At 46.5% G+C, this 261,588-nt stretch overlaps 4 protein-coding genes across 5 annotated transcripts; 3 read left to right on the top strand and 1 right to left on the bottom strand.

The window, feature by feature from the left end:
- The first annotated feature begins 21,638 nt into the window (after positions 1-21,638).
- Positions 21,639-86,719, top strand: SPRED1 (sprouty related EVH1 domain containing 1). 2 transcript variants are annotated; one of them, XM_064147893.1, is made up of 6 exons: positions 21,639-22,303; positions 62,199-62,373; positions 69,762-69,930; positions 71,441-71,490; positions 81,845-82,003; positions 84,722-86,719. In XM_064147893.1, the coding sequence occupies exons 1-6, from the start codon at positions 22,272-22,274 to the stop codon at positions 85,379-85,381; spliced, it is 1,245 nt and encodes a 414-aa protein (XP_064003963.1). In that variant the 5' UTR covers positions 21,639-22,271; the 3' UTR covers positions 85,382-86,719. The 2 variants fall into 2 exon arrangements, with proteins under 2 accessions (XP_064003963.1, XP_064003964.1); XM_064147894.1 differs by lacking the exon at positions 21,639-22,303 and adding an exon at positions 22,312-22,574.
- A 21,822-nt stretch (positions 86,720-108,541) lies between these two features.
- On the top strand, positions 108,542-124,695 carry FAM98B (family with sequence similarity 98 member B). Its single transcript, XM_064147880.1, has 8 exons — positions 108,542-108,663; positions 109,344-109,492; positions 110,989-111,123; positions 112,143-112,321; positions 112,687-112,767; positions 113,500-113,616; positions 118,773-118,940; positions 121,215-124,695. Exons 1-8 carry the CDS (start codon positions 108,599-108,601, stop codon positions 121,596-121,598), a joined length of 1,278 nt encoding a protein of 425 aa, XP_064003950.1. The 5' UTR covers positions 108,542-108,598; the 3' UTR covers positions 121,599-124,695.
- A 1,254-nt stretch (positions 124,696-125,949) lies between these two features.
- Positions 125,950-167,538, bottom strand: RASGRP1 (RAS guanyl releasing protein 1). Its single transcript, XM_064147864.1, has 17 exons — positions 167,049-167,538; positions 164,471-164,640; positions 148,848-148,953; positions 146,757-146,819; positions 145,515-145,646; positions 143,046-143,199; positions 141,603-141,776; positions 140,863-140,979; positions 137,201-137,476; positions 136,214-136,294; positions 134,758-134,862; positions 134,030-134,139; positions 133,012-133,156; positions 132,079-132,115; positions 130,860-131,006; positions 129,062-129,435; positions 125,950-128,640 (listed from the first exon to the last, which is right to left on the bottom strand). Exons 1-17 carry the CDS (start codon positions 167,078-167,080, stop codon positions 128,506-128,508), a joined length of 2,358 nt encoding a protein of 785 aa, XP_064003934.1. The 5' UTR covers positions 167,081-167,538; the 3' UTR covers positions 125,950-128,505.
- A 26,561-nt stretch (positions 167,539-194,099) lies between these two features.
- ARHGAP11A (Rho GTPase activating protein 11A) lies at positions 194,100-246,599 on the top strand. Its single transcript, XM_064151505.1, has 20 exons — positions 194,100-194,239; positions 196,530-196,600; positions 196,924-197,020; positions 197,823-198,073; positions 198,538-198,698; positions 198,797-198,943; positions 200,372-200,446; positions 201,031-201,204; positions 203,474-203,609; positions 204,492-204,600; positions 205,724-205,871; positions 207,082-208,648; positions 209,663-209,685; positions 211,153-211,320; positions 212,066-212,354; positions 213,400-213,632; positions 227,989-228,138; positions 231,136-231,248; positions 238,046-238,099; positions 245,876-246,599. Exons 1-20 carry the CDS (start codon positions 194,111-194,113, stop codon positions 245,969-245,971), a joined length of 4,191 nt encoding a protein of 1,396 aa, XP_064007575.1. The 5' UTR covers positions 194,100-194,110; the 3' UTR covers positions 245,972-246,599.
- Positions 246,600-261,588: the final 14,989 nt, after the last annotated feature.

Here is a 261,588-nt window from a genome sequence, read left to right as displayed (position 1 = left end):
TAAATCACTTAGAGACTGATCTCAGCTGAGATCACAACTCAGAATTCCAAAACTCAGAGCAATCTTTGACTCTCTTCTATCCAAAATGATATAAATCCCTCATGCATGTGTCCAAAGTACTGCAACACAGAGAGCTCCACTTGTGTTCTGCCTCTGCTCAACTGTTTACATGGCTTCAGTCTTAGCACTTAATCCTTCTCACATTCAATTTCTCCAGCTATAGACTCAAAGAATGCTCTGAATTGGAAGGGACCTCCAAAGGTTATCCAGGCCAACACTCCTGTAGTAAGCAGAGACATCTTCCACTAGACCAGGTTGCCCAAAGCCTTGTCAAGACTCACCTTGAAGATCTCCAGGGGTGGGGCCTCAACCAATATCCTGGACAACCTGTTGCAGTGTTCCATCACCTTCAAGCTAAGTAACTTGTTCCTCCAGCCTAAATCTGCTCTCATTTCAAACCATTGCCTTCATCCTGTCCCTGCAGGCCTTTGCAGACAGTCCCTCTGCAACCTTCTTGTTGGCTGCATTCAGGTCCTGACAGGCTGCTATTAGGTCTGCCTGCAGCCTTCTTTTCTCCAGGCTGAACACCCCCAGCTCCCTCAGCCTGTCCTCATAGCAGAGGTGTTCCAGCCCCCTGAGCATTTTCATGGTCTCCTCTGGACCTGCTTCATCAGGTCCATGTCTTTCCTGCTTGAGGCTTGTGCTAGTCACAAGCCACCACAAGGCTCCAGAGATGGATGCAGCACTGCAGGTGAGATCTCCCCAGAGCAGAGGGACAGGATCCCCTCTCTCCATCTCTGGGCCCACTGCTTTGGATGCAGCCCGGGCTGCCATTGGCCTTGCAGGCTTCAGGCTCACACTGTTGGCTCATGTGCAGCTTCTTGCCCACCAGCACCATCAAGTCCTTTTCTGCAGGGCTGCTCTCAATCTCATCACCTCGAAGCATGAATTGATATCTAGGATAGCCTGAACCTAGGTGCAGGACCTTACATTTATTGAACCTCATGAGATTCTACTTCCACCTCTCCAGCCTGTCCAGGCTGGAGAGATGAGCCCAGGTCAACCTGATGAAACTCACCAAGGCCAAGTGTAAGGTCCTGCACCTGGGTCAGCACAATCCCAAACACAACCCCAGGCTGTGTGGAAAATGGCTGAGAGCAGCCATGAGGAACAGGACCTGGGGGTCTGGGTGGATGGAAAGCTCAACATGAGCCAGCAGTGAGCACCTGCAGCCCAGACAGCAACCATGTCCTGGGCTGCATCAAGAGAAGTGTGGCAAAGGATTCTCCCCTTTACTCTGCTCTCATCAGACCTCACCTGGAGTCCTGTGTTCAGTTCTGGAGCCCCCAACACAAGAAGGACATCAAACTGTTGGAGCGAGTCCAGAGGAGGGCCACCAAGATGCTCAGAGGTCTGGAACAGCTCTGCTGTGAGGACAGGCTACAAGAGTTGGGGCTCTTCAGCATGCAGAAGAGAAGGCTTTGAGAAGACCTGATAGTGGCCTTCCAGTATCTGAAGGGGGCTACAGGAGGGCTGAGGAGGGACTGTTTGCTAGGTTTGCTGACAGGATGAGAGGTAATGGGTTTAGACTGGAAGAGAGGAGATTCAAACTAGATAATTAGGAAAGGGTTCTTTCCAGTGAGGGTGATGAGACACTGGCACAGGTTGCCCAGGGAGGCTGTGGCTGCTCCCTCCCTGGAGGTGTTCAAGGCCAGGTTGGATGAGGCCTTGAGCAACCTGTTCTAGTGGGAGGTGTCCCTGCCTATGGCGAGGGGTTGGAACTGGATGATCTCTGAGGTCCCTTCCAACCTAAACCATTCTATGATTTTATCTGTCTGGACTGTAGGCAATATGGATTCCTCGTCCCCAGTGTAGGCCTGGGCAGGGTGGGAATTGCTTTCCTCACAGCTTTTCTTCAGGATGCCTTCTCAGGATGATGTAGAGGGTCATTAAGATGAAAAAATCTCCTCAGCCAGAGTCAGGGTGACTCACACAACCAACAGTTTGCTGACTCATCCATTTTTACAGTTGAAGGGCTTCACTCATTGTTCTTCTTGCATAGAAATTGCACAAATGCCTGCCCAAACTGGGTACGAACTGCTCCTGAATGTGGAGATGCTATTTTACACTCTCTGCACTTGGCCAGTTCAATCATCAATCATTGCTCAAGATGAAGAGCAAGGGAGAACAGAAACTTCAAGAAGAAAAGTTAGGGCAAACATTAGGAATGAGTTCTGCACCCTGAGGGTGGTGGAACACTGGAACAGGCTGTCCAGGGAGGTAGTTGAGGCCCCGTCCCTGGAGATAATCAAGGTGAGGCTCAACAGGGCTGTGAGCAACCTGCTCTGGTGGAGGATGTCCCTGCATGCTGCAGGAGGGTTGGACGGGCTGAGCTTTGGAGGTGCCTTCCAACCCAAAGCATTGCCTGATTATTTTATTCCTATTGCATGCTCTGTGAGACAAAGTATGTGCAAATCCACACACAACCAAAGGGAGGTTTATTACTGTTCTTTATTTTAAAACTGCACTATTTGTCACTCTGCTTTGAGACAAAGATTGTTGTAATTAGAGTCACTTTGCAAACAGTCCATCTGCAGCCTTTCTATAACCCCCTTCAGGTACTGACAGGCTGCTATTAGCTCTGTCTGGAGCCTTCTCTTCTCCAATGTGACAGCAGAGGTGTTCCAGCCCCCTGAGCATTTCCATGACCCTCCTCTGGACCTGCTCCATCAGCTCCATGTCCTTCCTGTGTTGAGGGCTCCAGAGTTGGATGTAGCACTCCAGGTGAGACCTCCCTGGAGCAGAATAGAGGAGCAGAATCTTCTCTCCTTCTCCAGCCATGCTGCTTTGGATGCAGCCCAGGCTGCTGTTTGCACTCTGAAACTCTAAAATGGCTTTTACTTTTCTAGAACATCAGCTTGAATTTGATTTTAATTCATTAAATAAATTCATTAGCCTAGCTTCCAGCCTTTAACAAACTAAGCACTTTTTGAAACCTTTGGTGACTGCACTACCTTCAGAGAATGATTCCCTGTGCCTGAGCAGGGAAACCTATTCCAGAGGCACATGACTGTAGAATCATAAGATGCATTGGGTTGGAAGGGACATTAAAGACTCTCTGCTTCCAGGGGCAGGGTCACTTAGTGGTAGATCAGATTGCTCAACACTTTACCAGGCTGGCTTTGACTACTTCCAGGGCTGAAGCCTCCACAGTTTCTCTCGACAGCCTATTCCAGTGCCTCACCTGTCTCATGGTGAAGAATTTCTTCCTTGTGTCCTATCCAAATCTAGTTTCCTCCAGTTTGAGCCATTGCCCCTTGTCCTGTCACTGTAAAACGTCCCTCTCCTGCTATCCTGTAGGCTCCCTTCAAGTACTGGAAGGCTGCTCTAAGGTCTCCCCAGGGCTGAACAACCCCAACTCTCCCAGTCTTTCCCCACAGGGGAAGTGCTCCAGCCTCCTGATCATCTTTCTGGCCCTCCTCTGGAATTGTTCTAGGAGTTCTATGACTTTCTTGTGTTGGGGGTTCCAGAGATGGACACAGCACACCAGGTGAGATCTCTCCAGAGCAGAGGGGCAGGATCTCTCTCCATCTCTGGCTACACAACTTTGGATTCAGCCCAGGCTGCCGTTGGCCTGCTGGGCTGCAAATGACCATTGCTGGCTCATCAACCAGCATCCCCAGCTCCCTGCCCTCAGAACTGCTCTCTATTCATTCTCTTCTCAGCCTGCATTTGTGCTTAGATAGATATTAGATAGACATTGCAGATGCAATTACAATGATTCTCCTCAGCACCAAACCCAGAGTGATTTGGGGTGGCTGTGAGAATAAAGTCTCTACAGCACATAAACTCCTTCAATGAGTTACTCTAAATGTACCATCAGGGGGGATATTTGAACATTCCTGTCCCCATGGAAACACATACACAGTCAACACAGCTTCCTCCAACAAGGCAAAGCCATAGAGAAAGGTTTTGCAGTGACCTTATGGCAATCTCCTATGCAGGAGTCTACCAAGTTACCTCATCACAAGTTATTTACAACACCCCTCTCCATTTTTGACTGTCTACATATGTGTGAGAGAGAGTGTGTACAGAAACACACACACCTGAGGCTGGTAAATAGGCACAGATTCCAACCCAGAAATGGCTCCCCACAGTAAAACCTCACTCTTAGAAGTGTATCCATTATGACTGATAGTGCTTAGGAAGTACAAGTTCCAGGATTGAAACACGATGCACAAGCAGAGTTGCTCCTTGCTTACTAGATGGAGTCACAGAATGCTAGAGCTTGGAAGGGATCTCCACAGACCATCCAGTCCAACCCCCTGTCAGACCAGGAGCACCCAGGGCAGGTCACTCAGGAACACATCCAGGTGGGAGACTCCATAACCTCTCTGGGCAGCCTGCTCCAGGGCTCCAACACCCTCACAGGGAAAAAGTTTTCCCTCCTGTTCCTGTGGCACCTCCTCTGCTCCAGCTTGCCCCCAGTGCCCCTTGTCCTGTCCTTGGCCATCCCTGAGCAGAGCCTGGCTGCATCCTGCTGACACTGCCCTGCACATCTTTAGCAGCAGCAATGATGGCAGCCCTCAGGCTCCTCTGCTCCAAGCTCCAAGCCTCAGCTCCCTCAGCCTGGCCTCACAGGAGATGTTCCACTGCCTGCAGCAGCTCTGTGGCTCTGCTGGAATCTTCAAGCAGCTTCCTGAAGCTCTTCTGGAACGGAGTGGTCCAGAATTGGATGCAATATCTCAGACTCACCAGGGCAGAGCAGAGGGGTAGGAGAATCTCTCTTGACTTACTAGCTGCACCTCTTCTTATGAATGAATTTTAAACTTGGGAATTCATTACTGTTCATTTTAATACACTTAAATGTAGTCTGAGTCCAATAGAGCAAAAGAAATGTGAAAGAACTGCTCAGGTTTCAGTTCACATAACAGATGTCAGATTTACATGACAAGTTCTTGTGTACTTGATGGATATTCCTGTACTCAGCCAGAGAAGAGGCCATGCAGACTTAACAAAAGGAATATTATTCTTTTCTATTAATGTTTATTCACTGGATTATCCTGACCACCGTAGGATTTAATTATTCTAATCAGTGTAGGCTTGGCTGTCGCTGCACTCACACAAGGCAAAGGAAAACTTTCAGACCTAGAATGCAGATCCTTTAACCAGTTTGCCTGAAACTATGACTTTATGCCTTTATGACTATGATTCTATGTTCTATGCCTCTGCAATCCTATGACTCTGATTCTATGAGTCTGTGACTCTATGAGTCTATGATATGAGTCTATGACTATGACTCTATTATTCTATGACTCTATTACTCTAGGATTCTAGGATTCTATGATTATGAGTCTATGATTCTATGACTGTGACTTTGATTCTATGATTCCATGGCTAAGACTATTATTCTATGAATCTGTGATTCTATGACTATGATTTTATGCCTCTATGAGTCTATGATTCTATGAGTCCATGATTCTGTGACTCTATGAGTCTACAATTCTATGACTCTATTATTTTGTGACTCTATGATTATATAACTCTGTGACTGTGATTCTATGGGTCTATGATTCTATGACTATGACTCTATTGTTCTATGACTTTATGATTCTACAACTCTACGATTATGATTCTTTGAGTCTATGATTCTGTGTCTATGAGTCTATGATTCTATGGCTCTATGACTATGGTCATGGTGGTTTGGGAATTACCTGCCCATCCACACAGTTAGGAATTCACTCAGACTAAACTCAGCCAGATGGAAGTCAAGGAATGAAGCTGTATTTATAGCTTTGCACGCTTTGTCAGCATATATTCACACAATATATACAGATATTTACAGTTACATACAAGTTAAAAGTAATACAGAAAATCAAAATCCCTTCCAAAACAGCCAGACTGCCCAGAAGGTTCTCAATCAATGCCTCCCCCACCACCACCCCTTTCCCCCTTTCACTCCCAACCTCAGAAATAACCAGATAAATCTCCTTACAGCTCACATGATAAATCTGCAGAGATCTGAGGTGAGATGTCAGAAGACCACAAGGAGGACAGTGGAAAAGTTTAGATTGGGTGACAGGTTTTCATGCAAAGGAGGAACGGCAAGATGCAACCAGACACACAGACCAACAGAGAAGTGAGAACTGAGAAGTGAATGCCTTATCTATGCTATTTTGACTCCTTGCATCTCTCAGCAGAAGAATGAGTGATATAGGCATCGCTGTTATTTTCTTCTCTCAGCCAACAATTTCATTTCTGTGGCCGTTTGAGCTGATCCTCTAGCTCAGACATAGGGGAGAGATGAACATTCCAGGGATAGGCCACATAAATGGCAACAATAGATAAATTAATATAATTTCATTGGAGCATCAAGAACTTAATGTCTAGAAGCACAGTTTGTTCTGCCCTTCTCCCGCTGGCTTCTGCTGCTGCAGCTTCGCCTATCTTCCCCGGCTGCTGTTTTGGCTACTGCTGCTTCTGCTGCTTCGCCGCCGCTTGACCCCTTCCCCATCTCCCTTAAGGTTATTGTATTGTTTTTTTTTCCCCTTCCTTCCTTCTCTAGTTATTATTTCTCTTTACATTGTTATACTTATACTATAAGAAAATACAATTTCATCTTTCCCTGACTTTCAAAAAGTAGGGGGGTCTGTGTTGTGAATTTTTCTTTCTTGGGGGAGGGATCAGCCCAAACCCGGGACAATTTCTCTCATTAAAATATTCCAATTAGCCTCAAACCAGCACAATGATTCCATGACTCTTATCAGCCTGTGATTCTATGACTCCATGATTCTGTGACTCTGTGAGTCTATGAATCTATGACTCTGTGGCTCTATTATTCTATGACTCTGTGACTATGATTCTATGACTCCATGACTCTATGCGTCTGATTCTATGACTATGATCTATGACTCTATAACTCTATGTTTCTACGACTCTGAGGCTCTGTGACTCTCTGATTCTATGATTCAGCTTTGTGTTAAAAATGTAGGATTAAATGAAGATAATTATTTGAGGTTATAATAAAACCACTCCAGCTCAGCTTTTCATTACACTGGCTGCTGAACATTGACTCTTCTGCCTTGTGTACATTGCCCAATACCAGCTACTGCTTTTCCCAGCTGGTGTCAGCAATAAGAAGGGAGACAGTGTAATTTCAGTTATTCAGGCAGCAGTTATGTGATAGTAACAATCTTGTTCAAAAAGATTCAGTGATTCATCCCAAACCAGGCAGTAAGGTCTCCTAATCAATCCCGAGACGGCACAGAAAGGGTTTCTGAGCCTCTGTGGAGCAGGAGCTGAAGTAGAATTTATTCGTGATCGTACAGCAAAAGAAATGTTCTCTGAGCTGGTGCTAAGAATAGCAGGATGAGTTCTTCAGCAAGCCAGTGAGTAATCTGACAGCAGCACACAGGCTGTGTTTCCAGACCACCAGAGCATTTTCATCACAAATGTACAGAATTTTGCAGCAGCAGTTTGTGCATCTGATTGTCTTTGACTTACAATAGCTGGACTTGCTGTCATCTGCACTGTTTGAAGAGTTTTGGTGGGATTTGGAGAGTGACAGCATCTACCAGCTCTGGGATCTCACATTTCTTCACCTATGAGCAAATAACAAAAGTCTGTGGAAAACTAAGAGGTGGATTTGAAAATTATAAGGGGGTTGGAACACCTCTGCTGTGAGGACAGGCTGAGGGAGCTGGGCTTGTGCAGCTTGCAGAAGAGAAGGCTTCAGGCAGACCTAACAGCAGCCTGCCAGTACCTGAAGGGGCTACAAAAAGGCTGCAGAGGGACTGTTTGCAAAGGCCTGCAGGGACAGGATGAGTGCAATGGTTTGAAATGAGAAGGGATTGAGATTGGACATTAGGAACAATTTCTTTAGGGTGGTGGAATGCTGCAACAAGTTCCCTAGGAAGGTGATAGAGGCCACATCCCTGGAGATATTCAAGGTGAGGCTGGACAAGGCTGTGAGCAACCTGATCTAGTGGAAGATGTCCCTGCTGACTGCAGGGAGGTTGACTTTTGGAGTTCCCTTCCAAACCATTCTATGATTTAGCACCAGACCAACAAAAATGCCCCTCTTGAATCTTTCTACTAGGTCTTTGTTGCAGATTGTCTGTTCCTGGACTTTTAAAGTCTTCTTAACAAGTATTTTTTATTCTATCTGACCATCAACGCCATGGGACACACCACAGGGAAATCTTTCTGATGGTTTTAGGAGTTTGGGGACATAGAAGAAATGTGACCATTTTGCTTGACTGCTCCTCATTCCTGAAGACAAAAGGACTTTCTTTTTTCCATTTTGAAACCTGAACCATGATAATAGAAGCACTCTGAGGTGGCAACTGCTATTTTAATAGAGGTTATCACTACCTTCATTTAGCAGAGCATATCAGCAAGGAGGTATTTTGAGACTTCATCGACAGAAATCTAGAAGGACGAGAGTCCAAAGAACATCCTTGAGACGTGTTTTGAACTGCACAGCTCTTTGCATCTCTCTCCAGGTAGTTTGTACGCCGTCAAGAGCAGTTTTCATTACAGCCAAGTGATTGAAAAAGCAAAGAATTAGGGGGGTTGTTCTCTATAAAATTTATGTCCATTAGCTGCTCTCTCCATTGACTTCCAAGAATGTTTTGCGCTTTGATTCTCCCTTGGGGCTTTCAAAATTTCTTAATTTCTCAACATGTTTTGCTAATGCACTTTCAGTATGCCCACTCTTACTGTTCTAAGCTGATTCATGGCCAACCCAGACAACTAACAGTTCCACAGCATTCCCAGGTAGCTATTTTCTAGGAGGAGGAGGAGAATGTGTGCTTAACATATCAGACTGCAAACAAGAGATCTGGAATCAGTTTATGCTCTTACATTCAGTAAGAGATTCAGTACAAGCTTAGGAACAACTTCTTTACCATGAGGGTAGTGGAACACTGGAACAGGTTGCCCAGGGAGGTGGTTTGGGCCCCATCCCTGGAGATATTTAAAGTGAGGCTGGACAAGGGTCTGAGCAACCTGACCTAGTGGAAGATGTCCCTGCTGACTGCAGGCAGGTTTACCTTTGGAGGTCCCTTCCAATCCAAACCATAGTATGACTCCATAATTTAGCATCAGACATGTAGAAGAAGATCAATGCAGTGGTGGCAGAATTCCATCCAAAGTCTCAAGCACATTTCCAGCCATGTGTTCTGCATTGTACTTGTCTGCATTTCCCATCTAGAATGAATAACTGGAAACACTCTGTCAGGATCCCAGATCACAAGAGGAGCAGGATGCTTCTTGACTACCACACATTTCATGAAGGAGAAAAAGGCTGCTTGCTGTAGTGTAAGTCAGATCAGGCTGAAGAGAAGCAATTCTGTCTTTTCCTCCCACACACAGACAATTGACACCTGCACAATTCAGCTGTGCTGAAGCATTTTAATTAATCTCAGAAAATAAAGAATAGGGCTTCAAATCCCCTTCTCTCACACAGCTCAGAGATGTAGGAATGCCAGAGCCTATGCAGTACAGCAGGGAAGAATAAAAAGTGGATGCTAAAGCCCCACCACAATTTTGGTGTGATTGTGAACTGCATTTAGTGATTATGTTCACTGAGCACTGCTCTCTGTGCAGCAAATACATGCACAGGTTATCTACAGTGGAGATTTGGAGGGTTTTGTACATTTTTACAGAATGTGGAGGCAAAGAGGAGACATTCAGGGTATTGATGGTACCCACCAGTCATGGACAACATGACAGTTTTTCTACACACTTCTTCAGCAATGGTGTTTCCTACAACAGTGCCAACTAAGAGCAAGAGCCCATTTTTTCCAAGAACTGTGGAAACAGAAGCAGATCAAAACTAGCCCTGTCTCAAACAGCTTACAGTCACAGAGTCATAGAATATTAGGGGTTGGAAGGGACCTCATCCAGTCCAGCCCCCCTGCCAAAACAGGATCACCTAGGGTAGGGTCACACAGGATATGTCGAAGGGATGGGATGCCATCCATAGGCACCTGGACAGGCTGAAGAGGTGTGCCTGGGGGAACCTCATGAGGTTCAACAAGAGCAAGTGCAGGGTTCTCTATCTGGGCTAGAACAACTCTTACTATCAATACAGGCTGGGGGAGAAGGTGACAGAGAGCAGACAGAAAGCAGCCCTACAGAAGGGGACTCACACATGCTCATTGACAAGAAGTTGGAGATGAGCCAACAGTGTGAGCTTGCAGCCCACAAGGCCAATGGCAGCCTGGGCTGCAGCCAAAGCAGTGTGCCCAGAGATGGAGAGAGGGGATCTTGCCCCTCTGCTCTGCTCTGGGGAGATCTCACCTGCAGTGCTGTGTCCAGCTCTGGAGCTCTCAATATATGAAGGACATGCACCTGATGGAGAGGGTCCAGAGAAGGCCATGAAAATGCTCAGGGAGCTGGAACACCTCTTCTATGAGGACAGGCTGAGAGAGCTGGGCTTGTTCAGCCTCCAGAAGAGAAGGCTCTAGGCAGACCTAATAGCAGCATACCAGGACCTGAATGCAACCTACAAGAAGGCTGCAGAGGGACTATTTGCAAAGGCCTGCAGGGATGGAGGAGAGCAATGGGTTGAAGTGAGAGCACAGCAGATTGAGATTGTGTGTGAGGAAGTTGTGCATCATGAGGGTGCTGGAACACGGCAACAGGTTGCCCAGGGAGGCTCTGGAGATATTCAAGGTCAAGCTTGACAGGGCTGTCAGCAACCTGATCTAGTGGAGGATGTCCCTGTTGATTGCAGTAGGGTTGGACTGGATGACCTTTGGTGGTCCAACCCAGACATTCAATGGTTCTGTGATTCTGTGAAAACAATTAACTCCAGCCTTGCTAACTAAATTCTTCCTTGAGGAAGCAGTGAGAGCAATGCAATAATATTTTTTGTAGTCCACTCTTTTCCAGCTGGCTTTAGCCTGCCATTTTCCTTTATGTTTCAGCCTTCTCTGGAATCTAAGACTACCTTTTTATGGTTCACAAGTTGTTGTTGTAATCAGCTTGGCTGCAGGCCCAAGGCAAGCTGTGTGACTCAGTGACAGTTGCAATCAGTGCAACCAGGAGAAAAGACAAAGGGCCAATACATTTGGAAGCCACAGCAATGGCTGGAGATGTTTGGAGAGCTTTTCATGAAGTCTACTGGTTGGAGAGCTTCAGATTAAACTGATGTTTAAAATATCAAATGCCAAGGAAGATGCAGACAGCAGCTAAGGTTGGCAAGGTTTTATTTCAGTGAGGTGTGTCACTGTGAATGTCCCACAATGAAATGTTTCACTCTGTTGCTGTGCACCACAAGACTTTTGTTTAGGAGATGCTTAGTTGTGCTTTAATCCAGGCACCAGGTGATACTACCTCAAAGCTGCAAAGCCATCACTTAGCTTTATGATCATCCCCCTGTGCTCAGCATTGCTTGGCCACACCTTGGGTGTTGTGTTCAGTTCTGGTTCCCTCATCACAGGAAGGACATTGATGGGCTTGAGTGTGTCTGGAGAAGGGTAGGGAGACTGGAGAAGGGTTAGGAGCTGAGGTGTTCAGGCTGGAGAAGAGGAGGCTGAGGGGAGGTTCTGCCCAAGGCAGTGCTGCAGTCACTGACTCTGAAGGTGTTCAAGCAGCCTGTGGAGCCGGTGCTTAGGAACATGGTTTAGTGTTGACCTTTCAGTTCTGGGTCAAGGATTGGTCTGGATAAGCTTGGAGGTCTCTTCCAAGCAGACATGCTGTGAGTCTGTAATTCTATGTGCTTAACCCTCAGAAATATCAGTGAGATTTAAATATAGGATAGAGAGAAAATACTTTGATTTAAATATGACCCTTTACCATCCCAGAGCCTCATGAAAAACAATGAGTTTCCCATCTGTGATTTGAAGATCGCCTTGAAATCAAAGAGAGAGGGACTGTTACAAGCTTGAGGGGGGGAGATTTAGTCTGGAAATTAGGAAGAAACTCTTTACAGTAAGAGTGGTGATACACTGGAGTGGATTGTCCAGGAGGTCATGGATACTCTCTCTTTAGAGGTGTTCAAGGCCCATGGCAGAGGGCTGGAACTGGAAAATCTTTAAGGTCTCTTCCAACCCAAACCATTCTATCAGTCTATGAATCCCTGAATCTATTCTGTTATTTCAATAGCCAGAAGTCTTGCCATAAATGATAAAATCCCCTGATGCAGATCTTGGGTGTAAATTCTCACACAAGGACGTTGGTAGCATTTGTGTGATCCAATCGTGAATCAGAAACCCACACCAGCTCCACACTGTCGGGAGGAGATGAATCTAGGGTGAGATGGGGCCGATGTGAAACAGCTACACCTGCTCTGTCCTTTCTGCAAAGGAAAATGTACAAAACACATGAGAATGAGTTAAAGATATCCTGGATAGCTCCAGCTTATGTAATTGCACTCCCACTTTCTCTACAAGCAATTCATTGCATCTTCATGAACAGAAATGTGCTCAACAGTCACCCACAGCCACACACATGAAAGCAGTCCCACTCCTCTGCACATTTGTACAGAGATTCCTACAATATTACCTCCTATCAAGCAGCTGAAAAACGCACTTTTAATTCAGAACATGCAGCAGAGATTTTTAGCTAGCCCTTGGAAGCACCTCAGCAAGGACTGTGTCATGTCCTCCTGACACAGAGAGCCTTTGGTTATGTAAAGATTTGCCAGATTGCCTCAGATCAGTTGTCCATCGAGTCTAGAATCCTGGTTTTGAAGGTGACAAGTACCAGATGCTTCAGAGGCAGGTGCAAGAAACCCCCATACTGAACACTTATGTAATGGAGAGGGCTCTTCCTAAAATCAGGCAGTTGGTGGGTGGCTTCTGCTTCACAGCAGGAGACTTTATAACGCCGTGAAATGTTTATTGATGTTATGTAAGGGGGGGCTGTGCTCACCCAGCTCCAGTCAGCTTGGGCACAGAGTGCCACAGGGCTCCTTATAAACACTGCTAATAGGGACCTCAGCTGAGAGACATCAGAGTCAGGACCCGAAACACCCTGCAGTATTAGAGCAGTTTGCTAGACTGGTCAGTTTTGAGAGTGCTCCTAAATAAGGGTTGTTTAGCCATTTGAAAGTTGAGGGACTGGTCTAGATAGTCACTAAACCAGAGATAGAGAATCAGAGAATCACAGAAAACATCTTGTTGGAAGACACCTCCAAGCTCATCTAGTCCAACCCTCAACCCAGCACTGAAGGGTCAACACTAAACCATGTTCCTAAGCACCAGCTCCACAGGCTACTTGAACACCTCCAGAGCCAATGACTCCAGCACTGCCCTGGGCAGACCATTCCAGTGTTTGAGAACCCTCTCTGGGAAGAAATCTTTCCTGGCATCCAGCCTGAACCTCCCCTGGTAGAGCTTGAAATTATTTGCTCTGGTCCTGTCCCTTGCCACCAGGGAGCAGAGGCTGCACCCTCCTCACTCCTACCTCCCTTCAGAGAGCTGTAGAGAGCAATGAGGTCTCCTCTCAGCCTTCTCTTCTCCAGCCTGAACATCTCCAGCTCCCTCAGCCCCTCCTCATAGCCCAGGTGCTCCAGGCCCTTTTCCAGCCTCATTGCCCTTCTCTGGACATGCTCCAGCCCCTCAATGTCCTACGCAGCACTTGAGATGTGGCCTCAGCAGTGCTGAGCACAGGGGGGTGATCACCTCCTGTCCTTGCCAACCACCCTGTTTCTGACACAAGCCAGGATGCCATTGGCCTGCTTGACCACCTGGGCACTGCTGGCTCACATTCAGTTGACTATCTGGCTTCAATGTAAAAAAAACAAGAAATAGAAACATACAGAACAAATACCCCCCCCCCAAAAAAAAGCAAACCTTCTATACTGAATGCTTGATTTTTAAATTACTTTACAGTGCTGCTTTAAATTTTGTTCTCCTTCCCCGAGTCAAAGCTTTTCTCCAGGAGGCAGCAAGCCCACATAACAAATTAATTTCATTTGCTTGATAGTGTAATCATGCCATCAGTTCATTTAGCACAGCTCTGTGTGGCTCCTAGAAATAACGGCACAGGTAGTTTAGTTGTCACACTGGTTTATGGTGCTTGCTCATTTGTGGGGAAAGAAAGCAGCACACTGCAGGAAGTGTCAGGGTTTAACATCCTTTCAAATGAAATTATGTCATTGAGATAGCAACCCTGAGCACGGCGGATGAAGACTGGAGTAAGTGGGTGCCTGGAGTGGTGCAAGGCAAGCACTCTCTTCACAAGCCTGGTACTACACAGTTTAGTTCCTATGGGCTTGAGCTAACACTCTGGTCATAGAATCATACAGTCACTGAGGCTGGAAAAGACCTTTAAGACCATTGAGCCCAACCATAACCCAACTGCCATGACCACTAAACCACGTCCTGAAGCACCACACCTACAGCTTCTTCAGCATCTTCAGGGATGTTGACTCCACCACCTCCCTGGGCAGCCTGTTCCAACCCCTCATCACTCTCTCAGTGAGGAAGTTTTGTCTCATGTTCAATCTAAAACTCCCCTGGCAAAACTCCAACCCATTTCTTCTCATCCTAACACTGGTTACTTGGAAGAAGAAACCAACAGCAACTTCACTCCAACCTCCTTTCAGGTAGCTGTAGCAAGCAATAAGATCTCCCCTCAGCCTTCTTTTCTCCAGACAAAATGCCCCCAGCTCCCTCAGATACTCTTTGTATGATGCCCTCCAAACCCCTCAGCAGCCTCATTGCTCTTCTCTGGACATCCTCCTGCACCTTCCTGTCTTGTGGTGCCCAGAACTGAACCCAACACTCAAGCTGTGGCCTCATCAGAGTCCAGTACAGGGGCACCATCACTGCCCTACTGCTGCTGAACACACTGGATGATCCAGGCCAGGATGTAGGTGGCCTTCTTGGCCACCTGGGCACACTGCTGGCTCATGTTCAGCTACTGCCCACCAGCACTCTCAGATCTTTTCACACCACGTTCCTTTCCAGCCACTCTGTCCCAAGCCTGCAGCATTGCTTGGGGTTGCTGTGACAAGTGTAGGACCCAGCACTTGATCTTGTTAAACCTCATTCCACTGACTTCAGCCCATGGATTTAACCTGTCCGGATCCCTCTGCAGAGCCTTCCTACCCTCCAACAAATCAACACTGCTGTCCAATTTAGTGTTATCTCCAAACTTGTTGAGAGTGCACTCAATCCTCTCATCCAATTCAGACCTTGAACATCCTTTCCTGATTCTTTTCTGCTTCTGTTGGAATGGAAAACCTTGAGAGGGTCATGTATCTACTGGAAACTCTAAGGCACCTTTAGAAAACATAATAGATGTTTCCTTTCTTATTTCTAGAACTGAGCGAAATCAAAGTGGAGCAAGAACCAGCATGCCATAGAAGCCCAACAATGCAGCAACCATCTCTCTCATGATTGAACATTTAATAATGGTTGTCTAGAGGCTCCTTGTTCACTTCATTGCAAAAGGACCAGGTTTGCTTTGCCTCCCTGCAGTGCTAGGTTGAAACCAATCTCACAGTCATGGCCTTGAAATGTATTAAAATGCATGGAAGTGACCACAGCCTCTCAGCTGAAATCTCTTCAAGCACACTGCAAGCTCTCCTTGGGTCCTGCCACACCCTGCAGATCTTTACAAGGATTGCCAAAGATCACAGCCCACAGGGGTGGCAGGCCTGGGAGGAGAAGCAGAACTGCTGACAGGTCATTGTGTGCTTGGCACAGCTTCCCCTAGACAACACATTTCTGCACATGGAACAGAAAAGTGTCTCCAGTTCCTGTTTTGTATAGACTGAAAGGACTGCAATGACTCTGTTCCCACTTGCTGCTCAGCAGGCACCACTGTCATTTCTCAACATATTTGGGGCATTCCCTTTGCAGAATCCTGGGGCCTGGATTTTCTAGGTGACTGTTCACAATCGTAGGCCAAAAAGTCCAAAAAAGAAAGAAAATCACATTACAGTCAGAATGAGATTCTAAGGGGAAAAATTCCACGCTCTTCACAGAGTAGTTGGTTCTTAACCATTAGCAAAGAAGTCATAGAATGGTCTGGGTTGGAAGGGGCCTCCAAAGGTCATCTACTCCAACTCTTAACCACCTCCCTGGGCAACCTGTTGCAGTGTTACAGCACCCTCATGGTGAAAAACCTGTTCCTAAAGGAGCCTGTAGTCATTTTCTGTGTACTCCCATTGCCTGTTTGCCTCCTTTTGTTCAGCCAAATGTTGTACTACTTTACCAAGCCACACTTCAGGTTGGCCCAAATTACCACTGCCTCCATAAGATTTTTTTTTTACACTGCCACCATTTTCTTGCTTTCCCCTTCATGTCATCCATCCTGGGAGGGCACAAGTTGTTGTCTACTTGCATCATTAACTGGAACTACTGAAAGATGAATCAGTCTTTACATCCCACAACTAGTTTTCAACCTGGGTGAATTTCCCAGTGCAGTTCATTGCTCAACATACAAGTATTTGGACCACCTAAGGTGCAAGATAAGGAAGGGAACTGAGTAGGAGGAAGGTGAGGCTGCTTCTTTCAGTAGCAGTGCTGCTCCATCTGGCCATAAGGGGTGTAAGGTATCCCAAAAACCCAAACATGCTTATCCCAAAACATGCCCAAAAAGGACAGAACAAAGCTACTGAACAACTGATCCCACAGATCCCCACTGCAATTGCTGTGCACATCAGCCACATCAAAGGTACATATGAGGTCTCCCCTCCATCCTCCCACCTAAGTCTCAATTTTTCAGCATGTAGCAGCAGGAGCTGCCCTTTTTCTATCCAGCATAAATAGTTCTGGGTTATTACAAATCAGGAATTGGAATCATTTATGGAACACTGTCCTTTTGAGAAGTGAGATCTGTCTCAATTAGAATCCTCAAATGGCTTATGTTGGAAGGGACCTCCAACTTCCCCACCATGGCCAGGGACACCTCTCAGCTAGACTCAGCTGCTCAAGGACTCATCCAGCCTGGCTTTCAACACCCCCAGGCATAAGGCAGCCACAGCCTCGCTGGGCAGCCTGTACCAGAGTCTCAGCACCCTTCTACTGGAGAACTTCTTCCTCAGCTCCATTCCAACCATGCTCTGCCTCAGCTTCAAACCATTCCCCCTTGTCCTGTCTCTAGACACCCTCAGGAAAAGTCCCTCTGCAGCCTTCCTGCAGGATCCCTTCAGCTACTGAAGGGCAGCTTTAAGGTCCTCCTGGAGGCTTCTCTTCTCCAGGCTGCACACCCCCAGCTCCCTCAGCCTGTCCTCACAGCAGAGCTGCTCCAGCCCTTGGATCACCTTTGTGGCCTCCTCTGGACTCACTCCAGAAGCTCTATGCCCTTCTGCTGGGGACAGCAGTACTGGAGGCGGGATTGAAAGTGAGGTCTCAGCAGAGCAAAGGGGCAGAATCCCCTCTCCTGCCCTGTTCTGGCTACAGCCCAGCACACAGCTGCCTGCTGGGCTGCATGAGAGCACTGCTGGCTCCTGGGGAGTTTCTCAGCAACCAACACCCCCAAGTCTCTTTCTCCAGAACTGCTCTCAACCCACTTTGCACCCAGCCTGCAGTTGTGTCTATGACTGGCCTGACCCAGCTGCAGGACCTTGCACCTGGACTTGTTTACTCTCATGCAGGTGGCACTGGGCCCCTTCTGAAGTGGCTTCCAGAATGCATTGGAATGGGTACAGCTTTGACTCTAACATGGTTCTGTATCTTGCAGGAAAACATTTTTCTAGACAGTTGCAACAAGTAGTAGAAACAACTTTTGCTACCCTGCATCAACAACAGCATCTCTGGTTAAAACTTATCAAATCTGACTTTGCTGAAATGCTAATATATATTTAATCAGCTCAGTTCAGCTAAATCCTTATTAAGATCTGCCTAATGACCACGTAGTGTTTAACTCACACTAGGACTCTGAATGAAAGCTTTTACAGAAGAAAATCCCAAGTGACCTCTAATAATTTTCTTCAAAACAGCAAAACATGCATCCTGCCTCCAGTTTTGGGTAGATTCACCACAAGCTTCTGGATATAACTGTAAGTGCCACTGTGGTCTGTGGAGGCAGAGTTCAAAACTTTCATATTTAGTAATTAAAACCTCAACAAAGAATAGGTTGCTTAAGTTCTGCCGTGCCTGACTAATCTGGATGGCATTACTTAACTTACACTGATCCAATTATGGATTTTAAGATGTGAATGCCAGGCTGATCTGAATTATGCAACCTAACCCTACCTAACACATCTATAATACTTCTACTGCAGAGAGTCCTGCTCCACTCCGCAGCCACCCTGAGCACCTCTTTCACAGTATCACAGAATCTATGCTAGGGGTTGGAAGAGGTCATCCAGTCCAATCCTTCCTGCCAGAGCAGGATCATGCAGGGCAGGTCACACAGGAACACTTCTGGGTGGGTTTGGAATGTCTCCAGAGAAGGAGACTCCACAACCTCTCTGGGCAGCCTGCTCTAGGGCTCCAACACCCTCACAGGGAAAAAGTTTTCCCTTCTGTTCCCGTGGCACCTCCTCTTGTCCAGCTTGCCCCCAGTGCCCCTTGTCCTGTCCTTGGCCATCCCCGAGCAGAGCCTGGCTGCATCCTCCCAACACTGCCCTGCACAGCAGCAATGAGGGCAGCCCTCAGGCTCCTGTGCTCCAAGCTTGGCCTCACAGCTTGGCCTGCAGCAGCTCTGCGGCTCTGGGCTGGACTCTCTCCAGCAGTTCCCTGAGGACCTTCTTGAACTGAGGAGCCCAGAACTGGACACAATATTCCAGATGTGGCCTCATCAGTGCAGAGCAGAGAGGGAGGAGAATCTCTTGACCTACTGACCGCTCCCCTTCTAATGCACTTCTTCAGGTAGATCTGACTAGACTTGTACCACCATGACAAATTGAGCTGCTTCTTGAGCATTCCTGTACAGGACCTTAGTGATCAAATCACCTTAAATAAACATTAGCTTAAGGAATGCTAAGCATTCCAATTCTGAAGCCAGCAGAAAATGAGTATTAATTTTGCTGCAAGCCACAAGACAAGGTCTCTGAAAAGAGAAGTTAGATAATACCACATCCCCACACCTGAGTTTCAAAACACCTGATACAAGTCCCATCAAATACTGAACTTGATTAATGTGAGTTATAAAATTATACAATAATGGCTTTGTACTGTATTTTTGAGTCTTTGTGTGAGCCTGTTTCATGAAGAAGTGATCCATTTTGCAGTGTACTCTTTTAGAAAGGTTATTTTTTTTTTTAATATACTAAGCAATTGGAAATTTCCCACAAAAGCCTCCCAGACAAGGAAGCCAACACTTTTATAGCAGGTTTGAGATGTGTGCTGCTTCAACAGTGGTTTAGAACCTTCATCAGAGACCTTGATAGCACTGACTGGAATTGCTCCCTTATGCTTCTGGCAGAACCCTCTTCTAGAAACGTTGAATTTTCACCCATAGGAATACTGAGACAAGCAAAACCATCTAGAAATGAAAGAGGCTTTTTGTTTCCTAAGGTAAAAATTTACTTGTAAAATGCTTTAACCACCCACCCTTCACAATAAAAAAAACTAGCTGAAACTGTGCTTGTTCCTCACTATGCCATTTCCTTATAGTTTTCAATCACAAGGGGAAAGTCTTCCAAGAAAAATCCTTGGACATCGTTAAGACACACAGAAAAAGATATATTTTGACCCTTAAGGGGAAAGAAAGAATTCCCTTAGCAAATGCCCACTGCTAAATGTAATTCTACTTCTCTGCATTGGAACAGACGCTGCAAGCTCGTAGTCTGGCCTCTGATGAAGCAGGCACTGCAGCTTCCCTGGAATGGTGAAGGCTCCTTCTCTCGATTTCCCACGTTCCAGTTTCTCTCTTCCTTGGGAAATGCAGCCAGCCACCAGCAGTGTGGGAATCAGACATGATTATCGCCAAGGGAGCTTGCCCCATCCTTTTCAAACAGGAAGAGGACAGCTCATTGCTGCTCCTGACACCACCAGAGTTCAGGAGAAACTCCACACTTACAGGAAAAACTGAACTGGGAGTAAGAGTTTAGAGAAAAGGCTCCTGGAAAGCAGCTGTGAATAAGTGGAGTATACAAGAAGGGGATAACAAACATCCACGGGGGAAACGATGTCTCTTAGTAGCACCATGACGGTTTACTCCATAAACGTGGGACAATGAGATGTATCAGTTGACCAGCACACATAGGAAAGAGGAATCAAAATCCAACCGACAAAACCACAAAAGAATCTTTTATTATCATCTAATTTACTCGATGGTCTGACTCATGACTGAATCCTCAGGGTTTGCTCCACTTTTCCATCAGATCGAGCAGCAAGGTAACTATGTAAGTTCCTGAGAAGGAATGGGGGTCGGTTGCTGCTGTTTCTTGATTTCACTGCTTACCTGAATCAACTACAGATGGTTCCATTTCAGCGTGCATCTAGAGAAAGATGCCAAGGCAGGATGACACACGCCCCCCCGTGCCATCACCCACTTCAAACCATTCCTAAAGTTAAGAAACTAATTACAGATGAGCTCCCATTTCAAAAGGTGAGCTCTGCGCATCTTCAGAGGTGGCACACTGGCGGCAGCCTCACACGGCATCGCTGAAAGTAGAGCAGATCCAAGCTAACATGACCGCATTTCTCAGCTCGCCAGTCCATCTCTTCACCGGTGCATTTCTGCTGAACATGGACGCTCACAGCAAGCTACGAGGAAGAGGACGCCGGTACCAGCTGCAAGGAACGGGTCACCGGGAGTCCCACTTACCCAGCCGCTGCACTCCACGGCGGCTACCGCACACTTACAGCGTTTACATTCGCTTCGGCTTTTAAAAAGTATGGAAAAAGTAAAAAGCTGGCCCGCAGGCTCAGAGCCACTGGCGCTCAGCCGCGCCCGCCAGACCTCCCGGCCGCTTGCAGGCCGCCGCCCCCGCCGGGCCGAGCCCCCCTCAGCCAGAGGCCCGCGGCCGCCACGCCCCGGGCCACCCGCCCGTCCCGTCCCACGGCGGCGGCCCCGGGGGTCTGCGCAGCCCCGCGCCGAGCAGAATCCGCCAGTCGGCGCCAACTCCCCCTCCCCGGCATGACGCTATCTGGGCCCGGGACGGACGCGACTCCAGACCGCCCCGAGCACTCCCGCTCCACTCCCTCGGCGCAGGAAGGAGGACGCTGCGGGAGCCGAAGTATCCCTCCGCGGCGCCGTGCGTGCGCGTGCCAGCGGCTCCTCGGCCGGCGCGTGAGGCAGCGCCGGAGGGAGGGAACTACTTTCAGGAAACTCGATCGCGGGGCAGCCGGCGGGCGCGGCGGGGAGGGCGGCGGCGCGGGGCCCAGGGAGTTGCGTTCTGCCCCTCGCCCGTCCCTCGCTTCCCTCCTCCCTTTCCCCCGTGGTTATTTTGGATCAAGCTGTGGCGGCGGAAGGAGCTTGAAGTCAACGCTTCCGCCCAGTTTTCCTGTGAGGAGGCGGCTGCGGCCGCTGCGAGGAGCCGAGGCGGCGGCCGCTAATGGAGTTGCTGTCGGGGAAGGAGCGCGGCCGCTGAACTTCTCCGCGAGCTTTATCCCTCCTCTTCCCCTCGTCTTTCGGCCGCAGGCTCCTCGCTCGCCCCGGCAGCTCCTCTTCTCCCTCCCCGCTCCTTTCCTCACACAAACAGCCGTGACGCATCCTCCCTCTCCTCCGTCCCCCCCCCTTTCCCACCCCCAGGCTGGTTTAAAACGCCTCCCTCCCCCCGTCACCAGCCTTCTCCTTGGGGCCGGCTCGTCCTCCCTGCGCAGAGCTCGGCGTCGCTTTGGAGGGGGAGGGAGAGCCCAGTCGAGCCGCTCAGCCCCCCCTCTCTTCCCCCCCACCCGCCCCCTTTCCCGCCCCGGCCTGTGGCGGCTCCGGTGTCTGGAGGAATTTGTGCCGCCGCCTGCCCCGGCTGGGCGCGGGAGGCGGCCGAGCAGCGGCAGGAGGGTCATAGCGAAGGCGACTGCATCGGGAGATGAGCTGCGTCGGGAGGACGGTGCGGTGCAGCTTTTTGCGGCGGTGAGCCCTCCCTGGTCTCCAGTACTCCGTTTCCCTTTGAGTGGGAGCAGCTCAAGAGGGAGAAGATCCGTGGTCGGTGCTGCTGTTTCCACCACTGCCTTCACCATCATCATCATCTCTAAGGACAGGGGAAAGATTCCGCCGCCGGACAAGGATTTCATGTTCCCAGGATAAAGATCGCTGCCTCCCCTCCCAATCCTTCGCTTCACCACACTGCCCGTGCCCTGGCCGGGGGCGGCAGACCGGGGGGGTAACAATGGTGAAGTTTCTGGTGAGTTCTGGCTGCGCCCTGGCTGCGTCTGTGCTGCTCCGTCTCCCTGTCGGATCGCGGTGAGGAGAAAATGAGCGAAGAGACGGCGACTTCTAACAACGAGTAAGCGCCCCTTTCCCCTCGCCATCGCCGCCGCGGTTCTCCCTTCCGCCTGGGGCTGGGACTCGGCGCGTCCCCCCGGCTCCGCGCCCCGCGGGGCCTCTGCCCGCGCACGTACGTGTTCTGGCCTTCCCCTGCGCATACTGCGCAGTTCTGCTCGCGTACATGGAAGCCCAGAAGACTCCTTCTTTGTGAAGGAGCTTGGTTGAAAAAGGCTGCGAGGCAGAGGCCAGAAAAGCGTGCTTTAATTAAAGCCCGGTAGAAAACGGTGCAGGTAACGATGGTGTCGTGGAGGGGGAGGACGGGTTTGGAATGCCCAGAGAGGTATCGGCACGTACCACCTCCGATAATATCCTATTACTTGTGGATATTTCACATGGAAACTAGTGTGTGGGAGCTTTATCCTGCAGGAAACTGCTCCTGAATTTTAATTGGATGAGTCAGTCAGTGTAAATACAGCTTAAACCTACCCTAAAGCCTTTTTCCCCCCTTTCTTTCTTTTAATGAGCACTTGCCCTTATTTCGCTGTTTTTGGTTTGGTTTCGTTTTGTTTGGCTTTAATTGTTTGTTTGTTTGTTTTTTAATTAAAAAATAGAAAGGGGACAGTTCGAAGATCACAATGTTTTTAATGTGACTGGTTTGGAGGAAATCTAGAGGAGAATGTGTGTGTGCGGCTGTATCCCTCGGCGTGCAATCTGCCTTTGAAATACGTTTGGGGTCGGAGGAGATAAATACTTGTCAGAAAACGCCCGAGTTCTTTATGGCGTTGAAAAGCAAATATACGGTATTTTGAAACTTTTTTTTTGTGTTATGACGGAGTGTGAGGTTGGAGACTGCAGTCTCCGAGCTTTAGCGTTACGATTTGCCATGTCGGCATCTGCTCAGGCGGATTTTATGAATGATGCGGGCGCCGGTCGCGGCCATGGTGATGGGGAGGAGGGAGCCCTGAGCCCATTGTACGGCTAGGTAGCGGTGGGTGGGTGAAGAGCAGCCGGCTGACAGGCTGCGGACGGGGCTCCTCCGGCAGGAAAGGCTGATTTCCCATTTCACCGCCTTCCCCCGAGCATGGGCCGCGCACCTTCCTCTTGCGTTCCGCAAGCTCGGCCTTTGGATCCCCGAGGAGCAGCCCGGGCACAGCCCGGCGGGGAAGCGGAGTGGGGCCCGCGGGGAGCCCACCGGGGGAGCGGGGGGAGCCGCGCGGTGCCGGTCGCGGAGCGGGCCGAGCTGGGGCGGGCGAGAGCCGCTGCGGGGCCGGGAGCTGCGGCCGCCGCCATGTTTCCTTTTTTTGTGAATCGCTCTCATTTGCATACCACAATCTCCATTCATAAAAAAAAATAACGGGAAAAAAAAAAGGCTGCCATCGCCGCAGCCCTGCGGCCAGGACTGCCCTGCCGAGTACCTAGAGCCGCTGCTGCCCTGGCGAGGGCCGGGCTGTGAGCAGCGGCCGGCGGGGAAGGTGTCCGGCCCCGCGGCAGGACTCGGTGCTGTGGCTGCTTGTTGACACAGTTCTGTGGGAAATATCAGCTCGGGGAGGTGCTGGGAGCACGTGATCCGCTCCATTCATAAAATACCTGGCTGCCCATTCACTCTGCCGCGCTGGCGAGCGGACCTGCCGCCCAGCCGAGGCAGCGGCGGCCGCCGCGCCGGCAGCCCTCTCCGACAGGGCTTATGGCTGCGAGCATGGGAAGTTGCTGCGAAAACGGGGAGGGGAGAATGGATTTTATGGCCAGTGTTTGTCCTTTTCCTGTAAAGGAGCTTTCGTTCGGAAGCACCTCCTCGCTGTGTCCCTTAACATGTAAGCAGGGAAGAGTTTTATTCACAAAACGCTAGAATATTTTTCTCCCCTGCAGAAATACAGACTCAAAAAAATAAAAGGCTGAAAATTTAATTATTAAGAACGTGTTTCCAAGGCAGTAAGTTAATCCATTTTGGGTGATTTTCATTTTATTGAACAACAGTGGTTTACATAGACAAGATACCAATGTAGTGTAGAAGGAGGAAGTCGGTCCTGCTGAATGAGACATCCTGAAATGTTGCCTGTTATAAAATGCAGGTAACAGTGAAGGCAACTGAATGGATAGAAAGCAGCAATGCAGTACATTTTTGCTTGCTTTCAGAATTTTATGGTAGATCAGCTATCTCCGTTTCTCCTTAACCTATGTCATGGCTGGAGAGACCTCTGAAATAGCAGAGTAACAGAGATATTTTTAATACAGAATAAACTGTTTAGAGGTCAATGTGTTAACTCTGATTTTAAATATTTTTGAAACCTTCCAAAAAATAAAATTGAATGAAACTTAGTGATGAATGATCCCTGAAGCAGACAACATATTTGTTTGAGGTAACTGTTTTGTGGTTGCTAGTATTAAGATGGTGGTGTTCAGTGCTCATGAATACCCTATTTCATTACCTTAACAAATTACACTAAAGTAATAATTATGCATTTGTGGAATGGAGGAGGCTTTGTTGTTAGTGCAACCCAAGAGAATTAGTAATCTTTACTTAGAAAAGCTCACCAACAGCACTGGGTTTGAGTTAATTCTGTGCTGGTTTAGAGCTAAACGTGTTTAACCATATCAAGCACTATAAACAATGATTTTTCTCAAAGAATACGGATTTTTTTTTTTAACTTGGATTGTTAGAATGTCGTGGAAAAAAAATTTCTCTTCCCAGTTTACTTGCTTTTTTAGCAGCATTTTTTCTGAGGCCAGGTTTGTCATTTCTCTGTGGTTGATTTTGCACATAGCACAAGTACGTCACTTCAAATGACTGGGAAATGGGATTGAAATCCCAAATAAATCCTGTGTCAAAATAGGACAGATCTACAAATTATAAAAGTTGACTGTTTTTTGGTGTAATTGATATCATCAGTAGCCTTGAGTTCATTAACAGATCTCTCGGCATATAAGGGTGAATACGGGTTCTTTGCAGTGCGTTTTGTGTTGTTGTAGCTACCAGGAATATTCTGGTGATTGAGGGTTATTTTTCATCTATAAAACTTCATTTTATGGAGTAAGAAATAAATATTTGTGGTGTCTATGGAGTTTGACCTCAATTAGCAGTGTTCAATTCCCAGTGGTGGAGGGGGGGAAGATTGATTAAAAAGCTGCATTAAGGACTACCAGGTTTCTTCTCAGTCATGAACATATGGAAAGCAGTCTTTAAAAAACCCTGATTGCCACAGATGAATCTTGGTTGGTGATTTTGGCATTATAATGATGTTCCTGCATTTGTCATTTAGGTATTAGTTAGATGAGAGTATTTCTGTGCCTCCAGATAATTTCATCATTCTGTCTCTCTGACTGGTGTGTTGCAGTCAGTGTGGTCAGCATGAACAGGGTGCGGCGTTCACAGATGCTGTCAGTTTTTAAATGAGGGAATCAGTTGCATTTGTGGACTTGGGGGTCAGTTCTTTGTACGTGCAGCTTAACATAAAGTCAAAGCAGGCAGGTCAGCAAGAACTGAGCCAAATTCCTGCTTTGGTGGCAGATTTTGTGACTATGTAGAAGTGCTAGTGAATTTCAGTGTTGAGTAAAGCAGAATCATTGTGACATTCTGTAGTCCCCATTCAGTAGGGATGAATGATGACAGGCTTAAGATGGAGTCTGAGTTGCTGCTATTGAAAAGTAGAAGCACTGCTTCACTGACTTGTTTACTTCCCTCTGTATTGCAGGTGGCCTCTTTCTTTTTCAGGGAATGCTGGTGCTCTTGAATTCCATACAGAGTTGTTTTTACGTACTCTGTTTTTTACAGATTCAGACTATTGTATGCTAATTATCTTGCAACATAAATACAGGTAGTCTTGGACTCGTTTTCCTAAAGAGTTATAAATGGAAGAAACGTGAGGTATATGCTAATGCTGTGTGCTTAACAGCCTCTAGATTGGGATGTTATTAGCATCCTCAAATGTTGATTTGAAAAAAGTAAATCTGGACGAAAGATTTAAAGTAAAATGCTTACTTGATATTTTCATGTCTTATTCATGAAAATGCTATTTATGCTTGAGCTCTCCTTGTATTACAAGACAAAATACTGAAAGGGGGAGCACAGAAAGTAAAGCCAACTAGTTTGGTTTTATTAGTTGTGGGAGGGCTTTAAGATTGATCATGAAACTGATTTGATTTTTTTTTCCCCTCTGCTATGCAGAGCATAGATAGACTTTGGAATTCTTCATTCCTCAATATAAAGAATTTGTGGAAAGAAGTCAGAGTTGGGGGTTTTTTTAAATTTTTAATTTTTAAGAAAAGCATCTTCTGGACCAATTGATAATTACTGAAATCATTGTAATTCTGATACATTTGGGAGAAGGGTTCTCTAGAGAGTCCTGGGGAGGCTTATCAACTGCTTCCGTGGCTTTGGCTTTAACTTACGTGACAATATTTTGAAGGTGAAATTTGCATGTTGCATAATCTGGTAGTCAGGAGATTTTTGTTAATTTATTTTCTTTTATTTGTTTTTTTTTGGTAGTATTCACCTTAGCAACATCACTTGATGACTGAGGTGCTGCAGAAAAATGCTTTTTTGATGCTTCAGCGTAACTAGAGGCAGTGCTAGAATTAAACATTGACTACTGTTTTTCTTGTCTGTTCATTTAAAATTTAAGGTTCCTGAAGTGTGGCATCAAGGATGTTAAGATATGTTTCAAAAGTAGAGACATTTATTGAAAGGAATATATCCTAATCTGATCAGAAATCATAGGATTAAAGCTGAGGGCATTCCTGGTGGCTTTTAGCTAAACACTGACTTTTTTGTTGCTTGCCCATTTTGGTGTATCTGCGTTGTTGATGACTTTATGGGATATCAGAAACAAAAATATACTTTTCATAATATTGACACATGTTTAAAAAGGAGGCAAAGGAAATATACTTCTTTTTTGGGGGGGTTACTGTCCTGATTCAGAAAAAGTAGCTGTGCTGCAGCACAGAATATTTGTTGTCTTAAACGGTGATGTTCTAATGTTTGCTTTCTCCCTCTTTTTTTCTCAATTGGAACGTGTGACAATTTCCTTAATGGAATCTGAAAGGCAGCTGGGAGCTGCCATGTTGTTAAGGATCCCAGTTTCTGTATGGAATACATAAATATATGGTATATTGGAATGGAATTGTCATTTGTCTTTTTCATCTCTTGTGTGCAACAACATTTAAGCAAGCGAATTTTAACTCGAGCAGTTATTAAGTGGCTGGAACTGATCATAAACCAAAAAATAAATGGCCCCAGAAAATCTAAAATTTATTCCTACATCTACCCCTTGAAAATATTTACTCCTTTTACTGAAAGCACTCATAGTTGTGAAGTACTTATTTAATTGCTGGCTACTAATATGCTAAAAATATGCCAAGTGAAATTCAAGAAGCTGTAAACATAATGGCAAGAGGTTTTTTATGCTTGCAGATGCTTTGTTAGGTGCGTCTAACCAGTCATGGTATTCAGCTGAAATAATCTTAATCAGTGCTTGTTTGAGGGAAGCAAGGGACTGGATGCTCTTTTGATATGCTGTATTAACATCTATTTCTAGACTTAAGACAATAGCAATCCTTACTTTTGTTGTGGTTACTTTTCCTGTGCTCTGTAAGAGAAGATTTTATTTATTTTATTTTTGCTAGTGCTTGGACTAGGATCTAGTAAAATCCATTGGTTGGCACTACTGCCTGTGGTTTTTCTCGTGCATGAGGTGGTATCATGTTGTGTATGGTAACATGGTTTATGGTATATGGCACAAAGGTAAATGTGGCATCTCTCCTGCTTGAAAATTGTCTGTGCAGGGAAGCAGTCTCTAAGACTGGTGGTCTTGAACAACACTTCCTCACAGGAAGTAAGCAGACATTTTGAGTGCATATGTTTTCACATCTTTTCAAGCTTATCTTTTACTTAATGTTCATGCTGTTATCTGGGATACCAGTTTGTGTTGAGTGTTTTTCTCCTACATATGACAAGAAAATACATTTAAGAGGAAAAAAACCCCAACAAACAAAAACAAACGACCAAGAAATCTTTGTGTATACTCAGGGACCCAAAAAACCTCGTGTTTAAGTGCTTTGAGTACTAAAATTGTTTATAAATGTGTCTCTGATTAAATAACAGACTTCCTACACAGTTGCAGGCCCTAACTCCCAGTCCTCCAAATAAAGTGGGGAATAAATGGTAATAATAACAAGAAGAGGAAAATCTAAATATGATAAATGTATTTGTGTAGGCAAAGGGGATCACAAGCATTTTTTTTCTTCTGAGAACTCACTGTCATGTGAGTTCTTATTTTCCCTTCAAACAGGGAAAATAGACCATAGAAAGCACTTAACTGTGCTCCACTCTGCATTGCTGCCCAATACCAAACTTCCATTCAGAGGAAAATACTTCACATGTGTATGCTACACAAGAATTCCCCAAATGTGTACTGTTGAAACATCTAAACCATCTAATGAGGTCGTAAAGATCTCTTTCTCTCCCTTCCTCCCTCACTACTCTCCTGTCTCTCTTCCCATTTTCTTTTAATTTTTCTTCTTTTATGTATCTATTTTTGCATTTGAAAATGTAGGCTGTTACTCGTTGTGGTATTGTAGTTAGGTGAGGAATGAGGAAGTCTTGTAATCCAAACTTCTGCAACAGCAAGGCAAACACTCACCTTGTTAGAAGTCCTAAAGAAATTCTCTGAGGTGATGAGTAGCTTTAGAGCAGGTTGTATCAAAGTCTAGGAGTTATCTTTTTTAGGAGTTATCTTCTGTTGTTGTTGTCATTAAAGTACAGCTCCAGAAGACCAGTGCCAGAGAAAAAGGTCTTCACCAGGATGATCTGGCAACTGTTGACAATTGCCCTTTTTCTATGACTTACTGCAACACTAACTGTAATTTGTCCAAGCAAAAATGAAACTGATTTGTTACAGTAAAGTCAAATGCTGTAAATAAAGAAGGGTAGCAACAAGGAGCACCAAGAATTTCATTAAAAAAATAAGTAATTGTTGAAAACTTGTGACAGGTTTATTAAAAATGATAGCTGAGGCTGCCTGCCTTCCCTAAATAAACCCAAGCTTGGTAAGACAAAACTCTAGTGAGGATTCCTGCTGGCAAATTCTCTTCTTTCAGAAGTTGTGCAGAACTGGTTTTGGTGAAGTGATATAAACCTGGAGGGCAGAAGTGATGTCTCACTCTTTAACCTTTTGAAGGGATTAAGGAAGGGTAGTGAAAGGTGGGAGTGCATAATTTGCTCTGATCTAGGAGTCTTTCTGTAGCTTCCTAAAAACTTTTTAGCCTCTCAGGCATGGGTGAAGCCCTCTGTGCCATAGGTACTGCTTGCTCTGGATCCCAGTCCAGCATGCCTTAGTGTGAACACCTTGGTTGAGGCCAGTACATGTTGAGCCTTGAACAGGAGCTCATTTCTGAAAGATGTAAAGGAGCTAATTCAGGATTTAGAGCTGAGGTCTGTACATCTAAAATAGGAAATCCTGGCGTGGGATTATGGGTTTTTTTACCTACGTAAGTGGTTGCCCATATGTACCAAACCTGGGGATTTAAGCACTAGTTACTGTTGCTAATCACTCCTCTTTCCTTCCTTTCGCACCAAGAGTAGATTGGAAGTTTCCTAGACTTAGGACAGATATTTCTGTGCCCTCTTCAGAGGACAATTATCTATCTCATTTGTAGTTTCACTTGTATTTCTTGTACTTCTGATACTATGCAAAAAAACCATTGAGCTTGCTGTCTCTTTAATTTTGCAGGATGTAAAGAAAAGCCAAAAAAACACACACACACAAAAATCACCCAAAAAAACTCCAAAACAACCCAAAGAAAACCCCCAAAAGTCTGTAAGAGAAATACTGATCACTGGTAACAGTGGCACATAAAGAGTTTGCCAAGGGAATGCAAAGTTGTAAACTGAAATTCTTAAGAACCAAGATTGTTTGTTAAAATGTAATAATAAAATCAATGCAAGCAGGGGATGTGAATGAGAGTAAGGAATATAGGCAGGCTGCCTGGGCTCTCCTCTCAAACAATGAGTACTGGGCAATGACCATTTTCTTTTTTTCAGCCCCTGGCCTCGTTTGTTGCTCATCTCTTGCCAGCAAGGAGGACTGCACCTCCTGACCACTCGCAGGTGGTGCTGTACGATTGAAAGCCGCATCGTAGCGAGCGTTATAATTCTCTACAAGCTAAGACTGCCAAGTAAAGCAAAGTGCTGACAGGTTTGTTATGGGGTCCTGCATGCGTTTGTTCTTGCAGTGCAGTCTGGTTTTAGTCTTTCCTCTTCAGATTTCGGCTCTGGGTGGATTTCAGCTGTTGGGAATGTTGCTGTAACTCTGGCCAGGCGAGGAGCATGTGCCGTTTGTTGTATTCTTTCTACTGGCATGATTTTCTTTGTACTTCTCTGAAACTTGGGGTTTTCTCCCCAGTTAGGAAGCTCTCTTTCAGGTAATGTGAGCAGCTGAGAGAATAATGCATTCATTTATGTGCAGATTTAAGTTTGGTTCTTTTAAGGCAATAGTGAAATTAGTAATGAGAAGTTCTCCTAGTTCCAGAGTGTCAGTTAGGCTGTTGAAATGTATGGGCATATTTGCTGTGGAGGTGCCTGTTAAACCCAGGTTTCTGCGGTGTCACTTGAGTATCCAGCATACTTCAGACAGGTAGGTACAAAGTACTTGCAGCTCTCATTGAAATACAAATGCCAGTTTTGCCTTTTCTTAATCAGTAAATACATTTTATCTGTTTGGATCTTTTTTTTTTCTACCTCTCACTGGTAATTGTTGGGTCCTTAACGTTTTTTTACTCTGTTCTGCTTTGTGGTTCCTGAGGAATTTGGAGTACCTTTAAAACCAGGCTGTTAATACACAGCTCTTTCTGTGCATTAAGGCCCACAAGGGTCTTGAATGAACTTCACTTCATCGTCTACTTTTTACAGCTTCCAAAAGACTTTTTACTGGATGCGTAGCCACTGCTTCAGCAGTCTCGTGCTCATCTCGAGCACAGCATTTTCCTGCTTTCTGTATTTGTACTGAACGGGTCTAGCTTAAAATACTCTTGTATTGTCTTAGCTGTATCCAACTTGACACATCCTCTAGAAGAGCCCCCATATGCACCTTAAAATGTACGTGCTTGTTACTATGGTGATGGGAAGGAATCGTGCATGTTAACAGCCCCGCCTGAGGTAGTGCAGGCTCTGGAGAAATCGCTTCAGCATTTTTACCTTGGGTCACTGAAAATCGAGTCTGTGACCATACCTCCATCCCAGCTTCTCAGCTACAGGCAGGCTGAGGGAATCTTGTTATGGGGATTAGAGGCTTTTATGTTTTCAGGTGGTTTGGGAGAGCAAAGAGGACTTCTTGGAGATTATCAGAAGCATCTGAAGTAGTGTTGCCTTATCCTGTGCTTTGAAGTATCTCATGTCATGTACTTAGAGTGCTTTCCAGGCTGTAAAGGAGGTGCTTGTGCAAGCATGTTGTGTGTTTGTCATTGACACAAAACCGGGATTGTTTTTTTTTGGGCCTCCCTGGGTTGATGGCTTGGGAATTCACTACCTCTCATTTCTGCTTTGGCTGCCTTTAAGGCTTGCAAAGCCAAGTATTCATTGCCCTGAAGCAGAAAACATGAGCTCTTCCTCATTTATTAGTTGAATTCTGGAACCACAACAGGTCTATTCAAGGAAGCTGTCTCAGAACAAGACATGAATTTAGAGTGTTGTAGTTTAGTATGGTGTAATTTCCTGTGGGGCCTTTAATTCTCCTTCTTCTGGAGTAAGTTGTGGTTAACTAGGGGAAAACTGATAAGCTCAGCTGGATAATTACAGAAGCTTTTCAGGTTCTCATCTCTTTCCTTCTCTGCTATACCTTTTTAAAACCCTTGTTTCCTTGAGTTAGTTTTGTTACTTGAGTTTGATTTGATTTTCCTGATGAAAGTGTCATATCTTCCTGTGTTTCCAGGTGTGCTGACTTGCAGAGAGATCCATCCTTGTAGGTTTTGGGTTGTTTCTAGAATTTTAGGAAGTTTTCTTTCTGACCGTTTTTCTGTGTTGGTGTTCTCATACAGCTTGTCCTGAAAACCTTTTCTGGAAAATCCAATACTGTTTAGTGTCTCTTGGAGACATTTTGGCTGGCTCACTGAACGCTGTTACAGGTCTTAATATCAGGGATTTAGCCTTGAGCCATGCTAGCAAGGAGCCTGTTTGCCACTCTGGGACAGCAAAAACATAACCTAAATAAAAACGTGTGTTTCCTTTGCTGTAGAAAGTCAGAATGCTTCCCACAGGCTATGAGTTTATCCTCCTTTCAGCAGTGACAGAAGACAGCATTACAGAGATGTTGAAAATCAGTGTTGAGCGACTTCCCCACTAGAGAAAATTCAGCTGCTTTGGATGCCTGTGAACAAATTTTCCTGAAGTAGAACTGCAGTTACATGTATTGTTTTCTTTCCTAAGCAAAATCAAACTGTATGGATTAGACACGTGGAATAACTGGAAATAAGTTTGCCAAATCAGTTATTTCAGCTGTGTTTTGTAGGCCTGAGCAGCTACAGGGAGGTGTGGGATTCCTTTTTCTGTCTTCTGGCATATCTGTGCTGTGTGACCTTGATCCTCACAGTTGAAACTCAGTGGCTGAAGTAAGAGCTTATAGTTAAGCTTTAAGGACCTAACATTCCTTGAGCTGGAGGGTGCAAACAGTGAGCTTTGGTCCTTTTAGCATCCCGGATAAAGCTTGATGCTCCAAGTCCCTGACGTAGGCTTCAGGACAGCATCATTTCAGCAGGGAAACTGCAAGGTATGCTAATTAATTTTCACATAGCAAAGGAAGCAACAATTGTCACTGCTCAAGGACAGGAGTCATTCTGGGCAGCATTTCTGAAGGTTGCTTCACACTTCGTTTCCAAGGCAATCACAAGCAGCTAGTGTAGCTTTTGTTGTCTGTCTTAGTGTTAGATATTTTTACAATGGAGAAAACAAATCTCAACGTAACTGGGAAATTAAAGTTGTGCTCTGGGATGCATTTGGTGAGAGGGGAATTTTTGCACTTCTGGTATTTCTTTGCTGAGACGTAGCCCCTTCTTTCGTCTCTGTAATGAAATGATTCCTGAGAAATGCAGTCTTAACAGTTAAACTGAAAGGATGTGGTGTTCTCCAAATACCTGTTTTTGCTTTCCTCCACAGTGAGTTCTTTTTATAGCTCAGCAAATAATTTTGTCAGGATTTGCTTCTGGTTGAATTTGGGATATGTCCGTTGGCATAACCAACGCTGGTGAAAAGGTGGGAAGTTCTCTTGGTCTCATCCTTGCTTTGTGCATTATTCTGATAAATCACAAGAAGCTCAGACTGATACTTGTCGAGGTTTAAATAGCCAGGTAGCCTTTAAATTCCATAGAGAGCTCTGGTATCTGGCAGCAGGAGCAGGGATGATTATGTATCACTTCTGTCGACTTCTTTTTTTTTTAAGGTTTGTTTCTTCCTAATGATAAAATTTCTGCTCATTCATCTTCAGTCTCTGGAGTTCCATTAGATACCATTTCCTTGGCAAGGGAAACACTGTGTGTGTGGTTTATTCACTTCAATACTGAGCCTTGCAGCAGCAGTAGTCTAATGTGGTTGCTGAGGCTGCTACCAAGTGAGGATCTAAGCTCCGCACAAATGAAGTTGAATTCAGTATTAATGATGATGTTTGGGGTTGCATGAAATTATCTGTCTGTTCTCTCTGAAGGTCTCAGAGTTGATGTGCCTTTGTAAAACTGCAGAAAAGACTACTGCCAGGCAAATCTTTCTAATTGTGTGGGTGTTTTAAGAGACGGAAATCTGAGCAGCTTCCTAAATGCCCTCTCCCATCAGTGGTCTGGAGTTTCATAGTGCTACCTGCTATGGTTTAATGGGTTTTTGTACACTGTTGGCAGAATTTGAAGTAGTTTACTCTTCAGCATGGGTTTGGGGTTGGTTTGTTGTTTTGCTGGTTTGTTTGTTTTGTTTTTGTTTTTTTTTTCAGATCATTTTAGTCAGCCTGTGAAGTATTTCAGAACAAGCTCAAGTTGCATGAGTACACAAGCCATGTAAAATAGAAATAAAAATAAGAGTTCCATTAATGCCCAACACTGACAAATCCCATTTGACCTAATAAACAGCGCTGCTGCTGTCATTTTGACATGCAAAATAACTTCGTGTAGTTAATAGCCACCTCTTAAAGCATCTAAAGCAAATTTACACTTGAGATCAGTTAATGAGGGAGAGTAGGAGTAGATTTATTTAAAAATCCACTGAACTGCTCTCTTGTTTGATTTTTAATGGTAAAACAGATCTGTGGTTTGAAGTGGTTTAGGGAAGTTTTTGTGACAGATGGTTCAGAACTACTTGAAAAGTACAAAGGGGTCAGCTCCAGTTTCTCCTTTCTGGGAGTCTGCAACTCTCTCTTTGAAGATGTTTGAACAACTTGATAACTGAGCTGCTGAAGATCTTTAGAAATGCAATTCAGACCTGCACAAAGTGTGCTGATGACATCACAGATTAATAATAATTTAGTACTGTGTTTGATTTTCTAATGCTGCTGTTGCCTTAAGATAATAATGCTTTACATAAGAATTACCGCAAAGTGTCTCACAAAATTTCTTATTGACATCCTGTCTCTGACTTCTCCACTTGCTCTACTTGGTTAAATTCCACATGCATCTGTTTCTTCATCAGGAAGTGTGAACTGAACTGAAATGTGTTATTTCTTTTTTGATTCTTTGGTGGAAAGTTTTACCATGTGACTATTTGATTGGACTTCATTTTGCCTTAGCAGTGATTTAGTTTTGGATGCCTTCTCTGTTCTTAATACAAGAACTGAGTTTTCAGGCATTCAAAAGTTGAAGCTAAGTGAGGATTTCTATGCCAGGTGATAAATTTTTAGCTGGTATAGTTTGCTGTTCATGTTTGCATGTTGTAACTTGAAATCACTCTGTCCTAGGCTGCATCTAGAAGAGTGTGAGCAGCAGAGCAAGAGAGGAGATTGTGCCCCTTGGGTCTGCTCTGCTCAAACCTCACCTCCAATCCTGCCTCCAGTGCTGGTGTCTCTAGCACAAGGACACAGCTGCTCGAGGGAGTCCAGAGGAGGCCATAAAGATGATCTAAGGGCTGGAGCAGCTCTGCTGTGAGGACAGGCTGAGGGAGCTGGAGTTCTTCAGGTTGGAGAAGAGAAGACTCCAGGGGGACCTCAGACCTGCCTTCCAGTACCTGAAGGGGACCCTCCAGAAAGGCTGCAGAGGGACTTTTTCTGAGGGTGTCTAGAGACAGGACAAGGGGGAATAGTTTGAAGCTGAGGGAGACTAAGTTCAGACTGGAGCTGAAGAAGAAGTTCTTCGGTAGAAGGGTGGTGAGACTCTGGAACAGGCCACCCAGGGAGGCTGTGACTGCCTTCTACTTGGCGTTGTTGAAGGCTAGGCTGGATGAAGCCTTGAGTCTGAGAGGTGTACCTGCCCATGGTGGGGAGGTTGGAGGAGGTGAGCTCTGAGGTTCCTTCCAGCCTGAGCCATCCTGTGATTAATACCTAAGCAGAGCGTTGCAGAGCACTGTGGACTGCAGGAGTATTTATTTTATTGAAACAGTTTGTCTCTCAAGAACTGCATGAAGGAAATGAGCTAGAGTGATAAGTGTGGCATTCCAGGGAGAAAGGTAACAATTTAGTTTTGTTAGGATATGCATTGAGCTTATGGTCATGCCAGTGTCAATTGCTTGGTTTCTGATGCTGAAGTAATGCGTTAGCAGAAGGTGAAAGGGAGTCAAGAGGTGGTGCTGCTCTTGGGCTTTGGCCAGGGACCTCATGGAGTGAGGAGGGGATTGCCTTCAATCTCCCTTTGGTCATGGCAGGTTTATTTATTACTTGGAAAGTGCCTTCTTTAAGAGATGCTGATTTACTCTAGATATGTCTGAGGTGCAAACAAAAGAATTTCTTGATTATAAGTTAGGTAAATACTTCAAAATTCCTCTGTGTGTTCTATTTTCCTGTAGGTCTATTTGTCATTTTTGTGCACAAAACAGAATGTGCTTGGTAGCATAGTTGAAGCAGGAATTACAAACACTTAAGTGTGAAATCATGTGGCTTTGAGAGGGCTACTGAGTATTTCAAATTACATTTTTTCCCCTCACTGCCATTAACTTTATTCTCCTCTAATCTGCTATTGTGAGACCTCATCTGGGGCACTGTGTCCAGTTGTGGTGCCCCCTACATAAGAGGGACATTGAACTGCTGAAGAAGGTCCAGAGGAGGGCAATGAACATGGCTGCAGTACTTCCCCTGTGGGGACAGGCTCAGCTGGATAAGAGCAGATTTTGGGGAGTCCTAATAGCAGTCTTGCAGTGCCTGGAAGTGGGCTACAGGAGAGCTGAGCAGGGACTTTTTACAAGAACTTGGAGTGAAAGGACAAGAGAGAATGGATTGAAGCTTGAGGAGGGGAAATTTAGACTGGAGATTAGGAAGAAATTCTCCCCACAGAAAGGCTGGAGAGACACTAGAAGAGGTTGCTCAGGGAGGCTGAGGATCTTCCCTCCCTGGAGGTGTTCAGGGTCAGGTTGGATGATGCCTTGGGCCATCTTGTGTAGTTGAAGATGTCCCTCACCCTTGGCAGGGAGGGTTGGAGTGGATGATCTTTAAGGTCCCTTCCAACCCAAATCATTCAATGAATCTATGAATTTCTTAGAAGTGAACTACAGCAGGGCTGTTATTGTTGCATGCATCACTTTTTTCAGCTGTGAAATCCTGATGATGTGTCATCAGTGAACTGTCTTGTTTCGTCAGACTTGGATTAGAGAGATGAAGGTATTGGATGAAAATGAGACAGAGTTGAATGGAAAAGCAAAAGTAAACCTGCTGTAAGTGTTACCTCTATCTACACAATATATTAAGGTTTTCCCTTATTAGAGAAGAGCCTTATGCTAAGCCAGGTCTGTTGTTTTAGCTGGGGCTGGCAGAAGTAGCAGTGATATACTCCATTCTTTTAACTCTAAATAGCACTGACAGCTACCAAAGTTCCCTTGCTTTGTTTTGCCTTATCCTTGCTAGAAGTTAAAATGAAAGGCAGTAGAGGCAGTATGACAATGCTGAAAAGATCAAGACTGACAAGGAGAGAAATCCAAGGCCTAGTTTTAGGTATGCATTTAAAAGTCAATTTGGCAAACTGCTGGCATTAAGCCAGCAATAATTCCAGATGCTTGTCTTGCTGTTTGAAAGCTCTTTTTAGTAGCAGATTTTTAAGATTTTTTTTTTCCATTGAGGTACACTGAACATTAGAGGTCCTTATCAAGGCTGCTTCTCATACTGAGTTGTTGTCCTGTCACACAGTGCATTGGCTTCTGGAAAAATACCTAGTAAACTCCCCAGTCTAACTGGTGGACTGCTTGGAAGTGTTGGAAGCTATAGATAGTTTGTGTAAGAATTGCTTCCAGTCCTACCAGTGGTATCCATGGCAGTAGTAAGAAAGCATTTCTAGGCAATTTTTATCAGCTTCACTTGTTAGCTTTCTTGCTGTTTTTAAAGAGTGCCCAAACATCATTCTGAAAGTCTAAAGAAAATGCAAAGAGAAGTTGAAATGTCTCTGTGGGCTATGCATCTGCCACTCTTCCTGTGAAGAATGACAGGCTTCACCAGAATGCCTGCCTCTTAAGGCTCAGGACCATGGTGCTGGAACACATTAGAGCAACCTTATTTATGTTCTGCCAAAAGCAATTATCCTGCAAGACTTATAAATATGTGTTAGCTTTTCTGTGTCTGATAAACTCTGCACAGACTTCCACAGAGATCTGTAGGTCTGCTTGGAGTGATAGATTTAAATTTTTGCAGGAATGAAGCCCAAATGCTTGCATAAGAAGATGTTTCTAGTTACAGGCATATGCTGATTATTCAGCAGTGTGGCAGAAGTTTCTTTGCAATTAGTCTGTTACAATTAGGGTTGTTATTATGCCAAGGTAAAGAGTTTTGACATGTAATGATATTTGATAAGACTTGTTTTGAGAAACTTGCTTTGATCCACCACTATTTTTTTCCAAACTCCCAAGGGCTTTTTTATTATTCAGCTGAAGAGGAGGTTCTGGCAAGAGCCTTCCAGTACCTGAAAAAGGTCTACAAGAGAGCTGGGCAGGGACTTCTACAAGGACAGGGAGTGATAGGACAAGAGGGAATGGATTGAAACTTGAGGATCTTGAGGAGGGCAGATTTAGACTGGAGATTGGAATGAAATTCTCCCCACAGAAAGGCTGGTGAGACACTAGAAGAAGTTGATCAGGGAGGTTGAGGATGCTCTCTCCCTGGAGATGTTCAAGGCCAGGTTAGGTGAGACCTTGAGTAATCTGGGCTAGTGGAGGGTGTCTCTGGCCCATGGTAGGGGGGTTGGAAATGGATGATCCTCGAGGTCCCTTCCAGCCCTGACAATTCTGTGATTTTTAGTGGGTATTTTGTTATGTCTTTTTAATTTTGTTTTTATTTATCTTTTATATTTTATGATAATATTCTCTGTATCTATGAGCCCTATTTTTAATTCCTGTGAATCCTTTGCTTTCTTCCCCAGTGATGGTTTCTTGCTCTGTAAAAGTATCTCCAGTTAGCTACTTTTAAGCCCTAAAAGTGGCCTCATTCTGTGCTGTGCCTTTTAATTCCCCTGTGCCAGAAAATGAGCTGCAGTGTTTGAGGGGAGGGCTGTGCTTTGGCTCTTGGCTACCAAATGGAGCAGCTCTTCTCTTGGCCCCGCAGCTGCTGTTCGTGTTTCGTTCTGCAATGCAAGACGATGGGCAAGTCACCGTTCTCAGGCGAGACAAAAATATAACTCCATTAGTCAGCTGGCGTGGGCTGCCGAAGCAGAAATGCAGGCAGCATTTTCTCCTGGTGGAGAAAAAATCCATCACATCCTATTAAAGCTGCCATTAGCTGACTAGGGGGGATGTACATTTCCTGAATCCACCATTGCCTGTTCCCCTTCCTTTGATGGCTGTCTGCTTTAAAACTTGTAATTTAGTCATGACTGTTATAAGCTCATGTTACATCTCTGGGGTTAAATCTTGTCTGACAGATACTCTGTCTGAGAAAAGGCCTTTTAAGAAATAATGGTGCTTGACACTAACTGAACCTTAAATTACGGTGGTGTGAATTAGAGAACCTTCTTCTAAACAGGTTCTGTCTGTATCACCCTGTGTGGCACTTTCATAATTTACTATTTTCATATCTAGAATATTTAGTATTTTATTGAACTCGTTGCTGTTAAACACAGATCCCAAAGCTTATTTCAAAGATAGATTGGGGCTTTTTTTGGAGGTGGTGTTGGTGATTTCTATTAGGGCTTTTTGTTGGTTTTGGTTAGGAGTGTTTCGTTTATTTTGTTGTTTTCTTTTGGGTGTCTGAGGTGGTTTTGGGGTTTGATCTTGGTTTGTTTGGTTTTTTTACAGTTGTCTTTTGACAGCTGAAAACGGGATGTCCTAGTGGCATCTTTGACATCCTCTTCCTGGTATTCATTCTAAGGTTTAAGTGATGGAGAGTTGAAACCCTTCAACCTTTTCACACTTATCCCAAAACCTTAAGGGTTCAAATAGTGTTTCATCTTAATGACACGCAGTCCTGGCATAAAGCAGTACCAAGGAAATGCAAAGGTGCCTTCTTTCAGAGCTGTTTATCAGCAAAAAGATAATAGTTTGTTATTCTAAAAGTAGTGAATTTTGGTCATGCCTAGAGCAGGGTTTCTGTAAAGAATAACTTTCTGAGGCAAACAGAGATGTGGTCGGATTTCCTCTTAGTTTGGTGCATAGAGGTCTTGTCAAAAACCTCTTGACTACCTCATTCCTTATATCTTTAAATGATTCTGTTTTGGGTTTGTTTTTTTTACTGAAGCATGAACAAAGAGTAATATTCAGATCTTTTCAATGGATAGGGCTAAGTATCTAACCTTACTGTGAGGGCCTAATGGTTCTTCACGAGAACACTTTTGGTATTAGTGTGTCAAATGACATGGAACTGTGATTACAGATGACAGGTTCATTAACACCTGTAAATTAAAGGCAGAGTATTATTCAGTCTTGCCCTGTAAAGCCTGTCTTCATGGTGTGTACAATATTGAAGTTTAATTAAGAAATTATGCAGTGGCAAACTGTAGTCTAGCTGTGGGTTGTTTACTTTGAAGTAGAGAAGGCTCTGAGGAGACCTTGGTGTGGTCTTCCAGTATCTGAAGGGGGCTACAAGAAAGCTGGGGAGGGACTTCTTATAGCATTAGGTAGTGAAAGGACTGGGGGGGGGGAATGGATCAAAGTTAGAGGAGGGCAGATTTAGATTAGACCTTAGGAAGAAATTCTTCACCATGAGGATGGTGAGACTGGCACAGGTTGCCCAGGGAGGTGGTGGAAGCCTCATCCCTGGAAGCTGTGAAGGCCAGGCTGGATATGGCTCTGGGCAACTTGATCTAGTATGAAGTGTCCCTTCCCATGGCAGGGGGGTTGGAACTGGATAATCCTTCCGGTCTCTTCCAACCCTGACAATTCTGTGATTTTTATTATGTTACTGTATTGTATTTCTGTTTTAATGTAAGCAGATGCTGGAGATATTTCCAACTAGTTGGCAGTTGTTTGGTGGTATTTTTCATGTTTCTTTTGGTCTGCTTTCAGTTTGCTCCCTTCTCCCTCTGATACAGTTGCATTGTCTCAACAAGATGTCTAAAGAAATTCAGAAGGTAGCTGTGAATGGTAAAGTTAGAAGAAGGAAATTGGCTTACTGTGTTATTGTTCAAATATCCTTTAGTTGATGCTGCTGCTAGCTGAATTAAACCAAAAAGTAAAGCTGACCCAGCTTTAGCTGAAGGAGCTGGTGGATGCAGATGCAATGCCTCACAGGCAGCTACTGCAACAGGACATTTGGGCTCTTCAATACAGTCTCTGTGTAAACACAGACATGAAGCTGATGATCAGACATAAAAGACCAATAAAGCTTTCCTAGAAGGATGGAGAAGTGGAAGGGATGTGCCCAGCTGACCAAGAATGCCAATGCCATTGTGGTCTGTATAAACAGACTCAGCAGGACCTGGGTGGTGATGGTGCCCCTCTACTGGAAGCTGGTGCCCCTCTACTGGAAGCTGGTGCCACCACACCTCAAATACTCAGCTCAGTTTTGGGCCTCTCGCTCCAAGAAGGACACTGAAGTACTGAAGCATGTCCAGAGAAGGACAAGGAAGCTGGTGAAGGGTCTGGAGAACAGGGCTGGGGAGATACAGCTGAGGGAGCTGGAGCTGTTCAGCCTGGAGAAAAGGAGACTCAAGGGAGACCTTCTGGCTCTCTACAGCTCCCTGGAAGGAGATTGGAGCCAAGTGGGGGTTGGTCTCTTCTCCCAAGGATCAAGCAATAGGACAAGAGGAAATGGCCTCAAGTTGTGCCAGGGGAGGTTTAAGCTGGGCTTGAGAAACAATTTCTTCCCAGAAAGGGTTGTGGAGCCTTTCCTTAGACTTCTAGGGAGGTCCCCATCTCTGGACAGATTTAAAAGTTGTGTAGATGTTGTGCTGAGGGAAATGGGTTAGTGGTGACCCAGCAGTGCTGGGTTAATAGTTGGACTTGATGATCTTAAGGGTCTTTTCCAAACCAAAAAAAAAAAAAAGGCAGAGAAAAACGTTGTCCTTGCATGTTCCTGTGACTTGTACTCCTTAAAACTTGGTATGGAAATGTAGACAAAATTTCTAACTATTGTCACTGTTTTACTCAAAAACTTGTTTACTGGGCTAAAGGCTGTTGTAAAGTGCAGTAATTATTTTTCAGGATTGAACGTGAAGTCTCTGTAAAAATCTTTTCAGAGAGGGGAGTGAACAGATGCAGTATATTTGGTCAGACAGTCCTGCTTTAGAGCTAAACACAGCTTCACATACCCGAAGGCTGGGCCTGTGTGAGAAACTTATGTAGTGTCTGAGAGTGCATAGTGGAATTTCTTCTGAGGTGCTATGTCTTGGGATGTTTTCCTATGGGTTTTTGCACTTGGTGTCCAACAGAACCTCCATGTTTTCCATTCACAAAAGGAAACTCCATCTCCACTACATTCCTGGTTGGCTTTCCTCTGTCTGGCAGCTTCCAAGCAACTACGGTGGTTTCTTTGCAGTTTTGGACCTTTCTCGTCTTTGGTTTCATCCTCCCAGGTGGAGGTCATCCTCTGCATGGTTAAACAGGCACTGTTTTGCCTTCAATGCAGTCTTTTCCTTCACATCAGCACTGTCCTGTGTGCTGAATAATGCACTGCATTTCCTCTGAACTACTCCAAGTTGCATGTAGACATCTGGCTTGTTTTGTGTATGGTGGAGAGAGAAGCTGATGCATGCATTAAGTGCTGCTGTGAGTACAGGCAAAGTTGCTCTTACCCTTGAGGCAACATTTTCAATAGTTCTGCCTGTTACTTTAATCTATTGACAGGATTCAGTCTGGTTTGGTCTGACCTGGTTCACGGGTCTCGGGGAACAAGGAGAAGTGAATGCTGCTATCTGCAGGCTTTCTGTCTTTGGATTGAGTTGGTAGGGAGCTTGTTTTGCCTCTTGGAAGTTGAAAGAGATTGCCATATGGTCTGGTGCAGTTCATGAACACAACTGTGATCCAGGAGAGGAAAGGCAAAATCCCAACCCCCCCTACTGCTGTTTCAGAAAGGAACAGACAGGAGGAAGTGGGAGTGAGAACAGATTTCTGGATAGGTTGGTAGGCAGTGGGGTGAATTCTTAGCACTTCCCACCAGAAGTTTATTCTAATAGGCAACAAGTTTTAACTGTATAACTGCTGCTCAGGAAGCAGGGAATGCATAAATAGACTTGTAAGGCTAATTTCAACTGAAAATGAGAAAAGTAATTTCCCATCTCAAACAAGGTACTCTCAGCCTCTAGTGTGAAATTGGTCATGGGTTTGTTTGTTTGTTTTGTTTTCTTATTTCTATTTCTTTGTTTTCCCAACTGTAAGCACTGGAGGCTACATCTGGAAGACACTGCTTTAGCAGTATCCTCACTGAATGAGACTTTCCCTGGTGTAAAGGTGTCTGTATAATCTGTCTGCAGTGATTAGAGTATGTCAAATGCAGCAGAAAAGTTTTCTTGGTTTCTTAAAGCAAAGGGATAATTTTGTCTATTTGTTCCAGTGCTGCACAGGAGGAGCAAATGGATTTTTGTGTTGGACAAATGGCTATCAGGTTCAGCCTGATTTAAAGCAGAATTAAAGCAGTGAAAACAAACACAAAAAGCAAACTATTTTGAATTAAAATGTGTACACACTAGAGAAAAACCTTCTATGGCTTTCCTCTGGATTAAAGATTAATTTATCTATAATTGCCCCTTCTTCCTCAAATGAATAGTTTAGATAAGTCTTTTAAATACATGTGAAAATTGCATTTTTAGTGAGTAAGTGTAGTTTTGGGCTGCCACTGGAAGGGATCATTTGCATTCACTTATCACTTACACAGCCTTGGCCTTAGAGATGAGAGGAACATGACTGAAGGTGATTTGGGCTTCTGCCCTGCTCTGTTAGGAGGATGTTTTTTGGAGTAATGGATTCGCCGCTCCTTTTGTACAGCCACTTGCATACTGTTCTGGGTTAACAAAAAGGAAATAGCAGTATTGTGCCTCATGTCTGAAGGAGAAGAAAAGGGGTAGGGATCAAGGCTGGATTTTGGTGAGAAGGTTTAGTTGCCTTCCTGTTACCCACAAAATCAAATAACTGTTTTTGCTGCAAGCCTACATATTCTGATTCACTGCTAGAACTCTCCATGTATGACTGTTTAGACATCTCATATGAATAAAACCTTTTAATTAGTGAGGAGCACACAAAGTGAGAGATCTGTGCAGCATTTCTGTCCTGTGCATAGCGTGCTGCACTCCTGTCGTTCGGTGGAGTTAATGTGTCCTGTAGATGCATCCTCTCTCTCTCAGTGCTTGCGTGAGTGCGGTCTGGAAGCTTCCTATCCTGAGTGCCACTCTGCTAGAACTCGCTGCTTAAAGCTTTAAATTCATGGACTTTGTGTATGCTTGCATCTTCAACAAATACTGAATAACCTTCTAGATAATGATAATGATACTTACTAAAGGATGAGGAGCTGCAAAACTTGCAAGATTTTTATGTCCTTTTTTTTTTTGTCTCTTCTTCCCCTTTTGAAGAAAGGACTTTGGTATTTCCTTTTCCTTACGTGCTTGGCATAACAATGCAGGAGCACAAACTCAAACCAAAACAAAATCGGGAGGGGGGGGGGGGGGGGGGGGGGGGGGGGGGGGGGGGGGTGGGTAATAAAAAGAAAGAACAAGGGGAAAATAAAAGAAAAAGGAAAGACAGTTTTAAAAGGTGGTAACAAGCAATAGTGGTACCTGACACCATGGCAAATGTGTTGTAGCATTGCATTGCCTGCTGCACTGCAAGTAGTTAACAGTGCAGTCACTTCATCAATTCTTGTTATTCCTTAATTTAAATCAGTGTTTTCTAGCAGAAAAGGTTCTGTTGGTAAGTGAAGCTTTCTAGGTTGTTCTTTTTGGGGGTGATGTTTCTTTTACTGTTGTTGACTGTGTATCAGTGAAGATGAATCACTTCAGAGGAGTCACCAGAGGTTCCTATACCTCCTTTCCAGTTGAAAGATCTTGGCTTGAGTTCTCTTTTTAACTCTTGCTGACTAGTGTTACAGTTTGCGTGCAGGCTTCTAAATTATCAGAGTCATAATGATTTGGGTTGGGAGGACCCCCGAGGGTAATCTGGTCGAACAGGGACATCCTTCACTAGATAAGTTTGCTCAGAGCCTTGTCAAGCCTATCCTTGAATATCTGCAGTGATGGGGCCTCAGCTACCTCCCTGTTGCAGTGTTCCAGCAGCACCCTCATGGTGCAGAACTTGTTCCTCGCTTCCAATCTAAGTCTACCCCACTTTAATTAAGTGGCATCCTACGTTCTTCAGTGTTACTTCATTGTAAAACTGTTGGCTTAGGAGTACAAAGATCATACTAGGTATGCTGTATCAATGTTGTAATCTGCATCAGAGTAGTTATTTCTTTAACCTCTGTGATAACAATACTAGGATTAACAATAGCAAAATTAAAAGCCACGGACAGGTTACGTGCATATGTAATCAACTCTCCCATTGTGCGAGAACTGCATCTCAGTTTTCACCACTTCTTGCAGTGTTCAGAACATCTGTTTTCTCTGCTACCAGAGTTTATTCCCTTGCATCTTCTGGAATCAAGAGAGCTTTTTCTTTATATATTCACTTACTACACGAATGAAATTCTGTTTTGTTAGCATGTAAGCTGGACTTTACCCACTAAAAGGAGGAGGCAAAATGTCTTGTTGTAAGAATTTAGAGGAAGAAAATATGTGTTTCTTGGGAGAAAAAAAATATTCAAAACTCAGATTTATACTCTTAAGTTACATTGCTGCAAAAAGAGATTAAATGTAGCAGACTTCCTGACTTAAGGCCTGGGTTGGTAAGTGTGGCTTAATTTCAAAATACATGGATAGTGTATTCCAAGCTCTAGTGGGCTGCAGTAAGACTACCCTTTTGTTTTCCTGACCCATACAGACTTAGTGAGTTGGAGATTGACAGCAGCTGCTGATGATAGAGCAAACACTCTACCTGTGTCCAGACACTGCTCTGGAACTCATGCTGAAATATTGTATCTGCATGTATCTACAAAACTACTTGGAGCAGTTCTGAGATAGCCTTGTGACCAAAGTCAGTTGTTTACTGATAAAGGTTGGAGAAGTGTTCTATGTGGGAACCTTTTCTTTTGCATTGCTCTACCTTTACCTTAGCTTCCTAGTGTTAGTCACTGCAGAGTTGCAGAGATGATGGAGAAAGTGCACAGCAAGAATAAATTATCAGGGCAAGAGGATGGAGAATGCTGCTGCACTGACAGATCATATTGTTTTTAAGTGCTTGTGACAATAAATGTAGTGCAGTGTGAAAAGTTCCATGCACTTGTTAGTAGGGTATGGTGTAGAGCTCTCAAGAATTTTGTATTCTCTCACCAGCCTCTGTTGAAGGACCTCCTGAAATCAGGCTGCAGAAAGTGATTACAGGAAAGATGGGAAGAAATCTGATTGCTGTAGGATTTGATCTGTCTCTGCTTAGTCAGTCTGGAAGTGCTTCTTAGGGTCTCAGTTTTGAGTCCTTCCTGATACCTGGCTGTGTTACTTAAAAATGCTAACTGTGGTATAGATGGAATACAGTGGTTTGTGTTTGCTTACAGCAACTTCATCCCTGATACAGTTAAAAATGAAAAAATGTTGGTATTTTGTTGTATGAACTTTTCATTGCAACCAATCTAATGACTTTTTTGCTAATTTGGATTTAGCCACAAGATCTTTATACTTAAACTTTCAATGTGGAGGAAAATTGCTGAGTCTGCTTGTTGTTTGGGAGGAGGAGATGCTGTTTCTTTTCGTGTTCCTATTCAGCTCCCCTCACCCAACTACCCTTTTTTTTTTTAAATTTAAAATGTTAACCTTGCAAGGAAGAATTTAAGCTATCCATATTCTTCCCCTGGTCTGATCTTTTCATGTCACTGATTTTTTTGAAACATCTATTACTGATTCAAGGGCTGGAGCGCCTCTGCTATGAGGATAGACTGAGGGAGCTTGGATTGTTCAGCCTAGAAAAAAGAAGACTTAAGGAGGACCTTAGTTGCCTGCCAGTAGCTGAAGAGTTCCTGCAGGAAGGCTGCAGAGGGACTTTTCATCAGGGTGTCTAGAGACAGGACAAGAGAGAATGGTTTGAAGATGAGGAAAAGCGGGATTAAGCTGGAGCTGAGGAAGAAGTTCTTCAGTAGGAGGGTGGTGAGAGTCTGGAATAGGCTGCCCAGGGAGGCTGTGGCTGCCTGCTCCCTGGGGGTATTCAAGACTATGTTGGATGAGTCCTTGAGTAGCTGAGTCTAATTGAGGGATGTCCCTGCTTATGGTAGGGAGGTTGGAGGAGACAAGCTCTGAGGTCCCTTTCAACCTGAGCCATTCTGTGATTATGTTTATTACTTGTATTCTGGCTTTTTTAGGTTCCCTTTCCCTCCCTTTAATACCTCTTGGGCAATTTTTTTTTTTTTTTTTTTTTTTTTTTTTTTTTTTTTTTTTTTTTTTTTTTTTTGCTTCCTAAAGAAACAGTTGCCAGCTGCTTTTCTTCAACCATCAGCTTCTGATATGGAACAGTCAGTATCTACTTTTCACACACCTCTCAGGTAGAGACTTCTGTTGAGTGCCAGTCATACATCATTTTCCAGTCAACATGTGGGTGAAGAAAACAAGAGTGAGCAACTTCAGTCATCAGGAAGTTCAGACTGCAGAGTGACACTTCTCTAACTCTTCCACTCAAGCAATCACTTTTCTCGCCAGTTTTCTTTCAGTCAGGAAGCTCTTAAAAATAACTCACAGATTCATAGAATGGTTTAGGCTGGAAGGGACATTAAAGATCATCTAGTTCCAACTCCCCTGCCACAGGCAGGGACACCTAATAATAAGTCTTCAGTAACTCTGGGAGGAGTGGATAAAAATTACAGGCTTCTGTCTAGGAATTACTATAGGGGGATGTTACTTCTTGCCTCCAAACATAATAACTTTTTCATGTTTGAGCAACCAAAGTCAAGAAACAGAGCCTTCAAAACCCAATATTGCACATCCCATGTAGGAATATCACAACTGATAAATGCATTCTTGGTGTTGGGTTGTGAGCAGAGTTCTGTGAGATGAACTTGCACAATATTGCTGGTACAACCAGACTTAAATTCCTAATTAGTGACAATTTGGGGTGAAAAATTAGAGATTGATTGTTAACATTGCTGAAGAATACTTCTAATATCTTGCTGGGCTTTATACCTCACTTCTTAGGATGCATAAGGAGATTGTGATTGCTTTTCTGTACCTAGTAAAGCAATTAATGACTTATGGTTAAGAGGGGTCAGTTGGGCAGACTCATCACAGATGGAAGTATTCAAGATTCATTGTTAGCTGTAATGTAATAAAAGATAATTAGTTGTAATTCCAGTTGGTTTAATAGTAGACCTGCGCTTGGGGTATGTACAGAGAAAGGTCCTTCTGTTGCTGGAGCAAGAGCAGAAGTCTCTAACAGAACACAGAGGTACAAATGTAACAGCCACATTAGGCTTCCTGTTTCTTGAGTCTGATCTTCACCATCTACACCTCTTTGTGCATTTCACTAGTTTAATGTGTTGAATATATTATCATGGAAGCACAGAATGGCTTAGCTTGGAAGGGATCTTAGATATCACCTACTCACCTATACATTGCAGGAAAAGCTAATGTTCGAGGCAGTGTAGGCCCTCTGCTGAATGAGGTGGGTGCCTTGGTGACAGAGGACACAAAGAAGGCAGGCAGAGTTACTAAATGCCTTCTTTGTCTCTGTCTATACTGCTGGAGACTGTCCTCAGGAGTCCCTGACACCTGAGGCACCAGAGGAAAGCTTGACAAAGGAGTAATCCCTGTTTGATGAGGACTGGGTTAAGGAACAGTTGAGTAATCTGGACATCCCTAAGGCCATGAGTCCTGATGACATGTACCCATGGGTGCTGAGGGAGCTGGCAGAGGTCATGGCCAGACCTCTCACTACCATCTTCAATAAGTCATGGTGGACAAGAGAGGTGCCTGGTGACTGGAGGAGGGCAAACATCACTCCAGTCTTCAAAAAGGAGGACCCAGGTAACTCTAGACCAGTCAGCATCACCTCCATACCTGGAAAGGCAATAGAGAAATTTATCCTCAATTCTGTCCTTAAGCATACCAAAGACAGTGGGGTCATTAGGAGCAGTCAACATGGTTTTACCAAGGGGAGGTCATGTTTGACCAACCTGATAGCCTTTTATGAGGACATAACCAGGTGGATAGATGATGGTAGAGCAGTGGATGTGGTTTATCTTGATTTCAGTAAAGCATTTGACACTGTCTCACACAGCATCCTCTGGCTAAACTGAGTCAGTGTGGTCTGGATGATCAGGTAGTGAGGTAGATTTGGAACTGGCTGAAGAAAAGAAGCCAGAGAGTTCTGGTCAATGGGATGGAGTCTAGTTGAAGGCCTGTGACTGGTAGGGTCCCACAGGGGTCAGTACTGGGACCAGTTCTGTTCTCCTGACCCTCTACTATGCCCTGGTGAGATCCCATCGGGAGTACTGAGTTATGTTATGGGCTCCCCAGTTAAAGAGGGACATGGAACTGCTTGAGCGTGTCCAGCTGAGAGCCCCAAAGATGATTAAGGGAATGGAACATCTCTCTCACAAGGAGAGCCTGAGTGAGCCGGGGCTCTGCTGCTTGGAGGAGACTGAGAGGTGACCTCATCAATCTTTAGAAATATGTAAAGGGCAAGTGCCAGGAGGCTGGAGCCAGGCTTTTCTCAGTGATGCCCTGATGACAGGACAAGGTTCAATGGGTGGAAGTTGAGGCATAGGAAGTTTCATTTAAATGTGAGGAGGAATTTTTTCACTGTGAGGTTGACAGAACATTGGACAGGCTGCCCAGGGAGGTTGTGGAGTCTCCCTTTCTGAGATACTCATAACCCACCTGCACATGTTCCAGTGTGATCTGGTATAGGTGATCCTGTTCTGGCAGGGGGGTTGGACTAGATGAGCTTTCAAGCTCCCTTCCAGCCTTTGACTTTCTGTGATTCTATGATACTTCAACCTTCCCACCATGGGCAGGGACACCTTTCAACTAGACTTAGCTACTCAAGGCCTCATCCAACCTGCCCTTCAACACTGTCAGACAGGACGCAGCCACAACCTCACTGGGCAGCCTATTCCAAAGTCTCACCACCCTCCTACTGAAGAACTTCTTCCTCAGCTCCACTCTAAGCCTGCTCTGCCTCAGCTTCAAACCATTCCCCCTTGTCCCATTATGTCATCTTCAGTCTGCCTAAGCAGTGATATTTCCTTTCCTGCCTGTGTTTCAGTTACACAGTGAGGATTTGCTCTCATTGTTGTTAAATACAAGAACACAGAATCTGTCAAACTGTTTAATGTGTATCTCATTGGCTCAAGATTTTTTCAATCTTGTGCTTATATTTTTATAAACTATTTTTATTATACCATATTTTGTGCAGATAGCCACTGAAAGCAGGGTGGAAAGCAGTGTACTTTGTTTAGCGGACCTGTGCAACATAGATGTGAGAGGTGCATCCAGAAAAACCTGCCTAGTTGTTGCTGCATGACATCTTTATCTCATAGATTGACTGGAGCAGGAAGACATTTCTGTTACTCCTTGCTTGGGTTCTGCCATCTAAAAACTGGTTAGAGCTTGCATTGTGTCACAGTGCACTCACACTCTTGATACTCTAATCTCCTATTGTGTGCAATTTAACTTGGCTATCTCCAGCACCCTTTTCAGAACTTCCTCCTTTTGGTGAGAGGGATGAACAGTGGAGCAGGCTGCCCAGAGAGGTTGTGGAGTCTCCTTCTCTGGAGACTTTCAAAACCTGCCTGGATACCTTCCTCTACAGCCTGCCCCAAGTAATCCTGCTCTGGCAGGGAGATTGGACTCAACCTAAGCCATTCCAGCCAAACTAAGCCATCCTGGGATCCTATGATCCTCTTGGATGGTCACTGTTTGGTTGCTAAGATAGAGCAATTTAACACTAGGGATTTCCCTGGACTATGTTTTACTTTGCAGGATCCCTCTCACATGGGCAGGTTAAAGTCCTTGAAAAGCCACCACAATGTAAATGTTGAGACAAACTTTAGGTTTAACATAGTCAACAAATGGTCCTGCAGTTTTAATTCACATGGTTTTGAAACACTTTATGCAGCACTCCTTAGCAGTCTCACAGCTCAGCAAGACACTTAAAAGAAAGATTATTTTTATAAGTGTGGATATTCTTTATTTGGTTTCAGGTTCTTTTCCTTTCTGTGCAAGCTGAATGGGAAATGTGTGCCAGGAGTGATCTGGACCTCTTATTAATTTATTTTAATGTGACAAGATTAAAGTATAACATAGGTGGTTATCTACATACTATCAAGCTTTACTTGAGGTGACTGAGGTCAATGAGAGTGTTGCTTTGTTATTCCATAAATGTATTGCCAAAGGATTGCATAGCAGCTCAGCAGCTAAGCTTTGTATACATTAGAGAAACAGGGACTCAGGTCTGTATTGAACTGTGCTCATTACAGGTGGTCCCCATGCCAAAGAGTCCAGGAGAAGCTGAAAGTCCAGCAGGTCTAGAGAGGTTTTCCTCCCCCTCTGCCCTAGGGAGACCACACCTGGAATACTGTGTCCAGTTTTGGGCTTCCCGATTCAAAAGAGACTGGGATCTGCTGGAGAGACTCCAAGAGAAATCCATGAGGATGACTGGGGAACTTGAGCATCTTCCCCACAAAGAGACACTGAGAGCCCTGGGTCTGTTTAGTCTGGAGAAGAGAAGATTGAGAGGGGATCTGATGAATGTGTACAAATATCTGAGAGGTGGGTGTCAAATGGAGGGGGACAATCTTTTCTTAGTGGTGCATAGTAATAAGACAAGGAGCAATGGAAACAAACCTGAACATAGAAGATTTCACCTCAACATGGGGAGGAACTTCTTCACAATGAGGGTGACAGAGCCCTGGAGTAAGCTGCCCAGAGGGATTGCGGAGTCTTCTCTGGAGACTTTCCAAACTGGCCTGGATGCATTCCTGTGCAGACTACCCTGGGTGATCCTGCCTTGGCAGAGTGGCTTGGACTGGATGATCCCTGGAGGTCCTTTCCAACCTGTAACATTCTGTGATTCTGTGAAAGAAATTCAGGCATAGTAAACATAAAATCTGAGCCAATGTGTTTGGGTTTGGTTAGAGAAGGTAGAGCAAGGACTACTTGGTTTGTCCTTCTGGTTTTGCCAGATGAATTCCTAGGTGTGTGAGAAGAAGAACAGCAGCTTTTTGGATGTTTGGGGAGCACTGCTCTTAAAAGTTAGGAGCAGTGGAATAAGAGGTATACAAGATGCCTGTTTGAAAATAGCATCTTCAGTACAGCCTCTTTGATCTGCTTAGGATAGCTCCAGCTATTCAGAAGGAATTTTGTGTTTTCCTTCAACAGAATAGTTACCTTCCTTGTATTTTATTGCTCAAGAATTTCATCACCAAATGACTTGTTGATAAATGCATTCACACATCTCCTGTGTACAGGGTCTCCAAAGTCCTGCCATCCTTAATCTCAATGGCTAAATAACTAACAGCTTGGACTATGGGGGTGATCTAACTGTGCCTGTATATGACTGAAGCTCTGGGACTTTGAGTAGGGCTGGAGGAAAATGGCCCTAAGAGAAAAGAGAATCCTGCCTTGTTCAGGTGTAACTAATACCTTGAAACCACATTAAATCGTTTATCATAAACTGTAATAATTGTTTATGATCCAAGGAATGCAAACGGCACAACTGAACATCTAAGCCTCACTGGGGGCAGGAGAAGAATAAATAAAATAATTAAGATCCTTCTTAGTTTCAGTGAGAGGCTGCCTTAGGCTACGAACTTGTGCATGCCTAAGAGTTGCTGAAGTGATGGAGAAAATAAAAACTGTTTTCTGTTGCTGCTTTTGCTATTCTCCTGGTCTTGCAAAGTTGCAATGAAATGGTAGCTTCTCTTATCTAAAAAAAACCCAAACTCATTCTCTTATTTGTGGGCAGTTACCTGCATGTTTCCATGGTAAGACACAATTAATACACAGCATCAGTAGCCAATAGCTTGATTGCTACTTGCTAAGAACCAAGTAGTGATTTCACAAAATTAGAAGAGGTACAGGCAGTACTGTGCTATAAATGGAGCAAAGAGATTCCTCTGGATCCTCAGAAATTCTGTGGTAAAGAAGTAAGGGAAAACTACATGGGGAAAGAGAGAGGTGAAACTCAGCTGGGATGAGGAGTTGGATATTTCTGGAGTTCTTGTAAGAATGAGGCAAATTGAGGGTTTTCTGGAGGAAGCCCATTGAACTTTAGGGAGCATATGAGCAGCTATTTTAAAAATTTTTTTTCTTTTCTTTCTCTTTTCTCCCTTCCTCCTTCCCTTGTCATTTCTCTCTCCCCCCCTCCCTTCTCTTTTCTCCCTTTCCCCTCCCCCGTTTCTCTTTTCTCCCTCCCCCCTCTTTCTCTTTTTTCCCTTTTTCCCTCCCCTTACTCTTTCCTCCCTTTCCCCATCCCCCCTTATCCTCTCCTTGTGTGATACAATTTCCCACATATCTTTCTCCTTCTGCTATTTTGAGTTGAACTCATTCTGCTTGATAGTTCATGTTCCTTCCTGTGGATTGCCTTTACTTTGGGTTTGGTTTTCTTTGAGCAGGGATGCCCCATTCAGTTTTGTTTTGTTTTTTGGGGTTTTGTTTGGTCAAAGTAAATGAATATGGGTATCAGTATCCTAAAGTAATGGCACTTATTTCTAGTTCCTCCTGGAATTCCAGGATTTACTTTGCTAAGCTCCTCACAAAAATAAATGTTCTAAGCATGGTAGCCACCTGTGGTTGCTGTACCTCCTGCCTTTACTGTGAAGAATAACTTCTGCCTCTCTCTTAAAGGAGAATAGCTGCCAAAATTTTCCCTCTATCACCATAACAACTTAGTGTATGTTCTGGTTTTCTGTCTGGTTTTGAGAGGAGAAAGGTAATGGTCATGTCAGCCCCAGATTTGTATAGTAATTGTTATTATGGAAAAAGAGATCTATATGCTGCAGCTCTCCTTTCAGAAGAATTAATAGGATATGCTGTCAAATGTTTCCTTGATGTAAATTGTGTCTTCTTCAGTACCGATGCTATAATTGCCTTAATTGCTCCTCCTTTTGTTGTGGATAAGTCATTAAAGTTTTATGGCAGTCATTCCCTAAACCTTTAGGAACAGAGGGCTTCATACCAGCAGCAGTGTCCTGATGTGTTCATCCTGTAAGACTGCTGAAATGAAATGAATTCTGGTTCTTTTTCTGAATGGACTCAATACTCCAAGTAGAATAGTCCTTAGCTCAGTGATCCTGTGCTACCTCTGGGTACTGTGGGCATGCACAAACTCGTGAGCACTTCTCTAGGTGGCCCTTGTAAAGTCTGCTAAGCTGTTTGGACATTAAGAGCCATAAAAAGCCAATCGTGGCTCACATCTGCTCTTTGGGTGAGGCTACAAACACAGAAGTGTATTTCAACAGAAGCTGGAGGGGTTAAAGTACAGATATAAAGTGCCAGTCAAAGGTACATAGCCTTGATCCATGCCCAGCTCACATCCAGAGATCAGCCTGGAGCTGTTACTTGCATGCCAGCAAAGACAGTATAATTTCAGAGCTGAATGTGTCACCATTCTTCAGAATGCCTGTTTTTTTATCCTAGCCTTGTCATAGGTGTTTAAATAGCAGTTATGCACAGAGACAACTCTGCAAAGTGTCAGGAATTCTCATCAGGGAACCCAGATTAGCTGTATTTATAGTTACATCTTGCTGCAGTTGCTGTGCTTTGAAATGTGGTGTTAAATAAAGAAAATAATTGAGGTTGGAAAGGACCTCTGGAGGTCCTCTTGCCCACCCACCCCTGCACAAGGAGGGCCATCTAAAGCAGGTTACCCAGCACTGTGTCCAGGCAACTTTTGAATGTCTCCAAGGATGGAGATTCCACAACTTCTCTGGACCTCCTATGGCAGTGCTTGGTCACCATCAGAATGAAAAAGTGGCTTATGACATTCCAGTGGAACCTCCAATGTTTCAATGTCAGCTACCTGCATCTTGCCCTGTCGTCAGGGCATGACTGCAGGGAGCTTGGCTTCATCCTCTTTCACTCTCTCTTGAGATATTTTTGTGTGCTGATGATAAAATACTGCTAAGCCTTCTCCTCTTGAGCTTAAACAGTTGCAGCTTTCTCAGCCTTCCCTCGTGTGCAGATGGTCTAGTCCTATAATCACCTTGCTGGCTTTCACTGGATTCCATCCAGTATACTGCTCCATACCATTCTTGTACTGGGGAGTGCAGCGATGGACACAACACTCCAGGTGTGGCCTCAGCAGTGCTGAGTCAAGGGAAAGAATCACCTCCCTGAACCTTCTGGCAACACTTCTAATGCAGCTCAGGACACAGGTGGCCACCCCTCATTCAAGGGCATGTTGCTGGCTTATGTTCAGCTTGGTGTCCACCTGAAACCTGAGGTCCTCTTCTGCAAATGTGCTTTAGAGTTCTGAGGGAAACCATCGTCTTAAATGCTGAGAGGGTCAGTGTCTCATATGGTCCAGTTTATAATTCCATCTGAAGTTGAAAGCTTCTCAGTGATGGTGGTTACAGTGTTAGAAAGCAATTTACCATGGTATTTCAGTTGTTCTAGCAAACATCTCTGAGACCAATGATGATTTGTCATTCCTCTGTTAAACTAGAAACATGTAAGGGGCAGCACAAATAAGAGTGGTGATTTAGCTTAACATGAGTTGAGGAGAGGGAAAAATTGCTTACTGCTGGGACTGGGTTCAAGTAAATGTAATGCAACAAACTAGCTGGTTGGGGTTGTTTTCCAGCTTCACAGAATGTTAAGGTCTGGAAGGGACCTCAAAAGCTCAAGTCCAACCCTCTCTGCCAGAGCAGCATCACCTAAGGCAGGTCACACAGGGGCGTGTGACCTGGCATGCTTTGGATGTCTCTAGAGAAGGAGACTCCACAACCTCTCTGGGCAGCCTGCTCCAGAGATCCAGCACTTCTTCACAGGGAAAAAGTTTCCTTCCTGTTCCCGTGGTACTCCCTCTGCTCCAGCTTGCCCCCAGTGCCCCTTGTCCTGTCCTTGGCCATCCCTGAGTAGAGCCTGCACATCTTTAGCAGCAGCAATGAGAGCAGCCTTCAGGCTGCTCCAAGCCCCAGCTCCTTCAGCCTGTCTTCACAGGAGATGTTCCACTGCCTGCAGCAGCTTTGTGGCTCTGGGCTAGACTCAAGCAGTTCCTTGAGATCCTTCTTGAACTGAAGGGACTCAGAACTGGAGATGATATTCCAGATGTGCCTCACCTCTTCTCTTTTGTTCTCTAGGAAAAATAGCAGAAAATTTCTACCCTTTGTTGTCTTTTGGGTTGCTGATGGAAGGACAGACAATAGTAATAACATCTGGTGTCTTCAGTTGGCTTGATTCTACACAGAAATCATCAAAACAGTTTATTTTTTAGAAGGAAAGCTGTAGTATTGGAATTACAGATGTCACAGCTTGAGGCCAGTCCCTCTTGTTCTACCACTAATTACCTGTGAGAAGAGGCCAGCACCAACCTCTCCACAACCTCCTTCCAGGTAGCTGTAGACAGTAATGAGGTCTCCCCTCAGCTGCCTTATTTTCACACTAACTATCCCCAGCTTCCTCAGTCACTCCTCACCAGATTTATTCTCCAGGCCCTTCCCCAGCTTCCTTGCCCTCTTCTGCACTGGGTCCAGCACCTCCACATCCCTCTTGTAATGAGGTGCCCAAAACTGGACACAACACTCAATGTGTGGCCTCAACAGAGACAAATACAAGCGGACAGTCACCTCCCTCCTCCTGTTGGACAGAGCATTTCTAATCCAAGCCAGGATGCCACTGGCTTTCTTTGCCATCTGGGCACACTGCTTGCACATACTGAGTTGCTTGTCAGTTACAATCCCCAGGTCCCATTTAGCTTGGGCCCAGGAGCATTCCAATGATACAAAGACACAGATTTTGGAGAGAGGAGGGAGCCTTTAAAACCCGTGGTCAGACTTTAATGACAGGCAAGGTCTGCAAGTCTTGTGGCTCTCCCTCCTGCTAATGGCCCTTTTTTTATGCCCCCCAAATGCTTTCTCAGGCTCCGTAGTTCATCTCACTCCAGCATGTAATTTTGGTGCAAGAATCCCCATCATTTGCTAATATTTTTAGAATGGAACTTTACACAATATGCTATGCTGTTTTAAAATGACTTCATTTCCAGTTGAATAGGTACCCTGCTCAGTCATGTCCTGTGCTCTTCAGCAGCTCTTACCTACTAGTGAAAAGTGACACTGTAAATAACATTTTTATTTTTCTCTTCTTTTGATTTATTCCCCTGCTTCATCACAAGTTCTAACTCACAGCAACCATTTAAGAATAAAATCATAGAATGGTCTGGTTGGAAGTGACCTCTAAAGGTCATCCAGTCCAACCCCCATCTGCAATCAGCTGGGACATCCAGCACTAGATCAGGTTGCATAGAGCCATGTCGAGCCTCAGCTTGAATATCTGTAGGGATGGGACCCAAACTACCTCCCTGGGCAGCTAGAGTCTTCCTTTGTATTTTTATGCCTCCACTAGGACTTCTTGGAGCTTCCATCCTAATTCTTTGTAAAGAAATGTCATCAGAATTCAAGCTGTTAGTGTTCTAAAAACTTTACAGTCAGTGAGCTAGCTGGAGAGGGGCAGTGTGCTCCCATCTCCTTAGCTGAGGTTGGAGAGATCTGTTTCCAGAGTTGTTAGAAGTTGATCTGAATTCAAGTGTTGTGGTCTCCAGTCTTTACTGGAGGACAAAATCCCGTTTGGCTTTCCCTGCTAAACCCCACTCTGCATCAACAGCTTCCAGTGGCCACAACCAAATCAGGGAGTCTCAGAAAAAATTGGGAGTGATACAGCAGATTTGGGCAACGCTGCTCTTCACGCTGCATTTCACGTGCTTGTGGTGCCTCCAGTAAAAGGTTTCCCGAAAGCAAAGGTCAACTGATTGCCGTCTTTGCTTTGGGTTTCTTTTGTTTAATTATTCCAGCTAAACAAGAAAGGAGAGGTAAAAATATTAGGCTGCAGGGGTGGGAGAAAACACTGGAGCCTTGTCTGCCCTTTTTCCCTACAGCTAAGCTACAGCAGCAGTTTAGCAATTTGTCCAAAATTCCCAAAAGTAGCTGGAGCTGCAAGGCTTGGAGCTGGGAAACATCTGGGTGGCTTTGGTGGCACCAGTGGTGTGGCAGGCAGATGCTGTTTTGTTTGCAGAGGATTCTGGAAATGGGAATCGCTCCTAGTTTGGCTGCAGCTTTGTGACTAATTGCAAGCCAGCTTATACTGGTCCTAAAAATAGCTCTTGTTACCAACTGTGAGTTCCTTCAGGATATGAAAAAGAATTTTAAAAACCTAATAATTTTTTTAATAAGAAAAAAAAATAAACCAAATCAACATCAGCAACAAACATACAAACTTAAAGCAATCTCTTCATAATCATTGGCAAGCCTTTTAAGTGCAGTAAGGAATTTGTCTAGTTCATTTCCAGGACAGTTGACTGGAAATGGAGGTTTTGTTCCAGTTGAAGAGGTTATTCTGTAACCTGTTGGGGGGTTTTATTTTGATTCTTGCACTAATGCAGGGAATTTTACAGTAACAGCTACAGGATTTGAAAAGCCAAATGCTGTTTCATAGAATCAACCAGGTTGGAAGAGACCTCCAAGATCATCCAGTCCAACCTATCACCCAGCCCTATTCAGTCAACTAGGCCATGGCACTAAGTGCCTCATCCAGGCTTTTCTTGAACACCTCCAGGGACGGTGACTCCACCACCTCCCTGGGCAGCCCATTCCAATGGCAAATCGCTCTCTCTGGGAAGAACTTCCTCCTAAACCAGTTTAGAAGCAAACTGCAAGATGAAGTAGATGAAACTGAGAATTACAGTATAGGAAAGGAGGGAAAAACCCAACACTAGCAAAAAGTTCCCAGCAAGTGGAAGTAGCTAAGCCCTTGAGGTATGATAAATGTCCTCCACCTTTACTCCTCCTTAGCAATTCCCAGAAAGAAAATTGTTGTAAAGTATAAACTTTAATTTAAAAACGAAACAATCTGTTGCAGTTCAGGTTTTATCAGGCAGCCTAAGTGAGTATCTGCATATAATGCTTAACTGAACTCTTCCTGCAATCTGCTAATATCCAGATATACAACCATGTGTATCGAGTGAGTGACTTCACAGCTAAGTTTTTGGTTTAAATGGAGAACAAGAAAGAAACTGAGTAGGTTAAACCAGTTGGTGCTTCCTATTTCTGAGTGCTTCAGAGGAAAGCTCCAGTATCACAGACTTCTAGAACAGCTCAGCCTATTCCAGAGTCTCACCACCCTCACACTGAAAAACTTCTTCCTCAACTCCAGTCTAATCTTGCTCTCCCTCAGCTTCAAGCCCCTTCCCTCTTGGCCTGTCTCTAGACACCCTCAGGAAAAGAATCTCTGCAGCCTTCCTGTAGGATTCCTTCAGTTATTGCAAGGCAGCTCTAAATTCCCCCTCGAGTCTTCTCTAGGCTGAACACCTCCAGCTCCCTCAGCCTGTCCTCACAGCAGAGCTGCTCCAGCCCTTGGCTCATCTTTGTGGCCTCCTCTGGACTCACTCCAGCAGCTCTGTGCCCTTCTTCTACTGGGGACACTAGAACTGGGCACTCATTTTCTGTCAGAATCTTCATCTGAGCAATGAGACAAAAGCTACAAAAGCCTGCCTGTGTCTAGGGTGTACAAATGCAATGAGAGCTGACCTCTGAATGGAATCCAGCAACAGAGGCCAAGGAATGATTCCGCTTCCAATACTGGCATTAAGCTAGAGACATTTTTATGCACAGATATTAGAACTGATAGATGCATAGAGTGAAGAGCGGAATTTTGCTTGCTTATATTTGTTGGCTGTGTGGGAGGAGTCACTAAAAGAAATGGTGAGAAACATTGGATTGTCATTTTAAGGATGAGAGGGTGGGGTTTTGCTTGCAGGGGGCAAACAGAGTCCCTGTAAACAAATTGATTTGCCTGTAAGCTAAAATTGGATGGGCTTGAGTTATTTCCCATTTTGCAAACTGTTCTGTCTTTAAGCTTTAGATGCTTGCAGCAAAATTCTTAAATGTGATTTATATTTATATACATGATTCATCCATATGATTCACTTTTATATATGTGAGAAAGGAATAGCTTAATTACACCAAAAAATCCTATCTGCAGTTATTCTGGGACGTTTTGGTGGGGGGGGGGAGGGGGAGATTAAACAGTGATCAATTCACAATATCCTGGTGTGGAGAATAACAGGATTGTAAATAATGTGGTACAGAAGGGACAGCTTTGCCCTTCTGATATTTCCTGTTTGGTCTGACATGACAGATTGGATCAATGGGCAGAGGTCAATGGGATGAGCTCCAATAAGGCCAAGTGCTTGGTCCTGCCCTTGGGCCACAACAACCCCAAGCAGTGCTCCAGGCTTGGGAAACTGTGGCTGGAAAGTTGTCCTGCAGAAAGGGACCTGGGGATTCTAATGGACAAGCATCTGAAGATGAGCCAGCAGTGTGCCCAGGGGGCTAAGAAAGCCAAAGGCATCCTGCCCTTGATAAGCAATGGTGTGGCCAGCAGAAGCAGTGCGGGGATTGTCCCCCTGTACTCGGCACTGGTGAGGCCACCCCTCGAGTGCTGGGGTCAGTTTTGGGCACCTCAGTACAAGAAGGACATGGAGGGACTGGAGAGGAAGAGCAGCTGAGCTGGTGAGGGCCTAGAGAATGAGGCTGGTGGAGAGTGGCTGAGGGAACAGGGACTGTTCAGTGTGAGGAAGAGGAGGCTGAGGGGAGACCTCATCACACTCTGAAGCTACCTGAAAGGACAACAGAGAGAGGTTGGTGCTAGTCTCTTCTTATGGATTAGTAGTGATAGAAGAGGAGGGAACAGCCTCAAGCTGCACGAGGAGTGGTTTAGGTTGGACATTGGGATGAATTTTTCACAGCAAGAGTGGTTAGGCATTGGAACAGGCTGCCCAGGGAGGTGATGGAGTTCCCATCCCTGGAGATGTCTAAAGGCTGTTTAGATATGGTGCTTCGTGATGTGGTTTAGTGGTGACCTTGGTAGAGGACTTGATGACCTGAAGGCTCTTTTCCAACGTGAATGATTCTGTGATTCTAGCTGGCATAAGTATTTAAACCCTTCAACAGAAATTTGTTGCAAAGCTATCATGAGGCTTATTTCTTTTGAAGTGTTGGACTGTCCCAGTCACACCGTAAACCATTCTTCACGTGTAGCACCTTAAAACATCCTTGCTAACCTGTGGAGTTCTCCAGCTGATGGAGCAGCAACTACATAACCAAAACCAAGCTGTGTCATTTAACTTGAAAGCTGAGAGAGAAGATCACCAGAACCTTATTTTTCTTTCTTTTTTTTTTTCCTGAGGCTCTAAAGAAGGAATTTGCCTTTCAAGTCCTGAAGTGATAACCATTTGTTTATTTGTGGAAAAAGCTGTGAAATTGTGAGAAATACAAGGCATTTTCCACACCCTGCCAATCCAAGGGAGAACTAGCTGGTAGACTCTGCAAGCAGGAGGTTGAAAGTAGCTGGGACTGGTTCTGGTGTTGAACCCCCACAGCCTGTGTGTCCTGACCTAGCCTTGCAAAGGAGGGATTGTGTGCATGGGAAGGAGGGAAGGGAACTGGGCTTCTGGCTGGGAGCCGATTTTTGTTTGGAGTGCAGTGGCAGAAGGCCTGCTGACCTCTTTCTGTTTTCTTGTTCTCCCTTCTCTGCAGCTTCATGGTAGCTGAGTGGCTTCATGATGAGTCTCAAAGAAATCCTGAGCTGATTCTTATTCTCTCTCAAGCTAGCTCAGTGATGCAAAGCTTTTAGGAGAATATCAGTTTTGAGTTCTGATGATGTGACAAGGAATAGGATGGAAGCTCCAAGAAATCTTAATGGAGGCATAAAAAGTAAAGAGGAACTCTTTAGATGCCCAGGGAGGTGGTTGAGGTCCCATCCCTGGAGATGGAGCATCCTCATCCAGATGGGGCATTCTCAACTAGATCAGGCTGAGATCAGCTAGATCCTCAACCTGATTTAATTGAGGATGCCCCTGCTTAAAGCAAGGGGGGGGGCTGAATTAGATGACCTTTGGAGGTCCCTCCCAACCTAGACCATTCTGTGATTCTATATTAAATTTCTTCTAAGGGACCGAACTCCACAAAGTTAATTGCTGTGTTCTTGGATGTGGGTTTGCTGTTTTCCTTTGTGAATGTCATTTTGTTGTGTTCTGTTTGTTTGTTTTAACCAGACTTAGCTGGTTTGTGGCGATGGAAAAAACTTTTTAACTTCTTCTTTTGCCTCTTTTCCAGTAATAGTTATGCACGAGTGCGAGCTGTGGTGATGACCCGGGATGACTCAAGCGGTGGATGGTTACCACTTGGAGGGGGTGGACTAAGCTGTGTCACAGTCTTCAAAGTCATTCCGCAGGAAGAGAATAGCTGTGCTGATTTTCTTATCCACGGAGAACGACTCAGGGATAAAACGGTAACAATTTCCATCCCTTTCATGTCCAAACTACAAAGCAGAGGGTTTAGCTTCTTGGTGGTTGTAAACTAGGAACTGAATTTGCTATCTCAGTTGCATGCTGTTGCTGAGCTTTTATATCCATGTCTGTGATTATCTACCTGAAGAGCTAAGTTAGTTGGTTTTGGTGTAATACTTTGCATTGCTAGAATCAAACATATTGAGGCTTTAAAAACTTTTAAATGGTTGGGGTTTTTTTCCTATCCATTTGGGGAAACCTTTTGCTATTCTTTTTTTAATCTTCCTCAAAAGTTACATCTTGTTCATTTGTTTAGATGCCAGTGACAGTGTGTTTCATGGGAGCATTAGAAGCAAAATCTGAAGGAATTGGAGCTTAGGAAGAAGTTCTTCAGTCCCAGGATGGTGAGACTCTGGAATAGGCTGCCCAGGGAGGCTGTGACTGCCTCTTCCCTGAGGGTGTTCAAGGCCAGTTTGGATGGGGCCTTGATTACCTGAGTCTAGTTCAGAGGTGATCCTGCCCATGATGGGAAGGGTGGAGCAGATGAGCTCTGAGGTCCCTTCCAACCTCATCCATCTTGTGATTAATACAGAGTGAATAATACAGCAGAGTGTTGCAGAGCACTTGAAGCAGACAAGTCTAGTTGAGAGGCATCCTAGCAGGGATATTGAAGTAGATGATATCTGAGCTCCCTTCCAACCTAAGGGACCATTCTTTGAATTTCACAGTAATTATTCAGCTAGGTGTAGGATTTGGCTGTGACAAAAACTAGCCATTTTGAAAAAAAAATCGATTTTTGTGCTGGAAGAAACTAATGTGATTGGTCCAAGGATGCTGTGGTTTGAGGAGTAATGAACTTGTCTTAAATAGTGTCACAGAAGTCAGCCTCACCAAACACATGCTCCTGTAGGATCTCAGCCACCTCTGCCTGCAGACCTATGGCCGACAAAATTGGCTCACTAAGGCTTGTTTGGCTCCCTGTGTGCCAGGTAGGTTTCTAAAGGAGTGAGGTGTCTCACTGTGGAAACAGGAGTGAGGAAAGCACAAACCCTCCATCTCAATGACTTTCATCAACAGCTTACCCTTTTCTAACAATAATTTGACTCCTTTATAAGAGAAGAAGGTAGAATTGCCTCTGATCCTCAACAGCTGATTGTTTCTCAAGCATTCCAAGCTGCTTCCTTGAGGCAGGGCTGCTGAGTTCTCTGCCATGACTGAGAGTGTTGTAGGAAGAGAGCCCATAAATAGCAGTAGTGCTGACTCAGTGGTTTCAGCGAGGCGTAGTGCTGTTAGCAGAGTACCCTGTGTTCCTGCACAGCTCTCTGCACCTGCAGTTCCTTCCTCACTTTGCAGTAGTTCCCTTTAGAACTTTTTTTAGCCTTACTGAGGCTGGGTTTGAGGAGCTTAATTGCATTAGAGATACTTGACAATTTTCTCTTAATGCTCTGGGTGTTCACAGCTCACCTTCAAACTCTGAGGGTAATAAAATGCTCAGAACTGAGGGCTGGCTTCATCTTTCTCCCACAAGCATATGAAAATGTCCCAGCCATCAGTGTCCTGATCTGATTGCACTTCCTCTCCTGCTTCCTCTGGGCAAGCCTTGTTTCATTTCCACTGCTGGTAGAAGGCTTTAAATGTCTCTGCTCCTTTTCCTGTCCCAAATCTAGTGCATGTTAGCACAAGGATGTTTTGCAAACCTTTATAGCCTTGAAGAGTGTTTTTTTGGGTGAGAGTTTTTTCCTGGAATTTTTTGTGTGCCTGTCTTGTCCTGTCCTGTGTTCATCTGTCCCCCACCTCTCTTGCCCTTGAATGTGAGCTGCTGCTCTGCTAGGAGTGCTAGAAGCAAAATCCGAAGGAATTGGATCTTAGCAAGAAGTTCTTCAGTAGGAGGATGATGAGACTCTGAAACAGGCTGCCCAGGGAAGTTGTCACTGCCTCCTCCCTGGGTGGGGTTTAAAGCCTTGAGCAGCCAAGTCTAGCTGACATGTGTCCTTGCCCGTGGCGGGGAGAGTTAGAACTAGATGATCTTTGAGGTCCAACCCCTCTGCAGGCAGCAGGGGCATCCTTCACTACAGCAGGTTGCTCACAGCCTTGTCCAGCCTCACCTTTAATATCTCTAGGGATGGGGCCTCAATTACCTCCCTGGGCAACCTGTTGCAGTGTTCCAGCACCCTCACAGTACAGAATTTGTTCCTCACGTCCAACATTTCAAACCATGCAATTTAGGAAGTTGTTGTTGGAAGTCAGGTCCTAAAAACCACAGGATGAAAGATGGAAAAAATGCAGCTAGCAAGAACATCTGTCCAGTGCATACTGAATAAAGGTCAGGGGACTAACAAATACAGATTTAAACTGTGGGGAAGAATACTGCAGGGCCAGTGATGCTTTGGTAGTTGAGTAAAAGGAGGCTGTGTATGCATGGATTTCCTTAGGCTTCAAATAATACACTTCTAAACACCAACTATTGTGTGATGAATTAACACAGTATGCAGCAAAGCATAAAAGAAAAAAGATCCTCTGTTGGACAGGGATCCAGGCACTGACTGTGGGACTGTTCTGATCCTTATGCTGTCAGTATCGTCAGAAGATTTACATTTATTCTTGGGATTTTCCTCTGCATTCACTCTTCAAGCACATGTTTCTTACCTTTTCTTTAATGCAGTCAAACATTGGGACTTTTAGTCCAACTAGAATTGACAGGTGGTTAGTCTGGCCTGGATCAAAACCAGTGTGGCCAGTAGAAGCAGGGCAGTGATGTTGCCCCTGTACTGGGTCCTGGTGGGGCCACAGCTTGAGTGCTGAATTCAGTTCTGGGTGCCACAGGATAGGAAATACATTGAGGGGCTGGAGGGTGTCAAAGAAGAGCAAGGAGGCTGGGGAGGGGTCTGGAGGGCATCGTACAGGGAGCAGCTGGGAGAACTGGGGGTGTTTAGTCTGGAAAAGAGAAGGCTGAGTGACATCTTGTTGCTCTCTACAACTCCCTCAGAGGAGGTTGGAGTGAGGCTGCTGATGGTCTCTCCTGCAAAGTAACCCATGACAGGACAAGAGGAAATGGGTTGGAATTGTGTCAGAGGAGATTTAGGTTGGACATGAGGAAAAACTTCTTTACTAGGAGAGAGATGATGGGTTGGAACAGGTTGCCCAGGTTGATGGTGGAGTCACCATCCCTGGAGGTGTTGAAGAAGCTGTAGCTGTGGTGCTTCAGGACATGGTTTAGTGGTCATGGTTGGACTCAATGATCTTAAAGGTCTTCTCCAGCCTCAATGATTCTAGGATTTTACAGTTGTATGACACAAAGAAAAGGCCAAGAGGAGCAACACCAGTAAGGTTCAATGTAGTTGCTGTTCCAACTGGAAGGTTAAAGAAGGCTGTGCTCTCAAAGAGGCAACCCTGGAAGCTCAATCCAGTGGCATAAAATGCCTTTGTGTTTCCTCTTCAAAAAGAAAGTGTACGTGGAAGTTGCTGTGGTGTCACGTTATTGTGTTTGCTATTGAGTAGGAACCACATCTTGATAATCTTATCCTGAATAGGAGTCCTGCTTAATCTGCTCTTCTGTGCTCCAGCATCTCTGTAATCTCATCTTGGAGTGGCCTTACTGTGTAACTCTGTATATCTGAGCAGTGTTTGAAGTTAGTCATGGCCTGTGCTCTGCCACTGTGGTTGCAAAAAGACAAAAAATAGCAATATTGTCTTAAAAAAGCATCATGAACTCTTCTCAACATCTCAGCTATTCAGACTTTGAGCACATATGCCTCAGCGAATGCTTAAGCTGTAGTGGCCTCCAGAAGTCATTCAGCTGGAGCAGTGCTTCACAGTTCCTTCCCTGTGTTGCAAGGTGCACACTGCCACATCTGCAGACACTTGTATGGAGCAGAGAACAGAGAGAGCTATGCTTAGAATGCCTGGGTAAGCAGATTAGAGTTTGATTTCCTCTGGCCAGTCAAGCCTTTCTTTTGTGAACTGGCTCAGCTTCCAGAACAAGGTACTGAAATTCCCTTTTCCTGGAGAACCTTGAGACATGGGGAAGCACAGATTGTAAAAGACCTCAGTTCAGAAAGCAAATGGAATCCAGATCTATGGCTTTTACCTAAGATATCTGTGGTGGAGGATGTCCCTGCTCATTGCAGCGGGGCTTGGACTAGATGACCTTTGGAGGTGTCTTCTAAGCCAAGCCATTCTATGATGATGGGAATCATACAGTGCTGCTGTTGATCCTGAGAAAGGTGGAATTTATTCCACAGCAACTTGATGTCCTTAGGTGAGGGGTTTGTTGAAGTGTCTTCAGAGTGCTTCTTAAATAGTTGAAAAGAATGAGGTCTTTTCTCTCTGTTTCTGGTAAATCTTTAGCTGCTGCTTCTCTGTGTTCTGCTTCTGACACTACAGCTCCATTACAGTGGTCAAGATCTCTGTCAATAGCTGGACCTCAATCTGTACATTAGATACTTTGGGACTAAGCACCAAAGTATTGAAGTTCCTTGTTGGGGGAGTTTCTCATCTTTTCTTCTAGACCTGAGAGGTTGCTGTCAGCCCTTTTATGAGACAGCTTTAGGCTTCATAGAATCATTGATCTTGAAAAGAGCCTTGAGATTGTCAGGTCCAGCCATGAACCCTACTCTACCGAGGTCGCCACTAAACCACATCATGAAGCACCACATCTAAACAGCCTTTAGACACCTCTGGAGATGGGAACTCCATCACCTCCCTGGGCAGCCTGTTCCAATGCCTAACCACTCTTGCTGGGAAAAACTTATCCCAATGTCCAGCCTAAATGTCTCCTGGTACAGCTTGAGGCCATTCTTTCTTGTTCTATCGCTGTGAGAAGAGACCAGCACAAACCTCTCTCTATTTTCCTTTCAGGTAGCTGCAGAGTGTGATGAGGTCTCCCCTCAGCCTCCTTTTCTTCATACTGAACAGTCCCAGTTCCCTCAGCTGCTCTCCATTAGATCCATTCTCTAGGGCCTCACCAGCTCCCTTGCTCTTCTCTGCACCTGCTCCAGCTCATCAATGTCCTTCTTGTACCAAGGTGCCCAAAACTGACCCCAGCACTCGGGAGGTGGCCTCACCAGTGCCAAATATGGGGGGGACAATTCCTGCCTTTCTACATACAGGACATGCAAGATTTTTGTGCAGTAGTAAGTTGTCTAAACCATCTCATGGTGCTCACAGAGCCCATCCCAGAGAAATCAGAGTGTTGGCTCCATTGAATTAATTTAGGAGGTGGAATGCTCTCTGCTGGTTTGCTGGGGTTGTTTAGATCTGCTTTGGAATGTCAGGGCATTTCTTGAAGACTTTGACATAATTGCACATTTTCTCCTTCATTATACTCACCTTGCTAGCTCTGGCTCCAGCCAGTCTGCTCGGGATAAAGAATTGCACTCCCTCTTAACCTAGTCAGGCTTGGTGCTCTCTCTGGTTGTGCTTGTAGCAGCTCTCTCCTAGCTCGATGGACATTAGGTTCAAGCTTATGGGCTCTCCTAGCTCGATGGACATTAGGTTCAAGCTTATGGGTTTCAGACTTTGGTGAATTTTGCATTGTTGGATGAAAAATCTGATTGACTCCTGCTCTGTTTTCTTCTTCAGTCCTTTGTCATTCAAAATTTTACTGAAGGAAGGAAAAAAAAAGTGTCTGGTAGCTTTTGGATGGTGAGTCAGAAGTGACAAATCAAAAGTTGCAGCTCATTGTTTTGAAGAACAGCTAACTGGAGAAAGGGAGAGATACCAAAACGAATGGAAATGTTCTTCTCTTCTAAAAAATCTGTTCAAAGCATTACTTTATCACTTCTTAAATGGGCCTTCAAGTCTGAGTATAGCCGTTACAGCACCTTGCTTTTTGAATTGAAGGAAAAAAAACCCAACCAACCAAAAAAAACCCCTACACAATATTATTAAAAGAGAAAGTTCTATCGAATTTAGTAAGTTGGGGAGGGGATGTTATTTCCATACCAAGTCCTAGATAAATCTGGGTTTTGTTTAAAATCTTAAGTGTTGAAATTTCCAACTTCAGAGACTCCACTTTTCTACACAGATTGTTTCTATTACCTTTAAAGAATGTAGGTTGTAGAGATGAGAAAAGAAAGATATAGGAAGCAAAGCATTTTTATGAGTAGCTGTGAACTGAACACAGAGGTGTTGCACTTCATGGTATCTGGGCAACCTGTTTTAGTATTTCACCACTCTCATTATAAAGAACTTCCTCCTAATGTCAAAACTAAATCTACCCTGCTCCAGGGGCTCCATTTTCCCCCTGTCTTACCACTGCAAGCACTTCTAAACAGTCCTTCCCCAGCCTTTCTGTAGGTCCCCTTCAGGCTGAACAGACCCAGTTCTTTCAGTCTCTCTTCATAGCAGAGGTGCTCCATCCCCTGGATCATCTTTGTGGCATCTGGACCCTCTCCAGCAGGTCTATATCTCTCTTGTGTTGAGGGCTCCAGAGTTGGATGCAGTACTGCAGGTGAGGTCTCCCCAGAGCAGAGGGGCAGGATCCCCTCCCCCCATCTCTGGCCATGCTGCTTTGGATGCATCCCAGGCTGCCATTGAGCTGCAAGCTCACACAGTTGGCTCATGTCCAGCTTCTCACCCACCAGCACCCCCAAGCCATTTTCTGGCCTGCCCCACCGTCTTGCTGAGAATTCTATTACACCTAGAGCCAGTGCCTATATAGGAAGGGAGCAGTGCTTGTCCCTCTGGCTTTTCTTCTTCATCTTGGATTGTTTTTTTTCATCCAGAAACATTAAGTCTAACACTGCTGGGTAAAAACCCATCCCATTTCAGGTGGGGAGATGATGTGAAGGCTGTGACTGCTTTGTAACCAACGTGCACACATACTTGTAATGGTTAAATATTTCTGTTAAATACTGCTAATTACTGTTCTCACTAGAGTTTAATAGGAAGCCATAAATATACTTGTGTCTAGGTACAAGCAGTAACCTATTACAAAATATTTTCTTTTTGACTAATAAAAGCAATTTTCCTGTATTCTTGCCTCCCAGTCTTTTGAGGAGAAAACTGATGCAGTCTCTAAGCAGCCTAAAGTTGGTCCAGCGCTTTAAAATTGTGTAGACTAGATGCACAAAGTAAATTGCCAGTGCTACAGCAATACCTGATTAAAGCACAGTAATGCTTGGGAGGGAAGTTGTTTCATTTGCAAGTCTCTACTGACAGAAGTGCTTCCTGCAGATAGGCTTTTGAGGCTCAGTATACAAAGGGTCCTTAACTTATACCACCTAATGAATAATTTGTCCCTGATGGACATTAAGTTCTAATTACATGCCCATAACAGGAGACCTTTTATCTGCTTTTCTGATGGATGTTTGCAGGTGATTCTCATTTTGTTAGCGAATTTCATGGATTGCTCAGTGATGTCTTTTCCTCCCTTTCTTCTTTCTGGAAGGTGGTCTTGGAATGCACATTAAAGAAGGACCTCGTTTACAACAAAGTTACTCCTACATTTTACCACTGGAAGATTGATGACAAAAAGTTTGGCCTCACGTTTCAGAGTCCTGCTGATGCAAGAGCTTTTGACAGAGGTATTCGGAGAGCAGTAGAGGATATTTCTCAAGGTACATCTATCAGCTGGAGCTGGGTGAGGGCAGGGGGTGTGGATTGTTTAGTGAATGAGAGAGGTCAGAGCACTTTGCCTGAGGTTAAATGCTGTCAGCCTTTAAGGATGTGGATTGACTTGGAGCACATTGAGATTTGAACAGATTTGCAGTAGTACTCCTGGCATTTCTAAGGTGCCATTTATGCAAGCGTCTTCAACTATTCCACAAAGCTGATAAGGTAATTCCCAGAAACATTAGGACAAGGGTCAGTGGGTATAAACTACTGCACAGGAAGCTCCACCTCGACTTGAGGAAGAACTTCTTTACTGTAAGAGTCCCAGAGCACTGGCACAGGCTTCCTAGAGAGGTTGTGGAGTCTCCTTCTCTGTAGCCTTTCCAGCCCTGTCTGGATGTGTTCCTGTGCGACCTGTGCTAGATTCCATGGTCCAGCTCTGGCAGGGGTTGGGCTCGATGATGTCCAGATGTTCCTTCCAACACCTGACATCCTGTGATCCCAGCATGATAAAGCCTCTCGTGTTCTAGACATAGAGAGATAGAGGAAGCTAGAGGGCTGCAGTGTCTTGCTTGGATCTTATTCTCAGAAGCTTGTTACAGCTTCTGTATTCTTGGAGAATAAGCTCTGAAGCTGAGTGATTGGAGACCTGTTGAGTTCTCTTTGTATCTGCACATTCTTCTGGTTAATAGCTCTATTTGCTTACTAACAAAGTAGTTCTGAGGACAGGCTTGTGTCGGACAGTAGAAAACTTTACTGGCATAGTAATATGGCCAGCTGATCTTATGGAAACCGGGGAGCAATCTGAAGATGATCACCAAGCCTGAATTCTCAGCTGAAAAGGATAAATGTGCTGCTGGAGAGGAAGGGAGGGAAAAGAACAGGTGTCTGCTGAATGGAAAGAGCAACTCTCTCTGCCTTGGGGAAAGTCATTCAGAGGGAGAAATGGAACCAAAATATCCTGTGCTGTGCTGTAAATGTTGGGATTTGATGTGCGTGATCAAAGGGAGAAAGGTTTCTGAAGGGAAATGCTTCTTGCCATGCTGGAATGACTTCTTTAGGATTGTGCTGATACCATCCATATCCCTGCAATGGAGTTAATTAGAGAACACGTGAGCCTCTTCCCTCTCAGGGCCTCACAGTCCCAATTCTGCTGATTGGTAGTAAAATGCAGCACTCTCTGCATTCATGCCAACCACATCTATCTGCCTTTATTTTTCAAAATGGCCTCTGATGACACAGTAAAGGTGGGAACAAGAGAGGAGTGTGGCCAGGAATGCTCAGTGTATAAAGAATGTAGAAATGAGTGGTACTTAGTAAAATCACCATGATACACAGCCAGCTGCTGGTTAAAGAAGTAAACAAGCATCTTTATGTCATCACAGCCGGATATTAAAGAGCAGTGTGGGCTACTGGAAGCAGTACACTGTAAATAAAAAGACAGCAACCTTGTCTGCTTTCTTGTGGTTTTGGATTTTTGGGGTTGATTACTTTTTTTCTTTACTTTTCCTGTAGATTTTGCACCCTCCCAAAATGACGCTGAAGTGGCAGAAGACTGCTTTCAAGTAAGTCTTTTCAATTTTATTTTCCATTGATTGTGCAGTTGTCATGAAATTCATTGAGCATGTTTTGTTTTCATTAACGAGAATAAGCAAAATAAGAGCAGTAGCAAAATTTCCTTCTAATGAAAAGAGTTCCAGAACAGTTACTCAAGATTTAGAATATTGTCTGGCCTGAACCAGGTAGTCAATATTTAATCAACACCCTGAATTTAAGTTCACAATGTCTGTTCTAAGTTTTCTGTCCAATTTGTGCTCATGGCAACATGAAACAGTCTTCTGGGTATTGCAAAAAAAACATAAAGGGATCAGAAATCTTCTTTTTTTAACTCGTAGATCCTATTTGTTTTCCAAGTTTTAGCTTTGCAGTGACCAGTGTATGGTTAGAGTTGAAAGGATGCTGAGATAACAAAGTGTAGAGGTTCAGAGAAGTTTTTGAAAACACAGTAAAGATAAATCAGGCACTTGTTGAGGTTCATATTTTTATTGATCCATGTTTGCACCATTCAATGTCTGTAGGTCATAGTGAGAGAGGTGGCAAACACCTCCTTCTCCGCTTCACAACTGTAATGCTTTAGGCAAACACCGTAGCAAACGCTGCACCACTGCCTGGTCGTGCCCAAGAATGCATAGAATTCAAAAGCCAGGATAAACAAGTATCATGGATACATCTGGACAGGAGCCAGCAGTGTGAGCTTGCAGCCCAGCAAGCCAATGGCAGCCTGGGCTGCATACAAAGTAGCATGGCCAAAAGGGATTCTGTGTCTCTCCTATGTTCTCCTGAGACCTCACCTGCTTGCATCCAGCTCTGGAGTCCTCAACACAGGAAGGACATGGGCCTGATGGAGCTGGTCCAGAGGAGGGCCACGAAAATGATCAGGGGGCTGGAACACCTCTGCTATGAGGACAGGCTGAGGTAGATGGAGTTGTGCAGCTTGGAGAAGAGAAGGCTCCAGGCAGACCTAATAGCAGCCTGCCAGGTCCTGAATGCAGCCTACAAGAAGGAACTGTTTGCAAAGGCCTGCAGAGACAGGACAAGGGCAGTGGTTTGAAATGAGAGCAGAGCAGATTGAGACTGGATATGAGGAACAAGTTCTGCACTGTGAGGGTGCTGAAATGCTGCAACAGGTTACCCAGGGAGGTAGTTGAGCCTCCATCCCTGGTCGTATTCAAGGTACGGATGGACAAGGCTCAGAGACATCCTAGTGGAGGATGTCCCTGCTGCCTGCAGGGTGAGTGGTCTGGTTGAGCTTTGTAGGTCCCTCCCAACCTAAGCCATTCTGATAGATACAATAAATGGCTGCAATGTAACAGAGTAAACTTCTGTTCGTGTCTGTGCTGGCAATCTCTTCTTTCCTATACATCTTTCAGGGGCAATCCTGGCCTCGTTCAGACACATGTCAGTTTGCAGAGTTCAGATAATTAAAGTTAAATGAAGCTGATAAAGGAACAAGGTGACTCAGGGTGGGTCTGAATAACTACTTAGAAAACTGACAGCATTCCTAAGTGGTTTGTTGAGGGGGAAGAGTTCTGTCATTTGTGCAATATGAAATTCTTTATCAGCGTGGATGGGTGCAGTGTAGAACCTCTGCAACACAAAATCAGGAGAATCATCAGCTCTGCTTTGAAAATAGAGGTAAGGAATCAAGTTGTGATGGGAGACAGAGTCTGGTGTTGAGAAAGGATGCTGCAGTGCAGTGGCAATGCAGAAGAGTCTCCCATTTCTTCCCATTTTTCAGTAGAAAAGGTGTAAGTGTTGGCTGGGCAGTCACCTGTTGTTCTTTATTTACAGTGCTCTATTTTAAGACCTTTTGAAAGTAAAATTGCTATAAACAGTAGATATTTAGGATTGAAAATAGGAATGGGGACTTTTGACAGAGCGAAGGAAATGTGTGCCAAAGTTAATGCAATCTTTAATCAGCTTTTAAAAGCCTTGTTTAAACAGGGCTTTGTTGCAAGAATTAATAATTGAGTAATTTCTACAGGCCTAATGAGATTAGAGGAAACTAATTACCTCTTGATTATGCTGTCTAGTTATTGCATTTCTACATAAAGATGACAGAATTGAAGGAAATACCTGTGAGTCTTTGTATTTACAAAGTGGGTTAGTGGGGAAAGAGAGGAAAGTGTAGATTCAGGCTGGATGTTAGGAAGAAAGGACTGTTTGCAAAGGCCTGCAGGGACAGGACAAGGGCAGAGGTTTGGAACGAGAGCAGAGCAGATTGAGATGGGATGTGAGGAACAAGTTTTGCACCATTAGGGTACTGGAACACTGCAACAGTTTGCCCAGGGAGGTAGCTGAGAAGCTATTCCAAGTGAGGCAGGACAAGGCTCTGAGAAACCTGATCTAGTGGAGGAGACTTTCAAGGCCTGTCTGGATGCCTTCCTCTGTGATCTGTGCTAGATCGTGTGGTCCTGCTCTAGCAGGGGGTTTGGACTTGATGATCTCCTTGCATCCCTTCCAACCCCTAATAATCCTGTCATCCTGTGATGTCCCTACTGCTTGCAGGGGAGTTGGACTGGATGAGCTTTGGAGGTCACTCCCAACCCAGACCATCTGTGATTCTATGATAAACACTGAAGAGTATTTTGACATTCGCTGTGAAGGCCATGGGGATATTTGTTTGTTCTATCAGAACAATCTTCCAGAACTGTCATTTGTAACTTCCAAGGAATGAAGTATGAAAGATCAAGGCGTAGAATTGCTTGGTTTAATTAAGAAGTTATAAACTGTTTCAAGAATAGCAGACTATCAAACCTGGTCTAGTGGAAAGTGTCCCTGCCCATGGCAGGGAGTTTGGAACTGGGTGATCTTCAAGGTCCTTTCCAACCCCTAAGGTTTTGTGATTCTGTGTTGCAGCTTCCTTACAGTTTCTTCCTATTCTCTGTTGTCCACAAATTATGTTGAAATCTGAGTATAACAAAAACCACCTTCACTGAAGGATGTTCCCACTTGCTTGTGAAGGATGCTCACATGATTACAATTCCTGTTATTTGTTTAATGGATGCATTATATACAAATTGGTTGTATCAGCAGATAAGCCTTAGTCCCACTAAATTAATTTCAAACAGAAGTACACCAATGACTTAATGCAGAGCTGCCTGACATCCTGGAATGTTTGTATCCCGGGAAGATGCAGGTAAAGGTGTAGGTGTAAGTATGGATATATACTTAGATGGAAATACGCATTGGGAATTGGTTTTGGTAGGAAGTTTGGCTATTTTGGTAGCAAAGCAGACTCTGAATGCAGTAGACAAGCAGCTTGTTGAAGTCGGTTTGCTTACTTGTTCAGAGATTGGCTCAGACTCTTCTCCTCTACCAAATATAAACTTCTTCCTCTAAAACTAATCTAGCTCAGCTGTAAAAATCTACAAATTAGGGTTTTTTTTCTTCTTGGAAGTAAATCTGACTAAATGAAATCTAGAGCTTCTTCATTTAGAAGAGGTTTTATATAGGTTTTAGATACTAAGATGTGTAAAGTCTTGCCTTTGAGAACTGAAAAGTAGAGCTCTTGAGTCTTAATTTCTTTCAGGCTTTGTCCATTCAGCCATACTGGGGCTATTTATAGGCTAGCAACACATTTTTTAACAGTTTTGAAGTAATAAGGAATGGGAGCAGTTATGCTTTTAAGTTTCCTATTACAGGCAGAGGCAAAAAAAAAAATCATCTTGTTCTTTCAGGGATTGTTACATTGGACTTCCTCTCAACGGAAAAGGGGAAAAGCCTGCAACTTGCAGGCATCTCAAGTGGGTTTTGGTGCATGCAAGAGGATGTCAGTGCTTCCTGTGCTTCATTTAGTGACCATCTTATAAATGTACTGTATTATTAACATTTATTGAATTTGCCTGTCACTAAAAACAAGGTCACAGATGGTTTATTTTACAAAGATAACTCAACTTCATCCCTGATAAGGGAGTGTCAAATAATTTACACTGTATTGTTGTTGTGGAGAAGGAGGAGATGCTAAAGGATAAAAGACTAAAGATTGGCACTGAATAAAGATTAGTGCGCTGAATAAATTTGCTATATGTAGTTCCTAGAAGGAAAAGAAACACTGGATTCTGTTAGCTGTGTAAAATAAATCTAATAATCTCCTCTGCTCAAATCATTTGGGTAATTAAGACTTTTTGTGGCATGTCCGTCAAAAAAAGGGGAAGAAATTTGCTACATTTTCTTTCTCACCAGCAGTCCTAACAGCTTCTTGACATCTCCAGCTCATACACAGCTTTATGTTTTGTGGTTTGATTTCTAAGTCCCTTCCTTGCTATCCCTGAAAAAAATGCTCATGTTTCATATCTTCAGGTAGTAAAGCTTTAGAATAAAGAATCATGGAATGGTTTGGGCTGGGAGGGACCTCCAAAGGTCACCCAGTCCAACCCCTCTGCAGGCAGCAGGGATATTCTTCACTGGATCAGGTTGTTCAGAGCCTTGTTCAACTTCACCTTGAAGAGCTCCAGAGATGGGGCCTCAACTACCTCCCTGGGCAACCTGTTGCAGTATTCCAGCACCCTCCTGGTGCACAACTTGTTCCTCACATCCAATCTCAATCTGCTCTGCTCTCATTCCAAACCACCGTCCTCATCCTTGTCCCTGCAGGCCTTTGCAAACAGTCCCTTTGCAGCCTTCTTGTAGCTCCTTTACATCCTGGCAGGCTGCTATTAGGTCCGTCTGGAGCCTTCTCTTCTACAGGCTAACACCCCCAGCTCCCTCAGCCTGTCCTCATAGCAGAGGTGTTACAGCCCTCTGATCATCTTTGTGACCTTCCTCTGGACCCTCTCCATCAGGTCCATGCCCTTCCTGTGTTGAGGGCTCCAGAGCTGGATGCAGCACTGCAGGTGAAGTCTCAGCAGAGCAGAGTAGTGGCAAAATCCCCTTTCTCCATCTCTGCCCTTGCTGCTTTTGATGCAGTCTGGGCTGCCATTGACTTAAATGCTTAACTTACTTAACACTTACTCAGATGCTCACTACTGGCACGTCATTGCCTTTATTTTTTTACTTTAAACTATACAAGCCATTCAGAGTAATCTACAGCACTCTTTCAGCCTGTTTCAGAAATAGGTACCTGATTTTAACAGTTTCTCTGCTAAATAAGAAAACAGTTGATCCATCATCCCCCTGTGCTCATCACTGCTGAGGCCACACCTCAAGTGCTGTGTTCAGCTTTGGGTCCCTTACCACATGAAGGACGTTGAGGGGCTGGAGACTGTCCAGAGGTCCAGAGAAGGGCGACGATGCTGGAGAAGGGCCTGAAGCAGCTGGACTGTGAGGAGGGGCTGAGGGAACTGGGGGTGTTCAGGCTGGAGAAGAGGAGGTTCAGAGGAAATCTCACTGCTCTCTGCAGCTCCCTGAAGGAAGGTTGGAGTGAGGAGGGGGCAGCGTCTGCTCCTTGGTGGCAAGAGACAGGAGCAGAGGAAATAGTTCCAAGCTGCACCAGGGGAGGTTCAGGCTGGATGCTAGGAAATAATTCTTCACGGAGTGGGTTCTCAAACATTGAAATAGTGTGCCCAGGGCAGTGCTGGAGTCACCATGCCTGGAGGTGTTTAAGCAGCCTGTGGAGCTGGTGCTTGGGGACATGGTTTAGTGTTGATCCATCAGTGCTGGGTCAAGGGTTGGACTGGATGAGCTTGGAGGTCTCTGCCAGCCAGATGCATTCTCTGATCAGCCTTAGATACAGCTGAAGCAGAGGGAAGTTTCTCAGGTGTTTTTGCAACCTGTATGATTTATTAACCCTTTAAAAACAAAAAAGCAAAAAACATTTTTGAATGTCTGGCATTTGTTAGCATCAGACAGCAGATTTTCAGTCCTCCCAGTCCTTTCCTGGGAAGGAAAAGCAGAGTGGGATGGAAGAGAAATGTGGTCTCCCCTCCATCCTTGTGTGCAGTCACTGAACTGACTCAGAGAGAGTATTTTTAACAGTGCTTGCAGAACAATGTTGAATTCTCTCCCAGACAAATTCTCTCTCTGGCAAAGTGGGAGAAGCAAGGGGAGAAAATTTGAAGAAGAGGAGAGAAGCTGGGTCTGGTTCTCATTTTCTCTCCAGCTGTCATCTGGCTTTGAATTCTGCTGGAGAGCTACAGCTGGAGTCATTTTATTGCTTTACCCAGCATCCTTTCGCCCGCGCGCACAGAAATGTTTTAGTAGTCTTGGGGAAAAAAAAGCAATGGAGAGTATCTCTTAGCAACCATAGGACAGTAATTATTATAGCAGCAGCTGGGAGCAAACCAGATTTCCGTTGTGCATTAAAAACTGGCCTAGGTTACTCCACAGATGAGGCTGAAGAACCTCTGCCAGGGCTGTGCTTTGCAGGCTGTGTGGTTAAAGGATATTGAATGTGGGCGGTGTAATTGCTTAGGACAGTAGGAAAGGGGAATGTGTGCATCTGTGTCTGTGTGTAATGTCCTGGGTGTTTAATATTCCAGACTTAGTTCTTGGGGGAAACTTCACATGTTTGCTTTTGAGTTGGATTCATTTTTAATACAACAGCATTCTTGTTTCTGGGGCCTCTCCCTTCAGCTTGGCAGGGTTTCTGCTATAAATTTGGGGGTTCAGGCTTTTGAACTTGTCAAGAAACAGCACTTTGGTGCAGGAGGTGTTGGCCAAAGAAAGCCCTTTTGATGCTACCAAGCATGGTTTGGCTGTATCTAAACCCTCAGTTTAATGAAGAATGCAGAGTTCAGGATACTCACCTGGCACTTCTGTGGTTCTAAACTTGCATTTAATGAAGAATACAGAGTTCAGGGTATGCAGTTGGCATTGTAGTTCTCCACAGTGAATATTTATGTGCTAAATAAGATTACAGCTGACCTCAGCACTGTGATTTTTCCTAATTACCAGAAGTTGGGTAGTGTCCACTTCCCTGTGGTGTCAAGGCTGGTAGGCTGAGCATTGTGCTTTCCCAAGAGCTGCCTTTTGCCTTACAAAGGTCAGATGCCTGTCTCTGTCTCCTGCCACCCCTGAATTTGTCCTCGGAAGTCTTGAACTGTGGTGTCTGTTTTGGAATTTTGTAGCAGCATTCCTTTATAATTGCTGTGCAGAGAGGCTCAAAGCCTTGCTTTAAGGTCGAGCTTTGTGTTCCATATAGCAGTGTCTGCCCCACAGGAAGAGATGCTCAGCACCTGTGTCCTGTGTTAGCTGGAGCCCTTCTGGGTTGGCAAGGGCAGCTGTGGGGCTGCTCATGTGAGCATCTGCTTGCTCTGAAATGGAGGGAGTTTGTTTCTGAGGAACAAAACCAAACAAACAAAACATAGGAATCACCTGTAGGGCTAGGAAGTCATGCAGGGATGAAGACTGTGGCTTGTGGCTGCTGTCTGCATTCTCTCTGGGAAGGGAGGAGTAGTTTCTGCAGCTCCCATCCTTCTCCCTTGACCACTCCAGCTGCTGACAGTTGGGGTAGTGTGGGGGTTGGTTAGGTAGTGCTTAATGGTTTCAGTAAAATGTCCTTGACCTCTTAGGAGTGTCCCTAGCTTAAAGAGTTTCTCCTTTTTAAAGATTTAGAACATTCCTCCAACCAAAAGTAGTTGCAGGCATCACTTCCTCATTCTGAATGCAACTCTCCCTGTGCTCTCAGCCCAGTGTGGTGGAAAGGGTTTGTGTCACTGGGCAATGGATGTGCAGCAGTACCTCCTGCTGGGAAGATGGGTTATGTTGCACTTTCGGCTGCTGAAATAAGTTTCATATTGCACTTGTTGCTGCTAAAATGTCTCATATTGTACTTGCTCCTAAACTGTTTCATAGTGTACTTTTTGCTGCTGAAATGTCTTTTTGCTCTTAAGTCATATGTTGAAGTTTTTGCCCCTAAACTAAGTCCCATGTTGCACTTTTTGCTGCTAAAGTAAGCCTACATCCAAGAACTCTTAACTCATACCAGTCATTGCAACGTTTCTTTTGCACTCCTTTCTCAGCAGTGCTTGCTGAGAAAATGTCATTTTGATAACAGGGTCACTTGCTTTGTGTTGTTGGCATGCTGAAGGGTCTGCAAAAACTCCTTTGTGGAGTTTTGCCTGTCTGAAGTATAGCCCAGGAAAATTGTAACCTGATGGAGCCATTGCCTTTCATGGGACTTGTGCTCTCCAGTATGAATTAAAAGTACTCATTACTTCATTACTAGTTCTAATGTTTTTCCTGACCAACACATAACTTCTTGCTGATGTGATGAGTTTTTTTTCTGCTGCTGCAGAACAGCTACTTCCACTTTTTCTGGATGTCTTAGAAATTGATGCATTGGATATCTTTTTTTTTGGGGGGGGGGGGGGGATAGTGAATCCCAGAATAAATTCCTTGATTGTTTTGATAAATGAAAATTAATGACCTGGGATCAGTACTTCACCTACCAAAACTTCAGCTTCACCTCTGCTTCAGTAGCTTTCTGCAGTATTTTTACCGTTTCCCCCCAATGTTTTCTTGCTGTTTACAAACAGAACAAAGCTGAAACATTCTCACTGCTGGCAGTTGGATGGTGCCAGGATTTCCTCAGTGCTATTGGATGGTGACAGATAGTTCACTTTACAGCATTCCTCAATGCAAACCAGCCCTGGAGCCCTCAGCACAGCAAGGACATGTACCTGATGAGGTCCAGAGGAGGGCCACCGAAATGATCAGCACTTCTGCTATGAGGACAGGCTGAGGGAGATGGGGTTGTGCAGCCTGGAAAAGAGAAGGTTCCAGGCAGACCTGATAATGGCCTTCTAGTGCTGAAGAAGGCTACAAGAAGGCTGCAGAGGGACTGTTTGCAAAGGCCTGCAGGGACAGAATCAGGGCAATGGTTTAAAATGAGAGCAGAGCAGATTGAGATTGGATGTGAGGAACAAGTTCTGCAGCAGGAGGGTGCTGGAACACTGCAACAGGTTGCCCAGGGAGATGGTTCAGGTCCCATCCCTGGAGCTCTTCAAGGTGAGGCTGGACAAGGCTCTGAGCAGCCTGATCTAGTTCAAGATGTTCCTGTTGCCTGCAAGAGCATTGAACTGGATGAACTTTGGAGATCCCTTCCAACCCAGACCATTCTCTGATGCAATAAACGCTTTGGCAGCCCAGTGAGGTTTGTGTCAGATGTACTCTGGTGTATCCTAGGTAGGCCCCAGTCAGCGAAGCTTAAAGAGCAAGAACTGGTTGGGTTTCTTTTCTTTCTAGAAACTGCTTCAGCTTCCAAGCCAATATTCCACCCAAAGAGACTTCCTTTTCCTTATTTTGAGTGGCACACATCCTGTAGATACCTGATTACATGGCCACGTGGTCTCAATCTTGCATCAGCTACATGATAGAACCTTGATGTCAAAGCCAGTCATTAGTTGTTTAATAGACACCTCTTGTAATTAGACATTTTGTCTGGCTCTCTTCCTTTCCAGCTGATCTTCCTCTTCCTTTATTCAAAGGTCTGACCACCTTTATACTGCTTAGCCTCATAAATGTTTTCCTCCCAGTGCATGGTTGTGGGTGGTGGCAGTTTCCTGGGTGGTTAGAGAAGGACTATTCTCAGAGGCTGGGCTGATCTTTCCTAGCTGAAAAATGCCTCAGACTGCATTGGCAGCTGAGTTAAAGGCAGGGACCTGTGATGCCCAGGATGTGCGAGCAGGAGCTCTTTTATATCCTGAGGTTGATTTGCAGCAAAGAAAATAGCTGCCTGCTTAAATGCATGTGAAAGCTGCACTGAAAGGTGCTGGTACCCATCCCATGGCCTGTAGGGCATCAGTCACAGAATCACAGAACCTTAGAGGTTGGAAGGGACCTCCAGAGATCATCCAGTCCAACATCCTTGCCAAGCAGGATCACTCAGGGTAGTTCACACAGGCAGGTTTGGAAAGTCTCCAGAGAAAGAGACTCCACAACCTCTCTGGGCAGCCTGCTTCAGTGCTCTGTCGCCTTCACTGTAAAGAAGTTTCTCCTCATGTTGAGAAGAAACCTTCTCTGTGCCAGTTTGTAGCTGTTACTCTTTGTCTTATTGCTGCTGACCACCAAAAAAAGAGATTGGCCCCAGGCACTTGACACCCACCCCTCAGATATTTGTACATATTGGTCAGATCTCCTCTCAGCCTTCTCTTCTCCAGACTAAACAGCCCCAGGGATCTCAGTCTCTCTTCATAGACAGCAGATGCTCAAGTCCTCCAGACATCCTTGTGGTTCTCCACTGAACTCTCTCCAGCAAGTCCCTGTCTCTCCTGAACTAGTGAGCCCAAAACTGGACACAGTATTGCACGTGTGGTCTCAGCAGGACAGAGCAGAGAGGGAGAAGAACCTCCCTAGCCCTACTGGGAACACTTTTTCTGATGCACCCCACATTGAGGGTCCATTTCTAGGTGAATTTGGGAGGGGTTTTGTTCCCTTTTTCCAAAGGCAGAATAATTTCAAGGGAGTTCTCTCTTGCAGGCTACTCAAGAGCACACATCGGGCTCCTTACTGAAAGATCAGCTGTTCCAGCAGGACACTGTAGTAACCAGTGAACCTTACAACGCTGCCAACGTGAGGCCTGCAGCCTTTGAGGACTTCAGCAGCAGGAGAGGCTGTTTGCCCAGCCAGCCCAACCAGGTGAGGCAACAACAAAAGCAGCAGTTTCTGCTCCTGCTGCAACAGCACAGCCTGTAGTAGCTGACAAGAAGTGGGGCCCTCTAGGTGGTGGTGTACTCTCAGCTGCTTGAATCTGAGCTTCGCAGCTGAAATGTTACAGCTTTGCTGTGGCAGAGGTGCGGCTTTGGGAAGGTGTTTACCTGTGCTTCTGGTGCAGCAGACTGCATCAGTAAACCTTCCCTTTCAAGGCAGATACTAGTATCCAACTCCTGACCTTTGGAGGTCTCTTCCAACCCAGACCATTATGTGATTCTATGAAAAGCTGCTTAAATTGATTTATAAAATGTTAATTTCTCATGGGCTCAACCTTGATTCCATGACTTCTAATGCTGCTTTGGTCGGAAATATGGAGCACTTTGGATGCATGACACAGTGGGACACACGAGCAGGCAGTGTGCACTTGCAGCCCAGAAGGCCAATGGCAGCCTGGGCTGCATCAAAAGCAGTGTGGCCAGCAGATCCAGAAGGACATTCCACTTTACTCTGATTTGCTGAGACCTCACTTGGAATACTGCCTCTGGCTTTGGAGCTCTCAGCACAGGAAGGACATGGATCTGATGGAGCTGGTCCAGAGGAGGGCCACAAAAATGATCAGGAGGCCAGAGCACCTCTGCTACAAGGATAGGCTGAGGGAGCTGGGGTTGTTCAGCCTGAGGAAGAGAAAACTCCAGGGAGAACTAATAGCAGCCTGCCAGGACCTGAAGGGGCTACAAGCAGGCTGCAGAGGGACTGTTTGCAACGGCCTGCAGGGACAGGAGGAGGGCAATGGTTTGAAAAGAGAGCAGAGCAGATTGAGATTGGATCTGAGGAAAAAATTCTGCACCATGCGGGTGCTGGAACACTGCAACAGATTACCCAGGGAGGTGGTTAGGCCCCATCCCTGGAGATACTCAAGGTGAGGCTCGACAGAGCTGTGAGCAACCTGATCCAGTTGAGGATGTCTTTACTGACTGCAGGGAGGTTAGACTGGATGAGCTTTGGAGGTCTCTTCCAGCCCAGCCCATTCTGTGATTCTGCTTAATACTTTTAGTGAAAGATTGTTTGGGCTTTCAAATTGCTCATTTAAACCAAAATAGTAAATTTTGGTACAGAAAGAATATCAGTGGAATGCAAGAAAAGTATTCAGCTGTTGGTAAACAGATTCTTTTAAAACATTAAGCCCCCTCTGATGTGAAGGCTGAAGTGCAGACAGTTTTGTCCGTGAGATCATATTGACAGAACCTGTGATTAGCAAAGCCTTGAGCCAGCCTCTCCTTTAGCAATCCACGTTTTGCTTTGTTCTGAACCTCAAAGGGCTGACAGGTTTTGAAGACAGTAGAAGCAGACTGAATTGTGAGTTGGGTAATACTGACTTTGAGGGTCTTACGCCTAGAAGCACGTGGGAAGCTTTTTAGAATGAATTTGGTAACAGAAGTCAAAGCAGAATACAAACTCAGAGTTGGGAACGCTTCACCAAGAGAAGGAGCACTTCTGCTAAGAGTATAGGCTGAGGCTCTGGGCAACCCACTCCAGTGGAGGATGTCCCTGCTGACTGCAGGGGGCCACGACTGAGGACCTTTGGAGGTCCTTTTCAACACAAACCACTCTGTGATTCTGTAAGTGGAAAGAGTTTGAAAACCTAAAGCAGGAATGAAGGAGAGCTTCCCCTAGCTAGCATGAATGACTCCAAGTGGATTTGTCAGGGAGTTAATCCTCTATCGGGATCATCACTGGGGTGAAACCAATCCACAGTGTCACTGATCCATGGAATTAGTTGCCACTCTGAGATGGGAAAACCTCAGTTTTGAGAGCAATTCAAAGAGCAGTCTCAAGTTTGATGCGGACACCAAAACAACCAAAGCTCTTCTGGGAGACCAAAACAATGAGGAAGCAGTAGTAGAGCTGACGGTTCTAGGCTGATGCCAAGGGCTCAGTGCTTCAAGAAGTCTGTAAATTGTGCTGGCACTAAAAGGAGATGGAATTGTTATTTTCAAGAGGCAAGGAAACAAAACACACCTTGCTTTTTAGTGTTCTAATCTGCCTTACCTTGTAGATGAGCATAAATTGGGGCCTTTGCTCGAGGGAACTTCTCTTGCTTTGAGTGCATTAAGACAAGTATGGCCAGCAGCTCATGGGAGGTTTTCTCCCACTCTACTCTGCCCTAGTGAGGCCCCACCTGGAATATTGCATCCAGCTCTGGACTGCCCCCTTCAAGAGGGACAGGGATCCACTGGAGGGTGTCCATCAGAGAGCTATGAGGATGCTGAAGGAACTGGAGCACTGCCTGATGAGAATGGGCCAAGATCCCTGGGGCTGAGAGTCTGCAGAGGAGAAGGCCAAGAGGGGATCTGATCAATGTCTATAAATATCTGAGGGCCGGGGTCAGGAAGGATGGGACAGGGACAGCACAGCCTCTGCTCACTTGTGCCCTGGCACAGGACAAGGGCAGCTGCAGCACTGGAAGCTCCACCTCAACATGAGGAAGAACTTCTTTACTGTAAGGGTTCCAGAGCACTGGCGGTGGCTACCCAGAGAGGTAGTGGAATCTTCTCTGGAGCCTTTCCAGCCCTGTCTGGATGTGTTCCTGTGCGACCTGCACTGGATATATGGTGCTGCTCTGGCAGGAGGGGTTGACTAGAAGATCTTCAGAGGTCCCTTCCAACCCCTAGCATCCTGTGATCCTGTGCTTTGCCATTTCAGGTCCCACTGAAGTCTGTCAGGCACGTGAGTTTCCAGGATGAAGATGAAATTGTCAGGATAAACCCTCGGGACATCCTGATCCGTCGTTATGCCGACTACAGGCACCCCGACATGTGGAAGAATGAGCTGGAGAGGGACGAGGCAGACTCAAACACTCCCTTTTCTAAATCAGACAGTAAAAAAACTGACTATTTATACCCCTGTGGGGATGGAACTAAGTCGAATTCCCTGAAAGACTCCAAGAGTTCTGTGGTATTTAAAACTCAGCCTTCATCATCCAAATTTAAAAACTCTAAGAGAAGGAAAGAGGAGGGGGAGCGCTCCCGCTGCGTCTACTGCCAGGAGAGGTTTAATCACGAAGATAATGGCAGAGGCAAATGCCAGGATGCCCCAGACCCCATTAAAAGATGTATCTACCAAGTCAGTTGCATGCTGTGTGCAGAGAGCATGCTCTACCACTGCATGTCAGACTCGGAAGGAGATTTCTCTGACCCTTGCTCGTGCGACACCAGCGATGACAAGTTCTGCCTGCGCTGGTTGGCGCTGGTGGCGCTCTCCTTCATTGCCCCCTGTATGTGCTGCTACCTCCCGCTGAGAGCCTGCCACCACTGCGGGGAGCTGTGTGGGTGCTGTGGGGGAAAGCATAAAGCTGCAGGATGAATCAGCCCTGGGGCCGTACAGAGCTGAAAAACAACGACGACAACAACAGCAGAATGAAATCTTTGTTTCCAGGAAGCATCTCACTTGGATTTGCGGAAGCTTTTCTTGGCCAGCTGAAGGGAATCTTCTTTCATGTAAGAGAGATGCTTGGTGTGGAGGAGGCAAGCAGACTTGTCAGACCTTGGCGTTTTCCAAGTGCTAGCCATGCCCTGACTATTTCCTTGGCAGTTGGCGAGTGGTGAAGGAGATTTTTTTGTTGTTGTTGGGTTTTTTTTGCAAAGGATTCAAAGAAACAAAGCAAACAAACAAAGCCTTGTTGTTATTGTTGGCTCTAAACTGAGGTCTATAAACTCTGATCGTACTAAAAGGGATTAACTTGGGCCACTTTGGACATCTACTGCTTAGGTGAAGTGGGGGAAAGCCTCTTTGAAAAGGCTTAAAAAAAAAAACCCCACTGGAGGGGAAATATTTTAACTAAAACAAAAAAAAAGTGCACTAGTGACAGTTGGTATGAGATGAAGAAAAGTTAATACTTGGCAAAGGAGAAACAAAATGGATTTGAAGTGCAACTAAATCACTTATTAATAGTTTTGGGGTTTTGGTTTTTTGGGTTTGTTTTTTTTTTTTTGGAAGCAACTTTATGTATAAATAACAAATGTTTATATTTAACTAAATGTGTAAGGTACGAGTTCTGACATGTTAAACTTCCCCTTCCCTCTGATATGGGAGCTCTTGGCCCATATCTGCTGTCACATTCCATGGTAGTATTTGAAATATTTAATTAGTTCATTTAGTCTTTTTAATTATTCCAGATGGACAAATTTGATCTTTTTCCAGTCCCGATTTTACCCTTCAGCTCCAGTTTGTGTTGAGTTGTAGCCACTCTACTCATCTTTAAAAAAACAAAATAAACCCAACCCTTTAAAATGTTAATTATTCTAGTCTGGAGTGACCAATATTTTGGGTTTCTTGGGGTGTTTTTTGTTAAGCACAGATGTCATTGTCTAAAATGTTCTGCTTAGAACATAACATTTATTTTTATATATAAATTACTTTTGATTTCAGCATCATAGGAAAAACAAATAATAAAAGGAAGTTGTTTTCTGTTGCTCAGCCAGCACGTTGGTTTCTTTTGGGGTGTCCTTCCCCCTCTCCCTCCCAACACCCCCCTCCAAAAAAAAGACTTTATTGCATACGCCAATGTTCATTAAGCAAAAGGTACATTAAGGCAGTCGTAACAAATTGTCATCAGTGTTCTTGTTTATCCTTCTGTTAAACTAGGATCCTGTTGAGCTGTTTATCCAGTACTCTGATTAAAACAAAAGATTAATAACAACACTGAAATTGTCTTCCTTATTTTGAGCTCCCAACTCCTCCTGGTTCGACTGAGCAAGGACAAAAGCTGCTGTGTGTGTTGTGTTCCCTTGTGGCCAAGAGGACTACATCCAGGAATCCTGGGCTGCATCAGGAAAAGCTTGCCCAGCAGAGCTAGGGAGGTTCTTCTCCCTCTCTGCTTTGCCCTGCTGAGACCACACCTGCAATACTGCGTCCAGTTCTGGGCTCCCCAGTTCAAGAGAGACAGGGACCTGCTGGAGAGACTCCAGCAGAGAGCCACAAGGATGACTGGGGAACTTGAGCATCTTGCTGTCTATGAAGAGACAGGCCTGGGGCTATTTAGTCTGGAGAAGATACGGCTGAGAGGAGATCTATCAATGTCTCTAAATATCTGAGGGGTGAGTGTCAAGTAGCTGGGGCAAACTTCTTTTTGGTGGTCAGCAGCAATAAGACAAGGAGCAACAGCTTCTCTGGAACAGAGAAGGTTTCACCTCAACATGAGGAGAAACTTCTTTATGGTGAGGATGACAGAGCCCTGGAGCAGGATGCCCAGAAAGGTTGTGGAGTCTCCTTCTCTAGAGACTTTCCAAACCCACCTGCATGCATTCCTGTGCAGACTACCCTATGTGATTCTGCTTTTGGCAGGGGGGTAGGACTGGGTGATCTCTGGAGGTCCCTTCTAAGCTCTAAGGTTCTGTGATTCTGTGTTTCTGAGTCTCACCTTAGGACACAGGCAAGACTGGAGTGGGCCCCTTAATTAAGGAGATCTGGAAGGGAGAGGGTGAGTGTGTGTGTGACTGCAGTGCTGCCTTGTCTGTGATACTGTGGCTTTCTGCTTACTAAAGGTTGCACTTGCTGAGCAGAATTAAGCAGAGAGCCCACAGGTAAGTCTTTAAACCATGACAGGCTTTCCTTAAGCCTGGCAGGATAATGGGCTGGATGATCTTTGAGATCTCTTCCAGCCAGATGTTTCTGTGAAATCTGTGGAATGGTTTGAAGGTGAGGGAGAGCAGGGAGCTTAGGAAATTGTTCTTCAGTAAGAGGATAGTGACACTCTGGAGCAGGCTGCCTGGGGAGACTCTAGCTGCCTCCTCCCTTGATGTGTTCAAGGCCAGGTTGAATGAGGCCTTGGACAACCAAGTCTGGTGGGGGAGGTTGGAGGAGATGAGCTCAGGTCCCTTCCAACCTAAGCCATTGTATGACTCCCTGACTTTGTTCTGTTGTGAAGTAAGAAGCTTTTACTTCTCATTAAAGATGGGTAAGACACTAAAACCAATTATAGTGAAGGAGCTTACTTGATACCCATGCTGCAGTGGGACAAACTGCTCAGCAGACCTTTGTTACTGGACAGACAGCCCTAAGTGATTTCAAAAGCTTCACTGTGACTTTTGTCTCACCTCCTGAGCACAGGGAGAGAGCTGCAGCTCTTCCTCTCCTATGAGGACAGGCTGAGAGGATTGGGGTTGTTCAGTTTGGAGAGGACTCCAAGGATGTCTTATTGTGGCCTTTCAGTATCTGAAGGGGGCCGGGGAGGAAGTTTTTAGGGTGTCAGGTAGTGCTAGGACTGGGGGGAATGAATCCAAGGTAGAGGAGGGGAGATTGAGATTAGACCTTGGGAAGTTCTTCATCAGGGTGGTGAGACTGAAGCAGGTGGCCCACAGAGGTGATGTAAGCCTCATCCCTGAAACTTTTTAAGGCTGGGCTGGATATGGCTCTATTGTGAGGTGTCCCTCCCCATGGCAGGGGGGTCAGAACTGGATGATCCTTGGGGTCCCTTCCAGCTCTGACAGTTCTGTGATTTCTTCAATCTTTTTTCTTTCTGCACAGATCAGTGTCCTTCATTTTCCTCTAACCCAGAAGCATCATAAGGGTAGTGGAACACTGCAGCAGGTTGAGGCCTCATTCCTGGAGATATTTAAGGTGAGGCTGATCAAGGCTGTGAGCAACCTGATCTAGTGGACCATGTCCCTGCTGACTGCAGAGGAGGTTGGACTGGCTGGCCTTTGGAGGTCCCTTCCAATCCAAGCCATTCCACAAGTCTATGATAATAGCAGATGTATATATTTAGCATTAGAGGGCTGTAAGAGACTTCTTCAAAAAGAAAACATTTCTATTCCATCTCAGACTGACCACCTTCTCCTTCTCAGAGGAGTATTTCACATTGGAAAGAAGACAAATCTGTTGAGCTTCTAGTTTGGTGTTAAGAGCTGACTGCATGAATGAAGTCCAAGGACATGTCATGGTGGCAGCAGCCCTGGGTTTTCCTGTTCATGTATTTGCAGCCTGCTACTCTGGTTGTTTTTCTTTTTTTTCATGCTTCACACATTCTCATCTGGTCTGGGTTGCCTAGAATAGACTCTGAGCCTCCAAACCAACCTGCCTTTAGCAAAGGCCATGTTGAGGATCTGGAAGTGCTGGGTTCCTAATTCAAGGCAAAGAGAGGCAAGAACAACCTAAGAAAAGAACTTGCTCTGGCTGTAGAGGAACAAAGGTCCCCAGTCCTGTTGTGTAAATACTGCAGAAGCTTGGCAGCTTCCTCTTAGCACTCCTCAGTGTGGTGAAACTCCTGGCTCTGTGCTGTCCTTGATAGCAAACCTGTGCTTGAAGATGTATGTTGAATGTCTGCATTAATATTTTCACCTTGCATTTAACCACTTTGCTCCCGAAGTGTTTTCACCTTTTGCTTTCCTCTTTAAAGACCTGACCCATCTCTAAAGGGCTGCTGTGGTGACCTCTGCTCCCTTTCACTTCCATGCTGCACGTGACAGCTGCATGCCCAGTTTGAGAGCCACTCAAAGGGTTTGAGCGGAGAAGGAGACAGATGTAGTTTTTCTTGTGGTGTTTAGGATCTTACCCTCTGGAGCAGTTAGCAGAGGAGTAGTGGAAGGTAGGCAGAGCAAATCCATTCCGTAAGAGGCTGCTGCACATTTGTGTGTATGTACTCGGTTTGACAGAAGCTGATGTTCATTCTGCCTTCTCCAAAATACTGCCTTAAGCGTTTTGGAGAAGAGAAATTTCTTCCCCAATTCTTACTCCTCCACTTGCCCTTAACATCAGATCAAGAGAGGGGATTCTGCCCCAAGACTCTGCTCTGCTGAGACCTCACTTCCAATCCTGCCTCCAGTTCTGCTGTCCCCAGCAGAAGGACACAGAGCTGATGGAGTGAGTTTGGAGGAGGCCACAAAGATAATCCAAGGGCTGGAGCAGCTCTGCTATGAAGGCAGGCTGAGGGTGTTCAGCCTGGAGAAGAGAAGGCTAGAGGGGGACCTTAATGCTGCCTGCCAATAGCTGAAGGGATCCTGCAGAAGGTTACAGAGGGACTTCTCATCAGTGTCTAGAGACAGGACAAGAGGGAGTGATTTGAAGCTAAGGCAGAGCAGGGTTAGAGTGGAGCTGAGGAAGAAATTCTTCACTGTGAGGGTGGCGACACTGTAGAATAGGCTGCCCGGGGAGGCTGTGGCTGCCTCCTGCCTAGGGGTGTTGAAGGCCAGGCTGGATGAGGCCTTGAGCAGCTGAGTCTAGTTGAGAGGTGTCCCTGCTCATGGTGGGGAGATTGGAGGAGATGAGTGCTGAGCTCACTTCCAGCCTAAGCCATTCTATGATTTCATGCTCTGTAGTTTATCAGGCAGGTAGTAGCAGAGCTCCATGTTGCTCAAAAGGGAGAGATCCAAGCCTTAGGAAACCATCACTGAACAGTAAGTCCCTCGCTTGTTGAAAACCTGAGAGTCTGAGAATGATTCCCCCTTGGAAGCAGAGCAAGAAGGGAGATGTCAGCAGCAGCACTCATGCACCATCTGCTGGGGCAAGAAACCTGCAGCTCCCTTTAGGCTCTGGAACTGACCTGGCTGTCAGTGCACTGCTTCAGCTGAAAAGACCTGTTCAGCTTTAGTTAGGAAGTCACAAAACAGGGATCTGGCCTCTGGAATTTTTCATCCCATGAGGCTCCTAGAGTTCTATTGGTTGAGAGTAACTGTAAGCATGTATTTGGTTAGGTGTGAAGTAGTTAGAATGGCTTCTTGCAGGAGAGCATGCAACACAGACATGAAAATTCTTTTGATTCCGTCACTGGGGTCATAAGAAATACTTTCTTTCTTTTTCCCTTGAAATTATCTCCTGCAGCAAATTGCTGAGCTTCTGAAGTTCATCCAGAAGACCTCATGCCTTTTGCTTTCTGACAGGAATGAAGCTTTCAGGTGCACAGGTGGGTCTGCACTTGTGATTCAGTGCCTATGAAGGATCTGCCTACAGCTGTGGGCAAGATTCTGTTAGTAACCTGCAGTTCCTGTTGTAACTGTGTAGTAAACAGTAGCAATTGATGGCATTGTGCTAAGATGTCTTTCAGACAGTCTTAGCTGCGTTCCACTCTTAACCACTGTCTTTTCCTTCAGAGAAAGAAAGGTGTTTTGAATAATGGCTTCATTTTGCGTTCTGGAATATAACATTCCCAAGTCAGATGTGTCCTCTTCAGGATGAGCTCTTCATGTGTATCTGGAGGATAATGTTGAATGCCTATGTAAATAATGCACAGCTTCAGGGGCTCTGTTTGAGTAGGTCCAGAGACGTTCTCCTCTGCCCTCGTGAGGCCACATCTGGAATGTTGTGACCAGTTCTAAGCCACTCAGGTCAAGGACTGCTTGAGAGAGTCCAGCACAGAGCCACAAGGATGCTGAAGGCAGTGGGACATCATTCTTACAAGGAGAGCCTGAGGGAGCTGGGGGTCTGCTGCCTGAAACAGAGGAGCCTGAGGACTGCTCTCATTGACGTCTATGGAGATGTAAAGGTGAGTGCCCAAAGGATGGCACCAGGCTCTGCTGGGTGATGCTAAATGACAGGATGTTTGTTTCACTGTGAGGCTGCCAGAGCCCTGGAGCAGGCTGCCCAGAGAGGTTGTGGAGTCTCCTTCACTGAAGACTTTCAAAACCACCCTGGATGTGTTCCTGTGTGACCTGTCTTGGGTGACCCTACTCTGGCAGGGGGCTTGGACTGAATGATCCCTGGAGGTCACAGAATCACAGAACGCTCATCCAGTCCAATCCCCCTGCCAGAGCAGGATCACTTAGAGCAGATCACACAGGAATACATCCAGGCAGGTCTTGAATATCTCCAGAGAGGGAGACTCCACAACCCCCCATGGCAGCCTAGTCCAGTGCTCTGTCACCCTCACAGTGACAGATTTTTTCCTAACATTTCCATGGAACTTCCTACGTTGGGTTGTTTGCTTTGTTTCTTCCTGAAATCTTCTCTTTCTTAACTGCAAAAGTTGTGGTTTCAGAAATCAAAGCATTCAGTGAGGAAGAAGAAGGCTTCAGCTCCAAAGCTTCAGTGTAAGCTGTACAGTTGCCCTTCTTTTGCTTGGTGCCATTTGCTTGCTCCCTTCATGACCTCAAAGTGCCTCACATGGGCATTAGTTCCATCAAACCTCAGCTGCTCTTTCTTTCTGCTAACTGTGTAATTGGGTTCACTCATCCCACAGGGGGTTCCTGCCTGGATGCAGCTTGCTCCTCTAGGTCAGCAGGCCTTTCAGTTTGCAACTGGATTAGTACCTCCCAGCTTTGTAAGCTGACATAGCAGACACCACCTTAAAAATAGTTTAACTCTTGCATTTGGGATTTTTTTCCCCTGTAGTGACCTGATTAAAACTCCCTTGAACTGCAACAACTGCCATGGTTTTTCCATTTTGTGTTGGGGCTCCTCAGAGCAGTGCCTGTGAAATGCAGCTCAAGGGCAGATCAACAACCTGTCAATAGAGATCGTTGTTTGGCCACAGTATGCTGCTGCCTCCTGCCTAAACAAAACGTGCAGCAAATCATTGCATGGCTTTAAGACTGCTTGAGGTTGTGCTACCTTCAAGCTCCAGCAGCTTTTACCAGAAGGACCATTTGTAAGAGTTGCTCTAATGTTTGGAAAGACAACAGGCCTGTACTGGTTTGCTTTGTAGCTCCTGCAGTCCCTATCCTGGAATCACAAAATGCCTCAGGTTGGAAAGGAACTCAGAGATCATCTACTCCAACTTCCCCTTCCTCTCAACTAGACTCAGGAGACATTCAAAAGCCTCCTGGATGTGTTCCTGTGTGACTTGCCCTAGGTGATCCTGCTCTGGCAGGGAGGTTGAACTGGATGATCTTTCAGGTCCCTTCCAAACAGGCCTTCAACACCCCCAGGCAGGAGGCAGCCACAGCCTCCCTGGGCAGCCTATTCAAAATTCTCACCACTCTCCTGCTTGAAGAACTTCCTCAGCTCCAAACCATTGCCCCTTGTCCTGTCTCTAGACACCCTGATGTGAAGTCCCTTGGCAGCCTTCCTGCCGGATCCCTTCAGCTATTGGCAGGCAGTTCTAGAGTGCCCCTGGAGCCTTCTCTTCTCCAGACTGAACACCCCCAGCTTCCTCAGCCTGTCCTCAAGCCAGAGCTGCTCCAGACAGTTCCCATTCCTTAGTCCTGTTTCTGCCTTACCCAGTTTAGAACACTGAAATGGTCTCCACATCTTGGCTCCTTTTGTGTGCCTAGAAAATTCCAAAGTACTTGGAGGACACCACTTGCTTGTCAGGTGTCTTCTTGTCTATGGATGCCTGCTAGCTCCCCTCCAGCTGCTTCTGAACTGGCAACTCTTGCTCATCAGCTTACTCAGTAACATGCTGATCATGACTCAAGTCCTTCCTTCACTACCCTTGATGATGTTCTCCCCAGCTTTTCTCTTCATTGGTCTACCAAGCTTTCCATCAGATGCTGAATGCTGCCCTGTGGACTTGTCATCTCTTTGCTTTCCTCTGTGTCCTCATTTCTTCAGCCTGGTCCCTCTGAACTGACTCAAACATCAATGAGTGTGGTGACAGTTCTGGCTAATGCCAGGATTCTCTTCCTACCATTATGAATTGCAGGTCTTGGTTCCCAGTGAGCCCTGCCTCAAGGCCTTACAGCAAGGTAAGTGAAGCAGAAGGATTTTCATAGAATTGGTCTGGGTTGGAAGGGACCTCCAAAGGTCATCTAGTCCAACCTTCTCTGCAGTCAGCAAGGGCATCCTCCACTAGATCAGGTCAGTCTAAAGTCACACCCTCCACCAACCCTTCTCTTCTCCAGGGTAAACACCCCCAGCTTCCTCAGCCTGTCCTCACAGCAGAGCTGCTCCAGCCCCTGGATCACCTTTGTGGCTTCCTCTGAACTCACTCCTGCAGCTCTGTGTCCTTCTTCTCCTGGGGATACCAGAACTGGAGGCAGGATTGGAGGTGAGATCTCAGCAGAGAAGAGCCAAAGGGCAGAATCTTGCCCTGCTGCCCACACTCCCCCTTGATGCAGCCCAAGATTTGCCTTCTGGGCTACAGGACAGAGTGAAGCCTTTCCTCAGATTTGGAGAGAACACTGTGGGCCAGCTCCGATTCCCTAGCAGCATGTCCTGAAGACAGTGATGGTTTGTGTTACCATTGTGCATCCTAAATGAACCTCTAACAGATGTAGGCTTCCTCTCCAGGCTGTTGGGTAAGAAACTGCTTTCTGCAGGCTATCAAAGTGGAACAGATCTGTCAATGGTCACACTGGATCCTGCTGTAGGTGTGGATGCTCTTCTAGTCTTCTGTGCCTTCTGGACATTCTGCTTGAGTGAAAATCTCACTTTGTGTAAGCAATGAGTAGGCTGCAGGACAGATCCCTAGGCATGCCCAGTCTCAGACTCTGTGTGTGGCAACTGGACATGAGTATTTCATTGGCACTGCTCCCATGTGTTGTGAGAGTCATTTCAGAAAGATTGACCTCAGGAGTGATTCATGTCTGCAAAAACAGAGCCACTGGCAGCACTGCAGGTCAGAGCCTTTGGTGACCTTGCTGCCAGGACTTGGTGGGACACAGTCCCAGGAGAATTTTGGGTTGCATGTTTCTGTGCATGATCAGGTACACCTCATTTGGCAGGTTCTTAATCATTTGTTTTACTTCTTTTGTCTCCAAGGCTCAGTTAAGGCTTCACTGTGTCCATGGCTTAGAAGATCAACTCTCCTTGCAGTCATCTCACCAGCTGCTGACACATTTGGGTGGTTACCAGATTGAAGCAACTTCTGAGATGTGGCTTGGAAGAGTTGGGAAATGTTGATTCTGCCCTTTGACTCTGTTCTGCTGAGACCTCACCTCCAACACTGCCTCCAGTTCTGGTGTCCCCAGCACAAGAAGGACACACAGCTGCTGGAGTGTGTCAAGAGAGATGATCCAAAAGATGGAGCAACTCTGCTGTGAGGGCAGGCTGGAGAGGAGACTCCAGGGGGACCTTAGAGCTGCCTGCCAGTCCCTGTCATCGTTTACCATGTTCTTACTCTTTATTTACATTATTAAGCATAACCTGCACAGCTTCAAATGCTGCAAGACTAATCTGCCTTCTGCTGCTTCCCTTACAGGTGAGACCCCCCTCACTTGTTTCCACCCAAGCTCCCAACCACCCAGTGTCATCCTTTATAAACCGGAGCACTACAGAACATTGTGGCACTGCCAATGTGTGATCTTCCTCTGTGCTGTGTTCCAGTGGCCTTTTTGCGCTCTAATTTTAGCTCAGTGTCAGAATATGGCTGTCCCAGTTCCACTTTCCCTCCTAGTTTAGTCCAGTGCATCCATTTCCAGTTGCATGGCCTGGGAGTTTGTCATTACTCAGTGAATGAGCCACATTGATAATGTTTTGTAGGCTGCATGGAGAAACCCTGTTGTGCTTTTCCTCCTTTACTCCCTCTGCCGTATGAAGCTTGCATAAATTCAGTGTCACTTAGTCACACATGAGTAAGACTCTTTCAGTGCCAGGAGAGGAAAAAAATTCATTGAAAGGCCAGTTATATATATATAAAAAAAAACCTTTAACTGCCCTTAAATCCTGGAGTGCTGCCTCCAGCTCTGGAGCCCTCAGTACAAGGAGGACATGGACCTTATGGAGAAGGTCCAGAAGAGGCCACAAAAATGATCAGGAGTTGGAACACCTCTGCTGTGAGGGCAAGCTGAAGCAGCTGGGGGTGTTCAGCATAGAGAAGAGAAGGCTCCAGGCAGACCTAGTAGCAGCTTGTCAGGACCTGAGGGGCTACAGGAAGACTGCAGAGGGATTGCTTGCAAAGGCCTGCAGGGACAGGACAAGGGCAGTGATTTGAAATGAGAGCAAAGCAGATTGAGATTGGATGTGAGGATCAAGTTGTGCACCGTGAGGGTGCTGGAACACTGCAACAGGTTGCCCAGAGAGGTGGTTGAAGCTCCATTTCTGGAGATATTCAAGATGAGGCTGGGCAAGGCTGTGAGCAACCTGATCTAGTGGAGGATGTCCCTGTTGACTTCAGGAGGGTTGGACTGGATGATCTTTGGAGGTCACTTCTAACCCAACCCATTCTGTGCTTCTATGATACAGATGAATCTTCCACCTTTAGCCTAAATCTGAATTCTCATTCTTCAGCGTGTAGCACTGAGAGGTACTGCACCACACTGGCTGATGAGTCTATGCTTCCATGTTCCCATATCTATATATTCTTTTTTCCTCTCTACCATGACTTTGGGCAGCAGGAGTTCTTATTTAGATGCTGTTACTGTGCATTTGGAGTGAACCCTTTTTTTCATGCATGGAATTGAAGGTATGGGCTAAGGACTGCCTCCAGAGAAGCACAGTGAATGTTTCCAACATGCTTTTTAACCTAGAAGTGGTTAATGGAAACATTTTCCTAGTGCCAATAAAGTTAGATTCATGTGGCATGTAATTTAGGAAATGGAGTGGGCAGGGAGCTGGTGGATGCCTTCTTAGCTTAAAAAGCATAAAATACCAATGTTCACTTTCCGTGAAGCTCTCACACACATTTGTCATAGCAACCTTGAAGGTGGCCAGAAGGCTGAGCCAGACAGTGCCAGCAGCATGTTCTCTACAACAACACAGCTCAGGGCTCCCTTTCAGTGCCTTGTTTTCATGGCACAGTCACTGGGTTAGAGTTCTGCTCTGTGGTTTCATCATGATGATATAATTTTCCTTTCTTCATTTCAAGCTACTGCCCTTTTCCTGTCCTTCCATGCCACCTCTTCACTAGGTGCACGTAGCCCTCTTCATTTGCTTTACTTCTGTAGAGCAAGTCCTCTGCTCTGGTAGCTGGCAACAAAGACTAACAGTTGGATAAATTCTACGTAAATCTAATCAGGGATATTTCTGCCACTAGGAGGAAAAATACTCAAGCACAAGCATGGAGGATTAAACAAGAAAAGGGCAATACAAATAACAAACAGATCTAGAAAACAATCATCCCCATGAAGGACACAGAGCTGTGGGAGTGAGTCCAGAGGGGGCCACAAAGATGATCCAAGGGCTGGAGCAGCTCTGCTATGAGGACAGGCTGAGGGAGCTGGGGGTGTTCAGCCTGGAGAAGGCTCCAGGGGGACCTTACAGCTGCCTTCCAGTACCTGAAGGGATCCTGCAGGAAGGCTGCAGAAGGACTTTTCATCAGGGTGTCTAGAGACAGGACAAGAGGAAATGGTTTGAAGCTGAGGCAGAGCAGGGTTAGACTGGAGCTGAGGAAGAAGTTCTTCAGTAGGTGAGTGGTGAGACTCTGGAACAGGCTGCCTCCTGCCTGGGGGTGCTGAAGGCCAGGCTGATGAGGTTGTGAGCAGCTGAGTGTAGTTGAGAGGTGTCCCTGCCCATGGTGGAGAGGTTGGAGCAGATGAGCTCTGAGGTCCCTTCCAACCTGAGCCATTCCATGATTATACAATTCATGTCGCTGTGTTTGAGTGTATCTGCTCTCACCTTTCCAGAGAGAAAATTGCTAGCTTAGCCAAGAGCTGCTGGGTTAATGCTGTTTGTCTTTGTTTCATGATGTTAATTAGGTTTACTTGATTGTCTGCCATCTACCTCAGACCACAGGATCAACTGAGTGGCCTTTATGTTAACTCTCTCAGCAGATAATTATCACTGCTTTTTCCACCCAGTATCATTACCTACAACATTTGCTTTCATTTCCTCCAAATATTGAAGAAGAAGTGTATTCATTACAGAATCTGTTTACTCTCAGAGCCATGAAGTCATGAACTCATTTTAAGGGCTGAGGAAAAGAAGCAAATATGAAAAGATCATGGGCAAGACAGGCTGTCTGCCGCTGCAGGCACTCCAACATCTATCATGGAGAAATGTCTTGCCCAAGCACAGGTATTTTTAACTTGGCCTTGCTTACACTGGTTTAAATCTGGACTAACTCACTGGAATTGGAGAGTGGAAGCCTGGATGGAATCCACAAAGTGAGAAAAGGACTTGGCTGCTAGCAGTTAAAGCTAAAGGTGTTACTCTTCCCTTGATTATGGAGTTACAGAATCACAGAACTTCAGAGGTTGGAAGGGGCCTCCAGAGATCATCCAGTCCAATCCCCCTGACAGGGCAGGGGAAAGTTTGCACAGAAATGCATCCAGGTGGGTTTGGAAATCCACCAGAGAAGGAGGCTGCACAACTTGGTAATTTCTTTGTTTGCTACAGTGGTAGTGAATAGGAAGAAAGTTATCCTTTTTGGCTGAAAATGTGTTTTCTCGTCCTGGAATCTAGGCCTCAAGAAATGTTCTTGTTCTGTTAGGTGCCTTAAGCTCCCTCCCTCCCTGCGCAGACTTCCTGCCCCTGCACTGCTCAGTCTCACCAGTACCTTATCTTCACAACAACCTGGGCCATAAGGCTGTGACAGTGTTCCCATTTCATGAGCAGCCAGCTCAGGCTCACAGGCATTGGGTGAAATATTCAGAACAGGAAGTTTTAACATGAGTGCCTCTGTAGCCACTCACAGACACATTCAGTTGCCTCATCTACTAAACACAGAAAGGCAGTTAAAGTCACTCATTACCTAAATATTGAACCTGAATATTGTATATGTTCTCTGTTGGAGGGACAGACAGGGGCATCAGGATCATAAAATCATGAAATGGGCTGGGCTGGAAGAGATCTCCAAAGGTCATCCAGTCCAACTCCCCAGCACTCATCAGGGACATCCTCCACTAGATCAGGTTGCCCAGAGCCCTGTTGAGCCTCGCTTTGAATATCTCCAGAAATGGAGCTTCAACCACCTCCCTGGGCAACCAGTTGCAGTGTTCCAGCACCCTCATGGTGCACAGCTTGTTCCTCACATCCAATCTTAATCTGCTTTGCTATAGTTTGAAGACATTGCCCCTCATCCTATCATCACAGGCCCTTGCAAACAGTTTCTCTGCAGCCTTCTTGTAGCCCCTTCAAATACTGGCAGGCTGCTACTAGGTCTGCCTGGAGCCTTCTCTTCTCCAGGCTGCACCCCCCCAGCTCCCTCAGCCTGTCCTCACAGCAGAGCTGCTCCAGCCCTTGGATCACCTTTGTGGCCTCCTCTGGACTCTCTCCAGCAGCTCTGTGTCCTTATGCTGGGGACACTAGAACTAAAGGCAGGATTGAAGGTGAGGTCTGAGCAGAGTCAAGAGGCAGAATCCCCTCTCTTGCCCTGCTGCCCACACTCCTCTGGATGCAGTAGAGGGTGGCATTTGCCTCCTGGGTTGCATGAGGGTACACTGCCAGCACATCAAAATATACTGGGAATTAATCAGGCCAAGGTCTTGCTCTTCCTAGGTGTGTATCCGGATCTTCTCCTGAGTGTTGTGGTTTCTTCAAGTAACCCCCTCATGGCTGTAGTGGTAAAACTGTGATTTTCTGATTGAATAATGAGCATCACCTCCTGTTGGCAGGGAGTGAAGCATGTACTTGCAGAGGCCATCATGTCTTTTCTCAGGCTGCAGAATTCCCAGCAAATCCCATGCTGGATGAATTAATCTTCCACGAGAGCAGTCATGTCTTTGCTGGTGGGAAAAAGCAGCAGAAAGCAATCTCTTACAGAGATCACTGTGGCTGCTTCTCTCTCAGCTGAGTTTAAAGGGTTTAGCAGACTACTTGAGAGCTGTTGATTAAGCACCACTGTCCTTACTTCCCTCCAGCAAGAGGAAGAGATGTGTTCTGCAGTTCCTATTCCTCTGGAATTCACCCAACGCAACTCCAAGACTGCTCACAGCAGTTTTATTGCTCTTCCCCTGCAGATATGTCTCCCTTCAGTGGCTCAGGTGACAACATTTTGCTGATGTGAGATTGTGCAGCTGTGTGAGAGCTCTTTAGAGCTCTGTGGGCTACATGTTTCTTATGTATGTTCCACACACACATCATAAGAAGGACACAAAGATGTTGAAGCAAGTCCAAATTAGGGCCACAAAGATGATCTAAGGGCTGGAGCAGCTCTATTGTGAGGACAGCCTGAGGGAGCTGAGGGTGTTCAGTCTGGAGAAGAGAAGGCTCCAGGGGGACCTTAGAGCTGCCTACTAGTACTTGAAGGGATCCTGCAAGAAGGCTGCAGAGGGACTTCTTCTCAGGGTGTCTAGGGACAGGACAAGTGGGAATGGTTTGAAGCTGAGGGAAAGCAGGGTTAGGCTGGAGCTGAGGAAGAAGTTCTTCAGTAGGAAGCTGGAGAGACTGGAACAGGCTGCCCAGGGAGGCTGTGGCTGCCTCCGGTCTGAGGGTGTTGAAGGCCAGGCTGGATGAGAACTTGAGCAGCTGAGTCTAGTTGAGAGGTGTCCCTGCCCATGGTAGGGAGGTTGGAGCAGATGAGCTCTGTGGTCTTTTCCAACCTAAGCTGTTCTAGGATTTTTACAGAAATGAAATGCAGCTCCACAGCAAGAAGGGATGACTGAACTAACAATGTTAGTCTTCCCTACTTCTCTGTTCCATTGCACTTTTTTCCCCCCCCTTTTTTTTTTAATGTAATAAAGCATTAAAAGCAGCAAGAAACCCAGGCACCTTTCCCTGTTGTGCTGTTTAGCCACTAGCTCCTTGGTGCATGGATTAGCAAGGCAAAGGGTGAGAGGCAGAAGAGCAATCCCAGAGCAGCTGGAGGACTTGGTGGGAGCTGTTACACACACACGCTGGCTGTGTCTTGGCTTCCCCCATGTCACTCCCTCTTCTCAAGCACAGAGCCCCCAGCTCTTTAAGGAGCAGCTATATGGTATGGAGGGGAGAAATGATGCAGTACAGACGTGATCTGGGTTTTTAGTTTTGTGCTCTCAAACAGAGATCTCCTTGGGCACAAGCTGGGCCCAGGTGGTCGCATCATTTTCTGTATTCCCTAAGCATGTTTTTGTTGTTTTGCAAGGTTCTTTTCAAAGGCTTTGACTGTTCTACTTTTCTTAGTTTGTAAGATGTGCTGCAAAGTGTCCAGAGAAGGTCCACAAGGATGGTCAGAGGGCTGGAGCACCTCTCCTATGGGGACAGGCTGAGAGAGTTGGGATTGTTCAGTTTGGAGAAGAGAAGGCTCTGAGGAGATCTTATTGTGGCCTTCCAGTATCTGAAGGGGGCTACAAGAAAGCTGGGGAGGGACTTTTTAGGGTGTCATGTAGTGAAAGAACTGGAGAGGGGGATGGATCCAAGCTAGAGTAGGGTAAGTGTAGATGAGACATTAGGAAGAAGTTCTTTACCATGAGGGTGGTGAGACACTGGAGCAGGCTGCCTAGGGAGGTGGTGGAAGCCTCATCCCTGGAGGTCTTTAAGGCCACCTGGATGTGGCTCTGGGCAACTTGATCTAGTGTGAGGTGTCCCTGCACATGGCAGGTGGTTGGAACTGGATGATCCTTGAGGTCCCTTCCAACCCTGGCAATTCTATAGTTCTGTGATTTTTGGTTTCTGCCTTAGTACCTTGTGTGAATGTGTGCTACTGGCAACAATCTGTCCTTTAGCAAGGGTGGCAGAGGCAATATCTGAAAGGATTGTCTTAATGTTAAGAGGACACACAAAAATCCTGACAAATCCTTTCTGAACAAACTTGAAACTTTCTGAGCTTCCTGAGTATTCCCCACAGGCATGGATGACCCTTCTGATTTCATCTCTCCACAGCATGTTGAGGTCATCTGAGAGTTGTGAAATGCAGACATTTGAGAAAAGGCAGAGGAGACTATCCCTAAAGAGCTTCAGAGGTGCTAACAATTGTTGTCATTTTGTGTTACCAGCAAGCTCAGAAGCACCACAGAATCCTAGAACAGCTTGTTGTTTTTCCCAACCTTTCCTGCAGCATGGCAATGAAAAAATCAAATATTCCAATCTACGAAGTTAGTGAACTCATTTTAAAGTTAACCTCACCCAGCAATTATGATTCTGTCCCCCTGTGAATGCTACAAACTACATCAGGTTAGGGTGCACCTCTGCAGGGTTAGTAAGGAGAGTTTAGTAAGGAGATGAACCAACCCCTGGCCTGGTTTCTAACATTAATTCTGGAAGTGTTTGAGTAGCACTGAAAATACTCAGCAATGTAGTGTCACAGAATGGCTCAGGTTGAAAAGGAGAGCTCATCTCCTCCAACCTTCCCACCATGGGCAGGGACACCTCTCGACTAGACTCAGCTGCTCAAAGTCTCATCCAGCCTGGCCTTCAACAGCCACATGGAGGAGGCAGCCACAGCCTCCCTGGGCAGCCTGTTCCAGTCTCACTGCCCTCCTACTGAAGAACTTCTTCCTCAGCTCCAGCCTAACCCCACTCCATTTCAGCTTCAAACCATTCCCCTGTGTCCTGTCTCCAGACACGCTGATGAGAAGTCCCTCTCCAAATGCAGCAGAAGCCTTTTAAGAGCCTCAGCCATATGTTAGCCTTTGGAATCAGATCCTCAAAAGGGGAAGCATCAGCAAAGCATGTGCTGGAAGAATTTGGCACTGTCGGTGTGGACCAGGTCTAAGTATTTCTCCTGATGGGGATAAATAGCCATTAGGAAAACGATTGTTGCTATTTATGAGCGTCAGGTTGCTAAGTGACACGATGTGATGTTCACTGCTTCCTCGGCCACCCACAGTGCTCAAGGAATAGCAACAGAGAGGGTGAAAGGGGTGAAAGAAAACCAAAAGACTGAGTTACTAGTGAAAATAAATAAATTAAAACAGCCTACAGTTCAAGTCAAAAGCAAAATAAGCTTTCTAAAAATACATTCTTTTTTTTCCCCTGGGATAATCCACCAGAATTAGGTTAATGTACAAAGCAGCATGCAGGTAAATCATTCCCAAGAGGGAGCCAAAGAACCCAAACCTACCCCCAGCCTCAGCTGTGTCTCAGTGACCCCCTTGCTGTCGCTCACATGAGTACGTCTGCATGCATGCACACAGCTGTGTTTGTATCCTATTTCCCACCAGAAGAGGACTGTCTGCATTGAAGGCAGTGTCAGACATGGGTTTAATGCTTCCAGCTTCAATCACTTGGGCCGAAAAGCTTCACGCTCAGGTTGTTGTCACCTCAGCCATCTCTGCTCAACTCCTCTACGGAGATTAGATTAATGAAGCAGCTGTTTCACCAAACTGTTAGCACTTGCCATGCTTTGCAGTCTCTTGAAATTCATCAGGGTAACTGGGACAGGAGCAAGGCTGAGATGAAGAGGAGAAAAAGTCTGCAGAAAACACCCCAGGAAAGCATGCAGGAGAAGCTGGTGAGCTTGGGTGAAGACAAAGAAGGTGAAGTGGAAACAAACTGGACATTTTTTGGTATTTTTTTCCCTGTTGTATTGTAAGAGAATCTCTCTAGGCTAGAGGCCAGCATCCAGGCAATCATAGAATGGTTCGGCTGGGAAGGGGCCTCCAAAGGTCATCCAGTCCAACCACCACTGCAGAAAGCAGGAACATCTACTTGAGCAGGTTGCTCAGGGCCCTGTTCCACAGCTCTTTCCCTGCAAGAGTGCTCAGGCATTGGAACAGGCTGCCCAGAGAAGTGGTTGAGTCACCAACCCTAGATGTGTTAAAAAGTTGTTTGGATGCAGTGCCTGGGGATATGATTTAGGGTGCACCTTGTAGAGTAGGGATACAGGTTGGACTTGGCAATCCTGAGTGGCTTCTCCAACCTGAAAGCTTCTGTAATTCTGTGAGCCTGACCTTGAGTATCTCCAGGGCTGGGGCCTCAACTACCTCCCTGGGTAACCTGTTGCACTGTTCCAGCACCCTCGCAGTGCAGAACTTGTTCCTTACATCCAATCTCAATCTGCTCTGCTCTCATTTCAAACCATTGCCCTGATCCTGTCCCTGAAGGCCTTTGCAGACAGTCCCTCTGCAGCCTTCTTGTAGCCCCGCTCAGGTCCTGGCAGGCTGCTCTTAGGTCTGCCTGGAGCCTTCTCTTCTCCAGACTGAACAACCCCAGCTCCCTCTGCCTGTCCTTGTAGCAGAGATGTTCCAACCCTCTGATCATTTTTGTGGCCCTCCTCTGGACTTTTTCCATCAGGTCCAAGTCCTTACCACTTCCTACTTTGGATACTCCTCCCATTAAGGTCTTGAGAGGCATAGGTCACAAAGCACTCATGCTCAGCCCTTCTAGCCCATGAGTCTTTTTAGATGCTTTTCTATTTAGTTAACTTTTTAAAAGCAACCTCTCCCATTCTGATTTCTCTTTGATGGCTTTTTGAATGCTTCACAGTGGACCACAAGCGTTCATCTTGACTTTATTGACACTTTGCTTTAACCTCATATATATAAAATGATCCAAAAAATCAGAGATCACAAATGCCCCTTCTCCCACAGCCTCCTGCTGTCTCTCCTCTCTTTGGATTGTTTCAGTCATTACTAATGACCACAAACACAACAGGTTATTAATTTCCTGTCTGTTGCCCAGAGAAAACCATTGAGGTTATGGAATTAATTTTCCCTGCTCTCATATGCAGCGATTAGAAAGGAAAGGCAATTTGGCAGCAGTGAGTGCTGGGATAAATGTGTCAGCCAGATAACTTAGAGGGAGTGTTTGTTAGGATTTCACCCACAACATGATGTCACAAGCCAGTTTCCTGAGGGGGCAGCAAGGAGGTTGTGCTAGCTTCAAAAATTCACTTGGAGTAAATGGAAGTGAACTGACACCAAGTGACTAATGAGCTCTCTTTGATCCAAGGAGTGCTGTGTAAAATCTCTCAGTCACTTGCTCTTTAAAGACACTGGGTTAGACGAGAGGAGAAGGAAAGGGGAAGGAAAAGCAGAGAGAGATAAAATTGCAAGAGAGAAAGACAGACACAGCCACCCTCGGATCCAGCAACATCTTCACAGGATCAGTCCAAGTTCTTCAGTGGTGGATGTACATCCAGCAAGGGCTTCTTTCTGTGGTAGGTGCAACGGTGTGGACCCAAGAGGTCTTGGTCCTTTTATAACTTTCAGGCATGAGGTGGCCTCCCCAGTTCACAAAGGGGAGGCTGTGCTTGTTAGCACAAGGCCTCTCCAGTGTGATGCCCACTAGAGGCCTTTCTACATCACAGTTACAGTGATGTAGAGCAAGAAGAAGGTAGAATGCCACCACCACAGAACTTGGTTAAATGAGGAGAGACTGAGGGAGCTGGGGCTCTTGAGCTTGGAGCAGAGGAGCCTGAGGGCTACCCTCATTCGTGTTCATAATTATGTAAAGGGTGAGGAGCCCAGAGGGTGGAGATAGGCTCTGCTCAGTGGTGCCAATGACAGCACAAGGGGCAATGGTGGAAGTTGTTGAAGCATAGGAGGTTCCATGGAAACATGAGGAGGAATCTTTTCACTGTGAGGGTGACAGAGCACTGGAACAGGCTGCCCATGGTGGGTTGTGGAGTCTCCCTCTCTGGAGATATTCAAGACCTGCCTGAATGCTATCCTCTGTGATCTGCTCTAGGTGATCCTACTCTGGCAGGGGGGTTGGACTGGATGAGCTTATGAGGTCCTTTCCAACCCCTAACATTGTGTGATTTTTTGATTCTGTGATCTCCCTTGCTCTAACCCTAAAAGTAGCTATAATCCTAACCATAACCCTAACCCTAATGGCCTAATGACCAAAAGCATATTCCTAACCCTAGTATCCAAATCTTAAATCTGATGGGCTAACCCTAATGGCCTGACCCTAATGCCCTAATCTTAACCCTAACCTCAATTCTAACTCTAACCCTCACGCATTAGTCAAGGAAGTAACTATCCTGAGGCCACTTCTCAGCCCTTTCTCAATGGCAGTACTCTGCCTTTCTCCCAAGGCACAAGCTGGTGAGGTTGGATCACCATTGTGGCAAAGGCTACTCCAAACATACAAGTAATGTAAACAGCTCAGGACTGGCCACAACTAGTGCAACCTCCTGATCTCCTGCAACCTCCTTGGCAGGCTGTGGTTTGAGAAGCAACGCTGGCTCTTTATTAAAGCAGCAAGTATGAGCAGACCAAGCCCACTTGCTCAGCTAACAGATGGAAGCTTGTTATAAATCTTTACCCAATATGTTAAGACTCCAGTTTTGCTACAAATGGTGAAGTATGACTTGTGAGTCAAGCCCCAGTGGAAAGGATGTCTCATACTTTGAAAGTCTCAGCTTTACATTCAAGACCCAACATGTGCCACTTTATGATGCTTTGATTTATTTGGGTTTTTTAGAAGTAAACTATTCATAGAGTCATAGAATTGTCAGGGTTGGAAGGGACTTCAAGGATGATCCAGTTCCAGCCCTCCTGCCATGGGCAGGGACATCTCATACTAGATCAAGTTGCTCAGAGCCACATCCAGCCTGGTGTTAAAGACCTCCAGGAACGGGGCTGCCACCACCTCCCTGGCAATCTGTTCCAGTGTCTCATCACTCCCGCGGTGAAGAACATCTTCCTAACATCCAATCTGAATCTACCCACTTCTAGTTTTGATCCATTTCCCCCAGTCCTGTCACTACCTGATATTCTAAAACATCCCTCCCAGCTTTCTTGTAGCCTCCTTCAGATACTGGAAGGCCACAATAAGGCCTCCTCAAAGCCTTTTGTTTTCCAGACTGAACAGCCTCAACTCTCTCAGTCTGTCTTCATAGAAGAGGTTTTCCAGCCCTCTGATCATCCTTGTGACCCTTCTCCGGACATGTTCCAGCACATTCAGGTCTTTCTTGTAACAGTGGCTCCAGAACTGGGCACGGTGCTCCAGGTGAGGTTTCACCACAGTGAAGTAGAGGGGTAGAGGGGCTGCATTCCCTCGATGCAGCCCAGGATCTGGTTGGCTTTCTGGGCTGCAAGTGCACACTGGTGGCTCGTGTTGAGCTTCTTGTCCACCAGCACCCCTAAGTCCCTCTCTTTAGGACTGCTCTCAAGCCAGTCACTGCCCAGCCTATATCAGTGCCTCGGGACTGCCCCAACCCAGGCGCAGGACCTTGCACTTGGTCTTTTAATGGTATCCCTTCTTTTCTGTCTTTTAACTAGGGCATATATTCTGATACTTGTATTTTATTAGTTATTATTTCTTAACTATTTTTTTAACCCCTGAAGCACCAAGGTAAGTGACTTCCCAAGGATGAATAAAGTTCCCTTTCAGTGAAACAACACCAGAGTGCAGCTGTAATACATGAAGCTTCTCACAGTGAAGCCCCACCACTTAATTCCTAAGAAACAATGTCATGTAAATCATGGTGTGATGAAGGCTCTACTGAGATGATTAATGCCACATGGGCTGAAGAGCAAAATGGGCATGGCTTATTTTTAAAGGAATGAGAAATATGAACTTGTATGAAAATTAATTGCTTTGTCCTGCTAGGCTGAAGGTTTGCTGTGGCAGGGGCTAGACTTAACTGCAGGTCTGCCTTTTTTTGCTCATTTAATATGTTGTGCTAGTTTGAGGCTTCTCCTTTGTAATGGTCCTTCCCCACCTGGGGCACTCTGTGCTTCTATGAATTCTACCAGCAGCAGAGGCAGCTTGTGTTAAAGCATTTATCAGAGTACATCCAGTTCCTTCTCCACTCCTGTGATCCCCTCTAGTGGTCAGCAATAGTCTGCTCAATGTTACTTAGTACTTGAGCTTATTTCTGCCTCTCCTAATTTACCAAGAGTTCTGGGTTTGCATTCCTGTGCTGTATATAAGAAATAGGAAGAATTCTGTGACCAGCCACTCACTGCAGTTGTCCTCACCACAGCTGTTTCCAGTCTTGGGGGTCACAAATTAAGAGAAACTCTTGTAATAATTGCTATTAAATTTGAACCCTTGTGTATTAGTCCAGTTCTTACAGTCATACAGGCTGAGGGAGCTGGGGTTGTTCAGCCTGGAGAAAAGAAGGCTCCAGGCAGAACTAACAGCAGCCTGCCACGACCTGAAGGGGCTACAAGCAGGCTGCAGAGGGACTGTTTGCAGGGACAGGAGGAGGGCAATGGTTTGAAATGAGAGCAGAGCAGATCGAGATTGGATGCAAGGAACAAATTGAGCACCATGAGGGTGCTGGAACACTGCCTGGGGAGGTAGTCGAGGCCACATCCCTGGAGCTCTTCAAGGTGGGGCTGGAGTTGAACCCCCTCTGAGTAACCTATCGTAGTGGAGGATGTCCCTGCTGGCTCAGGGGCTTTGACTGGGTGACCTTCGGAGATTCTGTCCAACCCAGACCATTCTGGACTCTGGCAGAGTTTCCCAGCTCAAAACTCACGTATCCCAGGAACACTGCACAAGTCCAGGCCTAGAAGCCTGCTTTTTGTAACCGCGTTCCAGAGGAGCTGTGGGGCAGGCTGCAGGGGTCTGTAGACAACTGAGCTGGCTTCTCAGGCACCCGCCGTGTCTGGGGCCACACAGGTGCCTGTGGTCTCGTTGGGTCCCGCATTTCTCCAGCTGGCTGGACCCTGACGGACAAGGGGGAGGCTAACGGGTGAGTCTCCTGCCTTGGGCTTGCTGACGGGGCCGGAGCAGGGCACCGGCGACCGTGTCAGGGCCGGAACACGACCCCCACCGGGGAGGGTGAGAGCGCTTGGTCGGCCCGCAGCAGGGGAGAAGAGCAAGAGCCGCAGGCAGGGACGGTCACCTCTCGCTACGTGCGAGTTGGCAGCAGGGGGTGGCCCTGCATCCCCTCCGAGCCGGGCCGGGGGCCTGCGGAGGCGGCGGCGGAACGCGGCGGCGGGCGCGGGTTGCGGAGGGCCGCTTTAAGCAGGGCACAGCGCGGCGCGGCGGGCGCCCGGCGGCGGGGCCGGCATGAGGGAGCTGGCGGCCGGGCCGAAGATGGAATGCGACATCTTGGACGCGCTGGAGGCCTTGGGGTAAAGCGGGGAGCAGCAGCGGGTGCCCCTTGGCGGGGCGAGGGGCCGAGGAGAGCCGGGAGAGAGCTACTCAGCCCTGCGTGGGGCGAGACCCCTTGGCCGCGGGCGGGAGGCCGGGCCGGAGGCTGCGAGGGGCAGCGACGAGGAGCGCGGCGGCGGCGGGGGGCCGGGGAGCGGTGGCAGAAGGACGGGTGGCAGAAGGACGGGTGGCGGGGCGGCGGCCGGCGCTGGGCCCTTTTCCTCACGGGCTGCGGGAGCATGGCGCCTGCCTGGGGCTGCACTGCTTGCAGTGAGGGGAAGACGAAGGAAGGGTGGCCGCTCGGGCGGCTCCTGGGTATGGAGGGTTTAACGGTGATAATGCTCAGCCATACCCGAGCCACCGCCGCAAGGCCGAGGCTGGCCGGGCGGCTGCTTGGGCAGCATCTCTGCGCGGTGCCAGCCCGGTTTGTGCTTGCCTACCGGCGTCCCGCCGATGTGCTGCAGCTGAAACAGAGCAGGAACAGTGTAAAATGTAGCTTGATTTTCGGTTATCAAGCGTGAATGATGCCTTGACAGACATCCTTTGCAAAGATAAACTCTTTCGGTGTAGTTGCTAAGCACCTTACAGAAACATGGTTTTAAAATCTGCATGGCTTCTCTTAAACTTGCTTCTTATCACTAACGTTTCTGTCCCTGAGCAGGTACACAGGGCCCCTGCTGGAGGAGGAGGCCTTGAACAAAGCGGCAGAAAAGGGATTGTCATCCTCAGAATTCCTTGAGCTGTGCGTTTGGTTAGGTTCCCAAATTAAGTCGCTTTGTAATATGGAAGAAAGCATCACTTCAACGGATGGTATGTGAATGTTGAGTTATTAAAGCTATTTAGTATCTGCTCAGTGGGTTTGGACCTGCATTGCCCAGCTAACAGTGAAATGACAGTGTCGAAGTTCAGAAAATAGCCGAACTCAGGCTGATGCTTGCATGGATGTGACTATTGGATTAAGGCCTTGTCTTCTGAGGGTTCTTTCAAAAGTATGAACAAAAAGGTGTTTGGGTTTGGGTTTTTCTTTAGATCTACATGAATATAAGAAGTACATTTGTATCTTCTATGAGCAGTTGTTGCATGTAATTGTGTTTCAGTGGCTTAGTTCCTAGTGCCTGGTATTTTCAGCTGTGGTGCAGAGTTCCAGTCAGCGCTGTACCTAGAGATGCAAGCTGCACTACCAAGTTGATGAAACTTGGATGAGATTTATATTGTAAATGGAATCAGTGAAAATAACTGGCTCATGAATCTTGGAACTTGTGCAGGAGAAAGTTTGTTACGTTGATACAGTTTCCTGACATCTGGGTCAGCCCAATCCCAAGCACAAATCCAGGTTGGGTGCAGAGTAGGTTGACAGCAGCTCTGAAGAAAGAGACTTGGGTGTGTTGGTTGCTGAGAAGCTGCCCAGGAGCCAGTAGTGCTCTCATGTAGCCCAGCAGGCAACTGTGTGCTTGGCTGCAGCCAGAGGAGTGTGGGCAGCAGAACAGGAGAGGGGATTCTACCCCTTGGCTCTGCGCTGCTCAGACCTCGTCTCCAATCCTGCCTCCAGTGCTGCTGTCCCCAGCAGAAGGAGGCCACACAGCTGCTGGAGAGAGTCCAGAGGAGGCCACAAAGATGATCCAAAGACTGGAGCTCTGCTGTGAGGACAGGCTGAGGAAGCTGGGGTTGTTCAGCTCAGAAAAGGGAAAATTCCAGGGGGACCTTAGAATAACTAAAGGGATCCTGCAGGAAGACTGCAGAGGGACTTTCCATCAGGGTGTCTTAGAGACAGGACAAGGGGCAATGGTTTGAAGCTGGGGCAGAGTAGGTTTAGACTGAATCTTGGGAAATTCTTCAGTAGGAGGGTGGTGAGGCTCTGGAATAGGCTGCCCAGGGAGGCTGTGGCTGCCTCCTGCCTGGGGGTGTTGAAGGCCAGGTTGGATGAGAACTTGAGCAGATGAGTCTAGTTGAGAGGTGTCTTTGCCCATGGTGGGGAGGTTGGAGGAGATGAGCTCTCAGGTCCCTTCTAGCCTGAGCTATTCTGTGATAAGCTGTTCTGTTTCTTGATACTCATTTGGATTCATGTCTTCAAAGACTGCTGTAGCTTGACCATCCCCTTAAAAGCATGAGCACAGTGTTTCTATTAAAAAATCTTGTCTGCCTGTATGTAGGACTGCTTTGAAAAGAAAAAAATGTCACATTGGTGGTGTCTGGTCAGTCTTTGTGCTATCAAAATTGGCAATTTAAATATATAAGCAAAGGAAATGAGATTACAGTGTGATGTTGCTGTCCAAAGCCATTAGCTTTGCATTTCTCTATTACCTTAGGTGGCAAGGATGTAGAGAGCTTCCAGCTTGAGGTTAGCAGCTTTCTGAGAGAAATGGCTTGCCCCTATTCGTCCCTTATATCTGGAGACATCAAGGACAGATTAAGAGAGAAAGAAGATTGTCTGAAACTCCTCTGTAAGTTAGACCCGTGTTTTTTGTACTCCAGTATTTAATGTGCATGTAGTGCCATCGTTGTACAGTGTGCTTTGAATAGTTCTCTACTGACACATCTGTGTGCAGTCATTGCAGCCTGCATCAACTTGCTTGTGCAGAAGTGGAAAACAGAAAACTATTTGAGCAGAAAGTAATATTTCTTTGAAGTACGGCTCAACCCACTGAAGCCTCCTGATCCCTCTTGTGATCCAGTTACAGCTCAGCTGAAACAGACCTGTCTCCCACCACCAGAGTCTCTGCAAACTGAGATGGGTGGGCATAGAGATGTCAGCCTGCTGGGGCCTGATGTCAGAAGAGATCACAAGAAAGCTAGGGAGGGACTTTATACAAGGGCTTGTAGCAGTGGGATGAGAGGGAATGGATTGAAGCTGAAGGAGGGTAGAGGGGAGAGTTAGACTGGAGGTGAGGAAGAAATTCTTGATAGTGAGAGTGCTGAGACACTGGAACAGGTTGCCCAGAGAGGCTGTGGATGCCCGCTCCCTGGAGGCATTCAAGGCCAGGTTGGATAAGGCCTTGAGCAATCCTGGGCTAGTGGGAGGTGTCTCTGTCCATGGCAGGCAGTTGATACTAGATGATCTTCAAGGTCCCTTCCAGCCCAAACCATTCTATGAATCTGTCATCCCTGTGTTTTTGAGAGGATGCTGGGCAGCCTTAAAGAAGAAGCCACATGGTTTGAACATGCTGAAGGCATGATCAGAAGTCTTAAGTTTAATCTAGACTTGGACAAAGGAGTAGCAGCAGGAACTGTGTAACATCATGAAACTAGCTAAGGAAGCAGGGGCTGGTGGCAGAGGTGGGATGAACAGTCAAATACAATGTGTGGACTAAAGGTAATGAAGTCAAATGAGCTAATTCAGGTGAAGTGCAGGAGGGAACTGGAAAGAGTCTGACTTCTGTAATGACCTAATTATAAATTGATGTCTTGCCTTTGTATATGAGATGTGTCTGTAAATATGTTAAGATGATGCTTTTCTCTCTAGTGTTTCTAAGTACAGAACTTCAGGCTTTAAAGATACTGAACAGCAAAAAAACGAAAGGCTCCCATTTGGAAAAGCACAATGAAGTTTATCAGGAAGTTCAAGCTATTTGTGATGCACTGGGCCTGTCAAACTCCTCAGCTTCTGATATTCCTCCCTTGTTAACCAGCGTGGAACAAAAGGTGTGTGCTGTGATGTGTTCTGTTGTTGTATGCAGGAGCTCAGTAAGCATTCATCTGGAGTTTGCACCCAGCATTCTGATCCGTAACAGCCCCATGCAACAAGTGCAAGAGAAGCTCCCCCAGGAGCCACATGGAAAGTACTCTGTTCCAAGTGAGAGGACAAGTTAGGATGCCATCAAATATTTTTTGTGAGGAGGTTGGTCATGCAGTGAAAGCTAGCAGGAAATATGATTTGTGTGATGGGTGATAAGGCAGAAGAAGAGTGTCTGATTTTATGAGTCTACTGTAATGTGTGGCATTTGATCACAGGGGTAGCAAATTGTGCTGAAATAGATCTCACTGTCACTTGTGGTGTTTCTTTTCAGATCAAGGACATCCTCTCCAAAGTTCAAAATAACCATGTGGGAAAATCACTTCTAACAAAGCCTCTGAACTCAGAGCAAGTGGTACAAAGTCTCTCCATTCCTTTATTTGGGTTTCACGGGATGGTGAAAATCAGTGCATACAGCATCCTATAAGCACTTTACAAATGCAGTGAGGGAAATGGGGTTGTTCAGCCTGGGGATGAGAAGGCTCCAGGGGGACCTCAGAGCTGCCTGCCGGTCCCTGAAGAGATCCTGCAGGAAGGCTGCAGAGGGACTTTACATTTGGGTGTCTAGAGACAGGATAAGGGGGAATGGTTTGAAGCTGAAGTGGGGTGGGGTTAGGCTGGAGCTGAGGAAGAAGTTCTTCAGTAGGAGGGTGGTGAGACAGGAACAGGCTGCCCAGGGAGGCTGTGGCTGCCTCCTGCCTGGGGGTGTTGAAGGCCAGGCTGGATAAGGCCTTGAGCAGCTGAGTCTAGCTGAGAGGTGTCCCTGACCATGTCGGGGAGTTTGGAGGAGATGAGCTCTGAGGTCCCTTCCAACCTAGGCTATTCTGTGACATTAAGTTAAATTGCTGAATATTTCTAATGCTACTCAAACACTTCCAGAGTTAGTGTTAGGAACCAGGCCTGGGCTTGGTTCATCTCCTTACTGACTTCTAAAATACTTTGTGCTACAGTAGCCCTACAGAGGTGCACCCTAACCTATAGCATTCACATGGGGACAGAACCATAATTGCTGGCTGGGGTTAATTTTACAGTGAGTTCACTGACTTCTGAAGTTGCAATGTTTGATTGTTTCATTGCCACACCACAGGAAAGGTTGGAGAAAATCAACGATGCTCTGCGCAGCGAATACGAGTGCCGGCGGCGGCTGCTGGTGAAGAGGCTGGATGTGACAGTGCAGTCCTTCGGCTGGTCTGACAGAGCAAAGGTCAGCTTGCTGTGCTCTCTGCTTCCTCTGGCTGCTGCACTGCCCCAGCTCTTCCTACCCCACACACACCCCCTCTAAATACAGTTCAAAGAGTCTCAGAATGCTCTGGGTTGGAAGGCACCTTCAGAGGTCATTCAGTCCAACCCCCTCTGCAGTCAGCAGGGACATCCTCCACTAGATCAGGTTGCCCAGAGCCCTCTTGAGTCTTCCTTGAGTATCTCCAGGGATGGGCCCTCACCACCTCCCTGGGCATCCTGCTGCAGTGTTCTGGCACTCTCCTGGTACAGAACCTGTTCCTCACATCCAGTCTCAATTTGCTCTGCTCTCATTTCAAACTACTGCCCTCGGCCTGTCCCTGCAGGCCTTTGCAGACAGTCCCTCTGCAGCCCTCTTGTAGGCTTCATTCAGGTCCTGGCAAGCTGCTATTAGGTCTGCCTGGAGCCTTCTCTTCTCCAGGCTGCACAACTCCAGCTCCCTCAGCCTGTCCTCACAGCAGAGGTGTTCCAGCCCCCTGATCATTTTCATGGCCCTCCTCTGGACTAGCTCCATTAGGTCCATGTCCTTCCTGTGTTGAGGGCTCCAGAGCTGGATGCAGCACTGCAGGTGAGGTGTCCCCAGAGCAGAGGGGCAGGATCTCCTCTCTCCATCTCTGGCCACACTGCTTTGGATGCAGTCCAGGCTGCCATTGGCCTTCTGTGCTGCAAGCCCACACCGTTGGCTCATGTCCAGCTTCCCATCCACTGGCACCCACAAATCCTTTTCCACAGGGCTGGTTTCCATTACTGTTGTCTACTCTCCAATCACTTTCTCATTCCAGCCTGTAACTTCTAAGTCCTAGTTACTGAGAAAGGGGAAGGATTTGTCCAGTTGGCACAGTCCATCCTTTATGGCTGTTTCTGTTATATATTCAAATGTCCTCTGGTGTGGCTTCTCACTTCAGTATCACAGTATCATCAGGGTTGGAAGAGACCTCACAGATCATCAAGTCCAACCCTTTACCACAGAGCTCAAGGCTACACCATGGCACCAAGTGCCACGTCCAACCTTGCCTTGAACTGCCCCAGGGATGGTGACTTAATTTTACGACTCCCCTTTTTCTTAACTACTGGCTAGTAAGTTGAGTGAGGTTCTCCTCCCCCTTCCACTACTCTCCCTGGGTGAGATGTTGTGATGCTTTGGGAGTTTCCCACCCCCTCACTCCTAGGAAATCACCCAGACTAGACTCAGACAGATGTAAGTTGAGTAATGAAGCTTTATATTTGCAGCTTAGCACAGTATACAAGCAGATATTTACAGCTATATACAGAAACACACAAGTCAAAAGTAATACAGAAACACAGCAGCCCTCCCAGAAATCAGAGTTGCCAAGAGGGGCTCCCAACCACTCTTCCACCTTCTTTCCAGCCCTCTACCTTATCCCAGAGTTGGCCTTATGTGCAAGGTTTGCTTAGAGGATCAGCAAGGGGGGTTAGAAGCAGAATTAGATGGGTGACACAGCAAAAGCCCAGGGAGAAAAGCACAGGCACTGACTCCAACAGAGACACACACTGTCTTATCTATGTGTTCTTGTTTTCATACATCTCAGCAAGCCTATGAGTGAAGTAGGCATTGCCAATGTTTCCTTTTCACAGCTTAGCATCTAATTTTTTTCATTGAAATATTTCAATTAGCCTCAAACTAGCACAGCTCTTGAGAGAGCAGCTTGGACTCTTAGATTTTAGCGTTTAGATAATGCTGGCAAACGTCAAAGAATCTGATGGCAGTGAGCAGGAGTTTCTTTTGCAGTGGTGCAAGTTCCTGTATCAGTTAAACCTAATCAGCTGTGTCCTGGGCTGTACCAAAAGCAGTGAATCCAGCAGGACAAGGGAGGTGATTCTCTCCCTCTTCTCTGCTCTGAAGAGATCTCACCTGGAGCACTGTATCCAGTTCTGGTGCTCCCAGCATAAGAGGGGCATGGAACTGTTGGAGCAGGTCCAGAGGAGGGCCACAAAGATAATCAGAGGGCTGGAGAAACCTCCCTTATGTTGATAGGCTGTGAGAGATGGGGCTCCGCAGCCTGGAGAAGAAAAGGCTCCAGGGAGACCTTATAGTGGCCTCCCAGTGCCTGAAGTGGGCTACAAGAAAGCTGGACAGGGACTTTTGACAAGGGCTTGTATTGACAGGATGAGAGGGAATGGATCAAAGCTGAAATAGAATCATCTAACAATTTGAGTTGGAAGGGACCTCCAAAGGTCATCTAGTCCAACTCCCCTGCAGTCAGCAAGGACATCCTGCACTAATTCAGTTTGCCCAGAGCCCTGATGAGCCTGACCTTGACTATCTCCAACGATGGGGCCTCAACTATCTCCTTGGGCAACCTGTTCCAGTGCTCCACTCCCTCCACGGTAAAGATCTTTCTCCTAACATCCAACCTAAATTTCTTCTCTAGTTTAAAACCACTGCCCTTCATCCTGCCACTTCAGGCCTTTGTAAACAGTCCCTCTTCAGCCTTCTTGTTGGCCACCTTTAGGTACTGGAAGGTTACTACTAGGTCTCTGTGGAGTCTTCTCTTCTCCCAGCTGAAATCAGAGCATGTTTCTGGCTTCCTGGTAGACGTCTCTGCATAACTTGCAAACTGTTGTTCATGATGAAATGTTACAAAATCTTACTGCTGACTTCTATTCAGTAATGATTTGTATATAATTTTGTTACATACTTCAGCTTGATCTCCAAAAACACCAAGCAAAAATATTTCTCTTTATCCAGTTTGTAAAAAAAATAAGCTGAGCTGACAAATGTGAGAAAGGCAAAGAAATACAAGGAAAACAGGACTGCCCAGACTCACAGCTCGCTTGCTGTGCAATTTAACATTCAAGATGACTGCAAATAGACCATTCCATCTTCCTGTTCTCATCTCCATCCTTTTCCTCTCCATTTCTCTCCCTCTCCACCATATCTACCTCTTTCTCCCCTGCACAATGCATTTTCCCTTTTTTTCCCCCCAAACTCATAACACCTGGGTTCTGTTGAGTCTCCTCCCACCCCAGGTGTCACCACTTTGCCCTCCCTGCCCACTCCCCTTTTCAATCTGGATTCTATTGGGAGTCTCCTCCCACCCCAGGTGTCACCACTTTACCCTCCCTACCACTCCCCTTTTCAATCAGGGTCTTGTTGGAGTCTCCTCCCACCCCAGGTGTCACCACTTTACCCTCCCTACCACTCCCCTTTTCAATCAGGGTCTTGTTGGAGTCTCCTCCCACCCCAGGTGTCACCACTTAGCCCCACCCTACCCACTCCCCTTTATAAGTGGCCCCAGGAAAGGCAAGCCCCAAGCTTGCCCATTGTGGGCAGAAGGATCCTCCTCGGATCGTCACCGGTGAGTGCTCTGTGGTGCATCACTGGGTGGATGGTGGAGGGGATTCAAAGGCCGGGGGGCCTGGTGGGCCCCCCGGCTAGGTAGGGCTAGGCCTCATGATTGCTCTGACATTGCTCACGGGTGCTGGGTAGGCTTCCTTAGGCTGAGTTTCTCCGTGTTGAGTTGCTTCTTTCAGCTCACTGAGGATGATCTGGAGCACTCGGCTGAACCTATACCAGATCACACAGGAACACATCCAAGCAAGTCTTGAATATCTCCAGAGGAGACTCACAGCCCCCCAGGGCAGCCTGCTCCAGTGTTCTGTCACCCTCATAGTCAAAAAATTCTTCTTTGTGTTTACTTGAAACTTCCTATGCCTCAGCTTCCAGCCATTGCCCCTTGTCCTGTCATCAGGCATGGCCAAGAAGAGCCTCATGTGTTGGTACTACTAAGTAACGTCTGGGCTTGAGCACTACTGGTGGCTTACAGTACTTGGGATTTCAGCAAAACCCAGAAGGTTTGCTTAAAGAGGAGTGTGGCCAGCAGAGCGAGAGAGGAGAGTCTGCCCCTTTACTCTGGTGAGACCCTGCCTTGAATACCACTATGGGCATTAAAGCATGTTTCAAAGTGCCCTGGGCTTCCTTGAACACCACCTCTGCTCAGAGGCAAATAAAGAGCAGTCTGTGGTGTTGTCATAGTGTGAAGGGTCCCAGGTTCTCCTAAGAAAACCACAGGGACCAAGACCCATCTCAGGGGACAGATGTGGGTGTCCCAGTGTGTTGTAGCATTGCTATTCCCTTCTGGTTTCACAGTGTATAAGGTGGTCCCTGGCTGGTATCACTCTGTTTCCCTTCTCCTCCCTTCACACCTGCCTGCAGGGAGAGTGGCATTCCTTCTTACCTGTGCTGTGTGGGGCAGGTGGCTCCCAGCTGGCAGGGAATTTTGAGCTGCGTCATGCGGCCTGCTGAGGCCTTGCAGGCCTGATGTGGGGTGGGAGGCACAGTCCTGGCCTGCTCTCAGGCCCACTGAGGGCAGAAGGGTGGAGGACTCTAGAAGGCTTCAGGCCGATAGCTTTGGCTTAGCTCGTGGCTGTACCTACTCTGCCCAACTGTCTTCTGCATATGTGCTCTCGTAAGTAGAACCTCTCTTTAAACTTCCAGTTGGTGTGCACTGTTGTCCTTCTTGCTCCCTAGAAGGAGTAAGAGTCGCTTCTGTTGTCTAGTCCTGGGTAGCTCATGGCCTCCAAGGACCATAGGTGTAAAGTGATACTGTTAGTTGGGTGCAACAATAGAGGTTTGTTCCAAATGTGATGAAAAAGTGCCTTAGGTGCCTGTGAAGGAGCAGGGCAAAGCCGTCCAGAGGTAATGGCTCGTAGTGAGAGGAGAGGAGGCAATGGCTGTGAGATTGAGGAGGACAGATAGGACAGATTCAGACTGGAGATTGGGAAGAAATTCTTTCCAGTGAAGAGTGGTGAGAGACTGGAATAAGCTGCCCAGGGAGGTTTTGGATGCCTTCTGCCTTCTTTCTGGAGGTGTTGAAGGCTGGATTGGATGAGGCCTTGAGCAACCTGGGCTGGTGGGAGGTGTCCCTGCCCGTGGCAGGGGGTTGGAACTGGTGATCTTTGAAATCCCTTCTATCCTAAACCATTCTGTGAATTTCTTGGCCAGTGGCTCCATCCACGCAAAGAGAGCTGGTGACACCTGGCACTGTTTTGTAAGCTAGCAGCCTTCAAACTGATACCTGGTGAGAGCAGCAGCTGGTTTGTGGTGCCATTGTGTGTTTAATGCCTAGCAGGTTAGCTCAGTTCATCCTTCTCCTGCAGGTGAAAACAGATGACATAGCACGGATCTACCAGCCCAAGCGCTATGCCCTGTCGCCAAAGTCAACTGTGACCCTAGCTCACCTGCTGGCTGCCCGAGAGGACTTATCCAAGATCATAAGGACCAGCAGTGGCTCAATACGGGAGAAAACAGCCTGTGCCATCAACAAGGTATGCTGCTGCTTGCTGGGGTGTTTACAGGCCTGACAAGAATAATTGTGGAATCACAGAACTGTAGGGGTTGGAAGGGACCTCCAGAGATCATCCAGTCCACCCCTCTGCCAGAGCAGGGTCACCTAGGACAGGCTACACAGGAACACCTCAAGGTGGGTTTGAAAAGTCTCCAGAAAAGGAGACTCCACAACCTCTCCGGGCAGCCTGCTCCAGGGCTCTGGCACCCTCACCATACAGAAGTGTCTCCTCATGCTGAGGTGGAACCTCCTGCGTTCCAGCTTGGCTCTGTTGTTACTTGTCCTGTCACTGGGCACCACCAGAGCCTGGCACCTTCATCTTGACACCCACGCCTCAGATATTGATAGACCTTGATTAGAACCCCTCTCAGCCTTCTCTTCTCCAGACTAAACAGCCCCAGGGCTCTCAGTCTCTCTTCACAGCAGAGATGTTCAGGTCCCCCAGTTGTTCTCATAGCTCTCTGTTGGACTCTCCCCAGCAGGTCCCTGTCTCCCTTGAACTGGGGACCCCAAAATTCGACACAGTGTACCAGGCATGGTCTCAGCAGGGTAAAGAGGGAGGAGAACCTCCCTAAAGCTGCTGGCAACACTTTTCTTGATGCCCCTCAGGATGCCACTGTGCTTTCAGTGTTTTCATTTCTTTTGAAAGTTATCTTTGGGCTTTGAAGGAGGAGAGTTTGCAGCATTCCACTAAACACTACAGCAGCTGCTTGTTTTTCAAACTTACTGCTGTGCAACAGAATGGAAAAGCCCAGGCAAGAAGTAACAGTGGTAGAGTCTGTGTGTGAGTTCAAAGGAACTGCACAGCCCAGGTTTCACCCTTCAGATGGTGACTGAGGCTGGTCTTGTTAATCCTTTATTTTCAGATTTCTCTACTGTTTTTTTACCTCCTTTAGAACCCTTGAATATGTGTTTTTTCAATTCCCCAAGATTCTGAAACATCTTCATCATTGTAGAATCTCACAGAAAGTTGTTTTGTTTTTCTTGAGAAGATTTAATTGGAGTGCATGGGACTGCCCAGAGTATGCTAACACTCAGCACACAGAGGTCAGGAAACAGGAAAGCAACAAGCAAAAGGCCCACTTGGATATCTTTGTGTTTCAAATCAGTGTTCTGTGCTCCTTTGTCCAATGCAGTCTCCCTTTTGGTACACAGAGTAAGAGCCACCAAAGTATTGGGCGGTATTGGAAGGGTTGTGGTGAGTAGGTCCAGAGAGGTTCTCCTTCCACTCAGCCCTGGTGAAGCCACATCTGGGAGGCTGTGTCCAGTTCTGGGGACCTCAGTTTTAGAAGGATCTCAGGGAACTCCTTGGAAGAGTCCAGCTCAGAGGCACAGAGCTGCTGCAGGCAGTGGACCATCTTCTGTGAGGACAAGCTGAAGGAGCTGGGGCTTGGAGCTTGGAGCAGAGGATTCCAAGGACTGCCCTCATTGCTGCTGATAAAGATGTGCAGGGCAGCGTCAGCAGGACACAGCCAGGCTGTGCTCAGGCATGGCCAAGGACAGGACAAGGGGCACTGGGGGCAAGCTGGAGCAGAAGAGGTGCCACAAGAACAGGAGGGAAAACTTTTTCCCTGTGAGAGTGTTGGATCCCTGGAGCAGGCTGCCCAAAGAGGTTGTGGAGTATCCTTCTCCAGAGACATTCCAAACCCAACTGGATGTGTTCCTGTTTTGACCTGCCCTGGGTGGTGCTGTGCTGGCAAGGGGGTTGGACTGGATGATCTCTGGAGGTCCCTTTCAAGCCCTCACATTCTGTGAATTCCTTGTGAAACTCAAGATGTCTTTTCTCTGTCCTCTCTTGCCAAGTGTTACTGCACACAGCTGAGTCTCAGGACTCTCTGATTGAGGGCAAACTGGCATCCTTTTGGAGCTGCACATAGTTGGGAGTCCGTGGAAGGATCTTTTGTCAGCTGATCAGACTTGACCTTGGCACTCTGTAGTGCCAGCTGCCTCCTTAGTAGCCTTTTGTGTGAAGATGCACTTACCTATTCCTGTAGCTGAGTCCTGGATGTTGCTCACTTTAATTCCAGTCCTTCACCTAGGTGTCCATAGGTTTTTTCCTACAGGTTGCACAGCAGTTATCTGAGCTTAGCTGGCTGCAGTCAGTTCAGTTTCACAGATGGAAAATGGGATCACTCTGAGGTCTGTTGTGTTGTGGCAGCTTACAGGGACAGGAAGTAAATTCTGTTCCTCGCCAAGGGAACCATGCCTGCTGTGAAGAGTGTGTAAACTAAACGTTGGCTTCTTTTTCCTGTAGGTGCTGATGGGGAGGGTGCCTGACCGTGGAGGCAGGCCCACAGAGATTGAACCACCTCCTCCTGAAATGCCTCCTTGGCAGAAAAGACAAGAAGGTGGTGGAAGAGGTGGCTGGGGAGGTGGGGGTGGAGGAAGGGGCAACTGGGGGGGTGGAGGGGGTAGAGGTGGAGGAGGAGGTTTTGGAGGTGGGGGTGGGTTTGGAGGTGGGGGTAGTTTTGGAGGCGGTGGTGGGTTTGGAGGTGGGGGCTTCAGAGGCGGTGGAAGAGGTGGAGGGAACTTCCAAGGTGGAAGGGGAGATTATGGTGGCAGGGGAGGTTATGGTGGCAGAGGAGGCTATAATGATCCATATGGTGGAAGAGGAGGAGGAGGCTACAGAAGATACTAAAGCGCTGTAAATATTAGCAGAGCAACTGGCAAAACCTAGTGGTGGTGTTTCCTGGAATCAGGAGATTAGAGCTGCTCACTTGGCTTTAGATTGAATCCTTGCATTAGACCAAATGATGTTGTCACTGAATAACTCAACTTTTCTACTCCAGTGTGCTGGTTTCAGTCCTTGTTTTTCGTACTGCTCATGTGGTGGGGTTTTAATATGCTATTTTATTTAAAATAACCCTCAGAAAATGGAATAAAAAACCTTTCTAAGCCAACAAAAATCCTATCATTTCATGGCCAGGCCTCTCAGTTACTGCATCTTGCATGCCCACTCCCCTGCTCCAAAATGCTATGTGGAAAAAAACAAAACCAAAATAGGGCTAAGAACTGGTCAGAAAATGTTTTGAAATACTCTAGAATGCTGCTTTCAGGCTTTTCCTCTTCTAGTTTTCAGATGGGGACATATGAACAAATTTTAAAGTTAAGATCTTTAAGGCTTTGGTCAAAATTATTCAATTAAGTTTCTTTGTCTTTTAGAACTTCACATAAAAGTAACATCCTGAGCTAGTCCTGTACAGAAACTCATCAAATCAGGTCAGGTCATGTACTGTGAACTCAGGACAGTGGTGAGGTTTGATGTTTTCATTTCACCTATTTCCCATTTTATTGGTAATTCACACAAAAAAAAAAAAACAGGGCAGGAAACTTCTGCAGCCATCTCCTCTGGTGACAGCTCATTTCTGTGTGCTGTCTGAATTAGCCTGCAGACAGAAAGGGCAAGTAAGCCGAACTGCCTGACAAACAGCAGACAGCTGCCTCTCCTCTCCTCTCTCCCTCTCTGCTCTACCTCCACTCCTCTCTCTTCTTTCTTTCTCCTTTGCCTTCCCACCTGCTCTGTGTTTGGGATTCTCCAAATGTCCGCCTCCTAAACCTCTCACACAGTATTTGCCCTTCCTCGGTGACTTCTCTCTTTCATACTCTGCCAACCAGCAGAGTGACCTGTAAGAAGCTCCTCTTACTGTGGTGTGAATGCCTTCTCCTCCACAGTGTCACTTAGGAGTTAGCTTTCATGCACTTGTGGCTGTAAATACAGGAGGAGAAGAATTGAATGGAGCTACAAGTTTAAAAGTTTCTGCTGTCCACTGTCTTTTAGATCTCTTCTGTTGCTGTAAGGCTGCCCCTGAGTACAGAGGTGGAGCAGGGAGATGATGGCCAAGCAGACACTCAGGATGGCATTGATCATGGTCAGGTTACAGACAGATTTGGGAAGGCACCTGATAAACCTGGGGGTGGCTGTTGATAGGAACCTAGAAACATTGTATTGAGTGTGTAGCTGTAGGTTTAACTGCAGGTTGAACTTGTAATCTATGATCTTGGTTTTATGTTCCACAGCGTCAAGTTCTTTCTGCACAGATTTCCTATTGGTGTCCGTATTTGGTATGCTTTAGTTATTCTACCTCCAGGAACACCACCTGCATCTTGTCCTGATTCACAGGTAGCTTTGGGCATGATGTAAAGCTCTGTTCAAAATCATTTCTCACTCTGTAACAAAGCCATCAGCAACTTTACATTTGGAATTTCAATCCTGATGAACTACAGATTTCTCTCCTCTAATTTTCTGATAAATGTGGTGTGATGGATCCAGCCTTACCCTGACTTTAAGGTCCCAGCAGGTGCCTAACAAAGGGCAGGAGCTTTCCTTGCTTGACCACAGCAACTCATGGCTTTGCTTCACTCAGCTGCTAGCAATGCAGTTCCTTGGCCAGGTTTTTTTTTCCAATGTCCTTTCTGGCCTAGGCTGTTGTCAGCCATTATGGAGACACCCTCCTGTGGAAGCAAAGTTCTGGGTTTCTTGATTTTTCAGCTTGTTTTTTCCCTAATGGTTTGGAATAGCTCACAAGTTCTGGTGTCTCCAGCAGGAGGACACAGAGCTGCTGGAGCAGCTCTGCTGTGAGGACAGGCTAAGGAAGCTGGGGGTGTTCAGCCTGGAGAAGACTCCAGAGGGACCTTACAGCTGCCTGCCAGTACCTGAAGGGATCCTGCAGGAAGGCTGCAGAGGGACTTTTCATCAGGGTGTCTAGAGGCAGGACAAGGGGAATGGCTTGAAGCTGAGGCAGAGCAGGGTTAGACTGGAGCTTAGGAAGTAGTTCTTCAGTAGGAGAGTGGTGAGATTCTGGAACAGGCTGCCCAGAGAGGCTGTGGCTGCCTTCTGCCTGGGGGTGTTGAAGGCCAGGCTTGAGAACTTGAGCAGCTGAGTCTAGTTGAGATGTGTCCCTGTCCATGGCAGGGAGGTTGGAGATGAGCTCTGAGGTCCCTTCCAACCTAAGCCATTCTGTGACATCAGATTGGACTGCTGGCTGTGGAGGTGAGGTGTTGGTGAGCAAAGGAACAGAGAAAGAAGATAACCAACTGAAGCCTTAATACAAAATTGTTTGCTCATCCCAAAGTGATGTTTTGCTACAAGTGATTTCTGAACAGCCCTCAAGCATTTGGCTTCCACAGGGAAGGATACTGGGAAAATCCAAAAGGCTCATCTCTGTGACAATGCCATCAGGCTTAGGGCAGGGAGCTGAACTCTTGTTTGTAACTGGGGATGTAGCCTGGGGCTTCTACTTGCCTGTTTGTAGCAGGCAGGACAGCCAGTAATGAAGTGAGCCCCTTATGCAATTCTTGCAGTTACATTAGTTCATTATCATTTCATTCTATTGGTGTAGACCACTGAAAGTTCAAATAGGTTGGAGAGTTTGGGGGTTTATTTGGCCATTTCAGGTTGTTTTTTTCTTCATTCATTCCAAACTGTGAAGCCAGTAGCTGAAAATTAAAGCAAGCACCACCATGTTATGGAACCTCCTTCCTTATCTTCTTTTAGTTTAATCCTCTCCATACCTTTTGTATGTTTGGCTTGGGGAAAAAAAGACTTTTCAAAAGTCCTTGCTGTAAGTAGATTTTTTTTCATACACCTTTGTGTTTCTTCTCCCTTAATATCTACCTGAATGTTGCTCTCTTTGCTCAAGGGTTGAAAACCAGGGTTGGAGATATTTTTATTTTCAGGATTTGAGAGAGATTTGTTAACAGATGTGAACACTGAGGAATAAAGCACTGGAGCTGAAGCTGTTTGCATCACTTGTGTAGTGTGATTTGGATCCTCTGTGGTGTCTTCCTCTCCTGTTGGTAAGGAACAATTCCTGCTGGTGTTTGACAATGGGGTTGGCACTTGCTGTTTATCATCATGACAGGACAGATTTGGGTCAGACTGAAGAAGGCTGTAGGTCACTACAGGAAAATTTCAACAGGGCTTGTCACAGATATGAAGTGCAGTTGGAATGTTGTTTTTTTCCTGTTATAAATATGAGCTCCAACTCTTACAATTTATGTAACATCTTTACAATCTGTACACTTCTCCCAGCTTCTCCAACAAACCATTTCCAAGTAGCCAGAGAGAGCACTTACAATGAAACAGCAAAAACCCACTTCCAGCCCCCCCTAAAAGCTACTTCACAGGCAGCTGTGTGAGCTGAAGAGCTGCCCTGCTGCCTTCACTGTGATCTTCCTTCACCTATTTATTTCAATTATTAAATGATCAGAATTCACAGTTACACAGTAGCTGGGTGGAAATGCAGCTGGGATTTGGTTTTCTTTCTTTCCTGTCTGGAAAAACTGAGTCTGGAGCAGGACTAAAGGGGAGTGGTTTTCATTTTAATTAGCTACTGCAACAAAAAACTTAGTGCTTGCAGAACCATGGCTCTTGGTGCCTTCATTTCACATTGTCTCCTAGCATGAAGCAGCTTGAAGATTTACAGAGACGTGAGTGGTTTCTGTTCATAGCTGTCAGCTTTAGCAGTATCCTTGCAGTCAGTTTCTGCTGTTCATCTTCCTTACAGCTAAAAGGAAGTCCCAAAATAAAGAAGGGACCACCACAGAGAGCTTTTGGGCAGAGAACCACTGCAGCAATTCTCCAGGTACCAACTCATCCTGAAGCAGAAAATTTCCAGCACAGGTGAAGCACCAAACACTGCTTCTGTAAGACACTCCTGCAACCAGGCCCCTTTATAAGTCATTCAGGTTAGTTGTAGGAACAAGATGACAATACAAACACCACAAAGCTATGGTCACAGTCAGTCTTGAGTATTAAGGACTCATGCTAGTAACACTGTGGCCTCAGGGTCAGCTGCCTAGAGAATTTTGTTCATTTCCACCCCCCAGCACAAAGTTTTGTGTGTGCATACCAAGTGTCTTAAGACTCCAGAGTTTAAAGCATGAAGGAGCTTTGCTGCTCAGCAGTGTGAGGCTTAGCTGCTCTTGCTGGCTATTTTCAAGTCTTCAAAATATTCACTACTCAACTTCATTTGAATTGTTGCAGAAACTGCTCTGTACAGATGCCTCTTAAAAATACCTCTTGCTCTGCTTCCTTGAATTAACGGGCCAAAAATGAAGCAGCTTAAAGGAAAAAAAGGGCAAAGCAAGTTTGCAAAAGGGACCTCAAAACTATCCTGGTGGCTTCAGTCAGAGTGCAAGCCTATGCTGAATTGTTAATCATGAGGGTTTAGTGTATGAGGAAGACCTTCACAGTTGCTGGGGGTTTGTCCTCTGCATTTCATTTATTTACAGAGAGGAAAGAGAAAATATATTTGCCTCCTATTTTTTTTTAAACTTATATTTTACTTTACGTAGCACAATCCAAGGTCAAACCAAGAATTTTAAATCACTAAGCTGGCAAAAAGTTTCAAAAGGCCTTTTTAAAATATTATTATTTAAATAAGTCTGTCTCAGTTGACAATTGCTGTCAACAGTGGCTGAAGCATACATCTACAGCACCTGGAACACAAAGCACACATGCTACTGGAAGAGGCTGACTACAATTCCATCTACCATGGACCAGTAACTGACAAGGTTTGAGGAGCATTAAGTGGAGTTTGTAGATTAAGATGCCTAAGTCCCAAGTTTCTGATGATGTTTAAAGGTGTGATGGCAAATCCCTGCAGGATAAAGGCAAGCAAACTTTATACAAGTGCAGAAATTCTCTTGGGATGCAAACTGACTCCTCTGACAAGGAGATTGAGCAGGAACTTGACTGTTCTGTTGCCTCTTGACAATGTTTACACTTTGTAGCTTTAAGCACACTAAGTTGCTTCCCTAGCACCTTTTCCTGTACAGAATTTACACAGGTAAGAGCATTCTCACCTTGACTCTTTACTTAAAGTGCAAGTGAATCGAGGAGAAAGACAATGGAGAAACCTTGGATAGAACCAGATGTTAAAGCGCTCTGGAATACAGTAACTGTTGCCCTGGGAATGCTGGACATTTTCCCTCAGAGGGTGGCCCTTGAGGTTCTGTTCAACAATGGTATACACTGGCCATGAGAGAAGTAACTTTGTCCCATATCCGCTGTGAGGAACAAGTTAGTCTTTAAGCTATGTTATCAGGACAGGCTGGAAAGGTGGCTGAGGAGAATCTCATCAGGTTCAATAAGGCAAAGTGTAAGGTCCTGCACCCTGGGGCAATCCTACATAGGCATCCAGGCTGAGGCATGGTGAGATTGAGAGCAGCCCTGCAGAAAAGGGCTTGGGGGTGCTGATGGATGAGAAGCTGCACAATAGCCAATAGTGTGAGCTTGCAGCACAGAAGGTCAAAGGCTGCCTGGGCTGCACCCAAAGCAATGTGGCCAGAGATGGAGAGAGGCGATCCTGACCCTCTGCTCTGGGGACACCTCACCTGCAGTGCTGTGTCCAGCTGTGAGGCCTTCAACACAGGAAGGACATGGACCTGATAGAGCTAGTCCAGAGGAAGGCCATAAGGATGGTCCAAGGGCTGGAACACCTCTGCTACAAGGACAGGCTGAGAGAGCTGGGGGTGTTCAGCTTGGAGAAGAGAAGGCTGCAAAGGGCTGTGGGGACAAGATGAGGGTAGTGGTTTGAAATGAGAGCAGAGCAGATTGGATTGAATGTGTTCTGCACCATGAGGGTGCCAAACACTGCCACCAGGTTACCTGAGGAGGTGGTTGAGGCTCCATCCCTGGAGATACTCAAGGTGATGCTCAGCAGGGCTCTGGGCAACCTGATCTAGTGGAGGATGTCCCTGCTGACTGCAGGGGGTTGGACTGGATGACTTTTGGAGGTCACTTCCAGCCCAAACCATTCTATGGTACCTACCCTGTATGCTCAAGTTACTCCTTAAGCCAGATGAGTAGGACAGGGTGTCCCAAGCTGCAGCACAGAGCTGGAAGCAGTATTCAAAGTAACCCTGGGCTCATCCAGTTTCCCTTAGACAAGGTCAGCCTTTGGGCAGCAGGACTTCCACAGCTCTGAAAGAGGGTTGAAAACCATTTCACTTTGTCTTAAGGTGTACTAATAAGCAATCAGGTTCCATGAGCTTAACTCCTTCCTGTAACATTCTCCTCCAGCTTTTGCAACTTAAGATAGCAGGACATGATCTGAGGTGGTTTCAGCCACCAGGAGAAGGACCTGTTTCCCTCAGGGGAACATTCTACAATTTTACTTAAATACTCAGCTTTATATTGAACATTTCTTTCTGTATCTGGGCCAAATCTGTGGGGGCCCAGGCTCATCAATAGCTCCTTTGTCACAACACTTGTAGAGGAATGTGTGCTGCTGGCAGCCAAGATGCTGGCCAGTCCACACAGCCTTCGCCATGAGCAGAAACTTCAGCACCAACCTCATTTCTTTTCCAAGCAGACCCAGATGTTTCTCTTCTCCTTACACAGGTGACACTAAGTTGCTTTTACAAGGCAGAGGAATAGGTCTGTGTACTGGGGGGTGTCTTCTGAATAGGGAAACGTGGAATAAAGAGAGTATTCCTGTTCAACGTCCCTCAGGCTCTCCAGTTCACTTGGTAAAGCAGCTTCAGCACAACCCCACCCTTCAGTCTTACATTCCTCCACGGGAGATTTCCTTTCTTGCCTGCTAGGAGCAGTCTCTGTGTTGTAGGTTGTGGACTACATGGTTTCTTCTCTGGATTGTGAGCGACTCAATTGTTTTGTGTGCCTGTTCCAGCTGGATCTTTAAGCCTTCATTGACTGCCCTTAGAGTATTTCTTTCCTAAAGAACAACAAAACAATTCCTTTTTAGGTTGAATTTGGATTAGGATTGTCTGGTTGTTATGCTTAGGTTGAGTGGCATGGAGATCATAGAATTGTTTCTATTGGAAGAGACCTCTCAAATCATCTAGTCCAACCTCCAACTCAGTACCACCATGACCACTAAACCACGTCCCCAAGTGCCATGGACACATGGTTCTTGAACACCTCCAAGGCTGGGGACTGTACCACCAGGTGCCCCTGCCCATAGTGGGGAGGTTGGCGCAGATGAATCTGAGCTCCCTTCCAGCCTGAGCCATACTGTGATTCTGTGGCTGCTCTGACAGCTAACTGCAGTGGATAAGGTGACTCCTTCCTACCCAGTCACTTCCCACCACGTTCCATCACTGCTGTGTAAAGCAGCCTGCATTCCCTGTCCATACCTGCTCCAGCTCCTGGTAGGAGGGCTTGCAGCTGGGATGCTCTTCCTTTGTCCTGTGGCTGCAGTCCTTGTTTTCCCATTTAACATAGGCTTTCCTGCGGCCCAGCAGTGGGCTTGGGCAGGGGGATGCTGGAGCAGCCTGCAGGTAGCAAGGGGTATCTGGGACCCTCTGTTCTTTCTTCGCCTGCCTGCGAGACACATCCCCAGCCAGCAGGATGAGATCAGTCTGTGTGCTTTTGTGAACCACAGCTGGTTTCAGTCTGACTGAGATCTTCTGAGCTGAGGAACCCATGAGCATAATGGTTCGGTCCTTGCTGTCTTCATTGTGCTCCACTACTTCTCCATTAGGGAATGTGAATGGTCCTTCTTCTTGTCCTGTAGGAGATGTGGGAAATGGAGTCAAGACCTCAGCCCAGGAAAAGAGAAACAGGCAGCACAGTGATCAGGCTTGATTGTAATAAGTAAGAGAACATCTTGATTGATCTCACATTCATTGCTCTGGAAGTTTCTCAGTGTTGTGTCTCCTGAACAACTCTTTGCTCTGTCTGAAGAACATAAACATGGATCAGTGAGAGGAAAAGAGGGGGAACTTCAAGGTCAGCAAGAGAAAAACCTCTTGATGGCCATGAGGTTTTATGGAGACCACTACTGGAAGATTAAAGCTGGGGATTAGTTCAGTTTTATCACAAATTGCAGCTCATCCACTGTAAAATTAATTTTAAGTTGTTTAAAATCTATTTTAAGTAATGACAGTTTTAATTTTCCACTGCTTTTCTATAGGTCATCCTAAAATACTTCTGCAGTTAAAAACTAAAATTGAGGGAAGGGGGGGGGGGGAATCTCACAATGTTAGAAGCAGAGGGCAAAAAAGTGCAATTAAGAGTTATTTTAAAAGACCCAGTTCAGGTAAAGTTGAGTTCTGTTGGTGGGAAGAAAACAAAATGGAAAAGGGGAAATTAGTTATGGAGTGTGGTCCAAGGAAGAGTCATCAAAATGCTCAGGGAACTGGAACATCTTTCTATGAGGACAGGCTGAGGGAGCTGGGGATGTTCAGCATGCAGAAGAGAAGGCTCCAGGCAGACCTAATAGCAGCCTGCCAAGATCTGAAGGGGCTACAAGGCAGCTGCAGAGGGACTGTTTGCAAAGGGCTGCAGGGGCAGGACGAGGGCAATGGTTTGAAATGAAAGCAGAGCAGATTGAGACTGGATGTGAGGAACAAGTTGTACACCACGAGGGTGCTGGAACACTGCAACGGGTTGCACAGGGATGTAGCTGAGACCCCATCCCTGGAAATACCCAAGATGAGGCTCAAGAAGGTTGTGAGCAACCTGATCTAGTGAAGGATGTCCCTGCTGACTGCAAGGGGGTGGACTGGATGATCTTTGGAGGTCCCTTCCAACCCAAACCTTTCTATAATTCCATGAGGTGGATGAACAGAAAGCAACTATGGAAAGGGTTGGAACATCAACCTCAAAACAACAATAGCAGCCTGACAGCTTTTCAAGATCCACACCTCCTCCTCTGGAGGCCTGCATGGTAATCCATAATGTGAGAAGTTCATACAGTTGGCTTGTTAGAAGGAGAAAGGTACAGAGAGGTGCAGGCATTTCCAGTCTGACTGGAACTGGAGTGGTGTTCCCTGGTACAGGCTCACCTGTGCCTGGCACTAGTTCATATGTTGGCTAAACCCTGCACCAAACTAACAAACCCTCAAATGATGCTGCACAACTCAGGTGGAAAAGGAGCACCGGAAAGCTGACCTCAGATCTTTGGATCTTTTTACTGAGATCTTTTCTCACCGTGGAATTGTTCTTTGACTCCTACTGGGCAGAGGCTTGAAGCAAGAGCAGAAGTTGGGCTGCTGTCTGCAAGTGGAGTTTTGGGTCTTCTCTTGCACTCTATCACAATCAGGTCTTTGCATTGCTTGTGACAGTTCATTCCACAGTCTGAAAGCAAAGCACAGTTAACACATTCAGCGAGCCTGCTGTGGAGTCTAAAGCCAGCTCTGACTCTGGGTGGCCTCTCCAGGACCCAAGGAAGTTTGATGTTCTCTACCTGCATTACACACATTCACTCAACAGACCAAGGACATCCCTTTACCAAAACTCCTTTCCGTCTTGCAAATACACAAAACCAACATTCAGTTGGAACTACATTCTGAGTTTCAGAGAAAGCAGGAAGAAACCTCTGCAAAACACCTGCTGAGCACTTGTTGCACAGCTTTTGGACTCTTGAGTGTTCACAGAATTATTCAGGCTGCAATAGACCTCTGGACCATCAAGCCCAGCCTATGGCCTCACACCACCACATCAACTAAACCACGGCACCAAGTGGTGGCGTTCCACCCCTTGGAACAGAAGGCTCTGCTGCCAAACCCTCTGAATTCAGAGCTAGCAGTTAGGAGTTCCTTCATCATTATGGATATGCTGGAATGTGTCCAGAGAAGGGCCGTAAGGATGGCCAGAGGGCTGAGAACCTCTCCTATGGGAACACGCTGACAGAGTTGGGGCTGTTCAGTTTGGGGAAGAGAAGGCTTTGAAGAGCACTTATTGTGGCCTTCCAGTATCTGAAGTGGGCTATAAGAAAGCTGGGGAGAACTTTTTCGTGTGTCAGGTAGTGACAGGACTGGGGGGAATGTATCCAAGCCAGAGGAGGGGAGATGTAGGTTAGACCTTAGGAAGTTTTTCACTATGAGGGCAGTGGGACACTGGCACAGGTTGCTCAGGGGGGTGGTGGAAGCCTCATCCCTGGAAGTTTTTAAGGCCAGGGTGGATGTGGCTCTGGGCAACCTGATCTAGTGTGAGGTGTCCCTGTCCATGGCAGGGGAGCTGGAACTGGACATTCTATGATCATTCCATTTCTGGACCAGCTCTATATCATCATGTGCTTGATTGTTTTTCTCCTCTCTGAGAGGTCAGGTTAAATATGTCCACAGACAGAGAAATGGATCTCAGGATCGTAGCGTTTTGTCAGTCACCAGCAACTTCGGATTAGAATTAAGCAAAGGTACTTTCTTACCTTTGCATCTGTATCCTTGTTTAATGACTCCCCACAGCTGAAATTCAAACAGAAGGACCATGGATTAATCTATTTCTCTGGGCATCAGATACCTCCAGGTAAAAAAAAAAATCCATTAGAAGTTCCACTCACTTTTAAGATCTGAGCACCTGCAGAATACTCCTTCAGGTAAGGTTAAAATCTTAACTATTTTCCTCTTTAGCATAAGGTAAACAGAGCACCTCACGTGCGACCCCTAATCACCTTGAGCCAGTCTCTAATGGATACATCAGCAGCTCTGACAGCTCCCACAGAATCTGTGGGGCTGGGGTAGCTGGAGAATGCTCTCTCAGCACCCTTATTTGATGCTAGTAACCTGAGGAATGGAAGGGCAGTCACTTCTACTGACTCTTCCTGGGACACAGGCAGGGGGCAGGACATGAGCTCTAACAACCCCATGGAATGGAAGACTCCAGATTTGGAAGTGCTGCTTCAGACTGTGTTTGGTCACACAACCACCAGCACCACGAGGTAGGAGATAACTTCAAATAGGTAATAGCATTGGCAAGAGGGGTGTGAAGGTTACCTCCAAGAGCTACCCTGGCAGATGCTCGGTGTTGTACATAGCTTCACTGGTGTCTTCTATAGATCTATTAGGAACACCATGAGGGTGCTGAAACACTGCAACAAGTTGCCCAGGCAGGTAGTTGAGGGCCTATCCCTGGAGACATTCAAGGTGAGGCTCAACAGGGCTCTGGGTAACCTGATCTAGTGGAGCACGTCCCTGCTGGTTGCAGAGGAGGTTGGACTAGGTGACCATAGAAGGTCCTTCCAACCCAGACCATTGTATGACTATGATTTCTGTGCCTGACACAGCTCAGTTTGAAGAGCCTTACAACAAAAGAGCATTATTCCAAGCAACAGCAGCAGAATTTACTAAAAGAGGAAGCTTACAAATCCAGCACAGTTGTCACAGAAAGTAGGCCTTAAGTAAGTGGTCTCTTGAAAGTTGTGGGCAAAGCCAAGTCCTAATTTGGAATAGATTGAGCTGGCTCTCATGAAGTAAGCTGTGATTTCATCCCTGCTGATCAGACCTTCCCTGCAAACAAACGAGAGAAGCGATTTGTCAGACACAGAAGAAGAATCAACACAGCCTTTCTTCACAGCTCACAGTGGGAAGAGTTCCGTGTGCCAGAAAACTGCAGGAAGCTCAAGGGGCTGGGCAGTTGCTCCAAACTTCTACAGGTGCTCAGAGGCAGCCTGTAATGACAAATGAAATACCTGCAGGTGTGGAGCAGTTTGGGAATCAGTATGTTCAGTACTGAAGAAACAATGGTATACCTTTAGGTAAAGGTGGCAGATAAACGTAAGAGGAACTGTGAAACTGTGAAGGGAAGGAATTTGAGTGTAATCACTATGCATGGGGAGTGGGATGCCTGATTGGAAGACTGTCTCTAGAGAATAGAACTGAAAATGTACATCAGCAAAACAGTAGTGCAAATAAAATGTCTTCACTTGGCAAAACCTGTGGAGTCCATGCAACCATTCACCACAATGCAGCCTCCAAACTGCCTCACAGAAAGCCTCTGCTGTGTTTTCACATGACTTCATACGTTCAGAATGTTCTTCATTTGACCAAAAATAAACCTTTGCCAGTTCTCTTTCTGAGGAACAGGTTCATCTTAGGAAAGTTCTTTAGTATACACTGAATATAATCTTTAAAAGAGATTAGAAAAATACTTGTTTCTTTCATCTGTTCTTCTTTCCTGGCTATCAGTGCTGTGAGCTCCTGAGGATGCCATTCACAACACAATTAGAAGATGCTTTTGGCAGTAATGTTTTCACTTCTCTTTATGGGTGAAGAGGATGATATTACCACCCTGAAGAAAGAATACTGGAGCACACACACACAAAAAAAGCTCCTCCCAAAAAGCAGATGCTACCAAGTTGGTAAGCAGGGGTAGGTACTCACCAGTCCTTAGCCATTACACAAAATGAAAAGGGAAAGCTGGCAGCTATCTTCTCAAATTCCTCCTGGGAGATGTATCCATCCTGGTCGTGGTCGTAGTTTTTGAAGACAGACTGTGCAAGGTAACAGTGGAATGGTTTATAGCAAGGAAGGGCTGAGTGAACACTTTACAAAGCTCCCACAGCATTCAGGCATTCCCTCCCCTCTCCCAGTACCTATGAGGCAGTACTGGATGGCTTTTCTCTGACTTGAAACTAAAGAACCATGACAGTTTCTTGACAATTCTTTTTGATTTTGCTTTCAAGATCTTTATTTGCTTTACCATCATTAAGTTCCGCACCTGAGGGTAGTGGAACACTGCAACAGGTTGCCCAGGGAGGAGGTTGAGGTCCATCCCTGGAGATATCCAAGGTGAAGCTCAACAGGGCTCTTGGCAACCTGATCTAGTGGAGGATGTCTCTGCTGACTGCAGCAGGGGTTGGATTGGATGACCTTTGGAGGTTCCTTCCAACCCAGTCCATTCTGTGATTCTAAGTACACCACTGAGCATTCACAGTCCCTGCTGGCTCCTTAGCTATGGACTTTCTTTCCATGCCTCATGCTGCTATTTTACAGCTAGGCAGAAACACCTCTCTGTGAGGACAGAAGTGCTTACAAACAGCTCTGAATGTGTTTCTGTCCAGTATCTTCTCATGCCTGACGTGCAAGTTCAAGGGGCCAACCATACTTACGTCTACCATCCTCTGAACATGTTTGCTGATGGTTTTTGGATCAGGTCTGGGGGCTACTCCTGAAGCCCAGTCTGCAACTACTGCTGGTCTGGAAGGTGTCAGAGGCTGGAACAAATGGAATGGCAGTTCATTAGTGCCACGTGGAAAGCTTTTCGGCATTGCAGTGCGTTCATTTGTGCCCACAGGCACATTCATTTGTGCCCGCAGGCTGGCTCAAGCCTGCAGGAGCAGCTGCTGTACCCACATCATGCTTCTGAGAGCTACTTGGTACTTCACAGGAAGCTCTTCCCTCTACTGTCCAAAGCAGTCAGAGTCCAAAGCTGGCACAGTTCACTGTCAGCTCTATTAATCCACCAGCATTTCAAGATTTATATCACAGTGATAAAACCACAATCTGTGGGTTTAAGGAGTTCACAGAATCACAGAAACACTCAAGTTGGAAAAGACCCTCAGGATCACCAAGTCTAACCGATATCCCTGCCCTACAAGGTGCACCCTAAACCACATCCCCAAGCACCACAGCCAAACAACTTTTAAACACATCCAGGGTCAGAGACTCCACCACCCCCCTGGGCAAAGGGGGTGGTTTGAATCACAGAAGAATAATTTCATTCAAAAGAATCAGTATCCACTGACAAGACTGAGCCTGTTGTTGTGCCTCCACACAAGTAACTGCATTTGTCTCTGTGTTCATATTACAAAACTTGACTTGCTGTCAACTATTTCAGAGAGGAAATGGATTGAAAGTGAAGGACAGCACAGTGAGACTTGGATCTTCTCAAGAGAGGGGATTCTGCCCCTTGACTCTGCTCTGCTCAGACCTCACCTCCAATCCTGCTTCCAGTGCTGCTGTCTCCAGCTGAAGAAGGACACAGAGCAGCTGGAATGAGACCAGGAGGCCACAAAGGTGATCCATGGGCTGGAGCACCTCGCTGTGAGGACAGGCTGAGGGAGCTGAGGGTGTTCACCCTGGAGAAGACTCCATGGGGACCTTACAGCTGCCTGCTAATAGCTGAAGGGATCCTGCAGGAAGGCTGCAGAGGGACTTTTCATCAGGGTGTCTAGAGACAGGACAAGGGGGAATGGTTTGGAGCTGAGGAAGAAGTTTTTCAGTAGGAGGGTAGTGAGACTCTGGAGTAGGCTGCCTAGGGAGGCTGTGGCTGCTTCCTACCTGGGGATGTTGAAGGCCAGGCTGGATGAGGCCTTGAGCAGCCGAGTCTAGCTGAGAGGTGTCCCTGCCCATGGTGGGGAGGTTGGAGCAGATGAGCTCTGAGCTCCCTTCCAACCTAAGCCATTCTAGGATTCTTTGAATTTATGCTTTACCAGATTTTGCTGAGTCTATAAAGCTAAAATCTTTTCAGTTTAGCATGAGTGAAAAAAAAATGCAAAGGGATAAAAGTTACATTGCCCAGAAAAATAAATCATCTCTTTGTCAAGAACACACAGAGGTCCTTACAGCCGCTCGGTGGCTCCGTGGCTCTCGTGCATAGGACAGCTCATAGATCTCATCTTCGGTGTAGTAAAGATCAAGGGACAGCTGAAAACGAACACAACACGAGTTCAATCCCTAAGCAGCCGCTGCTATCTGATAAGCTTCTTCCTGGCATGCATCACTATTTTTTTTTTTGGTGGGTTAACTTTTAATGTAGGTTGCAGCTAGGAAAAACATTTGAGCTGCACAGGTGGTGTGAAATGGGCATGCTTGTAAACTCCAGACTGTTGGTGCCATCATCTGACACCACCTGTGACACCACACAACTTCAGTCACTAGCACAGCAACTGACTCGAGGAATAATTAGCAGTCAGGGAATTTATCTGCAACTGGCTCAGCAACAGAGTCCAGAGAGTTGCAGTCAGTGCTGTAGTGTCCACTCGGAAGCCTGTGCCCAGTGGTGCTCCCCAGTGATTGGTACTGGGACCAGTTTTGTGCAGTATCTTCACCAATGACCTGCATGAGAGCACTGAATGGAGCCTCAGCAAGTTTGCTGATGGTACCAAACGGGGGGCTGGCTGACACCCTGGAAGGCTGTGCTGCCAGCCAAAGAGAGTTAGGCAGAGACCTCATGGAGTTCAGTAAGGACAAGTGCAGAGTCCTGCACCTGGGCAGCAATAACAGCAGGCACCAGTAGAGACCAGAGGTCATCCTGCTGGAAAGCAGCTCCGTGGAGAAAGACCTTGGAGTGCTGTTGGGCAGCAGGTTCTGCATGGACAGCAGTGTGCCCCCTTGTGGCCAAGGCAGCCAATAGCGTCCTAGGCTGCATCAAGGAAAGTGGTCAGCAGGGCTAGGGAGGTTCTGCTCCCACCCTTCGCTGCCCTGCGGATACCACATCTGGAATTCCGTGCCCAGTTCTGGGCTACCCAGTGCCAGAAAGACAGGGACCTGCTGGAGAGGTGCATGAAATCACCTTTGAGTGTGAGTATTTCTCTCATCAAACAGACTCACTGTAAGGAGATGAACAAGGTCCATATTAGCCTCCAGGGGAAGTGGCATTTCCTGGAGCTGCACCAGCTCATCAATGTGGTTATAGAGAGAGTAGAGTTTGTATATGTTAATTTTGTTGTCCTCCAAGTAGTCTGGCATGCCCTCATGAAGTGATATCAAGTCTTTCAGGTGGACCCCCAGGATTGGGATCTTAAAGTTACTGCACTCATTGTAGGCACGTCGGTAGCTGTCGTAGTTTCTGTAGGAGGAGAGCAGCTCTGTCATTTCATTGAACACCTAGGGAGAAGCAGAGACAAAAGCATCAGGGCTGGTTCCTGCTTTTATTCTGGCCCTACAACACTGCTGTGGCTGAGGGGTACACTCACTGTGACTCCTAAAAAAGATTACAGTATCACAGTATCACACAGTATTATCAGGGTTGGAAGAGACCTCACAGATCATCAAGTCCAACCCTTTACCACAGAGCTCAAGGCTAGACCATGGCACCAAGTGCCACGTCCAATCCTGCCTTGAACTGCCCCAGGGACGGCGACTCCACCACCTCCCCAGGCAGCCCATTCCAGTGTCCAATGACTCTCTCAGTGAAGAACTTTCTCCTCACCTCCAGCCTAAATCTCCCCTGGCACAGCCTGAGGCTGTGTCCTCTCGTTCTGGTGCTGGCCACCTGAGAGAAGAGAGCAACCTCCTCCTGGCCACAACCACCCCTCAGGTAGTTGTAGACAGCAATAAGGTCACCCCTGAGCCTCCTCTTCTCCAGGCTAACCAATCCCAGCTCCCTCAGCCTCTCCTCGTAGGGCTGTGCTCAAGGCCTCTCACCAGCCTCGTCGCCCTTCTCTGGACACGCTCAAGCATCTCAATGTCCCTCCTAAACTGGGGGGCTCAGAACTGAACACAATACTCAAGGTGAGGTCTGACCAGTGCAGAGTACAGGGGCAGAATGACCTCCCTGCTCCTGCTGACCACACCATTCCTGATGCAGGCCAGGATGCCATTGGCTCTCTTGGCCACCTGGGCACACTGCTGGCTCATGTTCAGGCGGGTATCAATCAGTACCCCCAGATCCCTCTCTGTCTGGCTGCTCTCCAGCCACTCCGACCCCAGCCTGTATCTCTGCATGGGGTTGTTGTGGCCAAAGTGCAGCACCCTGCACTTGGAGCTATTGAACCCCATCCCACTGGACTCTGCCCATCTGTGCAGGCAGTCAAGGTCCCGCTGCAGAGCCCTTCTGCCTTCCAACTCAGTCACATCTGCCCCCAGCTTAGTGTCATCTGCAAACTGTAGGTTCAAGTGGAATCAGGGATACAGAGATACACTCACTCTTGAAAAGGATTCTAAAACTGTGGGCTTCAAATGGAATTAGGGAATTGATCTCATTTAATTAACTCTGTGTCACTATAGATAGATAATCTATAGCCTAATCTACAGTGCTGAACTTCTAACATTCCCTGTTTAGTCAAAGAAAAGCAACAGCATTCTCTCAACTCACAGGGATGTGTGTGCAGTTAATACATAAGCACAGCACAAGCTCTCTCAGCTTAATCAAAGCAACCAACTTCACCTTAAAATGTGGAATGCATATCTCTGCCTCCAGGTCACCATCTGGCACTGCTGGAACTGGAAAGTCCTGGCAGAGAAACACTACACTGCTCTACAGTCCCATTGCAGAGTGACCTACTACAACTGTGTGTTTGCAGCCCAGAAGGCCAATGGCAGCCTGGGCTGCATCCAAAGCAGCGTGCCCAGAGATGGCAAGAGGGGAACCCTCTGCTCTGCTCTGCTGAGACCTCACCTGCAGTGCTGCATCCAGCTCTGGAGGCCTCAACACGGGAAGGACATGGACCTGATAGAGCAGGTCCAGAGGAGGGTTACAAAGATGATCAGAGGGCTGCAACACCTCTGCTGTGAGGACAGGCTGAGGGAGCTGGGGGTGTTCAGCATGCAGAAGAGAAGGCTCCAGGCAGACCTAATAGCAGCCTGCCAGGACTTGAAGGGGTTACAAGCAGACAGCAGAGGGACTGTTTGCAAAGGCCTGCAGGGACAGGATGAGGGCAATGGTTTGAAATGAGAGCAGAGCAGATTGAGATTGGACGTGAAGAACAAGTTGTGCACCATGAGGGTGCTGGAACACTGCAACAGGTTGCCCAGGGACACAGTTGAGGCCCCATCCCTGGAAATACCCAAGATGAGGCTCAACATAGCTCTGGGTAACCTGATCTAGTGGAGGACATCTCTGCTGACTGCAGAGGAGATTGGCTTGGATGAGCTTTGAAGGTCCCTTCCAGCCCAGATCATTCTATGATTCTAACTCCTACTACAGTTCAAGGCATGTCAAACATCTGGTCCCTAGTCCATGTTAGCAATGCTCATTCAAGCTGATGATACTGGGATCAAACTAGATTCATTAGAACCATAAAATGGTTTTGTTTGGAAGGGACCTCAGAGCTCATCTGCCTCAACCTCCCCACCACGGGCAGGGACACCTCTCAACTAGACTCAGCTGCTCAAGGACTCATCCAACCTGGCCTTCAACACCCCCAGGCAGGAGGCAGACATAGTCCTGGGCAGCCTACTCCAGAGTCTCACCACCCTCACACTGAAGAAATTCTTCCTAAGTTCCAATCTAACCTTGCTCTGACTCAGCTTCAAACTAATTCCCCTTGCCCTGTTTCTAGACACCCTCAGGAAAAGTCTCTCTGCAGCTTTCCTGCAGGATCCCTTCATGTCTTGAAGGCAGATCAAAGGTCCCCCTGGAGCCTTCTCCTCTTGAGGCTGAACACCTCCCACTCCCTCAGCTGCTCCAGCCCTTGGATCACTTCCGTGGCCTCCCCTGGACTCACTCCAGCAGCTCTGTGTCCTTCAGCTGAGGACATCAGAACTGGAGGCAGGATTAGATACTTGTGTAAAATCTTTCAGCTCCCAAATGAGATAAAAGAATAAAGCAGATTAATCTCTTATGAAGTCCTTTGATTGCTAAAAAAATCATTGCTTTCCTTCTCGGTTTTAGCAGCTGGAACCTCAGCAAAACACAGATCCCTCTGTCCGTCCTTCACCGGAATTTAACTGGGAATTATGGCTGGCCCCTAACATGCCGCTGCCCTGTAAGGTGTGCCTCAGGGCTCTCTGTTCAAGCCTAACCCGGATCAGATCTGTCCCAGTGAAAGATCAGATGAACAAAAGCACTCATTTCAGTCTCACACTCCCAGCGCAGAGCTCTGCAGCAGTATTTCCTAGACTCAGGATGATCAGTGTTACCCTGGATGACTTGGTTTGTTCTCGGGTGTTCTTGGATCCACTTCCCTGCTTTTCTGTTTGAATTCTGTTCTGTGCTACTGCACGTAAATGACAATGGAGCTGATCCCAGATGGGGATTATCAAAAGAATCACCCAGTTCCAACCCCCCTGCCATGGGCAGGGACAACTCACAGCAGATCAGGTTGCTCAGAACCACATCCAGCCTGGCCTTATCTGGAAGAAAGGTTGAGCTGGAAGTAGAGAAGTAACTGGTGTCACAAAGGTGAAACCATCGAAGAACCAAAGCAAAGGAAGCTTTTTTTTCTCCTTTTATATTGTCTCTCTCACCACATAAGGTTATTTTTGTTTGTGCTATGACCAAAATAGATAAAGGTTTTCTAATCTGCAAAACTTAGAGGAGCAATACCAACCTTAATTACATCATGAGGAACGCAGGAGCTTGTTTCCTTGAGTCTGGAAATGGAACTGTGACAGAGGCCTCCTATCACTGCCATTAATGTATTGAAATTCTGCAATTGGTGGAGCTTCTGTACCAAAAAAAACCCAAACAAAAACCCCAACAGTATTTAGTGAAGGTTTAGGTTTTTCACTCAGCACATTTCCTCTACTGCCTTCCTCTAGTCTTAAAAGTTTTGTGCCACCATCCATCTGACTTCACTCATTGTGGCAATGAGTTGGGACTTTACTGAGTGTAACAGGTACCTATTCCACTGCCATTAAAGCAGATATTCACTCTGCAGACAGACTTAAGTTTTCCAAGTACTTTCTCAGTACTTCTCCCTCCTCCCACAGCCTACCACAAAGAGGAAGCACTGCCTATGATCTTGGTGATGACTGCAGTTGAGTTAGCACTCAAAAAGCCACCAGTAGCACTATGGCTCTGCTTCTGTCCAGCAATGTGTGGCTGGTAGGTATGCTTCTAACTGCAGCCAAAGGCATGAGAGTGCTTCACACTCTGGGAAGCTTGGAATCTCCTGAAAGGACATAAGAAAGCCATGGTGCCTGTAATATCTGAACACCTGGTATGAACCATGGGCTGTATGAACCAGGAGACCAGTGCCAACGCTCCCAGCTGGCCCTCCAGCAGCAACCAAAAAGCTGTTCCAGGGAACCACAAAATAAGCATCATACCTGCCCAGACTTAACTGACCTGTGCAACATGAATGAACTTGATAAAGACTTCAGCCCGAAGCTGTGGTGTTGGTCTGCTGAGAACCATGAGCTGCACCCACTGGGAGATGCCATTGCAAAGAGCAATTGATCTTTCCATGGTTGGATTCTCCTTCACAGAGCTGTTCACAATGTAGTTCTGATAATCTGAGAACTGAATAAAATGGAAAATTAAATGAAAACTCATCTGAAGTTTCATATTCCTCATAACCTGTGTGCAGACAAAACATACAAGAGAGATTTTACGCCTTAACCCCAAGGCTAAAACCTCCTTTGGCAAAGCCTTGTCCAGTTCAAACCAAAAAGTTTCATTTCAATCCACTGGAAGTATCTTTTTGTCATTATTTATAGCACATCTTTCTCATCATGCACCTAGGGTGGGGCAATCCTTGACACCAGCCCAGGCTAGGAGATGAGGAGATTGAGAGCAGACCTGCAGAAAAGGACTTGGGGGTGCAATGGATGGGAAGCTGGACAGGAGCCAACAGGCCAATGGCAGCCTGGGCTGCATCCAAAGCAGCATGGCCAGAGATGGAGAAAGGGGATTCTGCCCCTCTGCTCTGCTCTGCTCTGCTCTGCTCTGGAGAGACCTCACCTGCAGTGCTGCATCCAGCTCTGGGGCCCACAACACAGGAAGGACATTATACAAATACATAACTGCTGGAGCTCTGGGACACATCTAACACTGACTGCAGTCATCCTTGCTGTGCTCATGAACCATTAATGACTTCATGTCTGCAAAGAGCTTGCAAATGTTAGGAGTTACATAAGCTCTGCATATCATTACTGCCTACAGGCAGCAAGCTGTGCATGATTTTGGTTCCATGGCCTTTTGAATTCAACACAGAACACAGAGTCAGGTACTGTCAGCTCAGAATGAAATGCACTAACACGTGGCTGTGGAATCCTCCACAACCTACTGAGGGCCCTTTCCCTTGCAAGGTTTTATCTGCAAATGGTAGGCTTTAAAATAAAAAAGCACCCCCAAAACCAAACAAAAAAACCCCAACATTGAAAAAAAAAAAAAAAAACAAAAGAAAACTAAACAAAAACTACAAAACCTAACAGTTGGCTGTCACTGCTGTCATGCTGAGAGGTCCTGAGAGGTCCTCCTGCACATGGCAGGCAGGTTGGAGTAGATGATCTCCAAGTTCCTTTCCAATTGGATGCTTTGCTCCTCTTCCTTCCAACTGTCCCTGCCCCAGCTCTGTTCCACAGCTGCTTAAGAGGTTCACTCTCCCTCTCTCAGATACTCAGAGTAAGCACCACTGGCCACTTCCCACATAGCAGCAAAACAGAGTCCTGAGAAGCTCTGCTTGTCCAACGGCTTGCACTGCAGGACTAATCTTGTCATTCCACCTTCTTCCACCTTGTCTGTGTCCTTCCCATCTTTGTTTGAAATAAACACACAAGAATCACTTACTGATATTCTCCTGAAAGACTTAAACTCCAGGTAGGTGAGGTGGTCTGACAGCTCCTCTGGCTCCAGGTGATCAAAGAGAAGGGAGACTTTCCTTTTCTTACTGCTGTTGGCCTTGACACGCTGTGTCAGCTTCCTAGACCAATCCCTAGAATTTCTTCAGGAGGAATTTTGAAACATAATCACTCTCAGTTATTTTCTGAAGAGCAAACTTCCCCTCTCTTTCTAACACAAAAGCTAACACTTTTTCCCATGCCTTAACTGCAGTAAGAAGTTGATTATCTGAGTTTCTAATCAGCAAGCTGCTTTCATGCATGAGAGGTTCTATGACAAACCATACTTGTTGCTCTTTATTGCACTGTTGTAGCATGCAAGGACAGTACAGCTGTGCTACTAAACAGCATGAGACCACAGACTACATCTCCAGACCTGCTGTCTGTAACTTTGCCTTCACTGAACACATCTCTACTGCTCCACTATTCAATCATTCCTGCAATTTCCTTGACCACTCTCTGAGTATGACCTGTCCTCATACATTCTCTGCCCATAGAGTAATGAAATCTAATTGGATTTGTAAAATTAAATAGTGTCTTCAGCAGGAGACAGAGTCATAGAAAGGTCTGGGTTGGAAGGGATCTCCCAAGGTCATACAGTCCAGATTCAGGCAGCATAACTAGATCAGGTTGCTCAGAGTCCTGTGGAGCCTCACCTTGAAGAGCTCCAGGGATGGAGCCTCAACCACCTCCCTGGGCAACCAGTTGCAGTGTTCCAGCATCCTCCTGGTGCATAACTTGTTCCTCACATCCAATCTCAATCTGCTCTGCTCTCATTCCAAGCCATTGCCCTCACCCTGTCCCTGCAAGCCTTTGCAAACAGTCCCTCTGCAGCCTTCTGGTAGCCGCTTCAAGTCCTGGCAGGCTGCTATTAGATCTGCCTGGAGCCTTCTCTTCTCCAGGCTGAATATATCCAGCTCCCTTAGCCTGTCCTCACAGCAGAGGTGTTCCAGCCCTCTGATCATTTTCTTGGCCTTCCTCTGGACCTGCTCTATCAGGTCCATGTCCTTCCTGTGCTGCAGGCTCCACAGCTCAATGCGGTACTCCAGGTGAGGTCCCACCAGAGCAGAGTGAAGTGGCAGAATCACCTCTCTGGACCTCAGAGCCTATAAAGGGTCTTTTGGTCTTTGCCCAGGCTGGGTTGAGCTCTCAGATGTCACTGGAGACTGCTGGTTTTGGCAAAGTACTGCTGAGCTAGACACAAGTGTCTGATCTGGACCTTAAACATCTAACCTGAGATTTTTTTATATGCTTACTTTAAGCCAGAATTTTACAAAATCCAAGCCAATACATACTGTTAAGAACTGAAAGAGAGGCTCACTTGAAGCACTCATCCAATCCAATTTGCCAGCATACTCTGAAATCTGAGGGATTTACACACTCCTGCAGTGTTCTGTTCTTGGGATCATTTTGCTCATAAGAAGAGCCTTAGAGCAACCTTCCAGTACTTGAAAGAGGCCTAAAAATAAGCCAGAAAGGGACTTTTGACAACAGATTGTAGTGATAGGACCAGAGGGAATAGACTGAAGCTTGAGGAAGGAAAGTTTAGAATGGAGATTAGGAAGAAGATCTTTCCAGTGAGGGTGGGGAGACACTGGGACAGTCTGCCCAGGGATGTTGTCGTTGCCTCCTCCCTGGAGGTGTTCAAGGCCAGGTTGGACGAGGCCATGAACAACCTGGGCTAGTTGAAGGTGTCCTTGACCATGGCAGGGGATTGAAACCAGATGATCTTTAAGGTGCCTTCCAACCCAAACCTTCCTATGACTCTTAATCTCCCACAGCCAGACAGAAAATGTGTGCCAAGTTCTGCTCTGCTTTTGCCTGTGCATTTCCAATTACAGTAGGAATGGGCACTGTTCAAGTGTTACACAGAACTGTCTGACTCACTTCACAGGGAAGGTTCTCTTCCCAAGGAAGAACTCTATGATGTACAGCTGCAGGATTTAGTCTTGACAGGACAAGTACTTTTATAACTAAAATAATCTAAAATAGTATCAAGAGTTTGACAATGTAATAAACTTTATCTTCTTGGACATTAAAAATATGAACACACATTTTTCCCCCTCATTTGTTTCCCCATCAAAATGTATTGTCTCTCCTCACTGATTTCCAAGTGATCTCTCAAAGCCATTAGGATTCCTAAGCTCTCTGGATGGAGTAAAATTTACCTAAGCCAGAGAAATCAGCACAAAGCCTACTCAGCAATTAAATGCAACCCAAACCACTCCTCTATGCAATACATATTTTTAATTTATAATGACTTATAAACTTTTCTGAGGAGAGATAATATTGACTCATTCACATCAACCCACTAAAGAACCATGGTCCTGCAGTACTGGAGAGAGACATTTGAATGAAAGAAATTCAGAGCAGAAGGTGTTGGGTTTTTTCCCCCCCATGTTGAGCCTCTGGCACTCACATTTGAGTTGTGTCGATCAGACGACAGTGCAGCTCCTCCCCATTGGCTTTAACCAGCTGCTGAAATTCCTCCATAGTTGTGGATAGCTTAGAGTCCATTTTGAACATAACCCAGAACTCTGTAATCCAGTACCTAGTGCAACACAGAAAAGCACAGAAACACCACAATCAGCATCGTGCTCTGTCACCACTGAGGCTGGAATTTGGATAGCTGCTCCTGAGTTGTGCCTCTTCTTCACCACCTCCAAAGGCTGGATCTTGGCTTTAGATCCTTTCCTCGGCTACCTTGATTTTATCAGAACTCAACACTTCAAGATCAAGTATCACTTAAAAATCAATTGGTTTAATGCTGCACAGAGTTAGGAAGGCACTGCAGAAAGATCTGGACAGGTTAAATCCATGGGCTGAGGGCAGTGGAATGAGTTTAACGAGACCAAGTGCTGGGTCCTACACTTTGGCCACAACAACCCCAAGCAACACCACAGGTTTGGGGCAGGCTGGCTGGAAAAGCCTGCACTGTGGGGGTGCAGAATAAGAATGCCTTGGTGCTGTGCAGCCACTGTTCAGCAACAGCCAAACACTGCTGTGCTCTACTCACAGGCAAAGCACAGCAGCACAGGGGCTGCTCTGAACGAAATCAGCTCCATCCCAGCCACCCATGCATGGAAAAACAGAAGTGCACATGCACATATGTGTGAATTTGAATGGAAGCAAAACTGATCCCAGATCACCTCAAACACCAAAGACTTCTGCCCTAACCAATAGCTTGGAGCTAATAACATCAGCTCCATTTACAATAAATTTTACTTTGCTGCTGCTACTTATATCCCATCTTGTGTAAAAAAGAGGTATTATATCTTAAATCTATTGTCAGTGTTGCCTTTTTTCCTCTCCTCTTTTGTGTTTTCTCTACAACTCAAACTATACTAAATAATAAAGCACCAGGATCATTATCAGAATTACTAAGAATTACCTACTGAACACAATAGAATTTTGCTTGACATAAAAATGGTGGCAACATCCCACTTAACTTTTTTAGCAGGCCTCTAGAATAGCATTAGGCAATTCCTGAGCACTGCCAATCCAGCCTTTGTTTGGTGTAAAGCTGCTAAAGGGAACCTTGAAAAGCTGAAGCAGTACAGCTGCTTCTCTTCTCAGTGGCAGCTGAAGATGCTCAAAAGCATTAGGCATGGCACATGGAGAGCCACAGACTGGTAGCTACACCAAGGAAGAATATTCTTACCTCACAAAATAGCAGATCTTTACACAGAGGATGGAAGATTTCTTTTCTAAGGCGTTCAGGTAGGTAGAAAACTGTTAAGGAACACCACAGCCACTCCCAGAGGCTATGAAACACAACATGCCACAACAATCAGTCTACAGACACCACACAACAGCAGATCAGGGGTTTGCTCCAGCATGTACACAGCATTCCAAGGATCATTAGCAGAAGTCGATGTCCCTACTGACTGCAGAGGGGGTGGCACTGGATGCCCTTTGGAGGTCCCCTCCAACCCAGACCATTCTACAATGCCCTTTGGAGGTCCCTTCCAACCCAGACCATTCTGCCATTCTAAGTTTACTGTCAATAGGACTACTAGGAGTAATATTGGTGTAGCTGTCTAAGTACTGAGTAGTATTAAATAGTGAAATAATTGATTCCTTTGTACCATGCCTCACTATTCCCAGCAAAACTCAGGCACTTGCATATCTCAATATATGAAACAATCCTACCAAATGTACCAATTACTGCTTTTGTAAAGCAATTAGTTATGATTCACTGGAACCTTTCCCACAGAGATGCTATTTTCTTTTAAACAATTAATATTAAATGCCATTCAATGCTAACCTCACCTTTCTAGCAGCCTTCATTTGACTTGCTCTGATAAGTGGAAAGAAACACATTTTATTCCATCAGCTCTGTAAACTGTGTTTGGATATTGCAGCCAGGGTCTTCTGAAGACATGGAAAATCCACCCATAACAAGGGGTTAACTCAGACTTATTATAGATCCAGTGAGGTCTGAAGAAGTTGCCAAACCTTTTGAAGGGTGCCCAACTGACTGGCTGAAGTTAGATGACTCACAATGCATCCATAACCATCTAAAGTCACTCAGCAGATTTAAGGATGGAAAAAGGTGATGCAATGACACTTGCAAGGTCTGGACCATCCAAACCTGTCATAGAATCAAGCAGGTTGGAAGAGACCTCCAAGATCATCCAGTCCATCCTGTCACCCAGCCCTATCCAGTCAACTAGACCATGGCACTAAGTGCCTCATCCAGGCTTTTCTTGAACACCTCCAGGGATGGTGACTCCACCACCTCCCTGGGCAGCCCATTCCAATGGCAAATCACTCTCTCTGGCAACAACTTCCTCCTAACATCCAGCCTATACCTCCCCTGGCACAACTTGAGATTGTGTCCCCTTGTTCTGTTGCTGGTTGTCTGGCAGAAGAGACCAATCCCCACCTGGCTACAACATCACTTCAGGTAGTTGTAGACAGTACTGAGACACCCTCCACACCCAACTGAGAGTTATTCATCCTATTTGGAAACCTACATTGCAGGTTCATCCTTTTCTCTGTGGATGATGAAGTGAACCACATCAGCAAACAAAAAGCTCCAACCCTGTGCAGGTTTGAGGCTAATTGGAATATTGTAATGAGAAAAATTAGATAATAGGCTGTGACAAGGAAACAATCATGAGGTCTACTTCACTCATGTTTGCTGAGTTGTATACAGACAAGGACATAAACATGGATAGGACAGTCTGTCTGTCAGTTTTTTCTCCCTGGGCTTCTACCATCGGCTTGTATTTGTGTAACCCAACTAATCATTCTGCTTCTAATGCCCCTGGACGACCCTCCCAACTCACCTTGCACATAAGGCAGATTCTGAGATAAGAGTGGGGGGTGGGAAGAAGGTGGAAGAGTGGTTGGGAGCCCCTCCTGGGGACTCTAATTTCTGGGAGGGGTATTGTGTTTCTGTATTACTTGTAACTTGTATATTTCTCTATATAGCTGTAAATACTTGTAATATATGGTAAACATCTGCTTTGTATACTCTGCTAAGCTGTTTATATTCACACCTTCACTCCTCAACTTCCAGCTGGCTGAGTCTAGTTTGGGTGAATTCATTGGAGGGGGCAGGTAAGTCTCAAACCATAACAAACACTAATCCAAGCAAGGCCACAAACTCTTAAGGAACATGTCTACTGTTTAATTATAGGAACAATAACACACTCGAGGATTAAACACCCTCTACTTACATATTTCAGTGTTCTCAAGTTGTCTAACATTACCTTAACAGGAGGTGGCTGTTAACAAAGGATATAGATCAATGAGTTTCTGAAGCATGTCTGCAGAGGAAATGATGAACTGATGCATGGCCAGGATGATCTTCAGCAGCTGGTTGTTCTGAGAAGCATTTCCTTCTAAATCTGAAAGAAAGAAAAGAAGCAGCATTCAGATTGAACTCTTGGTAAGAGACTTGGAGGTGTTGGTTGCTGAGAAGTTCCCTAGGAGCCAGCAGTGTCCTCATGCAGTCCAGAAGCCAGTTGTGTGCTGGGCTGCAGACAAAGCAGTGTGGGCAGCAGGGCAGGAAAGGGGATTCTGCCCCTTGGTTCTGCTCTGCTCAGACCTCACCTCCAATCCTGCCTCCAGTGCTGCTGTTCCCAGTAGAAGGGAGAAATAGAGCTGCTGGAGTGAGTCCAGAGGAGGCCACAAACATGATCCAAGGGCTGGAGCAGCTCTGCTGTGAGGACAGGCTGAGGGAGCTGGGGGTGTTCACCCTGGAGAAGAGAAGACTCCAGGGGGATCTTAAGGCTGCCTGCCAATAGCTGAAAAGATCCTACAGGAAGGCTGCAGAGTGACTTTTTCATCAGGGTGTTTAGAGACAGGACAAGGAGCAATGGTTTGAAGCTGAGGCAGAGCAGGCTTAGACTGGAGCTGAGGAAGAAGCTCTTCAGTAGAAGAGTGGTGAGACTCTGGAACAGGCTGCCCAGGGAGGCTGTGGCTGCCTCCTCCTTGGTACTGTTCAAGGGCAGGCTGGATGAGGCCTTGAGCAGCTGAGTCTAGTTGAGAGGTGTCCCTGTCCATGGTGGAGAGGTTGAAGGAGATGAGCTCTGAGGTCCCTTCCAGCCTGAGCCATTCTAGAATTTCTCTGAGGAACGCTATATGACAACAACTACATTTCACTAACAGGTGATATACTTAATAATAGGGGGAAAACAACAACTATCTCAAAACCACTCAAAGCATGTAGATAATTACACATAATGATCTCAGCCCAGCAATGCACTTAAATACTTAGCTTCAGGCCGATAGCAATAACCTTTGAGACTAACAAAGTGGAGAGAGGGAATTGAGTTCCTTCTCTATAGCAGTCAGACCCTGGCATGACCGAACTCACTGGAGAGAATGGCAACATTCTTAAGTGCTTGTGAGGCTTTCTGTACCTCTGACATACCCAACACTGAAGTACCTGCACAGGTTAAGAGCTATGCTTAGAGGTACATGGAACAAGACACAGAACACGCAGAAACTCAGAGGTTAACCTCTGCAGGCTCCTGGTGGTGGACCTAAATATCCTCATGGATTTGCTTGAGCTATGCAATACAGGGATTTCACTTGAAAGCTTTTGTAGGCTGTGTCTACCTTCTGGGGCTCCAAAGAAACACTTTGCAGCAAAAAAAACCCAACAAACTAATATTAAGCATCCCAGCACTGAAAACTGAGCCTGCATGGGATTGTAGCAGCACACAATTTAACAAACACAAGCACTGCCCAGTATTTAATGTCAGGTTCCTGCCCAATTCTACAGAACACCATGGAGGTGTTTAAAAGGAGACTGGATGAGGCACTTAGTGGCTAGGTTTATTTAGGTGTTAGGTTGAACTTGATGATATCAAAGGTCTTTTGCAACCTGGAAGTGACTCCAAGGACCACCTGGCCCAACCTTTCTAAGGTGATAGCGGAGCCAAAATGAGCTCGCCCAGCACCCTGGCAAGGTGAGCCTGAAAACTGCCCAGTGTAGAGGACTCCATTGCTTCCCCTGGGAGGTGATGCCAGTGTCTGACTGATCCCAAGAGGAAAATTCTTTTTCTGGAGTCCAGCAGCAAAAGGAAAGCACTTTCCAAGTGCACACATCCTGATCCAGCAAATACTACCAAAAAATAGGGTTTGATTCTGTATTTCATATTTCACAAACTCATCACATATATTAAACAAACAAACAACAACAACAACAGAAAAAACCTACAGAACTAATGTGGTAAGAACTGGCCCTGAGTGAGAAGAGATTTCAGCTCACTTTTAGTTTCAGAACTGTCATCGGGTTCAACAGGGTAAGTGCCGAGTCCTACACCTGGGAAGGAACAATCAGCTGCACCAGTACAGCCCGGGAGGTGATCTGCCGGAGAGCAGCCCTGTGGAGGACCTGGGAGTGCTGGTGGACAGCAAGTTCTGCATGGGACAGCAGTGTGCCCTGCTGGCCAAGAAGGCCAATGGCATTCTGGGGGGCATCAAGAGAAGCATGGCCAGCAGATCAAGGGAGGTTGTGCTCTCACTCTACTCTGCCCTAGAGAGACCTCACCTGAAATATTAAGTTCAGTTTTGGGTTCCCCAGTTCTAAAGGGACAGGGATCTACTGGAGAGAGTCCAAGGGAGGGCTGTGAAGATGCTGAAGGGGCTGGAGCACAGCCCGATGAGGAGAGGCTGAGGGACCTTGGGCTGAGAGTCTGGAGAGGAGAAAGAGAAGACAGGATCTGATCAATGTCTGTAAATACCTGAGAGCTGGGGGTCAGGAAGGGAGGGACAGGAACAGCCTCTGCTGACTTGTGCCCTGGGATAGCACAAGGGCAAACTGCAGCACAGGAAGTTGCACCTCAACATGAGGAAGAACTTCTTGAGTGTAAGGCTCCCAGAGCACTGGCACAGGCTGCCCAGAGAGGTTGCAGAGTCTCCTTCCCTGGAGCCCTTCCAGCCCTGTTTGGATGTGTTCCTATATGACCTGTGATAGATTCTATGGTCCTGCTCTGGCAGAGGTTGGACTGGAAGATCTCCAGAGGTCACTTCCAACCCCTAATCCTGTGATGCTGTGACCAGGTCTTCGGCATCCCAGACCACTGGGTGCCAGCTGAACACAACTGTGCATACAGAAGCCCCAAAAGCTGTGGTACATTGTCTTTGTGCCAGTGGTGGCAGCAATAGGAAGAGAGCTCTCCTGTGACAGAGCACTGGAACAGGCTGCCTAGGGGGGTTGTGGAGTCTCATTCTCTGCATGTATTCAAACCCACCCATGTGATCTATTTTAAGTGATGCTGCTCCAGCAGGAGGGTTTGTACTGGATAAACTTTCAAGGTCCCTTCCAGCCCTGCCAGTCTGTGACTGTTCAGAAGTGTCTCTCAGCACCTCTGCAGCCCTCTCCTGTAGTCTGTTTCCAAGCTCGTTTTCGCTTCCGTTTGTATACCTCTTTCTAACCACAGGCCCTGCTGAGCAGAAACCACCCAGGGAGCACCAAAGCAGAGTGGAACAGGTGTGTGCCAGGCAGGCAACTCACCCTACAGAACGCTGCAGAGTGCTGCACAAGCCTTGGCTCTGCTTCACTGCAGCAAACTCAGATGAGCACTGGCTGCGTGTTCACTGCATCAGCAACATTTAACCCCAAGAGTGAAAGTAGGAAGACATTTAGTGCTAAATGTTTCCTACATGGGGGTGTGCAAAGTAGAAAGTCACAAATCTCTGTGTTGTAAGATCTGGGGGAGAAAACAGTAGCCCTTGTTCTTTCTCTACCCATTGCAACTTAGGTAAATCATGGATAGGATATTTGAAGGTTGGTATGGAGTACCTCAGCTGCAAGTAGAGGATGAGGGAGCTGGAGGTGTTCAGCCTGGAGAAGAGAAGGCTCCAGAGAGACCTTAGAGGTGCCTGCCAATAACTAAAGGGTTGCTGCAGGAAGGCTGCAGAGGGACTTTTCATCAGGGTGTCTAGAGACAGGACAAGGGGGAATGGTTTGAAGCTGAGGCAGAGCAGGGTTAGACTGGAGCTGAGGAAGGAGTTCTTCAGTAGGGGGGTGGTGAGACTCTGGAACAGGCTGCCCAGGGAGGCTGTAGCTGCCTCCTGCCTGGTGGTGTTGAAGGCCAGGCTGGATGAGTCCTTGAGCAGCTGAGTCTAGTTGAGAGGTACCCCTGCCCATGGTGGGGTGGTTGGAGCAGATGAGCACTGAGGTTCCTTCCAACCTGATCCACTTTATGATGATGTTTTATTTGTTAAGGAGTAATACAACGCTACTAAAATCTACAGTTTCAAAAGTCCCCCATCAATCATCAGTTCAAGCTGAAGATGACCAAATCTGAGAGAAGAAAGAATCACAGGAACTCAAGAGACTGGAAGAGACCTCCAGAAATCATCCAGTCCAACAACCTGCCAGAGCAGCATCACCCAGGGCAGGTCACACACAAACACATCCAGGTGGGTCTGGAATGTCTCCTTCTCCATAGACTCCACAATGTCTCTGGGCAGCCTGCTCCAGGGATCCAATACCCACACAGGGAAAAAGTTCTTCCTTCTGTTCCCTTGGCATCTCCTCTGCTTCAGCTTGCCCCCAGTGTCCCTTGTCCTGTCTTCAGCCATCCCTGAGCAGAGCTTGGCTGTGTCCTCCCAACACTGCCCTGCACATCTTTAGCAGCAGCAATGAGGGCAGCCCTCAGGCTCCTCTGCTCCAAGCTCCAAGCCCCAGCTCCCTCAGCCTGGCTTCACAGGAGATGTTTCACTGCCTGCAGCAGCTCTGCACCTCTGGGCTGGACTCTACCAAGCAGTTCCCTGATGTCCTTCTTGAACTGAGGGGCCCAGAACCGGCCACAACACTCTAGATGAGGCCTCAGCAGTGCAAAGCAGGAGAAGGCATTGTCTTTATTCCAGATGCTATCTCCAACGCTATCACTTAGTGCACAACTGGAACTGAATCAGAAGTGAATCAGAGAACACTGACATCACATGAGGCATGACTAATCCACGAAGAACATTAATAACTTCTTGTAAACTCCCTGAAGTCCTCCAGTGGTTACAGAAAGGAGCACCAAAACCAGTGCAGTGCAAGAAAGCACTGAGCGAGTAGCAGGTGGCTGAAGTGCCAAGCTGAAAGCCCTGCGTTGCTATAGCGATGTGCCACAGAGACTTCAAGGCTTCTTCAAAGTGGTTTGGTGGGTTTATTCTAGCCTGAGCATGGTGTTATACGTGTCTGCAAAGGCTACTAAAGCAACATCTGATCTGACAAGTGGGGAAACTCATGCTCTGAAGGTCTCAAAGACCATGGTGGCACAGATACATGTGAAATGTGGAGCACTCCACGCTAGGGCGTAGTAATTGCACTGAAACATCCCTAAGCCAGTGCCTCTGCCACATGCAAGGTGCAGCGCCACAGGACTAAGCTGGCACAGCTCCAACTAACCACAAGTGAATTAAATACTTCAGAAGTATTTGATGGGTGACTCCCAGAAGCTCCCATTGCAAATAGGAAGCTCTCTGCTACCCTGCAATGCAGACAATGCATAGTAAGTGGTCTTCTTACTACAGGCTTGTTACTGCCACAGTGGAATGTGGTACCCTGGAACAGAGGTAGCAATTTAACTCTACCCATTAAATTGGCCACACTTCACCAGGATCAGAGTCTTAAGAAGCCACTCTGCTGCTCACCATTTGCACCACCTTCACTGTGGAGCAGCAAGCAGATTCAACATAGCTACTGTTGGCTTGTTGATTTGGAAAGAGTCTTTACCATTTTACTGAGAGATGAAAGCTCAGCTGATAGCAGAAGTCAGGGCTAGGAACAAATCACAGAACCACAGAATGTTAGAAGTTAGAAACAACCTCTAGAGTCCAACCTCTCTGCCAAAGCAGGATGCCCTAGGGCAGTCTGCACAGGAATGCAAACAGGTGGGTTTGGAAAGTCTGCAGAGGAGACTCTGCAACCTCTCTGGGCAGTCTCAGGGCTCTGTCACCCTCACTGTAAAGTTTCTCCTCAAGTTAAGGTGGAACCTCCTGTGTTCCAGCTTGTAGTCACTGATCCTTGCCCTATCACTAGGCACCACCAAACAGAGCCTGGCATCTTCAGCTTGACACTCACCTCTCAGATATTTGTACACATTGGCCAGATCCCCTCTCAGCCTTCTCTTCTCCAGACTAACCAGCCCCAGGTTTCTCAGTCTCTCTTCACAGGAGAGATGCTGTGATGCTGTGATGTTCAAGTTCCCCAGTCATCCTCATTGCTCTCCATTGGACTTTCTCTGGCAGATTCATGTCTCTCTTGAATTGGGGAGCCCTGTTCCTCTAATCAAATGCAGAGAGCTTTCCAAGACACTATGCTTCAGAACCAGTTGAATTCGCTGTTGCAGTTCTGCAGTGATGAGGATTTCAGGCTCAGTATGTGACTTCTGCCAGCATCTCAACATGTCTCTCAACAGAGTTGTAGGATGGCCACTGCCCATTATGCCTGGCCCCAGGCAAACAGAAAAAAATCCAACATTCCTTTTCCCTTCATGTATTTAAGGATTGCTTCCTTCATCTGTTTTCTGAGCTAGGAAACATGAAATCTGTGCCTTTTTTCCCCTCTGCCCACCCCCAAAAGCTGCACCTTCTTCTTCTCTGGTCAACCTGATGTCCTTTTCTGAGCCCTTTGCACCTTGCACTTTGTACCTGGTGAACTTTAGTTTATTTCTGATCATTATATAGAGTGCTTAATACCTTTCAGACTGCAAGAAGGCTACAGAAGGACTGTTTGCAAAGGCCTGCAGAGACAGGATGAGGGCAGTGGTCTGAAATGAGAGCAGAGCAGGTTGAGATTGATGTGAGGAACAAGGTCTGCACCAGGAGGGTGCTGGAACACTGCAACAGGTTGCCCAGGGAGCTGGCTGAAGCTCCATCCCTGGAGATATTCAAGGTCAGGCTGGACAAGGCTGTGAGCAACCTGAAGCCGCTGCTGATTGCAGGGGGTTATTGGACTGGATGAGCTTTGGAGGTCCCTTCCAACCCAGACCACTCTATGATTAACATTACTTCATTACATCCTTACACAGGTGACACTAATTGGGTAAGGGAAAGAATGCTTTAAATTTCAGCTGCAGCAGAAATCAGGTGGAGTCTGGAGCTCTCCAGCTGCCATTTAATTCTGGTCAGGATGGTGATGTTACCCCTCACACAACAAGAAAACTACAATGTTTAGCAGACAGCACCAAGATACTCAAGGGAATTACACTCAAGATTGGGTTGTGTGGGGGTTTTTTAATTGGTTTATTGTCTATCCATGCTTGGAAGTGAGTCACACAAAATTAGACAGGCAACTGGTCCCAGGAAGAAAAACACCAAACTTAAAATGAGACCAAGTCAGTGTTCTCCAGAGAAGAAAGAATCTACTCCTTTATGATCAACCGTGCCCCATGCATCAAGCAGTGAAGAAAACACAGATCAAAGGATGTCAGGAGTTCAAAAAGATCTTCCAGTCCAACTCTCTGCCAGAGCAGGACTATAGAATCTAGCTCAGGTTGCATGGGAACACATCCAGACAGGGCTGGAAAGGCTACAGAGAAGGAGACTCCACAACCTCTCTGGGCAGTCTGTTCCAGTGCTCTGTCACCCTTACAGTAAAGTTCTTCCTCATGGTGAGGTGGAACTTCCTGTGCTGCAGTTTCCATCCCTTGCCCCTTTTTCTATCCCAGGGCACAAGTGAACAGAGGCTGTCCTTGTCTCCTCCTTCCTGACCCTCAGCCCTCAGGTATTTACAGACATTGATCTCTCTTCTCCTCTCCAGACTCTCAGCCTTTTCTCACCAGGCAGTGCTCCAGCTCCTTCAGCATCCTTGTAGCCCTTCCCTGGACTCTCTCCAGTAGATCCCTGTCCCTCTTGAACTGGGAAGCCCAGAACTGGATGCAATATTCCAGGTGGGGCCTCATCAGGGCAGAGGGGGAGGAGAACCTCCCTCGATCTGCTGGCCACACTCCTCTTAATGCCCCCCAGGACTCCACTGGCCTTCTTGGCCAGCAGGGCACATTGCTGTTCCACACAGAAGTCATCCACCAGCACTCCCAGGTCCTTCTCCGTGGGTCTGCTTTCCAGCAGATCACCTCCCATCCCACACTGGTACAGTTCAGTTCCTTCCCAGGTGCAAGACTCTGCACTATATCCTTGGTCAGCTCCGTAAGGCTCCTCTTTGTCCAATCCTCAAGCAGTGAAGAGAACACAGATGCCGGAAGAAACCCTAGAGATGTTTCTTCAAGTCTACTTCCCCTTTCAAACTGCCTGCAGAAGAGGGGGGGGGAGGAACAACCCACTGCTGTTCCTCCAAACACTCATCAGAAATGCAGATCTCTCCAAGTCAGGAGTGAGGCATCCAGAGGAGGACAGCAAGGGAACACTGTGGGAGAACAGCCTCAAGGGAGAGTCACTACTGTCTCTCAACCAGCTTCTGGAAGGTACATCTTGCAGAAAGAGCTCTGGGTGGGTAGCTTTTTGAAAGGAAAACAAGAAGGTAAAAGCTCTTGTCAGGAGGAAATGGGATGATTTGGAGGAATTAAAATGTACTTTGAGAGAAGCCAAATGAAAGGTGGGTGGAAAGCATTCCATTAGCCTTGGAAATTCAGATTGAGTACACAGGAGAAGATCAAATGTTAACCTCCCCACACATCATTCTACAGCATATTTAAGATATTGAGTTTAGCAAATTTAGATGAGAACTTTTTAATCAAACACTTTTCCTTCCCCCCTCTCACCAAAGCCTACAAAACATCATCTGAGTATTCCAGATATTTTTCAAAGCTGTAAGTGGTGATTCTGGAGCCAGCTTTTGAGCTGCAGGCAACACCTGAGCAACTCAAGGTGTAATGCCTGGTGCCACAGCCACACTGGGGTAAGGACTGATGGGCAAGACAAACAAGACCTCCAGAACAGAAGCAGAAGCTTCGGAGGTTGGTCACTACTGTATCCAGGTGCGTGCTTAGCACTTATCCTGCAACTGTAGCTTCTCTCCAGTTGCATGACTGATCCTGGGGCACCTAATCCATATCCAAGGAAGCACTAACAAGTCAGCCCATGGAACAGACACTAAGCTGCTTTCCTCTCAGGCACGTGGAGATGTGGTAGATCACTTAGACCCCAGTTTTTCACTTCAATTTGTAAAAAGTCAAATCAAAAACGAAATTCTTAATAGGTCCTCTCTTATCCTTGCCTTTTGCCAGCTGCTGCACTTGCATCTTCTTACCTCAGTTGGGGGGGGGGGAGAAAAACCTGCTACCATATTTAGCAATTATCTTAGCTTTTAATCTCCAGCCTGACCTGCATAACAGAAAGCTCAGCTGAGCTATCTAACAGTCTAAGGGAAGCCACTTCTCGTTCAGACTTTTACAAAAGCAAGGCAAAAATGTCTCTGTACTCAGCAAGGCACAGGAAGACACTGCAAGATTTCACTCTGAAGCACACCCATCAAACCAGCACATGGAAAGCAAAATGCATGGAGAAAAACAAACAAAAAGTGTCTCATTGCTTGCTTCAACTTCATGGATAGACTGAGGAGAAGAAACAGTTTGACCCATACACCATTCTCAGGAGAATTAATTATTTTCTGCTGCTCCCTAAGCTGTTTTGCATTGTTAAATCAAGGTGGTGTCTGGTTCTTCCGAAGGTATATTCAGAGGGACAGAGATCTGATTTCCTGTCATGTCCTGTGCTAAACATCAGTAAATAGGAGGCTGCTTTATAAAGCAAGAAGTCTCAGTTTTCTTCATTTAATATTTATGGACTTTGGAAAGATACTGAAAAGCCTGAGGTTGAATTAGTTCAATGGGACTTTTCAACATACATAAAGATACCCAAGTTTCTTTTAATTGGGAATTATTTTTTTCCATAGGCACCAGGTTGAAAAAGGAATCTATTTTGGTTTGGGTACAATGGCAATTAACTTTAATAGCTAGTTAAACAGCACTTAGAATTCTCCAGAGCAGGAACTGCTCTTCTGTTCCCACAGTCATGTATTCTCCACGGCAGTAATGACTCTTCTGTTCCCACAGTGTCATTAATTGATCATTAACGTAATTTCTGTTGCCAAGCAATCCTGAAAGTTTCTGCACTGTCTTTGACCAAATCACATCCAGATTACTTAAGCACAATGATCAAAACTATTTCAATGCAGAGTGATAGCATGAACAAACTTCAACTGCTCTTGCAGGGACTGGAAACCTTAATACCCTAAATATCAGCCCAGGCTTGGGGATGATGAGATTGAGAGCAGCCCTGCAGACAAAGGACTTGGGGCTGCTGGTGGGTGAGAAGATGGACATGAGCCAATAGTTTGAGCTTGCAGCACAGAAAGCCAATGGCACCCTGAGCTGCATCAAAAGCAGCATGGCCAGCAGACAGAGAGAAGGCATTCTCTCATTCTGCTCTGCTGAGACCTCACCTGGAGTGCTGAGTTCAGATCTGGAGCTCTCAACAGAGGAAGCACATGGACCTGACAGAGAAGGTCCAGAGGAGGCTGTGAAAATGATTAGGGGGTTGGAACACCTCTGCTACGAGGACAGGCTGAGGGAGCTGGGGGTATTCAGCCTGCAGAAAAGAAGGCTTCAGGTACACCTAATAGCAGCCTGCCAGTACCTGAAGGGGCTACAAGCAGACAGCAGAGGGACTGTTTGCAAAGGCCTGCAGGGACAGGGTAAGGGCAATGGTTTGAAATGAGAGCAGAGCAGATTGAGATTGGGTGTGAGGAACAAGTTGTGCACCAGGAGGGTGCTGGAACACTGCAACAGGTTACTCAGGGAGGTATTTGAGGCCCCATCCCTGGAGCTCTTCAAGGTGAGTCTTGACAAGGCTGTGAGCAACCTGATCTAGTGGAGGATGTCCCCGCTGAGTGCAGGGGAGTTGGACTGGATGAGCTTTGGAAGTGCCTTCCAATGCAAAGTATTCTATGATTGTAATCCACTTCTATGGTTAGCAGATGTAGCACCACCAAGCCACCCATTGACATGAACACTGCCATGTATTCTGCTCTGAGCTGTAACATTCTCTGCACTAAATGTTAGCAGGCATCCATGTCACACTGAGTCCCACAACAATTACTAGGGAACAGCCCACAGAAAGCAGAACTCTGCCATTATGTATGTGTTGCCTCCTGCCAACTGTCAGCAGAGACGAGTCAGTGTGGCTATGCACCAGCAAAGCAGACACTGCTCTGTTGGCTGGACCAAACATTTGCCACACTTCCCCTCCTTTTCTAAGGCCACCACACAGGACACTCACACTTGCACTCTACAACTCTTCCTCTCAAGGGAGATCACAGCAGGAACAGCATCCTGTAGCTACCTGTACTTCTGAGAGCTTCTAAGCCACAGGAGACATTCTGCATCACTGTTCTGTATAAACAAGTATCTTCTCCTTACACTGATGAGAGCAGCTTCAAGTCTCTGCAGATTATCTCCTCATCTCAGGAGCAATGTTCCAGCCCAAGACACTTCCTGCCTTCCATCTCTCATCATGCCAGCTTTCCTGAACTCCTGCCCTGGCTCTTCGGTTGCCTTTACTTTTGGCAATTCAGCTGCAGGATGACTCAAATTACTCATCCTGATGCAATCTTTCCTGGGATTTGGAGAAACAGATACTTTCAGCATCTTCCTACCATGCCACTGAATAAACACTGGTGTAATGCTGACCTCTCAGATGTGGTGATCATCTACACAACTTCACACTGCCTCACAGGATGCTCACTCTTTGTCTCAAGTGCATGCCTATCTTTCATCAGCTCAAAGTAAAGACAACCAAAATTGAGAGGTGAAAGAATCACAATCAGAAACTCTGAGACTGGAAGGGACCTCCAGAAATCATTCAGTCCAACACCCTGCCAAAGCAGCTTCACCCAGGGCAGGTCACACACAAACACATCCAGGTGGGTCTGGAATGTCTACAGAAAAGGAGACTCCACAACCTATCTGAGCATCCTGCTCCAGGGATCCAATACCCACACAGGGAAAAAGTTCTTCCTCCTGTTCCTGTGGCACCTCCTCTGCTTCAGCTTGCCCCCAGTGTCCCTTGTCCTGTCTTCAGCCATCCCTGAACAGAGCCTGGCTGTGTCCTCCCAACACTGCCCTGAACATCTTTAGCAGCAGCAATGAGGGCAGCCCTCAGACTCCTGCTCCAAGCCCCAGCTCCCTCAGCCTGTCTTCACAGGAGCTGTTCCACTGCCTACAGCAGCTCTGTGCCTCTGGGCTGGACTCTCTCAAGCAGTCCCCTGAAGTCCTTTTTTGACCTGAGGGGCCCAGAACTGAACACAATATTCCAGATACAGCCTCAGCAGTGCAGAGCAGAGGGGTAGGATAACCTCTCAAGCTACTCACCACAGCCCTTCTAATCCACAGCAGGATGCCACTGGCCCTCTTAGCCACAAGGGCACATTGCTAGCTCCTGGGCATCCTTTTGTCCACCAGGACTCCCCAGGTCCCTTTCCCCTGCACCGTCCTCTGAGAGATCAGCCCCCAGTCTATCCTGGTCCATGGGTTTGTTGTTTCCCAGATGCCAGACTCTACCCTTGGCCTCGCTGAATTTCATTTACTTTCTCCCTGTCCAACCCTCCAGCCTGTCCAGGTCAGTAGCTATTTAAGTTAATTATATCAACAAGCTTTTAGTCGTTTCTTTAAAAATCACAACAGATACCCAAATGCCTCCTAACTGTTTGTAAAATGAGCAGGTGCACCACCACCCTTCTGCCCACATTCCAGCTCATCTTCTACCTAGCACTGCTGCAGACCCACAGAGAGTATCACAGCTCAAAGAGCCAATCTTTGGTCCTCTACTCTTGAGCACAGCTTTTTGGATTAACTTTGCTCTCTGGGCAGAATTTATCCTTCCACAAACCATCCTGGAATCCACTTAACACACTAGGGCAAAGTTTAACTTTCTCACTCCTAACTTCAGCTTAGCATAGCCTTCTCTCCCATTATTCCCCTGCAAGAAAAATTACATATTTTGTTAATCTTCTGAGCAAATGTTGTTTCCTTACTGATCAGGCTCAGGGGTGACCTCATTGCTGTCTACAACTACCCAAAAGGAAGTTGTAGCCAGGTGGGAATTGGTCTTTTCTCCCAGACAACCAGCAACAGAACAAGGGGACACAGTCTCAAGTTGTGCCAGGGGAGGTATAGGCTGGATGTTAGGAGGAAGTTCTTCACAGAGAGAGTGATTGGCATTGGAATGGGCTGCCCAGGGAGGTGGTGGAGTTGCCATCCCTGGAGGTGTTCAGGAGAAGACTGGATGAGGCACGTGGTGACATGGTCTAGTTGATTGGACAGGGCTTGGTGATAGGTTGGACTGGATGATCTTGGAGGTCTCTTCCAACCTGGTTGATTCTATGACTAGACTAACAGACAAGATACTCCAGGTCTGCAAGTTTGAGGATATTTTTATTACAGTCTCAGTCTGAATAAACTGTTGGAATAGAAGGTAACAGCTTTACTCCAGCTCAATGCATGGAAGAAATTTGCTCAATCACTCAGTTCATTTGTCATCATTCTGCAACTACCTTTTGAACCCCACCCCTCCTCTAACTCTCAGATGGAAGTTTTTTTCCACCTTTTCCTCTATTAGCATAATGAATGTTGCAGTTTTTGCTGGCGGCCACAAGTGCTGGTTTGAAGCTAATTGGAATATTTTAATGAGAGAAATTAGATTATAGGCTGTGAAAAGCAAACTCATGGCGATGCCTACTTCACTCCTAGGTTTGCTGATAGGTATAAAAACAAGGACCCAAACATAGATAAGACAGTCTGTCAGAGTGTATTTCTCCCTTGCTTCTGCCATATTAACTGCTTCAAGCTGGAATCTATGTAACCCAACTAATCATTATCTTCTAACCCCACTTGCCAATCCTTCCAACTCACCCTGCACATAAGGCAGACTCTGGGATAAGGTGGGGGGGTGAAAACGAGGTGGAAGGGTGGTTGGGAGGCCCTCCTGGGAACTCTGGCTTCTGGGAGGGGTACTGTATTTCTGTATTACTTTTAACTGGTATATAGCTGTAAATACTTGTAATACATCGTAAATATATTAGCACTGTTTGTGCTAAGCTGTGAATAAAAAGCTTCATTCCTTAACTTCCAGCTGATTGAGTCTAGTCTGTGTGAATTCACTGTATGTGGAGGAGGGCAACTCCCAAACCATCACATCACAAGAGCCTTCTCTAAGGAACTTTGTTATGTAGGTTACCTATAGTTGTATCAGTTGCACTTCACAATGATATAAATACCCTACTGAGAAACTCCAACAGAGCACAGATGATGTAGAAATGCAGACACTGGCACAAACTGTCCAACAAAGGATCTAAACTTCTGCAGCACATAATTCTAGCAGTCATAGAATGGTTTGGGTTGGAAAGGAGACCTCCAAAGGTCACCAGTGCAACCCCCTCTGCAGTTAAGAGAGACATCTTCAACTAGAGCAGGCTGCTCTGAGCCTTGTCCAGCCTCACCTTGAATATCTCCAGGGCTGGGGCGTCAACAACCTCCCTGGGCAACCTACTGCAGTGTTCTAATGTCCTCCTGGTGCACGACCTGTTCCTCACATCCAATCTCAGTCTGCTCTGTTCTCATTTCAAACCACTGTCCTCATCCAGTCCCTGCAGGCCTTTGCAAACAGTCCCTCTGGAGCCTTCCTGTACCCCCTTCAGGCTTTGGGTTGGAAGGGCCCTTCAAGATCATCTAGTTCCAACTTCCCTGCCATGGGCAGGGACACCTTTCACTAGACCACCAATATTAATGTGTCCACATACTTTGAGCAACGTGAAGTAGGCACAATATTAGGACTGGATGAAGGTCTTCCAAGCATTTTACACATTTTCTCTCTCCAATAACCAAAATGCAAAAAAAAAAAAATAGCAATTGACATTTGTTCAGGAATCAGAGCTTTGTGACAGTTCAGTGGACAAAGGAGAGAAGAAATCAAAGCAAAACAAAACATCACCACCCATTACATGTCTCACCAGCTTTCCTCAGGTCTATTTCTCTGCATAGGCTGATCAGGCAGCGTTTTAAAAACAACCCACAACACAAACCCAACATTTCCAATGAATGTGAAACTGAATTAGTCACTGTTTATACAGTACTAATGTGCCATATCACCAGACCAGCCCTATGTGTTACTATTTAACTATGCAGATAAGTTATAGTGCAGCTTATTGGGTGTTCAAGTATACTTGTTTTCTAAGGACAACTCTGCAACTCTACTTTAAATGATCCAGAATCACTTTTCAGTGCCTTCAGTACTAATATAGTGTAACAATATAAAAAACAAACACCTTCACTAATGACAAAGTTAGAAAAGTAGGGATATAGCACTCAGGCAATAGTCTTGCTTGTCCATACATATTAAAGCTATTTTTATAATGAGATAATGGATAAATTAATAGGCTCAAAAAAGCTATGGAGTTGTGATTGTTGTTCAGATCCTTTTTCTTTTGCAGGGAAGTGTGGCAGAATCAATCTGATCCCCCTGATAAGCCAGCTTTAAATCTATACCAATGGAAAAAGATTGGATTGCTTCTTGCCTCATCAAGTTTAAAAGCAGCCCTTCTCATTACAAAATGTTTCATTTCAACAGGTTGCTTGCATTGTGAGATTACTGCTGCAATCTAATGATTGCTTGCTAGAGTTCACCAAATTAGTACTTGAAGGAATGTATAGACGACTGCTACTTGTTTTGTGTTCTCAAGAAAACACAGTAGTCACATTTGCCACTTAACATATATTACATGCACATGCATTAAAAGATCCCACAAACCTACAAAAATATGCAGGCACCTACAGCATAGAGGTTTTTCAGTTGCACCTTTCTAAGTCCACTAATAAATCAATGTAATTCACTAGTAAGTGACCCAAACATGGTCAGGACAGAAAGAAATTAATACAATTCTAAAGACCTCCAGATACTCACCAAAAGATTGAATGCAGGTTTCCAGAAGGTCTTCCAATGTGGCTCCTTTGGCTAAGTGCCCCAAGGGCACCATCGCGACCTGGGTAAGATTGGAGCCACTGAGACAATGACTGATCTGCTTCAGCTCAAGTGCCGATTCAGAGGCGGTGCTGCATGCCTGGTGAGAATTCCTACAGAGAAAGCACAACGGTGAAGTAAATACAGGAAGAGAGAGTGGAAAATTTTACACTGCATGGGAGGAAGAGAGATTTGAAGGACAATTAACTCCCTGTAGTTAAGGTGCTAGAAGACATAACCCTCCCACTTAATAGGTACTTCAAAGAGACTGCTCAGTGATTACTTTTTCCTGCTAAATGGGGATTGTAGAGCAAAGGCATATAGAGCTCCTTGAATTATCTGTCAGGATTACCAGAAGTCTTGTTTCTTCGTTAGGGAGTGATGTCTGCACTAACTCAGGCATAAAATGCCCTCGAACTGTGTAATTAGAATACTGTTATGCAGTGGTCTACCACCACATATTTGTGTGCCTACCAAACGTAAAGGAAGAAGAAAAATTGCAATCAAGTATTACACTGCTAATTTTATTCACCCACTAATAAGCAAACAAAACATGAGGGTAATTTTGCAGCAGAGTATCAGACAAATTTTTTTTCAATACTAATTTGCATTCGTTCTGTGCTGTTATTTCCTACTAAGTTGTTCTAAAATTGAAGACATGTCTAAATTAATGTCTGCATTTTAGAAAAGACCAGAATAAAGCAGACATGGAGTTTCAGGGCTGTATTTTGATCATACATTGCCTTAGATTTCCAGAATGTGTGTGCTCAGAGGGAATGATAAAGGCTGCTCATTGTTCGCATTTCTGGATAAAATAGCAACTGTTGTTGTATCACTGACAAGAGTTGAAACAGTTTTGCCTGCAAAGAACAGGAACCACTCCAAAATCTGACCCAAGAGTAAACTCTACAGTTCATGGGACAACAATCACTGCTGTCATAAACCTTGGGTTTATTTCAGGGACAACCTACACTCCACAGCCTCCCTTAAAAAAAGGGCCTCCAGCATCTTTAAGATACTATTTTAAGCTTTTATGCAACTTCTGTCAGAACACTAAGCAAGACTATTAATATTGACAGTCCTGGAAAGCAAAGGCACGGAAAGAGTAGGGTTATCTGTTGGACTCGGTGATCATGAGGATCTTTTCCAACCTGAATGATTCTGTGACTGTGTGAAATTCATCCAGTGTGTATGTTGCACACCTAGTGAGAAGGCAAACACAAACATGCCCTTGCATAGGCCCTCCTGAATGAAGATGGAAATACGAGCTGGCTTTAGGAAGACAGGATGGATCCTACCTCCTCCCAATGAATTTCAACCCTTGTCTTTAATTTCCATCTCGTTTGAACGCTAGGAAAGCAACGAACCTGCCCGCGATGCAGTAACTTGCAAAGCAACACAAAGTCCAAGTCTCCATAGTTTCAGGGTCAGGGAAAACAGAGACCTGGTCCTGCAGAGGTAGTGCCCATCACTCGGCTCCTCCGTAGTCAAGCTGACAGCTATGCAAAGAATGTTCCCTTCCCCCTTTCTCTCTGTTTCCCTCTTCGCTTTGTGATCTGACTTCCTGTTCTCATACGAGAAGAGCAACGGCCTGGTTCGCTCTCAGAGCTCCGACAAGCTTAAACCTCCCCATTAACTTTACTGCAGCATCCTTTCAAAGCAGGGCTGAGGACCCTAGCACTGCAGCGGTGAGAGTGTGGGCGTTACAGTAAGAGGTGTTTTAGATCTTGGCACCGGAGCCGAGTAAAACTGAAGTTTCCACACACCCAACAAAAGTTTACAGTAGCACTGCGGCTCACTTGACAACACTAGAGAGGCAGAACTCATCCGTGGGCACGTCTGCAGCGAACATTTGTTAGCACGGATCCCCTTACAGCTGTTACCTGGCATGAAAAATTAATCAAACTGCGCTGGGGGGCGGCGAGGGAGGGCCAAGCGTTCTGCTTTGCCACTGCACGCCTTCGGCGGTGACGGGGACGTCGCAAAGAAGCTATAAGCGCCTCCGGCAGCCGCAAACGGGGCTGCCGGTGCCTCCCTTGCTCCCCTACCAAGACGAGGGGTGGCAGCCTTGTTCCCCGATTCCAGCTCCCCGCCCGGCGGCCCCCGCCACTGAGCGCCGGCAATGCCGCAGGTAACGGGAGCCCGGGCCGGACCGCCCCTCCCGCTCAGCCGGGGCCACGACGGGAGGCTCTCCGCAGCCCGAGCCGGCCGCACGCCTACACTCCAAAAGAACAAACCAAAACCCTCCCCACAACTGCCCTTTTTTTATCGCCTCTCTTTCCTACCCAGGAGGGTCTCGGTCAGTCCTCGCAGAGCCCCAGATCTCGCACCCACCGAACCCCCCACCAGTCCCGGGGCAGGGGCAGTCCACTTCAGCCGTCTCCACCGTCCTCAGGCGGGCACCGCAACGCTTTCGGACAAGGCGCCTACGACCCCGAGCCCCGCCGCCGGCCGGCAGCCTGCCTCATCCCGCCGCAGGCAGCGCGATTAAAACAACCCAAACCGGAGCCGGCGGACTCACTTTTTTTCTTTTCTTTTTCCTAACGTTCCCATGTCGGTGTCAGCCGCGGCTCCGCCGCCCGGCCGCCTCTGCTAGGAGCGCAGCGAGCGGGGCTACGCGGGGCGGAGGGCGTCAGAGGCAGCAGCGCAGCTCCGTGCATCGCCTCCTCCCACCTCGCTGCTCTCCCGCTCCCCGTCTCGCTTCGGGAGGAGTCTGAAACCAGTTCAAGTGGGGCAGCGAGCGGCCGCGACTCCGCCACCCGTGACGAGCGCAGGCGAAGATCTTATCAGCAGAAGGAAGTACCGAGCTGCTGGGTTGCTCTTCTCTGAAGTCGCCGGATTTACCGTGTGCCGAAACACGCTCCCCTGCTCACACCGTCTGGCTCTAAGCGGCCGCAACGGTTTTATTTTCCAGGGCGCAACTTCGGCAGCCGGCAGGGCAAGTCTCGCCCGCCCCGCTGCGCAAGCCCCCTCCCCACGGCGGGCTGCGCCGGCACGCCACCGGGGCAGGCCCGTTGCCCGAGGGGTGCCCCTGCCCGGGGGGAACCGCTGCCCGGAGTCCTGGGAAGGCCGCGCCGGGGCGCCAAGCGCCTGACCAAACTTCAGCCGCCCCTCACGCTTGCAACAGCCGCTGCATGCCCCGACCCGGGTGACGGGGCTGCGGCCGTGCGTTGATTGGCTTGCTGGCGGTGGGGACGGGGCTGTGAGAGCGTCCGGTTCGCGCCCCTAGCAGGGAGGGCCCCTGCTGGGGGTTTCGTAGAACCGGGAGCAGGGCAGTGCCCCTGGGCACGCCGCGGCGGGGTCCGAGGGGAAGGCGAGCAGGCTGGCTGCCGGGAGCGTGGCGAGCCGTGCGGCTGCCCCTCGGCCGGGGTACGCGCTGCTGGAGCCAGCGGCTACGCGGTGCCGGGGCGAGGGCGCAACCGGAGACAGCCGCATTGCCAGTTCGTGTTTTAAACTTCTGCGCGTATTCGGTACCTGACCCTGCCCCCCCAGCTTAATCGCAGACTGAGAAGGGACCCGGTAGCTCTCGCGGTCCCTGGCATTGCAACTTTCTGAATGCTCTTCAAACTCCACGCTGAGAGCCCCTTCACAGTGAGCCCTGAGAGAATCCGAGAGAGACACCCCGTGTCCTGTAACCTGCAGCTTGACCAAGCGGTCTTGTGTTGAGTAACAGCCTCGACGGAGCAGTACAGAAGTCCTGGGTCACAGGACACTTCGGCTGCTGCATTGCCAGCTGCTCCTGTTCTTGAAACCTACCTGGGCATGAGAATGCTGTCGTGCCTCACACTGCTTCTGAACTGGTGCTGTTCAGGCATTCAAAGCGCTTCTCTGCTAACTATCAGGGTGTATTTCCCTTTAGTTTTCCAAAATGATGCGTTTTGCAGACGGTGCCATCCACAAGCATTTTCTCCAAGGCAGGGGTAACTACAGTTAGATCAACAGGAGCTGTGCAAACCTGACTTTGGCTTTGCTGAAGACCTTCAGGTGAAAGGAAACCCCCTATGACCTGCTGGAAATCACGTCAGTGATTCATTTAAGTGCCAGTCTTCTGACAAAGTTTTTTAGCTCATTCCTAGCATGGAGCTTGAAGGTCACTGTAGTTTGAGAACCACAGATATGCTAATATATAGCCAAGACTGAATGTCGTGTGGTCGGTATTATTCACAGATTGCATTGAACTGGAAGGGACCCTCAAAGGTCATCTTGTCCAGCCCCTCTGCAGTGAGCAGGGACACCTCCAACTGCATCAGGCTGCCCAGGCCCACATCAAGCCTGATCTTGAATGTCTCTAGGGACGCGGCCTCAACCACATCTCTGTTCCAATATGTTACCACTCTCATTGTAAAGAATTCCTTCCTAATGTCCAAACTCCAGAGCCTCCAAACCCTTTTCCAGGGTCTCCATTGCCCCTCGTCCTATTACTGCAAGCCCTTCTAAACAGACCTTTCTCTGCTGGCTCATGTTTAATCGACTGTCAACCAGCACCCCCAGGTCCCTCTCCAAGTCACGGCTTTCCAACCATGCATCCCATGGCTGTTGTGACCCACGTGCAGGACCTGGCACTTGGCCTTGTTAAGCTCCATACAATGACCCTCGGCCCATGGATCTCACCTGACCAGGTCCTGCTGCAAAGCCTCCCTGCCCTTTAGCAGATCAGCACAGCCACCCAGCTTGGTGTCATCTGCAAATTTGCTGAGGGTGCCTTGATTTCTTCACCCAGATCATTGATAAAGATATTAAAGAGAAGGCCAACAGCAGCCCCGGTGTGTTTTCAGACACAGAGCCAGCAGAGTGAGGGAGGTGAATACATCAACTCTGCTCAGCGCTCTGGACTGAGTTCAGTCCTTGGCTCCAAGATGCCAGAAGGATGTCAAAAAACTGGAATGAGTTCATCAGATGGCCACTGAGATAGTTCAGGGTTGGAGTGTGAAAGGAACAGGACCATTTTGGCCTGGAGAAGAGCTGGGCTTAGGGTGATGCAATAGCAGACTGGCTGTGCTTCTGAAAAGGCTATTGAGAAGGACCTAAGTTCTTCATGGTGGTGCTTGAAGGAGAGACAGTGAATAAACTGAAAGCAGAACAGATAACTACTGGATACAAAGAAAACTTCATTCTTTTTTCCTTTTTTCAACTGTGAGTGCAGTCAAACTTTGCAGCAGTTTACTCAGAGAAGCTGTGTAGGCTTCAGATTCAAAGGCTTTCAAGATGCAGCTGGCTAAAGCCCTGAGCAGCCAGGTCTAGGCAAAAACCAGATGGTAGCCTTGAAATAGGCACTGTGCAGAAACAGTGAGACTCAAGACACAGAAAGGAAAAGCTTAATATTGCTAAGAAAGCTTCTTTCTGGTTCACCATCAGATTTCAAAGTGCTGCTTAAACAGGATGTAGATAACATCATCCTAAACGGTTCCTTTGTAAACATTTTCCAAGGAGACAGCGATTAGCTGCTTCCTGTACATGGTACCTCTTGGTCAGCAGCAGAAGGCAAGGCATCACTCACTAGAAATATATTGTTTTAACTTTTTAAAAGCAGTTTCACAGATAAATTGTTGTGGATGTGAGAGTCCCTTTGAAAATGGAACAGGATGAAAGCTGGGTCTGCAGAAGTGTTTGGGTTTTTGATTGGTTGGGTTGGGGTTTTGTTTGGTTGGTTTTGGTTTTGTTTAGCAAATAGCAGCTAAGATTGTAGTGCTCCTTTGAGCACTACAAAGAAATGGATACATAGATTCATTGGATGGTTTGGGTTGGAAAGGACCCTGAAGATCAACTAGTTCTAGACTTCCTGTCATCTTCTTGACAGTACGATTGATATGGCTTTGGTCTCTGCAGCATCCCTTTGAACACTGATATTTGGTTCATTGCTTTATTAGTTTCTCACCATATCCACCACTTACAGCATTGGTAAAAATGTCTCCTGTAACCAGAAGATATTTTTTTCCTCTGCATTATTCTGCACTAAAGCTCCTACTGAATTCCAGAGAGATTATTTGGCTTGTTTCTGAGCGAGCTGCTTCCAAAGTTTCAAGCTGAGTAGGTGTGACGGATTATGAAAAATTAATAACCTGTATTAATTTTGATATCCAGACAGTGATTGTTAATAAAATTATTGTTGTTAATGACATTAAAACTCACCAGAAAACTTATTCACAAGGTTCAAAAACACACAGGTTGGGAATTGATACACACAGGGAACAGGCAAAACTAGAACACTTATCTCTTAAAGTGACAAACATGAATGTTATACTGGAAGAGGAGATTCTTGTGGTTAATTACACCTCTTATCCACTGAGAGGACATAGGAAGCCCCTTTCTGCTTATGGCAGAAGGCAATTAATGAATTAAGGGTCTTTTACATATTTACTCACAAAATAGTCTTAGACGGTACCAAAGCATGTGGAGGGGTTGCTGCCAGAGTTTCCCAGGCTCTTTTCTCAGGAAGCTGGGAGTCTGTAGCATAGTCTCTGACCTGGATCCTCTTGATTCTGGATTCAGCAGAAGCCCTGCAGAGGGGCAGGCAGGATGCAATGCGATGCGCGGTCTCGGCATGATGCCATGCTGGCTATGCAGGCCAATCGCATGCAGGCATTTAGAGACTGCTGCTGGTAAACTCACAACAGTGGAGGTTCCAGTCAAACAGTGAGGCAGAAAGGAACGGCAGCAGGCAGCAGCAGGCACAAATAGAACAGCAGAGCATGGCAGAGCACACTGCGTTTACCTGCATATTTCTTTTATCGATGTGGGCTGAGTCCAATGGGCCTTTGGACGCAGATTAGCCGATCAGAGTGCACTTTGCCAAGCTTGACCATACTAGGTGAAGACAGGGCTTTCATTTTCCTTCCCATGGCTGCCCCCTCAGCACAGAAGGAGGGGGGGCAGCGAAACATGCTGAAGGTGTGGTCAGCAGGAGCAGGGAGGTCATTCTGCCCCTCTACTCTGCACTGGTTAGACCACACCTTGAGTACTGTGTTCAGTTCTGGGCCCCCCAGTTTAGGAGGGACACTGAGATGCTTGAGCGTGTCCAGAGAAGGGCGACGAGGCTGGTGAGAGGCCTTGAGCACAGCCCTACGAGGAGAGGCTGAGGGAGCTGGGATTGGTTAGCCTGGAGAAGAGGAGGCTTAGGGGTGACCTTATTGCTGTCTACAACTACCTGAGGGGTGGTTGTGGCCAGGGGGAGGTTGCTCTCTTCTCTCAGGTGGCCAGTGCCAGAACGAGAGGACACAGCCTCAGGCTGTGCCAGGGGAGATTTAGGCTGGAAGTGAGGAGAAAGTTCTTCACTGAGAGAGTCATTGGACACTGGAATGGGCTGCCTGGGGACCTGGTGAGTCGCCGTCCCTGGGACTGTTCAAGGCAAGATTGGACGTGGCACTTGGTGCCATGGTCTAGCCTTGAGCTCTGTGATAACAGGTTGGACTTGATGATCTGTGAGGTCTCTTCCAATCCTGATAATACTGTGATACTGTGATACTGTGTGATGCCTGGGCAAGCCAGAGCATGGATAAGCCCATTTTTGGTCTATCAGGCCTACCACAACAGTAGGCAAAGTTCCACTTTGCTGCTCTAGGGCTCAAGGCCAGGGCTAACGATTTGGCAGTGACCAAGTCAGTGGCAGGAGCTGTGTGAAGAAGCAGGGATGGAGCCTCAACCACCTCCCCAAGCAACCTGTCACAGTGTTCCAGCACCCTCCTGATGCACAACGAAGTTTCTCCCATCCAGTCTCAATCTGCTCTGCTCTCATTTCAAACCACTGGCCACATCCTGTCCCTGCAGCCCTTTGCAAACTGTCCTTCTGCAGCCTTCTTGTAGTCCCCTTCAGGACCTGGAAGGCCAAACTGAGAACAACAAGGCAGTGAAAGTTTCAGGGTCTATTTGTGTTTGAAAAGCAGCAGTTTGGGTGTGTTTCCCCTCCTCCTATCTACCTGTCCTATTTCCTCACTCCTTTGGAATTTCAAAAGGAAAGGTTGATAATGTTTGTTTAAGATGACTCAGAGGTTAAACCCCCCAGATGCTGTGTGCTGTTTCTTTGTCAAATGCAAGCACAGTTTAAATTTTGCATTTAAACTGAGTGCTGTCTGCCTTTCAAAGGTCAGGAAAGAGAAGGAGGGGAAAACACTGTCAATAAATTCTGTGACTAATGAGTCAGAGTGACAGAAATTGTATTCTTGATGCAGTTTGGCTTGCATTGCTTTTAAGAGCTTGCCAAACTAATCTTCTCAGCATCAGTTACAGAAGGTAATTTCAGAATGCAGTCAAGAAAGCTCAGTGTGTGTTTCCCTAGTAGAGAGAAATGACACTAAAGAAGGGAAACGGTGCTGAAATGAACATGTCAGAGCCCACCAGCACTCAAAGCACTGTTTTGCAAAGATGCAAGCTGTTCCTACTCAGACAGGAAGGTTTTGCCTTTTGTCTCACCCCATGGTTGTGGCAATTAAAAAAAATAAGTTCAAATCCTGAAAGAAAATAGATCTGTAGACCCCTCAGAGTTCTTAGAGGATATGTGGCACAAAATATAGGTAGGAGCACCCTGTAGGAGTAACTGCTGATTGAGATTCACAATCTTGTACCTCTTTTAGACAGCTTTCATGGTTTCTCTGGCACAGGATGCACCTATGCAATGACTACTGAGGAGTCAGTTTGATCCAACACTGGGAAGCACTCACGTGCCCTTCTGACTTCACAGTGTCGTTCATCACCAACACAAGTTAGGGAAGTTTGTAGACGAGTTCATACATTTTCTTTTTCATACAGCTATCAAAGACTCTTCTATCCTGATAATTAGACCATTCCATTTTCATACAGCTGTTAAAGACTCTTCTATCCTGATAATTGTACTAATGAAGAAAGAGACTTGGGGGTGTTGGTTGCTGAGAAGCTCCCCAGGAGCCAGCAGTGCCCTCTTGCAGCCCAGAGGGCAGCTGTGTGCTGGGCTGCAGCCAGAGAAGTGTGGGCAGAAGAGCAGGAGGGGATTCTGCCCCTTGGCTCTTCTGTGCTCTCACTTCCAATCCTGCCTCCAGTTCTGGTGTCCCCAGCAGAAGAAGAACACAGAGCTGCTGGAGAGAGTCCACAAAGGTGATCCAAGGACTGGAGCAGCTCTGCTCTGAGGACAGGCTGAGGAAGCTGGGGGTGTTCAGCCTGCAGAAGAGAAGGCTCCAGGCAGATCTAACAGCAGCCTGCCAGTACCTGAAGGGCCTACAAGAATACTGCAGAGGGACTGTTTGCAAAGGCTTGCAGGGACTGGGTGAGGGCAGTGGTTTGAAATGAGAGCAGAGCAGATTGAGATTGGATGTGAGGAACAAGTCATGCACCAGGAGTGTGCTGGAACACTGCAACAGGTTGCTTGGAGTGGTAGTTAGGGCACCATCACCAGAGATATTCAAAGTGAGGCTGGACAAGACTCTGAGCAACCTGCTCTCATGGAGGATGTCTGTGCTGCCTGCAGGGGGGTTGGGCTGGATGACCTTTGGAGGTCTCTTCCAACTCAAGCCATTCCATGAATGATTCTATGGATTTTCTTGCTCTCAGACTACAGCCTGGCAGCTGGGGCTGCCCCTTTATTTTCACACCAGTTATATTCCATTACCTTTGAGATCAGTGCCTTTGAATTACCTTATCCTGGAGATCCATACTTTGTGTCCAGGAGTTTGTCTCCGTGTTCAAAATTCCCCACATGCACTTGTGTGCAGGCACCTCCCCACGCCCACCCTGACTGCAGAAGTTTCATTTCCTTAGGAAACCAGACTGAAAGTGAGAGGCAACACCAGGGAGCTCAGAACTGTGCCTCCCAATCCAATATGCTATCACTGTTCTAGCACGTGGAAAGACAGAGTAGTTTCCCCTCTAAGTTCCACAGTAAAAAGCAATCTGATCCACTGCATATCAGACTTAAATTGAGGGAATCTTGATTCCTTTGTTTGCTAGTAGTCAGTTGTGTAATTTAGGTCAATTTCTCATCTCTCATTTCCCATTTTTTGCCTGTTTAGCCACAGTCCAGATATGCAGAGGAAGCACTTTGCCTGTGTTTTCACAATGCCTAACATGCTGGTGCCCATGGAAGGCTGTAAAAATTAAACCAAATACAGAACAACCACAAAATCACAGAAACATTCCATTTGGAAAAGACCCTCAGGATCAACAAGTCCAGCAAATAACTACTCTACATAGTCAGCCCCTAAATATAGAGTTCACTTCTAAATATCAAGTACATCACTCCCTAGGTGATTGTTCTGTCGCTAACCAGAACAGAAACAACACATGAGAAGAGAAGACTCCAGGGTTACCTTAGAGCTGCCTTCCAATCCCTGAAGGGGACTTTTCATCAGGGAGTCGGAGACAGCACTTGCTCAGTACCTTAAACAGGCCAGAGGCTGGGCTCTGTGGTGAGGCAGTAAATGCACACCACAGCCTCATTCAGTTACAGCCATAACAGTGTCAGGATCTTGTTCACACTGCCTTGCTGAGACGCTGCTTGCCTCTGCTTTGCACAGAACCACAGGATGCTAGGTGTTGGAAGGGACCTTGAAAGCTCATCCAGTCCAACCCCGCTGCCAGAGCAGGATCACCTATAGTAGATCACACAGGAACACATCCAGGCAGGTCTTGAATATCTCCAGAAAAGGAGACTCCACAACTCCTCTGAGCAGCCTGTTCCAGTGCTGTCACCCTCACAAGGAAAACATTTTCCTTCTGTTTCCATAGAACTTCCTATGTCTCAGCTTCCACCACTGCCCCCTGCCCTGTCATTGGCCATCTCTGAGCAGAGCCTGGCTCCACTCTCTTGGCACTCACCTTTACATCTTTATAAATATGAATGAGGCTCAGGCTCCTTTGCTACAAGCAGCAGAGACCCATCTCCTCAGGCTCTCCTGGTAAGAAAGCTGTTACACTCCATCATTTTTGTGGCTCTGCTGGACTCTCTCAAGCAGCTCTTTGAGGTCCTTCTTGAACTGAGGGCCCCAGAACTGGACACAATATTGCAGATGCAGCCTCAGCGTGGCAGAGTAGAGAAGGAGAACCTCTCTGGACCTATTCACCACAGCCCTTCTAATCCACCCCAGGATGGCATTGGCCCTCCTGGCCACCAGAGCACATTCCTGACTCTTGTTCAACCTTCCATCCACTAGGACCCTTAGGTTCTTTTCCCCTTCACTGCTTTCCAACAAGTTGGTCCTCGGCCTATACTTTTCTTCCAGCACAGACTAAAATATTGTATTTATATCCATTTAATGACAGATTTCCATCATGTGTTGTTGTAGGCTTTTTAACAGGCTAGTTTGTACTTAGACTGCTGCTTAGGAAAGAATCCCAGGTAGCTGGGGTTCAGCCATGCAGTGCATGCATCAGTACTGTTAAGGAACAGCATCTTCTCAGATCCCCTTGGAGGAAATAAATTTCACTCTGAGGCTTAATTCTACTTCCACTTTTTTTCCCCCGTATGCTTTATGATGATCTCTGAAGCAGAGCATTTTCACATTTTGTGAGTAACTACAAACTACCCTTCTAAAAATCAGAGTAAAAGCTTTGTAAATCAAAAATCAGAGCTGAAGCATCAGGAAACTAGTGTCAGGGAAAACTTACCAAATGCACTACATGGACCTGATGGAGCAGGTGCAGAGGAGGGCAACAAGATGATCAGGGGGATGGAGCACCTCTGCTATGAGGACAGGCTGAGGGAGCTGGGGATGTTCAGCCTGCAGAAGAGAAGGCTCCAGGCAGACCCAATAGCAGCCTGCTAGGATCTGAAGGGCTGCAGAGGGACTGTTTGCAAAGGCCTGCAGGGACAGGGTGAGGGCAATGGTTAGAAATGAGAGCAGAGCAAATTAAAATTGGATGTGAGGAACAAGTTCTGCACCATGAGGGTGCAGGAACACTGCAGCAGGTTGCTTGGGGAGGTATTTGAGGCTCCATCCCTGGAGATATTCAAGGTGAGGCTGAGCAAGGCTCTGAGCAACCTGCTCTAGTGGAGGATGTCCCTGCTGACTGCAGGGGGTTGGTCTGGATAAGCTTTGTAGGTCCTTTCTAACACAAACCATTCTATGTTTTCTCTTAGATCTGTGGCATTTATACCCACACATCTGTAGGCAGAGAAGATTCTTTTCCAGGTTTTGGGCAGGACAGGATGAGCTGTGATTTATGTTTATGAGACAAATCCTTACAACTAAGATCAGTTGCTGTGTAAAAAGCTTCAGATGATAAAAAAGGGCAATAACTTTATAATAGTACTTATTGTTTTGAAGAAAGAACCACAAAACAACACAGGTGTTTGCCCTTTCTTATCAGCACACTTATAAACAGAGGCACTTGATTAAGCTTTGCACATTTATAAGCTCTAGCTTACCTGGTTGTTGTTAGACCTACTACTGCTTTTAAAATGACTCATGCCCTTGCATGTAGACTTTCAACACCACACTGGTTGCTAGGGTACTTGTGATGACTCTGACATTGAAAGGATCTGTGAGAAACAAAGGTTTAATACACACACAATGAACAAATCTGTAGGGCTGCTTTACTCAACAGATGTTTCTGCCAGTAGTTAGTGACACAGAGCAGAGTGACATTCTCTGAGTCCGTGACACTTTATGCCTTCAACTAAATGTTTTTACTTTACACAGTCCCTAACTGACAGATCTGACCATTTGTTTTTCCATTTCAGTAAAAAACCTTTTGATTTCTGCCATAAGCAATAGTTTCCTGGGTGATTTTCCTTGATCTTTTCCCCCTCGGGAACACTCTGTCAACACTGCTGCTTGCCTGCAAGCAGGTTCTGCCTTTGCTTCAAGTTTCTCCAAGCTTTTGCTGAGGACCAGTATGAAAACTGGAGCACTGCCTAGTGAGGAGAGACTGAGAGCCCTGGGGCTGAGAGGGGATCTGATCCATGTTTATAAATATCTGAGGGGTGGGGGTCTGGAAGGGAGGGACAGGGACAACCTCTGCAGGGCAGTGGATGGAAACTGCAACACAGGAAGTTCCACCTTGACATGAGAAAGAACTTATTGAGTGTAAGGGTCCCAGAGCACTGGCACAGGCTGCCCAGAGAGGCTATGGAGTCTCCTTCTATGGAGCCTTTACAGGCCTGTCTGGATGCGTTCCTGTGCGACCTGTGCTGCATTCTATGGTCCTGCTCTGGCAGAGGTTGGACTGGAAGATCTCCAGAGGTCCCTTCCAACCCCTTCCTGCGATGCTTTGAAAACAATAATTCAGATGTGCACATGGCTTTTGATGAATGCTTTTAGGTCGTCTTCTTAGAACAACAGGCTCCTCCCTGCACATGGCACTGTGTTTGGCCCTGCCTGAAATGCTGACTTGCAGGGGCACTATTGGTCTCCCATTAGTCCAACCTTCTCCAGAAATTATCCTCCAGGATAGTGTGACCCCATCTGACCTTTAAGACCACCGTGCCTGCCAGGTAGTGATTCTTCTAAAACCTGAACAAAAACGAGAGGGCATTAGGCTTAGCACCAGAGAGCAGCTTTGTCTTTAACTCTCTTTATCAGTCATGTGCCAGTTTCTATTTAGTTAGAATTCCTGAACAGTCAGACCTGAACTCTTCTCACACTCTAAGGTACTGCAGATGGCACAGGTGCCTTCAAGAAATGTTTCCTCTCATATATTTATTGAAGTATTTGGTTTAAATCAGAATTTATACATTCAGGAACAATTTCTTAACATGAGGGTGGTGGAACACTGGAACAGGCTGCACAGGGAGGTAGTTGAGGCCCCATCCCTGGAGATATTCATGGTCAGGCTTGACGAACTTCTGGGCAACCTGATCTAGTGGAGGATGTCCCTGCTGACTGCAGAGGCAGTTGGACTTGATGAGCTTGGGAGGTGCCTTCCAACCTAGACCATGATTCTGTGATTCTGTAAAGATGCTTGGAGGAACTCACAGCTACCCTGGGCACAACATTTGTGCAGCAGCCCTAGCTCCAGCACCCAGACAGACAGATGTGGTACTTTCATTGCTACCTCTCAGAGGAAGTGTTCATGTCTTTGTGTACAATTAGCTCCACTGTGAAGAATTCCTGAGAAGAAGAAGGCTTGGTTATCTTGTGAGATTTGTGGTTCAGCAGGGGTTGGGTGGAGACAGTGAGGCAGAAGAGAGGATTTTAGACTTAGTCATAACTGGTGCTAGAGGCAACTAAAATCATTAGTGCAGACTGGCCGTGTAGGAGGATCCAGCAGCAGCAGATGCTCACCACCTGGCAGTGGCTTCAGAGAAAAGTGGAAATTCCATGTCCCCTGGAGCTCTGCACATAGGGGCTAGTTTCCATTAGGGAACAAAAAAGAGAAAAAAAACCACTTTCTGTTGTGGAGAAACACCACTTGAGCATCAGGTGGCACAGCTAGACACAGGTCTGAATGACGTTCCTGATGAGGGTGAAATGTTTGCCTTTCAGTTATTAGCTGGTTTATAGCATCTAGTAAGTAAGCTTTGGTGTGAAATGCCACTGAAGAGGCAGAAAAGCAAAGTCAGCACCAATGCTTACCTCTCTGGATGCAAATCAGTTGAGTTAGTACCTAGATAACTTGAAAAACAAATTAGCACTCAAATTGTATGACTTACCTGTATTTTACTGTTATCTCTGCATGTCATTTTCATGTTTGCTTCTCCTCTGCTGTAATTTTAATGTTTGATTCTCCTGTGTAAAGTACAAAGGAATTGGTAGGACCCACCTGACTAAAGTGTATCTAACAGGACTTGATGTAGACCTTAGTCTTGCAGGGGAAGTTAGCTAAAAGTAAAGACAAATAGCTAAGTTGCCAGCTGGTTTTAGTAGGACATTATTTCTTAGGAAAGCAGACTTTAAAATATGTTTAATTGGAGAAGGGGGAGGGATACTGATTAAAAAAAAACCCAGTCATGTAACAGGAACATGCATTAGTTGCTTTATTTGCAGTATTTGACTACCTAGAAAAACTGGTAGTTATATGATTGTTTTACACTTGGGAAGTGTAAAACTACACCTGCACCTCAAAAATACACAAAGCTACAACAGCCATCAGCAGCCAGCCTGGACAGTTACAACAGAATGAATTCTGTTCAGTGGTTTTTCTGTTCAGTTTCCTCAGCTGCTCTCCACCAGACTCATTCTCTAGGCCCCCACTAGGTCAGTTGCTCTTCTCTGCAGCTGCTCCAACCCCTCAGTGTCTTTCTTGTAGGAGATGCCCAAGACACTTCTATGACTCTTGGTTCTACTGCGCTCCTTGAGAAATCCGATGTGACGTTACCAATTCACTTTGCTACATAAACCTTTCTCTGCCCTCCCTCCCCTCATCCCCCTCAAAGAAGTGGAATTTGAAAATGTAGGATGAGAAATTAATTTCTGAGTCACTCAATCTGGTTCTCTTTTATAGGCAATCAAGCTTCTCTGTAAAGTAGATAGAGTGACTTACCTTGAAAGGGACCTTAGAGCTTATCTCCAACCTCCCTGCCATGGGCAGTGTCCCGGGTTTGGGCTGATCCCTCCCCCGGGAAGAAAATTCACAACAGGGAAAGATGAAATTGTATTTTCTTATAGTATAAGTATAACAATGTAAAGAGAGATAATAACTAGAGAAGGAAGGAAGGGAAAAAAACAATACAATAACCTTAAGGGAGATGGGGGAGGGGTCAAGCGGCGGCGAAGCAGCAGAAGCAGCAGTAGCCAAAACAGCAACCGGGGAAGATAGGCGAAGCTGCAGCAGCAGAAGCCAGCGGGAGAAGGGCAGAACAAACTGTGCTTCTAGACATTAAGTTCTTGGTGCTCCAATGAAATTATATTAATTTATCTATTGTTGCCATTTATGTGGCCTATCCCTGGAATGTTCATCTCTCCCCTATGTCTGAGCTAGAGGATCAGCTCAAACGGCCACAGGCAGGGACACCTCTTAACTGCTCAAGTTCTCAGCCAGCCTGGCCTTCAACATCCTCAGACAGGAGGCAGGTGCAGCCTGTTCCATAGTCTCACCACCTTCACACTGAAGAACTTCTTCCTCAACTCCACTCTAACCCTGCTCTGCCTCAGCTTCAAACCATTCCCCCTTGTTCTGTCTCTAGACACCCTGATGAAAAGTCCTTCTGCAGCCTTCCTGCAGGATCCCTTTGGGTACTGGAAGGCATCTTATTGTGTTTCAGAAATGAAAGTCTCATTGGTGTCCCACAGGCCTACCAACACTGAAGAAATCATTGCCTAAGTACTTCCAGAAGCTGAATACCCAAGGGAATGAAGCTGTTTTCTGAAAATATATTTTTAGGATGTTAAAGGCTAAGCTATTTTCCTTAATTAATTATAACAATTTGAATTATGGAAAAAAACTTGAATTTAAATTGGACGTTAAATACACTGAATGTTTGGCTTTGAAAAATAAGGGCAAAACTGGGAGTCATCATCATGAGACAGTAAATAAATAATAAATACCAATTAATGTATCACAATCTAATAAAATACCTTATAGACACAGCCTGCTTTACTTACTGCTCTCTTAGAATCATAGAACTGTCAGGGTTGGAATAGACCTCAAGGATCATCCAGTTCCAACTCCCCTGCCATGGGCAGGGACACCTCACACTAGATCAGGTTGCCCCAAGCCACATCCAGCATGACCTTAAAAACTTCCAGGGATGAGGCTTCCACCACCTCCCTGGGCAACATGTGCCAGTGTCTCATCACCCTCTTGGTGAAGAACTTCTTCCTAAGGTCTAATCTAAATCTGCCCTCCCCTAGCATGGATCCATTCCCCCAAGTCCTATCACTACCTGACACTCTACATCTTCACGTTGTTCTTTGTATTGTCAGTCATGGGAGAGGCATCATCCTGACATGATAAGATTGACTCTTGTAAGTGACTTGAAGCGAGTGGGGAGGATTTGAACTTTTCAAAACCAGCAGCAGGTGGAAAGTGCCATGGCTGGAAAAAAAATACACAGTTGCCTACTCTTTACCCGAACGAATGCTCTCGGGAGCAGCTGAAACTGAGCGCAAATTGACACTACAGGATGCAGCTCGCTTTGCTTCCTGCTCTATCACCGCATCCAGCAGTGTTAACTGCGCACATCAGCAGTCTCTCTACTCCATAGAGCATGCAAACCATTTACAGGCTGCTCAGCAGCAGGTAGGCTCCAAGACTGTAATGCTGAAAGTGGAGGACCTTGCAAAAGGTTCCTTTTGTTCTGCAATGAGCTGTTGGTTTCTTGAGGAGGAAATCGGCTGCAGAGCTGACGTTTGGGTTTTTGCTGCTGACACAACCAGATGAGGAATTGTTTGATCTTTGCACGTTTTAAAACAGTCAACAGAGGTAAGGAGAGAAGTATCTCTGTAGATGTCTTTAAAAATATCTCATCAATAACTGGATGTAGAAATTACTGATATGATAATTTCTTCACGTTGCAGTATATTTTTATAGTGCATTTAGCTTTCTTGAGAGTTTGTATATTCAGGAAAGGTTGAAGCCAAAGGGAGGAACTAATACCCTTATGCAATAACGTCCAGTAACTTTGTTTCCTCTGAACTATTTGAAAAGGAAGCTTTGCCTGTTCAAGGATTACATGATGTGGGGTTTTTAAAGAGCTATCTGAGTAGTAAAGTGAAACCTATCTGATTTGAAAAGGGGAAAAGCAGTCCTGCAGTTGCAATACTGGAATGGCTGGTGCTGGTCACAACCTCCCCCAAGACCATGTTTCTATTACAGAACCACAGAAGCACAGAATGGTTTGGGTTGGAAGGGACCTCCAAAAGTCATCCAGTCCAACCCCCCTGCACTCAGCAGGGACACCCTCCACTAGATCAAGTTGCTCTGAGCCTTGTCCAGCCTCACCTGGACAATTGACGCTTGAGCAGCTCCAGGGACGGGGCCTTGACTACCTCCCTAGGCAACCTGTTGCAGCGTTCCAGCACCCTCATGGTGCACAACTTGTTCCTCACATCCACTCTCAACCTGCTCTGCTCTCATTTCAAACCACCCTGTCCCTGCAGGCCCTTGCAAACAGTCCCTCTGCAGCCTTCTTGTAGCACTCTTCAGGTACTGGCAGGCTGCTATTATGTTTGTCTGGAGCCTTCTCTTCTGCAGGCTGCACACCCCCAGCTCCCTCAGCCCTGTCCTCGTAGCAGAAGTGCTCCATCCCCCTGATCATTTTGGTGGCCTCATCTGGACCTCCTCCATGACTGATTTCCATTTTTCCTTTCTGCCAAGCCCAGTTACAAATAGCACCACCTGCAAAGAGCAATATTTTTCTCTGTTGTGCTACATAGACATGGATTATAAACATTTCCCTGACAGAGTACAGTACCCACAAGAAATTGTGGCAGCTTAAGAGGAAATTAAAATTGGCTGCAGCGTGGGAAGCCAAGGTGACAGGAGTAGCATTTCCACCTTGACAGCCCTTCACTGGTGGTGGCACAGTAAAAGAATCTGACACATCTTTTGACGCCAGTGTGAATGCCTTCAAGTGGAAGGCAGGGGGTTATTTTTCAGCAGCATTAAGAATCTAAACTTATCAGTAGTCATGGAACAAAAGAAATAAAACCACTCAGAAAAAAATCTGGATTTCCTAGCGAAGTGCTTCTCTTCTGTGTATTTTTAGGAGCCAAAGTAAGTAGATAAAAATAAAATCAGTTTTAAAATAACATATAAAGAATATACCTATGAATACTTCTCTATACATAGCTAGGACTAGTCTGCCTCGTAGAACTAAAGCTGTGGGGGAAAAGTCCAATATGGCAATTTCCAGATTGGAGATATTTGGAAATGTCATGTTAAAAGCAGTGCAAAATTCTAGAGATCACAGAGAGCAGAGGAAATTCAAGAACACAGCAACAAGTTCTTATTTGCTTCTTTTATTATCTGCCTCCACCTCTTCACTCCTTTCTCTTCTGAGGTGCTGGCTTCTCTTAAGTCCTCACTCTCAATGTAGGTGGTCTCTTTCACTCATCTTTTCTTCATGCTTTCTTCTAAAGCAATTGAAAAGCAGACACTTCATCCTAATGCTGTAAAATTAACAGATTCACTACAGGGAATTTCAAATTTGCTTTGTTTAAAGAGTCAGTTTGCATCTTCCTAAGGCGATGAGGAATGAGATACACAGTTAAAACACACACTATACAAACCGAAGGTAGGGGCGGTGTAAGACCAAGGGCGGTGTAAAAGGGTAGGAGCCATCCAAAAGCAGGGATGGTCCAAAATGGGAATTCTGTCATGGCAGGAACCTGTCCTGCTGGGAGCTCTGTCCTGTAAAGAACTCTTTCAAGGAGGGATCTCCTCGCACGTTCTCCCTTGCTCTATTTATGCTTTTCTAGACAAAGTGTCCATTTGCCATTTTATACAGGGCACGAAAACCCAGCCAACCACCAGCCCGACTCCAGCACAGGCTTCCACACGGGTCAGCATGTGTGGGGAAAGGCACCTCCTGCTATTCCTGCTTCAAGCCTACAGGGAAGGGTGGGGAAAGCAGGTTTTGTACCATCTTCTCCCCATTCAAACCTGGGGTGGGAGGGGGGAGAGGGGGAGAGAGAAGAAATGAATTTGTAGTACTCCAGAATAAGGTGAGGTCTCAGCAGAGCAGAGTGACCTTACCGCTGCCACCTGCAATAATGCTGCACTCTTGTGTCTGGTCTTCTGTAAAAGTTTGCTACTATTAAGTGACAGGGTTACTGAGTGCAAGGTTAGTGAGTGGCAGGGTTAGTGAGTGATGAGACTATTGAGGTCTGCAGTGAGTGACAAAGAAGTCATCCTGTGGTCTCTTAGAACAATTGCTATTGCCCAAGTCAAGGTATTTTTCTCCATCACATTTTCTAACCAGTCCCAACTGGTGGACATGTGCTTGGAGCCTTGGTTGCGCTGTTTGCGTTTGAAGGTATTCTCCCTTGGTGATTTACTCTTCAGCATGAGCTGAATTTAGCAGCCATTGGAAGTCTTTGTTTTTCTCATGAAGGTAACAAGATCAGGCCACACAGGAGAAGTGTGTGTCTGTGTCACACAGCACCGTTGCTCCTACCCAGGTAGAATTACTGATGCTTAATGACAGAAAAAAAGTGATGTAGGTCAGTGGGTGGTTAGTGGGACTGAGTTCCAAGAGACCTGGATTCTGTGTTTAGCTTAGCCATTGACCTTCCTAGACAAGCCACATTATCAATTTGTTCCTCTTCATCCTAATAATCCACCAGGCCTTCCTCATTTGGATTCCAAGCTTTTCCTAACAGGCTGTGTCTCTCACTGGGTTTAGGTAGCATGTACACAGGGAAGCTATAATGCCAGCTAAGCCCAGCAGGCACATCTGTCATAAAAATGTGTGATAAGAAAGGGGGGAAAAGGAAGTAACAAAAATAACAGTGGATATTCTTGTTCATACACAATTATGTTTCCTACTGGACAAGTGAGTTTGTATAAAGAAATTAGATTAAAGCAACCTCAAAGATGAAACAAATGGAAAAAATAAATGAGGGGGAATATATTACCTAAAGCCACAAAATAAATATCTACTGTCCTTTAAACATTCGTTTGACAGAGAGCCTGTTACAGGTGGAGGTTTAAGAGGAGCTCAGCATCTTGCAGCTGGTGTGAGTCTTAGAAACAAGGGCCAGATTTCTCATCCCCAGTCATAGAAACCTCACGAGGAATGGCTGCGTAACTGCTGAGTACAGGATGAGCAAGGAGAAAGCTAAGGATGGAAAGCCTGTATGTGAGCTTCAGAATAAGTTTGCTTGAAACCCCTCATCAGGTGCTTAGATACACACAGCAGAGCCCTGCACTGACATTCACATCACTATGCAGTCTGTGCAACTGAAGAACACTACACAATTGTACAACGACCTGGGTTGGAAGGGACCTCCAAAGGTCATGCAGTCCAAAACCCCTGCAGTCAGCAGGGGCTGTCTCCACTAGATCAGGCTGCCCACAGCTTTGTTGAGCTGGTTGAGCCTCTAAGCTGTGACAAAGGAGCTTTTCCCTGTTTCCTTGTCACTACCTAAACCCTTTCTACAGTTATGACAGTGGAAATAAATCATCAGTTCACAATCAATCCAGTAAGACACCTGAGACAGTAAGGCTCAATCTATCATCAATATTATCTACAGATTTCATTTCACAGAATCACAGAATTACAGAATGTTAGAGGTTGGAAGGGACCTCCAGAGACCATCCAGTCCAATACCCCTGCTAAAAGCAGGATCACACAGGGTAGTTTGCACAGGAATGCATCCAAGTGGGTTTGAAAATCTCCAGAGAAAGAGACTCCACAACCCCTCTGAGCAGTCTGTTCCAGGGCTCTGTCACCCTCACTGTAAAGAAGTTTCTCCTCATGATGAGGTGAAACCTTCTGAGGTCCACTTTATGGCTGTTGCTCCTTGGCTTATTGCTGCTGACCACCAAAAAGAGATTGGCCCCAGACACTTGACACCTACCCCTCAGATATTTGTACACATTGATCTGATCCCCTCTCAGCCTTCTCTCAAGACTAAACAGCCCCAGGGCTCTCAGTCGCTGTTGGTAGGGGAGATGAACAAGTCCTCTAATCATCATTCTTTGAGCAGCCTCACTGCTAGCATGTTGAAAGAGCTAACTTCACTGCACACAGGAAAACCCCATTCCAAAAAAGGAAGAGAATGGGGCTAAGAAATGGGAATCTGTGGCTTCTGTTCTCTGCTGTGTTCTAGTAAATTTCTTTGAACTGGCAAATGAAATTTAGCTACTGCTTGTTTTTGTCCAGCTCCAACTCTAGCCCTAGATACAGTAGCATAATCCCCAAGCCTGCTCTGGGTTCCTAAAATCCATTCCTTTGCAATGTGATCTGGTGATTGTTGCACCTAGCAATACGTTGCATGAGTGAATAATTTAAATTCTAAGGCTATAGTGAAAGCCCTTTGAGGCAACTGATGTGTAGTGACAAAAAATACATTCTATAGCATTCAAATCCTTTTGCACCCTTAAAACATCCCCAAACCAGAGGACACTAATTGCGCAGGCATCATTTTATAGCTTAGAAACCTTTTAATGCAAGAAATTAAGTCTTCATCAAGAAAATAACTGCTGAAACCTGAATATTTTTCCATGACAGGCACAGTTGAAGAGCAATTTTAGAGCATAATGATCCCTGTTGCATAATTGGGACAGGCTTTTGTTCTCGTTTTAATTTCCCATACGTGGCTTGTTTTACCCTCTCCTTCCCACACTGACAGAGAAGGAGGGAGCAGGAGGCAGGAGAGAAAATATCAGGGTTTGGGTCCGGAGTTAAAAGATCTCAGAACTGCTGGGGCGTATCTCACTAAAGCCTTGGGTGCCTTCTGGAATGGCTTCAGTTGGAAGGGACCTCCAAAGGTCATCCAGTCCAACCTCCCTACAGTCAGCAGGGACATCCTCCATGAGATCAGGTTGCTCAGAGCCTCATCTTGAGTAGCTTCAGGGATAGGGGCCTCAACTACCTCCCTGGGTAACCTGTTGCAGTGTTCCAGCATCCTCCTGGTGCAGAACTTGTTCATCACATCCAATCTCAATCTGCTCTGCTCTCATTTCAAACAATTGCCCTCATCCTGTCCCTGCAGCCCTTTGCAAACAGTCCCTCTGCAGGGTTGTTCAAGCAGCCTGTGGATCTGGCTCTTAGGAACATGCTTTAGTGTTGACCATTCAGTGCTGGCTGAAAGGTTGGATTGGATGATCTTGGAGGTCTCTCCCAACCACATATGTTCTGTGGTTCTGTGATTTGGGAAGCTGCATTCCAAACCAGCAACTTAAAAAGCCCTATTCAGCTTACACCCAGACCTAGAAGTAGCTAAATTTCCTCCTCTCTCATTTTTATACTTGCAAGGCATTGAGCACCTGAACCTGCCCAGAAGATGTGCCCGAAGAAGAGGTGTTTTCTCTCTTCTACTTTACCTCACATCAAAGGTTGCCTGCAATCTAGAATCAGTTCCTTAGTCTAAAGCTTCCTTCTGTAGTGAACTGACAGACTTCCTTCAAACAGGTCTATAGGATTGGGTAGACTACAAAATGTAGTTTCAGATTCATGCCTTATTATCAGTGGATGTCTCTTCAGAGCAGAAATCTGTACTGGTTATGTGTGGCAAGGTTTTTGTAGCAGGGCGTGTTGTGAGAAACTGCTGGAAGCTTCCCTTATATCCAGAGCCAATGCCAGCCAGATCAAGTGATGTGTTTTGCTCTGGGACCCTCTGTATAGGAAGGAGATTGAGGGGCTGGAGCCCGTCCAGAGAAGGGCAGTGAGGCTGGAGAAGGGTCTGGAGCACCTGAGGAAGGGCTGAGGGAGCTGGGGGTGTTCAGGCTGGAGAAGAGGAGATTGAGGGGAAACCTCATTGCTCTCTACAGCTCCCTGAAGGGAGGTTGGAGCAAGGAGGAGGCAGCCTCTGCTCCTTGGTGGCAAGCAACAGAAACAGAGGAAATGATTCCAAGCTGCACCAGGGGAGGTTCAGGCTTGACATTAGGAAATACTTCTTCATAGAGAAGGCTCTCAAACATTGGAATGGTCTGCCCAGGGCAGTGCTGCAGTCACCATCCATGGGGGATGTTCAAGAACCGTATGAACCTGGGGCTTAAGGACATTGTTTAGTGTTGACCCTTCAGTGCTGGGTTGAGGGTTGGACTGGATGAGCTTGGAGGTCTTTCACAACTGGGTGTTTTCTGTCATTCTGTGAACTCTAGGAAAGACCTGCTGCTGGTCAAGGCCATGTCAATCAGCAATGCTGGTAGCACCTCTGGGATAACCTATTTTAAAAGGGGAAAAATAACCTGTGAAACAGAAATGGCAGCCAGAAGAGAGGAGTGAGCATATGTAGGAGAAACAACTCTGCAGACATGGAGGTCAGTGAAGAAGGAGTGAGAGGAGATGCTCAAGGTGCTATTCTTTCACAATTAAGGTACACTACAAGAAAAACATTCCAGAAATCTCTACATGCAGTCTTGACTTACACAGAGTTGAGAAAAGAAAGTAAAATTCCTACTACCCAAGTATTATCCCTGAGTTCTAGGATCAATAAGATACTAGGGGGGGGGGCTGCCAAAAGAGCTCAAATTTAGTAGAAAGTGGAATTTCCAGAAAGAAAATAGAGGGTGAGAGATGAGACAAAGACAAGTTTCTTTCTCATGAGTGCCATTATAGACACTTGATTCAGATCTGGTTAGAGGAAACTATTATGGTGTGGGGTTTTTTTTTTGCCTGAGTAGCATTGAATGTATAGTACTGAATCATTCTTCCCTTTTTTCTCTCTCTCTTTTTTTTTTTTTTTTTTTTTTTTTGTTTTGTTTGGAGTGGGGCACGTTTCTATATGTGTCTTCTGAAAGGGAAGTCATTAGCATTTTGCTTTGCCCTGAAGGCCTTGCTAGAGGCTGAATGTGCTCCTCTTCCTGCATTTAAAGAACCAGCAGGCATGCAATAGATGCCTTGAGAACTCACTGATTCTGTGCAATCTTTGCTGGTGCAGAAAGAGCAGCAGCAACAGCCACGACTGAGATTACCAAATCAGCTTGCACCTCTGCAAAACACAAACCATCGATAGCATTTCTGCACAACAGTGGTGCTGCCTATGTCCTTACACCAGCTTTGTAGAGAGTTGCTCTTGCAGGACCAACTAGTGCTCATAGTGGGGGAAATCAAGTAAGCCCTAAGGGACTCAGGCTGTCTTTCAAGTCTAAAAGAATAATCACAGAAGCATAGAATGGCTTAGGTTAAAAGAGACCTTAGATATTGTCTACCTTAAATACTGCCTCCAGTGCTGATGTCCCCAGCACAAAAAGGAGGCAGAGCTCTTGGAGCAAGTCCAGAGGAGGCCACAAAGATGTTCCAAGGATTGGAGTAGCTCTGCTGAGAGGACAGGCTGAAGGAGCTGGGGATGTGCAGCTTGGAGAAGAGAAGACTCCAGGGGAACCTTAGAGCTTCCTGCCAATGTCTGAAAGGATCCTGCAGGAAGGCTGCAGAAGGACTTTTCATCAGGGTGTCTAGAAACAGGACAAGGGGGAATGGTTTGAAGCTGAGGCAGAGGAGGGTTAGAGTGGAGCTGAGGAAGAAGTTTTTCAGTAGGAGGGTAGTGAGACTCTGGAATAGGCTGCCCAAAGAGGCTGTGGCTACCTCCTCTCTGGGGGTGTTCAAGACCAGGTTGGATGAGTCCTTGAGCAGTTGAGTCTAGTTGAGAGGTGTCTCTGCCCATGAGGTTGGATCTCTGAGATCCCTTCTAACCTGAGCCATTTTAGGATTCCACGTGAAGCTACTCCCAACAAACAAACAAACAAACAAACCAAAACAAGCAAACAAACAAACAATTCCCCACCCAAACAAACCCTCCATCCAAAATAAAACTAAGAAACTATTTAAGTGGTTATGAAATAAATCTACCACCTCAGGATTTCACACTGGGTTTGCTTTGTGCATTGTAAAAAGTGAAAACCTAAACACAGAATTGTTGTCCTAAACAGAAACAAAACACTGCTGTTAGTATCTGCTATTGAGCCATGGGGCACTCCAGGAAAACTGAGTGGGGGTAAAAGATTATTCTGAGTTACCACTATTGCCTAGGACCTTTACAACAAAGCCCTGCCTGTGTTTTCTATCTACTATAGGTTTGTATTTCCAGAGCTATCAAAACCTTTATGTTTTTTCTAGCTTTGCTACTCAAATGCATGTATTTCAGGAAAGTGGCTTGGATTCTGGGAGCTCTTTTCTGGTTTTTGCTTTTTTGTTAATGTCTTTAGGTACTTGGGTCCTCCACTGGGTTCCAGTTGTCTCACACACATAAGTTAAGGTGGAAATATGCATCACTAACTACTCTGCTAGCTTTATCCTCACCTTACCTGTTAGATTTCAGTTAAATAAACCTTATCTAAGCTGGAGAATGTGACTTCTGCTTTCCCATGTTGACTCTTCTTTCTGGGTGCCTCTGTGGTTCATAATGTTACTTGTAAGGCAGGAAGCACACCAATTTCTACTTATACCCTTCAGCTTCTTATGCATATTCGCAAGGTGCTGAGGTAAATGTTACTAATCTTCATTTATGACTTCCATCATCAGTACCCAAGTTGCTTTGAATTGTAAGTGCTCTTTAAATTTCACATGCTGGTTTCCAAGACATTCTGTGGCTTCAAAATAATTGCTTCTCTTAGTGTGGTAAAAAGAATGTCTCAAATCTCTTAGCCTAATCAACAAATATTGTTGCTTTCAGTGATTTTCTAATTTTGGCTGGAACAGCTCTGCTACAAGGACAGGCTGAGGAAGCTGAGAGTGTGCAACCTGCAGAAGAGAAGGCTCCAGGCAGATCTAAAGCAGCCTGCCAAGACCTGAAGGGCACACTACAAGCAGGCTGCAGAGGACTGTTTGCAAAGCCCTGCAGGGACAGGATGAGGGTAATGGTTTAAAATGAGAGCAGAGGAGATTAAGACTGGATGTGAGAAGACATTGTGCACCACGAAGGTGCTGGAACACTGCAACAAGTTGCCCAGGGAGCTGGTTGAGGCCACATCCCTGGAGACATTCAAGTTCAGACCTTTGCAGGTCCCTTCCAACCTAAGCTATCCTATGATCCCATGTTATTTCCTTTCTATGTTCTTCCCTTGGGATCTTGCTGCCCTCCCCTTGTTTAGCTGAAGAAGGCAAAACCAGAGTGCAGAATATTTAAACTCTCCCATGAACTTCTGAGGTGTTCAGAGAAGAATGCTCTGGAGAAAGTTCTGTTTTCCATTCTCCTCCTGTTGTTCCTCTGCTTGTTGAAGTAGCTTATTTCTGCTTCTTCTGGCTGAGTTCTGGTTGGTTTCACCACTGCCTGTTCTGAGCAGTTACTGAAATGAGACTATTAGTAAACATTTTACTTCTTCTTTAAATCTCTCATTTCTGGAGTAGCTTCCCAAATTGACAAAATGCTACATTTTGTGGTTTTGTTTTGTTTTCTCACACCTACATATGGGTAGGTCAAAAGAGCATCTACCTTTATAAAAATATCTTTGTGTATTACTTGCTGGAAGAGAAAGGGGATTCAAGCCTGGCCCTCCTGAGGAGAAAAGAGAATGATGCCATTTAGTTCTTTATAGGACAGGATTTCACTCACAGCCTCTGGAAACAGGAATTATTTGAAATGCCCAGGAGCTCGGCACGTAAGTTTTTACACAATTGTGTGTGGGGAATAGAAGTAGTCAAATACTTGATTATTTTTTTCCAACTGAGTTTTGAAAGAGTAATAGATTTGAGATGCTACAACTGGTTCCAAAATTAGATGTGTAGTTCTAATTTGCAAAGTAATTCTTTTTCCCCAGTGGTTTCTAACTGTAAGAGAAACATATTTATGTTAAAAGAGGCCAGCTAAAGGATATTAAAATATTCATAGAACCCCAGAATGGCTCATGTTAGAAGGGACCTCAGAGCTCATCCACTGCAACATCCCCACCATGGGCAGGGGCACCTCTCAGCTAGACTCATACCTTGAATGCCCCCAGGCAGGAGGCAGCCACAGCCTCCCTGGGCAGCCTATTCCAGAGTCTCACCACCCTCCTACTGAAGAACTTCTTCCTCAGCTCCACTCTAACCCTGCTCTGCCTCAGCTTCAAACCATTGCCCCTTGTCCTGTCTCTAGACACCCTGATGAAAAGTCTCTCTGCAGCCTTCCTGCAGGATCTCTTCAGCTATTGGAAGGCAGCTCAAAGGTCTCCCTGGAGTTTTCTCTTCTTCAGGCTGCACATCCCCAGCTCCTTCAACCTGTCCTCAGAGCAGAGCTACTCCAGCCCTTGGATCATCTTTGTTGTCTTCTCTGGACTCCCTCCAGCAGCTCTGTGTCATTCTTCTGCTGGAGACACCAGCACTGGAGGCAGGATTGGAGGTGAGGTCTGAGCAGAGCCAAGGGGCAGAATCCTCCCTCTTGCCCTGCTGCCCACACTGCTGTGACTGCAGCACAGCACACAGCTGTTGGGCTACATGAGGGCACTGTGGGCTTCTGGGGAGCCTCTCAGCAACCAACACCCCCAAGTCTCTTTCTTCATTGCTGCTCTCAACCCACACTGCACCCAGCTTGTATTGGTGCCTGAGACTGGCCTAGCCCAGGTGCAGGACTTTACACTTGGCCTTGTTGAACCTCATGCAGTCAGCACTGGACCCCTTCTCAAGCCGGCCAAGGTCCTTCTGCGTGGGTCTCTTTCCCCACGTGAGCCTTAGGCACCACACAGCTCGGTGCCATTGGCAAACTTGCCCAGGGCACTCTCGACGCCAGTGTCCAGGGAAGTATTTTTTGACACAAGTACTGAATAATAATGTGGCTTGAAATATCTTCTGCGGCAAAATGCCACGTTCTGGGGAGATAACTCATCACATCAACCACAGGGTGAAATTCCTCCTGTGAATACTGACTGGGAAATACTTGACGTGACTTTTTCATCTGTTTCTCAGGTCACAGCTCCCTCTTGCGTCTTTCCTCAGGGATACAGAAAGCGAAGCTGGACAGAGGGTGCTTAAATCCCCGAGAGGTGTCTCTGCCCGCGGTGGGAAGGTTGGAGTCGTTCTCTGAAGGTCTGCTCCAACCTGTGCCGTTCTAGGATTCTGTGATACCTGACTCTACACAGAAAGACTACCTCAGAGTTATCACTGGAATAGAAACTTCAGAAAATGGAAGGGAAAGTTAAAAAGTAAGGCAGTTCTTCTGCCACAAGACAGTGAAAAATCCCTGAAATGCCCAAAGGAGCCTCCTGTGAAAAGTGGATGACAGACCACAGCCTGGAATAGGTAAGCCGCCCCGGATTTAGAAAGCACGGACCGCCCTGGTGCTAAGGGTGTAACTGCCACTGAAATCTTGAGTGAATGATGACTTTGTCCACGGGAAACGATGAATCATTTTTGTTGGCTCTGCATGGCCCGAAGGTAACGGCAGGAGAAACAGCACTGTCTTAAAAGGGCTCCTTTTTCCTAGCCGCGGCGTGCGCCACCCCCGAACAAGTCGGGGCTGACATGGTCTGCTAATTGCTCCGTGAAGAATTCATTTTACTCACAAAACGGCGGTGGTTTGCTTTCAAACTCAAATTTATTTTCCAAGAAACGTTTAGTAGCAAGAAAACAACCAACCAGAGCGAGGCCAAAGCTGGTAACGCCAGCCTGCAATTGCTGAGGGCAAGGGAATGGAAACGCGTTGGGTGGAGCGTGTGAGGACCCTGCCCGCTGGCCGGCTCGCTCGCCGCCTCACTGCCCCGAGAAAGGGCAGCTCCTTAGCAACGCTCAGCAGCTCCGCGACGCCACCGAGACGCCAGGAGCTCCCGGGAAACGCTATCCCTATCTTCCCCAGCTCGCCCCTCCGCGCCCCCCACTGCACGCCTACGCCGACACCTCAGCGGGAGGGCACTTAGGAAGTCAGCGCGATGGCCCGAAGGCAGCGAGCAGCGCCTCAGCAGCCGAAGGCGGCTGAGAGGAGGTCCGGGAAGCAGGCGCCAGCGGGGCAGCCCGGGCTGGCCGTTGGGCGGCTGGGGCCTGATTTCGAACGGCAAGCGGACCAATCAGAGGGGCCAACGGCGGAGGGCGCTGGGTTTGAGCCAGGCGGTTACCGGCGGCGTGGGAGTGGGCTGGGCCTGGCGTTAGTGGGAGTCAGGATGGCATCGAGCAGGGTGTGAGAGGTGGCCGAGAAGGTTGGGAGGTGAGGGCGGGTGGGTGTTGGGATGGCGGAGCAGAGGCGAAAGCTGGTGCGGCTGGCGGTGCTGGAGGAACTGCGGGCCTCCTACGGAATTAAGGTGAAGAGCGGGAGCTGCTTGGGGACAGCCAAGCAACTGGCAGCTGCGGCTACGGAGGTAAGCGAGGCTGTAGCTGTGTGCTCAGGGAGGGTCCTGCTGCACCTCCGCGACGGGGTTGCAGAGCGCGGAGGTTCGAATTTCACCCGTGGCTGAGAGCTACTCTTCGGTCTCGGCTCCAGCGAGGCAGGTTCTGGCCTCGGTGACGTTTCCGCAGTGCTATTGCTCCTGCCAGCCCCTGACAGGCATAACCCCCTCCTGTGGGGCAACGTTTTAATCCCTGCAGGGAGGAAAGTCGTTTTTCCACCCTTTTTGTCGGCAAGCGGATTGTCCAGACGCCCGTCTGGATAGCTGTGTTGTGATTTGGTGAGCTAATGGCTCGGTGGTGCTGACTACTCCGCCCCCTGCCCAGTTAGCGCCTGAGTGTTGCAAGGCAGAGCAGATGGTGGACGCGATCCGTTCCTCTTTGTTAGTGTAGCTGGTACCCTCTCAAACACTCATACGTTTCTCTGCTCTACACAAGAGCTTTTTACACTTCGTTATGCTTAATGTCGCTCACTAGGGAATTTAAGTCTTGGTCGCTGGTTTATTTCTTGGAAAGCATAACTACTTTGCAGTTTCAAAAAGCTTTATGTCTTTAATTTCACTTAATTCCTCAGATTTCTTTGTTTGAAGGACGTTATTTGCATGGTTTCTCGGTACTGAGACGTGACTACAGGTATTTTGATGCAGACAGATCTGGCCGTGACTTGCCTGTGCTGCAAGGAATGGAATCTATCCTATCAAATACCTGCTTTGAATTCCTTCCGAAGAAAAAGGGATTTTTCTGCCTCGGGACTCTTGTCTAAAACTGAAGTTTCATAATGGATGTCAGCTAATAACAACAGTGAAATAAACTTGAGAACACTGATTAAGTGGGCTCCTAATGTCTAAATCATGGACCGCTATCACAGCCTAAATATTACATCTTGAAGTTACTTTTCTTTTTGTTCTTTCAGTAGCCATCTGGAATATAATGACAAAAATGTTTCTTCTCTTTCTTTATCGTGTTGTGCTTGTTTTCTGTAGGACAGAGAGGCCCAAGATGGCTTGATAGTTATTGATTAACTATTTCCCCATCATGGGCAGCCCTTTGAATTTCATCTATAAATAACCAGATGTTTGCACTCTGATAACAAGCTGAGTGTGATCCCAATCGTCTTCTGGCAGGGGCAGGAGCTGGCTTGCTTGTTCTGTAAACAGAAATAGAAAACAGATGAGGCAAAGAAATTAAACCCACAATTGATTATGACAAAATGTGTGGGGTTATAATTGAAACAACTCTGCAGTAACCTCAGATAAGCATTTAAAAGAACAACTGTAAGTAAGCATCAGTAGTAATGCCTGACAAAACTGTCTTGTAATGTCACAGATACTCTCATGTCTTCCTAATAAGGCAATAGTTATAACTTCTTAAAATAAGAATGCGGAGTGTAAGAGTTCAGAACAGCTTTCTAGACTGTTCTGTTGAGTTTAATCCTCTTCAGTGCCTCAGATGAAGAAAAACATACTAAACAAAAAGTTATTTCATATATGTTGTGTTTGATTCTTAAGAATAAGATTGGGTCCATTTGAAAAGGCAAGGTGAAATTCCAAAACAGTCTAACTGATTTGGGGATCTTATAGGAAAAGTTACTCTTTGTCAAATAAAAAGTGCAAAGCATAGAATGCCTTAGATTGGATAGACTTGGAATGGCTTAGACTGGGTTGATTCAGATTGGACATTAGGAAGAAGTTCATTACCATGAGGGTGGTGAGACACTGTAACAGGTTGCTCAGGAAGGTAATGGAAGTCTCATCCCTGGAGGTTTTTAAGGCCAGGCTGGATGTGGCTCTGAGCAACCTGATCTAATGTGGGGTGTCCCTTCCTATGGCAGGGGGGGTTGCAACTGGATGATCCTTGAGGTCATAGAATGGTTTAGGTTGGAAGTGACCAAAGATCATCCAGTTCCAACCCCTTGCCGTAGGTAGGGACACCTCCCACTAGGTCCCTTCCAACCCTGACGATTCTATGAGTCTATGACCTTAGAGATCATCTACTCCACCTCCCAAAGCATGCTGCAGAAACCCTTTTATCCTTTCACAGTAATCCAGAGTGTTAACTGTAACTAGAATCTGCTTAGGCTCAGGTACCTAGAGATGACATTGCCTGACAATGTGTCTTATCTACCTTATCTGAAAGCCTTTGTGTTTTTTTTTTTCCTTAACCACCCTTCTGTTTTATTTGTGGATGTATTGGGTGCTTTTCTGTGCTATGCAGCTGATAATCCTATCAACTTCTGAATAACATGGATTTAATTCTGTATTTTAGGGTAAGATCTTTGGAGTTTGCTTCCATGCATTGCCATCATCACTTGTACCAGATTATGGCTATATCCCAAGGTAAATTAACACTGTGTTTAGATTTTTCCTTACCTTGCTGTCTTTATAGTACTGAACTCTTGTCAGAAGAACAGGATTTTTATTCCAGACCTCCTAAAGCTTACGGGGGCTGTAAGAAAAGTTTCATGTGGGAAGCTGGGAGGCAGAAGTTAGATGGAGGATTCAGAACCACAGCTACCATTCACTTTTGTTTCCTCATACCTCTTGTCATTGGGGAAAACTCCTCTATGTAAAGCTTCATCTATTTATCATGACACAGTTTTTCTGGAATAACCCCTCAAGGTTTATTCTGAGTGCCAGAAGTGTTGCTCTTCTCTCCTCAGCTTTCTTGTTGATACTTGTGAATTTTTGGAAGACCATGTTCACACTGAGGGACTCTTCAGGAAGTCTGGATCTCTTGTTCGTTTAAAGGCTTTAAAGGTATTGTCTAAACCCTTTTTGTTTTTTCATCTGCATTTCACTTCATCTGTATGCTTTAGGTTTTGGAGGCTTTTCAGTAATATTGGAAGTAGATTGATAACATTACCTGCTTCAGAAATTAGAATCACAGAGTGGATCAGGTTGAAAGGGACCTCAGAGGTCATCTCCAACCTCCCCACCATGGGCCTTTGCCCTCACCTCTCAACTAGGCCTCATCCAACCTGGCCTTCAACAGCCCCAGGCATGAGGCAGCTGCAGCCTGTTCCAGAGTCTCACCACCTTCACACTGAAGAACTTCCTCGGCTCTGCTCTAACCCTGCTCTGCCTCAGCTTCAAAGCATTCCCTCTTATTATATATCTAGACACCCTGATGAAAAGTCCTTCTGCAGCCTTCCTATGAAGGATCCCTTCAGATACTGGAAGGCATCCTTATGATGATTTAGAGGAGATCTAGTCCAGAATCTGCTGAACTTTGCTTTTTATTTTTCTTTTCTGGGAAGTTTCTCATCTTTCCAAGTGGTGAGAATACACTGGTGGCTGAACAAACGTGTTAGCAATTGCTGACACAGGAGGACATTCATTTAGCAACGTTCTCCCAGAAGGATGCAGGCTTGGGAAACCTCTAACTGAATGCAACGTTGTGCCTTCTGTAGATACTAGAGTTTGGTAGGACATGACAAAACTGAAACTAAAAATGAGAGTGATGTGACTGTTCTGGCAAGGGCTAGAAGATTAATGCCTAATTTAGGAATATGATGGTATCTTAAAGCCTTCAAATAATGTTTCTTATGGACAATTTCAGAGTAAACTGGATCAAGGTGAAAACTGCCTTTCTGCTGCACTGCCGTGTGATGTTGCAGGGCTTCTTAAACAGTTCTTTAGAGAGCTACCAGAACCCATCCTGCCACCTCACCTGCAAGAAGGCTTTTTTAAAGCTCAGCAGCTGGGAAATGAGAAGAAAACTGCAACTCTGTTGTTGTCGTGCTTGATGGCAGACAGGACCATTGAAACTTTGAGATACTTTTTCAACTTCCTGAGAACTGTGTCCTTGAGGTCAGTGTAAGGAGAGCTTGTCAATAGCTCCTAATGCTTTGAATGACTTCTCTTCTCAGGCCACTGCTGTAACTTTGTGACAGGTTTGTGGCTTTAAACTTTCTTACCTGCAGCTGCTCACTAGAATTCAGTCGTAGTCTTTTCTTTCAGACATACAAAGTACTTTATTTTTTTGCAGGCAACTTGACTTTGATCCATTCTTTCATCTTCATTCTTCTTTAAAAAGCAATAGAACTGACTGATTAAATTAGCATAATTAACTGCTAGTTTGTGTTCCTCAAAACTGACTGAGGTCTATAACCTCTGGATTTTGAGAAGTCATGTGGGGAGCTAACCTTAGTTTGTTACCACTCACTCAAGTGAATGATTCCTTTTTGTTTCTCCAACTGTACTTGATTATTTCTTTTCTCTCTCCACTGCCTTTATCCTTATAATTAATGTAAAAAATTACTTTTCTTGTAAAGATCCAGTGAAAACAGAATGGACAGCAATAACCTGGCAGTGATTTTTGCTCCCAACCTCTTTCACTCTAATGAGAACGAGAAGATGTCAGCTGGTACAGAGAAGAAGATCCGCTTGCAAGTTGCCGTGGTGCAGACACTCATTGAGCATGCAGCAGAAATTGGTAAGATGATCAACATCTACCCAAATCTCTTGCTGCACTTACTTGGATGCAGCTTTTCCTTGCAACTTTTAAAAATAATTTTTTCTTAATTAATTTAGGACAAGTACCAGACTTTATCTTGGAAAAGATTCCTGCAATGTTAGGTGTGGATGCCTTTCAATCTACTCCCTCACTATGGGGCCATGAAGACAGTGAGAATGAATCTCCCAGTGAAAGCAGGAAGAGGAGGCATAGAAGTGTTGGAGGTAGATCTGTTGTGTGGAAGTTCTGACAACTCAAATAGAATTATTTTGAGTCTTTAGGTGTGCTGATGCCTGTGAAATTTGTTGGGCTTGATTTGCATAATCTCTGACTTCAATAAGCCTCAGAAGTTTATTTTACCTGTAGTCTGAGTTGATTCTAATGTCTCGATTGTCTACCAAAGAAGCTGTTGAGCTTTTGGGAAGCCAGATTTTTGCTGAGTCAACTTCAGATTCTGTTGCAGAACACTGTTAAAGATTTTTTTTTTTTTTTTGCTAGTTTTGAAATTATATTTGGACACTCAAAGTTCTTGCATACCTTAAGTCTGGACATGTGATATAAATTCTGTGTTTATGTGTGTGTGCTTTGAATTAGAGTATTTGTGAGTTCAAGTGTATTATTGGATACTGTGTGCCCTGTCAGAGTTGAGAATTGCAGAATGGCTCAGGTTGGAAAGGACCTCAGAAATCAAAACCTTCCCACCATGGACTAGGACACCTCTCAACTAGACTCAGCTGCTCAAGGCATCAACAGGCCTTAAACACCTCCAGGGAGGAGGCAGCCAGAGTCTCCCTAAGTAGCCCGTTCCAGAGTCTCGCCACCCTCATATTGCCCCAGCAGGTTGTCTGGAGGTTGGATGAGGCCTTGAGCAGCCTATTCTAGTGGAGGGTGTCCCTGCCTATGGCAGGGGGTTGGAACTAGCTGATCTTTGAGGTTGCTTCCAATCTAAACCATTCTATGATTCCATATTGAAGAACTTCTTCTTCAGCTCCAGTCTAACCCTGATCTGCCTCAGCTTCTCTCTTGTCCTGTCTCTAGACACCCTGATGAAAAGTCCCTCTGCAGCCTTCCTGCAGGACTCCTTCAGGTATTGGCAGGCAGCAATAGGGTCTTCCCAGAGTCTTTTCTAGGCTGGATACCCCCAGCTGCCTCAGTCTATCTTCATAGTGATAGAATGAGATGGAACATACTGAAGCGTGAGGAAGGCAAATTTAGACTGGAGACTGGGAAGAAATTCTTTACTGTGAGGGCGGTGAGATACTGGAAGAGGCTGCCCAGCGGGGTTGTGGATGCCCCCTCCCTGGGGGTGTTGTTCAAGGGCAAGTTGGATGAGGCCTTAAGTGACCTTGTCCAGTGGAAGATGTCCCTGTCTATGTTACAGGGTTGGAACTGGATGATCTTCAAGATCCCTTCTAATCTCAACCATTCTCTGAATCTATGATTTTTTTTTTAAGAAAAACAAAACCAAAAAATTAATTACTTAGGCAAATTTCCAGTTATTGTGAAAGCAACAGGAAAAAAAAAACATTGGTGAGAAGCACAACTTTTTAAATTGAGCTTTGTTTGATTTCTTCAAGTTAAAGTGGAGTTGCAAATAGAGCAAGACAAAGCTCATCTTGAAATTTGACTGCTTGGTGTGTCTTGCATTTCAGATTTTGTTAGTGGAGCATTGCATAAAATTAAATCTAACAGAACCCCCTCCACTACACCTCACCAAGACAGAAGTGGTAGGTATCAGAGTGTTTGTACTCAATAAAGCCCATGCAGTATCTTCAGGATTTGGCAGCTATATTCTAAGCCCTAAAACTTAAGTAATTAAATGCAATTGTTTCTTGCTGTGAATATAGATGCAGATTTACTGAGGATACTGCATATCCTGCAGTGCTTAGAGCAGCCTCAGCCCTGCAGCAGTGGGCTGTGTGCTTCGAGGATTGCACACTTGAACTTGAGCTTTTGACCTAATGCATACTAAGGCTTCAATCCAGTGTGGCAGCATTTTGTCATCTTGAGAATGAATTTGCCAGGACTGGAATTCTTTCAATCTTACTGTCTCAAGCTTAACAGAAGATGACTACATTTCTTCCCCATGGGTATGGATTTTCTGTTCTGGTACTCTGGCTTGAAAAGAAATAACAAAATAAACACCCAAACTCTAAGCTGTCCTGACTGCTTTGCCTGTTCAAGATGCATGCACTGTCTCTAAGCTTTTATAACAGTGTTTCTTTCAGAGTTTAAAAAGTAACAAATAGAACTCTTAGTTTTTGTAAATTCTTCACCTTTTAAGCAGTTCTTGCAGATTTTGTTTTCTCAGTTTCAGTCCTTTCATCGGTGACTCCTGTGGTCCTTACTCCAAGTACCAAGCGTAAACTTCCAACTGATTGCTCCCAGGGCTTGTCCAGCAAGAAGAGAAGATCTTTTAAGCATAGTTTTGCTTTTGAGTTGTTACCAAGCAGCATTTTTAACATCAGTTCAACACCAGCATCAGGTACAGTGCCCTCATTTTCTCCCTTACTGCTTGAGTGAGGAGGGGGCAGCCTCGTCTTCTTGGTGCCAAGTGACAGGACCAGAGCAAATGGTTTCAAGCTGCACCAGGGGAGGTTCAGGCAGGACATTAGGAAATATTTCTTCACTGAAAGGGTTCTCTAACACTGAAGTGGTCTGCCCAGGGCAGTGCTGGAGTTGCCATCCCTGGAGGTGTTCAAGCAGCCTGTGGAGCTGGTGCTTCAGGACATGGTTTAGAGTTGATCCTTCAGTGCTGGGTTAAGGCTTGGACTGGATGAGCTTGGAGGTCTCTTCCAACCTGACCTATTCTGTGATTCTGGGAAGTGGTTGTTTATGGCTTTCAATTTAAATGTACAGGCTTTTGTTCTTGTTAGGCAGTCATTGGTAACCTTCACTTGATGGTGTTGCTGTCTTAGCAACTAGTTTGTCTTCATCACTGACTGTCATATTACATGCAATGAGCAAAAGCAGAATTCTGTCTCTTCTGTTCTCTTGCTCTTTCAGATCTGCAATCCTGATGTCCTTTCACCTTTTTCAGGCCCCCTCTATCACCTAGGTTATATCTGTGTTCCAGTCTCAGCAGAAAAATCCATGAAGACTGCCTATGCTTCCAACCTTCTGAAAGTTGTATCCTGCTTCTCTCTCCTAAATACTTAACTAGCTAGCCTTAGAATGGTCTGGATTGGAAGGGACCTCCAAAGATCACCTAGTTTAACCCCCTCTGCAGTCAACAGGGGCATCCTCAACCAGATCACAGAATGGCTTACATTGGAAGGAACCTCAGAGATCACCTACTTCCACCTCCCTGCTATGGGCAAAGACACCTCTCAACTAGACTTGGTTGCTTAAAGCCTCATCCAACCTGGCCTTGAGCACCTCTGTGAGGGAGGGGGCATCTACAGCCTCCCTGGGCAGCCTATTCCAGAGTCTCACTGAAGAACATCTTTCTCAGCTCCAGTCTAACCCTGTTCTCCCTCAGCTTCAAACCCTTGTCCTGTCTCTAGACACTCTTAGGAAATGTTTATCTGCAGCCTCCCTGTAGGATACTTTTAACTATTGGCAGGCAGCTCTAAGATCAGGTTACCTGAAGCCCTGTCAAGCCTCACCACAGCCTTACTCTGTGGAATGCAATTGTTGCTATTAGGAATGTTTTCTCTTGGATGTACATGCCTCTTGTTTTTAGATGCTAAACAATCTAAGAATTCTATAGAACAAGTTTTACTTATAACAATACTTCAATACCTCTTCACACTACCAGAGTGCTTCCAACTGTCAGGCTCTTTCATTTGTGTTTGGTTCCTTCTTGTGTTGCCAGCTGAAGTTAGCCAACCTAGAAATGTCTTTTTGTTGTTTTGCCAAGCATTTTTTTTTCTCAATGCAGATGTATAAAACTTGCTTTTGTTTATTAAATCACTGCAGTATGAATTCTTGTTTCTATGGAGCAGCAAACTGAAGCAGCAACATCTCCTGAAGACAGTCATGCATCTGTTTGATAAAGTTTAGTAGATCAGCAATTCTTTCATTGTTGCTGTAACTGCTCTGGCTAGATATGTGCAAAAACATGCTGCAAATAATTTCAGGACTGGATATTTTTTCTTATTAAGCTCCTAAATTTGAGCAACATACCTGATAATAGCAGTATGGAAATTTAATTGAGGTTAGCACACAATCAATAGCAATCCAGCCATGTCTACACATGTTACAGGCAGCAGCTTAATGTCATATTTAGTGAAAGTGGCAGTCAAAATAATTTCAAGCCAGCACTCAATGAAGAAAAGACTCCAGAAGGACCTTAGAACTGCCTTCCAATACCTGGAAGGCTGCAGAGGGACTTTTCATCAGGGTGTCTAGAGACAGGACAAGGGGCAATGGTTTGAAGCTGAGGCAGAGCAGGGTTAGACTGCAGCTGAGGAAGAAGTTCTTCAGTAGGAGGGTAGTGAGACTCTGGAATAGGCTGCCCAGGGAGGATTTGGCTGCCTCCTGCCTGGGGGTGTTGAAGGCCAGGCTGGATGAGTCCTTGAGCAGCTGAGTCTATTTGAAAGGTGTCCTTGCCCATGGTGGGGAGGCTGGAGGAGGTGAGCTCTGAGCTCCCTTCCAACCTAAGCCATTCTATGAAATAAACAAATCTGTGTTGTTTAAACCCCTATTTTCTATTATATTAACCATTAAGTCTTTATCTGAAAAAAAAAATCCAAACCCACTGTTTTAAGGGCATGTAAATATGATTTTACTTTTCATTGTTGTTCCTGTAGCTCAGTTTGAAGGAAGCCCTTGTGTGTCGCTGGAGTCATCACAAACCTCACTGTCTCCTTCAACTGGTGGTGAAAGTACCTTGTATGGTACAGGGAACAGGAGAAGCAAAAGACATGCAAGGAAAAAATTATACAGGTAACTCCCAACTCCTGCCCTAGCTCTCAGAAGGCAAAGAGAAACTGGGGAGGTAGATCTAAACTCTTTGACTGGTGATGTGTGAAATCTCAATCTGTCTTTAAAAAGTCTTTTAATAGATAATTATTTCAATCTTCACTTTTAAGTTAAAATTGTCTTTTTATAGTTAACCATTTAAGTTTTTACTTTTAATATTTGTTATAACCTTTCTATAGTTTTAATGTTGAAGTTAATGCTTCATTGTTTCCTTTTAATTGTAAAACTTAAGTGAAAATAATATTTTTGTAGTTGTTAACATTCTAATAATCTTTTCCTTGTAATTTTCAATTTTAAGTTAAAATAATCTTCTACTTAATCATTTAGGTTAATTTTAATGTTTCATTTTTTCCTTTTCCTCTTTAATTTTAAGTTAAAACAATTTTACAGTTAATCTTTCAATTAGTCCTAATTTTTCCTCTTCATCTTCAATTTTAAGTTAAAATAATCTTAGAGTTACTAAAAATAACTTGAAGAATGATTATTAACTCTTAACAAGTTTTTAACTTAAAATTGAAGATGAAGAGGAAAAAATAAAATTAAATTATTTTTATTCAGTCTTCAATTTGTTTTTCTTTTTAGTCTTTATTTTTTTTTCCTTTTCATCTTCAGTTTTAAGTTAAAATAACCTTTTTATAGTTGGTGTAAACTCACCAGCTCTTCCAGTGTGGCAAAACAGAGTTCAAAACAAGGCAAGATCTGGCACAGCAGGCTCCTGTGACTGCTAAAAATGCCTGGAAAAAGTCAAGGAAGTAGCAAAGCTCTATAGGACATGGCCATAACTACGTGTTGGACTGTTTTTGTGGCCCTGCCAAACTGAAGAGGTATTTGTGTCCCTCCTTGCAGGGCTGACTCAGGGAAGACAGGCTGCTTCTCCCCGAAGATCAGCCGCAAGGAGATGGTTCGTAGGTCGCTGCGCCTGAAGTTTGGCTTGGGCAAAAGCAGCAGAGAAATGGTAAGCCTGCTGCTCCTCCTGTCTGCCGGCACCTGAAATGCTGGGCACTGCCATCAAGTGCTACAAGCCCTAGGTTTATTTTCACTGCAGTCATTCAGCAGCTTTTGCTAAGCTTGTCTGGGATGGGGCAAGACGCTGCAGGAGGGCACAGCTGACAAACTGACCAAGGGAAATAGTCCATGTGCCATAGAATCACAGAGTGGCTAAGGTTGGAAAGGACCTCAGAGCTCATCTGCTCCAACCTCCCCACCATGGGCAGGGCACCTCTCAACTAAGCCTCATCCATCCTGGCCTTGAACACCCCCAGGCAGAAGGCAGTCACAGCCTCCCTGGGCAGCCTATGCCAGAGTCTCACCACCCTCCTACTGAAGAACTCCTTCCTCAGCTCCAGTCTAACTCTGCTCTGCCTCCGCTTCAAACCATTGCCCCTTGTCCTGTCCGCAGACACCGTGATAAAAAGTCCCTCTGCAGCCTTCCTGCAGGATCCCTTCAGGTACTGGCAGGCAGCTCTAAGGTTCCTCTGGAGCCTTCTCCAGGCTGAACATCCCCAGTTCCCTCAGCCTATCCTCATAGCAGAGATGCTCCAGCCCTTGACTCATCATTGCGGCCCTGCTCTAGACTCACTCCAGCAGCTCTGTGTCCTCCTTCTGCTAGAGACACCAGAACTGGACTTGCCAATAAAACTGTGACTGGACTGGCTGAGCATTGATCTGTTCATGAATGGTTGCTTCTGGACCACTTTTACCTTTGGGTTTGGTGGGTTTTTTTTGTTGTTTTTATTTTTAATTCCCTTCTACACCTCCCTTTTGCCTTTCCAATTCTCACCTTCATCCAGCTGGGGAGTGAGAAAATGACTGGATGGGAGCTTACCTGACAGATGAGTCAAGTCACTGCACTTGTGATAAGTAGATGTCATAGTTTCTGGAGTTCTGCTCTTCCAGAGCCTATGCACAGGATCACTCTGTTCAGAGCCTACCTTACTGCAGGTTGGGAGATGAAGTAGATCCAAAAAGAGGCTGCTGTGGTTGATTTGCATAGGCTTTTCCTAGAGGTTCCTCTGTAAATAAGATTCCTAACTACAAGTTTCTGTGAAGGTAAATAAGACCTTTTTATTCATTCCAAGAATGCTGTCCCAGGATGTGCAGGCAGTAACAGATCCGAAAATATTGGAAGGCGTCTTGCCAGTCAACAGGGTTTGGAGAGCAAAAGTGAATGTGCAAGTGGAGATGTCCTCTTAAGCCCATGTGTCAGTGAGAAATTCCCCAAGAAAGGTAAGTATCTAACAGTACATTAAAAGAGAAGACTTCCTGTTTTAATGCAAATGTACCTCGATGGATAAAGGTGTAAAAGCACAGAATCACAGATTGTTAGGGGTTGGAAGGGACTTCTGGAGATCACTGAGTCCAGCTCCCTGCCAGAGCAGGGTCACCTAGGGCAGGCCACACAGGAACACATCCAAGTGGGTTTGGAAAGTTTCCAGAGAAGGAAACATCACAACCTCTCTGGGCAGCCTGCTCCAGAGTTCTGGCACCCTCACCATACAGAAGTATCTCCTCATGTTTGCATGGAGCTTCTTGTTTTAGATTGTCCCTGTTCTTCCTTGTCCTGTCACTGGACAGCACCAAACACAGCCTGGCACCTTCATCTTGACACTCACTCCTCAGATATTTCTACATATTGGTCAGATCTCCTCTCAGCCTTCTCTTCTCCAGACTAAACAGCCCCTGGGCTTTCAGTCTCTTCACAGGGAAGATGCTCAAGTCCTCCAACATCCTCACAACTCTCCATTGGAGTCTCCAGCAGGTCCCTGTCTCTCTTGAACTGGGGAACCCAAAACTGGATACAGTATTCTGGCTGTGGTCTCAGTAGGGCAGAGCAGAGTGGGAGGACAGCCTCCCTAGACGGTCTGGACACATTTTGCCTCCCAGGATGCCATTGGCCTTCTTGCCTGCAAGGCACATTACTGGTGGGCAGCAAGTTCTCCACAGACAGCACTCCAAGGTCTTTCTCCATGGAGCTGCTTTCCAGCAGGCTGTCCTCTAGTCTGGCCTGGTGCCTGCTGTTGTAGCTGCCCAGGTGCAGGACTCTGCACGGGTCCTCACTGAATTCCATGAGGTTGCCCTTCACCCAGCTCTGCAGCCTGCCCAGCTCTCTTTGGGAGGCAGCGCAGCCTGACAGCAATTTGATCAAAAGTGTTTCCAGCTCATAGGACTAACTTGAACATTAGTGGCTCCTGGGCAAAGTGAATTGGTTAAGGACAAGTTTGTTGTCTACTTTAATTGTTCACTTTTTTCAGCTAAGCAAGAGGAGTTGTGATTTCAGGTCTTACTATTAGAACCTTTTTTAGACCTCCTAAAGGAGTAATGGCATCTTCAAATTCAATGTTCCTTTGATAATTGGGGGGGTTTCACAGAATTTTGCCCATAATCATTAAAATCCCAAATTATGTTCTTTTTAAACACTATGATATTTACTTTTAAGGTTCAAAGAATGTGAGCAAGTCAGAAGAAAACCTGCTGACTCCAAAATGCCACGAAAGAGTTCACCGCATGTCATGGAATAGTCCTGTAACAGATTTTCAGGGGATTAGCAGGAAGGAGGGAATTTTGCCAGGACACCCCAAAGCAGGAGTTGCTTTATCAGAATCTGGTTTGCTATTTGGAAAGCCACCAGTTGTTGCAGATGAGTTCAAAGCCACAACTGTCAGCAAAGAAGAGAACAGCCTAGAACTTCTGGTTCGTGAGGATGACAGCAATTCAGCTGCAGAAACACTGCTGAAAGTGAAGGAAGCCTTCTCTGCTTCTGGAGGAAGCCTTCACAATTTGATGGGTGATACCAAATCTTCCTTCTCAGGTGGAGCAGGTGAAACATTAAATCAGAGTCTATGCCTCACAAAGGTCAGTTCAGAGGAAGAATTGTCAGCTGAAGACATTTCTAAACCTGCAGCAAGCACACAACCCAGAGAGCTGTTATACCAAATCAGTCAAACTTCTGCTACTGATAAACAACAATCAGAAAAAGAGGAAATTAAATCTTTGGAGAAAAGAAACTTCAAAACTTCTATTACAGTTGAATTGCAGGTCCCAAAACCAGATCTAAAGCATGCAACAGAACTTCCTGTGCCTCACATACTGGCCAGGGAAGAGAAGTTGACTGTTGAGAAGCGGCCATCAAAAGATGACTTAAACAAACGGCATTCCTTGGGAAGAAAAGAGGAAACAGAATCAACACACCCACAAACAGGTGAAAACTGCATGGTAAAATGCTGTCTTTTGGAAGAAGAGGTCACCAAATGTCCTGTGGTGGGACAGCTTCCTGCTCTGCAGGTGCCTCAAGCACAAAATGAAGCAGGCAACCAAGACACGCAGGCTGAAAATGCTGGTAGAACTTTGGCTAGGACATCAGCTCTTCCTGACCACGGGAAGGTTTCTGACCACATCCAGTGGTTTAACAAGCTTTCACTGAATGATCCAAGCTCTGCAAGCAAAACTAAACCACCTCTGAAGTTCCAGCGTACCCCTGTGAGGCAGTCTGTAAGAAGAATCAACTCCTTGCTGGAGGCTCACAGGCGACCTGCGAGCTCTCAGCTGCTGAAGGCAGGTGAGGTTGGTTCACCGCTTGTTAAGTCCTGGAGCTGTGATTCTGCACTGTTCTCCTGTGCAGAGAAGACCTCAAAGAATTCTCTGGCTCTGCCACTCAGGAGTGAAGATTCATCTGACCAAGTTTCTGTATCTCATAAACACCTGGACTTACCATCCAAAGCATGTTGCAGGCCATTCATTCCATCAGCCAGCACTGATGGTTCTGTCAGAACTGCTGGGCTCACTGAACAGAAAGCTCACCCTTCAAAGTCTGTTCTGGAAGATCTAACCAACCGTGAACTTGTCAAATCCAGTTTCAAAGCTCATGCAAATATTCCAGAGGCTGCCCTAGAAAAATCTATAATCACAAGAAGCGCTTCAGGAAAAGCCAGGGGTCATTACAGAGGCTCTCCAAAAAATCCAATAGCCCAAGTGAAACTGCTGCCAGCTGGAAAACCTGTAGATTTGTAGGACCTAATGAGCTTCTTGGAACTTAATTAACCATTGGGAAACCTTAATAATTTTTCTTATAGATTTTTTTTAGCTCTTGTTTTGCCTTTTTTAATTTAAACTTATGGGTTACAAATTTATGTTGAGCTTTTCTTCGTTTCCTGAACCCTTTTGTAAATGCCAGTCAGGATCTGATACCTAAAACAAACCACATCCTGCTTTGTGTTAGAGCTCAGTGTGAATTCTCTCAGCTTCCCAAAACGCTGCATCTCCCAAAAGATTTGGGTTTTTTTGCAGCATGAAGACTTAGTATTTAAGTTAAAAAAAAACCAAACAACAAACTTAACTGGTGCAAGGAAAATCCTTGATGCTGAGTAGTGGTAGTTAAATTGATTTACTACTTAATTTTAAGTCTACTGCAGCATTGCTTTAAGCTGGACTTTGCACCAGCTCTGCTTCCTTTGAGTTTGTTTTTTCTTTCTGTGGGAATAAATCTGGAGCATCCTTGTTGGAGTTAGAGTTTGATGTGTACATAGACTGGAGAATTCTTAGATTAGAACACGAGGAAAATAAATGTTGATTTAGAAAGGGAAAGTCTTCAATGTTCACCCAGCAATGTTTTCTGCAGTAAGTACCAAGAGTGTTCAGTCATGAGCAGTAAAAGGTTTTCTCTTCCTCTGAAAGAATGGTTTTTAACTTATTCTAGGAGAATAGGTGGTGCAGGGGCAGGTTTTAGATGCTTAGAACATTGCAAGGCACGAATGTAAGAAGCCATAGCTTGTTAAGAGTTGATTTGCACAAGCATATGTTTACATCTCTTGGAATGAAAACTGGCTGTCATCAGCTGTAAAATTATTTAAACCCTTGAAAACTGTTCCTTAGCTCCCAGTAGGTACAAATTGCTTCTTGGCCAAATATAGGAGCCAAAAGCATTGGATACTTTTGGTTTTAATAAAACCATTGGTTTTGTTCCTTTTCTGAGCCTGTTCTTCTATAATGTCTTGAGTTTGGGTTTTGTTGTCATATTACAGTGTGTGGACATCAAAGTCTGAAAGTACTTGAGGAAGGAGTGGTTCTGTTCTGTCTCTTCTTTTTCTTCATCTTGATTAATTTTTCAGTAATGATTCTCACAACTAGCTAAAGGCTAACATAATTTAACAGGAACTAAAAGGCCTCTGAGCTTCCAAAGCAATGTGTTAATGAAAGAAATAGTTCTTATTTTCTCTTTTCTGATTCTGTTTCCACCTCTCCACTGAGCTATCATCTGAATTGCTTCTGCTCAGTGATCTGAAGGCAACCTCTTGTCCCCATCAGCCCTACTGAGCTGTCCTGCTGTGTTATTTTTAAGTCCTAACACTAGGGAGACAACTGTGAGATGATCATAACCACATCACCAAGCAACCCTTTGAAGTAGTTTCACAGAATCACAACATGTTAGTGGTTGGAAAGGACCACCAAATACCACAGAGGCCAACCTCCCCCTGCCAGAGTAGCATTACCCAGGGCAGGCCTCACAGGAGGGCATGCAGTCAGGATTCAAAAAGCTCCAGGTAAGAGAGCCAATGTGTTCACCACCATCCAACAAGGAAGCTGCTTCCTGCTTTCAGCAATGTGTTCCTACCTTCTTTAATTAGTGTTTGCTCAGGAGGCTGAATGTGGGCACCAAGGCTTTAATCTTTACACTGAGGTAAGGAAGGCACAGAAAAGTAACTGACAGCAGCCACAGAATCAGTGGTTTGGGTTGGAAGTGATCTCTAGAGGTTATCCAGTCCAATCCCCTTCTGCAGTCAGCAGGGACATCCTCTGCCAGATCAGGTACCTCGGCCTTTGAGCCTGAACCTGAGTATCTCCAGGGATGGGCCTCAACCACCTCCCTGAGCAACCTGTTGCAGTGTTTTACCACCGTTATGGCACATAAGTTGCTCCTCACATCCAATCTAAATCTGCTCTGCTCTCACTTCAAACCACTCATCCTGTCCCTGCAGGCCTTTGAGAACAGTCCTTCTGCAGCCTTCCTGCAGGATCCCTTCAGCTACTGTCAGGCAGCTCTGAGGTCCCCCTGGAGTCTTCTCCAGGCTGCACACCCCCAGCTCCCTCAGCCTGTCCTCACAGCAGAGGAGCTCCAGCCCTTGGATCATCTTTGTGGCCCTCTTGAATTGCACCAACAGCTCTGCATCCTTTGATGTTTCATGGTGATTCTCATGATCTAGTCCAGAACCTGCTGAAATTCCCAGGTTGTTGGGTGGGTTTTTGTTTGTAGTTTTGGGTAGTTGGGGGGTGTGTTTGTTTTGGTGTTTGGTTTCAGTTTGTTTGGGGGTTTTGTTGTTTTGCTTTTGTTTGGTTTTTTTTTTTTTTTTTTGTGGATTTTTGTTGTGTTTTTTTTTATTGGGTGGATTTTTTGGTTGTTTGTTCTGAGGTTGGTTGGTTTGTTTCTGGGCAGTTTTTCAGCTTTCTTGTGTTTCTGAAGTATCATCTTGGAGCTTTTCTGCAGTTCTTCTGTAATGGATGGTGTCCTGTTCAGTTCAGCAGCAGGTGTTACACAAGCCAGTCTTTAGAAAGGACCATTTGAAGGCTGTTAGTTCAGTACACGTGGCCGTTCAGCAAGCTCCTCTTCCAGCTATCCTTTTGCTGAGCTTTGCTGTGGATACTGCCTATGGATTTGCTGAACCTGGAGACCTGCAAGTGCTTGGTGAGCAACGGTTGCCAGGTTGCTATCTTCTAAACCCGCAGTTAGGCAATTCTAAAAGTAAAGATTGTGTTATTGCAGGGGGGGCAATTGCAGGAGGAAGGCAGATGCAGTCATAGAATCAACCAGGTTGGAAGAGACCTCCAAGATCATCCAGTCCAACCTATCACCCAGACTGTTTCTGTAGCTGCTCATCCCTCGACAGTTTTCAGTTTATTTTTAGGCGCTTGTGTTTCGCTGAAGAGGGAGTTCTCGAACTAAAAGGCAGCTGTAGTCAGGTGGGGGTCAGGTTCTGCTCCCGGGCAACTTGTGACCGGACAAGAATGGTCTGAAGCTGCGCCCGGGATGGATATTAGAAAGCGCTTCCTGACGGCAAGGCCCTGGAATGGAGTGCCGGGGAGGCGGTGGCATCGCCATCCCTGGAGGTCTTTAAGAACAGAGTGGATGTGGCACGGGGTGGCTTGGTCTAGCTGATGTCATGGTGTTGGGTCATCGGCTGCAGTCGATGATCTCAGAGGTCCTCCCCAGCCTCGTGGATTCGGTGACTCCCCCAGGTGTTGTCAACATCTTAAACCGACAAACCCTTGTGAGGCAAGCGCGCAGCTGCCAGCGGGCACCTGCGAGAGGCTGGCAGAGCCCCGATCGGGGCGAGGCGGGGGAGGGGGCCGAGGGGCCGTGGCTGCGCACGGAGGATGCGCGGCCGAGCAGCCGTTGCACCCGTAGAGCAGCGCCGGCCGCGGGAGGTGAGTGCGGCGCTGCCGGGCGGCCGCGCTGAGCTCTGAGCCGCTGCCGCGGAGGGAGCGGGGCCCGGGAGCTGCTCTCCGCGGGCGCAGCACGGGGGTGCAGGGCGGTGCGGCAGCGTCGCGCTGCGTGCCCGCGGAGCTGCGCGGGGCTCCGGGCCCGGCGTGCGGGGGCGGCCAGGCGGGGTGGGCGCTGAGCCGCGGTGGGCGCTGGCGAGCGGCGGAGCCCCGCACGGACGGCGGGGAGGCTTTGGAGCTTTGCGGCTTGCGGCCATTGCTGCTTCGAGACGTTCTCAGGTGCTTTGCGGGGGGCGGCTGGAGCAGTGGAACAACAGCGTTTAAGGCCAGGCTGGAGCAGTGGAACAACAGCGTTTAAGGCCAGGCTGTATGGGGCTCTGGCCAACCTCATCTAGGGTATGGTGTCCCTGCCCACGCCAGTGGGGTTGGGACTAGATGATCCTTGTGGTCCCTTCCAAGCCCGACTGATTGTATGAGTCTGTGATCCCTGCCCATCTGCGCGGCCTGGGGGGCTGGAGAGGTTCTGGTTGTTCAGGGGGCTGGAAATAGGGCATTGAAATTGTTCTGTGGCGGCAGGGGAAAGGACCTGTAAAGAAGCGAGCGTATTGCTTTAGCCTCTCAAGGACAAGTCGTGCTCGGTTCTTGGGGGATTTTTGGGCTCGTTAAACTCCACTGTGCAGCCGTTCGGCGGACTGCAGTCAAGGAAACCAAGCCTCGGGCGGGGAAGGCGATGGATATAGAGCAGGAAGGTCCTGAGGTACCAACAAACACAGGCCGAGTTTTTCAACGGTTTCTACCATTCATTTTCTAGGCAGTGCAGGAATAGAGCTTGGAAAACACCGTTCCTGGCTGAAGAGTTCCCTTCTTTTAGCCCAGAGCTGTAGAAAACAGCTACCAAACACGGAGAGGGGAAACATCTTCAGTTCAAACGAAGCAGTGAAACTTTGCATGTCGATGAAGGTTACAGGCAAATGCAAATCAGAAAATTGGGTCCTGCAGTTTGCTACTTACTGTCTTTTGTTTACAACAGAGAAGCTTATCCACCCTGTTTCCTCCCTGCCACTTCTCAGCTGGCTTGGACTCTCCACTGTCTGTAGAATCACGCAGAGCAGTCTGGTTTAAAGGGGACCTCCAAAGGTTGTCGAGTCCAACCTCCTCTGCAGTAAGCAGGGATGTCCTTAGCTGTATTAGGTTGCCCAGAGCCCTGTGGAGCTGTGGTAGCAAATTAAAATGTGAAGCAGTGAGATCAGAAGTTGTTCCCAGCATGCACACAGGGCATTTTATAGAGGAGAGTGGAATAATCAAAGCCCTTTCTTTTTCACAGGCTAAAAGCAGCTACCAGGATGGCAACTGCCTTGCTTTGCAACATGGTGTTTCTGCTGGCGTGTGGATCAGCCTCAGTGCTTAGCCACAGCCCGAGAAGCCCTGACAGGGTTTCTGAAGCAGACATTCAGAGGCTCCTCCATGGGGTGATGGAGCAATTGGGCATCGCTAGACCCCGGGTAGAATATCCAGCACACCAAGCTATGAACGTGGTTGGTCCACAGAGCATTGAAGGTAGCTCATTCCTGCTTTATGAAGAATTTATTAGCATGCTTTGGTCATAATTACTGGTTTGCATACAGGTGGAGAATGTCCTGAGCTTAAAATGGTGCCTTTCTTCGCTGTGGTGTTGGCTCATTGTTTTGAAATCGTCATCCGCCTTTTCTCTCCCTTCATGTATTGATTTTGGCAGAAGCAGTGGGTTTTTAGTGTACAGACTTTGGGGGGGGAAAAAAAGTTGTGTTGCCTTAGAAGTGTCTTCTCTCTAGTACCTGACACCAGCAGGCTTGCTCAATTCATCCCCAGTAGCTGCATAGATGTGTCACAGATTTGACTTGAAACAAATGTGAGTTGAAGTGCCCACACCTCGTGAAGGTTTAGAAGCCTTTGGAGAGCAGGAGAGAGCAAATGTTTGCAGTGTTGGGTGAGATGGAGGAATAAACCTGATACGCGGAGATCTCCAGTGCTGAAGCTGGCAGGGCTGCGCCAGGGCTCACTCTGCTGGGCAGGGAAGGACACAGAGGCTCCCCTCACTGCCCACCCGTAGCCCCCTCAGCTCTGGATTGCTGTGATGAATTCTCAGGGCTCAGGTTTGCACTCCATGAGATCCATGTCCTTCCCGTGTTGAGGGCTCCAGATCTGGACACAGCACTCCAGGTGAGGTCTCCCCAGAGCAGAGTGGCAAATCCCTGCTTTCAGTCTGGCTGCACTGCTTTGGATGCAGCACAGGCTGCCATTGGCCCTCTGGGCTGCAAGTGCCCATTGCTAGCTCCTGTCCAGCTTCTCACCCACTGGCACCACCAAGTTCTTTTCTGCAGGTCAGCTCTCAGTCTCATCCTCCCCCAGCATGGACTAATATCTAGGATTGCTCTCACCTAGTTGCAGGACCTTACACTTTGCCTTACCAAAACTCATGAGATTCTCCTCAGACACCTCTTCAGCCTGTCCAGGTCTGACAAGGAGTGAAGACAGGAGGCGTTTGAAAGAGGATTGCCATGAGTCCCTGATGTGATGCTGAAGTGTAGTGCTCAGTGTAGTACCGATGTTGTGACCTGAACTGTGTGTTTGCTTGAGAGGAGCTTGGACCCTTATACACATACTGTGTGAAACAGAAACAGAACTTCCTTGGAGGAGGAAGCTCCAATCTCTGCTCTGCTAAACAGTCCTGCAGGGTGTTCTGGAAGAATGTTTCTGCTGGTGGTGAGATCTTACAGCTTGCATCCCAGAAAGTTCCTGGTCAGTGTGCAAGGAGGTGAATGGAGCAGGGCAAAGAGTGGTATCCTGGCGGTAATGTTTAAGCAAAAGCCCTGTGCCCGTAACACAGATGTTGACTGGCAGAAGCACTGAGGAGGATTGAGAGAGGCTTTGTCAGTGATGTTCCTAAGGCTATCCATGTGAACAAAAAGTAATTTATGGCAAAGCTATAGAAAAAAACAGCTATGTGTGGTTTTAGAGTACATCAGTGCAAGGGTGCAGGTTCTGAAGGGTTCATTCACCTGCCGGCTTCCCACAGCACAGCTACACTGGGCAGCAGCTCTGTATGCAAGTGCTTAAAAGCACACCTGCAGGGTGACAGAAGGGAAAGCTAAGGGGAAAGGGAAGAAAGAAGTTGAGCTGTAATTGGTATATGTCACAGCCAAATAGAGGTTTTATCCTAAAGATCATTCTGACAAGGTGGTTAATTCCTAAGCTACCCTCCTGAGGCACCATTTTTATTGGAAGTTTTTTGCCTGTGTGGCAAAGTAGTGAAAAATAGAACTGGATGTGAAGCTCTTTGTTAGTGAGAAATGCTGTGCTGACTGCCAACCATTTCTTAAGAGTGTAAGGTGCAGTGACTAATGTAAACCATTTACAGCCTGGTTCATCCCATGCCATCATAGAACCAGGCTGCAAGGGAGCTCAGAGCTCATCTCCTTCAGCCTCCCCACCATGGGCAGGGACACCTCTCAGCTAGATTCAGTTGCTCAAGGCCTCATCCAACCTGGCCTTCAATGCCCCCAGGCAGGAGGCAGCCACAGCCTCCCTGGGCAGCCTGTTCCAGAGTCTCACCACCCTCCTACTGAAGAACCTATTCCTCAGCTGCAGTCTAACCCTGCTCTGCCTCAGCTTCAAACCATTGCCCCTTGTCCTGTCTCTAGACACCCTGATGAAAAGTCCCTCTGCAGCCTTCCTGCAGGATCTCTTCAGGTACTGGAAGGCAGCTCCAAGGTCCCTCTGCAGTCTTCTCCAGGCTGCACCCCCCAGCTTCCGAAGCCTATCCTCACAGTAGAGGTGCTCCAGACCTTGGATCATCTTTGTGGCCTCCTCTGGAATCACTCCAGCAGCTCTGTGTCCTTCTGCTGAGGACACCAGCACTGGAGGCAGGATTAGAGGTGAGGTCTGAGCAGACCCAAGGGGCAGAATCCCCTCTCCTGCCCTACTGCCCACACTTCTCTGGGAGCAACCCAGCATACAGCTGCCTGCTGGGCTGCATGAGGGCACTGCTGGCTCCTGGAGAGCTTCTCAGCAACCAACACCCCAAGTTTCTTTCTTCAGAGCTGCTCTCAACCCAGTCATCAATGCATTGGCTGCTTTGGAGTGCATCTGTTTCTCATTTTGTCTAGATACTGCATCTCAACATAAAGGGGAAAAAAACCCACAACTTTATCAGTTAGAGCTTAATAAAGTTTGTGTGTTCCTACAGAAAATTGCTGTACTTAACCAAATGTTCTTGTCAGAAATTGCCCCAGCAGTGTTGATGGCTGCAGATGGCATCACCTTTAGCTCTCAGACACTGCTGCAGGTCTGCCATGCTGGGCTGAGCTGAGGCAGGATTCCAGACCTACCAGTGCTGGTCAGAAGGGCAACATTTCACCCTTCTGTGTATACACTTGCAAATGAGGTGCTGTCAGGGAAAATTAATTTTCTGTGGCTGTGGAATTTGGAAACAAGTTTAGGCTGCCACAGCGTGGACAAGTTTATAGGAGCAGCCTGATTACAGTGAAATGTTTGCAAATTTGAGTGATTATCATCATAAACTTTTCCAGCTGAATAAGATCTTAATAATTTTATATGTAACAAAAATGCTATTGCTGTGAGTTCCTAAGCAGATGTCCTAATTATGCCCATTTTCCATCTCAACTATCTACATTTTTTCCAGTGTTAATCATCCTATTTTGACTTTTAAATGCTAAAAACGAGAGGGTGGATGTGTTGCAAGGAGCTAGATGTGATCTTCCCTTCCTCCTGAAAACAGAAAAGCATAGGGCTGCCTTGACTGTAAGTGGGGCACAGTCTTGCTGTGTGACACAGAAGTAAATCACAGAATCACAGCATGCCTTCAGGTTGGAAGGGAGCTCAGAAGTTGTGTGCTCCAACCTCCCCTCCATGGGCAGGGACACCTCTCAGCTAGACTCAGCTGCTCAAGGCCTCAGCCAGCCTGGCCTTCAACACCCCCAGGCAGGAGGCAGCCACAGCCTCCCTGGGCAGCCTGTTCCAGAGTCTCTCCACCTTCACAGTGAAAAACTTCTTCCTCAGCTCCAGTCTATCCCTGCTCTGCCTCAGCTTCAAACCATTTCCCCTTGTCCTGTCTCTAGACACCCTGATGAAAAGTCTCTCTGCAGCCTTCCTGCAGGATCCCTTCAGCTATTGGCAGGCAGCTCTAAGGTTCCCTTGGAACCTTCTTTTCTCCTGGCTGCACATCCCCAGCTCCCTCAGCCTGTCCTCACAGCAGAGCTGCTCCAGCCCTTGGATCATCTTTGTGGCCTCCTCTGGACTCTCTCCAGCAGCTCTGTGTCCTCCTCCTGCTGGAGACACCAGCACTGGAGGCAGGACTGGAGGTGAGAGCAGAGCAGAACCAAGGGGCAGAATCCCCTCTCCTGCCCTGCTGCCTACACTGCTCTGGCTGCAGCCCAGCACACAGCTGCCTGCTGGGCTGCATGAGGGCACTGCTGGCTCCTGGGGAGCTTCTTAGTAATTTTCTCAACATTCAATTAGCTGCTCCTGTTCTCTGAGTGACCAGAGAGTTTTCTTCTTGATGGATAAGAAAAAAATCAAGTTTATTAATTGTCAGGAGCTGCTGCCTTTTGGGAGGGGGGTTTGAAATCTATAAATGTTGGGTTTTTTTCTTCTCTTTCTCTGTGCATTTGTCATTTTAGCTGTTACCTTGGATCAAGTTGCTCAAATAGGAGTAGTCTAGAAAGTGCCTGACAGTTTAATCCACCAAGAAATAACTCAGCATTTGAGCTGGGTGTAGTCCTGGGAGAGCTTGGCAAGCCAGCAGCATGCTGTGAGCACAGTGAGCAGCCACGGAGGGCAGCTGCTTTGGAACAGTCCTCTTTTGATAGGGTTCTGTCAGCCTACTAGAGTGGATGTGTATGTCCCAGAAATGGGAATTTGCTGGCTGATCCCTTCTGCTTTGCATCAGGCAAAGATGTGTTTTACATCCAACCTGGCACCTTAGCAGCAGGGTTTTGCTGACCACTTAATGGATAACTCCCAGTTTATAAAAGTACTAGACCTTTATTAACTACTTGAATTTCTCTAATAACATTTGCTCTCCCTGATATTTCCCAGGCAGCTGTGTTGGAGTCATTTAGCAGTGTCAGTGGAAGGAGGACACTTGTAGTGAGGAGCTCCTGTTTAGATTTGTCACCGCAACCCTGCGGGAGCACCCCTGGGCTGCATTCCAGTTTTCTATAGGCAAGACAGGGACTGTGTCTATGTTAACAGAGAGCAAAAGAATAGAAGAAAGAAATGCTTTCAGCATTTCAAAAGCACAGGAGTTGTATCTTCTGCCTGGCTGGGAGTTTCTGAAGAGACCACGTTTGTGTCTTTCTTTGTATGCTTATATGTTGTTAATATTGAAGGGCCGTTGGGACGGGGAGGGAAAGTAAATCGGTGTAAGGTCAGTTTCAGGACTAGCAGCATTGGTCGAGAACAGTAAAATCTCAGTTAAACACAGGAGGGCACCAGCAGCTCAGCTCGGGCAGGTTACAGCCCCTGAGTTCATCCTGGGAAATCTGGAACCCTGATTTCCTTTTGCACGTCTCTCCTCACGTTTTCATTGCCTCCTGTACAGCCGAGGACAAGAGAAAGCCTCTTTGTGGTGTTTGTTTGTCTGTTTGGTTTGGTGGTTGTGTTTTTGTTCCTGAAAAGCACTTCCTGGAATCCTAGCAGCCCAGCCAAAGAAGAGGTTCCCATTTTTCATGTTTGTGGTATCATGTGTGGGAGATAGGATCTCTGGCATGCTCCGGAGGTTTCCAGAGCTGTTCTCTCTCTGCTTCCTATCCTTTGTGCTTGCAGCAGTGCCTCACAGCTGCTTGCAGGGGTGAATGGGAAGAGGAATGTGCTCAGCTGCTGAACAGGAGGGAGTGAGGAGCTCCATTCTCCTCTTAGGATGCTTAGTACATCAGGTCAGCTGGCATAGGTCCCTTTTGCAGTTCCTAAGTGTGGTTTTACACCTGGTCTTACCTGGACAAGCTCTTAATGTCACCACTCTCTTGCCTCTTCATGGTGTGACGTTTTGAGTAGAAAGACCTCTGCTTTTGGAGTTGTGAGGTTATGCTGGTGCCTCAAAGCTCAGACTTGGGAACCTAGTAGTGCCACATTGGTATTGTTTGTGATGAGGCTGTTTGGGGGAGTTAGAAAATGTGCCCTGGTGGCAGCTTGACAGCTGTTGGACAGATGAGTGAAGCTTTTAAACACATTTCTTGAAGACCCAGCTGGCATGGAGAATGGAACTGAATGAACATGAATGGGCAAATGAACAGGAAAACCTTGTGAAGTTCAGTGGAGCAGCAGACAGAAAACATTGTTCTGTTCTGGACACTTCTGGTGGGTCCATGCTTCACATCACAGGAACAAAAGCAGTATGAGCGTGCTGATGTAGATGGAGCCTCCAAGCTTCTCACACAGCTAATATCCATGCCAGTGAATCACAGAATGGGCTGTGTGGGTAGGGACCTCCACAGATCATCCAGTCCCAACCCTCCTGCAGGCAGCAGGGACATCCTCCACTACATCAGGTTGCCTAGAGCCCTGTTGAGCCTGACCTTGAATATCTATGAGGATGGAGCCTCAACTACCTGCCTGGGCAACCTGTTGCGGCGTTCCAGCATCCTCATGGTGCAGAACCTCCTCCTGTTAAAGTGCTCCAGTCTTCTATTGGCTCGTTTACACTTACCGGGCTGAAACAGTGTCCCATCCCTTGTGGGCTGAAGCAGGTCCCTGGCTTCCTTCTGTTCTGCTCTGCAGAACTGTGTGCTGCACCCACGGTCATCGGCGAGGTGATGCTGTGGCGTGAGAAGTGTGAGCTGTCTGCTGGAGTTGCTCTCCCTTGCCTCTCTGCTGCAGAGTGGCTGCAGGGCAGCGTGGCAGAGGGGCTACTTGCTGCAGGTTGTGCTGTGTTTGTGGGAGGGATGAGCTGAGCCAAGCAGCGAAGTGCAAAAAACCTTCTGCTGAGGCTGAAGGGCTGATTAATAGAGTCCATTAGAGGAGCATTCAGCTGAGGGAGACTTGAGGCTTGCTTTTGTGCTCTGTCAGCAAGTCAACTGTTGGATTTGTTTAATTGTGTGTGCAATTGGAATAATGACTAATAATGGCATATAAGCTACTGTGAAGAAGAAATGATTGTGGGAGGCATGGGCGTTGCTCTGGCCCTAACCATTCCACAATAAAAGTGTTTTGTATCTTAAATATTTGTGCTGTTTCTCACTAAAACATGTGAAACCAGGGTCGTTCACTGAAAGCTAGGTCAGTAGTTGTGGTGTGTGTGCTTAAGGCTTTAGAAAGCACCACAGAATTCATCCCTCTGCAGAGGAAAAAAAGGAAATCAATCTTTAGAGCTTGAAGAAGCTGTGGCTGGAAGCAGAGGACAAGCTGGCTCTGGAATCTGGGATGCTCCAGTATGTATAGCTGCAGTATGCTTGGGTTTCCTGAGGCAAGCTCTTGAGTGGCTGAAGAAGTTGGCTAGGTTTGCATTTTTCCATGCTTGGTTGTCATAAGCTCTTTCTCCTTCCCTAGTCCTTTATTTAACGGCTTCTGTGGAGGAGAGAGAGTCTGATAATTCGTAATGTTTGCAGTGCTTCTCATGTGCTGGTCTTAAATTAACCTCAGCAGCCAGGACAGGACTCTCAGGAGAAGACAGCAGATGTACAGGGGAAATGGCACTGGGACTGTAAAGCTTTTGGTGATGTTAGAGAAGGCAAGGAAAATGAGCAGCTCTGCTACGAGGACAGGCTGAGGGAGCTGGGGTTGTGCAGCCTGGAGAAGAGAAGGCTCCAGAGGGACCTAATAGGAGCCTGAGAGTACCTGAAGGGGCTACAAGAAGGCTGCAGAAGGACAGTTTGCAAAGGCCTGCAGGGACAGGGTGGTTTGAAATGAGAGCAGAGCAGATTGAGATTGGATGCGAGGAACAAGTTTTGCACCGTGAGGGTGGTGGAACTGTGGAACTATGGAACAGGCTGCCCAGGGAGCTGGCTGGGGCCCCATCCCTGGAGAAGAAGGAAATACAGTGTTCTGCATTCAGAATTTGACAGTTTGAATTAATCAGCAGAGTCTCGCAGGTAATAAAGGAAATAAAACTTAAACGAGAGTGGTGAAACACTGAAACAGCCTAGAGAGGTGGTAGGAGCCCCATCCCTGCAAACATTCAGGATCCATTTGAGTGGGGCTCTGAGCAACCTGTTCTAGTGGAAGGTGTCCCTGCTGACAGCAGCGGGGTTGGACTGGATGACCTTTGAAGGTTCCTTCCGACCTGAACCATTCTATATTTCCACAGAAGAAAGAAGATTTTGGTTGATGTCCCATTTTAAGATACCATAGCACCAGAGAGCATTCTGCCAGGCTTGCCTTTGCTTAGGGGTGAGGCACTGCTTTTGGATGTGACAACACAGCACAGGCAGAGACAGCAAGGTGACTGGGGATGAAAGTGCAAAGCTGTCACGCTGCAAGGAAAATCTGGGAGGAAATGGTCTGGAGACTTTTCCCAGTTACCATGTTTAGATTAACAGAAGATGTGGTAAAGCAGCAAAGATGAAACCTCATCAATGTGTATGACTATCTAAAGGGTGAGTGCCCAGAGGATAGAGTCAGGCTCTGCTGGGTGATGCCCATGACAGGACAAGGGGCAATGGGTGGAAGTTGGAGCACAGGGAGTTCCATGGAAACATGAGGTAAACGTTTGTCACTGTGAGGGTGCCAGAGAAGTTGTGGAGTCTCTCTCTCTGGAGATATTCAAGACCCACCTGGATGTGTTCCTGTGTGACCTACTCTGGATGATCCTCCTCTGGCAGAGGGTTTGGACTGGGTGGTCTTCTGAGGTCCCTTCCAACCCCTAACATTCTGTGAATGTGTGGATTGCCTCTTTGGTAAGCATCTCTTTATTCCCTCAGAAGGGTTATACAACCTGGGTAAGGTATAGTCAGTTTCCCTTGCACCTTACATTTGCTGGGAGTTGTACAGCTCAAGACTGCAAAAGGTACAGTCAGGGACTGAATCCTTTCTGCATCTGGGGAGGGCTTCGTGCAGTGCAAGAGGAGATACTTCTTCATGGTGAGGGTGATAGAGCCCTGGAGCAGGCTGCCCAGGGGGATTGTGGAGTCTCCTTCTCTAGAGACCTGCCTGGATGTGTTCCTGTGTGACCTGTCCTAGGTGATGCTGCTCTGGCAGGAGGGTTGGACTGGATGATCTCTGGAAGTCCCTTCCAATCCCTCACATTCTGTGATTCTGTGGTGTGAAAACTAGGTGCCTAGCATGGCCCTCTGAATAAAGGGCTTTAATGTGGGGTCTGGAATTTATGTTCTCCCAACCCATTTCATGCTGTATCTGCTTGCTGAGACTCACCACATCACCTCAGTTCTGAATCTGGCAGTGGGATCATCCTGTCTGCACCACGATAGGGGAAACTGTTCCAATCAGACTGGAAAGGCAGACTTGTTCTTTTCTTTGTTACCATTTTATACTTTGGAAAATCCATTCTTACCTTCTTAAAAATCACTCTTTGGGGCAGCAGCATTACCTGTTGCTATTTGATGTGGAGGATTGCTTCGGAGAGCAGATCTGCTTCAGTTGTGCTCTACCAACAGATAGGCAGCAGCAGCTGGAGCTGGAGTGGACTGACAGCACTTCCATTGGATGTGTTTGGTCAGGGGAGCATTCAGTGCTGGCAGGAAACCGACTGCTTTTGGTGTCTTCTCCTTGCTTTGTTTTGTTTTCTCTCTAAGAACAGAGAGGTTGTGTTGTTCTCCCCCTCCACTAACAGGGTTTCCCCTACAGAGAAATTAGCTCAAGTGTGTGCATTTTAAATTTTATGTCGTTCCAGAGAGCTCTAATTAAGATGATAGCAGCAGATGGGGAGATGATTCAAGGTTTTCCAGGATTCCAGGAAAGAGGAGAGGGATTGTTTTCCACACTGCAACAGTTCAAGACCAGTGTTAGAAGGTGGTTTCATATATGAAACCCAAAACTTAACCTCTGACAACACTCATCTCTGTCTAGAAGACACAAAGATCATCCTGTAGGGATGTGAAATCACAACCCACTCACACAGAAATCCTGCATGTGAGAGGGAACTGATGGGTTTGAGGAGTGAGTTGTGGAGGTTTTGTGTGTGAGAGTTGTTGGGTTGTGAGTTATTTTTGCTACTACTTGGCAGGCAAAAGCCAGTTCTTGTTACAGGAATTGAGGAGGGATGAGAAAAACAGAATGCTTGAAGGGCTCAGGTTGGAAGGGACCTCAGAGCTCATCTGCTCCAAGCTCACCACCATGGGGAGGAACATCTCTCAACTAGACTGAGCTGTTCAAGGCTGTTCATCCATCCTGGCCTTCAACAACCCCGGGGAGGAGGCAGCCAACTCCAGAGTCTCACCACCCTCCTACTGAAGAACTTCTTCCTCAGCTTCAGTCTAACCCTGCTGTGCCTGAGCTTAAAGAATGGTTTAAGTTGTAAGAGACCTCCAAAGGTCATTCAGTCCAACTCCCCTGAAGGCAGCAGGGACATCCTCCACTAGATCAGATTGCTCACAACCTTGTCCAGTCTGACCTGGAATGTTTCCAGGGATGAAGCCTCAACTGCCTTCCCATGCAACCTGTTGCAGTGTTGCAGCACTCTGTTGGTGCAGAACTTGTTCCTCATATCCAGTCTCAGTCTGCTCTGCTCTCATTTCAAACCATTGCCTTTGTCCTGTCCTTGCAGGCCCTCTACAGCCTTCTTGTAGTCTGCATTCAGGTCCTGGCAGGCTGCTATTAGGTCTGCCTGGAACCTTCTCTTCTCCAGACTGCACAGCCCCAGCTCCCTCAGCCTGTCCTCATAGCAGAGGTGTTCCAGGTCATCTTTGTGTGCCTCCTCTGGACCCTCTCCATCAGGTCCATGTCCTTCTGGTGTTGAGGGCACCAGAGGTGGACACAGCAGTCCAGGTGGGTTTATTCATCCCATCCTTTCTCAGTCCAAGGGTGTTCTTTGTACAATTTCTCTGCATTTTTTCTAGTCCAGTTTCAAGCAGTTGAACAGTGGTGTGGCTCCTGCTTCCCCTGGGCAGGAAATGATGACGTTACTCAATAACCAGCAGTTCATGTCTTTGTCAGCCTTTGCTTCAAGGGACCCAACATGTGCTGGTTTTGGAGCTTTGGATGGGTGTATGTATCACAGCATCTTGACTTGGTGGCCGCTGTGTGTTTAATCCTCCTATGTGTGTTGAGATCAGTAACTTTACAACGCTCAAAGCAATGCAGCTTGTGTATTGCTGTATGCAGATACCCTGCCCCCCATCTGCTGTGTTCACAGCATTTCATTTTTATCACTGCAGCCTCTCCTGAGAGCAGTGTTTATCAGAGCCTATAAAGAATGAGCTTTGCTAATACTATTAAATCTCTCCAGTGTGCTAAATGGTGGCGCTGGAGCAGGTGCTATTGTCTCTGGCTCTTTGGGAAGGAAAGGAGAAACCCTGAAATGATCTTGGACGTTTATACTTAAAGGCAACAATGCTTTATATTAATATAAAAAGATTGGTTTGCACTCAGGCAAGGGAATTCTTGGCAGGCAGTTGAAACTCCCATGTATATATATAGAGCACACTGGAGCCTGCTAAGTACCTCTGTTTTCTTTATGGATGGAACTTTGGTGCCAAGAGGTCTGCACCACATGCAAGGGCAGGTCTCCTGCTATCTAAGGGGTTGTGCCATAGTGAACAGGATGTTCAAAGACCTATTGATAGTGTGGATCTTTCCAGCCCTGCCTGGATGTGTTCCTGTGTGACCTGCACTAGATTCTATGGCTCTTCTCTGGAAGGGGCATTGGACTCGATCTATGGAGGGCCCTTCCAACTCCTAACACCCTGTCATCCTGTGACCTGGGGCTCACAGCACAATCAGAACCTGATGCTTTGAAGTACATGAATGCAATCGATCTTTGTGGGAAGGAGCTCAGCACAGAAGAAATAGTTTATGCTCTGTATTAGATGTTGGTTTAAGTGGCATTAGAATTAAAAAGGTATGTTAAACTTCTAGAGGTTTTTTTAACCTCACCACCATAGCATTATTGTGGATCTGTGCAGTCCTTGCAGGCATCATCTTTGTGTTGACTATAGACTGTCAAAGCATAATAAAGGTCTTAGTGTGTGAGTCCAGAGGAGAGCCATGAAGATGATCCAGGGACTGGAGCAGCTCTGCTGTGAGTACAGGCTGAGAGAATTGGGGGTGTTCAGCCTGGAGAAGAGAAGACTCGGGAGTGATCTTGTTGCTGCCTGCCAGTACCTGAAGTGATCCTGCAGGAAGGCTGCAGAGGGACTTTTCATCAGGGTGTCTAGAGACAGGACAAGGGGCAATGGTTTGAAGCTGAGGCAGAGCAGGGTTAGACTGGAGCTAAGGAAGAAGTTTTTCACTGTGAGGTTGGAGAGACTGGAAAAGGCTGCCCAGGGAGGCTGTGGCTGCCTCCTGCCTGGGGGCATTGAAGGCCAGGCTGGATGAGTCCTTGAGCAGCTGAGTCTATTTGAGAGGTGTCCTTGCCCATGGTGGGGAGGTTGAAGGTGATGAGCTCTGACCTCCCTTCCAGCCTAAGCTGTTCTATGACTCGATGATGATTCTATGATCAAAGTCCCTCATGCAAATGGAATTGAAATATCTATACCTCCAGGCTATCTTGCTTCTGGTAATAGAACACCAGTTTCCCACTGATTATTTACCAAATACAGAGAATTCGACTCGACCACCACTTGTCAATGTAGAAAGGAATAAATCATCTGCCTAGCCTGCCTTGTGTTTTGAAAGTGATGATGTTAGCCACAGTGCTTAGCTGTGTCAAAGATGATGTAAGTTTGTAGTGTTTGTAAGTTGGGACAGGAATACTTGACTTGACTTTTTTTTTTCTTCCCAGAGCAGCTTTCATGTTCAGAACCTTTATTCCAATTTTCTGGGCCTATGAAAGGTGTAGAAATTGAAACTCAGGCTGTGTGGTGCTATTGTGGTCATTGTGCTGTGTGTCTGTGTTCGATCTTGAACTCAACATTTTCCAACCGTTCAAATTCCTTTTGCTCTCCTCTGTTGTTGGAGTTTTCAGTGTTAACTGAATGCTTTTAGCCTTCTCTATGCAGGGTTTTAAACAAACGCTGCTCTGCTGTCACATAAGCCCATTAGCTGGTGCTGCAGTGCGTGTGGTGGCTGTCTGAGGGTGAAGGAGGGGGGGAAGAGCAGGCTTGTGACTAATTTCTTATTTAGGTGAAATTCCAGAGAATTCTGCCCGATAGCATTTGGAAAACGCTGCAAGCAGCTGGGCTTGAGCTTGTAGATGCATTTGGCCAATAATGCATGCAGAAGAGATCTGGAGCAGAGAAATCTCTGTAGAGAGACAGGCAATGGCAAGAGGTTGGTTCCCAAAGCTCTAGTGGCAGAGCCTGCTTGTTGAAGGCAAGGTACCCGAGCTGGGAAGTGTGGAAGAAGCTTGCAGCACATGCAGGCTGTGTGTGCCTGCCCGAGAGCAGGAAGCCCAGCACTGTACCTGTGCTAACCACAGAAGGACGAGTGCAGGGTCCTGCCTCTGGGGAGGAATAACAACAGGCACTAGCACAGGTTGGGGGTTGCCCTGCTGCAAAGCAGCTCCGTGGAGAAAGGCCTTGGAGTGCTGGTGGGCAGCAAGTTCTGCATGGACTGCAGTGTGCCCTTGTGGCCAGGACAGCCAATGGCAGCGTGGGGGGCATCGGGAAAAGTCTGCTCTGCCCTCCTGAGACCACGTCTGGAATACGGTGTCCAGTTTTGGGCTCTCCAGTCCAGGAGAGACAGGGATCTGCTGCAGAGTCCAGTGCAGAGCTACCAGGATGACTGGGGGACTTGAGCATCTCCCCCACAGAGAGAGACTGAAAGCCCTGAGGCTGTTTAGCCTGGAGAAGAGAAGGCTGTGAGGGAATCCGATCAGGTCTCTCAATACCTGAGGGGTGGATGTCAAGATGAAGGTGCCAAACTCTGGTGGTGCCCAGTGATAGGAAAAGGAACAACAGGGACAAACTAGAATACAGGAGGTTCCACCTCAACATGAGGAGATACTTCTCTATGGTGAGAACTTTAGAGCTTGGAAGTGACCTCCAGAGATCATCCAGTCCAATAGCCCTGCCAAGCAGGATCACCTATGGTAGTTCACACAGGAACACATCCAGGTGAGTTTGCAAAGTCTCCAGAGAAGGAGACTCCACAAGCTCTCTGGGCAATCTGTTCCAGGGCTCTGGCACCCTCACCATAAAGAAGTTTCTCCTCGTGTTGAGGTGAAACCTTCTCTGTTGCACTTTGTAGCTGTTGCTCCCTGTCTTATTGCTGCAGACCACCAAAAAGAGATTGGCCCCAGGTACTTGACACCCACCCCTCAGGTATTTGTACACATTGATCAGATCCCCTCTCAGCCTTCTCTTCTCCAGACTAGATAGCCCCAGGGCCCTCAGTCTCTCTCTGTGGGGCAGATGCTCAAGTCCCCCAGTCGTCCTCGTAGCTCTCTGCTGGACTGTCTCCAGCAGATCCTGAAGATCAGGGAATCACAGAATTATTGAGGTTGGAATAGACCTCTGAGATCATCAAGTCCAGCCTGTGACCTACAATGATTATGCAGTAAATGTGTGAAGCTCCATTACTGTCTCCTGTTTCTTTTTATTTGCGTTTTCCTACCTAGAACTTACATAAGATTATTTTTTTAACAAAGATTAATAGGAAGTGGCTGATTTTGTTTCCTACTTTAATTTGTCATTGTCTAACTTATCTGCTGTAGGTCTCAGGGCTGTGTTTCTAAAAGAGACATTTGAAATCTAAACTTGGATCTGTCTCCATAACAATTACAGATATATCTATTTTCAATCTAAGTCTGGCTTACTTGCAGCAGCTGAAGCTCTGACACTTGTGTTTAAATTGTCCTTGCTAGGTGGTGCACACGAGGGGCTCCAGCACTTGGGTCCTTATGGCAACATCCCAAACATCGTGGCTGAGCTGACGGGAGATAACGTGCCAAAGGATTTCAGTGAAGATCAAGGATATCCTGACCCTCCAAATCCTTGCCCTCTTGGAAAAACAGGTAACTGCTGCAGTCTGCCTTGTGCCTCTTCCAGCCCTCAGTGCTGTGGTGGGCAGCACAGCAGCTGATCAGCAGTGGCTGCTGTCTTGCACTCTGTACCCCAGGAGCAGAGCTGCTGAACAGGTGGTTTAGATGAGAATGTTGGTTGTTTCTTTTTAACATATGCTCCTTCTGTACTGCTATATGACTTCTAGAGAACGTCAGGTGGAGGAAATCATCCTGACCCAGGAGTAGAAGATAGATTTGTGATAGAGCCTTGCCCTTGAGTGAGTTCATTTTTAGGCTGATCCCTGCAAAAAAAAAAGTTATCATTCTGTGCAGCTGAGATTTACCCTTCCTTTAGAGACTTTAATTATGCCAAGAGGAATGAAACTGTCTGCCCTGATCTCCAACTCAGACCATGAGTCAATATTTAAGATACCTCGGCCCTGGGCCATGTGGCTTTATAGCTCACTAAGGGTGCATCTGTGCCAAGAGGTGGAGAGCTCCATGGCCATAGGCTGGCACATGGCACACAGACTGCCTCTGGCAGAGAAGCAGCTTTGGAGTGCAGGAGCAGCGCCTCGGCTTGCAGCCATGCATGCACCAAGCCATGCTGAGAGATCTCTGAAGCAGCTCTACGTGTGCATGATACAGACTTGCACAAAGGGAATTGATCTTCTTCCTGTTATTTGAGCCGAGGAATGATTTCCAGTGCTGAAAGCAGGAGTAAAACACCCATGGGCTGCCTTTGGAGCTGGGACTGGCAATGAGCACTCTCTTCCTCTCTCTTTATTTGTGAGCTAAAAGATCCTTTGAAATTTTTTGCTGTTTAGTCTTCTTTTATGTTATTTGGACAATGCAAACCAGTTGCCTGTACTGTTTTAAACTATCCCTGTTGTTCCTTGTCCTGTCACTGGGCACCACCAAACAGAGTTTAGAATTGATCGGAAAAACATTGTCACTAAAAGTTTTTCCAACCATTTACCTCCCCACCATGGGCAGGGACACCTCTCAGCTAGATTCAGCTGCTCAAGGACTCAGCCAGCCTGGCCTTCAACACCCCCAGGCAGGAGGCAGCCACAGCCTCCCTGGGCAGCCTGTTCCAGAGTCTCACCACCCTCCTACTGAAGAACTTCTTCCTCAGCTCCACTCTAACCCTGCTCTGCCTCAGCTTCAAACCATTGCCCCTTGTCCTGTCTCTAGATACCCTGATGAAAAGTCCCTCTGCAGCCTTCCTGCAGGGTCCCTTCAGCTATTGGCAGGCAACTGTAAGGTTCCCCTGGAGCTTTCTCTTCTCCTGGCTGCACACCCCCAGCTCCCTCAGCCTGTCCTCACAGCAGAGCTGCTCCAGCCCTTGGATCATCTTTGTGGCCTCCTCTGGACTCTCCCCAGCAGCTCTGTGTCCTCCTCCTACTGGGGACAGCAGCACTGGAGGCAGGATTGGAGGTGAGGTCTGAGTTCAGCCAAGGGGCAGAATCCCCTCTCCTGCCCACACTCTGTCTGCCACCCAGAACACAGCTGCCTGCTGGGCTGCATGAGGGCACTGCTGGCTTCAGGGGAGCTCCTCAGCAACTAATGCCCCCAAGTTTCTTTCTTCAGAGCTGCTCTCAACCCACTCTGCACCCACCATGGATTTGTGCCTGGGATTGGCCTGATCCACCTGCAGGACCTTGCAACTTGGATGTTGAACCTCATGCACTTGGCTCTGGCCCCCATCTCCAACCTGTCCCATGTAGCTGTTGTCTGACAAGCTGCAAATGATGGGGTTTGGTGTTCTCACACACAAGCGTCCATAGACCTTCTGTCTTCAGTACTTGCCTCTTAATCTTCTGGTAGTGATTAGATAAATTAAAAACCTGGCATCCAGGGAAGTGCCTTTGGAAATCCCTTCAATTTTTCTTTGTTAGGTGAAGTAAAAGTTGTTAACCAAGCTAACAGAGTCAGGTCTGTAGACAGAGAAGTGCAGACTGCTCAGATAAATGGCTCTATCCTTGGTACACTGCGAGGGAAGATGCTATCTGCCAGGATTAGAGTGAAATGTTATGCAGAGCCTTAAATGGACATTCAAGTGGTGACTGCATCATGCATACAAATCACTGGAGGCCTTCCTCAATCAAGTCTGTGGACTGGCTTAATGGAAAACAATTTTTCCAGTCACTGCCTAGAGTGTCTCCCACACATTCCAGAGCAGGAATACAAGAGCCTGAAGCACTTGAGCTTGAAGACTTTTGAGTTAGCAGTCACAGAGAACACACATGTGCCTAGCTGGTAGTACTGTTTTCCACCAAAAGGGGTATAGAGGCTTTGAGAAGGTCTACCCCATGGCTGTTGTCACCTGCTTGTCTCTTGAAATGCCCCTGTGCCTGCTGAGACTGGAATCATTTGTAAGTGGGTTCTGAGTTAGCTAGCCACTAAGCTTGCCTGTTTCCTATTAGCAACATTTCCCCCCTCATTCTAAAGAGAGAAAAAGAAGAAAGCAGGATCTGTTTGGCTTAGAATAACCTCCTCAGATCAAAAGAAGATGAAGTGAAGTCTTTGCTGTTGCTCACACCTGAGGGGAAAAGATACTTTTACCTGGTGGTCACACAGGGACAGAAAGGGAGGTCCACAAGTGTGCCCTCTGCAAGTGCTTCTCTCCTGGCAGATGCAGCTGTGCAGCTGCCCAGTGTCATGCCCCATGTGGTAAGTTGGCTTCCCTTGGGTACATCAGGGGACCTTGGACTGCAGGCTGTTAGTGCTGCCAAAGCAGAGGAAGCTCCAGGGCCTTACTCTACCCAAAGAACTGCTCCAGCCTCAAGCTGCTGAGTCTTTGTTTAATCTGCAGATGACTAATTTTGGTTAAAAAGCCAAGTTTTAAAAGGGTATTATCCTTGGTGTGACACTGCCTGCACAAGCATCCATGGTGGGGAGGTTGGAGCAGATGATCCCTGAGGTCCCTTCCAACCCGAGCCGTTCTATGAGCTTGTGCATATCAAACCTCATCAGCACTCAGTGCTTTCTAACCTGCTTTTGCAGCTGATGATGGCTGTCTGGAGAACACCCCTGACACAGCAGAGTTCAGCAGGGTGTACCAGCTGCACCAACACCTCTTTGATCCAGAGCATGACTATCCCAACGTGGGCAAGTGGGTGAGTACAGTTGCTTGTCAAACTGGCTATTAGTGCTTGCTGCATGGGATAATGTGAAACCAGTGAGGGAAACTCCTTAGAAGGGTGAACTTGTTCTTAAAAAGGTAGAAATTATGTCTGTGCTTGATGAAAAAGACCTAAATAATAGCAAGGAGAGATCCTTGTCTTATTACTTGTCCCAGTGCATGACAACTGTGCATGTGCTTGACAAATGCAACAAAGCACATTTCAAACTGGAGTGGACATGTAAACAAAATATACCAAGGCCCTAATTTGAAAGATTATGAAGGTTCAAGTCAGCTATTTAGATGCTAAAGACAACCTGGCATAGGTGATCCTGCTCGGGCAGGGGGGATTGGACTGGATGATCTTTTGAGGTCCCTTCAGCCCCTAACATTCTGTGGTTCTGTGATTAATACAGGTTGAGTTCAGCTACTTAGGTACTGAAGACAACTGAAAGATAATCCAGGTTGTGTCCAGCTACTTACATACTTGAGAAAATAACTGCAAGATTATCCAGGTTCAGTGACCCTTTACTGTTCAGCTGCTCAGATGCCCAAAAAATGGAGTGCACCAGAGCTTAAGCACCTTACAAATCTACATCCAGACAACTTGCTCTCTCTGCCTAAAGGCTTGCTGTTCCTTTTTCCTCTGTTCAGGTTGTGCACCATATGGCATTAAGAACCTCTTTTACACATGGCACATACAAAATGCAGCAAGCTGTGGTGAGGGCAGAAGTCTTGCTGTGAGCACATAGGGGTTTGAATCACTCCATCTAGACTATTTCTGCAGGGTAGAGGCTCCAAAGAGAGCTCTGCTGCTTAATCTTAGATTACATCAGTTAAATGGCCAATCCCAAATCCATCTCCAGGCGCCAGGAAAACAATAACAGTGACCATAATTTATGCTCCTCGAGCAGATCATGAAATCTCATTTTGCATTGTTCTAACACTTCACTTAGGCTTGCCCTAAACCAGTGCTCTGGGAGCATATATCGATAAATGGCCACGTCTGGCAGCCTCTCCTCCTGCTCTAATTGTGAGACAATGATTCATCATTTGTAATCAAACCAATGGAAGATTTATTGTCTTAATTACTTATGCCAGTGCTAAATTTTTAGGGAGAATCATGCCAGAAATCCAAATTTTGGAAACTCTTGTTGCATTCTAAGTAATTACCATCAAAGGATTCTCATTTTAAAAACACCAGATGGTGAGCTTGCTTATTTGTGCCAAATAATGCTGTTAGTTTGCTTATTATCCCTAAGTAATTTACTTTCATAAGACCATTCTGAGGATGAGAGGAGCACTTCTGTCAATCTTTGGCCTCTAGCAATAGTTCGGGATCAAGCATCTTTGGCCCACAGCAATATTTCAGCCTCCAGCATGCATACTGCTTTGTCATCAGCAACATATATGCTTAACAAATGATAGGCAATCAGGAGGGAATCCTGACCCTTTTTTTCATATCTCCATCCATCAGTACAAATTCAGGGGGAAAAAAACTGCTCACACATGGAATAAAACAGACTGCTAGGTACTAAACAGGGCTTGTATCTAGCTGCAGTGTAGCCAGCTCCAGATATTTTTAATTAGAGATGAAGCAGCTGGTAATGTGCATCAGCAAATGTTCTGCTGAGATCCAGGAGAAGGGCCCCAGTCGCCCCCTCGCTGTGTGTAGCTACACATTGCAATGATAAATGCAGCAGTATCTGGCTTTGTGGCTGCCTTGGGTACTTTTATCTCACTGGGGAAAACGATGGGAGCAGAAGAGCACTCTCAAAACCGGCTGTTGGAGGCTTTATGAAAGAGAGAGGAAGTTGATCCTTCTCCCCCTCTGCTCTGCCCTAGTGAGACCACACCTGGAATACTTTGTCCAGTTTGGGGCTTCCCAGACCAGGAGAGACAAGAGCTTGCTGGAGAGAGTCCAGCGGAGAGCCACGAGGATGACTGGGGGACTTGAGCATCTGCCCCACAGAGAGAGACTGAGAGCCCTGGGGCTGGTTAGTCTGGAGAAGAGAAGGCTGAGAGGGGATCTGATCAATGTGTACAGATATCTGAGGGGTGGGTGTCAGGTGGCTGGGGCCAATCTCTTTTTGGTGGTCAGCAGCAATAAGACAAGGAGCAACAGCTACAAACTGCAACAGAGAAGGTTTCACCTCAAGATGAGGAGAAGCTTCTCTACAGTGAGGGTGCCTGAGCCCTGGAGCAGATTGCCCAGAGAGTTTGTGGAGTCTCCTTCTCTGGAGACTTTCCAAACCCACCTGGGTGTGTTTCTCTGCAGACTACCCTGCAGGGTAGAGAGGTTGGACTGGATGATCTTTGGAGGTCCCTTGCAGCCTCTAATATTCTGTGGTTCTGTGACCAGATCTTTCAGGTGACTTGCTGTCGCCTAGATGAGATCATAAGCGACTGACACAGCTGGCTGTGGCCAAGTGCATGCGTCCTCATCCTTCCCCTGTCTCCAGCCTCCAGCAGCCTCTCTGCCCACCAGCAGTCTGCTTCTGCTTCTCCCATGGAAGACCTTGGGCACAGCTGCCCCATGGCTGTGTGTTTCCAGCGTGCAGTGCAGGCACTGAGCTGTCAGCACCGTCTGGAGCCCTCGGAGCCAGTGAGTCTCCTGGACCCAGCCAAGCTGGCCTGTGTGCTCCCAGCTCTCAGGAAAGCTTCTCCCCTGCCTTTTCCTGCCACGCAGCACTGGAGGCAGTGTCACAGTTCCCACTGCCGTGTCCTTTCAGAGAGCCAGCCTGCATTCCTTGGCGTAACCACAGTAAAACCCAAACTACATTAGCAGGTCAGGAAAACAAAAAGACAAGACCTGCTTGTGCATGAAGAGTGGGAAAGGAACAGGTTGCTTGCTTTGTTTTGGTGACAGACTCTCATGCTTGCAAAGCTGTGGGACCTCTGCAGAACCCTGTGAAGAGCAAACCTCTTGGATAAGGCTAAAAGTGGTCTGGAAACTGTCTGATCCAGCAGAGAGGGCGATTTCACCTGGATGCTAAGTAGTATGAATAAATGCTGCAAATACACATGAAGATAGAAATATAAAGATAATGGAAGACAGAGTCTGGGGTAGGAAAGACAAATCATTTTTTTTAGGTTTGAGACAACTGCAAGGAGGGTGGAGAGAGACTGTTTGCAAAGGCCTCCAGTGACAGGGTAAGGGCAATGGTTTGAAATGAGAGCAGAGCAGATTGAGATTAGATATGAGGAATAAGTTCTGCACCAGGAGGGTTCTGGAACACTGCAACAGATTGCCCAAAGAGGTGGTTGAGGACCCATACCTGGAGATACTCGAGGTGAGGCTTGACAGGGCTGTGAGCAACCTGATCTAGTGGAGGATGTCACTGCTGACTGCAGAGGCTTGAACTGGATAATCTTTAGTGGTCCCTTCCAACCTGGGTGATTCTATGACTCTATGAGACACTTTCCATCTGAGTCTTTTCTGTGTCTTGCAATTTGGCTCCTTTAAATGGTCTGGAGAAGTGCTGCTGGCATGCAGAAAGACTTGCACACAAATAATTTACAATATGCACTTTCCAATAGAGATATAAAAGCTACTGACATGCAAGTTGTTATTTATTGAAACCCAAAGTTTTAACTACTACCACGTGTAAAGGTTAAAGAGAGGAGGCAAGGCCAGTTGTGTTCTCTGACACCACTAGCAGCACATGTAGAAACTTTAAAGCCATTCTTTTCAGCAACACTTCTTTTGTTGAAGCAATCTTGCTCTGAAGGTAGAAATAATGCCAGTTTTGCTTATCAGCCACAGTAGAGGGATCCAAGAGAGCACAAAGGCAAATGGGAAGCAGAAATTCAAGTATTCAACAAAGCTGAACTCCTCCTCAGGAGGTTTTAATGCAAACCTGAAGCTAGGCACTCAGCTGTTCTTTCATTCCAGCTCCAGATCTAATGGTCATCCTTCTTTACTTTTAGGCAAGTATCTACACAGCAATGGTGTTTACTAGGATGGGTTATTACAGGTCTGGTCTCCTTCAATTTTAGACAGTAGAGATTGTTTAATTCTGTGTAACTGGCCTAGGGTAACAGCAGTTGTCATGCTTGATGCTCCTGATAAGGCTGTAAAGTGACTGGGAAAAATAAAGAGCAATCCTGGAAGGCAGAACCTTGCTAATGCAATTTTTCTTTCCAGTTTTTGCCTAATAACTGTGCAGTCTGCTGATTACTGCTGGCTTAAAGAAGTTCTAGTGCAATTTGAAAGATCTAAGGGCAAAGATCTAAGATCTCTGTGGCCTCAGTTAGTTGGTTGTAAGCATTTTAGCTCCTGAGTTTTTCCCATCCAAATTGCAACCTGTAGCACCCTTGTCTAAGGAGATGGGAGGGTGCAGGGACTACACTGAAAGCAGCACTTCATGAGTACCACATCTCCATATGAGGTTTGCCTTCAGCTGGAGAAGCTCTGTGCCATCATTCCTAACAACTCCTGGGTGAGAGATGAGGAGGTGGTGAGCCCTTCATGGGCAAGCTTTGGTGGCTGCTGAGCTCAGGCCCTTACAGAGTGGAACATACTTTCAGCACTGCTGTTCCCCTGCAAGCAGACTCCTGATGTGTGCTCCATAACCTCAGCTGCTGTGCACTCCACATAATGCTTAAGTAATAGTTATGGTCTTAAAACGTTCCCAAACAGACTAAACAAACCAGGATCTTCCTGAGCAGGACCAGTTCAGTTGTAAGGAAGGACAGAAACATCTGCTCCCATGGTAAGGGAATTCTCACTTGAGCAGCAATGCTTTACCTCTGGTGAAAAGCATAAGATGAAACAGAGATTTTTTGGTGGTGCTCTGTTTCCTAAAGAGAGTAATTTACACAACCCTGGGTTCCTTTAAAATGTGAAATTGAAGTTTTCCCTGAAGTGAGCTTGCACAAATGACCAAGCCAAGAATGTCTCCCTTGGCCAGCCTCAGCTCCGTTCCTTCTTGGCACCGCTCAGACGAAAATAACTGAGGTTGGGCAAGAGATTAGGCCTTGTGAATTTGGGGTTTAATGAACTTGAGAAGTACAAACCAGACAATTTTGGCAGATTTCAGTGTAGCACTTGAAGATGTTTGTTTTTTCTCCTATGGAGGCTTGCAGAGAGGGTCGAAGTGTTTGGTGAGCTGCTCTCGCGCTAGAGTTACACTTTTCTATTTATACAGGCAGCGTTAGCTGGGTTGTTTATAGCAGAATTAATGGCCCTGTTTATACAGTCCCCTGCTTTTATATAGCTAATTCTTCTCCCCCTTCCATTTTCAGGTTAGGGTCTTAGGTTTGTTTTTCTTCATAATCCACAATGGAAACAAAATGTGTTGAGCATGTGTGCGTTATTCCAGGCTGGATTAGAATCCACTGCTTGTATGAAACACAACAATATGTGGATGCACTTCTGCAAACTATGGTCAGAGGGGTTTGGAAGGGGTTTTTTTGGTGCTGTGTTTGTTTTCTTTTTCTTCCCCCCCCCTCTCCCCCCTCCCCAATCATAACTTTCTCTTCTGCCAAGATGCTTTTGGCACTTTTTGAAAGGTTTGCCATTTAAAGTTGTTACAGACCAAATGGGTTTCAGAAACTTTTATTGAGGGCACTACTTAAACAAAAGGAAGAGTTGGCACTGAACTCCTTTCAGCAGGGTTTTGCACTGGGAAGTGTTGATATCTGGAAGGGAATAAGCAAAGACAACAGAGCAGTAGGAAGGATGCCGATTGCTGGTCTTAAAAGGAATTAGAAAACTCCTTGTAAAGCAAGTATTTTTAGTTTTTACTCCCATTCTTGTGTCACCTCAGATACATGAAAAGATGCACCAGAGGCAGGATTCCTGCTTCATCTCCCTCCCATTCTTCTTTGTCTTTTTTTTCCCCTTATGTTTTTGTGCCTCTCTTTTTTTAGTATCTATGTGTTTATAGGATGTATAACGTAAAGGGAAAGGCTGAGGGAGCTGGGATTGTGCAGCCTGGAGAAGGCTCTAGGGGGACCTCATAGCAGCCTGCCAAGACCTGAAAGGGCTACAAGAAGGCTGCAGAGAGACTGTGTGCAAAGGCCTGCAGGGACAGGACAAGGGCAACGGTTTGAAATGATTGAGATTGGACGTGAGGAACAAGTTCTGCACCATGATGGTGCTGGAACACTTTAACAGGTTGCCCAGGGATGTGGTTGAGGCCCCATCCTTGGAGATATTTAAAGTGAGGCTAGACAAAGCTCCTGCTCTAGTGAAGGATGTCCCTGCTGACTGCAGAGAGGGTTAGACTGGATGACCTTTGGAGGTCCCTTTCAATCCAAACCATTTGACAATTCAGTCTATATCACTGTACCAGTAGGTATCTGAAGCACAAGTTCAGGCAATGAGTCTGAATATGGATAACAACATAGTGGAAAACTACTGGGTTTTAAATTCATAGAATTATAGAATGGTGCACAACTTGTTCCTCCCATCCAATCTCAATTTTCGCTCTCATTTCAAACCACTGCCCTCATCCTGTCCCTGCAGGCCTTTGCAAACAGTCCCTCTGCAGCCTTCTTGTAGCCCCTTCAGGCACTGGCAGGCTGCTGTTAGGTCTGCCTGGAGCCTTCTCTTCTGCAGGCTTGAACACCCCCAGCTCCTTCAGCCTGTCCTCATAGCAGAAGTCCTCCAGCCCCCTGTGACTGCTTCTGAAGTACTGTTAGGAATAACCAAATGTTTATTTGTGCTTTGTCTTTCCTGTAAAACTACAGACCACTCTCAACTTGCTCATGTTTAACGGCACAAGAAGTATCTTAAAGGAAACCTAATGAATTTGGTGACTCTGGTTTTGTTTTTTACCCTTCCAGAGCAAGAATTTACTCTTTGAGAAGATTAATGGTGGTCCAAAAAGAAGAAAGAGGGTAACTATCAGAACATTTTCTAGCCCTTGTATCATCTTGAGTGTTTGTAAGAACTGAAATCATGGCATTGAAATGAAGAGTTAGTGTAAAGCAGCTCTGTGCCCAGCTGCTGCAGCTGGCATCAAGGCTTGCTTACAAGAGGTGCTTCTTTAAATAACTTCTTGCTTTCAATAGCTGCACCTAAGTGCACAACATTAATTGAAAAACTTTACTTTCTCTGTGGTTTGAAACTCATCCTGCTTGCACAAAACCCATTTAAAAATATTTAAGTGTCTTTGAAACAGAACTGAAGCTTCCTACTAAAAAGTGTTGGTCAAATGAATTCCTGCTCTGCATGAATGCAGGGTAAATGGGAGAGGGATTGGTTCTTCAGCTCAGGTGATTTGATTCCCGTACTTAGGTTTACCTCAGATTAAACCCTGTGTCCCTCTTGCTTGAAAATCTCAGGTGAATGAGTTCTCATCCCTGACACAGGGGAGTGCTGGACATCCACCATCATCTCCCTTTGTTTTTGGTAGTGTTATCAATGATCTTGCATCAGGAACAGTGTGGCCAGTAGGACAAGGGAGGTTATTATTCCTCTGTACTCAGCACTGGTCAGGCCACACCTTGAGTACTGTGTCCAGTTGTGGGCCCCTCAATTCAAGAGAGATGTTGAGGTGCTGGAACATGTCCAGAGAAGGGCAACGAAGCTGGTGAGGGGCCTGGAACACAAACCCTATGAGGAGAGGCTGAGGGAGCTGGGGTTGTTTAGCCTAGAGAAGAGGAGGCTCAGGGGTGACCTCATTGCTGTCTACAACTACCTGAAGGGAGGCTGTAGCCAGGTGGGGGGTGGCCTCTTCTCCCAGGCAACCAGCAATAGAACAAGGGGACACAGTCTCAAGTTGTGCTGGGGAAAGTATAGGCTGGATGTTAGGAGGAAGTTCTTCACAGAGAGAGTGATTGGCATTGGAATGGACTGCCCAGGGAGGTGGTGGAGGCACCGTCCCTGGAGGTGTTCAAGAAAAGCCTGGATGAGGCACTTAGTGCCATGGTCTAGTTGACTGGCTAGGGCTGGGTGCTAGGTTGGACTGAATGATCTTGGAGATCTCTTCCAACCTGGTTGATTCTATGATCTTAGGCACAAGCCAATTCGTACCAAAGACAATGTGAAATGTGTTTGTTAAAGCCCAGCAAGCAGCACTGGGCACGAGGGGAGTCTTCACTTTGCCAACTCGTGCAACGAGTGCTCAGCAGCCTCTCCCATTCATACATGCAGCTTATGCATAGCTCACCAGGTTTGTTGGAATTACCTAAATGAGTTCTGGGAATTCTTGCTGCATCAGAGGCCTCCCCTGCGCCTGCATCCTCTGCGCTGCTGGCGGTTCCCCAGGTCTCTCTGGTGGTTGCTGGAGATTAAAACCAATGTCCTCCTCTATGTGTCCTCCCAGCTGAGCCCTGGTGCACGAGCAATAGAACCCAGCCACACGAGTTCCCCTCCCCTACAGGTGGCACAACCCCACTAGTTCCTGCGCTACAGCCCTCTCTTAGGGAGGCACATCTCCCCTTTGGTGTTATCTTAACGTGAATCATACCCTTGTTTATCACAGTCCCCTCTATTCTTTTTCCATTTATTGATTCAGCACTGGTCAGGCTACACCTTGAGTCCTGTGTCCAGTTCTGAGCCCCTCAATTCAAGAGAGATGTTGAGATGCTGGAACGTGTCCAGAGAAGGGCAACAAAGCTGGTGAGAGGCCTGGAACACAAACGCTATGAGGAGAGGCTGAGGGTGTTTAGCCTGGAGAAGAGGAGGCTCAGGGGGGAATCTCATTGCTGTCTGCAACTACCTGAAGGGAGGTTGTAGCCAGGTGGGGGTTGGTCTCTTCTACCAACCTCATGGGAATTGGACCTCATGGGAAAACCCCAGGAAACTGCAGAAATTGGAAAGGATTGAACTCTAAGAGTAGGAAGGAATCAACCATGGAAGGCTCCAGAGGGATTCCACTGCATATATGGAAAATTAGCATATTCAAAATTACCTAGCAATTAATTAGGATCCTGTACATTGGGAACCATAAGACTCAGCTTCTTCCTATTGCAAATTTATAGAGGGAAAGGCTTGGAATTCAAGTGTATACAGACAAATAAGATGTCACAACAAAACAAAACCGGTCCGTAGACGGGGGCCTTCAAGTAGGGAATGTTTTTAGGTCTAACAATAATTGTGGTGTTGTCTCTCATCACCACTATCATTAAACGAACTATAGAAGTTTCACAGTTCAGGGATCTGACAAAGAAGAGGTTAAAATAGGGGTACTGACTCTGAAACCCTGTGAAAATGAGGAGAGGTCTAGGTCGATGCTGAATAGATTCGAGAGGGAAACATGAGTCATAGAATCAAGCAGGTTGGAAGAGACCTCCAAGATCATCCAGTCCAACCTATCCCCCAGCCCTAGCCAGTCAACTAGACCATGGCACTAAGTGCCTCATCCAGTCTTCTCTTCAACACCTCCAGGGTCGGCAACTCCACCACCTCCCTGGGCAGCCCATTCCAATGCCAATCACTCTCTCTGCCAACAACTTCCTCCTAACATCCAGCCTAGACCTGCCCTGGCACAACTTGAGACTGTGTCCCCTTGTTCTATTGCTGGCTGCCAACCCCCAGCTGGCTACAGCCTCCCTTCAGGTAGTTGTAGACAGTAATGAGGTGTGCCCTGAGCCTCCTTTTCTCCAGGCTAAACAACCTGTGTCAGCCTTTCCTTTATCAAAAAATCATTTTCAGGCAGGGTTGAAGTCTTCAGACTGGAGAAGACTCTGAGGAGACCTTATTGTGGCCTTCCAGTATCTGAAGAGGACTACAACAAAGCTGGGGAGGGACTTTTTAGGGTGTCAGATAGTGATAGGACTGAGGGGAGTGGATCCATGCTAGGGGAGGGCAGCTTTAGATTAGACCTTAGGAAGAAGTTCTTCCCCTTGAGGGTGATGAGTCACTGGAACAGGTTGCCCAGGGAGGTGGTGGAAGCCTCATCCCTGGAGGTCTTTAAGGCCAGGCTGGATGTGGCTCTGAGCAACCTGATCTAGTGTGAGGTGTCCCTGCCCATGGCAGAGGGGTTGGAACTGGATGATCCTTTGAGGTCCCTTCCAGCCCTGTGGTTATACTTAGCTGCCTGTATATATTTTTTTTCTTACAAGAAGATAAAAAGGTGTAGCTCTCTGCCAGAAAGTAGCTTTTCCAAATACAGCAGTGCAGTTTATGTTGTAAATGAAGGCAATGTGGCTTAAAATAACTGAAGCATTAAGTGAAGATGATTTACTTACACATTTATTTATCTCTCAAAACTGAAGGTCCTTGCTGGAAAGAGAAAATGTAAGTTGATTTCTTACCAATTCACACATCACTTCTAATAAACACTGTTCAGTCAGAAGTTAATGAGCTCTCTTGAGCTTAATATCTCCCCCTGCTTACATTTACTTATCAAGTTTGTTAGTGGAAAAGAAAATAAGGCTAGGCACCTGATTTTAGCTCTGAGTAGCATTTACTCTGGAAATACTTGTATGGAATATTTATTAACGTCTACACCAGCAAGTTTAAGGATTAATGCAATACATGCATCAGGAAGAAAAAAAACAGCACCAAAGCAAACCACCACATTTTCTGTCTCCATGCTGACTGATGTGTTCAAATACAAAAGGCATAATGAGTGGAGAGAGGTGACAGCCACGTGGGCAGGGCTAGTCCAGAATTCTGGAGATGAAGCTTCAGTTTCTTACTTTGCAGCAGGTTTGTTTTCTTAGCGTGGATATGGCACTTACTGGTGAATTCATCATTGTTTAAAGTATTTCACTGTTTTGAGAGTAATGACACTGCTGCTGTAATGACCAGTTCAGCATTTCCCTTGACTGTCAGAAGGGTAACCTAGGGCTGGCACCAGCAGAGTGTGTTTTGCCAGGAGGCAAAAAGCCCACTCCATTCCCCTCCTGCGTTCTTCAGTCTCTGACCCTTCTCCATGCCTTCCTAAACAGACAGGGAGTTTAAGGAGGACAACTTCTGTAACAGGTTGGTCTTTGGGGTCAGAGAATTGGGATGTCCATGGAGAGTAACCTGGTTATGTCTATCTGAAGCTGTAGTGGGACAGTCACACAAGAACTGCTGGAGCCTACAAACCTCTGCATATCACCTCTTTATTTGCATGTATTGTAGGTGTGCAGAGCACCTGCTTATCTGTGCATCTGTAACAGGCAGTGAGCATACAGGTACATCATGTGGGTCACTGCCAGCTGAATGAGGTTCAACAAGTCCAAGTTGCAAGGTCCTGCAGCTGGATCAGGCCAATCCCAGGGACAAATCCATGGTGGGTAGAGAGTGGCTCTGAAGAAAGAAACCTGGGGGCATTAGTTGCTGAGAAGCTCCCCAGGAGCCAGCAGTGCCCTCATGCAGCCCAGCAGGCAGCTGTGTGCTGGGTGGCAGACAGAGAAGTGTGGGCAGGAGAGGGGATTCTGCCCCTTGGCTGAGCTCAGACCTCACCTCCAATCCTGCCTCCAGTGCTGGTGTCTCCAGCAGGAGGAGGACACAGAGCTGCTGGGGAGAGTCCAGAGAAGGCCACAAAGATGATCTGAGGGCTGGATCAGCTCTGCCATGAGGACAGGCTGAGGGAGCTGGGGATGTGCAGCCTGGAGAAGACTCTAGGGGAACCTTAGAGCTGCCTGCCAATAGCTGAAGGGATCCTGCAGGAAGGCTGCAGAGGGACTTTTCCTCTGGGTGTCTAGAGACAGGACAAGGGGGAATGGTTTGAAGCTGAGTCAGAACAGGGTTAGGCTGGTACTGAGGAAGAAGTTCTACAGTAGGAGGTTGGTGAGACTCAGGCATAGGCTGCCCAGGGAGGCTGTGGCTGCCTCCTGCCTGGGGGTGTTGAAGACCAGGTTCAATGAGTCCTTGAGCCTTGAGGCTAATTGTGAGGTGTCCCTGTCCATGGTGGGGAGGTTGGAGCAGATGAGCTCTGAGGTCCCTTCCAACCTAAGCCATCCAATGATTTTATAACCATTATACACAACTGAAGGTCTGGTAGCTTTTTACAGCCTTTGCAGTGCAAGAGAAGGAAGCCTCCAGTGACCTAATTTAAGGAGCAGTTCTCCCCTTGTTTAGATTTCTATGCCCTGCCCAGAGTCTAATAGCCTGACTCTGACAGGAGTGCTTCTGTAATCCCTCAGTCACATTGCCCAGCCCTTGGAGCTGTGCACAAAGGTACCTGGGGTCCAAACTGCTTTGGATTCAGCACAGCTGTAAAAGGCGAAACAGGTTGCCCAGGGACGTAGTTGAGGCCTCATCCCTGGAGATATTCACTGTGAGGCTCAACAAGACTCTGGGCAACTTGATCTGGTTGAGGATGTCCCTGCTGACTGCAGAGGGGGTTGGACTAGATGACCTTTGGAGGTCACTCCCAACCCAGACCCATCGATGATTCTATTCATTATTTAAAGCAGCCAAACATTTTGTATTCTGTTTTGCATAATTCTTCTGCTGGTTGAAAAGGATTCAAAGTTTTCTGTATTCTCATTCCCTTCTACTCTTATTTCAAAAAGTAGCAAACCACCACTCAAACAAACCCCAAACCCCACACCCAAACAAACAACTCCCAACAAACAAAAAGCCAATTAATCTTCCTAAGAATCTTCAAGTAATTCCTAGAAGTTTCTAGGGCAGCCCAATTTTTGCTAAGTTGACATTAAAGGGAATTTAAACACACACAAACAAATCACTTACATGTGTCTTACTTTCAACAACCTCAAGCATTAGTGGTAGCTTTATTTTCAGAGGTTGTGCCACACTCATTTCTGGGTGCCTCATATTTGGCTATTGCCACTTGCAGGCAAAACACTCCTAAAAACCTCCACAAACAGACAACCCCAAAACCAAATCCCAAAGCCCAACTCCCCCCAGAAAAGCAAACAAATAAAAGCCACAAACAATTAAAATATAGGAAAGAGGCCTCTCTGAGCTGGGATTCAGTTTGACAAACAGCATCTAACAGATCTGTACAAACCCAAGAGTCTTAAACTTGAAGAGGGACAAACCCTAAATCTTCTTCCAGGGATTTGACAAACATTGGGATATATGAAAAGGAAGATTTCAAGCCCTTTATCAAAACAGCTCATTTTCGTGTTGGGTTTATTTCCTTTTGTGTAGTTCTGAGCCTCCTACATTTTGGTGAGAAGAGCACAGCAATACCTCCAGAAAAGTAATTTCTGTGGTGCAGCCTGACAAGGATCAGGAGATACTGGAAAATTTGCATTCCTCCCCAGTTTGTCCTTAGGCAAACAGTTTTTGTTGGCATCAAGAAAGCAGCATGCTAGAATTTCTGTCTCTATCTGTGAAGGAGAAAGTGTGCATTTGGATTTGGTTTCCACTGACAGGATAGAAGGCCAGAAAGGAGGTGTAAATAACAATCCTGAAGCTCCACTCAGCTGCTTGGTATCTGCAAGTAGAGTGAAGGCAAATGATAGAATTCAAGCATAGGCTTTCTACATTACTGTAATCTTTTTTTTGAGGCAGGATCTATTCATCTTCAGGCTGATGTTGTGCTACTTACATGGCACGGAGTGAAGTTAGACCCTCTCTGGTGAGACCTTCTCTGGGGATCTCCTTTCCAGCATTCCCTTGTCCTGGCTGTGGTAGGAGAGCCATTTCCTATGTCAAAACCTTGCTTGGCTCTAGCTGCTGTGCCAGCCACTTTTTATCTCAGCATCAAGAGAGGAAGCAAGGAGGAGTTTCCTGGAGGGCAGATAGGCTGGAGAAGAGCTGTTGGTCCTAAATGGTGTTGTGGTACTTAAGTTGTCTCCCAGCAGAGGTCAGTGGTTAATTTAGAGCTCACCTGATTAAGCTACAGCTCACCTGAATCTCTCTAACAAGTTCTGCCTGAAGAATCAGGGAGTTAGATCTGCTGATGCCTCTCTGCTGAGCCAAGGAAAGGAGGAGTGGAGCCAAACGATAGTCTGAACTAAAGACTGGGCGCTGGATTCCTGCAGCAGGCTGCCCAGAGAGGTTGTGAAGTCTCCTTCTCTGGAGACCTTCAAAACCCACCTGGATGCTTTCCTGTGTGACCTGACCTGGGTGGCTCTGCTCTGGCAGGGAGGTTGGACTGGATGATCTCTGGAGGGCCCTTCCAACTGCTAACATTCAGTGTTTCTGCCCTATCTTCTCAACAGTCCTCCCCCACTTGAATTCTTTTCAGTGTATTGGATTAGATTCTTGCAGACAAAAAATCAGACAGCAGAACACTGACTGACTTCCAGATACACTCCCTGGGAGCAACTGGTTGTGGTTTTTTTTGTTTTCCCAATATATGACAGGTAAGAAATATAAAAATATATTCAGTGAGACCTTAGAGCTGCCTGCCAGTACTGGAAGGGGTCCTGCAGGAAGGCTGCAGAGGGACTTCTCATCAGGGTGTCTAGAGACAGGACAAGGGGGATTGGTTTGAAGCTGAGGCAGAACAGGGTTAGGCTGGAGCTGAGGAAGAAGTTCTTCAGTAGGAGGGTGGTGAGACTCTGGAACAGGCTGCCCAGGGAGGCTGTGGCTGCCTCCTGCCTGGGGGTGTTGAAGGCCAGGCTGGATGAGTCCTTGAGCAGCTGAGTCTAGCTGTGAGGTGTCCCTGCCCTTGGTGGGGAGGGTTGGAGCAGATGACCTGTGAGGTCCCTTCCATCCTAAGTGACTCCACAATTCTCTGATCCACTCACCCCAGTTCCCCTTTATATGCTTCCTTGTTTCTAACAAGCATAACTAACTTTAAACTCTTCCAGAGTGTGAACCCCTACCTGCAAGGACAACGCCTGGATAACGTCGTCGCAAAGAAGTCTGTCCCGCACTTCTCCGATGAAGACAAAGGTCCTGAATAAGTCCCAATGAAAAAGAAAAAGAACCAAAAAAAAAGAATGCTGACAGCTCCTGCCATCCTCTGCTAGATCCTACTGTTGCTTAGATAGACCCATCTATTAAACCCCTCCTGAATGGCAGCATGTTTAGTATTTCCATGCTGGTAGATGAAAACCAGCTGTATTTATAACACTACGTTCTCCTAGATAACACAAATATGGTTCTGCTTTTTGTTAAGTGATGGTGAAAAAAAAAGAAAAAAAAAAGAGGTTTTTTTCTGTTGTTTTTCTTTTAGGCATGGAGCAAACTTTCAGACTGTTCAGTCTTTTTGTTAGCTAACGTGAGGTAAATGGTCTTAATGAGCAGCTTGTAAATAGGAAGATGTCCACCTCCAACATTTAATCTTGAAAATGTTACTGTGTTTGACACATGAAAATTATAGTTTAGTGTTTTGCTCACAAATATTGTTACTTAGCAAAGACAAAGTATTTATTTTACCCAGAGAGTTTTGGCTTTTGGTCCATTTTAATAAACATTTAAGCAATCTGCAGGCTTTGCAACGTGACATTTTCCAAACTGGTTCAGAGGCTCGTTTGTCTCGGAGATTGCTGTGCAGAACCACAAATTAAAGAACTTGCTTTTTGGACTTTCCTCCATTGGAATATTTTCCTGATAAGTTTGAATCCTTCCCTGTTCACAGCTCCCCTGCTTTCTTCCATATCAGTGGTACTGCTGTGTGGAAATTCCATCTTCCTCACTCTGCTTTGCAGCATTTGTGCATCATAAACTGTTTAAATGCTGTGTCCCTGGAATATAGTAAGTGAGGATCATGGAATGGGAGTGCCCTCCAGAGATCATCCAGTCCAGTTCCCCTCCAGAGCAGGATCACCTAGAATAGGTCACATGGGAACACAGCCAGGTGGGTTTGGAAAGTCTCCAGAGAAAAAGACTCCACAACCTCTCTGGGCAGTCTGCTCCATGGGTCCAACACCATCACAGAGAAGAAGTTTTCCCTCCTGTTCCCATGGCACCTCCTCTGCTTCAGCTTGCTCCCAGTGCCCCTTGTCCTGTCCTTGGCCATCCCTGAGCAGAGCCTGGCTGCATCCAGCTGACACCGCCCTGCACATCTTTAGCAGCAGCAATGAGGGCAGCCCTCAGGCTCCTCTGCTCCAAGCTCCAAGCCCCAGCTCCCTCAGCCTGGCTTCATAAGGAAGATGTTCCGTTCCTTCAATCATTGAGACATTAAGGTTGTATCTTCTGAAGGTAAATCCAGGCTATGAAGGTCATTGCTATTGATGATCTTAGCTGATTAGACAGTTTCAAGGCCCAGCTTGACAGTGTGCTGGGCACTCTTGTTCGAAGTATATCCTTACCGTGAAAGGCTGGACTGTATGATCCTTGAGCTCCCTTCCAACCTGGGATTCCCTTATGAATCTCCTGGAAAGCCATGACAGTCCAACTAGCACTGCTCTGAAGGTTGCTCTGGGAAGCTTAAATTGCCCTCTTGTCCTGGGAGATTGAAGAACTTTCTATTCCAGAAAGCTGAGCTCTCCCTTCTCTGAAAGATGAGAATATAAAAAAGAAAAGCACCTAACTTTATTTTCAGGGCTCATCTGAAATGTTTCTCAGCCATGTGCTTGGGGCATTGAAATTGGGGAAAAACAGCTCACAGCCTAGAAGTGAGTAAATTCAGGTGAGATGTTAGGAAGAAGTTCTTCAGCATGAGGGTGGTGAGACACTGGAACAGGTTGCCCAGGGAGGTGGTGGACGCCTCGTCCCTGGGGGTCTTTATGGCCAGGCTTGATGCAGCTCTGAGCAACCTGATCTAGTGTGAGGTGTCCCTGCCCGTGGTGGTGGTTTGGAAATTAATGATCCTTGAGGTCCCTTCCAGCCCTGACAATTCTATGATTCTACGACTCTAAATTCTACTCTGTGGAAAACAATATGGTAGTTTCCTTCCCTGACCTACAGGAAAGCAATAATATAATGATTACCTCTCAGGCAAAATAAAGCAGGTAAGAAACAAAAGGTCCTGGGCACATCGGATTAAACGTAACAGGATGGCACAAATGTGGCTCTGGCTGGCATTGGATTTTTCTGTCTCAGCACTTTGTATGCTCTCACATCATTTATGGGTAAGTTGCAAAATGTCCCAGGCTGAACTATAAATCACTTTCATCGTATTTCCTCTTGGAAAAAGAAGTCTGGAAGAGAAAAGTAAATAGTACGTGATGCAGTGGGCTTCAGACTCACATGTGGCAGGGCGCTGAGGAGCCTCTGTGAACTGCAGAGCTCCTTCCACTCCCAGTGCCTGGCACAGGATGGGGGTAACCCAGCTGGGCACCTGGGGGAACTTGCAGGCTCAGCTCCTTAAGCTTACTCTTACTGCCTGCACTCCTGCTTAGCCTTCCCACAAGCACTGAGTGCCGCAGAGGTTCTCTCCAAAGGCAGGAAAAGCTACATGTGATGGGTCTGAAATCAGAACCCACCGATGCCTCGTGGGGCAGAGGATGTGATATGATTATTCCTCCCACCCAGCCCCACAGCCAGTCACTGCTGCTGCCACAAGGCTTCCTGTTGGTTGAGGGCTAGATTTTTATTCCTAAGAAACATGGACTGCTTCAGGTGCTCAGGTGTCTCATGAATGCCTTGAGAGTGCTCTGAGCTGCAGTCTAGCTTTGTTAGATCCACCAGAATCCATCTCAGTCACCAGACCACCCATGAAGGCAACTGACTTCTCTTTCCAAGCTCTTAGTAAGGACAAGCAGGTAATAAAAATGTACAGTAGTGTGTGTGTGGGGGGGGGAGGGCTTAAAAAAGAAGAGGCAAAGAAGGACTGGTTGCTTAATAGCTTCAGAAGTGCCAGGTCTGAGTACTTGAGGCTCATCCCTGCCTCTGGCAGGGAGGTTGGAGTAGATGATCTCTAAGGAGATTGGAGTAGGTGACCTGTAAGAAGGTTGGAGTATATGGTTGCTAAGGTCCCTTCCAACCTGAGCCATTCTGTGTTTAGCTCCCTGCAGCCCTGTGTGGGGGTGACAATCTGACCTTTCAAACCACGTAGCACAGGCATCTGGAGTGGCTGCCCAGGACCCCAGTGAGGCCTGAGGAGTTGTCCTCTTTGTGACAGATCTGTAGAGAGCAGGGAAAAGAAATCCCCTTGGAGATGTTTTTGTCTTCTAGTGCACCATTGCCATGCTATGTCTTACAGGAACCGTCTGCTGGAAGAAATCAAATGCATGGTGGTGAGCAGCCTTTGGGCAGCTTGCCTGAGTGTTTCACCAGGAAGGCTCAGCAGCACCATTGTCAAATTTTAATACAATGTAGTTACTACACCATGGTAATGAGGTGAATAATTCTAATTTCAGTGTCAGAGTAGAGCTGTCCTTCTGCACTGGGCTCGGTAGTCTCTTGTTAATTAAAAAAACACCACCACAAACCCCAAAGCAAACCAACTGTCCCTCCTACTGCTCCCAAACCAGCCCAAGCAGATTGATGTAGAGGGTTTTTTTTTTGTAGAGAATCTTTCCCAGTGCTGGCCTCTGGGAATCAGTGAACAGTAACAGCAGCTATCCCACTCGCTCCACCACAGCAGTGCTTCCAGGAATGCTCTGCCAGGTGTCATCAGCCTACTACAGCCAGGATGCCTGTGAGTTAAGGAGCATGTCTGTTGCTGGTGCTGTTTGCAATGATCATTCCATTAAAGCCTTTTAAGAGTACTTTTAAATCTGCAGGTCTGTTAATTAACATATCTGACACACAACCTGCTTGCTTGGCGTGCACACAAAGTGTGTTGCCATGCAGCATTGGCTTGGGCTGGTAAAGATCTGTTTCTGACCCTAGCTTAGGAAAAGCAGTGAGGAACTGAGCAGGGTATTTCATCTGGGACACAGAACTTGCTCTGAGGCTGCATGTAACAGAAAGGTACCTGGTGGGTTCTGATGGACAAGTAGCTGAAGATGAGCCAGCAGAGTGCTCAGGGCACTAAGAAAGCCAAAGGCAGCCTTGCTGGGATCAGCAGTGGTGGTGTGACCAGCAGGAGCAAGGCAGGAGAAGGCTCCTGGACTTGGCACTGGTGAGGCCACCCCTTGAGTGCTGGGTTCAACCAACACCCCCAGGCCTCTCTCCAAGTTGCAGCTTTGCAGACACACACATCCCAAGGTATGAAGATGAAGCATATCTTCATCTGCTGAACTGAGGAAGGACAGGGGCAGAAAGCTGACTGCCCCTGACTTTTGGCTTCAGTGTGGACAAAGTAACACTGAAACTCCTCTTTCCAAATGTCAGGAGTTGGGGATGAAGGCAACTATTCCTTTTGATGGTGAAGAGGAGAGCACAGATAATGGCTGCCTGGCACAGGAATGGGTCCTAAGCCAAGGTTTCCAGATAAGAGACACTGAGAGGGCCAAGCAGATGGATGGTCCAGGACTGCCACACTGAAGCCTTTGGCTATTGGGTGAAGACTGGCACTGAGCTGCAGTTTATCAGCCTCACTTACCATGAGGAGGAAGCACGCAGCATCAGTTCATCTCTGCTTTATTTATGGTGCCAACTGCTTTGCTGTGCTGACATGGATCCTGGCAGCTGGAACTGCTGCCAGCCATGTGTTCAACACATGGGAGCAGAACACACTTTGAATGATGTGAGTGTCATGGCAGCAGCTTCACCAATAGGAACTGAAAGAGCTTGAAAAGGAAAGTCCTTCTTGGCTACCAGGGTCTGATTTGGTAAGTGAGACAGGAATTAGAGATGGGAGGAATCTAGAACAGCAAGACCCGAGTGACCTCTTGTTACTTGCTTACTTGCTCCTATCGATCCTGTAACCAAACCAGATAGAATCCAGCTCTGACTGCAGTGCATGGGATGTCTTCTACATTTCCTGGCTCTGTTTCTTCATCCCACTTTGCTCTCCAAGAAAAACAGTGGTGAGAGTCAGTGGCTAAATTCTCTCTATAAACTGAGGCAAAGGAGAAAACACAAAGGAAAATAATTTGCTCTTTGCTACTAGCCCCAAACTCTCCCTTGTTCATTCATGTGCAGACCCTTTAAGTCCTGAATTTAAATGTATAAATACTTTTATTTTAGAGCCTGGTTCTGAGCCTAAGCACTGTGTGACAGTGTTAATATTCTTGGAAGCCACAACAGATCTCTGTTACAAATGATGAAGATGGTTTTTAGATGTGAGCATCTGCACAATGATTAGATCATAGGAGGCACACACAGCTTTGATGCTGAATTCAGTCTTAGCCTCTTCTTAACTAATTCTTCATCCTGAGAAAGAAAAGGGAAAGTATAGCAGTTCTTCAGTGCTGGAAGATGCTTATCTGCATCACAGTGCCCTGAAATCCTCTGAAAGTAGCTGAAATTCAATTGGGATGGTCCATATGGGGAAATGTGGTCACCTCTGCTGCGAGGACAGGCTGAGGGAGCTGGGAGTGTTTAGCCTGGAGAAGAGAAGTCTCCAGGCAGACATAATAGCAGCCTGCCAGGACCTGAAAGGGGCTACAGGAAGGCTTCAGAGGGACTGTTTGCAAAGGCCTGCAGGGACAGGATGAGGGCAATGGTTTTAAATGAGAGCAGGGCAGATTGAGACTGGATGTGAGGAACAAGTTGTGCTCTGAGCAACCTGCTCTAGTGAAGGATGTCCTTGCTGACTGCATAGCAGTTGGACTGGATGAGCTTTGGAGGTCCCCTGCAATCTAAACCATTCTATGATCCCTGAGCAGAGCCTGGCTGTGTCCTGCCCACACTGCCCTGCACATCTTTAGCAGCAGCAATGAGAGCAGCCCTCAGGCTCCTCTGCTCCATAGCTTTATCCTGCTACTCCCACAACGTCCCCAGCTCTGCTGCAACCTTTCTGGTGGCTGTAGGCCTAAAGTGATGGAGTCTTGGAAGTCTTGTTTTCAGGGCTGTCCGTGAGTGCAAGTTACCCAGCATGCAAGCAGAATGACAGAGGTCTCTTTCTGTTGAAAATGCCTTCTTTTTTTGCTTGAGTAGTAAAAGCTACATTCTGTTTTCTTACATCATTGGCTAGTTCCTGCTGTGGTTTTATGTTCCCAGCAGCAGCCAAGACAACAGTTACCCACAAACTTGAGGATAAGACCTTCACAGACTGCCCCTAAAACATCAGTTGCTTGCTACAAGTGCTTTGTGTTTGCTTTGTGGTGCATCTGGGGGTTCTTGATCTGGAGATTTACAAAACTGGGCATTATTTCCAATTAGCAGGTGGCCAAACAGTTGCAAAGTGCCTGAGAGTTGGCTCAACTAAAGGCTTCAGTGCCTGCAATTGGACTTGTGTGCAACACGAAGTCCAAACCTGGTTCCTTAGGTAGCTGAGACCTATTCACAACTGTTTTCTTGTCAATGCCATATCTCAGGCACCTAAACTGTGCATTCCTGGGGCTGTTTGAAATGTGGTGCACCTGCACAGCTCTGGATCTCTCTTTGTCCTAAGCCCAGCCTATATCCACAAACTTGGCAATTCCTGCCCCATATTCCCTGGGGGAAGCAGCCTGGTAAGGACCCAGCTCCCATGTGTCTACAGGAGCAGGCACTGCACAAAATACCACAGCAGGAGGAGACAGTTTCATTAAAAATAATGACCAAAAAAAGGTGTCTAGAATTGGTTCTGGAAGAGGCAGAAGGAGGACAGCTCTAACCAGAGCCAGAGGAGAGGATCCAGAATGAACACGAATTTACCATCTAATGGTTAGCAGGGCAGGGTGAAGATGAGGAAGGACAGGCTAACACCTAGGCTCTAGCTAGTCCTCAAAGAGTGTTTGGGGAGCTCACCAGACATGGATCAACACACAAAAGTAGTCTTGGACCATGGCAAAACCAAACCAAACACTCTCCACCATCCTCCCCAGCAATAGAACAAGGGGACACAGTCTCAAGTTGTGCCAGGGTAGGTATAGGCTGGATGTTAGGAGGAAGTTCTTCACAGAGAGAGTGATTGGCATTGGAATGGGCTGCCCAGGGAGGTGGTGGAGGCACCGTCCCTGGAGGTCTTCAAGAAAAGCTTGGATGAGGCACTTAGTGCCATGGTCTAGTTGACTGGATAGGGCTGGGTGATAGGTTGGACTGGATGATCTTGGAGGTCTCTTCCAACCTGGTTGATTCTATGATTCTATGACTTCTTTTGCCCCCCCCATCTTAACTGCTTCCTGGACTGCTGAACAGCCTAAGGAGGGGAGGTGCAGAGTCCCATCCTACACATAGGCTCTTGCCTCACAGCTAAGAGCCTACACCTCTGGAGGTGCAGGAGACACAGGCTGGAACACCTCCAGTGAGCAGGCAGACCTCACAAGCTTTCCTGATGCCTGAAAGGATACCAGAACTTTGGCCCTTACTATGAGTGTGTTATTCTCTCAGGAAAATGAGAGGCATTCAGCTGCTACCCCAGTAACTGAGAGAAGGTCCCACTTACCAAGGCTGAGAAATTAGCAAAGGCTCATTTACTTGACTCTTCATTCTGTAGTAACTTAAAAAATATCTTTAGGTCACTTTGCCTCTGTTGAAGCATTTTAAACCCCACTTCCTCACTTCTTATTAGATCTCTTTGGGTTCCTTCCAACCCCTGACATTCTGTGATCCGGTGATTCCAGTTTCAAGTTTGATCTTGCTATCCTTGTCCTTCAAAGGATTTGCTGACCAAGAGCTGCAGTCATCCTCAGGGATCCTCCAAGTGTTGCTAACAAAACACCTCCTTATAGCAAGATCTGTCTTGTTATTAAAAGCATCTTCTGCATTAAAGCTCAGATGGAATCTTTGCCTCCACACCAGGAGGAATAATTCTACTAAAGGTGTTTTTTAAAAGCTGTTGGACAGAGTCCAGAGGAGGACACAAAGGTGATCCAAGGGCTGGAACACTTCTGCTGTGAGGACAGGCTGAGGGAGCTGGGGGTGTTCAGCTTGGAGAAGAGAATACTCCAGAGGGACCTTAGAGCTGCCTGACGATAGCTGAAGAGATCCTGCAGGAAGGCTGCAGAGGGACTTTTCATCAGGGTGAGATTTTTGATGCTACCTTGTAAAGCAGCTTCACAAAAGCATCTAAAGCTTGACTGCTGCACCTGCCTGGGAGCCTTACCCAGGCTCCTATGGCCCCTCTGACAATGTGTGGCTCCTGGCTGCAGCTGCTCCTCCTCTGGCTGTAACGGGCTGGGTGGCAGCAGTTAAGAAACTCTGCCTGTCCCTTGCTCCCTTTCCTAGGGCTTGCTGAAAAGTGACCACACAAACAATTATTTGACTATAAATTAATAGCTGAAGGGATCCTGCAGGAAGGCTGCAGAGGGACTTTTCATCAGGGTGTCTAGAGACAGGACAAGGGGGAATGGTTTGAAGCTGAGGCAGAGCAGGGTTAGAGTGGAGCTGAGGAAGAAGTTCTTCAGTAGGAGGGTGCAGAGACTCTGGAACAGGCTGCTCAGGGAGGCTGTGGCTGCCTCCTGCCTGGGGGTGTTGAAGGCCAGGTTGGATGAGGCCTTGAGCAGCTGAGTCTAGCTGAGAGGTGTCCCTGCCCATGGTGGGTAGGTTGGAGCAGATGAGCTCTGAGCTCCCTTCCAACTTGAGCCATTCTGTGATTCTATGATTTCAGGTAGAGTTTCCCCTATTAAGGTACACAGGGCTGAATACTGAAGAGATTTACCAAGCTCTTCCAGAAGCTACTGGTATTGTACCTAAAGCAAGAGGACTCTGGATCAGACACACTGGACTGGAGAGACTCAGGCATGAAAGTCTTACGACATGCCTCTCAGAAACAAAGAGGTCTCCTTTGACTGTGGTGTTTTGTTCTCTGCCTAGAAAGGGGGTTTTGGTCAAGTCTGAGTGCAGTAGGAAGTGACCCCTTCTTAATGCACAGAGGCTTTCTAAACAAATCATCCTACCTCCACTGGCTAGGAAAGTGCTTTCTTCCTCCACCTAGCCTGTGCCCCCACCTGCATTTATCTCAACTAATTACATCAAGACAAAAAAATCCCTCAACCTTCTCTCTGGGACCTTTTCCCATCATGATAGATGCCTCAACGTAAAAAAAAACCTTCAGCCTACAGAAAAGGCACAGCCAAAAGAAGTCAAAATTCTTAATCTCAGGAACTGACTATATTAAATGGAGAGATTTTCTTTGCTTCCCAAGACAAGAAAATATCCTGCTTGTTTCTGTGTTCTCTTTAGTCATAGCAGAAGAGCAAGAAAGAGCTGCAAGGAAAGATATATATTTTTAAATATAGCTTTTGGGGCTGGCTGCTCCCAAGGACTCTTTCTTTTCCAAGTCCTGTTCTATGTTTTCATAAGGTAAAAAAAAATGTTAGGGGTTTTTTGTTTGTTTGTTTTTGTTGTTTTGGGTTTTTTTCCCCTCTGAAGTCATATGTTCATTTTGAAACCCTGACAAAAAAAGAATAATTCCTCCTTCACAAGAAGTCTCATTCCATCTGGTTGGGAACCAAAAAAGCCCTGCCACAGTCTGATCTGAAGTGTAATTGATTTGATCACTTGCAATTTAACTTCTTTGCTTACGTCTTTAGTGCATTAAGACTTCCTGGGGAGAGGAGGGGAGGGGGAAAACCTGTTTACATTTCTAGACTTTTTAAAAGTGCATCCAGAAGCTCCAAGTGTTCAGTGCCTGATTAATTACAAACACCTAGATCATTGCTCCCAAACCTATTTACAGAATCTCCCCTAACATCAAGTGATTTTACACTTTTCCAGGCACTTTGAACCTTCTGTTATTTTGTTAGGGGGGGCAGAAATTAAATTAAAGGGGAAAAAAAATATTCAATCAAAGTGCCAATGAAAGCAGCTCACAGAGAGGTGCTGGACAGTGTGCTTAGCCCTAGCATGAGAGGTGACAGCTCTGCCATGGCTCTGAACAGCTCCACAGAAAGGAAGGGTGATGTCTGTGGTGGCTATGTTTGGAGAATAAAGTAAAAGGACTTAAAAAAAACCAAACTAATTAGAAATCAAGATACTGCAAGAAAGGGAAAGATCAATGAAGAAATATCCAACTGGCTTTAGCCAAACAGCCTAACCAGGGCACTTTTGACAAGGAAACAGAAGAAGCAAAACAGAGCAGTTGGAAATATCAAGAGAAGTGATTTGGCTCTAGCCTTGCCTGTGTAGTTTCCCAGAAGTGGGTTTTTTTTTCCTTCTTTTTGGCAATTTTTGAAAGAGTACATTTTTGGTAAAAGCACACAGATAGAAACTAGACTATTTTTGTAGTTTTATTATTCTTATTAATATTGTGTTGCACTTCTCATTCTCAAGCTCACAAAGTGTAGCATTCTGATATGCACAACGACTAGAATAGCCTGCAGCAGGGGCAAGATGTAGCTATAGATCAGCTGTAGCCATAGAGTAGCTGCTGCTATAGAGCAGCTGTAGCCATAGAGCAGCTGTAGCCATAGAGCAGCTGTAGCCATAGAGTAGCTGTAGCTATAGATCAGCTGTAGCCATAGAGTAGCTGCTGCTATAGATCAGCTGTAGCCATAGATCAGCTGTAGCCATAGAGCAGCTGTAGCCATAGAGTAGCTGTAGCTATAGAGTAGCTGTAGCCATGGAGTAGCTGTAGCTATAGATCAGCTGTAGCCAGAGTAGCTGTAGCCATAGATCAGCTGTAGCCATAGAGTAGCTGTAGCTATAGATCAGCTGTAGCCATAGAGTAGCTGTAGCCATAGATCAGCTGTAGCCATAGATCAGCTCTAGCCAGAGGTGAGCTGTAGCCATAGAGTAGCTGTTAGCTATAGATCAGCTGTAGCCATAGAGTAGCTGTAGCCATAGATCAGCTGTAGCCATAGATCAGCTCTAGCCAGAGGTGAGCTGTAGCCATAGAGTAGCTGTAGCCATAGATCAGCTGTAGCCACAGAGTAGCTGTAGCTATAGATGAGCTGTAGCCATAGATCAGCTGCAGCTATATATAGAGTAGCTGTAGCCATAGATGATTTTGAGGTTTGCTTGGCTCCAGCCTCTCGGATTGTTTTATGTGTGCTTTATTTCCTACACTCCAAAGAGCCCCACTGAAAGGAGAATCAAGCATCTGGCAAGTCCCTGCAGGATCTGGGTCTGAATCTAAGTTTAGCACAAAGCTGAATCCACCTTTCCTACCACAGCAATTAATTGTTTGCATTTAAACTGCTATTTGAACCAATAAAGACTTGGAAATTGGAGCCTTATCTTTAGCAGCTTTTTTAGACAACCGCAACTGGTTAAACACTTCCTTGTCTGCCTTTAGATTTCTTTCTGTCCACATGAGTGAAAACTTGGCTTCTTCACTGGAAATGTGTTTTGGGTTGTTTCTTTTTTTCTTTTTTTTTTTTTTTTCATTATTGTGGAGAATGACAGAAGTTAAAAGGCTTTTCTTCCCCATTAGAAGCCTTCAGAAATTTCAAACTGAATATATTCAGGATGTAGACACAAAATGAGGCCTCCAGCAGCCAAGTCTAGCTGAGAGGAGTCCCTGGCCACGGCGGGGAGCTTGGAGTAGATGAGCTCTAAGGTGCCTTCCAACCTGAGACACTCAATGAGGATAGCATGAAAACAGGGGAAAATAAAATTCAGGAAGGGGGAGAAAAGAAGGGGGAGAAAAGAAGGGGGAGAAAAGAAGGGGGAGAAAAGAAGGGGGAGAAAAGAAGGGGGAGAAAAGAAGGGGGAGAAAAGAAGGGGGAGAAAAGAAGGGGGAGAAAAGAGGGGGGGGAAAAGAAGGGGGAGAAAAGAAGGGGGAGAAAAGAAGGGGGAGAAAAGAAGGGGGAGAAAAGAAGGGGGAGAAAAGAAGGGGGAAATTTATGTTCCTACACTCAGTGGAACTTTCAGCTGTTTATTTCATGTGAAGTTGGGTACCAAACCAGCTTTAAGGACTTAGGCCAAAATGAGTCTTCCTTCTTTGAAGACTCTATTCCATTTTTTATGGCTAGGGAAATGGAGTTCACAGAAAGTCAGTGGGAGTGAATTCTAGAATGGCTTAGGTCGGAAGGGAGCTCAGAGCTCATCTGCTCCAACTTCCCCACCATGGGCAGGGACACCTCTCAACTAGACTCAGCTGCTCAAGGCCTCATCCAGCCTGGCCTTCAACACCCCCAGGCAGGAGGCAGCCACAGCCTCCCTGGGCAGCCTGTTCCAGAGTCTCACCACCCTCCTACTGAAGAACCTATTCCTCAGCTGCAGTCCAACCCTGCTCTGCCTCAGCTTCAAACCATTCCCCCTTGTCCTGTCTCTAGATACCCTGATGAAAAGTCCCTCTGCAGCCTTCCTGCAGGATCCCCTCAGCTATTGGAAACAGTGTTAAAGATGAAGGTAGGGGGTGGGGTGCACTTGTGCCTCTTATACCTCTTCTTCTTGATGGAGGTAGCAGCTAAGTAAAAAACACCAGTGAGAAAGGGCTCCATTTCTTCCACCTGCATTAATATTCACTCCAAGAAGTGGGCTAACCAACACTGGAGCAGTGCAACCATTTAAGAGGGTTCTTTGCCACGGTGCAGTAGACTATTTTGTGATGCTTAGTGCCAAATACAAAATGCAGGATTTCTACACAATCTCAATAAGTTGTCTCAGTAAAGACAAAAAAAGGCAAAAGAAAAAGGACTTCAGCTCTTTCATTCCTGCAAAGCTTTTTCCATCTGGCATTCCATTTTCATCCACATATTGAGAGGGGAAAAAAAATCAAAAAGAACAGGTAAGATTTTAATTTTGAAAAGGAGGCAATGGGACAAAAAATAAATAAACCAAAACAAAAGCCTTGCAGATCTTCTTATACAACAAACCTGTCATCCATTCTTACTTCTTTTCCTTTTGCTACAGGCAGTAAGGGGCAGAGTCGGGATGTTAGGAACAAATTCTGCACCATGAGGGTGCTGGAACACTGCAAGGGGCTGCTTGAAGAGGTGGCTTTGGCTCCAGCCCTGCGGATATTCAAGGTGAGGCTGGAGAGGGCTCTGGGCAATCTGATCTAGTTAGGGAAGTCCCTGCTGGCTACAGGGGGTTTGGACTAGATGAACTTTGGAAGGCCCTTCCAGCCCAGAGCATTCTGTGATCCTATGGAAAAATCCAGACCTTCCAGCTGCTTGGTCTGCCAGCTGGCCCCGGGTGCTCTCTAGGTGCTGCACAGAAGCCCTCACGCTGCGAGTAGGAGAAAGCATTCCTGCTCCAGCTGATACTGCGAGCAGGAGAAAGCATTCCTGTTCCAGCTGATACTGCGAGCAGGAGAAAGCATTCCTGCTCCAGCTGATACTGCGAGCAGGAGAAAGCATTCCTGATCCAGCTGATACTGCGAGCAGCAGAAAGCATTCCTGTTCCAGCTGATACTGCGAGCAGCAGAAAGCATTCCTGTTCCAGCTGATACTGCGAGCAGGAGAAAGCATTCCTGTTCCAGCTGATACTGCGAGCAGGAGAAAGCATTCCTGCTCCAGCTGATACTGCGAGCAGCAGAAAGCATTCCTGCTCCAGCTGATACTGCGAGCAGCAGAAAGCATTCCTGCTCCAGCTGATACTGCGAGCAGGAGAAAGCATTCCTGCTCCAGCTGATACTGCGAGCAGCAGAAAGCATTCCTGTTCCAGCTGATACTGAGAGCAGGAGAAAGCATTCCTGTTCCAGCTGATACTGCGAGCAGGAGAAAGCATTCCTGTTCCAGCTGATACTGCGAGCAGCAGAAAGCATTCCTGTTCCAGCTGATACTGCGAGCAGGAGAAAGCATTCCTGTTCCAGCTGATACTGCGAGCAGGAGAAAGCATTCCTGTTCCAGCTGATACTGCGAGCAGAAAGCATTCCTGATCCAGCTGATACTGCGAGCAGGAGAAAGCATTCCTGTTCCAGCTGATACTGCGAGCAGAAAGCATTCCTGATCCAGCTGATACTGCGAGCAGGAGAAAGCATTCCCGATCCAGCTGATACTGCGAGCAGGAGAAAGCATTCCCGTTCCAGCTGATACTGCGAGCAGGAGAAAGCATTCCTGTTCCAGCTGATACTGCGAGCAGGAGAAAGCATTCCTGTTCCAGCTGATACTGCGAGCAGGAGAAAGCATTCCTGCTCCAGCTGATACTGCGAGCAGGAGAAAGCATTCCTGCTCCAGCTGATACTGAGAGCAGGAGAAAGCATTCCTGCTCCAGCTGATACTGCGAGCAGCAGAAAGCATTCCTGCTCCAGCTGATACTGCGAGCAGGAGAAAGCATTCCTGCTCCAGCTGATACTGCGAGCAGCAGAAAGCATTCCTGCTCCAGCTGATACTGGGAGCAGGAGAAAGCATTCCTGCTCCAGCTGATACTGCGAGCAGCAGAAAGCATTCCTGCTCCAGCTGATACTGCGAGCAGGAGAAAGCATTCCTGATCCAGCTGATACTGCGAGCAGCAGAAAGCATTCCTGCTCCAGCTGATACTGCGAGCAGGAGAAAGCATTCCTGCTCCAGCTGATACTGCGAGCAGGAGAAAGCATTCCTGTTCCAGCTGATACTGCGAGCAGCAGAAAGCATTCCTGTTCCAGCTGATACTGCGAGCAGGAGAAAGCATTCCTGTTCCAGCTGATACTGCGAGCAGGAGAAAGCATTCCTGTTCCAGCTGATACTGCGAGCAGAAAGCATTCCTGATCCAGCTGATACTGCGAGCAGGAGAAAGCATTCCTGTTCCAGCTGATACTGCGAGCAGGAGAAAGCATTCCTGCTCCAGCTGATACTGCGAGCAGGAGAAAGCATTCCTGCTCCAGCTGATACTGAGAGCAGGAGAAAGCATTCCTGCTCCAGCTGATACTGCGAGCAGCAGAAAGCATTCCTGCTCCAGCTGATACTGCGAGCAGGAGAAAGCATTCCTGCTCCAGCTGATACTGCGAGCAGGAGAAAGCATTCCTGCTCCAGCTGATACTGCGAGCAGCAGAAAGCATTCCTGCTCCAGCTGATACTGCGAGCAGGAGAAAGCATTCCTGATCCAGCTGATACTGCGAGCAGCAGAAAGCATTCCTGCTCCAGCTGATACTGCGAGCAGGAGAAAGCATTCCTGCTCCAGCTGATACTGCGAGCAGCAGAAAGCATTCCTGCTCCAGCTGATACTGCGAGCAGCAGAAAGCATTCCTGCTCCAGCTGATACTGCGAGCAGCAGAAAGCATTCCTGCTCCAGCTGATACTGCGAGCAGGAGAAAGCATTCCTGCTCCAGCTGATACTGTGAGCAGCAGAAAGCATTCCTGTTCCAGCTGATACTGAGAGCAGGAGAAAGCATTCCTGTTCCAGCTGATACTGCGAGCAGGAGAAAGCATTCCTGTTCCAGCTGATACTGCGAGCAGCAGAAAGCATTCCTGTTCCAGCTGATACTGCGAGCAGGAGAAAGCATTCCTGTTCCAGCTGATACTGCGAGCAGGAGAAAGCATTCCTGTTCCAGCTGATACTGCGAGCAGAAAGCATTCCTGATCCAGCTGATACTGCGAGCAGGAGAAAGCATTCCTGTTCCAGCTGATACTGCGAGCAGAAAGCATTCCTGATCCAGCTGATACTGCGAGCAGGAGAAAGCATTCCTGATCCAGCTGATACTGCGAGCAGGAGAAAGCATTCCCGTTCCAGCTGATACTGCGAGCAGGAGAAAGCATTCCTGTTCCAGCTGATACTGCGAGCAGGAGAAAGCATTCCTGTTCCAGCTGATACTGCGAGCAGGAGAAAGCATTCCCGTTCCAGCTGATACTGC

The sequence above is a fragment of the Pogoniulus pusillus genome, chromosome 1 (genome assembly GCF_015220805.1).
Source record: "Pogoniulus pusillus isolate bPogPus1 chromosome 1, bPogPus1.pri, whole genome shotgun sequence".
Classification (NCBI taxonomy): domain Eukaryota; kingdom Metazoa; phylum Chordata; class Aves; order Piciformes; family Lybiidae; genus Pogoniulus; species Pogoniulus pusillus.
This window is presented reverse-complemented; position numbering and strand designations above follow the sequence as displayed.

Coding starts and splice junctions, on each gene's coding strand:
- SPRED1 (XM_064147893.1), top strand. CDS start 22,272: ATGAGCGAAGAGACGGCGACTTCTAACAACGA. Junction 62,374..69,761: donor AACGACTCAGGGATAAAACG/GTAACAATTTCC, acceptor TCTTTCTGGAAG/GTGGTCTTGGAATGCACATT. Junction 69,931..71,440: donor AGTAGAGGATATTTCTCAAG/GTACATCTATCA, acceptor CTTTTCCTGTAG/ATTTTGCACCCTCCCAAAAT.
- FAM98B (XM_064147880.1), top strand. CDS start 108,599: ATGAGGGAGCTGGCGGCCGGGCCGAAGATGGAATGCGACATCTTGGAC. Junction 112,768..113,499: donor CTCTGAACTCAGAGCAAGTG/GTACAAAGTCTC, acceptor GCCACACCACAG/GAAAGGTTGGAGAAAATCAA. Junction 113,617..118,772: donor GCTGGTCTGACAGAGCAAAG/GTCAGCTTGCTG, acceptor CTTCTCCTGCAG/GTGAAAACAGATGACATAGC.
- RASGRP1 (XM_064147864.1), bottom strand. CDS start 167,080: ATGGGAACGTTAGGAAAAAGAAAAGAAAAAAA. Junction 140,980..141,602: donor AGTTCATTCATGTTGCACAG/GTCAGTTAAGTC, acceptor TTTTTGGTACAG/AAGCTCCACCAATTGCAGAA. Junction 134,140..134,757: donor ATGTTCAGAGGATGGTAGAC/GTAAGTATGGTT, acceptor TACCTTGCACAG/TCTGTCTTCAAAAACTACGA.
- ARHGAP11A (XM_064151505.1), top strand. CDS start 194,111: ATGGCGGAGCAGAGGCGAAAGCTGGTGCGGCTGGCGGTGCTGGAGGAA. Junction 205,872..207,081: donor TGAGAAATTCCCCAAGAAAG/GTAAGTATCTAA, acceptor TTTACTTTTAAG/GTTCAAAGAATGTGAGCAAG. Junction 212,355..213,399: donor CTGCTTCGAGACGTTCTCAG/GTGCTTTGCGGG, acceptor TCTTTTTCACAG/GCTAAAAGCAGCTACCAGGA.